The sequence below is a fragment of the Podarcis pityusensis genome (genome assembly GCF_964106645.2).
Source record: "Podarcis pityusensis genome assembly, chromosome: 1".
NCBI lineage: Eukaryota > Metazoa > Chordata > Lepidosauria > Squamata > Lacertidae > Podarcis > Podarcis pityusensis.
Window position 1 is genome coordinate 132497313 of NC_138028.1, and position 226371 is coordinate 132723683.

At 43.8% G+C, this 226371-nt stretch overlaps 8 protein-coding genes and 1 long non-coding RNA gene across 26 annotated transcripts; 3 read left to right on the plus strand and 6 right to left on the minus strand.

The window, feature by feature from the left end:
* Positions 1-1845: 1845 nt before the first annotated feature.
* METTL21A (methyltransferase 21A, HSPA lysine) lies at positions 1846-9012 on the minus strand. Of its 5 annotated transcripts, none has more exons than XM_081019290.1 (4): positions 8827-9012; positions 6188-6342; positions 4584-4695; positions 1846-3864 (listed from the first exon to the last, which is right to left on the minus strand). In XM_081019290.1, the coding sequence occupies exons 1-4, from the start codon at positions 8897-8899 to the stop codon at positions 3467-3469; spliced, it is 738 nt and encodes a 245-aa protein (XP_080875416.1). In that variant the 5' UTR covers positions 8900-9012; the 3' UTR covers positions 1846-3466. The 5 variants fall into 5 exon arrangements, with proteins under 5 accessions (XP_080875416.1, XP_080875417.1, XP_080875418.1 ...); XM_081019291.1 differs by having other exon boundaries at positions 8813-8964; XM_081019292.1 differs by having other exon boundaries at positions 8741-8844.
* A 4167-nt stretch (positions 9013-13179) lies between these two features.
* CCNYL1 (cyclin Y like 1) lies at positions 13180-44500 on the plus strand. Its single transcript, XM_081018694.1, has 10 exons — positions 13180-13533; positions 26004-26078; positions 26916-26950; positions 28522-28622; positions 30504-30539; positions 32647-32698; positions 33381-33500; positions 35652-35818; positions 40296-40458; positions 42502-44500. The coding sequence occupies exons 1-10, from the start codon at positions 13293-13295 to the stop codon at positions 42616-42618; spliced, it is 1107 nt and encodes a 368-aa protein (XP_080874820.1). The 5' UTR covers positions 13180-13292; the 3' UTR covers positions 42619-44500.
* Positions 20495-51539, minus strand: LOC308484693 (uncharacterized protein). Of its 5 annotated transcripts, XM_081019668.1 has the most exons (4): positions 45726-51539; positions 39405-39501; positions 22511-22582; positions 20495-20902 (listed from the first exon to the last, which is right to left on the minus strand). In XM_081019668.1, the coding sequence occupies exons 1-3, from the start codon at positions 46045-46047 to the stop codon at positions 22558-22560; spliced, it is 444 nt and encodes a 147-aa protein (XP_080875794.1). In that variant the 5' UTR covers positions 46048-51539; the 3' UTR covers positions 20495-20902; positions 22511-22557. The 5 variants fall into 5 exon arrangements, 3 of the variants coding, with proteins under 3 accessions (XP_080875794.1, XP_080875793.1, XP_080875795.1); XM_081019667.1 differs by having other exon boundaries at positions 20495-22582; XM_081019669.1 differs by lacking the exons at positions 20495-20902; positions 22511-22582 and adding an exon at positions 30547-32491.
* Positions 51540-54036: 2497 nt separating this feature from the next.
* FZD5 (frizzled class receptor 5) lies at positions 54037-58791 on the minus strand. The gene has a single exon (XM_081017325.1). It carries the CDS (start codon positions 58782-58784, stop codon positions 57072-57074), a length of 1713 nt encoding a protein of 570 aa, XP_080873451.1. The 5' UTR covers positions 58785-58791; the 3' UTR covers positions 54037-57071.
* A 20934-nt stretch (positions 58792-79725) lies between these two features.
* Positions 79726-163694, minus strand: PLEKHM3 (pleckstrin homology domain containing M3). Of its 4 annotated transcripts, XM_081016747.1 has the most exons (10): positions 163557-163691; positions 156244-156397; positions 154933-155083; positions 152629-153514; positions 145415-146341; positions 133147-133292; positions 122155-122348; positions 111536-111599; positions 101597-101754; positions 79726-85091 (listed from the first exon to the last, which is right to left on the minus strand). In XM_081016747.1, the coding sequence occupies exons 4-10, from the start codon at positions 153215-153217 to the stop codon at positions 84914-84916; spliced, it is 2256 nt and encodes a 751-aa protein (XP_080872873.1). In that variant the 5' UTR covers positions 153218-153514; positions 154933-155083; positions 156244-156397; positions 163557-163691; the 3' UTR covers positions 79726-84913. The 4 variants fall into 4 exon arrangements, with proteins under 4 accessions (XP_080872873.1, XP_080872871.1, XP_080872874.1 ...); XM_081016745.1 differs by lacking the exon at positions 156244-156397 and having other exon boundaries at positions 163557-163694; XM_081016748.1 differs by lacking the exons at positions 156244-156397; positions 163557-163691 and adding an exon at positions 158586-158850.
* On the plus strand, positions 85098-90967 carry LOC308484847. The gene is made up of 3 exons (XR_013990139.1): positions 85098-85386; positions 85558-90462; positions 90930-90967. It is a non-coding gene; the product is annotated as an uncharacterized lncRNA (long non-coding RNA).
* Positions 163695-175681: 11987 nt separating the features above from the next.
* LOC308484652 (uncharacterized protein C2orf80) lies at positions 175682-192243 on the minus strand. Of its 6 annotated transcripts, none has more exons than XM_081019574.1 (10): positions 192058-192243; positions 190342-190474; positions 188898-189014; positions 187012-187107; positions 186742-186823; positions 184986-185072; positions 182709-182792; positions 182223-182300; positions 179038-179125; positions 175682-176509 (listed from the first exon to the last, which is right to left on the minus strand). In XM_081019574.1, exons 4-10 carry the CDS (start codon positions 187050-187052, stop codon positions 176436-176438), a joined length of 534 nt encoding a protein of 177 aa, XP_080875700.1. In that variant the 5' UTR covers positions 187053-187107; positions 188898-189014; positions 190342-190474; positions 192058-192243; the 3' UTR covers positions 175682-176435. The 6 variants fall into 6 exon arrangements, with proteins under 6 accessions (XP_080875700.1, XP_080875698.1, XP_080875701.1 ...); XM_081019572.1 differs by having other exon boundaries at positions 182709-182796; positions 184990-185072; positions 192058-192242; XM_081019575.1 differs by lacking the exon at positions 188898-189014 and having other exon boundaries at positions 182709-182796; positions 184990-185072.
* Positions 192244-192476: 233 nt separating this feature from the next.
* On the plus strand, positions 192477-204384 carry LOC308483087 (uncharacterized protein). 2 transcript variants are annotated; one of them, XM_081016644.1, is made up of 7 exons: positions 192477-192704; positions 194156-194310; positions 196935-197110; positions 197835-197961; positions 200159-202057; positions 203813-203921; positions 204113-204384. In XM_081016644.1, exons 2-7 carry the CDS (start codon positions 194169-194171, stop codon positions 204222-204224), a joined length of 2565 nt encoding a protein of 854 aa, XP_080872770.1. In that variant the 5' UTR covers positions 192477-192704; positions 194156-194168; the 3' UTR covers positions 204225-204384. The 2 variants fall into 2 exon arrangements, with proteins under 2 accessions (XP_080872770.1, XP_080872771.1); XM_081016645.1 differs by lacking the exons at positions 192477-192704; positions 196935-197110 and having other exon boundaries at positions 194182-194310.
* Positions 204385-204676: 292 nt separating this feature from the next.
* IDH1 (isocitrate dehydrogenase (NADP(+)) 1) lies at positions 204677-223774 on the minus strand. Its single transcript, XM_081018184.1, has 9 exons — positions 223598-223774; positions 217894-218021; positions 214544-214835; positions 214009-214114; positions 211146-211323; positions 209525-209676; positions 207796-207936; positions 206170-206332; positions 204677-205525 (listed from the first exon to the last, which is right to left on the minus strand). Exons 2-9 carry the CDS (start codon positions 218013-218015, stop codon positions 205432-205434), a joined length of 1248 nt encoding a protein of 415 aa, XP_080874310.1. The 5' UTR covers positions 218016-218021; positions 223598-223774; the 3' UTR covers positions 204677-205431.
* Between the last annotated feature and the right edge of the window lie 2597 nt (positions 223775-226371).

The window sequence follows — 226371 nt, forward strand, 5'->3', positions numbered from 1 at the left end:
ATGATGTTACCTTTCATTATTAACAGGAAGGAAGAAATGGGGGGGGGAGCTGCTCCCTTGACTAGGAAATGGGGAGGCTGGGCTGAAGAAATTTGTAGGAAACATAGCAACGGCCTTCCTAACCTCCCAGCTCCACATTTTGCACCAGAATAATAGCACAGATCACTTCTGCCACTTTCCTCAGAATGGCTCTGATAATGCCAAGGTTGCAGGCTTTTCCCCGCATAAAGGGATGGCTGCATATTCCTGCGTTGCAGGCGGTTGGACTAGATGATCCTGGAGGTCCCTTCTAATTCTACGATTCTACACAAGCTTCCAGGGGTAGATGCCTATTGTCTCTGCCAGCATGGGGTGGGGCAGGTCATTGGGGTTTTTCAGCACGTGCTCTGCTCAACCTTAGATCCAGCTCAAACTGAGCATGTGCCCTAGAATGGATTGTCAAATCCTACAGCACAAAAATGCTCCACAGATTACAGGTTGCAATGGAATGGATTTACTTAGGCTGGAAAAGCTGAAGACTGAATTTGTGAACTGATTCAGTTCTAAATCCCAGAAAGAGCTCTTTCAAAAAAGCTTCAGTTACTTTAAACAGCTGCTTTTATTGCTGGTAAACGTAAAGGGACCCCTGACCATTAGGTCCAGTTGTGGCTGACTCTGGGGTTGGGGTGCTCATCTTGCTTCCTTGGCGTACAGCTTCCAGGTCATGTGGCCAGCATGACTAAGCCACTTCTGGCAAACGAGCAGCGCACGGAAACGCCGTTTACCTTCCCGCCGGAGCGGTACCTGTATCTACTTGCACTGCGTGCTTTCGAACTGCTAGGTTGGCAGGAGCAGGGACCGAGCAATGGGAGCTCACCCCATCACAGGGATTCAAACCGCCGACCTTCTGATTGGCAAGCCCAAGGCTCTGTGGTTTAACCCACAGCGCCACCCACGTCCCCTGAACCAAAAGGGACGCGAGTGGCGCTGTGGTCTAAACCACAGAGCCTAGGGCTTGCAGATCATAAGGTCGGCGGTTCAAATTTCCGTGATGGGGTGAGCTCCCATTGCTCTGTCCCAGCTTCTGCCTACCCAGCAGTTTGAAAGCACATCAAAGTGCAAGTAGATAAATAGGTACTGCTCCAGCGGGAAGGTAAACAGCGTTTCTGTGTGCTGTTCTGGTTTCACCAGAAGCAACTTAGTCATACTGGCCACATGACCCGGAAGCTGTCTGCGGACAAGCACCAGCTCCCTTGGCCAATAAAGCGAGATGAGCGCTGCAACCCCAGAGTCGTCCGTGACTGGGGTCCCTTTACCTAGTGCCTGAACCATAGGAACCAAAGAATGGTGCAGCTTATGGTGTAGATCTTTAAAGATTTGTTCACCCTTGTTACATTTGCACAGCTGATTTCAAGATTGTGCTTCCCACTTTTTAGGAAGTTTTGGGAGTCCCAAAGCATCGTTACATGCAGGACGGGAGTTGTTTTGTGTTCAACTAGGGACACTCTTGTGCCTCTTGGATGGTTTTGGTCCAAATGTTCTCTTCTTACTGCTGCACGTGGAAATACGAGGACTGCTGCAGAACCTCTCAACTAGAGAACTGCTCTTCTGCTCCCACTGCACATGCAGCTCTTTTCAGTTTGCTCACAGTACTTGGGATCCACTCCAAGGGACCACAACGCAATTGTGAAAATTCTGGCTTTCTGGTTAGAAGTTGCACTCTGCTGATCGGGATGGAATTTGGCAACTCACTCTGGAGGCATGTTTAAGTGGAGGAATTCAGATTCAAAAGTCACGTGAGATTACTTCTTGAGTACACCTGCCTGGTTGTATCCTTCTGTTGAAAAACTAACCAAACATGGGACATTTCTTTGCAAAACATCAGACATTTTTATTGACTTTCTACTTCTGTGGAACGATTTACAACTATCAAGTATTACTATCTCTATCAGGCAGAAACAACTTATTTGTAAGAACTTCTTCCACATGAGAGTAAGAATACTGGAACTTTGCACCAGAATTTTACAAGTCACTAAGCAGATAGTGCACTTTATTGATCAGATCACTTTCCAATTGCGATGATAGACAATGGATGGCACACTCACTTTCCGCTCTCTTCATCACATGATGTTTGGGTAAGAAATGGATTCATCTTTTTCTTTTGATAATTTCAGGAGTAAATCTAATCTCATGGAAAGCTTTTGAGGGAAGGGTCTATTTTTGAATTGCAACAGAAAGCATCGCGACTTTAAATTACACCTTAACTAATTCCAAATTCCGAGACAAACTTTAATATAAGACAAACTTACATGTTATATATATGTGTGTGAATCTAATTGTGGACACAGATAGGTTTACTGGGAACAGAACTTTATTTGGATATAGACACCCATAGACTTTCTGGACATTAAAAAAACTATTCAAAGAAGATCTTACTGTATACGTACTTGATGACCTTGAAATTACATTTGAAAAAGACTTCAGTTATTAGTTGACTTCTGGCTTATTTATGATATCACGGTTTTTACTGTATTTGGACTTGCATACTGATAACTGATGCCGGATTGGGGGTGGTTCTGATTCTACATTGGCAGATTTGAATTAGCAGAGGGGAAACTTTATTAAATGTAGATTAGTGATTTACTTAACTAATGTATTACAATTTTACTTTTTGATAAAATAGTAGGGATCCACTTAAGAGAATAAACATAGATTTGTATCATCTTTAGACTTGATAAATAAAATTACTGGACAGCTTGAATGTGCACTGATGAATTATAAATTACAAACTTGATTATTGAAAAACAACTAATGAAGCATATTTGTGAACATATTACAGAGTGAATTTCTAAGGAACTAGGCAACTCTAAATAATAATGAATGAATGATGTTAGACTAATTAGTTTCATGCGAAATATCTAGAAGAATTTAAACATTCTATTAGGAATGCAAATCAATAACTCCCCTTATGTTTTGGTATATTATTTCTCTATTGCATGATTGATCATTGTTCCAGTTAGCCTGATAGAAAATTGCTGAGCCACTCTCTCTAAGCACACAAACAGTAAAACTGGTTTGTTTTTACTTAATATAGCCAAATATTTCCCTGTGTATATCACATCCCCCCCCCCAATGCACTGCATAATTAATATTTGCTGTTCCATTGGGGGAAGTGCCCTGAGATGTAGTTCTGAGCAGCATAGCTTAACACAGTGGGAAACAGAGGTAAACTGTCACTATTATTAATCTAATTGGATTTTTCCATTTACTTGAAGCCAGCAGGTCCTACGTTTCCTCAGTGGCAGGCTTGGCCCTTGCACACTAATAATTCATTGGTCCATTTATAATTTGGTTGGATTACCTGAGTTACCATGATCGGGATGGGAAAAAACAGGAGGGATGGCTGGATGAAAGGCCTAAATTCAGTTGTTTGGTCCAGGTATGATTGCAAGTGGCAGGAATGAGCATACAATAGTTCACAAACTAATCACAGATCTGCTTTCTGGGCTTTCCTCTGTGCTCTGAATATATGCACATCGTTACCAGGGTCATAGTGCACCTCGTATACTGAAAACCGCTCCTCCAACATCTTCAGGAACTTGTGGTCTCGCTCGTAACGGAGGCGGCATGATAGCAGGATCACCGTCTGTTCAGAGCAGAGATGGTCCAGCGTTTCAAGAAGATCGGCAAACGTTTCTTCCAGGTAAACAATGTCTGCTCCCAAGATAAAGTCATATCCTCCTGAAGAGAAGCTCCCCAAGTCTCGGCCCCAAGTCAGTTCTTTTACTGCTGTCCTTGGCCGGACGTCAGCAGGTAAATTAGCTTGGACGTTTGACTCCAGTAGAGCCAAGGCTGCCTTCCTGTCTGTGATTGTCACTTGAGCACCTAACGTGCCAAAAAGGAGGAGGAGGAGAAGGAGAAGAAGGAGAAATCAAATGTGTGAAGACAAATTGCTGGCATCCGGCACAACTTTCAAAACACAAGTTTATTTCCCCAAACAACAAAACCATTTCTCGGGTTGATTCCTATGTAAACTCATGTTCGGAAATACTATTATTAATGTTCAGTACGGCCCAGTCATGTCATTCAGCCAAGCTATCCAGACCAAGAGAGTGTTCTAATGCTCAATAAAAGAATATTATGCTATCATCTTTCTATCACTGCATTGCTATGCTAATCCATTATCCGCAAGCCCCTGTTAATAACCTTGCAGCCCCATTTTGGGTCAGCTGAAGTTTCTAGATCATTTTCAAGGCAGCCCCACAAAGGCCATGCAGCCGTAATTCAAGTGGTTGCAATTCAAGAGTTGAAAGGTTATCTTGGTTTAGAGTCATAAATGGTATGTCAACTGAAGATGAGTTGGACTGGACTTGCACCCAGATATGTGTATATAGGATTGCAGTCTGTAAAGGCAAAATCTTGGGATGGCTGCAAAATAGACATGTCTGGTATAATCCCCTAACACCCCCCCAAAAACACACACAATAAAAAGGGATTTGTGCTCTGCAGTGAACAGCACCCAAGGAAAACAATGTAACTCAGAATTACTGTCAGATGAACTTAATAGGCCACATCAGTCCCAGTTTCTGCAAAGAGAAACTTACCAAGCAGTGCAGCTACAATTCCCAGCAAGCCTGTTCCGGCTCCTAACTCAATCACCAAGCGTCCTTGTAGATCAATGCCTCCCATCTCCAAGAAAGTACACAAAACCACAGCCTGGGCACCCGAAAGGGGAAAAAAATCTAATTAAAAAGAATGCTTTTTTAGGTTAATGCCTAATCACAGCATTGCTCACGTGGGTCACATGACAAGCTTGCAGAAAAGTTGAGGGCAACAAACCGCTGTGAAGTGAGGGCAGACCAGAATATTATTATTCTTTGGACCTAAATACTCAGGGGGACTGGGGAGGTTAAAACTGGAAGTCTGGGTGTCCCTGCCTAAAATGAGGATTTAACTGCAAATTATTAATTTCTAGTGACGTTACTCTGCTCAGCGGATTGTGAGCTATTTAAAACTGTACTTTTTGACAAATATACACTAAAGAGAAGAATTCAGTCTCCTTGAGGGCTGTACTAATGATCTATTTTTTTGGCTACTCATAAATTTTTCTTCTTCAGGTAGGAGGTGAAAACTGATTTTTTTGAAAGAAGGTGAGATTTCCAGTGAGATTTCACATCTCTGAACAGATCACACCTTGTTAAGAGATGATGAAAGAACTAATCTTTCTATTGTGTACAATAAAATGAGGACAGCTTACAACAAGAACATTTTTCCAGCACTCAACAGAAAAACAAGAAATATCAGGGTTTTATTTTTATTTTTTTAATGGGGCATCACCAATGGTTCATTCCGTAAAAAGACTGTACCATCAGCACCCAAACAGATGGCAGTGTGATCCTATACATATCTATTTAGAAACAGGTTCTGTTGAGTTCAACATGACTTACTCTCAGGTAAGAGTGTCTATGACTACAGTGAAGTATACTGTCATCTGAAACTATGCCAAAACATTAAGAACACAGTATACAGTGCATGATAAATGTGTAAAGTGTTTCTTTAAACATTTACAGTATGACTTTCATCCTCCATGGTCTCTTTTGAAATGTGTGGCTTTGAAGATCAACAGCTCAGTGTGCAGAGAACATCCATATCAGGTTTTATCAGTTTCTCTGCTACCCAAATAATAGCTTAAGCAACGCCACAACTACAGATAAGATTATTAGCACAACTAGATTAGACCATCGTTACTATGGCAGGACTACTATAATTTGGAGGTAAACCCTACTAAATCCATTGCTAGTAAGCACGCACAAGATCAGGCTACAAAAGCACTGAAGAGCCAGCGTGGTGTAGTGGTTAAGAGCGGTGGCCTTGTAATCTGGTGAACTGGGTTCGATTCCCCGCTCCTCCACATGCAGCTACTGGGTGACCTTGGGCCAGTCACACTTCTTTGAAGTCTCTCAGCCCCACTCACCTCACAGAGTGTTTGTTGTGAGGGAGGAAGGGGAAGGAGAATGTTAGCCGCTTTGAGACTCCTTCAGGTAGTGATAAGGCGGGATATCAAATCCAAACTCTTCTTCTACTGATTTAGGAATTGGGGTGGGGTGGGGGCTGGACAAGTGACTATTAATGCCCACCTTTAAACAGCAAAGGATGATCTTTAAACAGTAACGTGTCAGAAAATGAATAAGTGCAAAATTATACGGACCGCATCCCACACAACAGCTGCAACACCCAACTGCTTCCAGTTCTGCTGGATCTCGATGGTGTGGTTGGCAAAACAATATGTAGAGGAAGACTTGTGTAACTTCTGCATCCCCCAAGCAGCCGTGTCATCGTAAGGAACCAAGGCCATCTTTTCGTCTATCAAACCAAATGGAAGTATAGCATTAGGGGAAAAGTTTGTACAAAAGGCTCTTCGTACTTCTTCAAATTCCATTAGCAAAGGTTGACTCAAGTTTTGCCCCACTCCACAATTCACTTATTCTGATTTTACACTCACTCCATGCCAAACGTTGGTAACTGAAATGTAAAATATTCACACTAGGAATTTATCTCTGAGTTTTACTTCAATTGTGGAAAGCAGACTACCGGTGCTTCCGGAAGATGCCAAGAATTCTTCTCTACAGGCGACCTCCTTACACTTGCTTGATGCTTAGCTAGCAGTCAGGACTATTTTCATTTTATCTTCATCTTCCCGTGCATGTAAAAACAGAACCAAATTAAATCAAAGAAAAATAAAATGTATTTCATGACTTTGATCTTATGAATTTCTATCAAGGGATTATTATTGACAATACTGGGCATACATGGATACAGTATTCCTGTCCCAAAACATTAAGTATTAGAAGTCTGCTTTAACAAGTGAATTTTTAAAGCCTGTCTGAACAACACATGAAGAGAGGGAGCCTGATGGAGCTCACCAGAGAAGGCATGTCAAAGCACCGTGCCACCACTAAAAAGGGGCCATGAAACCACGCTTTGAATGTCTACTAATAATGGCACATAGAAAAGGCTCTGAGGCTGAGCTCATGGCTTGATCAGTTTCATATGGGAGAAAGCTGGGCCAACTAAGGCTCTAAACAGCTTAACAGCAACATTTTGAAATTCAGCCTTTTTTAAAAAGGAAACTGGTAGAGATGAAGTAAGATCAGAGGTATACGTTCTGACGTTCCAGCCAGTTGAATTTTGGACCAATTGCAATTGAATGAGCCGTGATTAAAGGCAGAGCCTCATGGAAAGAGGTCATACAACCTGGAAGATTGCATGAGTGATTATGCTTAGGTCCAAATTCCCTAAGAAAGGTTACAGCTAGCAAACTAACCTGTAAAAATGACTCTCGTCCATCACTTCTACTGGATCTCCAGGATCGCTACCCTAAGCTGCATATCTGATCTTGCAGAAGGAGTACAACTCCATCCAGAACACGGTTGTATACCTAATTCCTGGTTGGCAGAATTCCTGACCGAAAGGACATCAGCTTCAGGCGAGTATTTGCCACCAACCATTCCTGAACTGACACTGGGCACTGGTTTAGAGTTTCCATCACCTCAAAGGGATGAGAAGGTGAGAAAGAAAGGGAGAGCAGTATGTCCTCAGCACACTCATGATCTCAGACAGCAGTTTCATGTATCTTGTGAGCTCCTGTGCTTAATAAATAATTGCATGTGCATGTTTAAAAGGACGAGAGACAGGCTAGTATCCTTTGGCACCCCACAAACCAAATCCTAATTGGCAGGACAGCAGTCCCCCAATTATTATTGTGCGATTCCACTTATGCACATGGGGGCCCGGAACGTAGCTCCTCCCTATAAGTGAGGAGTCGTCTATATTTGCACACAACAACCCTGTGAGGTGGGTTGTCAAAAGTTCAGTTTTCACAGATGCGGGGGCCCTGGAGGCAGGCAGTGTGCCACCTTACCTGGTTCTTTTACACATTGATGGGATGGAGATGGGCACATACCTCATGTTTTCCTTTCCCACTGGAGGTTGGATAGATAGATAGATGATAGATAGATAGATAGATAGATAGATAGATAGATAGATAGATATAGATACAGATATAGATATAGATAGAATTGTAGAGTTCGAAGGGACCCATAGGATCATTTAGTCCAACCCCCTGCAATGCAGGAATATGCATCTGTCCCTTGGCATTATTGGCACCACACTCTAACCAACTGAGCTGTGTGTTGTGTGCGATCCAATGAAAAAGGCTTTTTGTGTATTTCTCTTATTAACTGTATTCCTGAGAAACCTTAGCCAATTTAATGAAAGGGCCGATGCTGTGCTGTTTGCATTGCAATTATTTGTACGGTTTTAAGAGATCTTACATATAAGAGAGAGAGAGAGAGAGAGAGAGAGAGAGATTTTTAATTCTATCCATGTTTCATTGTTTCTTGGTTGTTCCTGCTCACACACACACACCGTTTTTATCTGTTCTTATTTTTATCTGTAAGCTGCCCTGCCAAGGAAACGGGCAGGTTTAATAAAAATAAAGATAACAGATTCTCTGTAGCTCATGCATCTTTTTTTGGCTTGGTGATTTAACTTTGCCATTAGACGAAGTGTGTCTGTGCTTTGCTAACAGCATGTCTGTTATTCTGAATAAAAATTATATTATTTGGAATTGAAGAACAAAAACGTCTAGCTCGTTTTCCCGCAGACGTTCATTTTCTATGCTTGCCCTCCCCTTGGTTTATTATTAATTATAACTAATAATAATAATAATAATAATAATAATAATAATAAATTGGTTAACCTTCAGGAGAGGAGTACCTGGCCTCCCTCCCTCCTTGTTGCTGGGGAACCCAACACTCCTCCCCCCACTGACCCTCCTCTGCTCACGTGACGCGGGGTCTACGGAGACCTTCCACTTGTCCCGGGAACCAACTTTCGGCGGCGCGGGAGCACCGGGCATGCGCACAGCAGCCAGCACGGCCGGACTACAGGCATAGAAGGAAAAACGTGTAGAGGTATGCACTCGGCTTTAACTTCCGGTTACGATTTCTTTTCTTTTCTTTTTCCATTGAGCCATCATTCTGTCCCATCCTGCTCTACACTTCGTTTCCAATATTCTGAATCTGCATGGACTAAAACCGGAAGAGTTACACAGAGAGCTTTAACTGCCAGTTACAATGTCTTCTCTCCTTTTTTAAAAAGCAAAGGCGCCAATTATTCTCATTTACTGTACTTACTGGTTGCCTCTTTGCAGCAGGAGCAATCGCGCCCTGGTTTTTTTTTTCTTTTTAATAATCAGTTTTGCAATTATGCAATTAAAGAAGAACTGCACTGGCTGCGAAGTAGAAGCATGGGAGGTTCCCCAAAGCACCCTCGTTGCAAAGATCGCGTAACTTTTTGAGCTCTGCAGTCTCTCTGCGCGCAAGTAGCATAGGATGCCCGGCGCGTTCCTGCAGTTGCACTCAGGTCCAACGTGGGGAAAGGGTGCCCAGGGCGTGTCACACAAGGCACAGGGATGCCTGCCTCTAATTACAGCATCGCTTGAATGTTCTTGGAGGTCAGATCCACGCACGTGCCTCCCGCCTGCCCCCCAATGTTTCCTCTAAAAATGCCTCTTGCTGAATTGGAGGTAGAGTGGTACCTCGGGTTACATACGCTTCAGGTTACAGACTCCGCTAACCCAGAAATAGCGCTTCATGTTAAGAACTTTGATTCAGGATGAGAACCGAAATCGTGCTCCGGCGGCGCGGCAGCAGCAGGAGGCCCCATTAGCTAAAGTGGTGCTTCAGGTTGAGAACAGTTTCAGGTTAAGTACGGACCTCCGGAACAAATTAAGTACTTAACCCGAGGTACCACTGTACTGTTGGTCTCCTCCCTTCCGGGTGCTCAGGGGAGACATCATTTTGTGGTACTCTCTCTGCACTAAACATTCTCCACCTTTCTACTCAAAGCTGCAGTTCCTCCCTCCACACAACTTCAAATCTTCAAATATCCCAAGGGCTGCCTCATGGAGGATGGTGCAAGATTGGGTTTTTTCCTCCCGCTCCAGAGGGCAGGACTCGAACCCATGGCCTCAAGTTACCAGAAGGGAAATTCTGACTAGACATCAATAAGAACTTTAGGATGGTAAGAACCGTTCGATAGTGGAGAGGTGGTGGACGATCTCCTTCCTTGGAGGTTTCGAAGCAGAAGTTGGATAACCATCTGTCATTGATGCTGCAGCTGAGATTCTTTCATTGTAGGGGGTTGGATTAGATGACCCTTGGGGACCTTTCTAACTCTACAGTATGAATCATTGATGCCTTAGATAGCATCTTAAAAAGCAGAGACATCACCTTGCCAACAAAGGTCCGTATAGTTAAAGCTATGGTTTTCCCAGTAGTGATGTATGGAAGTGAGAGCTGGACCATAAAGAAGGCTGATCACCGAAGAACTGATGCTTTTGAATTATGGTGCTGGAGGAGACTCTGGAGAGTCCCATGGACTGCAAGAAGATCAAACCTCTCCATTCTTAAGGAAATCAGCCCTGAGCGCTCACTAGAAGGACAGATCCTGAAGCTGAGGCTCCAATACTTTGGCCACCTCATGAGAAGAGAAGACTCCCTGGAAAAGACCCTGATGTTGGGAAAGATGGAAGGCACAAGGAGAAGGGGACGACAGAGGACGAGATGGTGGGACAGTGTTCTCGAAGCTACCAGCATGAGTTTGACCAAACTGCGGGAGGCAGTGGAAGACAGGAGTGCCTGGCGTGCTCTGGTCCATGGGGTCATGAAGAGTCGGACACGACTAAACAACTAAACAACAACAACAACAGAGGACACCTCTGGGTAAAGCAAGCGATTCCTTCAGCAGATGGGCTGCATTGGTGGTAGAGGAAGAAAGGCACTGGGTCTTGGTTGTCTGTGTGGAATACTAGTTTGAGACCCTTATCAATGAAGTTGATCTGAGAAACCAGATCAACAATGACCCAACAACAAAATGTTCTCAAAGCTCAAAGCTACCGTTCTCAAAGCTACCAGCATGAGTTTGACCAAACTGCAGGAGGCAGTGGAAGACAGGAGTGCCTGGCATGCTCTGGTCCATGGGGTCACAAAGAGTCAGACACGACTAAACGACTAAACAACAACATAATTCATGCCCATCAGGGGCTCACTTTCTCAAAGCTCACTGGGATTTCTCCCCTCCTCCATTTAGTGAGTTCTGGTTGGTGCTGATGCTTATGAAGCACCTGCGATCTTCGCCTGGGAAATTTTGCATTCCACAGGCGAATATTAAAGAGCCAAATAGTCCTGAGCCAGACAACACAGGCTGCCACCATGAGCCCTACCCGCCTCCTCCGCCAACGGGCAAGGACTGAAGCCAAAGTCGCAAGCAAAGGAATGTCAGGGCTGGGAGGGCAGGGCTTAGGCTATGCAAATAGAGGCGGGTTTCTTTAAAAATAAACCAAAAAAGGGAGATCACAGAGATAGAAACGTTTAGAGCAGTGTAAGCATCAGCTGAATTCTGAGTCTAAATAGTTTAGACTAGCTTTCCCACTTGATACGAAACTGGAGGAGGGTTCTCAGCACAGGGAGCTGTAGGTAAGTGGTTGGAGTCGTGTGTGTGTGTGTATTATTTATATACATATTTGTGTGTGTGTGTGTATGGGTTTTGTGTGTGTGTGTGCGTATATATATCTATATATATATGTGTGTGTGTGTATTATTTATATACATATTTGTGTGTGTGTATATAAATATACATATATATATGGTTTTGTGTGTGTGTGTGTGTATATATATATATATAGTTGTTGTTTAGTCATTAAGTTGTGTCCGACTCTTCGTGACCCCATGGACCAGAGCACGCCAGGCACTCCTGTCTTCCACTGCCTCCTGCAGTTTGGTCAAACTCATGCTGGTAGCTTTGAGAACACTGTCCAACCATCTCGTCCTCTGTCGTCCCCTTCTCCTTGTGCCTTCCATCTTTCCCAACATCAGGGTCTTTTCCAGGGAGTCTTCTCTTCTCATGAGGTGGCCAAAGTATTGGAGCCTCAGCTTCAGGATCTGTCCTTCCAGTGAGCACTCAGGGCTGATTTCCTTCAGAATGGATACGTTTTATCTTCTTGCAGTCCATGGGACTCTCAAGAGTCTCCTCCAGCACCATAATTCAAAAGCATCAATTCTTCGGTGATCAGCCTTCTTGATGGTCCAGTTCTCACTTCCATACATCACTACTGGGAAAACCATAGCTTTAACTACAGTGGTGCCCCGCAAGACGAATGCCTCGCAAGACGGAAAACCCGCTAGATGAAAGGGTTTTCCGTTTTGGAGGTGCTTCGCAAAACGAATTTCCTATGTGCTTGCTTCGCAAGACGAAAATGTCTTGCGAGTTCCTGCGGGGTTTTTTTCCTTTCCCCCCCCTTTTCCCCAAGCCGCTAAACCACTTATCAGCTGATGGCTAAGCCGCTTATCAGCTGATCTTTAAGCTGCTTAACAGCTGATGGCTAAGCCGCTTATCAGCTGATCGTTAAGCCGCTTATCAGCTGATCTTTAAACCGGCTAAGCCGCTAATACTGTAGCGCTAAGCCGCTAAACCTCTAATGGGCTTGCTTCGCAAGACGAAAAAACCCGCAAGACGAAGAGACTCGCGGAACGGATTCTTTTCGTCTTGCGAGGCACCACTGTGTACGGACCTTTGTTGGCAAGGTGATGTCTCTGCTTTTTAAGATGCTGTCTAGGTTTGTCATTGCTTTCCTCCCAAGAAGCAATATTTATATATTTGTGTGTGTGTGTGTGTCTGTGTGTGCCTATGTATGTGCATAAATATGTGTGCGTGCATATATATTTTTGTGTGTGTGCATGCGCATCTAGATGTGTGTACATATATGTGCCTATGCCTGTGCATATATTTATGTGCGCCCGCGCATATCCGCTTCTCGACCCCGCCCCCATCACGTGGCCCGGTTCCTGCCGCCCGGCCCCTCGCCCCCGGCCCCCCCCCTTTAGCCTTCAGATGCTGCGTCGCTGGCGCGCGGGCGGGTGGGGTTTGTCACGTGGGGGCGTGGAGCGCGGCCGGCGGTTGGCTGGCGCGTGCGCAAGGGCGCCGCCGCCGCCGCCGCTCCCTCCTCCTCCTCCGCCGCGGGGACCGTTGGGAAAGCGGCTTCTTCCCGGGTCTTCCGGCTGCGGCTGCTGAGGGGGCGGCGGCGGGAGCGGCTTGTTGGCGAGCGGGGCCGGGCGAGGGCAGCGGCGGCGGCGGCGGCGGCGTGACAATGAGGCGACGCTGCTGCTGCTGCTGCTGCTGGCGTCGCCGAGGCCTTCTATAGCCGGGCTCGGGCCCAGCCCAGGCGGCGGCGGCTGCTCTCCCGCTCGGCCATGGGGAACACCGTCACCTGCTGCGTCTCTCCCGGCGCCAGCCCCAAGCTCGGCCGGGTCCGCGGCTCGGCGCTGAGGGCGGCGTCCGCCGGAGGGGGCGCCGGGAGCGGGGCGGCGGCCGTGGGGCTCGAGCGGAGGGCGGGCAACTACCGGGAGGTCACTGAGGCCGAGTCGGGGGACTCGGATCCCGGCGGGGGCGGACCCCACCTGCAGCACATCAGCGACCGCGAGTTCCCGGATGGTGAGTGGGGGGGGCGGGGACCCCCAGGGGGGGCTGAGGAAGTTTTGGGGGGGCGTGGAAGTGAAGCCTCTTTCGTTCCGTGGCTTCTCTGTATTATCCCTGAAGCCTTCGGAATGACCCTTACTCGGAAGTAGGTCCAGCTTTGATCAGCAAGGCTGTTACAGTGGTACCTGGGGTTACATACGCTTCAGGTTACAGACTCCGCTAACCCAGAAGTAGTGCTTCAGGTTAAGAACTTTGCTTCAGGATGAGAACAGAAATTGTGCAGCGGCGGTACAGCGGCAGCAGTGGGAGGCCCCACTAGCTAAAGTGGTGCTTCAGGTTAAGAACAGGACCTCCGGAACGCATTAAGTACTTCACCCGAGGTACCACTGTATTTCCAAATCCCCGCTGGGTGAGATCCCTACAGCCTTTCTCAAACTCAGATGTGTTTGGGACTACAATTCCCATCAGCCCTAAGGATGGCTCGCAAAATTTAAGTTGGAAGGGACCTCAGGGTCAATCTGATCACCAGCCTTCTGGTTAGTAGCCAGATTAACCCATCCTGCAAGGAAGGGGGCACAAAGGTTTCACGTGCCTGTGATAGCATAGTTCTTGCGCCCAGTGTTTGAAATTAGCGAAGCACATTTTGCACCTGACTACAGTGGTACCTTGGGTTACATACGCTTCAGGTTACAGACTCCAGTATCACAGAAATAGTGCTTCAGGTTAAGAACTTTGCTTCAGGATGAGAACAGAAATTGTGCTCCGGCAGCGCGGCAGCAGCAGGAGGCACCATTAGCTAAAGTAGTGCTTCAGGTTAAGAACAGTTTCAGGTTAAGTACGGACCTCCGGAACGAATTAAGTACTTAACCCGAGGTACCACTGTATTGGTCACTTGCAACCAAGTGAAGATGCCAGGGTGCCAGGATGGCGCCTGACATGCCAGGGGATCATTGGATCTGGACTGTTTTCACACATTAAAATCACATCCTGTAGAATACTAACCACTATATTTTATCTGCACAGTCAGAATGAATTTCAGGAAGCAAAATGCTTTTTATGTGCACCCTGAGTAGGAGCAGTGAACAGTGTTGTAGTTAATTGTTGTAGCTTGTCTTCAGTTACCCCACCCTGCTCACAGTTGTGAAGAATATTCCTACATTATGAATGGTCTGTGTCACCATTAAGAAAAAGAGGTAGGAATAGACCAATATATGTGTGGACTGTTCCTGGATCAAGTGACTTTTCTTCTTTAAGTTCTCAAAGTTCTTAACCTAGCTCAAGGTTGTAATCACAGAGTGTTTGTTGTGGGGGAGGAAGGGAAAGGAGAATGTTACCCGCTTTGAGACTCCTTCGGGTAGTGATAAAGTGGGATATCAAATCCAAAAATCTGAACTAGCGAGATGTTTAACTGATAATCAATCACAGCCTGTCCATCCTTTGAAAAATAAGGCTTTAATAATAATAATAAAATTTTTTATTTATACCCCGCCCTCCCCAGCCGAAGCTGGGCTCAGGGCGGCTAACAACAATTTAGACCCATCTTGCTCCAAAATGGCAACAAGACATTTTGTTTTGGCAACTGCAACCTTGGATTAAGGAGCCATTTGGCGCCTAGTTTATACAACTGAGTTTCTGACACTTGTCACAAAGGGTTAACAGCACAATGTTTATTTGAGTAACAATGAAAGCAGATTCACAGTAAACTGAAATCTGGGGTGAATGTAATTAGAACTAGTAATCTCCCAAACCTATTCCTAACTGGCTAATTCCCTCTCTCATTTCCTGTCAACTGACCAAAGTTCCCACTACCACCCAATTATCATCCTATGCCCTTTTCAGCCTCCCCCTCCCCTTTTAACATTCTATACTCCCAGTGGATTTCCTTCCCCTACCCTCAAAGCTCAAACCCAAAATATGGTTCATTACACCAGTTTTGGACTATGCTGCCCTTGTTAATCCCTGGCCTGCCTCCTGGACTGGCAGTGATCAGCACAGAAACATGCTGTCTGTGTGTGATTTATGGGTCTGTTTGTCATTCAGAGAAATCTCTGCCTGGAAACAAGATTAAACAGCATGTCAGAAGAGTAATAATGTGATGAACACTCCTTTAGCTTGTAGTGTATCACTGAAGGAGGATGTGAATGTTTCCGCCTGTACTCTGAACCTTAGAGGTGGGGAAGATTAAAGAGAAATTATTTATGTTTATTACTTTCCAATTCGTCCATTAACCAGAATGGCTAACTTCTCATCAGGCTTGTAATCCAGTCATCTCATGTGCTCTTGGCTGGATTGAGACAGCAGTTCTAGGTCTTCATTTTGCTTTTGCACCATCAAGTTCCCAATATTCTGTTCCACTTAAGTGTCACCAAGGGATGAATCCAGGTTCAAGGTGTACAGATAGGAGCACTGTTTGTGCCTACAGTGGTGCCTCGCAAGACGAAATTAATTCGTTCCGTGAGTTTTTTCGTCTTGCGAGTTTTTTCGTCTTGCGAAGCACGGTTTCAATTTTTTCAAAAAAAATCTTCAAAAACCTCAAAAAAGGCTACCACACCGCGTGCTATGAGTTGCTCCCCGAAATCAAGTCGCAACTGCACCTCTTCAAGCAATGCACACTGTATTACTGTAACGGTTTTAAGAAAAAGGAAACAAACTTGCAAAACTTGCGAAGCAAGACCATAGGGAAATTCGTCTCGCGAAGCAACTCAAAAAACGAAAAACTCTTTCGTCTTGCGAGTTTTTCGTCTTGAGAGGCATTCGTCTTGCGAGGTACCACTGTACTTGAAGACTTGGAGTCTAAATGCAAAGCTGAGAAGGAGTAGCTTAATTCCAAGTGAGAAGTGGGAATGCAGAATAGCTCAGAAGTGGAGTACTTCACTGCTGAATTTAATGGGAAAGTAGTCATTGCTACTTGGGGGGAAATGGGTGTGGATAACCCTTCTGTTTCCCTTAGAAGATAGGCAGTAGTTGCTGAAGAGGAACAATGGAAAAGATTGATAATAAAAGTGCCTGCAGAAGAAGAGATGACCTGGTGGGTTGGTCTTGTAGTCCTTGTTCCTGTTGTGTTTCCTTCTGGTAGCAGTTCCCAATTACAGGAGTGCCACCCCCATTTATTTTTCAAATATATGATGTTTGTTTACTTCATTAAAACCATTGTGGGTTTATTATGTAGGGTCTCTGGCCTACTCCCCTATAATTCCAGAACTGGTAGTAGATAGCTGTGTTTTGAAAACTTTTCTTGCTGTTTTTCTTAGTATCAGCCATGTTTTTTGTTGTCTTCATGGAGATTTTTTGCTGTGTCTGATAGGTTGAAACAGTACCTTTTCCAATACTGGGGCTGTTTAGAAAAGCTAAATGGCAGCAGCTCTCATTGCACACAGGCTGCATAGTGTTGCTGCTTGTCTTTCAAACGTCCAGTTTATGGTCATCTGTTCATCTTTCTTCCAAAAGCTATCTTATAGAGAGAGCTGCAATCCAGCCTCAAAGTTAGTGTTCACTCTTCTCTCATGATCTTCTAGTAAGTGATGCATTGAGAGCAGTTGGATAATTTTTATACAGTATACAACCATATAGTATAACTTGGCCCCAGATGAGCAACAGCTCTCCATTAATAATGGGAACAAGCACAACACTTTTCCAGAGTGATCTGGCCATTTTGTGGAGTTATATACTGTATACACTTCCACTTCTTGGCATATAATCTTGGGGGGTAGACTTTAACATTTGTGTATATTTTACTAATCTGGCAAAGCATCTTTGGACTAGATTGAAGTAGTTTGTACTCCAGTATGAAAGAAGGGATTCAGATCTCAACTAGAGGATCTGGGCAACTCTTGGAGAAATCTAACCCTTCTCCCCTACTTCCCTGGCAATTCCTTTGAACGTGACCTGTTTACTTTAACAAGAAACTGCCTTTGTATTAAGGATTGGAACTGCAGTTGTGATGGCATCTTCCTGTAATGATGTTTGGAAGCAAAATATGCAATGTAAGCAAATACATTCCATCTTAAATTTGTATAATGCATACCAATCCCAGAACTTATTTCTTGATGGGGACACTTGATACCTTTTTAAAACCAAGACATGCTGCTTGTAATAACTAATATGTAGTTACGAATTGTGATACAAAAGTTATGTTCAGAGTGCAAGTGGCAAGACACGTTTGAGTGTCTTAACCGCTGAATTTTCTATGTGTTTATTGGAAGGAAGGAAAAGGGTGGTGGAACAATGGAATTCTGGAGGCTAACTTAAAAATGACATAATATAGCTGGACAATGGCAAGCTATATCCAGACCAACAGGAAGTTAAGTTACAGCAGTAAAGTCAGACATCGGCAGCCCACCCCCACCCAGCTCTTGTTCCATGCGGATTTCCTGGAAAAAAAACTTAAGTTATGTTTGCTTCCTGAACCAAAGGAATAATACTAAAATTAGTTGTACCTATCAAAGAGTACTTTAACATGGGAAAATATTTAGCTGTCTTACTCAGTTATAGCAGCTTTCTGATTTGTGAACAATCTTATTGGTTAATCTTCTTGATTGATTGGTTGGAAATCTAGTAAGTGAAGAATGATAAATGTGGCCCAATTCTTCAAATGATGGTTATCCATCTGTGTGGTTGCCTTGCTGTATGCGTTTTTTTGACTGTCATAATGGCACAAACAATAATTTCTTCGTTCTGTTTCAGGAAAAGTGCAGTGGGGGCTTCAGTAAATTTTTATTGTTAATATTTTAGTTTTACCTCTGTTTTCCAAGGTGCTTAAGGCAATGAACAACACTTAGGTCGATTTAGTTTCATACTAAATAATAACATTAAAAACCAATAATCAGGAGAATCGTAATATACGGTTAGCAACATAAAATTCCATAAATACCTGGATAAAAATTACAGTCTCAGAAACTTCTAAATGCAGTAATAATAGCAGCAGATAAAAGCAGGAGCAATAAAAAGGAGCAATAAAAACAGATAAAATTAAACTACAATATTGTTAGAAAAGGGAAAGCACTCCTTGTTAAAATTTGCAAGTGTACAACTCTGCAAAACAGTATGAGTGAAGAAAGGGGAAGCAAACCTAACACTTCACAGTTACCTTCAAAGTATTCAGAAGGGTTAATGCTTAGTGCTGAGCAGCTTTTTCTTCTGGAGTAGCTGTGACAAGTCTAGGAGTGAAACAGGCTACAGCTTGCTCTTGCAACAGAGCAGACGTGAACAAACACCAGGCCTTTCTCACAAGGCACCTCTCAGAGGAAAGGATCTGCAATACTATCAGTTCCAGCTCGAAAATATAAAATTACATGTGGGCTTTAGGCCCAGTTTTAGAAGGGTTGTCCTGTGGGATGAAATATGTGGTAGTAGTAAGGAGCAAGAGGAATATAACTGTGTTGATTCCTTTGGACCTCTAGGCAGCTTTAAACATTGGCATCCTTCTGGTTAGACTATTTTGAGTTGGAAGAATTGCATTGCAGTGGCTCCACTCCTGCTTGGATGGTTGAGGCCCTGGTGGCATTGAGGGGGTTATTGCTCTGCTCCTTGGCAAGTATGTTATGGGGTCCCACAGGGTTCTTAAATTATCTCCCATACTGTTTACCATACTGGGATCCTAGGTACGCCTCTGGCCCTCCTCAGAAAGACTTGCCTGCGCAAGTGCTCAAGTCATCCTTTTGATGCCAGGGTTTATATTTTCCTTTATATTTTTATACAAAATTCATTAGATCTTTTATTGTGTTTTAATGCTAGTGTTATGACTTGCTGCCGGTGGTTTATCACTTCTTTTACTGTGATTATTTGTCTTTGTCTTGTTGCTTGTTTTTAATTAATATTTGGGCAGAGGCTATTATTTAAAGAAGCTGATCTTCCTACAATCCTACACACATTAAAGTAAATCCTACTGAAGCCAGTGAGACTTGCTGATGAAATATGCATAAAATCCAACTGTAAGAGACCTAAGAAAAGACAGACAAAATGGAAATGGCAGGGAATACAATACACTTTCCTTGTTCATGAGAATGATGGGCAACTAAACTTACAATATACAGTGGTACCTAAGGTTACATATGCTTCAGGTTACATATGCTTCAGGTTACAGACTCCACTAATCCAGAAATATTACCTCGGGTTAAGAACTTTGCTTCAGGATGAGAACAGAAATTGTGCAGTGGCAGCGCAGCGGCAGCAGGAGGCCCCATTAGCTAAAGTGGTACTTCAGGTTAAGAACAGTTTCAGGTTAAGAACAGACCTCCAGAACGAATTAAGTTCTTAACCCGAGGTACCCCTGTACAGGCATAGCTCACTTCATTGCGCGTTGCAGATATTGTTACCTTATGAGGACACGGGTGCAGCCTTACCATTCCCAGGGGAAGGAAGCCCCCTACCACCACTGCCCCCCTTCTGGTTATGAGAGTGGAGTCGGCTTGGGCTGAGCTGGGGTTTGCCCCCCTCCCCCCACCCATGTAGCCAAGGTGGCCTGGCTTAATAGACTACTACAGTATAGTGTAAACATAACTTTTATATGTACTGAGAAACAAAAAAATATGGTATGACTCACTATATTGCAATACTTGCTTTATTATGGTGTTCTGCTACCAAACCCCCAATATCTCTGATGTACAGTATGCCTGTACAGTGGTGCCCCGCAAGACGAATGCCTCGCAAGACGGAAAACCCGCTAGACGAAAGGGTTTTCCGTTTTTGAGTTGCTTCGCAGGACGAATTTCCCTATGGGCTTGCTTCGCAAGACGAAAATGTCTTGCGAGTCTTGAGATTTTTTTTTCCGCTCCCCCCCCCTTTATCTAAGCCGCTAAGCCTTTAATAGCCTTTTAGCAGCTAATCCGCTAAGCCTTTAAGCCTTTAATAGCCGCTAAACCGCTAATAGCGCTAATCCGTTAAGCCGCTGATAGGGTTGCTTCGCAAGACGAAAAAACCGCTAGACGAAGACACTCGCGGAACGGATTAATTTCGTCTTGCAAGGCACCACTGTACTGAGAAACAAAAAAATATAGTATGACTCACTATATTGCGATACTTGCTTTATTATGGTGTTCTGCTACCAAACCCCCAATATCTCTGATGTACAGTATGCCTGTATAAGCATTTAATCTCGGTTGGGTTGCCATTTCACTTTGCTGTCTTCCTGTAAGTCATGGGGCTCAAGCTAGTCCAAAGCAAAGGACAGCTAGTTTTGCATATTCTGTAAAAGTTAGTCTACAATATCTAATAGGAAAAGCAACTGGTCTTTTGAGTTATATCCGAGTCATTTAAGACGGCTTTTAAAGTCTACAACCAATTCTGAAAAATAGTTCAGACAGTTTTAGCCATCTAAATCAGGGATCAGCAACCTTTTTCAGCCGTGGGCCAGTCCACCGTCCCTCAGACCATGTGGTGGGCCGGGCTATATTTTGAAAAGAAAAGAAAAAAAAAATGAATAACCCACAAATAACCCAGTGATTCATTTTAAATAAAAGCACACATTCTATTCATGTGAAAACACGCTGATTCCCGGACCATCCACGGGCCGGATTGAGAAGGCGATTGGGCCGCATCTGGCCCCCAGTCCTTAGGTTGCCTACCCCTGATCTAAATGTTTTTGGAAAGCGCAGCTGGGTTTTTAATTCAGTGGACCTTTTTTTCATTTGGTTTTGCTTTCTTCCTTAGGGCTAGAAAATATGTGGCTGAAGTTCTATAATGTCTTTAGAATTTGGGAGCTATTACTCCAGAGGATGGATAAAAATCATTGGCTTGTCTTAAATTTGGTTACAAAACAGTGGGAAAAGGCATGCATGTTTGGGTTAAGCATTATAAATGTCATAATAGGCCATGTGTTGTTTTATAGCAAATCATGAATACTTATGACTCTATGAACCAAACATTTTGGATGCTTTTTCAGTGAGATCGAAAGTAAATGGCTTTTGTTGTGTAACTTCTACCCCAGTTTCCAGAAAGTTAGGGTGCTTAGGACAGGATTATAAAATGGGCTTGAACACATCCAGTGGCTTGATTTAAATCTGTGGTTTTAACTTGCTTAAGTAAAGATTAATTTAAATCAATTTCCCCATTGTCTAAAACATACTTCCTGAACAGCCATACCCACTACTTGGTTGCTATGGCAGTTAAAACACTTCAATTAAATAAAGCCTTTATACTACCTAGAAGCATAATCCGAAACCTTTGGTCATGCAGCATGCATTCTTTGTACACTCCACAATTGTATCTCTTTTAAAAACAAGGGAAGTGATTGTGAAGCTACTGGATTTTTGTCTGGCTGTGTTCACATGGCAGCATCACTCACCTGAAGACAAGAGCCACAATCCAGTACAGAATTAAATACATTAGATTGTGGCCTAGGTCTTCAGAATTTTCCAGAAGAAACTGGACCAGTGTTCTTGCACATTAGATAGAAAGTGGAAGTCTTTCTTTTTAGTTGATAGTTACAAATGTCAATCATTTCTTCAACAATAAATGTGTTCCATTGTATCATAATTATAAGGTGTCAGATTTTTTCCAGGCAATATTTATTTTCACACTGATTCTGTAAGTGTTTGTGAGTGTGCATCATAATTGGGCTTTAAGAACTGTAGAATTTAACATGCTTTATTACATTACACATTTTATTTCAAATCAAGCTATCTTCAGAAGTGAAACAACATTATTTAAAATTACAAATCCATCTTAAAACAAAAATGCAGTGAAATAAATGGGTTTGGCACCCTATGGCAAGCCTTTTAGAAGCTTTTTATTATAAAATGTCATAAGATTTGGCAGCAGCTTACGACAGCAGAAGCTGCATTGGAACTAAGAAAAGTAATTCAGGAAAGTTGTTAAAAACCGACCAACTTTAAAATATTAGTATTTGTTATGTAGAACCTTTATAATCTGAGCTGGTTCACATGGTATGCTAAGCTACGAAGTACAGGCAATACCTGATTCAGTCATGACAGCCAGATAGGTGGCTGTGCAACAAACTTTAGCTGCAGCTCATGGTTAGTGAGGACCCGCTTACCTGAAAGAAACCCCATTAAATTCAGTAGGACTTCTGAGTCAGTTTCATTACGTTGTTAGTGTCCTTGCATGTCTGCATGGAGCGAAATGGAAATTAACTTCTACAAATGTGCAGTACACCTTCTGAGCTTACATGTACTACGAACTGATCTTCCTTTAAGTTTCATAATAATAATTCTGTGTGTTTTCATATGCAAATCTGTGTTTCTCTGTACAGCACTTTTAAAAAATCAAGTTCCTGTAAATCGTGAATTGCATGAGGTATGCAGGCTGTATCAGTAGAGGTTTGGGATTTAGCTTCTACTTCATTGTAAATCAAAATTACTCTGATGTAATTGTATACTAACCAAATGAGTGAATGGAAAGCTTGACTTAAACCAATAACTGTTTCCTCTCTTTTGGTGTCTTAAATTAATTTCCTAACCCTCGCCCCCATTCTGATGGGAGGTTTGATGTAGAACTTTCAATATTTTAATGACTGTTTCTACACATGACCTCTTTTTAATTCAGGTGTAAGGCAGCAGTGCCATTTCATCTGTTCCCTGAAGGACTATGTAGATTAGCAAACTGACTGAAAGTATTTCACCGTTACTGGTACTTATAAGTGCTTTTGCCCTTACTTTGCATGGACAATGGAGTCATCCATCAGTGTCCTGCTGAATGGCCAGGGAGGAAATCTAAGTCAATCCAAAGCAGATGATTATATGAAGTAATAGCTTGCTTTTGTGCTGCATGAGATTGTTAGTCAGGATGGAGAAGGCAATACTTTAGTTCCCTATTGTAATAGGACTTTGCTTGTTATGAGACATTCAGGAACCTGATGTTCAAGGACCTACCATTTGTGGTCAGTTCAGAGACAGAAGAATAAAGAGATGGAGCTTTTCCTGAAACATACCACTTCAGGTGGTGCAGTTGCATATTTCAATGCCTCCCTTTCTCTACCATTCACTGAGGCCCAACTTAAACAAGATGCAGGACATAGGTTTAGCACTTACGTGTCTCTAATCATGCCCAGTCATTTTCAGATCGTTGGCTTGTTAACGTGTTACATTAGCAGGTCAATGATTAGCGGCCAAGGCAGACACACAGCTTGTGTTCCAACACTATATGCAAATAGGCAAACAAACATGCTGCGTGTGTGGAAACATGACAGGGTGTATGGGGAATGTTCCAACTCCACAATGCTAGGACAGAAATGTAACAATGTCATTCATGCATTTGCTATCCAACCTCAGCTCAGAATTATGCAAGGATATCCTGTATTGCAGGGGTGATTCCTGCGTTGCAAGGGGTGGGCCTAGATGACCCACAGGGTCCCTTCCAACTCTATGATTTATGATTATAGCCATGTTAGTATGTCTAAGAGAGAACCTGCAGTGCCTTAGAGAGGAAATTGTCTCATTGCAGCATAAACTTTCACTGTCAGCCGTCCAAAGGCATACCAGTATGTCTACAATTTAAATCCCTTGGAGCAGCTGTTCCTCCTTGGCAGAGACTTGGGCCATGCTGCTGAAGATTCCCCTCTGGTAAACTGCAGTGTATTCTGTTAATCTGCAGCACATGTGGTTCCTTTGTATTTAAGTCCGTCCGTAAAATTACTGCTGAAGTATAAGTGAATCCTGTGTCTATATAGCATAGGTCATTTTGTGGCCAACTATCTTTGCAAGCGTGCCAGAAATCAAGACCCAAGTGCGAGAGTCACTCTGGCACACACTATAACCCATAAAACAGCTGCTACACATTTGTGGTATGTTTTTGCCTCTAGAGAACTGGGCCGGGGGAAAGGCAGCTAGGTAGGGTAGGGAAGGTACTTATATATATTAAAAAGCTACAATAGTGTATTCATTATTTTCTAAAGTTAAGACTTAAAAAGTAATCCTGACCTGAGATGACCTCATAGTATCCGAAATGCCTTGTGGTGGGTTCCCCCCACCCCAGTATCCTTTATATGAATTTCTTAACAGTTTCAGTATTTACATGCTTTCTGGTGACTCATGTCTCTTAGAAGTAAATCCAACGTCAATGATCTAAGTGTAAAATAATGTGTTTTAATGTATGTTTCCCATTCATACTTGGAAAGTGTTCTTAACCAACTTCTTGAAATTCTTGGGGACTGCCTGTAGATTTTTAAAGGTTTGGCATAATTAAAGCTACTTTCTTTGTTTACTCAGAGAGGAAAACTAAACTACTGATGAACAGCTGGGTGCTTTTAGGAAGCCATCTAGCATTAGTCTAGCTTGTCCACACTGTGTACTTGAAACAGCCAATCTAGCATGGTAATATTAGAAATTCAGATAAATCATCTAATCGCCAAATGGCACTTTAAACCTAGGTTGCACTCGCCACAACAGAATGTCTAGGTGCTCTTTTTTGGGGGGGGGCAATAGGATTTATTATTAACAAATTCAATCTTCAAGGAAGATATTTCAGAAGTGACATTTTGCTTTAACCAGTCACAAAACTGGGATCCGGAGATCTCCACGTGGTGGCTATTGGACCCGTACCAGTCACAAAATGCACCTGGCTAATTTCTAACACTGGGCAATATTATATATGGGCAGTGTTATATATGTAATGAGGGCTGCTCATGCAGAAGATCTGATGGTCTAGCACATGGTGTCACTATGGTATCGCATGATTGACAGGTGGGTTGCCCCATCCACATGTCGAAATCCCTTGCACTTGTGCAAGTGATTTCACAATGCTCTTTGCAGTAGTCTCTTCCCATCTCTTTTAAAGATTGCTACAGCAGTCTTCAAAGGCGCAGGGGAGACTGCTGCAAAGAATGTGCAACACATGCTTTCCAGCAGTCTCTTGCCCCCCACTTTAAAGATTGCTCTGGTGCTCTTTAAAGTGGGGGGAGCACTTTCAAAGAGTGCTGCAAAGCAAGTGCCTGCTTCTTCATCGTTGTGTGACAGAACGCTTTCTGTCAGAGCCTGTATCTAAAGCAGACATTGGTTCTAGCAATGAAAATTACATGCTGGGTTTTTTTTAATACCCCCTCCCCAAAATATGTTGATCTTCTTCAAAGGTTGAAACAGTCGGCATGGAGCAGACTTTCCAAGAACATCCTGTCCGTTAGTTGATGTCACCAGTGACATCAGCTGATGGGCAGGTGGTTTAGAAAAATGGCAGACACAGATTGGCCAGAGTTCCCCACCCCTGATCTATTCAGAGCAGGCTGATGACTCGGACTTTAAATCCAACTGAATGGGGTAAATACCAGTTCAGTGTGCTCAACATTAGTGTGGTAGCACTTTGTTGATTATTATGAACTACTGTATGAATCTTATTATTCTTATTATTCAAAGATACGGTTCTTCTAGTGTTTGAATGTATGAAAATGTACTATATAGATACTAATTATGTAACTGTTGGGAAGTATGGGATAGGTAGGATGTCTAGGAGTAAGTTTACTTTTCTTGGAATGTAGATGTGTTTCCCAAAATAATTTCAAACCTAGGAATAGCATCCCTTCTGTTTCTTTGTTTCAGATTTAGCATTGGAGTCAAATCCATCTGACCATCCTAGAGCAAGCACAATTTTCTTGAGCAAATCCCAAACAGATGGTAAGCTATCTTTTGCTCTCTTAAAACGAAGGAGGGGAGGGACATGATCGAGTGGATGGATTTTGATTGAGAAATGCCTCTGTCTCTGTCTCCTTCCACTTCCGTCAAAATACTGACTATACATCAACATTTTTAGCTGCTCTTCATAGCCATTTTCCAAGGCATTTAAAAATAAGCTTTTAATTCATCCATTCTTTTGAAACACTTGCTACTCATTAGAATGAATAGGAATGATTGCATTTCTTATTTAGGAATGGTTTAGGATGGTTGTCCTATGACCAGTGCTTGAAAAAAAAACTACTTAGGTTTATCCTGGCAGAGTGTGTGCCTTATAGCTTGAAGCTCAGTAGCTTTAGATAACACAACTCGTAACAGCATTTATTTTTGTAATCACATGTTCTTCATGGTATAAAATTTCAGTGCAGTTGGATTAGCTCAAACTTAGCAAGTAAATGCTTAAAGCAGTGCTCTCTAGTGATGAAATACCAAGAGTCTTGAATGCATTTTCCCTCATAGGATGAACTGCTGCAATAACTCCCTAGCCTTTGCAGAGCAGAAGGTTCTGTTGCTTTGAGTGGCACTAACTCTGTGTAAACCTTTCTTGTATTGGGAGTAAATGTTAGGTTTCCCAAAAAAGCAGCATAAAGTTAAGTTGACACACCCTGGAAGTGATAAACTGTGCTCAGCTGAAAACTGAATTATTGTCGGATAAACCTTGGGTGGTATTTGTTGGGTTTGAATGTATACTCCTAGCAATTAAACAGATTGCATTCTAAAATACAGAATGTATTTAGAAGTTGAAGCATTCATTAATAAAACTATTCACTCCCTTTTCAGTGAGAGAGAAGAGGAAAAGCAACCACATCAACCATGTAAGTACATCTAGTAAAAGAAAGGTGTAAGCAAAAGCCCAGCTAGTTACATGCAGGAAATGGCAGCAGTGAGCTTAAGAGTTTGACTCCTTACTATTCCAACAGCTTACTTCAAACGTTTAAACCATTCACTGCATATTTAAGTTCCTGCATTGCAGGGGGTTGGACTAGATGACCCTTGGGGGCATTTCCAACTCTGCAATTCTATGATTCTTAAGTTTCCTTTTTCCATAGCACAGTAGAACACAATCCTAGCTGGTGTTGTCGACTGCACAATGTCTCAGTCTAAGCACTCACGTGATATAATTGTTTCAAGTGCAAAAGCATATTTAATAAGTGAGCATGAAATTTGTCTCCCACATGGCTAATGCTATAATGAAGAAGAAGCATTAATGTGTGCTTCAGTGGGAGCTACAGAAGAGGGTCACCTGTGACTAATGGGATTAGTGGTGATTAATCCATTCAGCATGTCACTTCCATATTTTTTTGCCTGCTCTGTGCTTCCGTTTCCCTTCTGTTTCAGAAACACTTTGCAGCCAAAATAGAATGGGAGTAAACTCTTAAGCAGAAGGTAGTTCATGTTTAATTTCCGTTGAACAGCCTGTTTAACAGCCAGTTGCTGGAATTCCTGCAGAGTACAGGACTGGGTGGGCCTCAGTCTGAACATTGCACCTTCAGGAACAGTGGATTTTTTCTGAATTACTTAAGACAGATTAGTTATATTTTAAATGTTAAGATCCTGAGGATGTGCTTTGTTTGTTTAAACAACCCACAGGGATTCTAGTACAGTAACAACAAAATATTCTGCAAAACAGAGTTCACCCCTGCCTTAAGATATCTGCTATCAACTTTCACACACTTTCCTAGAATTGTTTGGTGGGATGAGTAGCTTTTTGATGTTCATAGCTTATAACTGTCGAAGTATAATATTGATGGCACATGGTTGTGTAATGTAATGTGCTCATGCTCACTCTCCTAGGGTTGCCATATTCCCAAAAGTGAAAATCCGGACAGAGTTGTTGAGCTTTAGTTGCTGTTTTTTCCCTGATTCCGCAAAAAAAAATTCCCTAAAATGCCTGGATGTATCCAGGAAAATCTGGTTGTATGGCAGCCCTAGGCTCTTTTCCCAAAAACTAAACACAATTAATCATTGGCTTTAAATGGGGGAACATCTGTAGCCTAAGTAACCCAGAATACCTTCCTTGAGCTTCAGCAGAGTCGTTTAGCTTCTCTATGACACACTGCTGGCACATGTTCTTCTCCTCAACTTTAAACATGTCATTTCTTGTGTATTCTCCCCTGCTATTTACAATAATAGCCACAAGGGAGTCCAGACCTGGAGAAGGACTTGCGATGGGCGGCTGGTGTGTGTGTGTGAGAGAGAGAAAGAGAGATTCTCTTCTGTTCCATTTAAGTATTTTTCTCTAATGTATCTTTGCTTTCTTTAATAGCATTTTAATGCATAATTCTTAAATATGCAGGTTTGGATGTGGGTGCTTACTGTAAACCCATAAATAGTTGTATTGGAAACCATTTTTAAGAACACTGCTGCTTTCCCCTCCTTCTTACAGGTTTCTCCAGGGCAGCTTACAAAAAAGTATAGTTCATGTTCAACAATATTTATTGATGACAGCACAGTAAGCCAGCCTAATCTTAGGAGCACAATAAAATGGTAAGTACCACTGAGTCTTTAGGGAGAAGAACCATGTTGAACCATGATGAACCATGTTCACCTCCTCTGGAGAGATCAGAGGAGTCAGTATTCTGTCGAACGAGATCTAGTGAAAGTGATTGATTCTGATTTTTATAAGTTGAGCAGGAAAGTTTTCTTTGCCCCCAAAGTACACAAAGTAAAATGCAGCAGTTTTATGAAACCTTTGCTCCGGTAACATTCTGTATAAAACACAGAGTAAATTGTAGTCTCTTGGGTTGGCCTGCCATCTAGTGGCATGAAATTATTCCTTAACCACAGTACTTGATTCCAGAATTCTTTGATTCAGGGAAAAGTTTCCTAATAGTTAAACTTTTTTTGTATCTTCATCTTTCTTGTTTCTCTTACGTAGACTCCAGAGCTCTCATACTCCAGTTTCTATTTTTGCCCTCTCAGAGAATTGGGTATAAAATTAGCTTGTAACTTTAAAATGTTTAGCTGATAAAATATTGGAGTGCTTGAGACAATACAGTAATTAGGAATTAGGAACACAAAGCCCAGATTTGCCATAGATTGACTCATGTAAGTCACACAGTGTGTTTAGGCCATAGAGAGCTGCAGGAGGAAGTTGGATTCGCAGCTGAAGCTGAGAAGTAGTGGAGATTTTAAGTACAACATCATGCATCATTTCAGATTGACTCAGGGTTGCCAGAATAGCAGCAATGAGGGAAGAGTGTTGGAAGTACCCTTCATTTTCCCCCTTGAAAATTTATTTCCCCTTACAATTAATTTCCTATACTGTTGTTTGGCTCATTGACTTATTTTTATCCCTGTCGTATAATGAAATTATACTATAGCTTAAAAGTAGAATGGGGGGCACGCTATAAATGGAAAAGAGGTTTATTAAAGAGGACTGTATACTGTTGAAACTCAACAGCATTGTAATGTGAGCTGCTTAAAATACAGGGCAAGCTGCTTAAGGGATGATTCCATGCAAATGGATTTAGCCCATTTATAGGTGTGGCCTCTTAAAAGTGGAGCCACCACCACCCCGACACAGTTTCCTCCACCTCGGTAATAGAATCTGTGCACCATGAGCATAAATATTCTCAGGGCTTTCAGACTGGAGCGAGCGAAGCGTTGATCTTGCACAGTGGATGTAGGAGGTCGGAGCTTCCCCCTCTGATTCCTCAGCTGGGCTGTGTGGTGTGGTATGCCTAAGGAGCCATGGGCAATGGTGTTCTGTAGCTGTCGGAGCATCAGCCTCTTTTGTCTAATGAACCTTCCGCTACCTCCCACCAGCTGAATGCAGCGAGGACAACATCTCAATCTCTGCACTGGCAGCATCAAGATGTGCCCACAGGTCTGCCTAGAGAGAGCAGCGTCCAGTTGCATGGAAAAGGAGGAGGCACAGTCACTAACCCACCTATCTTGTCTTACAGCAAAAAAAGATAAATGGCCAGAAGATTTTAGCCTACATCATCAGTGTGTTGATACCCTGTATCCCTCCTAATATTCAGTGTTATTCAGTAGTCCCCCCCTAGTGATATTTGTGTACCGCTTGGGGTCTCTTGGCCAAGTCATCCACACAAGCTAATTCTGTTGGTCATTTTCTTGCTAAATAGATTACAGGTTTAATCCAGATGCTCCATTATACAATCCAGTTCCTGGCATTATAAAGATTTTTTTAGTCTTAGTTCAGGCAACCTTGTATTAGAGCATGTTGAATTTCAACACGTATATCTTTAAATGAGTTCAGTTGAAAAAGGGAAAAAGGAAGAAGCAAAAGTTTCTAATGTGGTTTTTGTCATAAAATCTGTTTTTATCTCTAACAGCAATCTTGTATCAAAATTAAACTCGTAGAACCACTAACAGTGAAATGACTTTTCTCTCTCCTCACAGTGTTACATTAGCAATATACTATCACATAAAGAACAGGTGAGCACCATTTAAAACTCTTGTTTTGCAAGTCATTGCATTGATGATGACTACAGCTAGCCATTGGTTACTGAAGTAGCTGTAGCTTGTGTGTTTTATTAATTGGGGCTCTCATGTTGGAGAGGCAATGCTGTTAAGAATCAAAAATTTGTTGCGTGAATATGAAATAGCAAGACTTTAAAACGGGCAGGTATTAGCTACATTTTTCATACCTAAGAAATTGCTGGTGGCTGTAAAGAGCCCTGGGGAATTGAGAGAGAGAAACAGATGCACGCACAAACTTACCAAATTAAGGTCTTGGAAACAAAAATCAAAGTGCAACAGATGCGAGTTTTGCATTCAGTAACTTAATTTTTATGCCACCTTCTGTGCATAATGACTTCATAGATAGGGCTGGGTTGCAAATGCGTGCTCCTTGTCTCCCCACTTTCTGTGGCTGATGGTGAGCTACTTCACTGCAGGAGATTAATGTTAAATATAGCTCTCTGGGGATGAAGGGAGTCTCTTTGAAGACAGGAGCCACAGTAACAGTCATAACACAAGCTTTGTATGGGCTTCTTTGAGGTTTTGCATCCCTTGCAATATATGCATATTGTAACTTACGGCTATGGGCTCAAAATGTGTTTGCAGGAGGAATGTGTCTTTGCTCCATATGGTTTCTTTAGCACCTCAGGTTGTAACTAGAGTTGTCAAATGGAAGTCTGCTTATGCAAGGTGTCCATTGCCCAATTTCCACTTAGTCCTCCTTTGCACTCCAACCCTTGGTACCACATCCCACCCCATTCAGGAGAGTCCTCCGATTTTTCTGGGGGCACAGGAGGCTATAGCGAGGAAGAGATAGGAAAGCTGTGTTCTACTCACACTACTCAAGATCCAGCCACTGGATCCACACACAAACACACACCCTTCTGACCATATGCTTACTATTACTCATTTGCCCAGACATCTTGTCTCACCTTAATGCAAGTGCTTGCTAAAAACTTCAAATTTGGCTCATGCTGAGTATCTTGGCATTGAAAACAAGTCTACAAAAGTTATTGATTTAGGGGTGTGTGTTTGTTTGTTTGTTGGGTGTAGATGTTTTGCTTGTTTTGTTTGATGACATTGCCAGTTTTGTTCCGTGAAACTTGGTTCCCAGGACAGTTTCTTAGATTTCCAACAACTGCAAAGCATACTGTAATGCTTCTGTTAAAAGTTTATTACAGTCATACCGTGGTTGCCAAATGCCTTGGAACTCATACGTATTGGCTCCCGGACAAACGAAAGCCGTGTCTTGATTTTCGAACAGTTCCGGAAGTCGAATGGACTCCCAGAACGCATTCTGTTCGAGAACCAAGGTACAACTGTATATAGTTTTATAGCATTTTTGAGTTAGCATTTAGTGCACAACATGGAGGGGAGAGAGCGGGCAAAGGAGCAGAATGCCACTGTATTCTGCTCTGCTCAGACCTCACCTGGAGTACTGTGTCCAGTTCTGGGCACCACAGTTCAAGAAGGACAATGACAAACTGGAACGTGTCCAGAGGAGGGCAACCAAAATGGTCAAAGGCCTGGAAATGATGCCTTATGAGGAACGGCTAAGGGAGCTGGGCATGTTTAGCCTGGAGAAGAGGAGGTTAAGGGGTGATATGATAGCCATGTTCAAATATATAAAAGGATGTCATATAGAGGAGGGAGAAAGGTTGTTTTCTGCTGCTCCAGAGAAGCGGACACAGAGCAATGGATCCAAACTAGAAGAAAGAAGATTCCACCTAAACATTAGGAAGAACTTCCTGACAGTAAGAGCTGTTCGACAGTGGAATTTGCTGCCAAGGAGTGTGGTGGAGTCTCCTTCTTTGGAGGTCTTTAAGCAGAGGCTTGACAACCATATGTCAGGAGTGCTCTGATGGTGTTTCCTGCTTGGCAGGGGGTTGGACTTGATGGCCCTTGTGGTCTATTCCAACTCTATGATTCTATGAGATAAAGAACAGGGCATTGCCATATTACCAATTACATGGGTAGTCCTCCGCATCCTATGATGTATTAAAATGCTTCTTAAAGGAATGCAAATGCTTATCTTTCAAAAAGCTTTACTAACAGCAGTAACATACATTCTCCTGTGTTGCAGGGATTCTGATAGATCACTGGATATTTTTGATGAGAAATCACATCCACTCACGGTAAATTTGATTACCTTAGTTTGACTTGATTGCTTGAGTGCATCCCATATGAACAGGAACAAACCCTGATACCTAGGAAACTGGTGTCTATTTCAGCTTGCTTATAAGGAAAGCCAGATGTTCAGGAAAATAAGAGAGATTTCTTGTCTCTTAGCTTCTGTGCAAAGAAACATTTCAGCCTATACAAAACTAGATTGCTATTTGGCTTCTTATACTTTAAAAAGTGATGCTGCAGAGTGTAATCCCTGGCCAATTGGTCCCGTTCTACATTCTGGCTGTGTTGCAAGACAGCTGATACAGTTCTTGTTTTGGAGCAGTGTTGGACTTCTATAGCTTTGAGCTGGAATCCAAAGACGGGTATTTATGAAAAATATTTACCCATTCTCATGAGTCAGTTTCTCCCGTCTGGTGGTAGCTTCTTGAGTCCCCATAGAATATAGTTCTAGATTGTGTCCCCTATTTTTGAGAGAAGCTAGGGGGCTCCAGTAGGGAGAGGCCTTTAAGGAACTCCTGTGAGCACTCAGCCATTTGGATTCCAGCCTTTGTATATAACCCACTGACCTATTCATGCAGGATATTTTCACAGTACTAACAGCATGATCCTGTGCATGTTTGCTCAGAAATAAGTCCCGCTGTGTTCAGCTTAACTTTTAAATTACTTCTGAACTGTGTCCTGTTTCAGCGTGAAGAGGTTCCAGATGACTACTTTAAACATGACCCTGATCACAAGCACATCTATCGCTTTGTACGTACCCTGTTTAGTGCAGCGCAGCTGACGGCCGAATGTGCAATAGTGACACTGGTAAGCCTTGGGTGGTAAGCCCAGTTACCACCATCTTGCATTTAAATTTTGTTTAAAATCAGGTTTTGTGAGTTAGATTCATAAGAGTCATAGGACTGTAGAGTAGGAAGGGACCCAAAGGGCATTCGAACCCAACTCCCTGCAATGCAGGAATCAGAGATGGAATTAAGTATGTCTCACGTAATGACTCCTTGTCATTTTTACCTTGCAGCAGTCAGAACTTGATACAAGAAATGCACTAGGCTGATTGCAGCAGTGTCAATAAGCTTGCACCTAGGCTGCCTGTTTGATAACTGTTAGACAAATCCATTGCAGAGGTGGGGGGGCCTGTTGCCTTCCAGGTGTTGTTGGACTTTGACTGTCCATTCGGCATGCCAATGGGAACTGGAGTCCACTCACATGTGAGGCTACTTGATTCCCCCATCCCTTCAGTTCTCTTGTGCTGCAGAAATAGAGGGTAAACGCATTGGGCTACATCTTCTGAATTTGGAATACTTGTGCAGGTAAGTAGCTGTCTTGTAGCCAGTAAGTCTGTCATGACTCAGAACTGAGGCCCTGTTTCAGTGTAAGATTTGCCTCCTCTGCTGTGTTTTTGGAATGGTTCCTGTGAAGGCCTGCAGGTGAAAAATTCCACACGGCCTTCAGGAATCTTTCAGTAAACTAGAACTGCCAGAAATGGAATATTTTGCTTCCAGTGCTTTTCTGTATTGAAACAATTCCTGACAGCACTATGCGTGTGTAAGACTCTAGGAATTCTTCTGAAAGCATTCTGTCGTGTAAGAAAGCAACCGTTAAAAAATTTGGTCACTTAAACATTAAAAAGTTCATCTGCCACTAGTTGGCACTGTTTCACCATGGAAAGGAGCAAAAGTTTTCAGTCAGTTGGGAGTTACCTTTCCCACCTTCTGTACATGATCTTGAAGCTGAAAATATGGCAGTGCTGTGTGGTTGCTTGATTCTAATGTGTTTTAGCTAATGGAGTTCATTTTAAATTGGTGAATAAAACGTATATGTAGATGTGTATCATGAATGTACAGTGAGTGTAAACTCTCAAACACTCGTGAATAGGGAGCATATCGGTAATGAAGTTAGCAGTGATGTTGAGTACCGTATTTTTCGCTCTATAGGACGCACCGTCCCATAAGGCGCACCTAGTTTTTTGGGGGGGAAATAAAGGGGGGGAATTATTTTTTTTTTCCCCCGGCGCGGGGCTGGGGCGGGGGAAGCTTCCCCCGACCCCAGCCCACAAACAGGCAGCTCTCTGCAAGCCGTGGGAGCCCAGCGCTGGCTCCCGCTGCTTGCTGAGAGATCCGCGAAGCCTGGACGCGCTGAGCTCAGCGCGCGCAGGCTTCAGCATGCAGGCAACTCTCCGCAAGCAGCGGGAGCCCAGCGCTGGGCTCCCGCTGCTTGCGGAGAGGTGCGCGAAGCCTGCATTCGCCCCATAGGACGCACACACATTTCCCCTTCATTTTTGGAGGGGAAAAAGTGCGTCCTGTAGGGCGAAAAATACGGTAGTTTTGATTAGTCTTGGTTAAGAAAAATGCGAATTCTTAAAATGTGCAATACTTTTTTTTATTCATCTTCACTTTACAATACCACCCTTCATAGTGAGTGCAATATGTTTGGTCTGCTTGAAAACAAAAACATTTCTGGTGATGTAGATGGGAGAAGTTGCAGGAAATCAGACTAAAACTAGTCCTTCAGGTGTTTGACTACATCATAGATTTTACTTGATTGAAACATTTACTGTGCATGCCTTATTAGCCCTATTCTGGTGTCCTTTGCTCCTGTGTTGAACAACATGGAAGCAAGGATCAGGATCACGCCAAGTAGCCCTGCCCTGGGTTTTGTGTGTTTCTGCTTTGACGGCTTTCTGCTCAGTGCAAACATCAGTAGCAAGGGGAACCTCACACATATAACCCTGAACTGTTACAAATTCTGGGGATTCAAGCATAGTTGTGAAACCTCTTTGCTACAGATGTTAATGCTGTGTGCATGGACATCAGAGGAGACATGCACAATGTTGAGGGCAAAGGGCTAATCTAAGCAGCCCCGCTTCTCATTTCCATGTTGCTCAATATGGAAGCAAAGAACACCCAAAGAGGACTCTTGGGTCATTACAATCTTAAGAACAGTTTTCTTCATCTGCAGGTTTACTTGGAAAGACTCTTAACCTATGCAGAGATTGACATTTGCCCAAGTAACTGGAAGAGAATAGTTCTAGGTGCTATTCTGCTAGCTTCTAAGGTGTGGGATGATCAGGCCGTGTGGAATGTGGATTACTGCCAAATACTGAAGGATATTACAGTTGAAGACATGTAAGTTGCAAGCTTTAGTTAAATTTGCTCATCTGTGTCTTAGTCCAGATAGTTTGAAAATACACCTTTACTCCATGATATATTTAGTATGTAATATGCCTTCAACTAATTCAAATCAGGTTTTGAATGGTGTGCATGTGACTTCTTGTGGTTTTCTTTGTGTAACAGTAGTTCGTGAGCACAATTTTTATCAGACCCTGTAAGTTGCAATGAGCAGTTTGACCCGGGCCTAGTAATATGGTGCTTGTTCTTTAATACTTTTTTTTTTTTTGGGGGGGGGGGGGGGAGACACAAATCCAAACTTGTTTGGTTTTCACTTTAATAGAGCTCTGGTCTTGGAAAAAATGTGAGGACTTCTGCTTGCTATTCACTAACTTAGGCTGAACAGTGTGGAATTTCATTGGTCTTGTTTATCCGAATGAGCCACTGGTACATAGTGCTGGGGAGGATTCGGTGTTCATGGTGCATGTTGGCACCAAAGACATGGGCAAATGACATCCTGGAAGCTAAATTTAAGTTGCTAGGTTGGATGCTGATAGTCTGGACCTCCTTTGGCATCCAAGGGTCCAACCATCTCTCTAGACTGTTTCCTGCTACTGATACATTTAAAGAATTTCTTCTTGTTGGTCTTAATGTTTTCAGCCATGTGTTCCTCAAATAATTTTTTGAAAATTCCTTACTATCTGCTTGCATTTGGGGGAGGGGGGGTTCGTGTTCCTTTTTGTTTCCTTCATTTGGATAAGGCTTGAAGGAAGCCGCCTTGCCTCCAATAGCTTCTTGGACCCTTGCTTGTTAAACAGAACTGGCCATGATGGACCAGGAATGAGACCTTCACAATAGATAGCTCGACGAAGATGTTGCAGCAGCCATGAAAAAGGCAAATTCCCTGCTAGGGATCATTAGGAAAGGAATTGAAAATAAAGCTGCAGATATCATAATGCCACTATAGAAATCTATGGTGCGACTGCATTTAGAATACTTTGTACAGTTCTTGTCACCTCATATCAAAAAGGATATTGTGTACAGTGGTGCCCCGCAAGACGAATGCCTCGCAAGACGGAAAACCCGCTAGACAAAAGGGTTTTCCGTTTTGGAGGTGCTTCGCAAAACAAATTTCCTATGGGCTTGCTTCGCAAGACGAAAATGTCTTGCGAGTTCCTGTGGGGTTTTTTTCCAAGCCGCTAAACCGCTTATCAGCTAAGCCGCTTAACAGCTGATCCGTTAAACCACTAAGCCGCTTATCAGCTGATCCGCTAAGCCGCTTATCAGCTGATCCGCTAAGCCGCTTAACAGCTGATCCGTTAAGCCACTAAGCCGCTTATCAGCTGATCCGCTAAGCCCGCTAATAGCGCTAATCCGCTAAACTGCTAATGGGCTTGCTTCGCAAGACGAAAAAACCGCAAGACGAAGAGACTCGCGGAACAGATTCTTTTCGTCTTGCGAGGCACCACTGTAGTTGGAAAAGGTTGAAATGAGGGCCTCCAAAATGATCAAGGGGATGGAGCGACTCCCCTGTGAAGAAAGGTTGCCGTGAATTAAAGTTGCAGGCATCTGTGAGAACAGAATGTTAGACTACATGGGCTATTGGCTTGATCCAGAAGACTCCTCTTAGGGTCTTAAAGAGCCTCATTCCCAAGACTGTCACCCAGCTCCTCCAGTGCAGCAGCTGAATTTTGCTTCCATTATAGATTAAGCACAGCTTGTTGTGTTGTCCAAACCTTGGCAAATTATGTCAACCTTAACTATGGCTTCTTAAAACAATCCCGGTTCAAACTTTGGTTGATCTGAAATGGAAGTAGAAACTTCTGCATCCTTTGTGACTACAGCACCATATTCACTTAGCTATGGTTTAGCGTTATTGTGTTGTGTCTGAAATTAATTCTCAAACTTGTAAAAACAGAACGCAAAATATTCAGAGGTGACCCCCAAAGCGAAATGTATTTTTGCTTTTTAAAAAACTATTTCCCCCCCTTGTATTTGTAAATGTTAACTCTGAATCTTGAGACAAGCATCTAGGAAGGAGTTGTCCAGCTGCAGCAAGTTGCCCTTTTTCTAGAGTGTGCATTGAGAAGCATGACTTTTAATTTGTGATAAGATGCTTAATGAAAAAGAGAAGTGTTCTAGGCAGATGAGGGAGTTAATTGGGTTTCTTAAAAGATCTGCCTCTTAGTTTAGAGAGGGGGGAAAGATGTATAAAGCTGGCCAACAGAATAATGCATCAGAATTTTCCTTGCACTGCACTTCTGATTCTGTAACAAGAAATCTGAAATGAGGAAAAAGGAAAATGTTGTTTGTTGAAACCCTTTGCCATATAAATAGCTGCTTTAATGGAGTGTCTTAATAAGAGTGGGAAAAACCTCTAGCCACGCAGCTGCTAATCCTGTAGATTACAGTGTGCATAAAAGAGGGGACATGCTGTTCATTCTTGGGCTACATGTGATAGTAAATAAAGCAACACAAACACATGGGGCCTTTTTGCCTTTCCTAGCTTCTAAACCCTTATTAATAGACTTGTTAATCCGGCAAAGTATTGTAATTTTTACACAATTAAAATGTATTAGCGAGCTCTGTACAAAAGGGGCAAATGAAGCCCTGATCAGCTGATCATCCAAACATTATCTGATTTACATTTCTATAAGCTTTATGACCATATGAGCAGGAAATTAATTCTGGCAGGGGGCTTAATGGTCCTCCTGTCCATCCTGCTCGAAGCAGAGCACACAAAGCTCCTATTCTCATTGAGACTTGCCATCTAGATGATGCATTCCTCTTTGTTTTCTGTCTCTTCAACTAAAATGCCAATATAAAAAAGAACGATACTTCTCCTCATCTCCCCCCACCCTGCAAATCTTTGTGAGTGAGGCAGAGTTAACAAGAAACTGAAAATTTGACATGCAATTGTGAGTTATGCAGCTCCCATTTTTTATGGGGAAAGCTCTGTTGTCCGGGGTCGATAGGCAGCTTTTGATTTGCTCTGAGTTAATGGGGTTGGGTTGGGTTTTTTGTTTTTGTTTTAACCAGATTTGCTTGAAACTGGTTTAGATATGGTGATAAATATGGGCTGTCTGGGCTGGCGGCAGTGTCATACGGCAGCAACTGTTGTCACTGGGATGTGCCTCTGGGCCTGAAGTTTCGCCTCTCCTCTCCTTTCTACACCTTTGCCTTGCGCTTCCCATCATCTCTTGGACCTCTGTGGGGAGTACCAGCATATTTCATTCTACTCTGCATGCTCAGAAGTACTAGAAAGCCCAGTGCTTTGTTCTGGTTTCTTACACAGCAGCAAACACTTTGGGCATAGCTTTTTAAAACATTTTGTCGGTCACATGAAAATCAGCCCTTGTTAATGTTGACATTTCATGTGTTCGGGTTTGAAGACATTTCTTCCCATCCTTGTGGCTATGCTCATTTGGGCTAGGGGATTATTCTATATTTCATTAGGAGATGAGCAAATGAGTTTAGTGTGCTAATAGGGTCTTAACACTCTACTGTATTTTAAATGTAAATGCATAATAGTGGAAAACGCACACAATTCTACTGCTTTTGAATTGGCAAAAAAAATAGGCACATTCAAATAAATGCAACGTACCGCACATTGTAAATCTGTATTCGACCGAAAGTAGAACCATGCCTTTTGACGTTTGGACCGATGGAGATGTTGCTATGTATCAGCTCATAGTAAGATTCTGTTTGGGATATGAAGCAAGTATTACTTTTGAGACCCATTACCGGTTCTGATTTTTTGCAAGTACTCTTCTAACCATTCTGAAGAGGTGCTGCCCCGCACCTGAATCCATAGGATAGATTTCAGTAAAATGGCATGTAAGGCAGCCTTTAAAGAATTCCTCCTCCTGTCTTGTGCTGATATATATCCTCCCGGGAGTCTCGGGGCGAAGAACTCCTTCGCCTACCTAATGCTGCTTGCTTGCTTATTTATTTATTGCTGGAGATGAATCCATGTTGCCTCAAGAGGCTTTTTACTCCCAGATAATAGCAGCAGCAGCTCTTCAGAGATCCATTTGTTGCCGTGGTGATATGCCTACTTCTTTTGTTGGTCCGCCTCTACTTCAACAAACCCCCTTCCTGTTATCAACCTGGTGAAAATGTCTGCAAGTTCTTCAGAGCTAATCAACAGCACACATCATTCTTTTCATCTGATAACTATAGCGCAGGGTCTTGTAAGAATGAGAATGGAGTATGAATTGTGTACAGCTGTGCTAATGGAACTCTAAAGGACAGCGCTTCTAAGTCAGCAAAGTGAGTGCATGACAGAACATAACCTTTTCTCCCGAGCTGGAGGTTCCAGAATTCAAATTGCATCTAACATGAGCACATTCACTTTGTCCCATTAAAAAAAATTAAAATGTTTCAGATGCAATCAACATTCATTTTCCGGGGGGGGGGGGGGGTTGTTGCTTGCAACACTGAATAATATTAAGATGCTTATTTTGTCTGCTTCTGTCAACCCCTTTTACCCTAGGAATGAAATGGAAAGACACTTCTTGGAGCTACTGCAGTTCAATATCAATGTTCCTGCCAGTGTTTACGCCAAATACTACTTTGACCTTCGCTCCTTAGCAGATGACAACAACCTGAACTTTCTGCTGGAGCCCCTTAGTAAAGAGCGAGCACAGAAACTAGAGGTAATGGTCCGAGACTTGGTGTGCTGGGTGCTTGGTTTGCGTAACAACAGCTTCTGTCCCTTCTTAATCACATTAGTGTGGCTTGCTAAGCTTTTTTGGTTTTGTTTCGTTGGAGGGTTTAACCTCTTAGTTGCAAGAATCCTTCTTTTTAAAGGTAATCCTTTCTTAGGAGAAGAGTAAGAAAGAATGGAAATGTCAAGAAACCAGACAGAGTTGATTAAGACAATTAGGACTCTGTGTGCTGACTGACACATTCTGTTCATAATCGTATATTACTACATACAGTCTTTTAAAAAAAGGTAAAGGGACCCGTGACCATTAGGTCCAGTCGTGGCCGACTCTGGGGTTGGGGCATCCATCTCGTTTATTGGCCGAGGGATCCGGCATACAGCTTCCGGGTCATGTGGCTAGCATGACTAAGCCGCTTCTGGCGAACCAGAGCAGTGCATGGAAACGCCGTTTACCTTCCCTCCGGAGCGGTACCTGTTTATCTACTTGCACTTTGACGTGCTTTCAAACTGCTAGGTTGGCAGGAGCAGGGACCGAGCAACGAGAGCTCACCCCGTCCTGGGGATTCGAACCGCCAACCTTCTGATCGACAAGCCCTAGGCTCAGTGGTTTAACCCACAGCGCCACCCGCATCCCGTTTACATACAGTCTTTAAGGTGTCACTAATGATACCTGAAGAAAGCATGGCAGAGCCTCTTCTTGATCCCTTCACTTTGTTAACTTAGGGAAGAAAAGGACACGTGAATTACGTTAACTCACACCCACCTACAGGTTCCATATGTCGCAGTCCATATGATGAGCGTGTGTGTGTGTGTGTGTGTGTGCGTGCGCATGCATGCGTGCGTGCGTACGTGCAGGCGCCCAGTCCAGTCCTATGCATGTCTGTTCTGTTGGGCTTATTTCCCAGTAAGTGGATATAGGATTGCGGTCTCAGTGAATTTTGGTTATCTGCTTCCAAAAGGTGACTTGGCTTTGAGCCTCGAAGAAGAAAGGGTCAACCTGTTGGAATAATTTCTGTGTTCCCTTACACTTGTTCCTGATGCTATACCTCTCTCTCTCTCTCTCTCTCTCTCTCTCTCTCTAGCTGTTTCACTTATTGTGAGAAAAAATATATAATTCCATCCTAGAAAGACATGCATGAATTGTAAGGACTGAAGTGTGTAGTGCAATTGTTTTTTCTCAACTGCAATTATACAAATTGAATGTGGTGCAGTGGTTATGCTAAGGCTCAGGACACCTTGGTTATGTGGGGCATATCTGACTCCTCCTACCTGGAGGGCTCTCTGTGCAAACAGTGTGCAGAATAATCTTCAGTTGGAGGGAAAGAGAAGATCCCTTCGCATATCCAGGACAATGTGAGCCAGTTTGGAAGTCAAGTAGAAGTTCTGATGGAGTGGTGTGGCTTCTCATATCAGGATATATGTTATCAAAACAAGAACCTGAAAGGTGTTGAACATAGTCCCTGCCCACATAGCTGAATGCCCATTGCTTCTCCTGAAGTTGTGAAAAAGATATGTAATGAACTTGGCAAGACAGACTGAACTACAGTTCTGCTTTGGGTGCTAAAAATCACCTATACAGATTAAGCAAATGTTTCAAAGGGAGTCTGGGTATTGGTTCAGATATACTAAGCAAATGAAGCTTTACTTGGAAGTATATTGAATGTGCAGCTCTCTAAAGGGACAGTGAAGTTATTTGCTGAAAAGGAGTGTCTGAAATCTTCACCAAATGCAATTAAAGTGTCCATTTTCAGGCAGGTGTCGGACGCCTTTAGATATTTATGGATGCTGCTGCTTAAAGAATGTTTCCGTTTGAGAATTGAAAAATCTAGTTAGTAAATTGGCCTGGAGCCTGCCGAAGAAGCATTCAGATCAATATGAGCCTAGGTTTGTGGTGGTGGTTGTTTTTTGTCTGCTACTTCTGAATCAGTAAAGTGAGAGGTAATACAATTAAACAGATGCTGAGAGAGGGTGCCTGAGATTCCTGATTCTCATCCTACTGAGCTCATATTTCTGGCTTGAACATGTTTTCTAGGCTATCTCCAGGCTGTGTGAGGACAAATACAAAGATTTGTCAAAAGCTGCTATGAGACGATCATTCAGTGCTGATAACTTAGTTGGGATCCGCCGTACTAACGCCATCCTCTCTTGAGCAAGATGGAAAGCTGCGATCTTGTGGCGCCAGGATTCCTATCAGCCGGGGATACCACCTCCACTCCAAGCTCACAAGTCAACAGCGATGGCGTCTTCCAGCCAGCGGACAGGGTGAGCACAGCAAGCCAAGGGAGCCCAGAGCCAGAGGAGCATGATTCCAAGTGGAGGGGGGGGGAGAGATGGAACCTCTTTCCAATGGGCACACTCCATTAAAAATCAAGAGGTTAAAAAACTTTTGAGTCTTCCCCCCTTTTCTCCTCACTGTCCCTCACCCCCCCAACCCCCCCCCCACAGATGTTTGCTTACTGTGTAGGCCTATAGCTGTGAACTATGTGAGTTTTTAATAATGACTAGTTTTACATTTTAGAATTTGAACATTAACACGACAGTAGTCGCGACGTTCTTCCCCCTCTCAGTCATCCAGGACCAGACTGCAGTTGCCTTTCAGTGCAGTGTTAAATGCTAACACAGTATAAAACCAGTCTGGGACTAATGCTACGGCATTGACCAGTGAAGGGTTCTTCCCTCCCTCCCCTCACCACACATTTACTAGCAAGACTCTCGATTCCTACACTGGAGTTCAGTCAAAAGACCAAGGAGCTGCTGAGCAGCAAGCTGCGCTAACTGTTTCAATGCAAAACCCGACACTTGAGATGGTCAAGGGACTGGAAACCTTTGGGGGCAGGAGCAGAGAAATGGTCTTCTGTGTTCACTGATTTGAAAGCCAGTTGGTCAGGGTCCATTTCTTGTCAACTATGGTGCTTCTCATGTTCTTATACTTCTAGTTGAGCCCTGGGAGAGACGCAGTCTGCATAATACACTTTCTTTTGCCTGAAGCGCTGAATAGAGATTCATTGAAAGCTTAGCCTGAACAAATGTACTGACTTGGCTATGAACAGACAATAAGGCTGCTCTGCTAAACTCTTCCACTACAAACAATGGATATGGAGCAAGGTTTTCTTTTGTCCCGTGCTGCCAAAAAGCTTTAAATTCACAATGGAGAACTATTTTGAAGGTGCTGGACGTGTTGATGAGGGAGGTATGATGATCTTCAGTTCATATCATTACTCTTTTGAAAACACTTTTTTCCCTTTTAAAACCCAGTATATAATGTTCCTTGCTCTGGAAGTGAACTTCTAAACATTGGCTTTTTGTGTAAATTAATTTTGCTTGTCCAGAATGGGAATTTGGGGTGAATCAAGTTTTCTGCTCCTAAAAGTAGGAAGCAACCTGGATTACAAACCTTCACCACTCCAAGTCAAATGATCTAAACAGTTTATACATTGAAAGCAGTCCCTATTGCAATCTGGTACCTTTTGCTCTTACTTAATATCCAGCCCAACTTGCTTCTTGAATTGTCAGTGGCACTTGGACTGTTAGGCCCCATCTGCATTTAAAGCAGTATCATACCACTTTAAACTGCCATCATTTTCCCCAAAGAATTCTGGGAAGTGTGGTTTGTTAAGGGTGCTGAGATTCATTAGTAGACCCCTTTTCTCCCTACATAGCTACAATTCTCAGAGTGGTTTAGCAGGCAATCCCTCTTTCCAGGGACCTCTGGGAATTGTAGCTCCTTGAAGAAAATAAGGGTCTTCTAACAACATTCAGCACCTTAAGAAACTACAGTTCTCAGCATTCTTCGGGGGATGCCATGACTGTTTAAAGGGGTAGGAAACCGTTTTAAATGCAAAGTGCAGGTGGAGCCAAAGTCTCATGCTGTATTTTAACCTACCAGCTCTAGGCAGGCATTCTACAGAGTCTGTGATTTCAGGTATTAATCACAATTCAGTTTTGAAACAAACGCTACATCTTCAGGTGGCTTTCCTTTCTCATGTTTGTATTAAAAGAGAAGCTAATAATAAACTCTATTTTAATTAAGATCAGGTGGAGTTAGTGTGCTTTGTATGTCTTGGTCCCAAGTTTCTTGGATAAAAATGTTCCTTGGGAGGAAATGTAGAAGAGCCCTGAACCAAGGTGAACTGAAATAGCCTTTAGTGGTGCCTGCTAGATTGCATCCAATGTCTCAATGTTACCACAAAAGTTTTCTGCCTGATTTTTCAGTCCAGAAGACTCAATCCAGAGCAGTCTACGCTAATCAAACAATGAAATCAGTAGTACCAAATCAACGACACACAACAGCCTCTGCATAAAGCAATAAAAACAGCTGGATATAAACATTCACAAGATCTAGAAGGCTAGATCAGGATGTGGAATCTGGCTCTTCACAATGATGATGGGCTTCAGCTCCAGCCAGCGTTCCCAGTTAGCAGCAATAATGGGAGTTATAATCCAGCTATATCTAGAGGGCCATAAGTTCCCCATTCATGGTCCGGACAAATAAAGCCATATTTTCTGGCATCAAAAACACTTCTCAACCTCAGAGGTGTCCTGCAGAGAGCATGCCATACATGGGGGCAGCACCACTGAAATTATGCAATAGCCATCTACCACTCTCCTCTCCTCTGAAGGTAAGGGGGACTTGGAGAAAGGCCTCTGAGCATTGTGACTTTTTAATGTTGTCTCCCACCTTGCTACTAGGCACGAGGAAGATAAGGGGGGGAAATCGTTTCGTCAAAAGCATATTCTCAGCGGAGAGTCTACTAGTTTTGCCACTGTGTGTGTACTTACTTGGGAGTAACTTCCCAAATTCATTCCTGGAATGTGAAGCAAGCTGGAAATGCCATTCCAAGGTGTCTAATGTTGTCCAGCTAGCCTTTAAGTAAAAAACTACAAAGTAAATTATTAAACTAATTTCTGAACCTAAATGTGGGTATTGTGGTATTTCTGTCCACCAGAACACAATCAAGCTTTCCATGAACTCTTCAAGCTGATCATAGTGCAGCTTCAAGTAATATAACTGCAAAATGTTCTTTCCATTGGGTGCACACCAGGTATTCACATCCAGTAGGCATCCAGCAAGGCGCCGGACTTGAATTGCACTTTATTCAAAAAGTGCTTGTTCAACAGGTGGGTGTGAGTAGGGACAAGCTTAGTGAGAAAGTAGGGCTTGAAGGAAAAGGGTAGACTCCATTAGCATCTATCATAACATTTTGCAACAGCACCCTGCCTGCAGCTGCAAGGGGGAGCGTGTGCATTTTCACTTACCAGACAGACGGTTGCCACTGTTTGGAGAGGAGGGCGAGATGTCGCACAGTTTACAATGAAAAGGTATATTCAGAAAGTAGAAACCGTACAGTAAGCGGAACATCTCACACCCTGCCAAATTCACCTGTGTTCTCAAAGTGCTGTAGTGAAATTCCATTTGAGTTGCTGAGTCAGTGATAACGTCCTTCTGATACAGGAAAGAGCTCTTGACAGCGAATGGCGAACCAGCAAGGTACGTGCTAGTTTCAGCGCAAAGTGTTTCTCGTATGCTCACTTTGCCACGTGAAGATACGTTTTTGAAGAGGAGCCCAACCTTGCCCATTCATTCATAGGTGCTTAACAGGAAGTTCAGGGACTGGTCAGTGTTCAGCTCACTTGATTGCTGCTGCCATATTGCCTCTTGTGTATAACCGTTTGTTTTTGTCTCCAAGGCAATTACATATTGAAACCTCTTCAAATAGGTTTGCCAGGTAAAAGGACCTGCACTTGAACAGCAGAATAAATGTTAAGGGCTGCTGCTTGTTGCTGAGTAAGCAGGTAGGTGTCAAGGAAGGGAAAGGAGAGAGAGGAGTGTTCCAGTAAAGGTGAACAAGTACCTGCTAAAAGGCTTTGTTCTTAAGTGAGGAAACTGTTGCTCCTTGTACTGGTGTGGTTGCTTCTTGGGAGAGGGGTGCCCAGTGACCAAAAGTGGCAAAAGCTTGGATCTAATTGTGAGTGGTGCTTTTTCCTGACATAGCAGGACACCTGGGTGCTGTAGACAAGCTATAGGAAAAATGGTAAATCTCTTCTTGATGTGCTGGACTCAGCCTCCACCTGACACTTGAGTAACAACAGGAATCTGTTTGATGGTTAATGGGTCTGTATTTCTGTGACCTAAAGGCATTTGGGCAAACGTGTGTTTGAATTACATTTCTCAAGGAAGCTAGGAGCCATTTAACGTGGGTATTGTGGTGGTCTATATGGGACTGATTCAAGGTCATCTGGAAAGATGCAGGGCTTGAGCACAGATCTTGAACTTGGGGGCCCCGAGCCTCTCATTCTTGACCTTTTCCACTTGCCCTGCATCCTTCTGATTCATTGCTTCCTGTGTCTGAAATGGGGGGGGGGGGAGGCAGCAGCGATGCTGCTGAGAAGATTGTTTTGCCACCAAGATAATGGAAGATGGTACACTAGAACATAAACGTGTTTTAGATGTTAATCACTAATCCTGCCCCCCCCCCCCCCAAGAAATCAAAAGCAGTGACTTCAGTTTGTATCAGGTGTTTCTGGGCATTTGCCGGACTTGAGAGCTTGGTGCCCCTGTTCATAGAATCTTCATGTAATGTTAGCTTCTGAAAGCTCTGCTTGTTTTCTGGAGCGAACAAGCAGCAGAATTCAGTGTGGGCTTAAACCGGTGAATGGAGCAGGTCTCTGTATATATGTGCATAAAGGCATAACGAGCAAGCTGGATGGACCGCCATCTATGACAGCTAAAAAATGAGATGCTTGCAGCATTCACAAGGTTGCTTCTGGTAGGGAGCCAGGTTCTTGGGTTAGTACATAACTGCCTTTTTTACTTTTTCTCCCTAGGAACGAAAAGCCCAGCTCCAGATTCTTCTCCACTTCTTAACATAGATACGGGGATAGCTTCAAGCTTTGCAGCTTGAAACACACTTAGGGGAGAGGAGTATTCTGTGTTTGCCTAGCTCTCTTGAGAGCCGGTGTGGTGTAGTGGTTAAGAGCGGTAGTCTCGTAATCTGGGGAACCGGGTTCGCGTCTCCGCTCCTCCACATGCAGCTGCTGGGTGACCTTGGGCTAGTCACACTTCTTTGAAGTCTCTCAGCCTCACTCACCTCACAGAGTGTTTTTTGTGGGGGAGGAAGGGAAAGGAGAATGTTAGCCGCTTTGAGACTCCTGAAGGGGAGTGAAAGGCGGGATATCAAATCCAAACTCTTCTTCTTCTTCTTCTTCTTCTAGGCAATGCTGCAGCAATAACAGCAGCAATCTTCCTTCCCAAAAACTGTAAGACATGTCTGTATCTCTCTCACACACAGTTATCTCTGTGTGCGCAAGTGCTGAGCATTATCATAAGTGAGCATACTAACCCCTTCCTTCCTTGTATTTTAAGTCTCTTCCTGAGCTCTTCCAAAGATTTAAGACCGAAAGAGGGATTTCCTTCAAAGGAAGGAAACTTCCAGTTTGCCGCATGTGCTGTGTTGTAGTGGAGAGACCTTTGCTTACAGCACCGTTTGTGTCTCACAGCAGCCCTGGGTGATAAACTAGGTTCGTGAGTAATAACTAATCAGTGCTCCTTGAGCCTTACCTAGTCAGCTTTGTAATGGAGCTGACGTTTGAGCCTTGGTTTCCCCCAAACATACAATGTAAGACCCTTTAACCGCCACAACCCATTGGCACAATCCTGAAAATACATGTCCAAAATCTGAGTGACAGCAAAGCGACCTCCTTTTTTAAGATCTGTGCTTTTTATCCTGCCTCATGCAGGGTTTCTTATCTTCCCTTGACCTGTGTTATGGTGAGAGGGAACTGTCTTCCCCTGTGTGTGTTAAAAGACGTCTGATAATGCAGAACAAGGGGCCACTGCAAATGAAACAAATGTTTCTGTGCCTCTTCACTGGACTTGAGGGCAGTGTGGACGAATGAAAGATGTACATTGTGGTGACATATTAAAGACAATGTGTCGTAGGCGAGGGGGGAGATGGGCATTATTTCTTGGATGGGAAGTGCAAATGGTTAGCTGCGATGCAGCCATCTCAAGGCATTGCCTTCCTACTCGTAACAGTCTTCTGAGCTGGTTCCAGTACTTTTAGGAGCTGCATAAACGGTAAGGACATGGGCAACAGTTCTCGTTTCTCCCTTTGTGGGACGTGAGCAAGCAACGCACATGGTTGGCATATTAGGTTTTTCTGCTTTTGTCCTTTTTCTAGTGGCCTTTGGTTCCTTGAAATGGAACATCACACCCCAGGATACAACTGGTTGGGGAAAGGCTTGCCTTTGGAATTTTGAATTCTCGTGCAATTTCAAACTCCCTACTGCCACTGGCCCCTTGGTAAAGACGTAAAGGATGCTTACAATCTCCTAAAAAGCAGGATACAAAACAATTTGGGGAGTTGCTCCTTTAGAATTTCAGAGAGAATACTTTTTATTCTTAAAGAAATGGCAGACCTGGAAGTTACCGAACTAGGATTCCACAAGTTGAATCCCACTGTGAATTTACTAAGTGGCTCCAGGCAACTCAAAACCTTTAAGCCCCATCTGTAATATGGGGGTGGTAAGATCGACATTAATCATCTTTACAAGCCTGAATACAATGGTATATTCGAAACCATTTGAATGCATATATATGGTGACAGTAGCAGTACTTGTACGCAGCAGCAGAGACTGCCTTGCATCCACCTAGAATAGAGGTTAGTCACACTTCATGTTTTGGAAATATAATCACGGTTGTCTCTGAAAAGAACTTGGGAGTGCCTTGTTAATTTTCACACTGCATTTGGAGTGGTTTGTCTGGCATGAGCCATTTTTAGTTGTGCTGCTGTTCAGTAAAGACTGCCTGCTACAGTACGTGAATTCAATATGCAAGCCTAGTTGGTTGCATAAACCAGTCATTGTGTGATGACAAATTAAAGGACTGTGGGCTCAGTGGCAGTCCATCACTCAGCTGCTGGGGGCTCTGGTATTCAGTCTCTCCACTGTCTCGGTAGCTTTTCTTCTGCTCGTGTATATATAGCAGTTTCAGACTCAAACTGCTGCTGAAATCTTGATTTGAGAAAATCATATAAACGAGGGGGTATCTTGGATCAGTTTTAGCTAGCAGGAGCTGGGATGAGCTTTTTTAAAAAAGTGTCAAGTCTATAAAGTGGTAATTTGTTAATTAAGCTGTTTTTGGCTTAAAACTCTTTTGGGTTAACTCTTTGGCACTGCAAGCATTAACCTCCTAGAAATGATGCGCTGAGGAAGGAACTCCAGCCATGTTCTGTGGAAAAGGTTCTAGGCTTTTCTCCACTTCCAAGCCAAAAGCCTGTTACCGCTTAGCAGAACTTCCTTGATGGTTTTATATAATGGTTCTTTTCCCAGACAGAGAATACATTCCTGTAATTTTTGTTTTGTTTTTTCAGTTCACCATAATCACAAACTGGAAAATAAAGCTATGGTTTGTCTTTGTTTTCTTGCAACTCTGTTTTCTTGGGTTTCTTTTTTTATTTGCATAAAATGTATGTCGCAGTTTGTTATACTTTAAAAAGATCATTAAAACGTTGGCCCCGGAATGAACAGGATGGAGAACTTTTCGAAAGCCACTTCTTATCGAGTTGCTGTGGCTTGGGATTCTGTTACACTATCTGTCCCTGTATAATTTCTATGCAAAAGCTGGAAGTTTGGTACAGAGCTTTTGAAAAACCAAGCCCATCATCAGCATTTTCTTTAAAACAGCCCTGTATATCAGAGTACAACAGCTAGTGGCCTGTGAAAGGTAAAGTTGAATGCTACAGACACACACACACACACACACACAGAGAGAGAGAGAGAGAGAGAGAGAGACTGTTCACTTTTCATATAGAATTATTCCCTAACCATGCTTGCAATAATCATGTTTAGGCATTTATTAAGGTGGCAGTTTGAAGTTGGTTTATTTCCTCTTAAAGCTTTTTACAGAATCAACGATGTCTTTTCCTTTCATTTTTTTTTAACATCATTTGGCATGGTATTTTCATAATCATATTGCAAGTAGTATGTAAAAGCTTCATCCCTCCACAAGGCACAACTGAAAAAAAGCAGCCTGACCCAAGCATGAATCCAGTATCAAGTACAGCCATTTAATGCCCCGGACTTCCATCCTGTTTATCTGTATCCAAAGCTGCCTCTTTGTCAGTGAGAATTTACAACCTGCTTCCAACCCGTATCAAAAGTTCACTAGAGATTCAGAATATATACAAACTTAATTCTTTTAATACAAATATTTACATACTATAACTACACGGTGCAATTCTGTCTTGGAACATGCCGGTGTACACAATGTCTCAATGAAAAAGAACCCTGTAAGTGTCAAAACGAATGACAACTTGTACACTGATGTTTTCTGCATTTCAAAAGGCAATGTTATGCAATATATTATGTCCTCCTTCTTACTTTTCAATCTCTTCCTTTTATCATCTGGCAACCGTTTTAGTTTCCTTACCATAAGCAGTCATGTTCCTAAACTACTGCAAGCACAACTTTTTGATTCATCAAGTTATTGCATTAGACTACAAACGTCGTATTAAACCAGTAAGGTTGGGTGACTTTAGAAACCACCTAAGTTAAAATTGGGCCTCTCAACAGCCCATGTTCCATCCAGCTCCTTTCCCCAGCTATTGATTGCAGCCTACCAGGACTTTTGATAAACCTACTTTAGCTGCCTGCCTGCAGTGACAAACAGGCTGATTGTCAAGGCCATGTTTTGGCTGGGTGTTTCACAAATTGTGCAAGGTGAGCTATTTCAAACTTTAACCAGAAGGTGCCTGTACCTTCTAGCAAAGTTGCAACGAGCAGATTTATTTTCCCTGTACTGTGTCGCCATTCCACTAGGTACAGAATTGGGTGGAAATAAGAATAGTAGACACAATAGGCGAGATCAGGATTTTCAAAGCAGTCACCCATACATACAAAAATGATGTGCATCTGCTACAGAGAAATATCTTGTATGTTTGCATGGTTTGGTGAGGAAAGTAAAAAATATACAGCTGGTCTCTTTCTCCCTGCAAGACAGTTTACGTAGCCACTGCCGATCTACTTAGTAAATCAGTACAGTGGTCCAGGAAACTGCAGCAAAGTCTGGAAGAATGCCCTTTTCATTTTTGCACTGAGTTTGGTATAGAGGAAGCTGCAGTGAGGACCAAATCCTGGGGACAATGCTAAAATAAGTATTGGCAATTGAAACCTGCTTACCGCACAGATTATAGTGGGAGGGAGAAATCATGAATCTTGTTAGCATATGACAAATGTAAATGAAATTCAGTATTTTCTACTTCAGTCATAGCTTGGCTAGGTAGTGAAACCAGTTTGGGGCAGGGGAGACAAAACGAGCAATAAATTTGCTCATATGCATTGCTCAGTTGGCTTGGTGTCTCTGATGAAGGTAGAGGAGCTAAGGGCCGTTTAAGCTAATATTTCAAAGAACATCTTTTCCATTGTGCCATTAGCAAGAAATATTACATGATATACTTCTCCTTTGTGGGGGAGGCAACTCGGGTTAACCAAAATATTTATTGTTCTACAAATTGAGGAAAGTAACCCCAACACAGTTTCCACTTAAGGCCATTAATTTCAATGGATTTAAGTGTGCCCTAATACCACATTAGATTGTGAGCTAAATGTTTAATGCTGTCAAGGTGAACAAGTCATTTCAAGTGGTCTGCACTGTTACAGCATTTAAGCTCCCTAAAGCAGCTGGGCAAGGGGGGGGGGGACGACAAACCTCACTGCGGCACAACTTTAATAATTTCCTCATAAAGAAAACCGGAAGAAAAATTGCTCAGTAATAATGAATATGAACATGGTTGTTTTGAAGGAGTGATACTGTGCTGGAGCATTTTCCACCAAAGTCCTTTGGAAAGGAAGAATGCAGCCTAGAAAAGCATATCAAGGATGGACATTGGCATTAAATTGAGTGAGGCTGCCATCCAAAATGACCAATGCCAAGCACAGAGGTATAGCAGTAGAGTGACCCCTCTGCATCACCATTGTGGCCAGTTGGCAGCTTCCAATTCAGAATCAGAAGTTCAGGCCAAGCATCCCTCTAACCTTTTCCTCCTGCAGTACACTAGGAGTGGCAGGTCCATAGATTCTGGAAGGAGGTCATTCAACCACCGCCTTCAAGGTAGGGTCTCCCACTTAACTCCATGACACCCAGCCAACTCTGTGCTAAATAAAACTGACAGACAGCACAACCGGAAGGAAGGAAGGTGCATATGCCGCAGAAACAGCCAGAGGGGCAGTGGTTAGATCCTGATCGCTGCTCTCTTCTCACTGCATCCACCACAATGAGGCTCACTAGGAGGCTGTGGACAAGTCACTCAACCGACCTCACAGGGTTGCTTTGAAGGTAAAATGCTATTTGCTCCAAGTTATGGACTTCGAGGAAGGATAGGATGCAAACCATTTTAAAGAGAGTTACTAAACTTGTCAAGGAAAAAAAGCCCCTCCTCTTCCCCCCACCTCCAGAGGAAGTTATGGTCTATGTCAACCTGCTTCCTGGCTATTTTAAGATGCCAGATCCTTGTCAGTTCTCTGACAAGAGAAGCCGAGTTAAGTGAACCCTGTAATATTTTGGGTAGTGTTAATTTTTAAAAACAAGAGCAACTCTTTAACTCAATGGATGATGTCTGCAAGCTGGAGCTACACTGTCCAATACTTAAAAACTGCCTGTAGAAGTACAGCCAAATTCCTTCAAACAGTTCTGCCCCGGCACTTTTCCTCTGCCTTCCATGGGCTCCAGAGGAAAAGGGGAGCGTTGCTAGTTCCTGTCCAGGCCAAAGCCTCTCTGGCCAAGTTTCCACCAGCCCCTCCTCTCTTGCCTCCGCCTGCTGCATCCATGTGTATGCTTAACATTTGACACCGCACAGCCATCCGGTCCAGGAACTGGATGTGTCCTTTCCCAGGTTGCACACTCCCTCCGGCTAACGCCCAGCAGTAGCAGCAGATGTGGGAGCTGAGCATCCAAGAGAGAAGGAAGCTCTGGCATCATCTTGCAACCCTCCTCCCCACATTATCTTGGCAGCAGGCGGGGAGAATCATAGAATCATAGAGTTGGAAGAGACCACAAGGGCCATCGAGTCCAACCCCCTGCCAAGCAGGAAACACCATCAGAGCACTCCTGACATATGGTTGTCAAGCCTCTGCTTAAAGACCTCCAAAGAAGGAGACTCCACCACACTTCTTGGCAGCAAATTCCACTGTCGAACAGCTCTTACTGTCAGGAAGTTCTTCCTAATGTTTAGGTGGAATCTTCTTGTAGTTTGGATCCATTGCTCCGTGTCCGCTTCTCTGGAGCAGCAGAAGGGAGCAGAAGGGAGGGAGCTCCACCAGCATAGCTGTTTCCTGTGCCGCTGGGCTAATGTAAGAGTCTGATCCTGTTCACACTTTTCCCCATCCAGTAAATGAGATGAGAAGAAACCTTCCTAAGGGAAGGCACTGGGGAAATGTTCCAATTGCAGCCACTGCTGGGCAGGTGCGCGTGAAGAAACAGACTGGAACAAGTGATCCTGGAAAGAGTTGCTTTTGTTCAAAGTGACCTCATGGCGGCCAATGGATACCTTAGTAAAATAAATGCATTGGCAACTGGACAGAAAAGATGCTGTTTTATTTTGAGAAGTGTGGGCCAGCCCCGCTTAAATTCTTTAAACCATGTTACGTCTACTCAAGACATAAAAGCTCAATGAGTTCAAACAGTTACTCCACGGTAAGTGTGCGCATATATATATATAGGATTGTAGCCTGACGTCCTGTTGCTTTTGAACAGAGTGAGTTAAGCACATACTTAACTTCCCCACTGAAATTGGAAAGCCAAAACCATTGGGCGGGGGGGAATGGTTTGGGAAGTGATGTGGAAAACTTCACCACTTTAAGCAGTAATGGATATCCTTCACAGGCCCAGGTCACACAGAATCCTGCAGTTATCCAGTGATAGTTGTGCACATGGAAACCAGCACTTAGAAAAAGGCTTTTTTTCTGGATTAGGGTTTTAGCATGGGCAGGATCAGTGCCAAAGCCCTAGCTAAATGGGTGGGCGGTGGATTTGCTTCCCCACAAACCTAGGTGGTCATATCCACACCACACTTTAAAAGCACACGGCTGCCTCCAGTGAATCCGGAGAACTGTAGTTTGCTAAGGGTGCTGAAAATGGTGGCTCTCTGGGGTGTAAGCTACAGTTCCCAGGGTTGCTGGGGAAAGCCATCCGCTTTAAATGTGTGGTATGAATGCCACCCTTGTATGGAGGCCAAAGAGGTTTGGATTCGTTGCCCGTTCACAAACTGAGCAGTCGAGTAAATCAGAGTTCAGGAGAAACTCACCAACCTCTTTGTAAAGCAGATCCAAATGCAATATCCTGCCCCCCCCCCAAAAAAAATCTTATTACCAGAATGAAGTTTTTTCCATATAGAACTGAAGTGCTAACACTTTTCACTGAAAGAGGTCTGGCTCCCTCGACAGAAACAAACACACACATAGAGCGCTAGGGATCTACTGCCATATCTAATATTGTTTCGGGTTAATACAGAAGTATCAGCATTTAAGGTTTAAAAGCTGAGCAGCTTTCCTTAGAAGGTGACTTTTGCCACTGCTTCAAAGGCTAGAAATGGAGGTGGCCCCTTCTGCAAAGAGGGAGGGGTGTTGATTGTCGTTCCCTACAGTTGCAGCTGTTGTTGTTGGGGGGGGACACACACAACACATTCAATCTTATGGGGATTACGCTAGGGGCACAGCTCTACTTTCTAAAGGGGGGCAGAGGGGGATTAGCATTAACAATACCTTACAAATACATACCGGCCTCACTCAGGGCAGCCATATGTTAAAAACCTGTTATCCAAGAACCATTGTTTCAGTAGATGGGGGGGGGGAGAGAGTAGGGAACCAAAACACGCCCAGTACCTTTTCAGGTAAGTCCCCTTACACTCAAGAAGACATACTGCTGAACAAACTTGCAGAAGATCAGACTGCTAGTGTGCCAAGCCATAAATCGATTCTTTGTGGTTCTTTATAGCTTTACCTCTTGAGTAATTCTTCATACCTTGTGTCAACTGATTTTTCAGTCCCCCGAGTCGAAAGAGAATTTGCGGTGAAATGAATCTTAAGAAAACTTGTTGCTGTTATCTATCACCCCACCAGGGCAGGTGGAACTGGAATAGGAGAGACAGAGAGACTGACATCTTTGAAAATGACTATGGGGCTGAAACCCTCTATCTACTTTCCTGGGAGTAAGCCCCACTGAGTTCAATGGGACTTAGTTCTGAGTAAACATGCACAGGTTTGCAGCCCCCAAGCACTTAAGAGTGAAAACACACTAAGAAAAGCACAGTCCTCATTTGCAAAATGTTGTGAAATCATGTACAGCGCTTAACAAGGACTTCTGGTCTGCATCTGAATTCATGCAGCTCTTCCTACTTTCATTTTGAATGCTGAAGAGAAACTAATACACCAATGGCTTTATGAGACTGCCTGGCAAAGGCATGCGTAAAAACTGATGATGGTGGACTTACGCCATCCAAAAATAAACCTGAAACCAGACTCTGCTCAATCTCAGCTCCACAACTCACCCATTTTGAGCCTCCCTCCAAATTGATACTCCTTTATATCTGAAAACTTCAGTAGCACGTTTTGTTGAAACAGACAGCATAGCGAGAGAAAGTTCTGCTACCAGGAAACTTAACATTTGCCTGACTGCAGCTGCCCACCCCAACCTAGTGGAAAGGACTCTAAAGTTATCATTTCACCAATTAAATAGTAAGTGTCCTAAGGACCAAACTAGATTGTGTGGGAGACACAGAATACAGGAGACGCTTGGACCGAGAGTAAGCTGCCCTCAAAGGATGTCTCTGAAAACTAGTTGCTGGGCATCGCACGGGGCTGGGGCTGTTCTGGCTGCACTCTGGGCGTCTGCTTGGCCACTGTGAGAGCTGGTGCTGGACTGCAGGTGCCTTTGGCTTGATTCAACAGTGCTGCTCTTATGTTCTTAAGCACACACACCCCGACCTCAATGGGACTTGCTTCCAAGTAAACATGTATAGGATTTCACTATCCTGAATATCTTTGCAGAAGCCAAAGAACAGTGGATGTTCCTTTTCCTGCCATTTGCTCCTCCTCAGCTGCTTTCCCAATGGTGCAAGGAAACTGATTGGGATGGGGGGGAGGCGGGACTCATACTGAGCGGAAAAACAGCAGGAAGAGAAAGGCTAAAGCAGCCCCTGCCCTTCAGAACTGCATCCTCCAAGACTGCTTTTTTCATTATACCTGGAAACTAATTCACACATACCCCACGTAAAGAGTTAGATCTTAGCTTGCTCCTTCCACGCTTCCCCAGGAAGGACAAAATGCATTCCCAAGGCTGTAGCGTGCTCTTAGTAAACCCTGCAATCTTGCAATATGGGCAAAGCAATGTGTCCATTCCCCCAAACAAGCCCCTCTTTTGTGTCTCCATCAGGAGATGGAGCAAAGCGTTTCACAACAGACAGACCAAATGACAGGTTAAAAACAAAGCTCCAGGGGTTATTTCAAAACCTTTTTGCAGTTGGGAGCTCAAGTCACACTGTGCTTACCTGCTCCCAACTACGACCAAGTAAGGTGCTTTGGGGGTTTTTTTGCTCCCCCTCCCTTTTTTCAGACGTGGGACAGTGGGACTTGTTTGTGGTAAGGAGCAGCGTTGGGGAGGCCACTCCTGGCCGTCAGAGCTGCGCTCGCTTCGCTGTACATGCCTGTGCTCCCAGGCTTCCCGCTCCGGCAGCACCTGCTTGTGAAGCGCCTCCAAGACTCGAGGGTCTTCCCCGACCAAATCCAGACCCCTGAGGTGATGCCCACCACCAGGCACATGAAGTACTTCAGCATAAAGACAGCATAGTCTGGCTTGACCTTGGGCTTCTCCCCAGGGCAAGAGCAGTTTTGCGCCGTCTCCCACCTTTCCCGGTAGTGCTGCTCATAAATGTAGCAGGCCACCACTATGGTGGCTGGGACCGTGTAGAGCACCGTGAAGATGCCAATCCGGATCATCAGCTTCTCCAGCTTGTCTGTTTTGGTGCCCCCTTGCTTAATCACACTCCGGATCCTGAAGAGGGACACAAAACCGGCCAGCAGAAACATGGTCCCTGTGAACAGGTACACCACCAAGGGAGCCAGGACGAAACCCCGCAGCTTGTCTAGGTTCTGGTTGCCCACATAGCAGATGCCGGCGACCGGGTCGCCATCCACCGAGCTCAGGGCCAGCACTGCGATGGACTTGACGCTGGGGACGAGCCACGCAGCCATGTGGAAATACTGGGAGTAGCTAGCGATGGCTTCGTTGCCCCATTTCATCCCGGCAGCCAAGAACCAGGTGAGGGACAAGATGACCCACCAGATGGAACTGGCCATGCCAAAGAAGTAGATCAGGAGGAAGACCACCGTGCAGAGGGCAGGGCCCGTGGTCTCGTAGTGTATGTGGTTGTAATCTTTATTGCAAGCCACGCTGGCGTGGCCCACCACCAGCCGGATGATGTAGCCGATGGAGACGAAGAGATAACAGGCGGACAAGAAGATGATGGGGCGCTCCGGGTACTTGAATCTCTCCATGTCGATCAGGAAGGTGGCCACTGTGGTGAAGGTGGAGATAAAGCAGAGGACAGACCACAGGCCTATCCAAAAGGTGGCAAAGGTCTTCTCGTCCTGGGTGAAGTAGGGCTGGAAGCAAGGGACGGCGCAGTTGCGGACGTGGCCTGTCTCAATCTTGTTGTAGAGCGGGTGGGACTCTTCGGAGATGAAGACCAGGGGCTCCCGGCACTCGCACACCCGCTTGCAGCCGGCCCCGTTTAGCGGGGTCAGGTTCCTGTGGGCACCTTTGGAGGGGCGGGTGGGCTTGGTGAGGAAGGGTGGCAAGGTGGTGGCGGCCTCCGTGCGGTTGTAATCCATGCACAGCATCTCGGCGTCCCCCAGGACCGGCAGCTTGTCGCAGTTCATCCTCTCGGGCCAGGCGAAGCCGTACTGCCGCATCAGGGGAGAGCAGCCCGCCTTGGCTCTCTCGCAGACCGAGCGGCACGGAGGCAGCGGCTTGGCGTAGTCCAGCAGGCAGATGGGCGTGTACATGCTGCACAGGAAGAACTTGAGGTCCGGAGAGCACTGGATCTCCACCAGGGGCCAGAACTGGTGCACCTCCAGCCCGGCCTCGTCCTGCGTGTCGTGGTTGAACTGGTTGGGCATGTAGGTCAGGTTGTAGCCGATGCCCTTGCACATGGGCACCGTGATCTCCTGGCACACGATGGCCTTGGAGGCGGCCGCCGACGGAGCGGGAGCCTGAAGCAGCAGCAGCAAGAGGCTCAGCCACGCGTCGCGGAGGCCGGCCATGGGGAAGGCGGCGCTGCCTCCCGGGGCGGGGGGGGGGGGAGCGCGCTGGGTTCAGCTCTTCGGACCGAGTCCCGGGAAGGAGAGCCGGGGGGTCCCCGTAGCAGCAGCAGCAGCGTCGCCCAAGGCGCACATGATACGAGCGCCCCCTCGCAGTCCGCTCCGAGCCCCGCCAAGCCAGTCACCCCAAAGTCCTTCAGCGCCGGCTAAAGGCGCACCTGGACGCTTCTGTTCCCTGGCCGGCCGGGCGCCTTAAGGCGGGTAAAACCCGGAGGGACGCGACCAACCCAAGAGGCGAAACTCCATAGCAAGGCGGCGCGGGGGCGGCTCTCTCCCGGCTCATGCTCGCCAACTCCGCGCCGGGCAGGCGGAGGCGCGGGCTCCGCTTCACAGGTCCCCCGACGGGATCGCCAGGGAGAAAAGTTTCTTCGGCGAGGCCACGGGCGCCGCGGTGCCAAAGTCCCTCCGCGCGGAGCGCACGCCAGCCATGCAAGCGGGACGCGCGTCCTGGCCCGGCCCGGGGGCCGTCACTCTCCGACGGGCAGCGTTCGCCTGCGGGGCTCGGCCAGCGCGCTGGGCTGGCCGCGTGGAGTCGCCGAGGAGCCGCCGCCGCCGCCGCCGCCGCCGCCGCCTGCCATGCCGCCCTGGCTGCTTCGGCCGCGTCCGACAGCCGGCTCGAGGCTCCTTCCGGCCGGGTCTCCCGACGGGGCGCTGCGGGCGGAGGCTCCGGCACCAAGCGCCACGCCGCCCAGGCTCGGGTCGCTGTCTGGACGCGCGCAGCCCGCCAAACGCGCCACCGGCGGCGAATGAAGCGCCCAGCCGGAGCCACCTGCGCTCTAGTGCCTGCGCGCCAAGACCGCCCACCCGCCCCGACGGGGCCCGCCCACCCGCGCCGGAGGCCGGCCGACGCACTGGCCCCAGAGCCGCCCCCTCCCCGCGCCAGAAAGAAGCCGCGTCGGGGCCGGCCGGGCCGGGAGGGAGACCGAGAAGGCTGCGCCACGACGCCCAAAGACGCGCGTCTCGGCGCAAAGGGGACCCTCTCCCCCTGACCCTCCCCTGAACTGCAATTCCCAGCTCCCTTGGCAAATCCCAGTCCCCACCATGCTTTATTTGAGGCAGGGGTCCTTTAATTGCAAAAACAACACCACGGAGGGCGGTAGGCACCGCGAAGTTTGCCCCAGAGTAGAGCCGTCAGTATTAATGACCATGACAGAGTTCTTGGTCTGCTCAGCTTGGAACTTCGTTGAATGCCAACCACGCGGAGACTTCACCCCATAGTAAATGGGGTTACTCTTTAAAGTGCCACTAACTTTGGGCACTGGCTGCTGCCACGAGATGTGAAGAAGATGCGCCGGCTGTAAGGGAGACTTAGGAAGGATATGTAACTCCCCCACTTAGCCAACGTGGCTAAATGAAGCCTCCAGGTCCAGCGCAGAGGACTTCCAGCGAATTGCAAATAGTAATACCATAAAATGCAATGCAATAAAAGGAGCGACAACAATATGATTGTCAAGGCAAGGAAAAAAAATAATCAGCAAGATTGGTCTCCACCAAGACCATTAGTAATTTTCAAGTGCTCCATCAGGGTGGGGAATTTGGGAACTGCCGCCATAGAATTTTTGCTGGTCTTCCAACGCGCCACAAAACTCTTGACTGTTTTCCCTTCAAATTGTCGAAATAAAAAAATTCCTTCCTGTAGCACCTTAAAGACCAACTAAGTTAGTTCTTGGTATAAGCTGTCGTGTGCATGCACACTTCTTCAGATACACTGAAACAGAAGTTGTTTCAGTGTATCTGAAGAAGTGTGCATGCACACGAAAGCTTATACCAAGAACTAACTTAGTTGGTCTTTAAGGTGCTACAGGAAGGAATTTTTTTATTTCGACTATGGCAGACCAACACGGCTACCCATCTGTAACTGGAACCTTCAAATTGTGTTATTGCTGCTATTTATGTATTTGATGTTAACTGGCACCCATAGCACTTTGCAGAGGAATTTAAGTAAATCATAATAATAATCCCCCCACCAGTGAAGAACAGGAACTGCCTCTGCGCATGGCCTTGATGCTGACTTGAAATCTGGCAGCATGAAGGCAGAGCAAAGGCACCATCCTTCAAAGTGCACAAAACCAGAAAACTGCACAAGCAAACTATACCAACCATCTGAAAAGTGTGTGCTGTGAATTTACGGTGGCTTTTTGGTGTGTGCACAAACCCAGAAAACCACACAAGCAAAATTTCAGCTGCCTGACTGTGAGCTTTTGCACTCTTCTTGGGTGTGGGTTTTCTTTCTAAATGTGTGCGCACAGGTATCTGTGTGTGTGCCACCTCATTGGCACAATAGAATCAACAAATGTGGCAGGGGCAAACAGAAAAGGGGGTGCCTGCTTGCAGAAACAGAAAAGACTGAAGTTCCTCCTCTTACCCAAATTCAAATACAAGCAGGTGTGAACTGCTCCAGTCTATTCTGAATGGAGGAAGTGGATTAACATAAATTGTGCTCAATCCACTCTGTCTTGTAGCACCAAATTCCATAAGTTAATTTTGCCCTTGGTGAGCAAGTTTTTATTTTTTTGTTATAGGAAGGAACCCAGGAAGCTCCTTCTACTGAATCAGACAAATTGATCCATCTCACTCAGCAATGTCTACTACACTGACTGGCAGTGGCGCTTTGTGATTTCAGGCAGAAGTCCCTCCCAGCCCCTGCCAAGAGAGGCCACTGATGGAACCTGGGACTTGCATGAATAGCAGGAGCATTAGCCCTGAGCAAGAGCCTTCCCACAGTGCCTCCCAGTCTGGGGAAGCTCCTGCCCATTGATTTCGAAAAACAAGGCAAGAGTTATTGAGGTAACATCAATGCACAAACTATTACATATTCTAATGACTTCTTTTGTTTATGCTTTATGCTCTTATCAGTTTCTGTAAGTCACTCTGGGACCTTTTTGTGTGTAGCAAGGAACTAATAGCGGTAGAATTTAATAAGAAATGGAAGGTGGAGTAACAGAGAGGGATTTCCCCATCCTTGTGATTTTGTGGGGGTGGAAGAAGCATCTTTCAGATATGTGCCACTTTTTGAGACTGACGGAGCCTTTTCCGCCCTTCGGTTAGTTCAGAGCATGCAATGTATTCAAGGCTTTGCACACACCTGGCCACAGCCTGTGTTTTGGAAGTGGTAGGAGGAACCTGCTAGGATAATTGGAGGATGAAGTATTGAAACTTCATATTCTCTAGGTGGCGAACTGGGGCAATTGCCAGCAACACAGATCTAGGGCAATTTTCCTCCTGTGGCTTCCCCTAGCAACAGTGGGGGGCTGTCCTCGCATTGTCCAGAGAAATCAAGCCCCATGAAGAGGTGCTAATAATCCTCTTCAGCTTGCAGCACTTAGCACCCCTTGGGTAGGTGCTAAGTGCTGCTAATTAAAGGGCTGTTTGGAAATGGAATCACCTGTGGAGTCCATTGAGATGTACAGAAACAATCTAGGGCTTCTAGTTCGCCCCACACACTGATCTTCACTGGTCCTCCTCCTCCTCCTTTCTGGAGAGGAGAGTGCTTTCCTCTGCAAACAAGAGGCTATGAATGGGGGGGGGACCCCCATCAACTGGCATCTTAGTTTGCCATCCTCTTACTCATAGCAAGCAATATAGGAGACATAGGAGGAAGTGGATGGAGACTGCTTGGCAGTTATCTAGTGCTATACATTATAGAGCTTTGCTCAGGTTCCCCCTCCCATATTTCTTACCTCATTAATGAGAGAAGAGAAATGCTAAATACCTGTAAGGATGGAGAACATCCAGCCCTGCTCATTGGAGCTGGGCCACAATCCAACAAGGAGACAAAGTCAAACAAAGGGTAGCTGATGCTCTGAGCAACCCCACAGACACTGTGTGGGGTCTGCTTCTGAATAAACACGGGCGTGATTGCACAGGAACGCAGCAAGTTCCTAACAGGTATGGGGAGGATATTCAGATGAGGAATCAAGATTTAATTTACAAATGTTCCAGCTGCCATAATATTCTGATTGTAGCCCACATGCTTTGTGGGGCATTACATATCATCTGACGTCTTTCTGTGCTCACCGTACACACGCAGGTCCAGATTTGGATTCCGAGCTTGTTTCTGAGGTTCCAACCACGGGAGACAACTCTCTGGATCTGGATCTAAGAGGTTCCAGGGCTCTTTTTGTGGGGGGCGGGTAGTCCTCTGGACCCCCCTCCTCTGTTAGTGACGTAACCTGGTTTTGGTGGCAGCTGGCTTTAGTTCACACATTGAATTTCCCATAGAGCCACAGCAGAATGATCTATCTAGCATTGCACTGTGGGATTGTGGGGCTGAGGGCTGGGGGGAGGAATGTAAGGGCCCCCCAGAGAGACATCAGATGTGAGCTCTTCCACAGCCACAGTGATCTGATTCTAACCCTGTGGCCAAGTTTGGGTCATATCTGAACTGAATTTAGACCTTACTACTGCCGTGACGACCACTACTGATGCTCTCTTCATTTGTCCAAGTTAATAGCTATTAGGCTAGAGGCAATATGTGCTTATTTTTATCCATTAATGTTCCTGTTAGGCTGGGTTTTTGTTGTGTTTTTTTTTTGCTTTTAGCATATGCAAGAGGAAGGGGCACCTACTCACCGAAGACCCACACCTATTGGGTACTATCCCACTATGTTTTACTGCAATTTGAGTGGGTCTGCTCTATGAACATGACAAGCTAGGTAGGTCTATTAATTGCAGTGGGTCCACTCTGAGTAATGCCATGTTGCTCACATTTCCATGTAATTATTGTTCTGGGAGATATCCCTCTTGTTCAAGAGAAGGTGAAGTACCAATTTGCAACTCATACACACCAGGGATGACTGAACACAGACATGACAGAATTATCCCCACCTGATTCACAGGTGGTAAGACCCATGCAATTAATCCTGCGGCCTCGTCTGTGGGTGGCTACCTTGAGCCCACAAGTCGACTTTAACTATTTAATTAATGTATTTCTCACAGCACACTAGGAGTTCTCTCATCGCACACTCAGTTTAAGAATCACTGCCAGAAAGATATCTGCATCATGCCCAGACAGATCCTGCTCACTGCCTGGCTTGTTTATTGACTTTGATTTGTAGCTTGCCCCAACACTTGGGGTTGGTAAGGTTGACGTTTCCTTATCTTAATCCATGCAGTAACTCCCATTTTACAGAAGGTCAACTGAGGCGGACTTGCTGAAGGCCACCCATCAAGTACATGGCTGAGCCAGGGTCTCAGAACCAGAAATATTCAAAAAATGTTACACATCACTTGGGAAGACAGGCGAACTAATGACAGTGTACTGGAAGAAGCAAATATCATTCTTCAATATCAACTTTGTTGGACTGGTCATGTTGTCCAGATGCCTGATTGTCGTCTTCCAAAGCAACTACTCTATTCCCAACTTAAGAATGGAAAGCGAAATAACAACAGCAAAAGAGGTTTAAAGCTGCTCTCAAGGCAAACCTTTTAAAAATGTAGTATGAGCACTGATAACTGGGAAACACTGGCCTGCGAGTGCTCCAATTGGAGAACAGCCTTTACCAAAGGTGTCATGGGCTTTGAAGATGCTCAAACTCAGGATGAAAGGGAGAAATGTGCTAAGAGGAAGGCACGCTTGGCAAACCCTCACCGTGATCAACTCCCACCCGGAAACCAATGTCCCTACTGTGGAGGGGCGTGTGGATCAAGATTTGGCCTCCACAGCCACTTACGGACTCATTGTTAAAACTGTGTTTATGAAGACAGTCTTACTCGGCTAAGAGTGATCACCGAAGAAGGAGGAAGAAGCAGCTCAAAATCAATCTGCATGCCTTCCTTCTGGGACAGATGGAGCTCTTTGGCCCACTTTCCAATGCACCTTCTGCAAAGCAGCTCAGCACCGAATCCTCCAGCTTCCTTGGTTTGCGAAACAGATTTTTAAAAAACGTCCCTAACAAAAAAACCCCACACCCTGATGCAAAAGCACAATTGCCAAGACAGACCTGTTTGCCATAATCTGTACAGAACCGCGTTACTAACATGTTTTTTAAAAAAATAAAACACACACACGAAACGAAGCAAAACAAAGTGCCAGTCCTAATTCACCTCCAGAGTGTAAACAGCTTGAGAAAGGCTTAATGTTACATCAGTCTGATTTTTATAAACATGCTGTCTATTATGCTGGGAGTTTGGCTTAAAGCAGCCTGAATGGGAGAGAAGGAACACATCAGGTTAGTGAAGTGGAAAGGTTAAGGTACTGTATAACCTATTAACCTTTCAACATGTGCCTTTGTCCTTCCCAGTCTGCTCCAAGAAACTTAACTCTTTCCCTCTTGCCCACCACTTCCGCTGTCCAACAGTTGAGTTGTCACTTGCCCTAGATAGAAATGATTCTGTCTTCGCTTGCTCACACATGCCGGGCTACTCCAATCCAGTTGCCCGTAGGAAGGAGTCTTCCTCTACTTATTTATCTTTCACACAGTAACATGCGTTTGTTTAACAGCCCACATTGTTCCTCCAGCTCAGAACAGATAACATTTCATTTCACTTCTGTTAATGGCAGGGGCGGCCCAACATGGTGCACTGCGGATACTGTCGGGCTCCGACTCCCATCAGGCTCAGCAGGGCCAATGCTCAGGATGATGGGAGTTGTAGTCCAACAACGTCTGGCTGGAGCAATGTTGGCTATTTCTGAGATCACCTCACCAAAACCTTGTAACTTCCCACCTCTCCAACACCCTCCCAAAAATAATAAAAATACAGTGGTACCTCGGGTTAAGTACTTAATTCGTTCCGGAGGTCCATTCTTAACCTGAAACTGTTCTTAACCTGAAGCACCACTTTAGCTAATGGGGCCTCCTGCTGCTGCTGCGCCGTCGGAGCACAATTTCTGTTCTTATCCTGAAGCAAAGTTCTTAAACTGAAGCACTATTTCTGGGTTAGCGGAGTGTGTAACCTGAAGCGTATGTAACCCGAGGTACCACTGTAGAAGAAAACAAGTCTTCTGTTCCTTTAAGAGCTTGCAAGAAGGGCAAAACGAAACAGCATCTGGAGCCGTCTCTGGCACTGGAAGACATTTGTAAAGAAGGCTCCTCCTGTTAAATTTCTGCTTTTTGACTCAGGTGTTAAAAGACACAAGAGCCCAGCCATTAAAAATAACAACCCCAACTAGTGATCTTTCTCACTTTACAGGGAGAAGAAAGCTGGTGAGTCAATGGAGGTGCAGACAGCAAACTCTCAGTATTTGGAGCCATGGTGCAACATCCAGGTAGGAAGAAATGAGCTGGAATTGGTGTCCTGAACTAAGAACTTAAGAAGAGCTCTGTGAGGATTTGCACAAAATGCAAATTCCATCACCCTGTTGCCAGACCCTTCCAGAAACCACCAAGGTAACAGCTATATTCCCACTTGGTATTCAGAGACCTTTGTGCAGGTACAGTTAGCTATCTTCTGTGAATTTGCACTGCTCTGATTGTCATGGTTTCCTCTCAAGGAATCCTGGGAGCTGTAGTTTGCTAAGGTTGCTGAGAGTTGCTAGGAGACCCCTGTTCCTCTCACAGAGCTACAGTTCCCAAAGTCCCCTTGGAAGGAGGATTTATTGTTAAACCACTCTAGGAGGGGCCTCAAAACAACTCTCAGCCCCCAGAACAAGCCTCATTTCCCAGAATGCTCTGGGGAAGCCATGACTGTTCAAGTGGTACAACAGTGCTTTAATGTATGGTGTAAGAGTTGTGAGTAAAATGGCAAGGACATGCAAAAAGCACAGTTCAACTAGAGTTAAATGTACAGTGGTACCTCAGGTCAAGTACTTAGTTTGTTCCGTTCTTAACCTGAAACTGTTCTTAACCTGAAGCACCACTTTAGCTAATGGGGCCTCCCGCTGCCACTGTGCTGCCGGAGCACAATTTCTGTTCTCATCCTGAAGCAAAGTTCTTAACCTGAAGCACTATTTCTGGGTTAGTGGAGTCTGTAACCTGAAGCGTATGTAACCCAAGATACCACTGTATGCAAAATAAGTGCCAGGGGTCACATTTCAAATTTTGAGACAGGGTTGGAGGCACCAGTCAAAAAATAGCTGCCATGGGGTGGGGCATAACAAAATTAGAGAGACAACTACCCCCATGCTTACCATGAAAAGTCAGGTATGTCCTGCTGGTCCTGATTGTGAAGATAACACAATATTGATTACACACACACACACACACACACACACATTCTTATGTTGTCTAATGACAACAGTCCTAGGAAAAATGGTCACCTCTCACACAGTTGAATTTCACAGAGAAGGTACCTGCACATTTTGCCCCACAATTCTCTTCCTAGGAGGGTTTGAGACTTACTTAAAAAAACAAAATAATTAAAGCTCAATATCTGGGGCACCTGTGAAAGCCTTTGCAGGCACCCGCAGGTGACCCCTGCCTTTTACAATAGCAGTAACTGGTGATAGCATAATCATCTTAGCATGCTAAGTGGGACAAGAAACTGTTATCTCTATTTAGACCAAATGAATAGAATCAAACATCAGTACTAGATTTAATTCACCTGATACACCCTGAAGTCTCCCTTTGAAATCTCCTTGGCAAATGATCATTCATTCATAATGCAGAACACTTCTATATCCACGGACGCTACTATTCTTCATCAGGGGAGGGTCAAAGGGAGATTAACCTCACTATGATTGTTAAACAGCCAGGAGTCAGAAATCTTTGCGCATCTTCAGCAAATCTCCCAGTTGATCCAGCTCTAACTTCTGTGTACTGCTGTCTTAGATTTTAGAAAACTAAGCCACACTTCAGGAAAGACAAAGGAATGAACAAGGGGTGAGGGAAAGTGTGTGTGGTGACATTTCTTAACTCCTGCCACAGTTAATATTTTACACACACACACACACCCTAAGACAAGGACACAGCCATTGTTGGGCAGGGCCGAAATGAGCAAGGGCCTATCCCAGCTGAAACCCACAATCTGTTTTCAGTGACATGGAAACTGCTTACTTTGTTTGTTTGTTTGGGTATTTGGTATGTGTAGTACTTCTTAACAGGAACCTTGTTCTATCAGATGTAGAGAGTGTTCTTGCTGGCCATCTATCATGCTTGCTTAGTTGAGATTCCTGCATTGCAGGGGGTTGGACTAGATCAGGGGTCTGCAACCCGCGGCTCCGGAGCCGCATGTGGCTCTTTTACACCTTTGCCGCGGCTCCGGGGCGGATACTAGCGAGGGGAGGAGGTGCATTGTGCGCCCCGACACTCCCCACTGTGGCGGGCGCTGTACTGGCTGTGACGTCGCATGGGGGCGGTGCATGCGTTAGTCACGCACCGTCCCGACGTCACCTTCCCGCCCGCTACATTGAAAGGGGGCATGTACGCTGGTCACTGTTTTGAAGGGGAGTGAAGAACACACACACACACACACAAAAAGGTAACCTGTTAATTTAATGTTTATTTCTATGAGGAGGAGTAATTCTGAGGGGTCAAACAAAGAAATAATAAAAAAGTGACAAAAAAGTTATTTTTATAATGACGAGTTTTGCGGCTCCCAGTTTTTTTTTCTTCGGAAACAGGTCCAAGTGGCTCTTTTCGTCTTAAAGGTTGCAGACCCCTGGACTAGATGCTCCTCAGGGTCCCTTCCAACTCCACAGTTCTATGATTCTATAATCTTAAGCAGATTTTCTTAAGGTAGAGCCTAGGTAGCAGTTGCTGTTCCTTCACCTTTTATATAAATAAGATTTCTTAGTTTTACGTGCATTGTCTGTTTTTTCAAGTTGTGTTTTCTACAGATCAGTTCCATTGGTTGTGAGACATTAGTGTTACAAACAATGTTATGTTAGGAAGAAAAGGGGGAAAGAGGGGGAAGGGGGGATGGTGAGTGGGGTGGGATTTGGTGGCAATGCTTCAATTCTTCTTCTTAGTGTAGGTGTGGGATTTTTGTGTCAGTGTCGCTTGTGTGGGTTCTCTTTCCTATTTGCTTGTATTCCTTTGGTGGTGAGAGAGATTGAGGGTGGCCTAGGGTGTGGTTGGTTGTCTTTGGTTGGCTGTAGTGAAATTTGTTTTTGTGTGTGAGTGGGGTGTGTGTGTGTGTGTTTGGATTAGGTTAGCCAGCTTGATTCGAATGCTGTTGGCGGGTTCTTGCCGTTGTGTTGTTGGGCTGTGAAAGGGGAACCAAACCGGGGTGAAGGCGTCTTCTTCTATTTATCCCCGTGTCAGTTTATAATAATAATAACAATAATAATTTATTATTTATACCCCTCCCATCTGGCTGGGTTTCCCCAGCCACTCTGGACGGCTTCCAATAAAACACTAAAATACAATAACCAATTAAACATTAAAAGCTTCCCTAAACAGGGCTGCCTTCAGATGTCTTCTAAAAGTTTGGTAGTTATTTTTCTCTTTGACATCTGGTGGGAGGACGTCCCTGTTTCCCGGGGACAGTCCCCAGATTTGCGAATAAGTCCCCAGACAAATTCTATCCCCGGAATGTCCCCGGATTTCATCTAATGTCCCCGGGAAATGCAACAGCGGCAGTCTCAGCAGCCCGGAGCAGTTGGCTCTGGGTGGCTTCAGGAGCTGCTCGGAAGTCCCCATCTGATGGTGGTGCAGGGGCTCAAAGGTGCAGCTTCCGGGCTGCCTCCACCTTCCCTGACCCCAGCAACTAAGCTGTGAAGCGAGGCTTCACGCTGCCTATCAGAGCTTGCATGCAAGCAGGAGGGGGCAGGGATCTCAGTTAGGCAATGGGAAGCCTCCCTTCCCAGCTGAAGGATCTCCTGCTTGCACGCAAGTAGGAATGGGATTGGGGCTGCTCCGATGGGAAGGGAGGCATTGCGCTGCCTGAGAGATCCCCGCCCCCTCCTGCTTGCACGCAAGTAGGAGTTGGGATGGGGCTGCTCCCAAAGACAGTGTGTAGCCTGCCTTCCCAGCTGAGGGATCTCCACCCCCTCCTGCTTGCACACAAGTAGGAATGGGATTGGGGCTGCTCCGATGGGAAGGGAGGCATTGCGCTGCCTGAGCCTCACCGCCACTCTCGGCCCTCCTTCTCCGCCTTCCATGCCTGACCCACCGCACACCACTTCCCCACCACCACCACCAAAGAACCAACAACTCAGGGGCTGCCCAGGCTCACGGAGAAAGGAGGTAGAGGCCACGGAGGAAGGGGAAACGTGGCGGTTGAGGTCAAGGCGGTGGCCGCCTCTCTGCCACCGCCATCGCTGCAGCATCAACGTCCCGAACATGTAGTAATTAATTAATTGAAGTGTCCCCAGATTCATTGAAAAAAATCTGGTAACTTTATACTTGGAGGGCCTGTGCTTTGCACCCCCCTTGAGTATCTTTGCTTGGAGGGAAGTGTTCCTGAACTCTGATAGCGCTTCTCACTACCTGGGATGGAGGGTCGAGAGGGGTGTGTGAATGTGTGTGCAAAGTAGCCTAGTGTCCAAAGTTCACGTTCGTTGCCTCACCCCACCTTTCCCTCTGGTCCTCCCCCCGCCCCCAAGGCACGTGGCTCCTGGAAAACTTTCCAAAAAGAAATGTGGTCCTCAGACTGGAAGAGTTTCTCCACCTGCACTGCAGTCACTGATTTACTCCCAAACTACCGTGGTGTTTTGTAGACGGTAAGCAAGCTCTTTGTTTTCTGCCTTCAGTCTTTGCAGTCTGAATCTCCCCTTCTATACTTTTGGACTGTCAGATGTGACTTATTGCAAAATGTCAGGGCTGTACATGTGAGCACAAGCGTGTTTGGTTAAGCATCGCTTTTCTAAAACAGTAAAGTGACGTCCCGTTTGAGAAACAGCCGTGATGAATGATTTTAGGTCAAGGAAAGTCATTTAGTATTTGTTGTGTAAATATCTATCTATTATGGACTATGAGTCTGTGAATTATGCAAGCGCATGTGAAATAACTTTCTCCCTTCCCTCTCATTTATTCAACAGAATATAAATGGGTCCTTCAAATCAATTAGGGCCGTTTGTGTTAGAAGCTATTGTGTACTTAAAAACATTTTTTTAAAATGGGAGCATGCATTATTTACTTAAAATAAGCTGATATTCAAGAGTTGTGTTAGCACAGATGCCTTTTAGGATTGTGGCTAGACAGCTTAAATCTGTTAGGCTGCATCCAACCAAGAGATACTCCAAGTAGACCTGTTGGAATAGATAGCTTTAAGTTAGCTATCTTCAATGGGCCTCCTCAGAGTATGATTTAACCATATGTATAACGCACTGTGTTATAACCATCAAATCATAAGTAGTCTTTTTTTTGCCTTGATTCCTTGTACATATAGCTGCTTAAGGCACTCTCTTCATAGGCACTGGACTGGAGACTAGCGCTGATGCCTTTTCATGGCTTGTGGCTTGCCTGGGCAGGCAAGTCTAGTTAGGTCCTCCAGGCCTTCCCAATTGGCTTGCGAGGCTATTTTGACCAGCCCACACCCACCAAAAGCCCTACATCTGAGGTCATATATGATGTCCAGCAAAAGCACAGCTGGACCGAAGGAGACCTGCAGACCTCATCACCTGCCAAGCCCTGTGCAAGGTGCTTTGACTGTCAGCTGGTTGCTGGGACTTGCAAAGTGCCGCGGGTGACATTTTGTAAGTCCTGATGATCAGCTGGTTGCCTGTGCAAAAGCAGGCCACCTGACACTATGGGGGTGTCAGGTGACTAACACGTGTGAGGCCCTGCCCATCTGTCTAACTTGGCCTTGCAAGGGGGAAGGAGATTGGATCTGGCCTGCTTTAGGAGTTGGAAGGTAGTCAATAAGGAAGACAGGAGTCCTGAATTTTGGGCATTGGCTGCCTGTGTGTTGTTTACTTATGGAGGAGTTGATGTGGCCGAAACCCTATCCCTGTGTGTTTGCCTAATTAATAATAATAATGTTATTATTTATACCCTGCCCACCTGGCTGGGTCTCCTGAGCCGCTCTGAGCGGCTTCCAGCACATATTGTTGTTGTTGTTTAGTCGTGTCCGACTCTTCGTGACCCCATGGACCAGAGCACGCCAGGCACTCCTGTCTTCCACTGCCTCCCGCAATTTGGTCAGACTCATGCTGGTAGCTTCGAGAACACTGTCCAACCATCTCGTCCTCTGTCGTCCCCTTCTCCTTGTGCCCTCCATCTTTCTCAAAATCAGGGTCTTTTCCAGGAGTCTTCTCTTCTCACGAGGTGGCCAAAGTATTGGAGCCTCAGCTTCAGGATCTGTCTTTCCAGTGAGCACTCAGGGCTGATTTCCTTCAGAATGGAGAGGTTTGATCTTCTTGCAGTCCATGGGACTCTCAAGAGTCTCCTCCAGCACCATAATTCAAAAGCATCAATTCTTTGGCGATCAGCCTTCTTTATGGTCCAGCTTTCACTTCCATACATCACTACTGGGAAAACCATAGCTTTTACTATACGGACTTTTGTTGGCAAGGTGATGTCTCTACTTTTTAAGCACATATAGAAACATAATAAAATGCCAAACATGAAAACCTTCCCGATACAGGGCTGCCTTCAGATGTCTTCTAAAAGTTGTGTAGTTCTTTATCTCTGTAAGGAGGGAGCCACTGCTGAGAAGGCCCTCTGCCTGGTTCCCTCTTAACTTTACTTCTCACAGTGAGGGTACTCCATCTATTCAATTTGCATTATTGTAAATAAAAAGATTACAAATAAGCCTCCATGTCCCCAGTAAACTTTCTTTGCAAGAGACATAGGCTGCCCTAGAACTTCCTACCACTCAGGGAAGTGGGGAAGCATAAAAAAACTACTAGGAGTAGCCAACTACGTTTAACTGAGAGTAGTTCCATTGATATGAATGAACATGGCTAAGCTAAGTCCATTCATGCAAATGGGTTTCCTCTGAGTAAAAGCATGCTTTACGCTTTTCTGGAGAGCCAGTGTGGTGTAGTGGTTAAGAGCGATAGACTCGTAATCTGGGGAACTGGGTTCGATTCCCCGCTCCTCCACATGCAGCTGCTGGGTGACCTTGGGCCAGTCACACTTCTTTGAAGTCTCTCAGCCCCACTCACCTCACAGAGTGTTTGTTGTGGGGGAGGAAGGGAAAGGAGATGGTTAGCCGCTTTGAGACTCCTTCGGGTAGTGATAAAGTGGAATATCAAATCCAAACTCTTCTCTTCTTCTGTATGATCAAGACTAATGTGTATTTTCACTAAATGACAATGATTATTATATAATGTAAAGTTCCTACTGGCCTTCAGCTTTACTTTTGACAAGGATGTGGAAGAAACAACAAAATCTCTCTGCCCTAAACAATCCAACCTCCAAAGTGCCTTCACCTGGCAGGCTGCTTGTTCTGCAAAGACAGGCTTGCAATGATCATCTTATCTTGGGCTTATCAAGAATGGGAGGAGGTACATGGCTACCCCAAGGGGGCAGGGTTGGCCCTGCCATGAGCCAAGGCGAACGCTTTGCTTCAGGTGGAGCGAGGCCCACCTGCTGCCACCTGTCTCCTAAATGAAAAGGTGACTGGAAGACTTTCTCTTGCACCTGAAAGGAGCTCTGCCCTGGCCACTGGCAGAGAGAGGCAAGTTCAACATTAATCCAAGATCAAGGCTGGCAGCGGCTGCCATCGTTTCAGTTCTCACCCCAGAGCCTCCCTCTCTGGGGATGGACAGAGAGAAAGAAGCATTTTGGGGCGAGCTGAAGCAAAGTACTGTGTGGAGCCCCACAGACTTTAGCGGGTGAGAGCTGCGATCGTGCTGCTCAACTCCCCCCACCCCTTAAATCAAGGGGCCCTAAAAGTGTCCAGAAGTTTTGGCTGAACACTGAGTCGCCAATGTAGCCTTGCAAAACGTGCTGACACATTGACTGCTGTCATAATAATAATAATAATTAATAATATTTGTGGGGGGAGAGATGGGGACCTTTTAAAGATTCCCGAAACAAGAAAAACATTGACTCCCCAAAATCGGACCCCCGGATGTCACAACCATGCCAAAATCTCCACTTGCGTAATTGGCCCCAAGATTTCGGAGAGAATAAAATCCAATTTACCTGTCAAAAAAGTAGGTCTGAATAGGTCGCGGCCAAATGGGCCCCGGGAATGGAGTGCCACTGGCTGTCTCCAAGCCCCCGTTTCGCTTCTTTTCACTCTCCTCTCCACAGGCCGCCCTTTTCTCGCAGAGCAGAGAGAGGAGGAAAAGTTGGAACAATCTGCTAAAGAGGCACAATGTTCTTTGCACAGTTAGTCCACTAATTACTATTAAGCTCTAGTTCCCTTTTGTGTTCCAATGGGGAGCCTTCAATGAGATGCTACCTCTTGGGCCTTTCATGGGGCTGGCCTACCCCTTGAATAGCAGACTTCTCCCCCACGTCTTTTCCCATATTAGTTGTCCCCCCTCCACTCATTCTTTCCTCCCCTCCTTCGCCCCCATTTTCTTCAGATGCCTCTTTCCGCCCCCCCCCCACCTTCTTTACTTTTCCTCTCTTTTTTTGTCCATGTTGTGTAAGGCCCTAAATGAATCTTGACTGCCCCCACGGCCGACTGGAGACGCACAAAAGCGTCCCGTTCCCCCAGCTACAGCGCCATTATGCACCCTAACAATGTACTAATTGGCAGTGACAATCGTGCTGTTGGGGGAGGAAGGGATTGTAAGGGGGGGGGCTTGGTTCTTTTCTAATCAGCAAGCCCACTAAATAATAAAAAAATAAGATAAAATAAAGAAAGGAAGGAAGGAAGGAAGGGGAGAGAGAGGCAGAGAAAGGTATGGCTGGAGGGAGAGCAACACTTTGCAAGACATGAGGTTATTTTGTTTGGGTCAGGCAGAAAAAGAATTAAATCATTTTGGTAGGGGGGTAACGTGAATCAAGGGGAGGGTGGTAACGACACATAAATCGACATTCTCTCCTTTCTGCATGGGGGCATTATTCTGCCAAGAAAACTTGAGGAGAAGGTGGCAGCGCATGCAGGTGTAAAAGGAGCGAATGCTTCGCGAATGATTCCCACATGAACCTTTTGGCACAGATCTGTTTTCCCTACAGGAACGTGTTTGGGGAAGAAGTAACCTGTAAATGCGTTTCCCGCACCTCAGGACCAGCATCTCAATTCCCATTCCGTTCACTTGAGGTGCTTCCAGCCGGTTGTGATATTGTGGGTCAGATTCAATAGTGCACCAGCGAGCTCTGGTTGTGCAATTCAAGTGGATTTTTGCGCTCTCGCATCATAAAACCACATCTTCCCTCTCCCCCCTCCCCCCGGAAAAAGAGAACAGTGACAGCAAAACACACCTGGTGGCTTTAATTAGAAAGATGCAAGTGTCTGCTTAACACTACAATTAACACCCCATGTTGTCGATACACTTCTTTTTATGCCTCTTAGCAAAACATATCCCTCAACTCTGCCAACTCTGGAACCCCAAAGGCTTGTGAGGACACAGTGACAGCAGTTCTGGATGGGCAGTCAATATGCATTCATATCCATATTGTGAATTTGCTGGATGCCATTTCTTGTGATGTGTGGCTTGTTGTGCATGACAGGAGCAAGGTAATGTCTGATATCTGCTTATTCCTTATTGCCGATGCCGCTTTGAGCCACAGGTAGATTTAACCCAACACTCGCTCCTTCTTCGACTGACAGGGCTGCTCTTGCTACCAGTGCTTGGAACCGAACTTGAGATATTATGCATGCCAAACACATGATCTTCCACTGAGCTCTAGGGACCTCTCCAAAGACTTTAAGTATCAAAAACTTGGTGGCATTTACTTTTTGTAAAAAAATAGCACCTATTCACAACATGTTGTTGAAAAGTACATCGCAAAATGATTAAGCTTTGTAATACACCAGCCATTGCCTGCCTGAGGCCTTCCAGATGTGTTGGGCTATAACTCTTTAGTCGTAATCAAAAACGTATGGAGGGTACCAGGTTGTTGAAGGCTGTATCATAGGAAGACTTGGAGATTCTACTGTGCTGACTTTTTAAGGCATGCTAGCAATAAGAGGTCGTCCTATTCCAAATATTCCACAATGGGGATTCAGAGGCAAAGGGGGTGCATAATATTACCTGCGCAAGGTCCCACCCTACTCTCCGTGGTAGAGAAAGTTAATGGAAATAACCCAGATAATTATATTTTATGAACATCTAATCTACTGAGACTCTGGCCTCATTCAAGAGTTGCAGGGAGCAAAGCATTGCCCCCTTCAGGTCCTAGGAGCCTTCATAAGGGCTTGGTGGCTATTTTAACCTGACCTGTTGGTAAGCTGTATGCTCACTTACGGTAAATGTTCATGTATCCTAAATTAACGGTTAAATGTTGATTGTTACTATTTTAGTATTATCTTGTTGTGACGTTTTATTACATACTGTTATTGTATTACTGTCTTTAGACACCAATTTCTGTGAGAACCACTTTGAGCCCAGATTTACTTCTAGAAAATGTGGTATATAAATAGACTATAAATTCCAGTTCTGGGAAAGCATGAATTCAGGGCAGCTGTGTGGCAAGCAATTTGAAATGTGACAATGGTAGGTGGGGAAAGGGATTCGTGCCCCTCCCTTCTCCTGTCCCACATGCCCCACTGCAAGCGGCTTTCTCTGACTCAAGGAATGTTGCATTCATCTTCATGAGGTGTCTAGTTTGGCTCTGAGATTTCGTTCTTCTGCATGAATCTTTTTCTTTTTTAGCAACATGATTCATGCAAAATTGACCATATTCTATTCAGCAAAACAAACGGTTGTTCCCCCCCGCTTTTAGTATATTTTTTTGGGATGCAAACAACTTCTTCAAATTACATAAGCATCTACATGTCCACAAGCATATATGTTTCGAATCAGTTCCACTTGCTACTTTGCCTCCCAACAGATCCATGAACTGGAAATCATAGTAGGTGTTCTAGAGCCGAACGCAAATAGTTTTAGTTTTCAGTGGCATGTAAACCAGGAAGTGACTTCTGAAAAGCGTGTGCTTTCTGCCAAAAAATAATAACTCAAGATAATACAATCTCCAGGGATAGAATTGCCGGGAATGGCAGCCTGTCAGTTCTCTTCGGGCGACTCCCAAGGAGGACATGAAGCTACTGCTTTGCTCTGTTGTTTGTTCCATTATTGGGAACCAGAGGCAATGTGTTGTTGAACAGAGATGTTTAGCTGTAGAGGTGTCTGGGGTGCCCGTTTGGCCAGGTGGTGTGGAGGACTGCGCAGCTATGGGGGAAGGGAGGAGCCACAGTAAGACGCAGTACAGCAGCAGCAGCAACATTTGCCAGGACTCCTTGCTGGGCAGGACCCACCTAGCGGGAAATGCAAGTAACTGGATGGGTTCACCTGTCTTAGATGAATTCATCTCATCTTTTTTGTAAGTCACCTAAGCTGGAGGCTATCGCTGCATGCAATGAGTGCTGCAAGTTAATTACACATATGGAGAAGTTCTGACAAATCAGTTACGCCTGCTCAAAAATGTTTCTCCAAACGAAGAGGAATCATCCCATGAGTATCGCACATGGCTTTTTTGTTCTTCTATGAACAGGTTGCTTTTCAGAGAGGCTTGTTTCCTTGTTGAGAAGTATTTTCTCAATGCTGGCTACGGTACAGTGTGTGAAATATTGAATTATTTTTAATACACTATCTTTCCCCTCTTATGGCAAGGGGCAGGTGTCTTAACGTTATTTTAAAAATTGCAAGCCTTTTCGCCTTCCTTGTAAACAGCTAGGCTCTAAAATATACAGCTATTCTTGAACCACCTGTCTAAACAGTAACTTTAAAATGTGTTTTTTCAAAAACATGGAAAATCAGCATTTTGGGAGGCCTCTCTGAAGGAGAAGTTCCATAAGGCCAGGGCCCTGGCTTTACCCTTGCAGTCATTATTTGCTACATACAGTGGTCGGATCTGAAGCAAGGTTGCCGCAGAAGATTTCAATGATCAGGGTTTTTCTGGTCCACTTACACTCAAGAGGTCGTGCAGAGACAACCAATCCATGCCATTCTGCAGGGCAAGACTGATCTTTTCTCGACAGAGGCACGCCGTCTCCTCTTCTCCATGTTATCGAGAACAACAATCCCCCCGTTTCTGTACTTTCTGGCTGCACACACCACTCTGCTTTGTGCCTTGATTTTGTCCAAGTAGTTAAAGCAAAAGGATGGCTTGTCCTGGTCCTCTCTAGATATTGTGGGATGCCAGCTCCCAGATCTGGGAGGGTACCAGGATAGTCACCTCTCAGTTACAGCAGCACTGGGAATGGAGAGCAACAATATGCCGCTTTGCCCATGTGTTCAAGCTTGCATTGGAGAGATTCCTTGAGCCATGGTTCTTGTTTCTTGCAATGGGTTTTCCCCGCATAGTTTGAATGCACAGCATCTGTTAAGTAGTACTTCCATGGAAAACCTTCCCCCGTGAAAAGGCTTGGGAGAGACAGGTTAGATGCCAGTGGAATAATCCATGGCAAGAACTCACATCTGTGGCACTGTGGCTTTGCAGGAAGAGGTGCATTCCTCCCTCCCAGCCCAGTCAGTGCAAAACTGGGCATTTGGCAAATCCTTTAAGCCTCTGAAAAACCTCAGCTGCTGCAAACAATGGATTCGTTTAATGCCAACTGTAATGGGATTTTTATTAGGAACCAGAACAAAACCAGGACTTCCTTTCACAGTAGGCTCAATCAACACTCATCAGGTGGCAGGAATTTTTAACTGTACTGAGTACCAACTTGGGTTGCCTATGAACAAACTGCAAAAACAACCATTTCAATGTCAGCTGCCCCTCTTCGCCGCCGTTCACCAGGTCTCCTGCTAATCCTTTCCAAAGTGAAACCTGACATTAAGAAGCCTATAAATCCACCTCTTCCACAGTCAATTGGTGGATCAACGAGATGCCAGGAAAAGGAAACCCCAATGCTTGTTATTAATAAAGACTGATAGAGAGTCTAAGCATTGTGCAGCAATGAAAAAAGATAATACTTGCCTACAGACACCAGAGCATCTGGAGATGTGCTACAATTCATTGTAGACATGAAGGACTGATGGTCTTCCTCACTATATTAATAATAATTTATTATTTACACCCTGCCCATCTGGCTGGGTTTCCACAGCCACTCAGGGCGGCTCCCGACAGAATATTAAAAACACGGTAAAACACCAAACATTCAAAACTTCCCTAAACAGGGCTGCCTTCAGATGTCTTCTAAAAGTCAGATAGTTTTTTATTTCCTTTTATATCTCTGATGGGAGGGTGTTCCACAGGGCGGGCACCACTACCGAGAAGGCCCTCTGCCTGGTTCCCTGTAGCTTCACTTCTCACAGTGAGGAAACCACCAGAAGGCCCTCGGAGGAGGACCTCAGTGTCCGGGCAGAACAATGGGGGTGGAAACGCTCCTTCAGGTATAAGCTACCTGTCGTCTTAACAGTGAAAAAGGATGGGGGAAAGCATTAGAGTAGCTTCTGCTTCTCTCGACAATGGGTGTTCTTGCTGTGTGCAGCCTCCATTAGCTATTGGATGGAGCCAGAGTGTAGTCGCATCCTGCTCTCCAAACCCCAAGCAACTGGCAGTTGTGGGACCAAGTTTTGGTGTGTTTTTTTTCTGGTAGAGGGCAATGAAAAGCAAGTTCTCTGCATCTGCTTCTTCTCTGGCTGATGGGCGAGGCCAATGTATTTGTATCACAATCCGCTGAATTTCTAGATTGTTGACAATGCATTTATTCATTCCACATGGGGGAATGGCCACAGGAAGGAAAGCAAAAATGAGTCCAGCAACTGGTTGCAATTCGCTGAACTGACAAGAGGAGCAGAGGCAGCCCAAGACATTTTGTAGCCTGAGGATAAGTCAAAATGGCACCACCCTCTCCATGATGGTATGCATGATCCAGCCCAAAGTTAAAGCATTTTGAAAACCCACTGGGGTTTCCCCATTGGGAAAGCTAAGCAGGCGCTATAATCTCACTCATTAAAGTCAACGGGACTTCAGAGAAGTAAACTTCATGCTCGCTGTTTAAGAAGCACCTTGCACTTTAAATGGTTTCAATAAAGACTATTGTGAAGATACCCATTTTATATTGAACTGTTTATTGAGTGTTGCCTTTTGTACAGTAGGGGTCAGTCGCCCTCAGCAATGTATTATGGACCACTTAGGCTTACCTGGGAACAAGTGCTTTTGAACTCAAGGGATCTGCCTCACAGTAGAGGAGGTTAGGAATGCAGTGTAAGAGATCAAACCCAGATACATTATCAACACATAATCTAACTCATTTAAGTGGAACTAATAATATAACATGTATTATTCATAAATTAAGCACACTAACGTGATAGCAAATAATTTAAAACATACAATACAAAACAATACATGTAATTGGCAAAGGTGTTGGCTCCATTGCAGTTTTCAAAAAAAACACACGTTTCACACACTTACAACAAAGTAAAATTAAAAATAGCAAACCATCTCCAGAAATAAACAGGCAATTGTCAGGTTTAGATAATGCTTGGTTGTATTTCCCTCACTCAAACTGGGGAGAAAAAGGTTTGCATTTTCCAGGTTTGTAGGTAAAATGGCTGAATGTTAAGTAAAGAGGCAGGGGATGGACTTAGATCCCTGAAACACTACAAAAGTACATTTCAGTACAGCTTCTCCTCATACTGGAACTGGAACAGGGCACAATTTTAGAGCAGCTTATTTCTTCCAAAGCAAATGAAATAACTTTTATGAGAAGATTTGGACTGCCAATCTGACCAACCAAAGAATTATTATAGAATGTGAAGTTAAGTTAATTAGATACATCCATTCCATTTGCTGATCCTCTGCTTTTATTGACTATTCAGTCAATCGATGGCTGCTAGCAGACCAAATTATTTAGCTATTTGGGCTGGATTAGCCAAAATCCCATTTAACTGGATAATTCACAAACATACTAAGATCAAATAAAGTTAAATAATACTAACAATCTATAACTGCAATGCCTCTAGAGTAAAAGCAGCTTTATTATTCTAAGACACAGAGAAATTCACGGACTGTGTGGAATAGTGACATGGATCATTTGGAATTAAGGTTTTCAAAAAAAACACCCACAACGTGTTATAGAGTAGGGTGGGGAATTGTGTTAGTGAAAAGGCTGTTGAGCTAACTATAAACTGATTAACAGCTTCATAAATAATATCAGCAAAAAGCTGGATGAATTCGGAGCATTCATCAGAGGGGCAAGCAGCAACTTGCAGGACAGGAAAAGGGAGACAAGTCAACTGATTTCTTCTTTTTTAACATTTGGTTACCATTTATAAGTGTTAATCAAGACATGACATGAATGTTGCTTACCCCTGCTTTAGATAGGGAGGGGAGCAACCGTACAAATGTTATTGGACTACATCACCCCAAATCATGGGTGTCTGAGGGCCTCCTGCTTTAGATAGATATTTTTTGTACATCGCAACAATTTTAGAAATTGCTATTTCAATTATCAGTGTTACCAGCACACCTTTAAAGGTTTGTTGATATTTACTGCAATTCAATTGACTCAAATAATAATGAAATACACTGATAATTAAATCCATACAGAAATGGTCATATTCAGGGTTAGTCACCTGATTGTTTTTAAAAACACATATTTTGGAAATCTATGATATCCTGCATCTACCCATGCAATCTAATGCCCTTCTTTTCTTAAGAGTAACCAGCTAAATTCAAATACCCTGGGTGGGATTCAAGATTGTGCTCAAACTACCAAATATGTTGACCTGTTATTCATAGGGGTTGACACTGGCTTCAAAATTACCCTCTTTTCTGTGAGCCAATAATTTGCCAATGTCTCAAATTGGCTCATAGCTACTCTAAGGGAAGAAAGAAAGAAAGAAAGAAAGAAAGAAAGAAAGAAAGAAAGAAAGAAAAAGTTTACATAAAAAGTAGGAAGAGATGTTTCCTAAAGGCTGTTAGAATGTATTTTAAGGAAACCAGGAATTTGAAATAACTCCTTTCCCTCGTAGCATGGAAGTCAATGGGTCTCAACACTGAAACTCAATAAACTCAACACGACTTGGCACTTTCTCATGCAGAAACTCAGAAAGAACAGCAACTGTCTATGGCTTGGGAAACACATGGCTACAGAATCTGAAAGTTCCTGCTGACAAAGCAGGAATTTAAGAACAGCAGATTTGTGTTGCACCTTTTTATATTAAGTGCTCAAGCATCCCTCGCTGCCCTATTCTATTCTGCCATTGCAACCCATGTGACAGTGGAGACTGCTGCTCAGCTCCCAGCTTCCAAGGGAAAGAAGAGGCATCCCATAGTATTGTGCTGCAAACACAAGAAACAAAATTCTGCTCTCTGCCATGTGGACAGGACACCTCCAGCATAAAAGTCCACCAAGGACAGACCACTACTATCAGTAACAAGCCATAGGCAGTGTGAAATGTGACACATGCCTATTCACTTTGGTTAGTCTTTCCAAGTGGCATCAACAGTTAGCAATTCAATGTTAGGTTAGAGCCTTTGGAGCTGTTGACGGTGCCACAGTAAAGAATCTACCTGGTGTGTGCTATTTCCTTCTACAAATGGCTGCTATTTCCTTCCTTTCCTTTCAACAACATTATATTGTTTTCAGATGTGCCCCCCCCCCCCCCATTCTCATGTTACGGTAGATTCTCAGGTTACATATTTCAAGCAGGGGACAATTCTCACACATCACACCTGTATCTGCAATACATTTGCAGAGCTCTTAAATAAATGAGTAAAAACATTACTAATGGACACCATTTTACAGGTGTGTACTGAAGCAAGTTTCACAGGATAACATGTTTGTACATGTGCACATATGTACTTACAGGAGTGACTTACAGAAAAGTAATGTGGACAGCAGCTCTAAGATCCTGCCATTCTTTTCTCTAAAGCTTTTAGCTACAGAAACACCCTATATCCCTACCCCTGGTATTTCTTATGTAACCAGCCTTCCCACACCTCTCATTTATAAAATTCCCATTTCAGACAGAAGTTTTTAATTTCCTGTTTAAAAGGCACGTTAAGGTTTGGTTTACTCAGTATCCTCCATTTTAAATATATTTGTTGCCTTAAATCTGTAATCTATAAGATACCGGATTAACCTAGTACTCTCCAGATGTTTCAGACTAGAACTCCCAAAACACCTGACCACTGAGCCTGATGGGACCTGTAGTCTAAAATACCCGGAGAGTACCACAGGGAAGGATGCATTAACAGGTAGGTATAAATACAACTATGCATTATTTTCACAGAACAATGCACTTCCTACAAATTAGTAACCACATTTGCATCAATATATATGCACTGGAGGAAGAACAGGAAATATGGAGAAACTGCACTGAATAATAAAAGATCTGAGAGACTGTGAGGATTGGACCTAATAATAACCTAAGGTTTACTGCTGTTCGCTACAGGAACAAGCCCAGGGAAGCCTCAGACTGCTACCTTTGATTAATCTAAGTTTAGTGTTTATGCCCAAATCCTAAACTATGGTTAAGCTTAACTGGTTTACTGAAACAGGTTGGCAGCATCAACCAAGATGTGAAGTTGGCTTGTTTCACTAAACCATCGTTCAAACCAACAAAGGCCAAACTGCAGTTATCCAAAAGGGGAAGTTTCCAATCTCCTTCGTGAATAGGAAGGACATGAGCCTGAGATTCTCCTAAGCATGTTGCTCAAATGATAAACCATAAACCTCTGAACACAGCCTCAAAGTGGCTAAAAGCAAAGAAACAAAATCAGGCTCAGAGGAAACATTTATGAGTGCCAGTAAATTCTGCTACCTTTTTCTGACTCTCTGCCTTCAATGTACAGACTCAATAAGAATGAAGGCTGGAATTCTCCATTGATCTGGCTGGGAAAGCTTACATAAACTACCAGTAGGTGAATCTAGGTGCACAAGACTGGTCTGGATAAGGGGAAAATAAATGCAGCATCCGCAAACTTCATTTGACATATCTTTAAGTACCAGATACACAGAACTGGGAGGATTAATGGGCCTCACTCCAAAGACAGATGAATAAGTGGGCAGAATGTTATGTATTACTAGGATCCCATGGGTAAAAGTTGTGTACTAAACCCTCAGGCAAAAGACAAGGAAGCACGTTCCAATCTCTATCATAAGACACACGGAAAGTGCATTGCTATTCACAATCTGCTGTGTGCACAGTGTGTGTGGATGCACACCTGACAATCTGCAGCCACCATGTGCCATGTTCTGTACATGCACTTCCTTATGCAGAATTAGAAACTGCACAAGTCCCAATTTCTCAGCCAAGGTATTCCAAGATGTGCCGCCTCCTCACTGCGCTGAAGCATTTGTCCCCAGCAATTGCTCAGGCTGCTATTCCGAGTCCCCATATCAAGTGCAGCCAAAAGGATAGAGCAGCAGAGAGAGACACGAAGCAGACCCCGGCCCTGCGAAACCCTCAGCTCACCATTTCAAAGTGTAAGAAGGTGGAGAAAGGTGCTTAGAAAAAGTGGTCAACTTCCAAAGCAGCAGCAAAGCAGTGTGTACATTGTTTAACATCAAAACAGATGCATTTTGGTGTTTAATCGTGCTACATGTGAGAAAAACCACAGGGATTTGCATTGTTGACTTAGTAGGAGATTGGAATGTTGTGCAGATGTAAAGCTGTGCATGTTCTACAACCATGAGTTGCTGTTCCAGTAGTCAAGAACAGTAACGCAGGAACTAAACAGCATTTAGCACTTGGTTCATATAGCGTACAAGGATTGCTATTCTAGTCATCTAGATGTGGATCTATAATTGAGTTTACTTTTTGAGAGGTGGGAGAGGAATGTAGTCTTAAGGACGGTTTACTAAAACATCCTTCTAAGCTGGAAAAGACCTCACAAATACATCTCATAGGCCCCCTGTGCAAAGTACTCTGGGGCCTTTAAGTTCCAGTGCCACCTTTGCTATTTCTGCAAAATAGTTCACTTGGAAACGTAATAATAAATAATGCACACAATATTTCTATTTCTAACAATAAATGCAAAGAGAATAGGAAATATTTCAAGTAAACTACATTTGGCTTTAGACCACCTGGTTGACCTAGACTTCATGAATGCGTTCTGCCTTCAACCTTCTTAGCAACATTGACCCTTGCTATTCAATAACCGAAAAGGTGAATATTAGCCAATCTTTCTGCAGGAAAGGATTCTGCCTGGCAGTGGAACGTTGCCTTGTAAGCATTCATTCTACAGTAGGAAAGGGATCTCTGCAGGTTGCCAGCTTCCTCCTTTGAGTCAAGTGTTCTGATAGGACAGTTCAAACATGTTGCAGGCCTCTTCCAGGCTTTCATCCATGTTGAGTCTTCTCCAGAAAGACTTCTGCTTCATCTGAAGCTCCCTTCGCACACACCTGGGGCACGGCACCGACTTCACCTTGCACTCTGAATGGAAGACGGCACCACAGCTGTCACATCTGTGAGAACAAAATCAGATATTTGTATATTAATATGTCGGTTCCTAGCTTCTCTTCCCCACCCCACTATGCAGAGGAAAGAAGTTCTGTGCTAAGACTGTTCCTGTGCTGGCTGTATTCTGACCTCTGAAAGCCAGCCACACCGAGAAATGCTCAGAGGATTCTCAGACATCGTTGAGTCCCAGTGAGAAGGTGTCTTATAGCGTCGGAACATTGAGTTACACTATGGCAGTTGTTTAGCGAGGCAGTTAGGGCACAATGCTATGTGCAGTTAATGAAGTCACTGGGATGTACCGTATTTTTCGCTCTATAACACGCACCCAACCATAACACGCACGTAGTTTTTAGAGGAGGAAAATCCGTAGGCATGCCACCCGTAGGCATTCCCTCCATAACACGCACAGACATTTCCCCTTACTTTTTAGGAGGAAAAAAGTGAGTGTTATGGTGCAAAAAATACGGTAAGCAGCCTGACCGGATGCAGGGTTGCAGCTGTTAGTATTTGCTTTAATCTCAAAATCTCTGGAAGATTTTACAAGCTTAATTACTTAAGCATGTTACCCATTCTTTTCTGGATTGGAGCACATGCAGGGAACCCAAGTGGGAGCCAAGATGACAGCCAAAGAAAACAGTTGTGCCTTTAGAAATTTTAAATCATCCACATCTGACACTAATGCTGACTTTATCAAGCTAATTCCCCTTTCGTTAGTGATTTACAATTCCTTGGGAAACGCTGGAGACCAATGATTGATGAGAGTGTCATTTTGCATTCATTCATGGCCTCTCCCTTTCCCCTCTTTTGATCACTCTTCTCAGTCAACTGGAGAATGTAAACGCTTATCAGGAATTTCTGTCGAAATGGACGCCGGCAGGATTATGGAAGAGTGAAACACACCTGCCGTTGCTACCCAGATGCATTAAATCGGGGGGTGGGGAGGGACAAGAGAAGATTGATGATTTCAAAATTAAGAGCAAATACATCATTCAAACCATTTGAAAAAGTTGCAAAACACAAAAAACCCACCCACCACCCAAAACTTCTGTATGATCAATAATCAACTTGTTCCTTGATAAAAGGGAACAGATGATTACAAGCAGGAGGACAGGGGAAAGCAGACATGAATGACACTCTTCATGGGCTTTGCTTAAAATCCCACCAGCACTTACGCTTCTAGCTCCCAAAGCCTTCCATAAATCAGCTTCTTCATTTTAACCAGTTATCCCACACTACAGGTCCAATTGTTGCTTTATCGCTACCAAATTAACCCTTAATATACCCAGTCATTCCAGAACAGTAGCTGCATATAGCACCCTAATCCCATTCATAGATTATTTGCTCAGAAACAACTCCTACTGCTTAATGGGATTTGGTTCCCAACATGCATACAATTGTGGCCTTCATTAGGGACTAACGGAATCATTGCCGCATAAGCTTTTGCAGGAAAACTCACATTTCCTATGATAACTGTTGCATGCAGAAACAGAAAAGTGCAAACAGAGAATCCCTCCTGGACAAAGACAGCCTGGTCACTGTGATCCATGCCCTGCTAAAATCCAGATCAAACCGTTGCTCTGTGTTGTACACGGGTCTGTCTTTCAACATGGACATTTCAGCTCAGTACATGGCTGAATTCCATTACCATATTGAATCCCCTAATTTAAAGCAGCTCCTCATTAACTTGCCCTCTTTAAGTCTGTGGTCATTAGAAGTCTTTCTCTGGATAACTCTGGCAACACAAGTTAGAAGGATGGCTACTGAGGAGAGGCACCTCTCTCTGGTGGGGTCCCAAGTAGCTCTTCCTAGGGCTACCTGCCTGATGCCTCCGCTGCTGAGCTTTGGGTCCCAGATCAATTATCATCATTAGCAGAACTTGTTACTTGTTTGTTACACAAAAAGGTCTCTCCATGACTTAAAACCTATTTAAGATCATAGACCAAAGTAAAAATGCATTATAATAAAAACCCATTTACACAAAGCATGTGCAATTCATTAAAATTGCCAAAAGTAACCTCCAGTAACAGCAGCATAAAATTTTGGCTGCACAACCAGCAGTAAATAACAGCAAACAAACATACAAGATCAAGACTTTTCTATCTGGCCAGGCTTTTCATTAGTATTTTTACTAATAGGATCTATACTAAGTTGTCACCATCTTCTATGTTACACAATAATTTGGATTAAGCTTTTTGAAAATCTTTCTTAGAGGCTAAACACTTGTTACCTGGTACAGATTTTCAGGTACGGGTTGTGGGACAAAGTGTTAAGGGTGAGCTGATGGTAGAGAGAACAGTGACAGAGAGATTGGAGAGAACACGATTGCTTCCTTCCCACAATGTTAGCACTCAAACGGCAACTTTCCCATGCAGTTTTCAGGTACTCATGTGACTCAGATGGAGGGAAACGTGAGGTTCCTAATAAAAAGCAGGTAGTGTTCTGGTCTTTCCCCAAAGGTGACTTTTGTGGGCTGGAAGTTCCACAAGGCCAATCCAGACCTTTTTTTTTTTTTTTTTTTTTTTTTTTGCTGGTTTGCCCAATTCTATTCCAGTAATATATGGCAACGGTGATAACTTAGGTTGAAAATTTGAGTCAAGTGCATTGTGAAAATCCATTGGATCTGCTGTGCTCTGTTTGCCAGGAGATATTCTGACTGGGAAGTAACACTTCAATTGCTCAGACATCTTAATTGCTGAGACAATGAACAGAAGAAATCCAAATCAACTAATTGGCCAGAGGGTCCATGAATCCGCTTTGCAGTGAAACTGGTGCAACAGACAGCAGCAACTCCCACAAGCACCTAATTACCATAGCTTTATTTTCAGGAGATGGAGGTGGGTTTCAGTGTTGTGGTTGTGTAGAAAAGGCAGGAACACCTCTGAACAGTTTCTGATGAAAACTTGTTAAGACACAAGGATCTCGATGAAGCAAATATCCAAGGAATGAAGCCCACAAGTTCCACACATTTCCCCATTTTGACGGGATTTTAATGTGTGTTCCTGAATACCCATTGCCAACCAGCATTTCACGAGTCCTAGTTCTCTTTCCTATTAGGATTATTTCATACCTTCCAAAAGTGGCAAATCTAGGTTTGCCACCAAATGTACACTCGTCAGCTAGCTGCAGTCAATCAAGGCTCTTATACACATTTGCAGGTGAATATTTGACACAGTCACACATAACACTTAAAACATCGTTGATGTCAGGCCGAGCACCATGGGTTGGCATCACTGGGCACCTGCCCAGGTCCATGCCCCAGCAAGGGCCCACCACACACCAGATTCTCCTGACACATACAAATTGCTGCTGGACAATGGAAATGGCTCTACTTTCTGCTCTTCTTGCAAACATGGACAGCTCCTTCTTCCTTGCCACTTCTGCTTGCTCCTTCTTCAGACCCAGCAATGAGGTAGAGGAAATGTTGTTGTTGTTGCTGCTGGTGCTGCCATTTACATTACTTACCTGCTCCCAATGGTACAGAAGCCCGCCCCGCCCCCCCGTGCCATCTCATTGGGTAAAGAAGAAGAGACTGCAGCTACTATCTTCCTCCCCACTTCCAGATTGGGCCCAAAGAGGAAGAGAATAGAGCGGAAGTTGTGGGTGATGGTGAGATGAATGAGGAGGAGCTGCCGGTACTGGGATGGACCAGGGTGAGTCCTGGCTAGCCCTGCCAGCCCAGTTAGGACCACCTGCACATGTGGTAGAGGACCTGATACACAAAGGGAATGTGTGAAGTCAACTGCAGTTCACTGACAAGTGAAAACGAAATATGGCACTTAAGCACTCTGTTGATTTTGTGTTGCACGGCTTAAGGAGAGAAGGAATCATGAAGCTGAGATGAACCTGCAAAACTTAAAAGCTGAAATCTTTCCCAGCTGCAACCTACTCTAACTTCCATGGAAAATTACAAAGGTGTATCTCCTGGCTGTGGCTGCAAGACCACTCAGCATTTCAATCAAGCGATCAAACACCTGCTTCTTATCTGGCCAAGGCCACAGCTCGGTGCTGCGTCACCCACTTCTCTAACATCTGAGCGCAATGAGAAGCACCTGTGTTGGGAAAGAGGGTGTTCCTTTTATGGCACTTATTTACAAAACAGTCTCATTATTGCTAAGCCTTTATTCTCCTTTTCTCAGATCCTTTTGAGCACAAATACAATGACATTGTGGAGAAGACATTTGTTGCTTTGAAGATGACAAAAAGATGAGACCTTAAAAACAAGCAACTGTGGACTCATTCATGTCTTCCGTTTTGCCTGCAGCAGTCCCAGAGGGGGAAAGTCCACTTTTCATGTTCGGCTGCCTATGGTCACAGCTGCTGTAGGAGTGCAATCGTATGGCTCAGTGCCTAGATTATGCACATAGCACCAGTGCCTGAAACACCCTCTGAATCGCCGTGAAGGTTTTTGCATTTTAAATGATCAGGTGTATGCTCCTGTAGGGCATCCATTCTTAACACGGGAGATTTGGGGTGGGTGAAATGAGTGAAATGGTGGGTGGAGGTGCTGGAAACTGATAGCGGAGGCACATAATTCTCCTTAAACTTGTGTCCCAGCCAGCCCCATCCTTAACCAACTTCCTCCCTTCTAGCATTCTTTCCTAGAAGCCACAAGATAATTTCAGCTCTGAAGTGCAGAAGATTATACTTGTTTGCATGCCCTGAAACATATAACACAATAACACTTTTTTTTTTTTTTAAAGCAAGATGATTCATTAGTATGGTAGTCAGTGAGATGCTTGGGCAAGTTATTTCATTTTCTGCATAGGCTGGAGTCATGATTGTACAGAAGGGTTGTTCTTGTGTTGTTGTTGTTTTACAAAAAAGTAACACTGAAAGATTAGTTTTCCTATGACCCATTGCATGCAACAGCATGTGGGGCTTAACGCTTGTGCAGAGTTTAAGGGCACATAGACAGTACATGTGTATATAGGCTCAAAAGTGGTAGGCAGCTATGCACAGCAACGCTGCATGCCCACAGTTGTCCTTAGGTCCATGTGTCAAGGTTCGCTAAGATCTGACAAGTGAAGCCAGGGTCAGGAGTGAGAAAGTTCTCAGGTGGGGGTCAAAAGCAAGTGGTATGATCTACAGTGGGCAAAAGTCAGTTCTCAGAATGGCTGCTAGCAGGCAGATGGGACAGAGGTAACCAGTGTCATCTAGAAAAGCAAAAGGGTCAAGTTCCAGAGGCAGAGGGTTCTGTGAAGGAAGGTGAAGAGCAGAAATTCAGCCTGGCAGGTTCTTCTCAATGGGAGTCGGGTTGTTTAGGGCGGGCCGAAGAGGATGTCCTGGGGTAAAGGCTTGACAAGGCCAAGTGGAACTGCACTGATTCCACCTGACTGGGTGATGCACCAGGCCAGTGGGTCTTCTAATGCTTTCCAGGTCTGTATAGTAAAAGCCATGGTTTTCCCAGTAGTGATGCATGGAAGTGAGAGCTGGACCATAAAGAAGGCTGATCGCCAAAGAATTGATGCTTTTGAATTATGGTGCTGGAGGAGACTCTTGAGAGTCCCATGGACTGCAAGAAGATCAAACCTCTCCATTCTGAAGGAAATCAGCCCTGAGTGCTCACTGGAAGGACAGATCCTGAAGCTGAGGCTCCAATACTTTGGCCACCTCATGAGAAGAGAAGACTCCCTGGAAAAGACCCTGATGTTGGGAAAGATGGAGGGTACAAGGAGAAGGGGACGACAAGAGAACGAGATGGTTGGACAGTGTTCTTGAAGCTACCAGCATGAGTTTGACCAAACTGCGGGAGGCAGTGGAAGACAGGAGTGCCTGGCGTGCTCTGGTCCATGGGGTCATGAAGAGTCAGACACGACTAAACAACTAAACAACAACAAAAACAGAGGACACCTCTGGGTAAAGCAAGCGATTCCTTCAGCAGCATTTTACTTTGCAAGGAATAACTAATTTTTTGAGTCCTTGCAGTAAAGGGTGAAGGAGATCTCAGCGACAAGAGCTTGTATCCGAAAGCTGCAAAAAATTCACAATGCAGTATCTTCAAGCATGTGCAGTGCTATTCCACCACCCCAGTGAGTAACTACCACCTGACACTCTGCCCCCTGGAAAGTAAAGCTTTCCTGAGAACACTGTTTCCAGCAGGCTTAAGTCAATTTCCATGTCTACTTAAAAACTAATTGCTGGAGCTGACAGGAAAAAAATCAGAAGACCCAAGTATTACAACAGTTCCACTTGCACTTTACTATTCTTCTATTTTTAGTTTTCATTCCAAAACCCGACACCCAGGAAATCTAAGGAAGGGGAATACTTTAACTAAGCAATGCAAAACCAAGCAAGAAAAAAAAAAGAGAGAGAGAATTATTTGAGCATTCTACACCAGTGCTAAGACAGCAGACTTGGAAGTTGTGTATTGTCGGACAGGATGTAAGGAGCTTGCCAGGCACAGCCCACAAAACCCTGCTAATTAACTGAAATGATTGTGTTTGTTTTGGAACCATTTAGCCAACAAAGGAATGTGTCACACCGATTAGCAAGAAAAGGGTATGTAATATATGTGCATTCAAAGCCAGATGAGTGCATTATCCAGGTATTTGCTCTGTTTGCTCAAGGATTGACAAAGAATGAATGCTGAGCAAACAGCCTCCATGCAAATGGAAACTCCAGCTCTTTAAAAGCGGGCGAGGGTGTCCTTCGGCCCGGAGATTTATCTGTCTCAGGAAGAGACAGGCCTTGAGAAATCACATCTGGAAATGGACCCACAGAAAAACTACTTTTCTACTAGAACTTGTTCTCTCCCTCAGCCCCTGTGAGGATGCCATTATATCAGGATGGTCGTCATCCAGTGCTGACCCTCTGGCAGTTCTTGGCAAGGGCACCTGAGACTCATCGCTTTGCTTTCTTCTTTGTCAAGCGGAAAGGTCAAGGCAAAAAGACAAAGGGAAAATATATGCAAAGCAAGGTGCAAACACACTTCAATTCCTGGTCATCCAAGAATGCCGTGAATGCAGGGGAACTCTTTCACACAGTACAAACAGCTTCTTATTAAGGCAATTTATTGTTGGGGGTTTTTTTACATACCACTCTAACAGAGGCTCAAGATTTATTAAAACTCTAGTTTTGCACTCTTTAAAAACACAAGAGGCATTCATTTTGTTTAGATTTAGTGAAGCTGAACACATGCAAGTGAAGTAGCAGAAACAAAGACATTAGGATAACAGTAAGTTCATCACAATTCACATGTGTTAATATTTATTTTCATCTCCATTTAGGGGCAAAGCTTTAGAACACTAATTTGTGGATCTACAAAACTGTAAATGTTAAAATGTTATATATCCCTCTTAGATGGTTGTGGGAGGGGGTGTTAGTAAAACTTGCTGAACATGCCAGCTTAAATTACCCCGTCCTTCTTCCCGAAAAAACATCAACCTTCTCAATCCGTTTTGGGCACCTACTCCAATTCAAAGGCTATGCATTGTTTTTTGTTTTTTGTTTATAAGATATTTATTAAGATTTTTTTAAATATTACAATAACAAATGAAAAAAACAAACACAAAATAAAAATGATTAAAAACCACTCAATTTTTCCATTGCTTATTTTTCCTTAGCTTGTTTCCCGGACCTCCTCATACCTCCCTTTTTTGTATTCCAGTTCAGTTTGTTGGTTCAGCAAATCCTTACCCTCTTTATTTGTCCTAATCTTTGGTCTTAAAATAGTAACGTTAGATTTTTACCTCTTAACAACCCATTTTTCATATTCCCTTAAAGCATTACAGCTGGAAACCACTTAATTTCTATCCAACATCGTTCTAACATTCATTAATTTTACAATTTTTCTGTAGATAATCTTTGAACTTCTTCCAATCTTCTTCCACCGACTCTTCTCCCTGGTCTCGGATTCTGCCAGTCATTTCTGCCAGTTCCATATAGTCCATCAACTTCATCTGCCATTCTTCCAGAGTGGGTAGATCTTGTGTCTTCCAATACTTTGCAATGAGTATTCTTGCTGCTGTTGTGGCATACATGAAAAAAGTTCTATCCTTCTTTGGCACCAATTGACCGACTATGCCCAGAAGAAAGGCCTCTGGTTTTTTCAAGAAGGTATATTTAAATACTTTTTTCAGTTCATTGTATATCATTTCCCAGAAAGCCTTAACCCTTGGGCACGTCCACCAAAGGTGAAAGAATGTACCTTCAGTTTCTTTACATTTCCAACATTTGTTATCGGGCAAATGATAAATTTTTGCAAGCTTGACTGGGGTCATATACCACCTATATATCATTTTCATAATATTCTCTCTTAAGGCATTACATGCCGTAAACTTCATACCTGTGGTCCATAACTGTTCCCAGTCAGCCATCATTATGTTATGTCCAACATCTTGTGCCCATTTAATCATAGCAGATTTCACCATTTCATCCTGAGTATTCCATTTCAACAGCAAGTTATACATCTTTGACAAAATCTTAGTTTTGGGTTCTAATAGTTCTGTTTCTAATTTTGATTTTTCCACCTGGAAACCAATTTTCTTATCCAACTTATATGCCTCCATTATCTGATAATAATGAAGCCAATCTCGCACTTTGTTTTTTAATTTCTCAAAACTCTGCAATTTCAGTCTATCTCCGTCTTGTTCCAAAATTTCCCAATATTTCGGCCATTTGGCCTCCATATTGAGCTTTTTCAGAGCTTTTGCTTCCATCGGTGACAGCCACCTTGGAGTTTTATTTTCCAATAAGTCCTTGTATCTTATCCAGACATTAAACAATGCTTTCCTGACAATATGGTTTTTAAATGCTTTATGTGCTTTGACCTTGTCATACCACAGATATGCATGCCATCCAAATACATTGTTGAACCCTTCTAGATCCAAAATGTCAGTGTTTTCAAGAAGCAACCATTCTTTCAACCAGCAAAAAGCTGCTGATTCATAGTAAAGTTTAAAGTCTGGCAGGGCAAATCCACCCCTTTCCTTTGCATCTGTTAATATTTTAAATTTTATTCTAGGCTTCTTGCCCTGCCAGACAAATTTAGAAGTATCTCTCTGCCACCTCTTGAAACAGTCCATTTTGTCCACAATTTGCAGTGTTTGAAACAAAAACAACATTCTAGGCAATACATTCATTTTTACCACAGCAATACGGCCCAGCAGTGAAAGCTTCAAATTTGACCAAATTTCTAAATCTTTTTTCACTTCAGCCCAGCATTTTTCATAGTTGTCTTTAAATAAATTCCCATTTTTTGCTGTCATGTTAATCCCCAAGTATTTAACTTTCTTAACCACTGTTAAACCTGTCTCATTCTGAAACCTCTCTCTCTCCATTGGTGTTAAATTTTTCTTTAAAACTTGTGGTCTTTAACTTATTCAACTTAAATCCTGCAACTTGACCAAATTATTGAATCAGTTCTAAAACTCTTTTGGTACTAGATTCTGGTTCCTGTAACGTCAATACTAAGTCATCTGCAAATGCTCTCAATTTGTACTGTTTGGCTCCGACCTGTATACCTTTAACCAACCGGTCCCTTCTAATCATGTTCAGCAGAACCTCCAGGACCGATATAAAAGCAATGGGGAAATTGGGCAACCTTGTCTTGTCCCTTTTTCTATCCTAAATTCTTCCGTCACCACATTATTTACAATTAGTTTAGCCTTTTGTTCTGAATAAATTGCACTTATACCGTTTTCAAAACCTTGGCCTACCCCCATCCCCTGTAGGTTCTTCTTCATAAAACTCCAAGAGATATTGTCAAAAGCTTTCTCGGCGTCCACAAATATCAAAACTGCTTTAGTATTTATGTTCACTTCTAGTTTTTCCAAAATATCAATTATATTCCTCAAATTATCGGACAAGTGTCTTCCCGGGAGAAAGCCCGCTTGGTCTTTATGAATCTCTTCCATCAATACTTTTTTCAATCTCTTGGCCAAAATGTCTGCAAAAATTTTGTAATCCACATTAAGTAACGATATGGGGCGGTAGTTCTTAAGCTGAGTCTTTTCAGTCTCTGTCTTCGGTATAAGTGTAATGTACGCCTCTTTCCAAGACTCTGGTGCCCTTTTCCCTTCCAATATTTCATTGCAGACTTCCTTTAAAGGTTGTAATAACCACTCTTTCAAAGATCTATAATATCTAGAAGTCAGCCCATCCGGTCCTGGAGATTTGCCTAATTGCATATTTTGAATGGCACCTTCTACTTCCTGTTCAGATATTTTATAGTTCAGCATTAACTTACTTTCTTGGGATATTTTTTGTAATCCATTTGTCTTCAGAAATCGGTCTATATCCATTTCCTTCTGTGGCCCTTGTGTATATAGTTGTTTAAAGTACCTCTGGAAACAATTTCTAATCTCAGTTGGGTTATGTATATTCTTTCCTTCCACTTCTAAATTTGTGATAGTATTTAATTTTTGTCTTTTTTTCATTTGCCAGGCCAGCAATTTCCCACATTTGTTAGCTGATTCAAATGTTTTTTGTCTCATTTGTTTAATTTTCCATTCTATTTCCTGATTCATCATTTCCATATATTGTACTTGATATAACTTTATTTCTCTCAAAATCTCCTGCGACTTTGGTTTTGCTCTCAATTTCTTTTCACTTTCTTTTATTTTCCCCAAAATTTTATCTTTCTTCTCATTTTGACTTCTCTTCTTTATTGCATTCTGTTGTATCAGAAACCCTCTCATGACAGCTTTACTTGCGTCCCAGATTACTCTTTTTTCTACATTAGTATTCATATTTATTTCAAAATAGTCTCTCAAGGTTTTTTGGGCCTTTTTATAAACTTCTTCATCTCTAAATAGGGGGTCATTCATCCTCCATCTGAAGGAGCCAGTTGATGTTAGTTTCAACTCCATCCTTACCGCATTATGGTCGGAGCAGGTTTTTGGGCAGATTTCCACTTTCTTTATCTTTGGTGCCATTCCTCTAGTTACCCATATTTGGTCAATTCTAGTCCATGCCATCTTAGCTTCAGAAAAGAAGGTTCCCTCTCTTCCCAAGGGGTTCTTTGTTCTCCAAGTGTCCACTAAATCAAAATTGTCTATCATCTCAAAAAATGTTTTCGTTAGTCTACCATCCTTGGTAACTACCTGTCTCTGTGCCTTATCCATGTTTGTAGATACTACTCCATTCATGTCCCCCATCAAAATCAGATTGTAATCCAAATAATCCAATAAGGTCTCATGCAACTTTTTAAAGAATTCAGATTTCCCCTCATTCGGTGCATAAATTCCTACTATCAAAAATTTCTCTCCTTGAACTTGAATTTCAATTGCCAAAAATCTTCCTTGGTCATCTTTAAAAATTAATTTCGGTGATAGTCTCCGACTATCCGACAACTCCTCTTTTTTTGACTTTGTCAGATGAGATAAACTCCTGTCTCAATCTCTTATTAATCAGTAGTTTCCTGTGTAACCTTGTTACATGTGTTTCTTGTAGACAAATCAAGTCCAATTGTTCCTTTTTTAGTAAATGAAAAACACTTTTTCTCTTTCGAGGAGAGTTCAAACCATTACAATTCCAACTTAACAGTTGCAGAGCCATGATGGGGTTACTTCACTTTACCTCCAACTGCGCCAAGTGTCTGTTCTTGTTCTGTCAGTGGTGTCTCTTTCTCTGGACCATGCAGTCCAAAAGATAAATTTGCTATGTCTAGTATTCCTTTTTTCAGTGCTTTTGGCTCTTCTCCGGATTCCACTTCTTTCTGTAGATCTTCTCCGTGATCCTTCAGAAACCTATCTTTGTCACTGACTGATCTTATTTTTATCTTTCTTCCTTTATATTTAAAGGACAGGCCTTGAGGGAATTCCCACCTAAAGATGATTCTGTTTCTTCTCAGCAGGGCAACCAGATCTCCGTAGTTGAGCCTTAAGTCCAAAAGATGTTTTGGAATGTCCTTGAATATCTCCACACTTGAATTGTAAATTTCCAAAGTCTTTTGGTAATGCAGATTCAAAATTTTGTCTCTCTCCTCTTTTGTTCGAAGGGTAATCAAGCAGTCTCTCACCTTATTCCTCCTTCCTCCTCTTCCAAGTCTAAATGCACTCTCTATCTTAAATTCTTCCTTCCCCAAATCCTGTTGCCAGAAATCTGCAAATTCCTGTGTAAGAAAATCAGCCAAATTGTCTTTCTCATGTTCTGGTACAGCCCTGATTCTTAAATTTCTTTGTTTCTCTTTCAATTCAATCATAGACAATGTCAAGCCGTGGTCCTTCAGTTGCTTATATACCGGTGGTATCTTCTCTTGAGTAGCAGTTGCTATATCTTTTGCTTCTTCAGCTATCTTTCGAGTCGAAGCAGATTCCTGTAGTAATTTTTCAATAGACTCTGTGTTGGTATTCACCTTCTGTCCCAAATTATTGATGCTTGTAGTATTCTGGTCAATTTTAGCTGATGCTTCAGCTACTTGTTTATTTGTTTCAGCTACTTGTCTAGCTAAATTTTCCAAAGATTCATTAATTTTTCCAAGTGCCTCTGCCAAAACGTCTTCGGACGACATAACTTTTGGTTTAACCTGTGGAGGTGCAGCCCCTGGTATTCCAGATGGTCCAGATGTTGAAGCCCTTCGCTGCAACGCAGTATCTGTCCGATAGGGTCTGCCAGACCTAGTAGTTTTTTCCTGCGCCAACTCTAACTTTCCTCTTCCATCTGCCATAACACTCTCATGAGAATTCAAGGTCGATCCCACGGCTGGAAATTTGTTTTGGAATGGAAAATCCCTCTAGCCCAGTTGTTACAGTAACACAGTACAGGGACACAGTAACAGCCAAAGCTTGCAACTTTTAAAAAAGAAAATAGTCCTTATAAGTCCCCCAATTCACATAAAAACAACAGTTTCAGTTGCACTTAATCAGTTACTTTAAAACCAGGAGAAGTTCAGAAACACTGTATCTCTTTTGCAGAGTTAGCTGTCAAAAGTCCTCTGCTTACCGATAGGCTTTCCACAGAACGGCATTCCTTATCTCGGGGCAGTCCGTTCCCAGGTTTTAGGCGGTGGATTTTAACTTCCTTTTCCCCTTTTTTTGCAGATAAATACAGTTCAAACCTTTCCCCCCTCCTCTCCTGCAATCCGGAGGGGAGATCTCTTTCCAGATGTTAAGATTTAAGTCTTTTTTCAAACGTCTTTCCGAGTTTCCGCTTACAATCTCTTTGCTTTGATCTATTTACAAGTAAGGAAGGCAGACTTCCTGTTTATACCTTCCCGCTTCGGTGCCGAATTAACTTGTTTTTTCCCTTTAAATCCAATTTAATCCTACTCACGGGTAGTTGCTTTCAAAGTCAAATTGTCCCAGGAAAAAGTCAGCGCTCTCTGATAACGGCTATGCGGCTTGGGCTTCACTCCGCGGAAGAAGCAGTCGACTCTCAGCACTGCGCCACTCACCCCGTCCCGCTCCGGAGCCCTTAAAAGGGTCCCTTCGCAACTTGGGGGGCGCAAAAGGTGCCCGCCGAGTCGCCACGTTCACAGGCTTTGCCCGCCTGTGATTTTTAAAGGGCCCCCGCTTCGCCGCAGCGGTAAGACCCGATCCCGCGGAGCTGGTCCCTCAGAGACTCAGAGGGAATCCGCCATTATCGATGGTGCCAACCCGGAAGTCCAGGCTATGCATTGTTTTTTGTTGCAACGGACTAACAAGGCCACTCCTCTGAAATTCAATGCCAGGGCTTGTGTTTGCTGATACAACGGTATAAACCTTTCAGGAGAACTACCAGCAAGGGGAATATCACTGTATGGTATTCTTTGCCTACTCAGAAGTGGAAATGCAGAATCAGGCGCCAGGGTCCAACTTGTTCGTAACTCTGCCATCCTAGCAGGGGCTCAGGGTACAGAGGGCTATGCACATCCTAAGGAACAGAGTAATATAAGAACTAGAACAGAACATCTGAATCCTAGTTAAATGGGGCAAACATTTAAGGCAACGATTACCTAAATAAGGGAATGCAACCCTACCAACAGAAATCTCAATATATTGAAATATTTGTGAGGTTTTTCTTTGGGGCGGGGGCGGGGGCAGGAGCACGTGAGCCCGACTCATACCAAGTTGAAACACCCCACCTCCCCCCCCCCCAAAAAATAGAATGGACAAAGATGGTTATACTTTAATTCAGAGTGAAACATAGAATCTGCAATGACTGGGGCTGCCAAGACCTGTCTTGGAATTAAAAGGCAGCCCACTTGATTTCTTTTAACAAACCTAAATTTAAAGCATTGCCTATGTGGCAATCTTACGAATGAATCCTATTTTAAAAAGAAATAAACTATTACATCTATTAATGGGCAACCTGCTTTCTATTAACACAGTGCCCCAACAAAAGAACATTATCCAATATGCAGACAGATAATGTTCAAACTAATTGCCAAAATAAAAATTAACTGATCAAACTAATTCACTTTTGTTACTGAACCACAACTTCACTGGTACAGCAATATTAAATATTATTTTGAAAATGATGTGGTTATATCAGTGTCATTAAATCTGTTTTTGTATTGAACATGTACACATATCTGTTACCTGCTGCCAGTGTAATAAGCACCAACAGAAGTCATTACACCCAGATATCAGTGACCTGAGATGTACTGCAAATTCTCTCAGGGCATTTAAGATTTCAGAATTCTAAGGCATTTAACCTGTGATTTTAATGCACAGCAAACACTCAGAGTAATCAAATCATTCTGCAGAGAAATTACATGCATTGCACTGGGAAACCTTCTTACAGCAAGTATTTTGCCGCTTTCATTATCCTCACGAGTCCCTTGCAGATATCTTTGCCTTATATAGCCATGGTCTTAGTTCTCCTTAATGCTTTTTCATTCACAAATTTCCGTCCTAGAAATTACTGTTTTGCAAGTGTTCTCTTTCCTTTCTTAATCAGTGTTTGCACAGTTGTGCTGTACACCTCATTTAATATACGTTCAGGGCTTGGACCTCATACTAAAAACAAGGTACTGAAACAAAACCAGGGAAAGATGAGGCAAACATTAGCAGTAAAAGAGGTGCCAGTCAAAAATCTCAGCAAAAGGTGGCCTTGGGCTGCAGTGGCACAGAACTCTTCTCCCAGCTGGGAAGAAAAACAACTCTCAACAAATTATGCTAACAAAATAATCCTGGCCATCTCACAAACTGCCAACAATGCCCAAGGGAGGATCAACATCATGAATATACAAAACGTAGTTATTTATGACTCACTCCTGGACACACCATTGAAAAACTCAACTGGGGTGACATAAATAAATAAATAAATAAATAAATAAATAAATTTTATTTGTATCCCGCTCTCCCCAGCCAAAGCCAGGCTCAGAGCGGCTAACATCATATAAATAAGACAATATGCATAATACAATATACAATATGCAAATAAAATAACATTCAACATTCAGTAAAATAATATTAAATAATATTAAATATCAGCATTTCAAAATTAAACAGAAATCCACTCAACAATTACAATAAGTAATTTCTAAACTCCAATCAATAAAATAACACAACAATAAAACAACAGCAAACCACAGTGCACAACATAATACACAAACCACAGTGCACGACATAGATGTTTTATCTGTGCCTGAATGACAGGCATGATATGCACTCAGATTAAGGGATAAACATGCATGTATGAATCAGACGCAACATGCAGCCTGGTCAGCTCCTTTATCTAACAATCCCCGAGTCCAATATGCAGCAAGATGATGCGCTCAGTTGCCAATGCACAACTACTTACAGGCTGATGAAAGACAAGCGTCAAGTGCCTGTCTCCTTTTCTCCTATCCTCAGGCTTCCCATACGTCCAGGGGGCCATGAGAAGGGAATAGACAGTCTGGATACTGACCCTCAGAAAAACTAAATATTCTTGAAACTTGTCAGCTCGGGATAGGCAGGTCCCATTAACCTTACCTTGCCTAGGGCCTCTAAAATATCAGACTTGCATTTACAATCTGAACTGCTTAGAAATAAATGTCTTAAGGAATTTTAATGGTCAGATTGTGAAAGTCCCTCTTGAGTTCACAAGTCCCCTTAAGGCCCCTTTGTGTGTTATGTACACTGTTGTGCTTGCCGTAACTACACGTGTCTAGTCCTTTGCATTTACACACTGCAGGGAGCGGTGCTGCACTCCAGTTCCCTCCAGTTACAGATTTCGCAAATGAATCCCTTTTGACTACAAAGGCTGCAGTTGTACACATGGGAAGTGGCAAATTTGCATGTACATGTGGTGAAGCAGACCAAAGCATGATGGTACATACCCCATGAATATGCACACTTTCCACTTGTACTGGCTACAAATGCAAGTAGCAGCTGCGGTGGGTGATTACTGGTGGTGATGGTGAGAGGGAGTTTAACTGTAGTCCACATGAAAACCACTCCTTTGAAGCTGCTATTTGCACGGAGAGGAAATTCCTCCATTGGTATGAAGATGCATTTAATGTTGTGCCTCGTTTGGCCTTCATAAAAGGTTTCCACATAGAAAGGAGGTAAGCTGAACTCTTGCTCATATTTGCATCAGCCCTCTCATCATTACTGTAAATGTGCACACATGCAAAGCAACACATGAAATCACCGTCCTTTACCTGCTTGTAGAAATGTCCTCAAAGGGGTACAGGATCTCGCCGTTGTTACAGATCTCGCAAATGAATCCCTTTTGGCTACAAAGGCTGCAGTTGTAGACATGGGAAGTGGCAAATTTGATTACCTTCCCAAGGAAAGGGGCCAGCTTCCCTTCAATAACCTGCAAAGCAACAGAAAAGAGACCCCATCACCAAGAATCAGCAACAGAAATGACTGGACATTATTCGTGTGTCTCATTACCAAACTAAAACACAATTCAGAGTTGATTAAACACTGAAGGGCTTGCTGCAGGATGGGGTGAATCATGCAATTCCGGCTGAAGAATGCCAAATAAAACCCACCTACGGCAACAAGGTAACAGAACATTAAAAGGTAATTTTACACCTGTTTGGAGATGGGTAAAGTTAGATTGTTTAATTCATTTACTTAAAATGCTTGTCTGTTTTTATTTTACTAGTGTTTTTCTTCTATTGTTTTACTCAACTGATAACAATGGAAGAGTTATATATATATAATTTAAGAGGCATGCAATGGCCCTAGTATGTGAAAATCCACATTTGAATGTTCGCTTAAATGTGCCGGTTCCCTCCACCACGTGACTCAGTACTAGCAGTCTTTCTGTTTACTCAAAATGTTGAGTATCCAATTACTAATGCCAAAACAACTGTTTTAGTAATGATTACTGGTAATTACCGGTACGTAATTATCACTGTGTCTGTATTTATTGTGTTCCATTTACCTCTGCCCTCACTATCTTCAATCTCCTCCAGAACCTTGTGTGTGTGTATATTCTGCTACTCACGGTAATATTGTGTACTGTAGTCCACAAAAACTTAACACTGTAATAAAACTGTTTGTCTTTAAGGTGCCGCAAGACTCAAAACTTAAAGCAAAATAAGTAAATGCAGATTCCGTAAGAATGCTCACCTCACTTATGCTAAATGTATTTCTTATTCTATATGTATTTCTGAAGGCCTAAACTGCAGCACATACACTAAATGGAAAAATGTAGGCAGGAAAGGAAGTTCATGGGATGGCTTGGGTCGCTGCCACGGGATGGAAATGCTGAAAAGCCCTCGTTCTTGTAAGAACATCTGTGGCAGCAGGAAGCTGAAATGTTATTGCTAGCCATGCAGACTCGACATCTGTTTGTACTGCACGGAAAGGTGATGCTTTTATTGTGTCCCGCTATAGAATGATGGCCTCACTCTGGACCTTAAACAATTCACAAAGGTCACTGCGGGAAGGTGCGGTTCAAAGCCAGGGATCTGATACTGCTCTATTATAACAGACGGTCAAAGTCAGTACTATAAGCAACTTTTAAAAAATCTCTTCCTTAATTAATTTTGGTAATAAGAGTCAAAAGTCTAAAATGGTTAAGGGGAAATGATGTCCAACAAATATGAGGAAACGCAAGGAGCAGCAGATATGTTAGTGATAGAGCATATACACTTGCAGATTAATGTAAACAAAGGAATGCAGGCCGGAACAGAGGAAAAGCGAATGATGCACCAGGATCAGTAATATCCAGCATTAAATAATTCCGTCTCAGCCTTACCGTATAACCAATAGGCTGCAATAATAAGTTCTTAAAATAATAACACGCAAATTGATATACACAGAAGTGCACGATCTCCATGCTTTACTAAGAAACCAGTACTGGAGGTTTTGCAGGATCTGGATTAGTTTGGAAAGGATGTTTGTCAGCAAAGACAAGTGTGTGTCCATGTTAGGGGTAGAAAAAGGGGGGGGGGTTAAGAGATATTAAGACAGCATCTTAAAAAGCAGAGACATCACCTTGCCAACAAAGGTCCGTATAGTTAAAGCTATGGTTTTCCCAGTAGTGATGTATGGAAGTGAGAGCTGGACCATCAAGAAGGCTGATCGCTGAAGAATGGATGCTTTTGAATTATGGTGTTGGAGGAGACTCTTGAGAGTCCCATGGACTGCAAGAAGATCAAACCTATCCATTCTGAAGGAAATCAGCCCTGAGTGCTCACTGGAAGGACAGATCGTGAAGCTGAGGCTCCAATACTTTGGCCACCTCATGAGAAGAGAAGACTCCCTGGAAAAGACCCTGATGTTGGGAAAGATGGAGGGCACAAGGAGAAGGGGACGACAGAGGACGAGATGGTTGGACAGTGTTCTCGAAGCTACCAGCATGAGTTTGACCAAACTGCGGGAGTCAGTGAAAGACAGGCGTGCCTGGCGTGCTCTGGTCCATGGGGTCACGAAGAGTCGGACACAACTAAACGACTAAGCAACAACAACAAGAGATATTATTTAACTATTCATTTAGGAATCACTTCCCGTGAGGCATCTTGAGGTACTCGGTGGGTAAGGCTGCATGCTACTGGCTGGGAGGCAGAGACCGGCTGACAAGCAATCTTTGAAAATTCTGGCCAGAGCAGAATTTTTTGCAGACAGCACTTGTACCCTTGCAGTCAATTGTCTCTAGTCAGAGGCTACTTGCTGGTACCTAAAAAGAAATGCAGTGCCATCTAGTTGCAAACCACTGAGTAGAGAAGGACTGCGCCATGACTTACATAGTTGCAGATGTGGACAAGATAACGCACTGCAAAGCTGGAACATGCTTTGAACATACAAAACAGTCGTGCTGATGTGGTTCAGCTGCATTAATGTATTTAACAGGTGGTTTCTAGAATTCAGGAAGACAGGATTTGGAGCAGGCACCCCCAACCTTCGGCCCTCCAGATGTTTTGGACTACAATTCCCATCATCCCTCCTGTTAGCTAGGGATCATGGGAGTTGTAGGCCAAAACATCTGGAGGGCTGCAGGTTGGGGATGCCCAATTTGGAGGCTTTTTGACTTTGTGATTTTTTGTTTTGAGAGTCTGAAAGATGGATAATGTGACCTTCTTCGATTTGTAAGGCAGACTAGGTAGTCAGACTATATCTAGCAACAGAGGGCTTTGAAGTTTTTTTGGTTTGTTTTTAAAGCAAGTCTGTGATGATGAGAGTTGTACGGTTGATCATTTTACCTATGTGTGTTTGCGGAATGGCAAGCATGCGGTTTATTACTTCCTGGAAGTTTTGCATAGCAGGGAGTGATAGAAATATATAAAACAAAAAACCTGAAATACAACCGCATTAGCAGAGCTTTGAGTTAATGATTGTATGCTGTAGCGGGGCTTCCTCGTGCGCAAGCACCCTTAGGATTGCACTGCTAAATAGTTTTATTATTATGAATATATATAATAACCTGCAATACAGTCTTGAATGTATGTTTTATATTATCTTGCAATGTAATGTACCGTATTTTTCGCTCTATAAGACTCACCAGACCACAAGACGAACCTAGTTTTTGGAGGAGGAAAAAAAGAAAAAATATATTCTGAATCTCAGAAGCCAGAACAGCAACAGGGATCGCTGTGCAGTGAAAGCAGCAATCCCTCTTGCTGTTCTGGCTTCTGGGATAGCTGCACAGCCTGCATTCGCTCCATAAGACGCACACACATTTCCCCTTACTTTTTAGGAGGGAAAAAGTGAGTCTTATAGAGCAAAAAATACGGTATGTTTTACATTGTCAGAATGCTTTAGTCGTGTTTAACAAAGGTGCTTTGCACAATTCTGTACCCTTTTCAGTACAGTATGGGATTTCCTTGCCTACCGATCACCATGGTGTGCTGTAGTTTGCTGTTCCATTTATTTAATGCCTGCAGAGAAGAGGGAACACTTAACAGCCAAAGTTGCCGTTTACAAAAATAACGCACTGGGGAAATGAGTACAAATAGCTTCTATAGAAAAGGCCTTAAGGAAGTCTCATTGAAAGCTGTACTATACAAAGAATGTTATCTCCGTATCTTCACAATGTATTAGGCATACGCCTAACATAGTCAAAGTACAACTAGAGAGCTAAATCAATACATGGTGAGAACTTCGCAGGGGAGGGGTAGGGAAACATTGACTCAGCAAGCAAATATTGTGCCATATTTTCTGAATGTGGTAGCAACACTGTCCATTGTTACTGTTCTATGCCAGTGAGGCACTCCCCCAAATAACTGGGCAGAAATGCACCCCAAATTAACTTACTAAGCCACTAGCTTTGTTCATCCTGACCGGCCTCAACAATATATTCAGAGTATGCTAAATGCTTACCATTGTTAAACACGGCCAACTAAAGTTTTATAGCAGGGAAGTGTCTCCATGTTGTGGCAGCTCCACATGGGACCATGTTGCGTGAAAGGAACTCAGCAGCATGGGAAAGTCTCCAGGCCAGCACCAGCAGGCCACCAGGAATGTGTGCAGTTCTGAAGAGCAGTACTCTCTGTGGAGGGAAGGAGTCTCCTTCCCTCTTTCTCTCTCTCATGGGACAATCCATGTGGAGAGCAGCTTTCATATCTTAGGTGGAGTCAACACCACAGAGAAGCACTTTCGGTGAACTTTACACATTGATTCCATCGTGTTTGAACTGGCCTGCATTTGACAACTCTTCTCTGAGTTAGGGGGAGGCAAAGTCAAGAGATATGGCGGTAGCTCAAAACTACCCAAGGAATGTCATGGCAGAGCTAAGAGTTTAATCCACATCACCCTGTCCACTGAACTAATGTTTTGAGTGCTAGGCTGGCTGTCCCTCATGATATTACCTGAAGGGCCTTGCCTGCCTCCTTCCATCTGGGCAGAGAGGGCTCCGTTTTTGTTTTTTAAATTGCTTTTATTTTTTATCTTTGTCATTTTAAATTGTAATTGATATTAAAGCTGTGTTCTTAGTTTTAGATTTTATGATTTATGTGGAAATAGTTTTCCATTTGGTTGTGTACTTTTTGATGTGTTTCATTTATTGCTTATGACTTTTGCTGCATTGGTAATTATGTAAATCTTGTCATGTTGTAAGCCGACTTGAGCATCGTTTTAACTATGGAACGGCGGCATACAAATAAAATGGTTATGATGATGTTTAAAATTATGGAAGCTTAAAAAGAAAATGCCCCCAAAAGGTCTGTTCAAGGCCTGCCATTTAATGAGAAACTGCACAAGCAAAGAAGAAGAAGAAGAAGAAGAGTAGAAGAATATTAGTAGGTAAAATATAAAGTTTCACAATGTTTGATCATTTTACTGAGCCTGATTTGCTAGCTCACCGATACTTCAAGGCAGCTAACCTTGAGCTGGGCATCTCCAGGAAAAGGCAAGTGGAGTTCAACAAAGAGAGGTTAAGCCTGCATTTACCCTCTTTAATTTTAACGAGGGAGCATTGTGTTTTGTGAGGTTGCAGGTTAGGGTTAATAATTGAAGCTAAAGAGGCGACAAAGCCTACATACCAAGGTGCTGTTGCCGCTGGGAAGACAGTGCAGAGTCTGCAAATATCTTGTGACCCCACCCTTGTAAATCAGAATGTTAATCATTATCATCATACTGACGATAAGATTCTTTGTAAGTCAACACAGAGGCTGTAATTTCAACCGTCCGTTCACAATCTGAATTATTTCCGTTAAGTTAGCTTTTATTAAGAAAGGGCTCTCCTGGAAATACTGGTTGGCTTGTTAACTTCTTTTGACATTCTGGGACTTTCAGATTTGAAAACATGTGTGATTTGCTTCCTAAGTAATGCACCAAGTTAAGTGGCCACAAGCACTGGCGTTTTGCTAAGTCTAGGAAAAAGGAGAAGCATGGATTATGGTAGCATACCACACTTTTTCCAGACTGGAACTGGAAATAGCGGCTGTAGGTGACAGAATAGTGTGGTGTTTATAGAATTTAGCAAAAGAGGAAACAGAAGGACTGGACAGTGTGCAATGCACAGCCAAAGACCGTAGAGGACTCTCCTCCACCTGCAGGCGGTGTCAAGAGTGAAAACATTAAGACGCAAAGGTTTAGTTTTAAAAACACCACCAATGTTTTAAGCTATTTCTTTGTCCACCACTTTTGCAGCATGGTGGTGTAATTTTCTAGATCCATTTCAGTTGGGGTTTAGGCCTGGTTTTGGCACAGAAACTGCTTTGTTCGCTTTGTATGACCTGTATAGGGAGAGAAACAGAGTGTATGTTGTCCCTGTTCTCCTTGACCTCTCAGCGGTTTTGGATAACCACAGTATCCTTCTGCAACGCGTCATATAACTGCAACATGCTATATGTAGAGCTGCCTTTGAAGACAGTTCAGAAACTTCTGCTAGTGCAGAAATGGGTGGCACGGTTGCTCCCTAGGGCGAGATGGCCTGAGCATATTACACTGATGCTGGCCTGACTGCACTGGCTACCAATTAGGCCCCAGGCCCAATTCAAAGTGCTGGTTTTGACCTATAAAGCCTTAAATGGCTCAGGACCGCAATACCTCAAGGACCGCCTCTCTTCATATGAACCTACCTGGACCCTGAGATCATCCTTTGAGGCTGTTCTTTGTGTGCCTCCTCCATGAGAGGTCTGGAGGGTGACAACACCTGTTGCTCTCCACTTGTGGGGTGCTCTTCCTAGGGAGGTTCGGCTGGTGCCTTCATTATACTTCTTTTAGGTGCGAGGCAAAAACATTTCCTCTTGATCGACATCCTATGCCCTTTTAATTGTGTTGTTGGGGGGGGGAATATTGGTTTGTTGTTGGTCTTATTTTTACTATGTATTTTGTGATTTTCACGTTGTGATTTTATTTTGTGAACTGCCTGGGGATCTGCAGATGAAGGGCAGCATGCAAATTCAATTAACAATTGGAGCAAGTGACTATATAGCACCCTCACTTACTGCACAAAAGAAGTGTTGCGAGGATAAAATGAGATAAGGAATGTATGGCACCTAGCTGGCTCCTATGGGCTAAACCAACCGTAGCTTAAAATATTACGCAAACTGCCAGGCCTCTCACAATTGTGCATTAGAGCAAAGACCTGATTACGCAAGATTGCTTTTCTGGGCTTGTTGCTTTCTCACAATATTTAGTTTACGGTCTTAAAAGGATTAAAGCGACACCAAATGCCAATTAAGGACTGGCCCACCTCGTGGCAGCGCTTTCCTCCTATCTGGCTGGAGGGGAGCCGCACCCTTAGCAGAGGCCTTGGATGAAAAGAAAGCAGGGTTCAGTAGCACCTGGGCTCGCTTCCTTGACTGCTGCCTGCTGCTCGTTTCCACTCCGCAAGGTGCTGCTGCTAGGCCAGAGGCAAGACCCCTGGAGCCTGTAGAGCAGAGGTAGCCAATGCAGCGCCCTGCAGAAGCGGCTGAACTACAGTTCCCAGCATCCCTAGCCACTGGCTAGGCTGGTCAGGGCTGATGGGAGTTAAGAGTCCAACATCATCTGGAAGTCATAACGTTGGCTACCTCTGCTGCAGAGGCGGCAGCAGCTGTGCCCACATCGTATTGTAGGCCTACGTAGGAAATAAAGAAGCAATAGCCGGCATCTAGTGGGATTGTGTAGCTGGACCAGCTGTTGTGCTCAGCACATGATAAGAGAAATGGCTTTATTTCATTTATTTATTTTTATTAAATCCTATGTGTGACTAACCACCGTTTCTTTGGTTAAAGATCAGACCTGCTGAGCCATTCTTATTTGCACCCACGGTGCTTTCCAAATCATGAAAAGAATAAATGGCATTACTAGTAGTTTGACAACTTTACCAGAATTACGTTCCTCCTGCTTCACACCTTCCCTTTTGTGCTACACTATTCTGTTCATTGAGCACAGGAGCATTAAAGGCTATTATGGAGTGGATTTGTCTTCGATTGTCCTATAAATTACACTGCAACAACCACCACCTGGGGCAAAACACCTGTCCATTCAGCAGCTTTTAAAGCCACCTTGCATATTGCATTCACACAATTCCACTGGTATAAGGAAAAGCTAGTTTTCTTGGTACTAAAATGGAACCAATGTGTGGCTTACAGCTAATACAAGGTTTGTTCAACAAGGTTCACCATGTGCAAATGCATGGAAAGCAGCATTACTATTACCTGGGAGTAAGCCCGATTCAACTCAATGTGACTTACTCCTAAGTAAACACGGTTTATCATTTATTAGCAGGACAAGCCTAATCAGAAGCTGGTCGCACTGAGTTAAATGGGGCTTTCTTCAAGGTAAGCGGGTTTAGGACTGCAACCTAAATTCATGTGCATTATGGAGTGCTAGCATCAGGCACCAGACCTGTTGGCAGACCAACTATGAGTTATACAGGTGTCTGCAAACATGACTTAAATGCTGGCAACATTAACCCTGCCACGTGAGAATCCCTTGCAGATGACCACAGTGCCTAGATACACTTCTTTTCTAATAGAATCCATTCAAACTGATTTTCTTCCAGGGATATGGTTTCAAGGAACATGAGGCATTTTGCTCAAGGTAAGCAGGTCTAGGGGTGATCAGTGCCTGGATGTGAGACTTCCTGGGAACCACATGTACACTGATTTGGGTCCCATGGATGTTAGACAAATCAAGAATGTCACACTTCCTGAATAAGGATCTGGCTAGGGCATCACTAAGAGCACCTAAAGGGCATAGCTGTCAACGGTTCCCTTTTTTAAAGGGAAATTCCCTTATTCCAAATAGGATTCCTCGCAAGAAAAGGGGAAAGTTGACAGCTATGCTAAAGGGTCCTGATCTTCTTCCAACCTTATCATTTCACCATTTTGACTGAAATGGCATGGCCTGTTTTCTCACTTAAGAAGAAAGGAAATTGTGGAGGGGGAAGGAGAGAGTGAGAGAGAGACTTTCTGGGCTGATAATAAGGATCCAGCCAGATTAAAAGCAGAATCCAATTTAACGCACCCGAGCCACAACTGTAATTGAATTACATGATGAAAGGTCTGGGGTGCAGAAAGGGAAGGAAATAATGTAAATGTATATCAGGACAAAGAAATCTGTCAGAGTAGCAGCTAAATAAATGCGTGCAGTATGACTCTTGCAAGCCTCCATCCCTCCCAAGGAAAGTTTGATAAGCTACTGATCACTTCTTGAAAGTCCGCTATCAATATTTGGCGCTAAGCAGCTTGCAAGGCATTGGAGATTACGAAACCGGCAACTGGGGAGACTGACACCCCAAGTTTAGGCCACTTGCTCTTCTGCAGTTTGATTATCTGAAGAACGAGGCACTTACAAAAAGCTTCACGAAGACCTCTGCTCTTTGGCTTTTCCCTTGAACCGGTTTGCTTGTTCCTATCTCACAACTCCGCAAGCAGACAAGTCACTTCCGCGATACAGGCGCTCAACAGCATTTAATGATTATTCAGCATTTTATGTAATGCTTTTGGAACATTCAAAATCAGTTCACACACATGAAATCTTTACAATAGCAATGTAAGCTAGACTAATATTTTAAATCTCTAACTTACAGGTGGTGTTCTGAGCCTGACAGAAGCATGGCCCATTTAAGGTCATTTATGAAATTCATAGATTAAGTCAGATTTAAACTGGGGTCTTCTTGGCTCACAGATAACCCCTTAACCACTTATATCGGCTCTCATTCATGAGCTTCTAACAAAATGTACGAGATCCTTTGCCCTGTATCTTTACATCCATGTAGGCTTTATTCCGGTTAAGGACATAAAAGGTATCAGCTCATCTGCCATTAACTGCATTAATGGCAATAAATCATCATCACTGATATTCTGGTTATAGATAAGAAGAGAAGAGTTTGGATTTGATATCCCGCTTTATCACTACCCAAAGGAGTCTCAAAGCGGCTAACATTCTCCTTTCCCTTCTTCCCCCACAACAAACACTCTGAGATGAGTGGGGCTGAGAGACTTCAGAGAAGTGTGACTGGCCCAAGGTCACCCAGCAGCTGCATGTGGAGGAGCGGAGACGTGAACCCGGTTCACCAGATTACGAGTCCACCGCTCTTAACCACTACACCACACTGGCTCTTAAGCAATCTATGATTAAGGCATTTCTCTGAGTTACCATTTAGGAAGGCTTCTTGGTCTGGAAAGGCTCACCAAGACATAGCTTGACAAAATCTGTATTCACAGTATGAATAAGGCCCAGCTTCTGGAGAAACTAAATTCAATTACCTGCTGTAGGTCTGCCAAGGAGTACAGGTGGATCTGCTGAAGAAGATACTCTCTAGGGAAAATTCTTGGTGAAAAACAAGAATAAAAAGTGAGTATTTGTATAATTTTCAGAGTACAAAATCTCATACAGAAACTTCTTGTAAGATGATACAGTGGTACCTCGCAAGACGAATGCCTCGCAAGACGGAAAACTCGCAAAACGAAAGGGTTTTTGGTTTTTTTAGTTGCTTCGCAAGACGATTTTCCCTATGGGCTTGCTTCGCAAGACGGAAACGTCTTGCAAGTTTGTTTCCTTTTTCTTAAAACCGTTAATACAGTTGCGACTTGACTTCGAGGAGCAACTCATAGCACGCGGTGTGGTAGCCTTTTTTGAGGTTTTTGAAGACTTTGGTGATTTTTGAAGCTTTTCCAAAACTTTTCCGACACCGTGCTTCGCAAGACGAAAAAAACCGCAAGACGAAAAAACTCGCAGAACGAATTAATTTCGTCTTGCGAGGCACCACTGTATTAAAACACTGAATTCTTCAACATCCATGAGAAAAAAACACCCTTCCACCATCATCCCAATTTTTTTAAAACAGTATTCAGAGCATCTGCATTACTTTCACTGACCACAGCATTTCCTGCAGGCCTACCATTTCCTTCTCACAAAGGAAGGTCTTCTTTAAAACTGGCTGGCACACGGTATGATCACAGACCACAGGATGAAGACTGCAGAGGAAAAACATGCCTCTACAGGTGGTTCCAGCTGCATCTTCTAGAACCCTGTCATTTCCATTTTATCCCAAAGTTTGGAGAAAGACTGGCACAAAATCTGAACCATCCTAGAGACTGGTTGTTGTTGTTTTTTAGTGCTGAATATTAAAGATTTTTACCCATTCACAAAATTCCACACAGCTTTAAACTAAAAACCAAATGACCTCATTTTAAATTGGGAAGTAACAGTGGCATCTTAACAGATCTGTCGTTTTGTATATGCCCACATACAGGGCTTTCTTTCCCAGCCGGAACTCAGTTCCAGCACCTCTCAGGTGGGCACCATTGCTCTTATAAGAGAACGCTTGGGGGGGGGCATTCATGGTGAGTTTGGGCACCTCTTTTTCTAGAAAAATAGCACTGTGCCACATGTCTGTTGGTTTTGCCTCCTTTTTCTCTGAATAGTTTCTTGACAAGACATGGTTCTCTAACAACGTTAATAACATTCAAATGACAAATATAAAATTTTGTTAGGGACATACGATTCACTTTATGATTGTAAACTGCTACAACAACAACAACAATTTATCATTTATACCCCGCCCATCTGGCTTGGGTTTCCCTAGCCACTCAGACATAGAAGTTCATCCTAGGTTTTTACCACTGCAAAAATAAGAACAATGTACTTCTTGATGAAGAAAAACATCCCAGATTCAAAAGTAGTTATGTCTAAATCTATCAATCATACCCAGGAAAGGAGAGTTGGAAATATCGTTCAAATATAACACACACACACACACACACACACACATATGTTTGGGGCAAATATGCTATGAAAGCAGCTTCTCAAAGTGACATTGGCAGAGACGTCAAAAGATATCCCACCTTTTTGGTTCCATAAGAAAGTACTCTATCAAGGATGAAACGCAACAAACACATATTGGAAGCAACAAAGCACATGACCAGTAAGTGAGAAACCGTAAGAAAAGCACACTTATTCCCATTGCCATGGAAACTGGGACAGGGAAGAAGCCTTAAAAATAAGGTCTGCCCAATTTTGTTGACTTTTTATTTTAAACAAAACTCCTATTACTGCAGAAACAGGTCTTGTTCATTTGCAATGGAAGGGAGCAGCAGAATAGCCAAAGCCTACTTCTGATGACAGCACTCCAAGTGCATTAAGAAGCTCTCCTCGTCAAAATCAAAGAGAGCATAAGGCACTCAGTGGCACTAAGATCATGTGCCTAATGGATGGAACCAGTTGCATCCAGGGTCTGAGTGCTTTAAAGGCAACCTTATGAACATCTGTACAGTCAGATGGAGGTCAATTCAGCCAGGACATCTAGTTCAGCGCAATATTTTCTTTGAAGAAGCACCAACAAACATTGTCATTTATTCACATTGAGAAATCAGTTTAGATCTTGGGGGGAAAACTGCATTGCAAAATAGTTTGGTTTAGAAGAAGAACTGGCACGCTTAAACGAATGTTCCTCCTTTGCTGCAACTTTGGCACAGATTTTTTGAAATGCTTTGAGAAATATAAAAGAAGACTGAAACAAAAATCACCGCAGCAGGGAGCCAGCAGAGGTTGTGCCTCTGGGTTCCTTTGGGAGGAAAGGCAGGATATAAATTCAATAAATACATAACAATAATAAAAAGGTGCAGATGGGCACGGCAATCCTTTACTCAGACATAAGCCCCACTGAGTTCAATATGACTTACTCACAGTGTGTATATAACTGCAGCCTAAAGGTGAAACGTCAGTGGGATGCAATATTCTCAGCAACAACAATGGAAGGCAACACCAATACATTAAGAACAACAATAAAAATGGTGCAAGCCAAAGCTGTTTCAATCATTCCAAGACTTCAGGGTTAAGGACGTTGGTTTGTTTACTTAGGGCAGGTGTGGAGAACCTGAAGACCACATTACAGCTGTTGGAAAGGGGTGTGTGCCCAAACCTACAACCACACAACCTTTAAACACACAGAGAGCTTTTCCCTTCTCAGAAGGAGGTTTGGTGATGGGGATGTGTACTCTGAATTCCAGACACATCCCATCGCAATCTGTCCGCTGGTGTGGACAGAAAATAGTTCAATCAAACAAAAAGAAATACCGTATTTTTTGCTCTATAAGACTCACTTTTTCCCTCCTAAAAAGTAAGGGGAAATGTTTGTGCGTCTTATAGAGCGAATGAAGGCTGCACAGTTATCCCAGAAGCCAGAACAGCAAGAGGGATTGCTGCTTTCACTGCGCAGCGATCCCTCTTGCTGTTTTGGCTTCTGAGATTCAGAATATATTTTTTTCTTGTTTTCCTCCTCCAAAAACTAGGTGCGTCTTGTGGTCTGGTGCGTCTTATAGAGTGAAAAATATGGTAAATAAAAGCTTCATCATTGCATGGAATGGGCACTGTAGTTTTGCAAGCCACCAAAAAGGGAAAAGGAGGCGGCTTCCGTCTGGAAGCAACCTGAACCTTACTTTTAAGATGGAATGGTGGGAATTCCTTTTTTTTTAAAAAAAAAGGGGGGGGAGGAAGAAAAGGTGAAGCCTCTTCTGGGTGAACAACTTAAGAAGTGACAGAAATAGAAATGTAGGCTTTTGCCTGTTGGTTCAGGGTGGGATTAGAAACATTACATCTAAGTAAGGAACTTGGGCACCGTGCGCAGTTTCTTGTGTGTTTCCATTTCTTTTTCACTGGCAATTAGTTTGAAGCATGACAATTGTGCAAGATAGAACCAGACATTTCATCCATCCTTGGCTCTCAGCCTTATCAGGGATGTATCTGCACAAACAAAAGGTTATCTGTGACTTTTTGACTGTGAACAGAACCCAAGATAAGGCTTTGTTTTCTGCATTTAGGGCGAAGTTGCAGGGTTTGTAGCTATGTCCCTTTGTTAAGAATAAACACTGTCCGAAGGCATTTAAGAGATGATTTGTCATCAGCTCAGAGTAATTTTTCTGCACTGAATTAAGCACTCTGACAGCTAGGCTAAAACAAATGCAAACAGACCTGCCTAAGACCTATGCAAAAAGCCAAAGTACAAAAGTGATAAGCGCAGAGTAAATTCTGAAGTTCACAGTCTGCAGCTCAATGAAATCGAGGCAGGTGGGCATAAATCAAGGAACTGTTCTTATGAGGATATATAAGAAAAGGATTCAAATACCTTGGTTCTCAAATATTATCTGTTCCAGAAGTCCGTTCGACTCCCGAAACTATTTGAAAACTAAGGTGTGGCTGCAGGAGCTTCTCGCACTCAAGTGGAAGCCGTGTCGGACATTTGGCTTCCAAAAAATGTTCGAAAACTGGAACACTTACTTCTAGGTGTATGGGAGCCAAAGTGTATGAGTACCAAGGCGTTCGAGAACCAAGGTACGACTGTACTACTGTATGCAAAAAACAGTTTGATCAAGTGCCATTCTCTTTCAGAACAAATAGTGCTGCTCTTGATCTACCCACTTTTAGAAGTTTATGTCTAGAGTAAATTTAAGCCCAGATCCTTTAAAAAATCTGTCTGACTGTTCAGTCCTATAGACTCGATTGTCCTGCAGCAGTGCAAACTGATTTTGTTTCTGTGCTGGACAACTAAAACAGAGCTGCCCAGCTGCTTCCCCCGCCCTCTTGCCAGAGAAACAACTTTAGAGTGAAAAAGAAGCACCTGGCTGTGCCGGTGAATTGCATCCTAAGATGACCAAAAGGCTCTTAAGATGTGGCTGCTGGAAGCCCCTTCCCCACCTCTTCTGTGTAGCTTACTTGTTCTTGCTTTTAAAAAAAGATTATTGTATTAAACATTTTGGCAAAAAAAGCAAATAATCTAAAGAAGAGGTCTGCACAAAAATGAAATGTCAATGTCAACAAAGTGAATCCAGAAAGCAAAGTAGTTATAACACAGAACTGCTTAATCATCATCACCATCATATTTATATGCCACCCATCTGAATGGCTTGCCCCAGCCACTCTGGGCAGCTTCCAAAAAATATAAAAACACAATAAAACAACATAAAAAAAACTTCCCTACGCCCGGCTGCCTTCAGATGTCTCCTAAAAGTAATACACTTGCTTATCTGTTTGATATCTGATGGGAAGGCACACACCACTACCAAGAAGGAACCTGGAACCCCTCTTTTTGCAGTGATGAAATTGCCAGAAGGCCCTCAGAGCAATAAGTTAAGTGAAGGTGAAGTAGAAACCTATGCAGACTTGGCTAATAAGATTTATACTGAGCTAGTTTATTTTGTTCTGAGTTGGCTCCATCATTTATTTATTTTAATACTGCAGTGCTGTTTTACATTTTGAATATTTGCAATTCAGAATATAATTGGTTGTTCAGAAACATCTTTTAGTGATCTTGTTTCTGTATATCTGAAAAATGAAGTACTGAGCAGGAAGTATTTAAAAGGCTAACCTTTCATCTACTTTGCAACAGGGGCAGTTGCTGTTTCTGCAGGTGCACTTTAAAAGATTGCTGCAAGCTTTTCCTAAAGTGATAAATATAGGCTGGACATAGGTAGAGCCAATTTTTCAAGCAATGCTTCTGCAAGTGAAAACAATTTTGAATCTCAGTGGGATTTTTAAAAAAGGCAATCTCTTATGAAAGAAAAGAAGCATTTGTCATTTTCTAATATCCACTGTTTTCTAAAATCTCTTCTAAAATATGATCAATGCCATTATCTCCTTTGTCATGCAGCAATTTTAGCAATCTTATAAGAAATTCTACATGCCATTTAAAGCTGGTTTTTTGAAAGCTGCGTTACGTCAGTCCTGCAACAAATATAGCATTTCTAGAGTCCCATGATTTTAATGTCACCTATTATTTCAAAATCTGCAGTTTTGGAAATTTGGGGCGACAGATTTCCAGGAGCTGCTCCTGTGGAGAGTATGAACTTGAAAATACCTTATGCAAATTTTCCAACATGGACAGACCTTCAAGTTTGTGAAATCCCAGATTCTAAGTGGTCCTTTTAGGAAAGCCAGTCAACTTGCCTATATATGGTGCTTGTGTACCATAAAATAAATTCACCTATGATGTTATTACCGATCCATGTAACATGTTTGTACATACATGCAGGGCAGGACATACTTGTGAGTGGAAGGTTGTTGTGTGGAAAAAGTCCTGTGGGTGAGATGGAGAGACTTGAAGGCCAAGAATGGTTTGGGAGGACCTGGCAAATCGCTCTGGCTGAGAAACCAACCATAGCAAATCAATTACATACATACATAATTTTATCTGTATCCGCTTTTCCACAGTGCAAACCGTGCCACAGGTGGCTTTCAGCATTCTACATAGCAAAAGTAGTCACAAACAATTAAAACATTTTAAAAATACACAATTAAACTGAACATATTCCACATAAATCACAATAGCTAAAATAAAATTACAAAAACCCAAAAAACCCTGCTGTTTAGGGAAGTTTTCAATGTATGATGTTTTATTGTGTTTTTAAGATTCTGTTGGGAGCTGCCCAGAGTGGCTGGGGAAACCCAGCCAGGTGGGCAGGGTATAAATATATTCTTACTCTTATTATATTAAAAGCAAATACCACTTCAGCCTCACGTTCCTTATTTTGACCAGATACTCATACTTGATTTGTGGTATTAATTGTGTTGTAATCTTCCATCTTTCACCATCTATCTCCCTCTTAACCACTGGTCAATAACACAAATCTTGGTTGATGGGTTGTTGTTTTTCTGTTTATTACAACTTTTGCTATAAAAGCGAAATGAAAACGTTTTGAAAAACCATCTGTGATTGCATTACCAAGTAGGAAATTAAAAGGGAATCTTAAATATGAACTCTTTTGGGGCTACTACGAGAGAGACCACTTCTGGTGGTGGTTCCAAGTTGCCATGACGTGAAGGAGAATCATATAGCTCTGCTGCTACTGCTGGCTAACACTTCCACTTTGCTCCTACCGAGGCCACTGCAATGTTGTGCCACTTTTCCTGGAGGAACTATTGAGAGAAAAGGCCCACCGATGGCCAAAGGGCCCCCAGAAATGGCACATTGCTTCTAGATAGCTCTATTGTACTGGATAAAGTTAAGTGAGAAACCACCAGTCCATCAGAGCTGACAAGCGCCATGGCCTCTCTAGGGTCAGATGTTACGGACTGTGACAATGCAGCAGGATGCACTCAAACTCAAGCTATTCCCTTTTTTTTTTTTTTTTTTTTGCAAAGCACTTCTGTTTCTGTACAGTGGTACAGTGGTACCTCGCAAGACGAATGCCTCACAAGACGGAAAACTCGCAAGACGAAAGGGTTTTTGGTTTTTTGTGTTGCTTCGCAAGACGATTTCCCCTATGGGCTTGCTTCGCAAGACGGAAACGTCTTGCAAGTTTGTTTCCTTTTTCTTAAAACCATTAATACAGTTGCGACTTGACTTCAAGGAGCAACTCATAGCACGCGGTGTGGTAGCCTTTTTTGAGGTTTTTGAAGACTTTGGTGATTTTTGAAGCTTTTCCAAAACTTTTCTGACACCGTGCTTCGCAAGACGAAAAAACCGCAAGACGAAAAAACTCGCAGAACGAATTAATTTCGTCTTGCGAGGCACCACTGTACCTCGGGTTAAGTACTTAATTCGTTCCGGAAGTCCGTACTTAACCTGAAACTGTTCTTAACCTGAAGCACCACTTTAGCCTCCTGCTGCTGCCGCGCTGTAAGAGCACAATTTCTGTTCTCATCCTGAAGCAAAGTTCTTAACCTGAAGCACTATTTCTGGGTTAGCGGAGTCTGTAACCTGAAGCGTATGTAACCCGAGGTACCACTGTAATAATCTTAGCCTTTATTTAAATAGCCGATGCAACAAGCACCCGGGAATCATCAAGAAAAGTGATCTGATAAATCACCGTAAATACTACTTTGTTCAAAGGGAACACAGAGAACTCCAAGATTTCTTTTCGTTCTCCTACATGTTAGGCTATAGTTGCTTCGGAAATAAACTGCGACTCCAGCGCACAGATTTGGCAGCCATTTCCCCACACTTTCTCTTGTGAACTGCCCTGGGATCTTTGGATGAAGGGTGGTAAACAAATCAAAAATTATTATTATTATTATTATTATTACTAATACCCTTGTGCATTTTAACACACAAGCATGGATAGTAATGAAAACCAGAAGAAAAACAGGAGCAGACTCTTCTCTTTCCCTCAGAAGAAAGGCTATCCATGCTGTAAAAGCAACAGGGTGCCATCGTGATTAATCAGTCCGCTCTTAGTTCTCTCTGGACGGCCCTATTAACAGTTTTGTTTCAGCTTGTTTATACCACACTGACAGGACTTCAAGATGGTGTTCTCAGAGCTGCTGGTTTTTCACATAACTGAAACGAGGAATAAGTGGGAACGGGGTGGGTAATAATTTAACCATGAAAAAACAAACTCCTGGATTACCTCACGTTCTGTAGAAATGGCGACTGTGTTACAAATAAGGGCTACAAAATAGGAAATAACATAGTGGATAATCACTGGCAAGGTTTTCGTTCGCAGAACAAGAAACTAGGAAGTGTGATAAAATCTTGCACACACACAAAATAATGAGGTTAAAACACACACACACACAGAGTGAGGCTCACACCATGAACAAAAAGATGGAGAAAGGGAAAAGGATTTATCCTCATGATGAGAGTTGTTATGAAGTTTGAGGGCATGACAGACTGTGTTCAGAGAATTGTAGCTACCAATATGGTTTTATAGTCGAAGGTTAATCCAAGCTGACCTGACGACAAGATAAAATTAAGCTATGTTCTGTTACTCAAACACCTTTTAATTTAGCCCATTGGAAACCTTTTAAAATAATTTTTTCTTCCCGCTGATTTTATTGGCAGCATCATTCCATGTGCCTACCACGTCTTACCCCAACGGGCTATGCTGCAATGCTACTTTCCCCCAACGTTGATAACAATTTGATATTTTCAGTTCTTGGAAGCCCCCGAAAACCATATCCCAACTTCACCCTCCCTGCCTCCAGCACTATGTCCACGCGACTGCTTCTTCCTCCGCCTCTAATCCTCCTTTGTTTAGGCACTTTGTAGCTCCCAGCGGTTCTTATTTTCTCAGGTTTGCTTTTGTTCCTGTGCTCTCCTGAATGCCTCTTCACAGCTTCTCCTGGCCCCTTTTCCATCACCTTTTCCCATCAGCTCTGGCTCTTCATCCGCAGCCAGCATCCTCACCTTCCCCTCTCTGCCCCATGTCTCCAGGCCCTGTTGCTTTTCTCTCTTTGTTTCCTTTGATCTCTTTTCTCCGACTCTCTTCATTGACTTGGTTCAGCCCTCCCTGCCTCTTTATTTTAATCAGAACATTCTTTTATTTTTTTCCCCCTTTGGTTTTTAATCAAAAGCAGTAATTTCTCTCCGACACCTTTTTCTGAACTGCACCCTCCATAAGCCATCCTGCCTTCATACTAATTGAAAGAGGCACTATTACCAGTATTACAAAATGAAGGAAAGGAAAAAAGCAGAAGATAATGTCGCTTGTGGATGCATGTGTAAGGGCAAGGCAATAATTTGTAAAGCATTACGTGCACCCTCCTTACAAAGTTGCAGATCTTTTATTTAAAAGAAAGAAAAAGCTCCGTTCAGTCCCCGCAACACACACTTAAGCAGGAATGTGGTTACCAGCATCCCCCACCTTCCTGACACTGATGACTCCCCTTAGCTGTTCTTGACATTTTGAACCAAGGCACCGACACAGGTTATCTCCTGAATGGCAAAGATCACTTCCCTTTCATTACTGGCAAAACAAGCAGGTGTCAATTGTCTTTCTTCCCCTACCCCGCAACAGGGCACAATTTAGGGAGGATAGCAGGGAATCATCTATTTATATGAAAGCAAATCCACATTATTGTGTTCTGGCCATCCCACCCCACCCCCCCACCCCCCACATTCTGGCACACCACAATGTGACCAAGAGACAGAACCAAGGTACAGTTCCAGTTTTTGGCTTCCTTGGCTCTTAATTATTTCCAGTGAACTCCATGAGACAAAAGAAACAAATAGTTTCTGGGGTTTGTTGCGTGGGTACAAGTCTGAACTTCCCTTCCCTCCTTCTTAGGCCTTGTAAGCTGTGTTCAATTCAGAGGAGGAGGAGGGCACCATTTCAACAGCAGGCCTTACCCTGTTCCTTGCTCTGCCTGAGGCACCGACCTCGGTGATGGATGGGGGAGGAAAAGTCGGGCAGTAGGTGACTCCAAACCACAGGACTTTAAATGCAGTTCCCCTGGGATGCTAAGAGCTATTGCTGGATCGCCCAGTGGCAATTATATTTCAGACGCATCACTGAAATGCCTCTGCAAATGCACAAACCCCAGCTGAGTGGGAACTCTTCCAGCAGTAGCAGCACTAGCCAAAATAACAGCCATGCTCATGTGCTCAGAGTGTGGCGTTTTGGTGCAGCTCAGTGTCACAGCGCATGGTCTGCATGAAGCATTGCCAGGCTCAATCCCAGGCATCTAGAGTTGCAAAGGATCTCATGTGGCAGGGCAGGGAAAAATGGCGATCTTGGAGAATTACAGCAAGGTCAGAATACACCATGTGAGACTAGTTGGATTAATGATCTGACACAGCGAGTCAGTTCCATATGCCTTGTATGTATGTAACTTGTTCCAAAGCCTGCATATTCTATTGCTCTCTAATTGGCATGCAATGACTGCTAAGTTTACATCTGCTGCACAGAAAACCATTCCTGCTGTAAGGCTGTCAGTTTGCGGAGCCGCTCTCTTCCCAATATCCTTAAGAAAAGCGCTGGTGAATCAGAGATATTTTAAGGCCGTGGACCATCCAGTTGCATGGGAAGTATCCAGTTACGACGAGTAGGCAGACACAACGGGCCGCACTTTAATTGCTAGGTCATGGGAACCGAGAAGAGGAAGTGAGAGACAGACAAACAGGGGAAGGGAGCCCCGAGGAAGCTTGCCTGATACCCCTTCTTCCTACCTCCTTCGCAGGTCTTCGGCCACTGCTGCGCTGCAGCTGAACAAATAGGCTCGGAGGGATTTCAGCTGCTGTCTCAGACGGACCACCGTTGTCAGTGGCTCAACATGTCTATACAGCATCGGGTTTTCCTGCTGGATGTCAATCAGGGGCTCTTCATAGACATATTCCAGGAACTCTTTGGCTTGCTTTGATACCTAGAAAAAGGGTGGGGAAATCCATTAAGCTTAGCTCAGCCTCTAATAAAAGCTCTAAACGCTCACAGGCAATCGATACTATCTCCTCAGCGGTGTTATACTAGTTACGCTAAAGTGTTCTGAGGTTGTAATACAACCTAATTTACCCAAATGGCTCAAGGGACATCTTTATGCATCTGTATTACTGGGTGCTTGGATAGCACTTGGAAGGCTAGTTGGATGCTTGAAATGCTATTCAATATACCGTCATGAAGAGACAGAGGCTACGGGGGGTGGAAACAACTGAATTCAGATATTCAGCTAACCTAGATTCAATTACTGGAAGCTTCTACAGAACATACTGAACACACACACACACACACACACACACTGACTTTTAAGTGTGCATATGAATAGCAGATTCTACAAAACCTAATCTAACCTCACTGGCAAAGCCTGGATAAAATACAGTATATGCTTGATCAAAGCTCTCTCATTACCAGAACTGTATACTGTTCTTACACTAGCAAGGCATTTGGGCTGGAGAGATGTTTTAATTCAGCTCGTGTCCATCCTCTGATACTAGTATCTGCCCATAAATGTTTCTATGTGAATGCAAAATAAGAGGCTCCTATAGGTTTTGAGGCATTCCACCCTTGAAACTAACCAGACAACTGAAGAAGACTATGACTTTTATTACCACCCTGCCCACTCCCCAATGTCAGCTCAGATACCTTTCCTTATTTTACTCAAACTCATCACAATCCTGCAAGAAAGGCGACTGTTATTTAATAGGATGAAGTACTGAAAGGCCATTCACCTGATTAAGACATTCAATGGCTCTTCATAGAGCAAGGTACAGCTGTGCGGAAGTAGTAATACAACCAACAGGAACTTGGCAGCAACTTGTATGTGTGTCAGGCTTAAAACATCAATATTGGAGCACTGTGCTTGTGTGAATTGTCACTAGGACACAATACCTGCAGTGCTGGCTCAGGGATTTGGGGGGCCTCAACAGGATCTTCTAACATGGAAAAGATGGGAAAGGCAAGTCAGATACTTTGTGTAAAGTGGAAAGGGGAGCTGCGGTAGTCTAGCGGGCCTCTGCTGGATTTAGGATTTAAATGCCCAGCCTCCCAATCTGGAACCAGTGGAACCAGTGTGGTACGCATAACCATGCCTGATCAGATACGTGGAAAGTGTTGGTACATCCAAACCAGGCCAAAGGCCATAGCCTGATGAAGTTATACAATGAATTTCAGGGCCAAGTTGGAAACTGAATTCAGTTTTCCAAAGCCAACAATTTTGCTGGGCCCTGGAAAGCCATAATTGCAGTGTTCACAGTAAAAGCAGGATGACTTTCACTTCGCAAGCCCCCTGGAAGCTGTCTGGATCTATTGAACAACTTTATTTTGAATCGTACAGTGGTACCTCGGGTTAAGTACTTAATTCGTTCCGGAGGTCCGTTCTTAACCTGAAACTGTGCTTAACCTAAAGCACCCCTTTAGCTAATGGGGCCTCCCGCTGCCGCCGCGCCGCCGGAGCACGATTTCTGTTTTCATCCTGACACAAAGTTCTTAACCCGAGATACTATTTCTGGGTTAGTGGAGTCTGTAACCTGAAGCGTATGTAACCTGAAGCGTATGTAACCCAAGGTACCACTGTATTGGCTCTCCAGTAGAGGAAAAAGGGAAGATGTAAGAGTAACAAAGAAATAAAAGGGGAAGCCCCAGAAAAGGGATACTCAAGTGTTTAGATCAGAGCTTTCCAAACTTTTCATGTCAGTGACACGCTTTTTAGATATGCATCATTTCGCGACACGGTAATTCAGTTTTACTAGCAAACTGCAGGTGAAACTAACCCCTTTCCAGGCCTGGGAGGAACGCAGGGAGCATTCGTGTGACACACCTATATACTGCAGTCGGCACACTAACGTGTCGTAACGCACAATTTGGAAAGCTCTGGTTTAGATGTTATATAAGTCTTTTGTGCACCCAAAAAAAGACTGTTCCAAAGTCATCCAAAATTACCAACTCCACTAAACGCTTGGTGCTTACTCATAATTACACAGCTGTACATTTTAAGACACAGGTGGGACTGTAAAATGAATTAAAAGAGCATGGCTTTCCAGATGTTCAGCAACCTGCACTGAAACAGTCATTTGTCAGCTGCTACAATTAAACAGCAAAACGAGCCCATTTTTTCTCAGTGCTTATAACAAAGTAACAAAACAAAACAAAAACTCATAATATATGCTAATCTTCCCGCACACAGTTGCTTTCACAGAAATTCCATTCAAAACAGTGAGATTTAAAGCAACTATGCATAGGACCATAAGCCAGAAAGTAATAGTGTTGGTTTAAAAGGGAAAACAGACCATGCCTCTGTTTTTACTGCATTATTATTTGAAGTGCTCAGGTTTTCCCTCTTTGTTCTCTACTTGGTCCACACTTGGTCATCTGGATATCGTGGATTTTATGCAGCGTGTGGCTATGGGGTACAAAACTGAAGACCCTCTCTGAAGACACGAAATGGAATAGATTAAAGTGATCTTCCGGACCTTTTCGGCTTTATGATATAATTAAAAAAATTAACTGCAACACTTTTGAGTTTAAGGAAAAAATCCATCAGATAATTGCTACCAAGTACCAAAATGAACAGTGCTCAAATTAATGAAATATAATAATCCTAAGAATGAAAACAAGCTTTCCCAACACATTTTTAGGGGCAAAGTATGACCATGAGAGACTCTCTCTCATTGTTCATTTCTGTATCATTTTTTTGGCAGGGCAGAGGAGTGAGGATGGAAACTAGATGCACAGAACTGAAGAACTGTTATCGTTTTCTCAAAAGTTTAGGATGTAATAATAATAATAATAATAATAATAATAATAATAATAATTTATTATTATTTGTACCCCGCCCATCTGGCTGGGTTTCCCCAGCCACTCTGGGCGGCTTCCACAGAGACCAAAAATACACTAAAATGTCACACATTAAAAACTTCCCTGAACAGGGCTGTCTTAAGATGTCTTCTGAATGTCAGGTAGTTGTTTATCGCTTTGACATCTGATGGGAGGGCGTTCCACAGGGCGGGCGCCACTACCAAGAAGGCCCTCTGCCTGGTTCCCTACAGCTTTGCTTCTCGCAATGAAGGAACCACCAGAAGGCCCTCGGCGCTGGACCTCCACGTCCGGGCAAAACAATGGGGGTGGAGACGCTCCTTCAGGTATACTGGGCCGAGGCCGTTTAGGATGTACACCCTTTTAGTTGGCTATTGTCTCAAAATTATACATTTTGGCTTATGGATTACCTTCCCGGTCACTATGGGGCATGATGCAATTAATTCAGAAAGGTGAGGAGGCAGGCAGTAGAGAAGAATTGCTTATTTTTCCTTGCTATCCTCCTGCACTTAATTTGTGCTCTATCAGAAACTCAGCTTTGATCCAAGAGTAGGTAAAGTGCACAGCTTGGAAAATGAGATTTTGAAACTATGATAACCCAACCTCACCTGCTTGGAACCTTGTCAGAACCTTGTTCACGAGGAGCTTCAGGGACAGCAAAGGACAAGGAATACCAAACCAAGTCAATTCTATATACAGTCAGGGTGTTGTCTCCTAAATTCTCAGACCAGCAAGTAAATTTGGCCTGAAAGCTTCTACAGGGGCCAGGGAGCATCACCTGGCTCATTCTGGCCAGTTGTGTCTAGGGGTCCAGCATTGGGATAGCATGGAAAATCATGCAAGGAACATGAGGCGACATGAAAATTCCCCTAGTAGCATTATTCACACAATCCATGTCTCCAAGGATGGAACATGAGAACAACCCATATTTCAATTCTATTATTCTCTTTTAAAAATCAGTACTTAAGTAAAGTGGGGACTGTTAACACAGCTCTTTTCCTGTCTGCTCAAAGTGCTCGACACGCAGTTCCTTTTCCATGTTATTGTACAAATCTATGAAAAGGCCGAAATGCTGCCTACATGTGCCCTGAGGAAACTGTATTCCTTTGGGCAGAAATCCCTGATTAATAGCAAGAACCGAGCCCAGCTATAAACATGTTGAATAATAATTTAATCATAAAGTACTGGCAAAAAGCTTACATATGACTTCAATGGCACAGTTGCACATTCTGAAATACAGGTGGGGCCATAAAAGAAATGTAATGTTATGGTTCTCCAGATGGCTAGGATCAATAAGCTGCAATAAATGCCCCATCTATTTGTCAGCTGCTACTATTATTTTTTAAAATAAACAAGAAAGAAAATTGTCAACTGGCAGCCCCATCAGACACAATAAATTTGCAAAGACAACATCACAAATCTCAAAATTACAGAATCCTTCGAGGGAGAGAGAGAGAGAGAGAGAGAGAGAGAGAGAGAGAAGGGAACCCTTGCAGACATTGTTGATTTGCACTGATCTCTTACAAAAATAATACTAAAAATTGGAAACAATAATTTGAAGATTAATAAAGACACAAAACACTTGTATGTTGTTATATAATGGTCTACCAATGGTGCTGTACACCATGAAATGAAAGGCACACACACACACACATAAACATACAGAATATAAATGTTGGTATTGCTTTAAAAACAAAGGGGCTTTTATCCACATATTGCAGCTATGTGAAAGAACAAGAAAATTTTGGAAAATATAGTATTACAGATATTATAAATGAAATGTGTAAAATTAAAACCAGAATTGAAGCTTTGCTTGCTGCATTTTGTATCTTGCAATATTCAAATGCCAGTTCTGTATACAACAGGTGCAGCCAACAACATTTGTTAGATTTTGGAAATGTTAAAAAGAGGCAAATAACAGAGAGAGGGTAAAGGCTTGGGACTTATTATCTCCAGTTAAATGAGCAGGTTAGCAAAAGGAAGATACAAATGATTTTGTGAAACCTGCACAGTCCACTTGCGATATAGTATTTATGCCATTGTGACAATAATATTTTGTTGGAGGCTGCCCAGAGTGGCTGGGGAAACCCAGCCAGATGGGCGGGGTATAAATAATAAAAATAAATTATGACGATGATTTAAATCTTTTAAATCTAACATAAATATGCTGCTCTATAAATGATTTTATAAATTAATGAGCTGTGCTATTCAGTGAGTATTATGATTATTACACTGGAAAAAGATTATGAATGTGAACTACTGCCTGAAAGTGAATTTTTATGTTCTATGCAGAGTATTTACGTTGTAACTGTGTTCAGGTTTTGTATATTACCTTTTCTGGCAATTTTATTGATTCTGCATGTACAAAAAACATGCAACGTAACATTCATTAACAAGCACACTCAGGTCTCCAATGTTTACATTTGGTGGGAACATTACATTTGGGTCAGCATCACTGACCCAATAGCCGATGTACTTTAGCGCAACAAGTCTCTCCCAAAGCTGGCATGAGATCCAGGTGAACAAAGATCCTCTGCTGATGTATTAATGAACGTGATAAAGAGAAAACAGATGGCTTCTAACGCTTCTCGCTCAGCTTGGACCACAGCCAGCCTAATGCTATGGCTTAGTTTCCCCCTCAATAGAGCACGGTGCCAAATGTGTTCATACCAGTTCTCAATCGAAAAGTCTGAAGTGGTCTCCTGGTCTCAGCTGCAGACGTCCTCACAGCAACCAGGAGAAAAATTGTGAGGTCTTTGTAAGCCAAGCCGAGGCCCAAGAAGGCAGCAAGACCAGCCACAATGGCACAGACTGACGGGCGATCCTAGAAGGTAAGGTAAAGGTAAAGGGACCCCTGACCATTAGGTCCAGTCACGGACGACTCTGGGGTTGCGGTGCTCATCTCGCTTTACTGGCCGAGGGAGCCGGCGTACAGCTTCCGGGTCATGAGGCCAGCATGACTAAGCCGCTTCTGGCGAACCAGAGCAGCGCATGGAAACGCCATTTACCTTCCTGCCGGAGCGGTACCTCCGCGGTACCTCTACTTAGACTTTGACGTGCTTTCGAACTGCTAGGTTGGCAGAAGCAGGGACCAAGCAACAGGAGCTCACCCCGTCACGGGGATTTGAACCACCGACCTTCTGATCAGCAAGCCCTAGGCTCTGTGGTTTAACCCACAGCACCACCCACATGCTATGTCTATCATCTCTCTCTCTCTCTCTCTCTCTCTCTCTCTCTCTCTCTATTTTGAGAACTTGTAGCCCACTCTTCAGCCAAAAAGGCTCCCAGAGTGGCTTACATGAAATCAAAACAAGATACTCTCTACCCACACACTTATATTCTGATAAATAAACTTTGGCTCTATCCATTCTTTTCCTGATGAAAGGACAAATTTTAAGACCACAAAGCTAATTTGCCTTGCTATACAAGAGTCATCTGTGTTAAAATGGAATAAAGTAGTCTTTTGTATTTGGATAAGGAATTAAATTTGTTAATCTTAATGGGATAAAATACTTGAAATGCAATTGCATAAATATATATATATATATATATATATATATATATATACACACACACAACATTATTAATAAACCTGGTCACAAAACAAGGCAAGACAGCAGCTGTCAGTTATGTTGAGGAACTTTTGTGTACATGTTTGTACATCTATATACAGCCATACCCTGGATCCCGAACGCCCTGGAACTTGGATGTTTTGGTTCCCGAACGCTGCAAACCCGGAAGTGATTGTTCCGGTTTGTGAACATTCTTTTGGAAGACAAACGTCCCACGGGGCTCCCACAGCTTCTGATTGGCTGCAGGAGCTTCCTGCAGCCAATCAGAAGCCGCAATTTGGTTTTCAAACGTTTTGGAAGTCGAACGGACTTCCGGAACAGATTCCAGTCGACTTCCAAGGTACGACTGTATTGCACCTTCTTCCAGCTCACGTTAGAGCCACTGTAGTGGTGAGAGTTTCGGTCTTAGACTGAAGAGCTCCAGGTTCAAATCTCAACTTAGCCACAAAGCTTAACTGGTGACTCCCTCTCACTCTCGCCTAATTCTAAGGCTTGTTGGGAGAATGAAATGGGGAGAAGCAAGAATATCACACTGAGATCCTTGGAGGAAAAGGGGGAATAAACTGTTACAAAGAGCTCATGATTTATATTCCGCCATATTTATCACCAAAGCTTCCTTATGAAACAAATCACCATCTCACAAGGGAAACAAAGTCCAAGATCTAGAAAGAGTTCCACAAAGCACTTCTAGTTTGAAAAACCTGGTGATGCTTCCTCAGTGATCAATCAAGTTGTTGCAGGTTGAACTGAAGCAAACAGCCACAAAGGTAGTTGCGTGGTGTCGATCTTGGTTGTACAAAGCAACAGGGGAAGACTCTACAGTGGTACCTCGGGTTACATACGCTTCAGGTTACATATGCTTCAGGTTACAGACTCCGCTAACCCAGAAATAGTACCTCGGGTTAAGAACTTTGCTTCAGGATGAGAACAGAAGTCGCATAGCGGCAGCGGCAGGCCCCATTAGCTAAAGTGGTGCTTCAGGTTAAGAACAGTTTCAGGTTAAGAACAGACCTCTGGAATGAATTAAGTACTTAACCCGAGGTACCACTGTATTTCAATCAAGCTGTGAACGGCTAGATGAAACATAGCCTACCACTAGTCAGATATTTTTGCCTGCGAAGTGCTTGATAATCCCATCTCCTGTCCTAGGGCAGATAGCAAAAACAGGATTTTATCAAGTTTCTGGTAGGCATGGTACCAGCATGGTAGACTGAGTTTGACCTGGTGGTCATACCATGTGCAGGTCTGAACTCCAGTTCCATAATCCCAAGAATTTGTCTCATCAGATAAAGACTCAGCGAGGATTTTTCTGTGTCTTTTCTCCATATTAAATGTACTTAGTAAGAACAAAATGTCACGTGCACCAGGGTAAGTCAGATATTATTTTGCAAAATGAGTCCAAAGATTTTGCCTTTATAATATTGCTATTTTTAATGTAATTAGTTACATTATAATTGGGAAGGATATATGGAATGAATGGGATGTGAGCTCTGCAAGGTTGTCAAAAGGGGTAGGGGCTATAAACAGGACTTGGTTTTTTAACTACATTCCTTGGAAGAAGAAATGTCACATTTCAAGACAGTTGTGCTCTTTTGCTCACAGGCACCCTGATGTGGTCAGAGAATATGACCTTTTGTCATGTAGCCCTTGCAATAATAATAAAACAGTCTATGTCAGTTAGCAAGAGACTGAGCAAGTATAAGAACTTTCAGGACAGAACCAATTTTGGATGAAGACCTCTGCAGCACCCAAGGAACAGAGCGAAGCTTCCTACAATTGCTCCACTCAACATTCAAAGTGTTGGTGCTGACTTTTAAAGCCCTTAATGGCCTTGGCCCAGTATACCTGAAGGAGCGTCTCCACTCCCATCGTTCAGCCTGGACACTGAGGTCCAGCTCTGAGGGCCTTCTGGCAGTTCCCTCACTGCAAGAAGCGAAGTTACAGGGAACCAGTCAGAGGGCCTTCTCAGTAGTGGTGCCCACCCTTTGGAACGCCCTCCCAAGAGATGTCAAGGAAATAAACAACTATCTGACTTTAGAAGACATCTGAAGGCAGTCCTGTTTAGGAAAGTTTTTAATGTCTGATGTTTTATTATATTTTTAATATTTTAATATTAAGCCGCCCAGAGTGACTGGGGAAACCCAGTCAGATGGGCGGGGTAAAAATTATTATTATTATTATTATTATTATTAATATTTTGTACTACCCTGCCTATCTAGTTAGACATAACAACTGTCTTTGATAAATAGATCAATTGTGAGTGTGCTGCATGTATAAAGGTAAAGGTAAAGGTAAAGGTACCCCTGCCCGTACGGGCCAGTCTTGCCAGACTCTAGGGTTGTGCGCTCATCTCACTCTAGAGGCTGGGAGCCAGCGCTGTCCACAGACACTTCCGGGTCACGTGGCCAGCATGACAAGCTGCATCTGGCGAGCCAGCGCAGCACACGGAACGCCGTTTACCTTCCCGCTGGTAAGCGGTCCCTATTTATCTACTTGCACCCGGAGGTGCTTTTGAACTGCTAGGTTGGCAGGCGCTGGGACCGAACGACGGGAGCGCACCCCGCCGTGGGGATTCGAACCGCCAACCATGCGATCGGCAAGTCCTAGGCACTGAGGTTTTACCCACAGCGCCACCCGCGTCCCCTGCTGCATGTATAGATGAAATTAATTAATCACTTCTTTTGAACACTGGTACTATTGCCTTGACCTCTGTGCTTTCCTCCTCTGATCCCAGGTTGCATCCATGACGGATCGTAGCATTACACTTTTTCTAAGATTTCCCCCATGGCATCCAGTTAAGACAGCAAACAGTGCGAAAATACACGCTCCAGTTGCCCTGAAGCTGGTCAGCGCAAGCTCATCCTCATTCTAAATCCTGCTGTGGTTGATTGCTTCATATTCCTGACCCAGCACAATGAGGAATCACTGCCTCCAGTGCTTTGCTAGATTTAGACCTCTGTACACGAAGCAGACGTGTGGGCAGGGAACGGGATGACACGTAAAACACAGTTGATATTACACATGAACAGTGAGTTCCGAGTGAACAAATGAAAACACATGCCTAGTTGTATCAACATTACCAAATAAGGCTCATGCTATGGCGCATACATTGATTCCCCTACGCGGAATTGTTGCAGAGAAAAATAACAGGTTCACATTTTTACCCGGGAGCAGCAATAAGAACAGGAGGTGAGTGCTCTCAATGGCTCCATTTGACTCATTCTGTGCTCTGGAGATTAAGCAGCGCCAAAGTTTCCAAAATAATTTGCAGAGACACAGACATTTGCAGTTGGGAAGCATGTAATGAGGACTGAAATCTCACCAGGTCTCTGTGAGGCTTAATAGGAAACGTCTTGTGCACAAGTGAAAAGGGTGGAAAGCCAGAATTAAGAAACAACCTTCTGTCTGTCAAAGCTGGTCAGTGCTGCCAATCTCCGATAGTAAGTTGACATCAAACCCTGCTTTGGCTGTGATACCCAGTGGATCTCAGCTCAAGGTCCCCACAGAATTCTTCCAGATATAACGGTATCTGAGCAAGCTGTCTTGAACTTGTGGTGACTTTAAGTGTCAGTCAAAGCACAGGGGAGGGTGTGCACCTTACTTGGGCTAGGCCAAAGCAGTGTTCAGCCAAGACTCCCTCTGCCACACAAGCATTGTGGGGAAGGCAGAAAAATCTCAAAATGTTCAGACGGAGGTGGGTTTATGTTTAAGACAAGGTGTCTGAGCGTTTTCCCTTTAAAGCCCTAAGCGGCCTCGGTCTAGTATACCTAGCCCGGACACTGAGGTCCAGCACCGAGGGCCTTCTGGCGGTTCCCTTGCTGCGAGAAACCAAGTTACAGGCAGAGGGCCTTCTCGGTAGTGGCACCCACCCTGTGGAACACCCTCCCACCAAATGTCAAAGAGGAAAATAACTACCAAACTTTTAGAAGACATCTGAAGGCAGCCCTGTTTAGGGAAGCTTTTAATGCTTGATAGGTTATTGTATTTTAGTGTTTTGTTGGAAGCCGCCTAGAATGGCTGGGGAAACCCAGCCAGATGGGCAGGGTATAAATTTATTTGTTTGTTTGTTTGTTTGTTTGTTTATTCCCTCTCTTCCCCCAACTCATTTCTACAGAAAAAGAAAGGTTTGCCAAGTGGTGACAAGGCTGTACCCTCAGCACTATTCCCTCCTCACGGGGGACAGAGTGCCTGATGGGAACATGCTATGTCACGAGGTTGTGTGGATTCCAGGGGCTTTCTTGGGGATGAGGAAGATGGCTCCCCCCCCCGGTTTCGCACTCAGCGCAACTGTTCATATGGGCATTTGTCACTAAGGGCAGGAGAAGGGATTCCTTCATGTCCTACCTTGTATTTTGAAGTGTCCCAGTTATGAACCAGCCGAGCAGGAATTAGAAAGCTGTCGTCCACGTGACACATGCTGCAGTAGTACCACCCGCTGTAACTGCACACCTTGGCTTTGCCATTGGAGAGGCCTATGGACCGCTGACAACCTGCCAATAAGGGGGGGGGGGGGAGGAAAAAAACAGCTTTAAAAAACGCAGGACTCTTAGCAGTATTGGAAGGAAATCTCCATAACTACACGCTGCTGTGTTTTAGTAAGAGAGCGAACACAGAATATATAATTACCTTTCAAAACAGAACAATTACAGCTCTAAATAAATATTACCGGAATAAGAGAATGAGGCGTTTTTGATAACTGCTTGTGTGACATTCCATGCTATCCTATTACAAAATACAGTCGTACCTTGGAAGGCGAACAGCGTAGTTCCCTGAACGTTTTGGCTCCCAAATGTCGCAAACCTGCAGCCAATAGGAAGCCTCGCTTTGTTTTACGAACGTTTTGGAAGTCGAACGGACTTCTGGAACAGATTCCGTTTGACTTCCAAGGTACGACTGTATAAGATTCTGAACCACACAAATCTCTAACATGTCCTCATATGCTATGAAATAGTTTCAGGAATCCGTGTACAAGCCCAGTTTCATATTACAGTGGTACCTCTGGTTACATACTTAATTCGTTCCGGAGGTCCATTCTTAATCTGAAACTGTTCTTAACCTGAAGCACCACTTTAGCTAATGGGGCCTCCCGCTGCTGCCGTGCTGCCACCGCGCCATTTCTGTTCTCATCCTGAAGCAAAGTTCTTAACCCAAGGTACTATTTCTGAGATAGTGGAGTCTGTAACCTGAAGCGTATGTAACCCGAGGTACCACTGAACAGCTTAGCAACTGGAAGCCCAGAACCAAAGTGGGTCTCCTAAAGAGATAGTGGTACCTCGGGTTACATACGCTTCAGGTTACAGACTCCACTAACCCAGAAATAGTGCTTCAGGTTAAGAACTTTGCTTCAGGATAAGAACAGAAATCGCGCAGCGGCGGTGCAGCAGCAGCAGCAGCAGCAGCAGGAGGCCCCATTAGCTAAAGTGGTGCTTCAAGTTAAGAAAAGTTTCAGGTTAAGAATGGACCTCCGGAACGAATTAAGTACTTAACCCGAGGTACCACTGTACTGTATTGGCTGTTCTTCCTGATGACCGTGGTAACACCATTTGCTTGGCAGCCTGCTTTGTGGAATGGGTTAGGGTGTGTGAAGAAGCCCGGTCCATCACTTTCCAGCTTCTCAAAAGCACCCTTCTTACAATTCTATGATTCTAAGAACATTGGGCTTGCTTTGAAACGATGTGCTCTTAGAATGCTCAAGCTGATAGCAAGTCACACAGATTTGGAGGTGAGGGATTGTTAGCAGAGAGGAGATTTTTTGGCTCAGGCACTGATTACATGTGTCCACAAAAGAAGGTTTCATGGAAGCCCTGAACGATCTGCCGTGAAAGTCAGGATGCACAGATTTTGCTCATCTGTAAAGTCCAGGTGAATATGCCCAATATAGGAAGGAGAATGTACATAGCTCGCTCATACAGCCCATGCAGAAGGTCCCAGATTAAATTCTAGGCATCTCCAGGTGGGGCTTATCTGAAACGCCGAAGGGTTGTTTCTGGTCCATGGAGACAATACCGAGTCAAGATCAATCAGTGGTCTCGCTCAGTAAATGGCAGCTTCCAATGTTCCTAATATATAGCATGGGAGGAGTTAATTGGTTCAATTTAGCATCTATTCAAGCCTATCAACTTCTGCTTCAGGGTGTGCCTCGCCAAAGTTTACTCCTTTGAACCAAGAAAAGTGTTCAAATGGTGCATCCTGGAGATTCAATTGTTTTGATAAATTCAAACTCTGATCTCAGATTCAGTGATGACGTGAAATTGAATGCTTGATTCCGAGCCCGCTTCTCGTTTCTTCCATATTTTTTAAAACTTTGGAGTAACCATCAACGTGGCTGCAGAGTATATAGCAAGGGGAAAAATATTCTGTGAGGAACCTGACTGGGAAAAGTTGACAACAGGAAGCCAAACAGCCATAAAAGCTTCATTCACAGAAATTGCCTGAACATTTTCAGACTAGAAACCACGAGGGCTAGAAACATGAATCTTAAAATAAAAAGCTGGAAATCCCAGAAGTCAAAGTTCTCTGCCAGGTACCGGTCAGCCCTCCTCTACACATATGCAATCCTGAAGAAGGCAGCTTTTTCCTGTTGCTCCCTTCCTCTAGAAGTCTCTATTCCTCCTCTTTGCTCTATGACCTCTCCCAAGGAAGCGATTGCTGCTAAACCTGTTTTCACGCAGCAAAGCCATTCGCTTTCCACTTGATTTGTACTTGCCCTCCATTTCCTTGACAACACATTTTTGACCTGGGTCACACAGCAGAATGCACACAAACAGCCCTGTGTAGCCAAGTGAATTGCAAAACGACAAACTTAAGGAAGAGCGAGAGCTGCAAATAACAGTACAGGGTCTTCCCGTCCCATTAGACACGACCGCTGAGGTTGCGGCGTTCTCCCTGCCCCAACTGTGTTGAAACTGTTCAACATCCCTCGCCTTGTGCCTGTCGCATGTTTTATTTTACGAGGACCGTTATTTCTACAACCCCTTCAAATCAAGTTATGAAAGCAGTCGATTCCTTTGATGTTAGGAGGTTCAAAGTGATGCACGGTGACAAATGTATCTCAGTGGCAGACACCAATTAAGCTATTTGCAAAAAATAAAGAAGGGAAAGAAAGAGGCGGGAGCAGTGATACACCACAAGGTTGAGTACCTCTGTTGCATAGAGTCTGGATTCTAAGGCTTACAATGCCATTCTTTTCTTAGACTTCAACCCCCCCCCCCTTCTTATTAACACCATTACATTTACTGGAATGAAATGCTATTGGGTATCCCTTTCCACACTCGCCCCCACCCTCAGTACAGGATTTTTAGGGATGCAAGTGGCCCATTTTAACTTGCAAGGGCACCTCTGTTGAATCAGCAAGCAGCAGCACTCTGTTCAAATCCATACAGGAATTTTTATGGCATCAGACGTACAACATAATATTGGTTATTGATTACTAAGACAGGGGTGGGGAACCTTTTTGGTCTCAAGAGCACGATTCTGTTTTGCTCCCAACACCTCCTTTTCAGGGTCTTCCAACTCTCCAGTTCTATGATTCCTTTGTACATGGTGTTGTATGTTTTAGGATGCGGGTGGCGCCATGGGTTAAACCACAGAGCCTAGGGCTTGCCTATCGGAAGGTCGGCGGTTCAAATCCCCGCGACGGGGTGAGCTCCCATTGCTCGGTCCCTGCTCCTGCCAACCTAGCAGTTTGAAAGCACCTCAAAGTGCAAGTAGATAAATAGGTACCGCTCCGGCGGGAAGGTAAACGGCGTTTCCGTGCGCTGCTCTGGTTCACCAGAAGTGGCTTAATCATGCTGGCCACATGACCTGGAAACTGTATGCCGGCTCCCTCGGCCAGTAAAGCAAGAGGAGCGCTGCAACCTCAGAGTCGGTCACGACTGGACCTAATGGTCAGGGGTCCCTTTACCTTTTATTACAACAACAGCAATAACAACAGCCGATAGAACGGGCAGGAGGAAAAGGAGCATGGTGCTGAAAGCCTGAAAAGATAAAGTAGGCACCAGGCAAACTTGAGGAGAAAGAAGGGCCCTCTCCCTGGCTGCCACGCACCACACCTCAGAGGAAGGCTCCCAAGGAAGATATCTTTGCCTAGAAAATCCATGGTCAGCTGGTATCACCTTTGAGGAAGCATTCTGCCACGTGCGCGAGGACGAGGAGGAGGAACACCTCTTCTAAGATGACACCTGCGCGCATGTCACAGCAGGCACTACCGAAAACCAGAGAAAATATTTGCTCTTCAGAATTCCTTGTGCGTCATTGTCTTTGAGAATTGCATGCCTGGGGAAAGAGACTGTCTTTAACACACTGAGCTTTCTGAGCTGCTCCGGGAGCCTGGGTTAAAAAATATATTCCATATTCCTCACGCTTGGCTTTTCAAACTTCAACAGATTCAAAAGTGCAAACAAATTCAGATCTTTAGGATCCGTTGGCTATGGTTTCTTTAATCAGGTGGCAGCCCTAAGGGGGGGGGGGAGGCAAGCACAATGTGCTCTCAGATAAGACCCTGTTGCAACACACATATGCAAGCAGTCTGTCCATGACCCTATGTGCCATCTTGCTAGGTCATCTTCTCTGCAGGCTTCACAACATAAATTGTTGGCAGCCTGAAGACCTTTGCACAAGGCTCTGGTGACCAGTTTATGTCAACAGACAGTATTTGCGGGTTTTTCTGTGTGTGCTGCTCAGGAAGGCCATCGGAGAAAGCACACGGTACCTCTCCTGCTCATTTCTCGGTAATTACAGTTGTGGTCCTGCTCTGGAAGAGGAGAATGAGATGGTCTGCAGACCACCCTCACTGTCCGGCAGACGAGAGAGGTAGAGGGCTTCATTTATGCTGTGAACAATTCTGTGCTTTGTGCATGTTCATTTGGCACAATTGCAGAAGTCTAGCAACTGGGTAGGGACGCGGGTGGCGCTGTGGGTTAAACCACAGAGCCTAGGACTTGCCGATCAGAAGGTCAGAGGTTTGAATCCCCGTGACGGGGGGAGCTCCTGTTGCTCGGTCCCTGCTCCTGCCAACCTAGCAGTTCGAAAGCACATCATGTGCAAGTAGATAAATAGGGACCGCTTTGGCGGGAAGGTAAACGGCGTTTCCGTGTGCTGCTCTGGTTCGCCAGAAGCGGCTTAGTCATGCTGGCCACATGACCCGGAAGCTGTCTGCGGACAAACGCCGGCTCCCTCGGCCTATAGAGCGAGATGAGCGTGTAACCCCAGAGTCGGTCACAACTGGACCTAATGGTCAGGGTTCCCTTTACCTTTACCTAGCAACTGGGTAGGAAAGCTTTCAAGCGCTTGAAAAATTCAACAGGCCTTCTTTGCCTGTGCAACCTGGCCTACCACACCAGACACAAAACAGCTGACAGTGCACATAATGGACCACGGCAGCAAGAATCTGAATGCTAATAAATAGCTTGTACAATGCCCTGGTACATACAGGCCTGCAGTGTTACACACAGAAAGGTTCTGCCTTTTCCCAATCCCATTCTCCTTTCCCCAGCCTCCCCCTCATATCACGGGCAGTGGAAGGAGAGGTGGAATACATATGTCGTAATAAAAATAAATAACAGAAGGTCTCCAGGGGTCTCTCTTATTGCTGGCCAAGTTGCATCAGCCTTTAACAAGGCAAACCATTTTTAAATAAAAATTTTAAAATCCTGCCCTTTGGTATGTTTGCAAACCTCAAAATCTAAGCCAATAAAACCTGAGTGAAATACTACACTGGTTATCTCGCAAAGGTGAATATGCTGCAGGAGAAACCTTCACCCTTGAAACTGGCTGACTTTTTATTGCTTGGATTTCACAATCTCAGCATCGCAAAACCACCAAGTACAACAATGCGGCACATTGCACACCTGCAAACACGTCTCACCCCCCCACACACACACTGTTAGAAGCAATAAAGACGATGCAAGGACTGGGGAATAGCATGTTTCAAGAGCTGAGTGGACCTGCTCTTTGGCAAGGTGAGGAATAAGGACGGGAATGGGGAGCCAACCGTTCCCCAAGCAATGAATTTCTCACACCCTTGTCTGAAATGTGGGAGAAAGGGTTTTGCCTGGATTCAAAGCAGGGAAGGGTTTTTCTCCTCTATTTATTTATTTATTTATTTAATAAAAGTTATACACCCCTTGCTTGAAACAGACCTGCAGAGGAGTCAGGGCAGCGAAAAGAAGAGCTTTCTCACACACAGTATCATTAACATATGGAATCTGCTAATGGCACCAGTTTAGAAGGCTCTGAAAAGGGATTAGCCAAATTCATGGAAGGGCATTCTTATTGGGGGTTTTTAATTAAAGATTTGGGGGGGGGTTTACAAAAGTACATACATCGTTTCTGTTTTCAGATCGCCAAGTCCTTTCTACAGATAAGTTATATTCAATGTGAGACATTAATGTTGTGGTCAATATAAGGTTGGGGGAGAAGGGGGGGCAGTAAACTTTCATTCTCTTACATGGTTGCTACTAGCTGATCTAGCTAAATGACAACTCCGATTTCGCTGAATACCAGTTGCTTCCAAGGGGAGGGAGAGGCAAGTTGGAAAGACATGTTGATTTCATGCACCCTGCTTGTGGGCTCCTTGGAAGATTCTGGTTGGCCACCACCACAAACAAACATGGGTGCACAAAAGATCTGATCCAGAAGGGTTTTATGTCCAAGGATGAGGAACATTCCGTTTTTCTTTTTCTTTTTAATCTTTCATTAGATAGGACCTCACCATGACCAAAAGCCCCGGAGCGCTGAACCACTGCTTCCATCAGCCGCAAATTTGCACATTGCAGGAAACATACTGTGATAATAACAGTAAAATTGTGGCAGCAAGTTTGTGGGCTACATGTGCATGCATTATACACAATTCCAGACCTATCGGAAGATTTTCAAATGCCCCTAATATGCAAGAATGATGGCATGACTGGTCGAGCGTGGAAAATGGCACTGCACCAGAGCATTCTGAAGGCAAAAAAACCCACACACCTTCATGCATATGAACTGAACACATGCAAACAATCTCACTTTATTTTGAGGTCTGGTGAAACATAGTGGCCAAGAGTGCCAGTCAAGACCAGGACAATGACAGGGTATCTCTGGCTCATGGGCCCATAAGGCAATTTCTGACCAGCCTTCCTTCATGTGAGTGACTTTGTTAAATGTGGCATGCAGAGGGTTGACTGCTTTCTGATCCAGCCCATCAGATGAAAGTGGCTTCCTACCCCTAGACTAGGATCAAAGAGACCAAAACTTAAAATGCAGCTGCAAAGCTCATTTGGTGACGTTGGCCCACTCACAGCCTCTCATTTTAACTTATCTCATGGGGTTGTTGGGTGGGGGAAAACCACAAATGCCATCTTGGAGAAAAGGTGGGATACAAATGAAATAATAAGGCAGCGAAACCCCTGGTTCAGTCCTCATGTCAGCCATGAACAGTCACACACAATGAAGTTTACCATACTTAAATAACATATATGAAGTTGTTTGAAATCTCTAACACATTATATAAATTATGATTATGATTCCAAGCGCCATATCTGGGTTTGTAGCAGACATTTGCCCTCATTCTCCCTACCCTGGAATTATTCGCCTTTCTCTTACAGCTGCTTGACTTCCTCCTTAAGTCTTTGCTATTGCAATGTGTGCATGGGAATCGGAAGTTTACAGGATGCCGACAGAGGCATTTAGCATCCTAACACTTGAGCAATAAGAAAAGCCATGTAAAAATAGTAAATGAACTATGTAACAATTGGGTCCATAGGATGAGGTTGCCATAAACAAAACAGGGTGGGAACAAGCTTCCTTAATATGTTTATACAGCGCAAACTATAATGGGACCCCTGCCTGAGCTAAGCATATATACCCATTTCCTATTGCAAGGCTTAGGCTGCAATACTCTGGACCGTTACCTAGAAGCAGGTCCCAGTAAACTCAATAGGATATGCACAGGATCACACTATTAGGGCTGCAATCTTATTGGAAGTTTAGTAGGAGGCTACCCCAGTGGACTTCCTTCTGAGTAAAGGAGATTAGGAGCACGGCGCACAATGGCTTCAGTATCTCCTAAACAATTTGACTACATTCCTTAGTTTAATGCATAACATAGGCAAGGGCAAATCTTTTTTCTTCGTATTCAAAGGATACCCTGCCACCAAAACAAAACAAAACAAAACACAAAAGCAACCCCCCAAAACAACATTGCTGAATTAATAAAAAAGGGTTTTAAGATAAACTAATTCATGAAAGACAGGGTTACAATCAACAACTGGGAAAGATGCCTTGATGGTCCCTTTGAAACACTGGAGGTGATGAAATTCTTTGGCCGTTTGGCATAGCACCATGGACAGTTTGTATCTGGATCTGACCACTGATGCAGAGAAGATCCTAGGTGCTGAAAAGGACCGCACAGCAAAACAGAATCAGACACACTTATTCTGGTGGAAAGAGCTAAATGCAAATGGACAGAGTAAAACCTTTTCTCTTCCCAGGCCGAGTGAAGGCATCCGTTCCTGAAGGAAAAACTTTTCCCCTCCGTTTTTGTTTCTTTAATCTGCCCTCCTGACCCTGATACACTGAGAATCCATTTCCCCCCTTCCTCTTCTCCTTCTGCCACATCCCCAGGCCTGATATGGCTGCCCTGGCTTCTATCCGTGGTTGGAAAAATGCTAGCTGGCGCCCAAGATAAACTTGTCTAAAGCTACATTCTTCCTTACCCACTTCTGAGTGTCAGCTGTTTGTCTGGAAGCTTTTGCTGCAAAAGCTTTTAACAAGGAGGTAGGAAAAGGGGGGGGTGTAGAGTGCAATTCAAACAAAACCAACTCTGCCCCCCAACCCCCACCCCCCCAAAATCCCTGACACAAGAAAAAATAAAGAAAGAAATGGGGGAAGGATGGGGGGGGCCTTATCCCCAGCAAATCTTTCCAACAAACTCCTCTATCAGAGGTTCATTGTCAATCAATTAGTCAAGGCAGTGGGACTTAGTCGGCTGGGGGGCAGTTGGAGAGACAATGGGTCATATTACTATTTAATCACTTTTACTAAATAAATAAAGCAGCCCTAAGGTGCTGTCATGTCAAGGGAATTTACAGCAAAACAAAAAACCCCAAAGAAAGAAAAAGCCTAATTTTTCCATTACTTTTTTCCTCCCCTGAAGAACAAGAGAGGGTTATTACTGTAGCCTTAAGTCTCATCTTTGTGCAGCTCCTCTTTGATTCCCACTCGGACCCTGCCACTTTCTGGCACTAATTTGTCAGGCTGAACAAAGGAGGGATTTGTACCTCCTGTAAGGTCTCAATTAGGAAAGGCTTCTGCTGTATTATGTGCCATTCAGACAGGACACAATGATGGTAATTACAGGAATTTGCACTAAATGGCTGAAGAATTCGCAGCAAAACTTTTTTTTCTCCACCTCCACAAAGCTTGCCCCTCTTTTGCAGCTGTGGGGGAATTGGATGAGGGTAGGGGGGTGGAGAGAAGGGAAGGGTGGGCCTGAGGCCTACAAGATGCAATTACCAGCAGTATTCCTATTCAGTTAAACAGCCACCCCGCAAAGTTAAGACAGCGGACATCTTTCCAAGTGGGAAAAGACAAATGGCTACCTTCAACAAGGACTTTCAGCAGACAAGCCTGGTCCAGCCCAGTTTCCACAGCACGGCCTTTCCACTCGTTAGCTTTAACACATTTATTAGGTCGTTAAATTAAAATAAATGAATAATGACAATGCATCTTTTTGTTCTTCCCTTCGGGAACCCCAGGGCTCTTTTCATGGGATTATGTGATCCATCTAGAATGAGCTGCAAGATTGCATGCACACACCTCAATCCATACCCAAGTTCACCTTTCCTGGGGAGAAATGTTGGTGTGAGCTAGGAAATCACAGCTAACTTTAACAGTGCATGAACCTCTATAGGGTTCTCCAGCTGATAGTTTTTTTCTGAGGCACGGATCCTGCCAGAATGGCTCAGTAAAAACAGTAAAGTGCACCTTTCAGCCAATGCACAGCTGGAAACTACTAGCATAAATTGCCAGTGCAATGCTGCATACAAAAAACTGGATTTTGAGCAGACAAGGCCCAGGTTAAAAACCCTGCTCAACGACAAAACCTACTGGATCGCCTTGAGCTACTCACGAGATCTCAGGTCACAAATGCACATGCAGAGGTCCCTGGAGAGTTTCTGTTCGGAATGTGCCCATGCCCCAGATGAAGAAGGGTACAAGGCTTCTCTACAACCTTCTGCTGCGACCTGGATGGCAAAACACCGGAACCGTACACACACCTGCCCCCACCTACATCACCTCTAAAGTGTTTCCTTGCTGGAAAGATCTTAAAGGTAAGACTGGAGAGAGAAGGGGCTGCAAGGGGGCTGCTGAAACACTAGTGAGCAACCTGGGCTGTGTGCACAGATGCAACCAGCAGTGTCCAGCTTCAATATTTGCTAACATATTGCCTTGCCTTCACTGGCTGTATCTGTGTATATCCAATACCTCAAGGACCACTGCTCTCCATATGAACCGACCCAGACCCTGCAATCATCATCTGACGCCTTTCTTCGTGTGCCTCCTCCGCAAGAGGTCTGGAGGGTGGCAACATGAGAAAGGGCCTTTTCTGCAGTGGCTCCGTTTGTAGAATGCTCTCCCCAAGGTGGCTCACTTGGCACCTTCATTATGCATCTTTAATCGCCAGGCTTGAACGTTTCTCTTTCACATACTATGGCTTTTTAAAAGTGTTTGTGGGAGCAGGGCTATCGGGTTTGTTTTTGTCCTTGGTTTTATTATTTATTTTGTGTTCTCATTTTGTATCGTTATGTTGTGAACCGCCCCGTGATCTTTGGATGAAGGGCAGTATACCAATTTAATAATAAACGAATATGCTCCTGCTTTCACACTCACCTTCTTCATAGGAGAACTTAGGGAAAGCTCCACTAGGAATTTGCCTAAACTCCTTCTGCTCTCCTAGATGGGAGCAAAGGCAGCTGATCTTCCACCCACTTTCAATATGAATGGGGAGAAAGTCAATCAGGAGTAATAACTGTGGGTCGAGGGTAAAGGTTTTTTGTTTTTGCAGAGAAGTCACCAGAAATGGAATATTGGGTGTGATGCAATAAAGGGGAAACAAACATGGTGAGCAGCCTCTCCCAAACTGGTGCCCTTCAAATGTTTGGGACTACAACTCCCATCAGTCAGTATGGGATGGGAGTTGTAGTCTAAGTGTCCAGATGTTGCTAAACTGAGGAAGGCAGGGGGAGAGGAAATGGCTGGTTTATTTTAAAGCTAAATGTTCCATTTTAAAAAAGAATAATGATTACTATTTACAGAACAAGAACACCAGTCTCTCACTTCAAGAGGATCTCTATATGTAACTAAATAAGAAATTCAGCCTGCCAGAAAGGGGAAACCCACAATTCGCCAGCCAAATACTTTCCAAACACCACTTTTCAATTAAGATCCGTGAAATATGGTTGCTTTTCCGGGCTTTGACCCTAAACTTACTAATGCCAAATAGCTAAATCTCTCCTTAACATGCAGGAACAGAATGATGGCAATAAAAGGATTTTTTTTATAAAAAAAAACCTTTCAAAACAAGGTTGGCTGACCTAAAATATAAAGACAATTTACTGACACTGCCCCCTGCTGGAAAGACTAATTGCTGCATTCCTGGGCATCGGCAGTCAGGTGTGTTACTACCACAAGATGCCTTCCAACACCTTTCTCAGCCTCCTGACCCCGTTCAGCGGCTGGGGAGGCACAGATAAGTATAGGCTGTGCCCAGTGGGGCTTAATTTTTTATTATTTATTAAATCTGAATACTGCCCTTCATCGGAAGATCACAGGGCGTTTCGCAACATAAAAATACAAAATGAAAACACAATGTGATGAAGACCTCCAACAGAGAAGCATGGCCCATGCTTCTCTGTTGGAGAGATAAGGTGTCTCTATGGAGGCACCTTAGGGACGCGGGTGGCGCTGTGGGTTAAAGCCTCAGCGCCTAGGACTTGCCGATCGCTTGGTCGGCGGTTCGAATCCCCGCGGCGGGGTGCGCTCCCGTCGTTCGGTCCCAGCGCCTGCCAACCTAGCAGTTCGAAAGCACCTCCGGGTGCAAGTAGATAAATAGGGACCGCTTACCAGCGGGAAGGTAAACGGCATTCCGTGTGCTGCGCTGGCTCGCCAGATGCAGCTTGTCACGCTGGCCACGTGACCCGGAAGTGTCTGCGGACAGCGCTGGCTCCCGGCCTATAGAGTGAGATGAGCGCACAACCCTAGAGTCTGGTAAGACTGGCCCGAACGGGCAGGGGTACCTTTACCTTTACCTTTATGGAGGCACCTTATTTAGACAGCCAGGTTGCCCAGCCTGTTCCCCAAGTCTCCACTTGGATTCCTGCTGGTGCAAATCAGGACCTATTTAAAGAACCAGGTGCCAGAAGACTTGTAAGCCCTGGCAGCTCATCACAAGCCCATGCATTCATGAACCATGCCAGCACAGCTAGTGATACACAGAAAGATCGCCCAAGTTATAGAATTGCAACAGGAAGCTGTGCAAAACTCAGCAGAAAGCCCTTATACCTTGGAAAGGCATGTCAAGTAGTAAAGGCAGGCAGAACAAGTACAAAACGTCCGACATTTATTTGCTTACCTGCACACTTGAAACTTTGGGCAGTCAGTCCTCTTTCCAACGACAAGGTGGTCAGGATGCTCAGAAAGCTGGTGGTCACCGACTGCCGTTTGATCTTCCTATGCTCTTTTCCGCACGACAGGCCTTGGGTTTTGTTTCTGAGTGTCACTTGCAGATTCTGACCCAAGCTCCTGGTTGCATTGGCGGCAGACTTCAAGGCCTCCATCCATTCCTGAGCTCTTTGACGGGTTTCTGCCCGCAGACGAAGCACATCTTGAGGAAAGATAACCTGAAAGCAAGAGTCACAATCATCCAGAATATCAGTCTGGACAGACAGGCACACGTCAATGTTGTAGCTCAACAGAGGGTCTTCGTCAAGCCTACCCGTCTGAAACGCCATGAGGAGAGACCGGCTGAGTACAAAATGGAATGCTTTCCAGTTATTCTGGAGCGTCAGTCTGTAAAGAGTCCCTGATTTGAGAATGTTTTGGTAGTCCTTGATGTTTTGGGTCAACGATGCGGACTGGAAAAATTGGGTAGGTTCCTTCTGTAAACCACGATTTTGGATGATGCCGCTCTCATCGTTGTCTAATTTCTGCGAGCGCCCCAGATCTCCCTGGGACCTCATGAAAGATGGTACTGAGGAATGAACAGCTTCCCAAAGCTTCTGCCCCCAGTCCAAGGCCTCCCATGGAGACTCTGCCTTAAGCTGCAGGTGCGAGTTATTGAACAGCACTGCATCAACCACATTCGTTTCCACATTGATGCTTTGGAAATGCAAAAGCAGGTAGACAGTAGGAAGGTTCTGGTTCCCACTGTTGTCAAGCCAATACAGGTACAGTTTGTATGGAGTGAGTTCTGCGCAGCATGTCTGCCAATAGCTGTCATGGTTGTTCTTAATTTCCAAGTATCCTTTCTTCAGGATATTTGAGAATGTCGGCTTGTGTTCTAGAAGAGAGTTGAAATAAATGTTAACTACAAATATTTTAAGGGACGCAGGTGGCGCTGTGGGTTAAACCACAGAGCCTAGGGCTTGCCGATCAAAAGGTTGGCAGTTCGAATCCCCGCAACAGGGTGAGCTCCCCTTGCTCGGTCCCTGCTCCTGCCAACCTAGCAGTTTGAAAGCACGTCAAAGTGCAAGTAGATAAATGGGTACCGCTCCGGTGGGAAGGTAAACGGCGTTTCCGTGCGCTTCTCTGGTTCGCCAGAAGCGGCTTAGTCATGCTGGCGACATGACCCGGAAGCTGTACGCCGGCTCCCTCGCAAGATGAGCGCTGCAACCCCAGAGTCGGTCACGACTGGACCTAATGGTCAGGGGTCCCTTTACCTTTACCTTACAAATATCTTAAACTTCCTTCTCTACTGCAGTTTCTCAAATGGTGGGCCTCAGTGCCGCAGCCCAGCCAGGGCCTTCTCACTCTCCTGCCATGCCCACTTACCATGCTCTACTCTTCTGGTTGGACCAATGGCACCGCCAGCAAACCTCCCCGTGCAAAATTAAGATGACAGGAAGAAGAGAGAAGGGAGATTTCCCCAGGTGTTATCAGACAGCAACAGAAAGAACTGAAATGTGCCCACTGGTCCAACAAGGTTGGCAACCCACCTGCCAGCTGTTCTTTAGCTGCAATCCCTGCATTGCAGGACGTTGGACTAGATGATCCTTTATGTCTCTTCTAACTCTAGCTATATGATTCTTTATTATGATAACCCATCCTGGGAACTTACGCTGAAGGGCAACTAAGAAATCTAATAAATGAGTAATTGTCGTCTGCACAACAGTTTTTCAAGTTTGCAGATGGGTCCATTGGCCTAAAAAGATTGGCAAGCCCTGATCAAATCACTCTGGAAGTTAGTTTTCAAATACAATGAACAAACAATCGGGTTTGAGGTATCAATGAAATGTTTCCTTTGGCTACGTGGAAACTATTGTCAAAAAATCAGATTTAGAGTCTTCTGATGGCAACAAAGATGTCTGTTGCATTTTGTTGGGAAAAGGACCCACACCAGCACCCCAAACTTGCAAAATGGCTCCACTACATTTGGGTCAGAGTTATGATGATTCAAGTGATTTAATCAGATGTACATTCATGAAAGTAGGGTGACTGAAAACTGCAAGTGGAGGGACTTGGCTTGTAGCTTTGTCAGTTACTGCCCACTGGGGAGTCAAAGCACTTACGTATTTTTCGCTCTATAAGACACACCAGACCACAAGATGCACCTAGTTTTTGGAGGAGGAAAACAAGAAAAAAAATATTCTAAATCTCAGAAGCCAGAACAGCAAGAGGGATCGCTGCACAGTGAAAGCAGCAATCCCTCTTGCTGTTCTGGCTTCTGGGATAGCTGCGCAGCCTGCATTCACTCCATAAGACGCACACACGTTTCCCCTTACTTTTTAGGAGGGAAAAAGTGAGTCTTACAGAGCAAAATATACGGTAACTGGACTAGGACAATCAACTTGTAACATAAGAGACTAGCAATTCCAATTAATTATTCCTTTTTACTGAGCTGTAAAAACTCAGAAGTTGATTTCAAAAATCTGAACATTATTGGCAGCCATCTACATGACACACGGGTGCCTTTCAATGGGCTTCATTAGACTAAGAACTACTCCTCAAAATAAATGCAACGAAAGCAGGAAATTAAGTGAATCTAACAGCAAAGAGTATGACAGATTTACAACTCAACTCAGATGCAAGAACAACGGAGTCCATTACTTCCAGTTACAGGTGACATAGCAGGTGATAAAGGTGAGAAACTCTGAAGAAACAATAACTGAAATTTCTTTGGTTACATTGTGAGTAGGTAGGGCTGAGCGATATCTGGTTTTCAGTACTGCAATATATCACCAGCTAAACATTGCAATATACCGATACATCACAATGTCTGAAATGATGGAACTATGTGGAGGTGAACAGTAGGGCTGGGCGATAACTACTTTCCAACATTGTGATATGTCACCAGCTAAACATCACAATATAATGATATATCACAATGTATGAAATAAGGATGGAACTATGTAGAGGTATTGGCTGGTTTCCCCCACATTGTGATTTTTGCATAGCACGCGCGCACATACACACACACACACACATCATGATTTGCAATATATTGCCAGGTCAAAAGTTATGAAACCGGTATCACAATATGGACTTCAAACTGGTTTTGGACGATGTATCGCCGAGCCCTAACAGGAGTTCCATTTTAGTTCTGCATAACTTGCGTCTCCTGCACATACCGGACATCACAGGATGAAGTGAATCCCTCCCGGTGGCATTACTCCCTCTTCTCTCTTGCAAACGCCTACTATGCACCCATGTTCAGGGACTGTGTGCTCCCACGGGGCTCTCCTTCCTTCTCTTTTGTGGGTTGTGCTTCAAAACAGAGGTTTAAAGAGTGCAAAGGAATTTGATCCCTGTCTATAGGGATGCCTGGGGGTCTGAAGGGCTGGCTGTGCCACTGGTGGGCTAGGTAATGTATCTATACATCACCCAAAATTGGTTTGAAGCCCACATCATGGTAACGGTTTCGGAATATTCAACATGGTGATATACAGTGGTACCTCGGGTTAAGAACTTCATTCGTTCCAGAGGTCTGTTCTTAACCTGAAACTGTTCTTAACCTGAAGCACCACTTTAGCTAATGGGGCCTCCTGCTGCCACTGTGCCAGCACACAATTTCTGTTCTCATTCTGAAGCAAAGTTCTTAACCCGAGGTACTATTTCTGGGTTAGCGGAGTCTGTAACCTGAAGCGTCTGTAACCCAAGGTACCATTGTACTGTGAATTGTGATGTGTGTGTGGGGGGGCTATGTAAAAAATTGTGATGTGGGAAAAACCATGAAGCCAGTCATTGCTTCTCTTATGATTCCTGCTACCCCTGTTGTACTATAAAGTAACAGATGTAACAATATGTTAAAGATAAGTAAAAATGTGTCAGTTTTAGAACCCTAAGTAGTAGCAGTTTCCAGGACATTACCTCGTTTGCCTCTACATTGTTGCATCCTTATTTCAGACCCTTTGATATATCAATATATCATGATGTTTAGTGGGTGATATATTGTGATGTTGAAATTCAGACAAAGGGGGTGTGCTATGGCACTGCCTTGCACGTTGAGTTTTTCGAGATGCACTGCCACCACTGCGAGTTCATCGGCTCCCTCCACATTTGGGTGTTGCCATTGATAGAAAGTTTCTGATTGGTGAGGAATGGCAGAACTTCCAGGGGTGCTGGGGAGAGTGCCTGTCACTTTTGCATTTCTTGGATATGTGTGTGTCTCCTTCCCAGGCTGAGAACACATCGGATTTGGTGCTTGTGTAGTAACAACGCATCTTCACGCCTGCCGTAACGCGAGTGCATAACATCCAAAACGCAGCTTCCAAAAAGGAGCTTTATTTCACATAAACTGCTGGGGCAGTGTGTGGGTGTAATTAAATTCAATCAAAATTGGAAAAAGAAAAGGCCTTTAAAAAAAAAAAGTGTTGATGAGGCAAGAGTATAAGGAAGAAACCAATTTGATTTGCCTTCCCTCTCTGGTCCTAACATTCGTTGGGATTTCTGCGCTAACTCAAAAGCCATTAATGTATTTGAAAGCCACACAGATCCCTTTGTAGTGCCGATCATGCGCATATATTCCACAGTTACCTTCCCTTTCTGTTAATCATCCAATAAGAGAAACAGCGCAGCTACCGCAGACCCAAAGTGAAACTTAAGCCTGTTGTTCACGTTTCCATCAGGCACAGGTGACTCTTCCAAGCTTCTCCCAGGTTTTATGCCACACTCACCACTGTTTCCCCTCCCTCCTGCCTTTAGCAGAGACTTGCTTGTCTTTTGTTGAAAGAGAGAGAGAGAGAGAGAGAGAGGAGCTGTCTCTCCTCCCCATCTTTCACAGCCAGACAGTCTTTCTGCCAGCTTTTTCTCTCCAGCTCCTGTGAACTGGCTTCATCCGCTCCCACTTAAACTGGGACAATGACAGTGGCCGACTTGATTAAAATTCAAATGCAGCGGACCCTTCTGATTTGAGAAGTGGCCGGCTCCTGACATAGACAGTGGAATCACAGCTGCACTCCCCCCCAATCTCTCACTCTGGTTCCCTCCTGCCACCTCACCTGCCTGGTGTACAAAAGCTGCATAATACCTTTCCGCTGAGTGCTTTCTGTCCACCCTCTAAAATGGAAGCAGCATTTCTCTTCACTCTTTCCCCAAACAAGGAAATTAAATCAAGGCAGAGCGAATCAGAGCCCATCATAGAAAATAGGAGATAATCACACCAAATAGCCTACATCTGGGGTGCCTTCCTTTTTTTAAAAAAAAGTAATTTCTTGAGAAATAAGGACCAAAAGAAGAAAACAGCGAAGAAAACAACCTGCTGAGAGCCTTCTAAGATTCCTCTTATCTACAGATTATATCCCTTTTCTTGCTGTATTAGGTCTCATTACAATCTTTTTTGCATACACTGTGTTTCAAAAACGGTTGTTCACAGAGGGCAACATTTCTCTCCTTTTGTGCTCAAATAGTCTCCCCAGGTACTAGAAGAGGAAAAATTTGAAAGTGGCATGAGCAAAACCTGGGATGTTTATCACGGATAAATAATCTTGTATTGGTGGTCTAGTCTGCAAATAATAGAAGAGCTGTCTGATGGAATCAGCCCCCAAATCCATCTAGCACAGCCTTGTATGGAAGCCCACAAAAGATACCTGCAAATGAAGGATAGAAATGCAGCTAGCCTGTCTAGGACTGGCAGCTGTGGGAACTGAGAGCTCCGGCCTCCTGCAAAACTGCCCCATCCCTGCTGAGCAGAGAGGAAAGGACTTTCCCCCTCAGGCAGCCTGCTTGGTTTCTACACTGGGTGCCAAGGATGGATGGAGAGCACCATGTTGGTATGCGGTCCCTTGTTGCCCATGGCTATCAGGTGAGTGCTTCAATATAAGGCTGAACAGGTGCCTTGAGGAAGCTTGAACATGGCATGGAGGGGCATCCGTGCTTCATTGGCTTCCCATCCCCAGTGGCAGGCTGCCTTGTAATGCAGATGTTCCATTTAGCTCTTATGCCTAATCTCCATTGATAGGCCTGTCTTACATGAATCGCCTGACTTGGTCAGGCCACCCCTAGAGTACTGCGTTCAGTTCTACGGAGCACCCTTCAAAGGTGCTCATCATATCCAACCTAAACTTTGGATTTTTAAACTGGTTTAAAAAAACCAAACATATTTTCCAAGTCGCCCTTTCCTAGTAGCCCTTTCCATGTTGCAAAATATACAGTTGGTCCGCCACTTAGGCAAGGGTTCAGTTCTAGGGACACATGTGCAAAGGCAAAATCACGCAATATCAGGAACAAACCCCCCCCCCCACTCCCAGAGCCTTCCCTAAGGCCTGGTAAGCGGAACACCTCTGGGAGCATTCCAGAGACCTCTTGCAACCTTCCAGATCCTGGTAAGCAAGGAAAATCCACTGGGTGCATGGGACAGGGGGAAATAAATACATGGAGAGTGGGTAACGTGAGTTTTCCCTGCTCTCCATTTATTTAACACCCTCCCCCCCACACACACATATAAGGTTGCGATCACATAGGTAAAATGAGCAAAAGTTGCAGGCCCACTATAGTAAGATTTCTTCTTTTAGTAGCCTTTGTACTAACCCCCCCCCCCAAATATCCTGGCCTTTTTATAATTGCTAATGCTTTCACCTTTATTAATTTTTATTATTTTAGGTCATTGCATTTACAGTGTTTTCCTTACACTGTGGTGCTCCTTGGGCCAAATATAAATAATTTGATAAACTAAAGTGCTAAAAATTAGCCATAGTGTCAGAACTGCATAGGCTGACCATCCTGGGATTCAAAGTCACTACCTTTGTCCTCATAGAAAGAATCAGCGAACAGAGCATCCTCCAGATTCTCTCCCTTACTTCCAGATACTGTCGTGAGCTGGGTAGCATAATTTAGAAGGGCTGCAGAATCAAAGTCTTCTACTGCCAAATGTGTCACAGAAATATTTATATTTACAACCGTAACTCAAGTTGAGTTCCTCTGCTTTTAAGGTTGAGAAATGGGCAACTTGCTTGAGACAACCTTTGCAACCCATGGTGGGAATTGGGAACTGAATTTCGAGGTTCACAGCTCCAAATTCAACCTGGGATTGTGTTGCCTCACCGAACCTGTCACTTTCTGCCTTCGCTAAGAGACAGGCACCAAAAGAAGAAGAAGAAGGAAGCCAGGTGTAGCAAAGCATCAAGCACTCACCAGAGTTCCCTTGAATGTCCTCTCCCTTTTCAAATCCAGTTGGTGCAAATGAAAGTTTAGGACATCGATTGTCTTGATTAGACGGCTGCTGTGAAGACGCATCAGCTAAGATGACACCCCAGTCTATGTGGCTGACGTCTGAGCGTGACCGGTTGTGGCCTGGCTTGAAAGTGGCCGTTTCCTCACTCTGCACTATAATATCGTTCACAGAACGGGGCCGACCCCGCCTCCTCTGGCAGATGTTAAAAGCCGAGGCCTCCCCCCGTTCCACCCAAGAGAGGTTGTCTGGAACCATTCCCCTTTGTACTCCAAACTGTTCTTTGGCAGGAATTGCAGTCTGCACTTTGGTTTCCAAGAGTCCGTTTTTGCAGTGCTCCCAAACGAGGTTGGTTTTCCCCAAAGTGATGTTCCTCAGGTCTCCGCAGGCTGCAATCCTATTAAACACCTCGTGGCCGACCAGCTCAGGAACTTCCTGGACCCCATAAACCTCTGGCGGCTGCACATTCTCTCGTTTAGCATCAAAGGTGCTAAAGAAATCTTCCGTCACTTCCAAGGCCGGACTGATGTCATCGACCTCCAACGCCTCCATTTTATTGGCAGTCAGAGCAGAAACTTTGGGGGAATTTTGTCAAAAAACAACATAAAAATTCCAGGCGCAGAAGAGGAAGGTGCCTCAGGAAAGATTCTGACACTGTTTGAACGAGGAGGTGATGGGAGCTAAATGGTTAGGGTTGCAACTGGCATCGGCCTTCAGATGTTTGGCTTGACTTCCCTTTGTAAACGTGCTACTGAAGATTAACTTGCCCTCTGACTTACCAGTCTAAATGGTAAGATAGGATGGGAGGGTATTGGCTGTGCAGTAGAAGTCCGCAGAATCTGGATTTTCCTGTAAAACATGTTACAAAACCATGTTAGTGAAGTTGCTCTCTCACCAGAGACAGGGTGAGTGGAACACCAGCAGAGAGATGCTGTTCTGCATGTCTTATCTGCAAAACGCCTATCAACACTCAAATGTTATAGGGTTCTCTGAGTATGGGCCATAACTTCACTAGACTAACTAAAGGAAGACTGCAAGTGCTTCAAGTTCCCTCAGGCTGTAGAAAAAGTGGTGTAAAGGGAACGGACGTGTAATGGTTCTAGGGGTTGCTCGTGCGTAAGCCGGTGCTTATCTCCCCGGCTGGGTGCAAACACCTGGCTGGGTTGCCTAAGTGAACCTTTTCTGTCCGGACAGCCACTCACCCGTGGCTGACTCAATCGCTGGCAGAATCCGTCAGTGGGCATTTCTTAAACTTCTTCCAGCAAAGAAGCTCTTTGACGCCTAGTCTCCTCCTACTCTCTCTGCGCGAAAGCCTTCTGCGCAAGGAGGGCGTAGGCAGCGGAGGACCCCTACTCTCCCCGCTGGTCCCAGGCAAGGAGTCATGGGACCGCCTCGCCGCCTCCCCCATCTGCCCCCCTTCTCCACTGGTGCTACGCTGATTCTCTTCCCCAGAAGATGGGCTGCTTCTCCTGATCCCTGGACGCTCTCTGGAATCCCTCTGGCTTTTGCTCTCTCCCTCCAGCACTGATAGCAGTTCCCTGACAGGAGGTTAGGAGTCTGAGGGGGAAGATGCAAGGCGATGAGGTAGAGAGCTCAAGGGGTAGCCAACATTCACAGACACTTGGTTTCTGAAGCTCTGGGGAGAGGAGAAGAATCAGTGGGGCAACAACCATATTTTCCTCCTTAGGCTTTTTGGTCCCAAGAACACACACTTCAGAGATGTCTCTATCTTAATAGCCCTCACAGATATTTTTTCTTTACAACTGATCACACTTCTTTTGTCTAAGATACACTTGCACCTGATTGTGTTTTCTTGACCTAAGAAGCCCTTTGTGGCAAAGTCCAAGTACATACATATTTATCACTCAGCACTGTTAATTAATATACGTTGCAGAACATTTATTGGGCAGGTATATGCCCTGTTTGTTATTCTTTAATTTGAGTGGCTGCCTGTGAAAAGGGTTTCAGTGCCAATGACACTGTGACAAACAATTTGTTTACATCTCTTGATTCAGTCAAAGCAATTGACCCCATTTTCTAGTTAAACTACTCTTGTGTTCTTCAGACCAAAACACATCTAGTCACTTAAATAGCCACAAATTAACACCCACCAGCCCATAAATACTGTGATTTATTTTCATAATTTAAGCTAGCAATTAAACTGCCTAGACATTGAACAATTTAGTACACTCTGTGCAAGGTTAACTGACTAAAATGCTTTGATCGGCTGCTATTTTTACATGGCAATTTTATACAGGTCTACTCACAATCAAGCCTCGTGGAGATCCACCAGGTAAAATGCAGCCTTGGAGATCCCTTTTTCTTAGATTGGCATTGTAAGCGTTTTCTGCCACATCACTTGGGTACATCCAAAACTATTTTACTGCCAAAATATTTATCAGTTGCAAATCGCAAGCCCTGTGATGGGAAGACATGACTCAGCGTCATTGTACAATAGTGGAGAAACCACGATGCAGCGAGATTTCCACAATCAAAGGAGATTCCCAGAAGTGTTGGTAACTCGGTTTTCAAATAAGGGATAAGGCGGACCAAGAAAAAGAAAGAAAGAAACCTATCATCTTTGTTATTATTACTGACAAAATGTCCGACATAATGACAGGCAGAGTGTGAGCCTGTATACTGCTCTGGGGAAATGCAATACATCTCCGTGTGCTCTGGGCCAGAAATATACTCTATCCCCTTGTGAGAGGTCTGTCAGCGGAAGGCCACCCAGTGTCACTGCTGGTTTTGCCCTCACCACAATAGTGTGTCCTCCCACCCAGCACACAAACGCAGCACTGTTCTCTTCCCCATAAGAGAGAGAGGCAGTGTTTAGAAACTCAAATAATATAAGCTAATCACCAAATGGCACCTTAAATCTAGATTACGGTCGCTACAACGGTATGACTAGGTGCCACCTCCGCCCCTGGCCGGGTTTGTTGTTGTTGTTTATTTCATTTCTATATCACTTTATGTTTTAAAGATAAAAATCTCAAAGCAGTTTACAACACATTTAAACATCAAATGAAACAACCCAGGATAAAACTAAGTCAAGCTTCAAGGAAAATATAGTTTGCTTTCCCCATACAGTGGTACCTTGGGTTACAGATGCTTCAGGTTACATACGCTTCAGGTTACAGACTCCGCTAACCCAGAAATAGTACCTTGGGTTAAGAACTTTGCTTCAGGATGAGAACAGAAATCGTGCGGTGGCAGCGGGAGGCCCCATTAGCTAAAGTGGTGCTTCAGGTTAAGAACAGTTTCAGGTTAAGAACGGACCTCCAGAACAAATTAAGTACTTAACCCAAGGTACCACTGTATTTATTTTCCTACTTAATTTACAGAGCTGCCCCATAGCAGCAGGATTCTAGGGAGCCAGTGGGGTGTAGTGGTTAGAGTGTTGGACTAGAACATGGGAAATCAGGGTTCAAATCCGCACTCAGTCATGAAGCTCACTTGGAGCCTCCTAACCTACCTCACAGGGTCATTGCAGGGAATGACTAAAGAGTGGTGTGAACCATGTACTCCTTGGAGAAAAATGTGGCAAACTGACGCAAGAAATGACCTCTTCTGCTTACCTTCTTAAGAAAGCTGGAGGGGCCAGCCAGATGGAGATGTCAGTGCCAGCCTTGCATCCAGGTATCTCCACCTGGTCACAATTTGATCCATGCCAGTCGCAAAACGCGCCTGGCACCTGGCTGATTTCGAACACTGGAAAGTGGCAACTGTTTGCTGATGACAGTGAAAATAAAGACATGCACTTGTGGATAACGCTGGAGAGTGTGTGTGTGCAGTAACTACCCCCACACCTGAGTGATACCACTGTCTTGGCAAATGGTAGTTTCCTCCCCCTCTGAACTAAGGAGGAGGCTGCAACCTGTTTATTTTGTCCCTTGGCACCAAGCCTGCTACCTCCATGGCTCTATCCTGGGTTCTGCTTCTCAGTCAAGTAGTAGAGTTCACTATTAAGGACACAAGAGAAGCCTGGAAACTGGCATGGGCAGATTAAACCAGGTGTGGGGAACCTCAGGTCTGCCATATGCCGCTGAACTACAACTCCCATCATCCCTGGCCATTGGTCATGCTTGCTGGGGCTGATGGGGGTTGCAGTGCAGCAACATCTGGCAGCCCTAAGGTTCCCCACACCTGGTTTAGGTAGCTGATCACAGGAGCCCCTGGATTCTTGTTGCCAACTTCGGTTTCAGCAGTTCAGAAAGAGGGCTACCAGATTCAGACCCAGAGACTGCCTGAAGCTTGAAGAGCTGCAGGGCAGAAAGAGAGTACAGTGGTACCTCGGGTTACATACGCTTCAGGTTACAGACTCTGCTAACCCAGAAATAGTACCTCGGGTAAAGAACTTTGCTTCAGGATGAGAACAGAAATCACGTGGCAGCAGTTGGAGGCCCCATTAGCTAAAGTGGTGCTTCAGGTTAAGAACAGTTTCAGCTTAAGAACAAACCTCCGGAACGAATTAAGTACTTAACCCGAGGTACCACCGTATGCAGCAGCAGTCTATCTGACCCTCAGTGCTTTAACTGTTTATCCATCCATTCTGCAGGGTTCAGTGAGAATCCTAAAGAAGAGAAAGGCCTGCTTTTCAAAAGCAAATTCCTATTCCTCAGTGCCTGAAAGACATGCTGAAAAAATGTGTTGGCAGTTTCTGTTGTAGGACTGAGTGGAGGCTTCAGACGTTATGGGAGATTTCACTTTATTCAGCCTAACAGTTTCCCCTCTAGTTTCCATTCCCTTGAACTAGCAAACCTGTCTAAATACATATTAGGGCAATGCCTTTATTGGGCCAATAAAAATGTCATAAAATACTGTGCAATTTTGGCTGGCCTAATAAAAGTAGTGCCCTAATATTTGGCATTTTTCTTATAGGTCGACTCAGCTACCTGTATATTTTCTACATAGAACTGAATTGCACACATCTAAAAGCCGAAATCTGAATTCAGCACGGCTTCATCTACAGCATATCTATATGCAGGGCAAACCAGAGTAATCTTAGCACTATGGAGACAACAAACCCATTCTGAATTAAACCAGTGAGAAATGATACAAGATTAAAGGAGCCTGAGAAAATCTATCAATGTTAGTGTTAGTGGTTTTTTTTTTTTGAGTTCGTTTTTTAAAAATAATATTTATTAAAGTTTCAAAAGAAGAAAAATCACATTAGTAAAAAGATTAACAATAAAGAGAAAAAAATACAAAGTAGAAAAAAGAAAAAACAGTTAAAAACAATTCCATCTTTTCATCACTTCTTTTACATTTACTTGTTTCCCGGACCTCCTCATACCTCCCTCTTTTGTATTCCAATTCAATTTGTTAATCCAACAATTCCTTTCCCTCCTTTTTAATCCTGATCTTTAATCTTGATATATTATAACATTAAATTTTTACGTATTAAAAACCAATTTTTCCATATTCTTTTGTACCTGTACAGCTAGAAACCACTTAACTTCAATCCAAGATCATTCTAACATTCATTAATTTTGCAATATTTCTGTAAATAGTCTTTAAATTTCTTCCAATCTTCTTCCACCGACTCTTCTCCCTGGTCACGGATTGGGAATGTTAGTGTTAGTCAGCTAAAGATTATCCATCACTCTCCATGGCGATAGATCTAGCAACAATAATTCATAATACAGCAGCAATTTAAGCAATTTCAGTCTCTCTCACATGCATGACTTTAAATGCAGAAAATGAAAGAAGAAACAGAACTGTTTGCCATATACAGGAGCACTTCTCTAAAGCTCTGTTAGAGCAGCTTCTGGTAAGCAGGGCTGACTATCCAGGCTGACTATCCCTCTGTATTACTGTCAGTCTGACTTCCAGTCTGAAACCACTCAGGAGCAGGTGACAAGGAAAAGAAGAAGTGGCTCAGTTCAGAGGTTGAATGCAAAACAAAACACTGACTCACCAGGGAAATCATGTCATGCAGCGACCTTTCCCAAGCATTTTGCATGTCGTCAACCAGAGGAAGTATTTATACCCAAGGCTCAAGGTACCGAATCTTCCTATCAACACAGCAACAGTGAGAAGCAGTCAGAGAACTTCCTGGAAACTCTTGTCTTTTTTGAATACACTATTTAGCACAACTGCTGCTGCTGGCTTCTAAGAAACCTCCCTCACACACACACCCAAAACCCTTCTGATTTAACTCTCAGTAGCAGGGGTCCCCACAAAGCAAGAAACTTCACTAGGGTTGAATGAAATCACAGTATATCTGAAAGGTTGTGGTAAGAATAAGGAGGCATTCAACTAAATCAGAGTTTCTCAAACTTGGGTCTCCAGCTGCTTTTGGACTCCCATCATCCTTAGCTAGCAGGACCAGTTGTGGTCAGGGATGATGGGAACTGTAGTCCAAAAACAGCTGGAGACCCAAGTTTGAGAAACTTTGAACTAAATAAACACACAAGTGCAGCTAGTTCTGCTTGAATGACGGGACTTCCCCCTGTCCCTTCCCCAGACACATCCACCCTGCTGTCCCCAAAGTTGCTCCAGAGGGTTGGAGGAAACCCCAAAACAGATTTAGGGGGCACATGGGGGGGGGAGAGAGGGAAGAAAGTCCCACTGCACAAGCAGAAGCATTTCACTCATGCAAAGCACTACCTGGCGATCTGCTGAATACAACCCACTGCTATCACAACATTATCAACATCATACATTCAGAAATATTTCATCATCTAGCTGGATCTAGCCATAGAATGTGCCCAGACTGGCAGCTTGTTGTGCCCTTTATTACATATATCATATTTTGACTCTCCTCCACCTCTTTTAGCAGCTCCTGATGTTTATAATTATTTTACTGCATTTCCAAATTAAACCTATTTATTATTTATCACATATAGTCAATATTTGTTTTATATCACTACACATTTTTGTAATTAATCCTGCTAATGTCTTAATCTGTTCGCAATATTTTTAAGTATTTAAAAAATGATTTCAACTCTATATTAAAAACTTTGTCGTCTTGAACGTACCGGGGTTTTGTTCCTGTCCCTTGCGTGCATCAGAGGAGCACACATAAGCCTGTTATGCCCTATTTTCAGCCACTTCTAGGTTGCCGTGATGCACGCATGCACAGCCACACGTCAATCGGATGTGCATAAATTGGTCACTGCCTGTTATGTCAAAATCAGCACTTTGAATTGAGCCCAGAAACTTATCGGCAGTCAGTGCAATTGTGCCAGAATCAGTGTAATATGAACATACCTTCAGGGCTCACTCAACAATCTGGCTGCTGAATTCTGCACTAGCTATAGTCTCCAAATTGTCTTCAAAAGCAGCCCCACATGGTCATCTAGCCCAGACATTATCAGAGCATAGACAACTGAAGCTAGGTTATCCTCATCCAGAGAGGGTCACAGCTGGGTTCCCAGCAGAAGGTTCATGGCACCAAAGCAATTTGTGCCTCCGATAACAGAAGCGGATCCAGAAGTCCCGCTAAATTGTGCACCTGCCTCTTTAGGGGGAGTGCAACTCCTTCCAGAACAGAATGAACCCCACCCATCCGGTGAGTAGTAGAAATCAAGGAGAGCACTCAACAGCCCAGTTCCTGGCCCAAGAAAAGGGAACTCAGAATTTGAGATGGATGAAGAAAAATCTCATCTCCACTGTCCCTTGTATCATGCTGAAGGTTTATACAGTGGTACCTTTGGGTTAAGTACCGTATTTTTTGCACCATAACACTCACTTTTTTCCTCCTAGAAAGTAAGGGGAAATGTCTGTGCGTGTTATAGAGGGAATGCCTACGGGTGGCATGCCTACGGATTTTCCTCCTCTAAAAACTACGTGCGTGTTATGGTCGGGTGCGTGTTATCGAGCGAAAAATACGGTACTTAATTCGTTCTGGAGGTCCATTCTTAACCTGAAACTGTTCTTAACCTGAAGCACCACTTTAGCTAATGGGGCCTCCTGCTGCCACTGCGCTGCTGGAGCACGATTTCTGTTCTCATCCTGAAGCAAAGTTCTTAACCCGGGTTACTATTTCTGGGTTAGCGGAGTCTGTAACCTGAAGGCGTCTGTAACCTGAAGCGTATGTAACCCGAGGTACCACTGTACTTAGTCATCAGTGTTTTCTCCAACAGGCTACATGTTTCAGTTCTGGATAAACAGACCCTGTTTCACTCTCAGACAGATTGAATACTCAGTTAGTACAAAAATACATTGACCTTGGAATTCTCCTACCAGCAGAACAAAGCCATGCATATGTTTGCATTTTCTTTTTGCCATGGAGGCAACTCTGAAGCATCATGTATGCTCAGCACAAACAAAAGCAAGTCATACAGACATTGCTAGAGATGAGGTCATTAAGCAGGGAGGCTGATGATGAGATGGCTGTTTATAACCATACTCCCTTTTTCTATACTTCCAGTTCCTGTAACTGAACCAGGAAGGAAGAAAAATGTGGAGTCTGTTATATTGCTTCACATGAGAGAATTTGTGGCAGCAAAAATGAATAAATCAGGTAATTTCAAAAGATACTGCAGCACTGACTTTTGGATGCTAGGGGCATGCCTGTCCATAATTTAAGCAAAAGGAAGTCTCTGTGTATTCAACAGAACTTAGACCCTAACTAAAAGGAAATTATGCTATTGAGAATATCATAACCAAAATAGGAAAATATTTCAAATATTTGCCAGCATCAAAACCCAGGACGATTATTCCAACCCCCATTTTCAGGGCAGTTTTAAAGACGAATATGTAACATTTAAATGGTCTTATTCTTCTCTCTTTCTGCAGAATAGCCATGTGCAGCCCAGGAAAAGAGAAGATAAATAGACTCCTCCTCGTCTCTCTACTTAATCCAATTTGCAACTGTTGAATCCTTCACTTTCATCTGGATTATTCCATGGCCTGCATCCTAGACTGGAAGGGGGATACTCTGAACAAAGTACTGGCATACTATAGTGCAGCCTTGTAAATAAGTTTACAACAGTTACCAGCCCACAACATTTTTATAAGCATGCCTATCTGCCTTATATTCCTCTGCTCCAACCCAATCTTGGAGGGAGTTCTATCCCTGGCTACCTTAAAGAGCACTATTAAATGACAGGTGAATGTACTGTCTCCTATACAGTATCTCCTAACAACTCCATAATAGAAAAGTTGGCTTTTTATTGGCAAGTTGATCAAACTGGTTCACTTCCTCTCTAGTCAGTATCAGTCCACAAGGATGGAGTTTTGCTACAGTTTATATACTTGATATTCAGTCATTCTGAGAATGGTGTATTATATAGTTTATGGTTATTGTGAAAGAATCTGTGGCAGTGAAAACTACTGGGATTCAAGTAACTAACAATGCAATCCTATACATATCCTCTTAAGAACCAGCAAGTTCAATGGAAGTCACTTGCAGTTAAGACTGCAGCCTATACTGGATTTAAAACAGAACAAATGCTAATCCTAATCACATTTGCTTGTGAGTAACAAGTCTTATTAACATCAATTAGATATATGTATGGGTGTGTGTTTATGTATATGCATATATGTGTGTGTACATCTCTGTGTGTCTGTACACACACACAAATATACAAACACACATTCAAAATTAGCCAGGCACCAGACACATTTTGCACCTGCCTATTGGCCACTTGCTACCAAGTGAAGATGCCTGACATCATTTGGAGGGCATATCTGGGGATCATTGGATCTTGACTATTTTCACACACTAATACAACATCCTGTAGGAACAGGCCAATATATATGTAGACTGTCCCTGGATAAAGTGACTTTTCTTCTTTCAGTTCTCAAAGTTCTTAACCTAGCTCAAGGTTGCCATCTGAACTAGCCAAATGTTTAACAGATAATCACAGCCAGTCCATTATTTGAAAAAATAAGACTTTCAAACCGTCTTGCCCCAAAATGGCAACTATAACCTCCTTTTTCACACTTTGCATTCTGGAGTAAAAATATGTGCGTTCTCAAGGAAGCCTGGGTAACATGGTACACTCAGAACACAAATAGTAAACTATTTTCCATAATACTTAAAAATAATAATCAAAGAGAACATTAATATGCTTTTAACTCTGATTCAACAATTTGCATGCCTTCAGAGGGCACCACATATGTGGTGCACATGTAATGTGCTAGAAAGCTATTCTGGTAGAGTCTTGCCTGAAACAGGGAGACCTGGCCTCAAATCTGCACTGCACCACAAAGTTCACTGAGTGATTTCAAGGCACCTGCCATCATTCAGTTTAAAGGAATTCAATTTATTCCATAGGGTTGTTGCAATGATACAAGTGGGATGGGGATGGGGAGAGGGGGATAGGAGGCTCTTACACACTACCTTGGAAGAAGGGCAGGTTAAACACTACATAGAGAAGAGAACGAATATATATTAGATGCAGCAACAACGACAAAACACAGTTTACATAAAACGCTTAAGCCGACTGCACAGCTTTGTGCTTGTCCTGCAGTTACTGCGTGGCTTCTTTGGTGAAAGCTATAACTGCATCCATGGGATGACCTAATATTGCATAATTTAAGGAGCTGGGGGGGGGAGGGGAGGACGGGGGGGGGGACAGAGGATGAATACAGATCCAGGCACAAGAAATGCACAACAACAACAACAACAACAACAAACCCCCAAGCTGCTTGATTTTATAAGGATGCCCGCCTCCTAAAAGTGCCAGGCTGCAGAGCCTGCAGAGCAAAGAGGGCACCTGGCACAATAAGGAAGGCGCCCTAAACGCCCAGGCTGGACCTTCGGGATGGTCAGCGGCACAGCCGGCCTTTCCACTCCCATCTGCGGAGCCTCCAGGGACTCAGCCGCAAAGGCAAAGGGGCTCAAGCCACAAGGCAGCCTCGACCCGGACTCCGCAGCAGCCGCCCACGCGCCGCCCGGGGGTCCCGCATTTATCCCCCCCCCCCCGGTTTCCCTTGCCTTCTCTTCCCGTCCTCCTCGCTCCCTCCGCCACCGGCCACACACACCGGCAACCGCCCTCAGCCTCAGCCGCCGCCGCCGCCTCGGCTCTCTCTGTTTACAACCTGCCCTGGCCCGGTGCTCGCCTCAAACGCTTCCCCGCAGCAGCCAGGGAAACAAGAACCGGCAAGAAGGTTCCGGCAGGCAGCCTGTTCCGCACTCCTCAGCCCCGCCCAACATAAAGATAATGATGACGATTATTATTATTATTATTATTATTATTATTATTAGACCGCCCTATACCCGGGGGGGGGGTCCTCAGGGCAGTTCGCAAAATACAATCAAGATACAAAACCACAAAATACATAATAAAAGTAAAAACAACAACCTAATAATAGTATAATAGTATAATAATAGACAGCATCTTAAAAAGCAGAGACATCACCTTGCCAACAAAGGTCCGTATAGTAAAAGCTATGGTTTTCCCAGTAGTGATGTATGGAAGTGAGAGCTGAACCATAAAGAAGGCTGATTGCTGAAGAATTGATGCTTTTGAATTATGGTGCTGGAGGAGACTCTTGAGAGTCCCATGGACTGCAAGAAGATCAAACCTCTCCATTCTGAAGGAAATCAGCCCTGAGTGCTCACTGGAAGGACAGATCCTGAAGCTGAGGCTCCAGTACTTTGGCCACCTCATGAGAAGAGAAGACTCCCTGGAAAAGACCCTGATGTTGGGAAAGGAGAAGGCACAAGGAGAAGGGGACAACAGAGGACGAGATGGTTGGATAGTGTTATCGAAGCTACCAGCATGAGTTTGACCAAACTGCGGGAGGCAGTGGAAGACAGGAGTGCCTGGCATGCTCTGGTCCAGGGGGTCACGAAGAGTCGGACACGACTAAGCGACTGAACAACAACAACAACAATAGTATAATAATAATAATAATAATTAATAATGCAGACCCTACATCATGGGCATAGCCAGGATTTTTGTTGGGGGGACAGAACCTCAGTTATTTAAGCATTTTTTATTGATTTACTTGATTTAGAAGGGGGGCAATTGTCCCCCCCCCACCCCCATATGTCCCTATTTTCCAGGGACAGACCCGGATTTACAGAAGCCGTCCTGGTTTCTGATTTGATCCCAGAATGTCCCGCTTTTCCTTAGGACAGCCCTATTTTTAACGGAGAAATGTTAGAGGGTATGGAGTTATGTGACCCCCCATGCAAATGTAAGTAACTATACAACCTTTATAAGGCATCTGAAGGGAAGTTTTTGTAATGTTTGAGGTTTTATTATGTTTTTATATATGTTGGAAGCTGCCCAGAGTGGCTGGTGCAACCCAGTCAGATGGGGGTTGGTGGGGTATAAACATTATTGTTGTTGTTGTTATTATGGAATAGGATGTCCCTATTTTCATCGGAGAAATGTTGGAGGGTATGGAACAGGAATAAACAACTTGTGATGGCTGGTAATAATAATAACACTAATTGTAAAAATTTAAAAACACGGGCAGGACTGAAATAGCTCTTACAATGTGTGACAGATATAAGAGTTAAAAAAATACGCGATACAAGAAAATAAGGGATACTCGCTGAAGAGATGGAGGGAAGTCGCAGGCTCAGCAGAGCTAAAAGTATTTAAGTGATTTATTGTAATGTATTGTAAAAGTATGTATAAGGAAAATAATAAAAATTTCTTTAAAAAAACCCAACACTAATAACAACAATATCAGTGTGTGACGGCAGGTAACAGCCAGAGCCCCTAGCGTTATGATAATCTCAACATTGTGGGTACTTTTCAAAAGAAAAAGCCCGTTGGTTCTTTTATTCTGTTCCCCCCACATCATACACACAATTGGCTTTTCTGGGATTTTGAGATGTTCACCAGGGCTAGCGTAGTTATCTAGTCCAACCTCCTGCAATGCAGAAATCTAAATGAAAGCATCCAAGACAGATGGCCATCCAACCTCTACTTGAAAACCTCCAAGGAAGGAGCGTTCACAATCTCCCAAGGATGGAACAGCTTTTACTGTTTAGAAAGCTCTTTCTGATGTTTCGTCGGAATCTCCTTTCTTGCAACTTGAAGCCATTGGTTCTGGGCCTTCCCTCCAGAGCAGGAGAAAACAAGTATGCTCCATCATCCACGGGACAGCCCTTTAAATATTTGAATATATTTGAATATATACGAATTTGAATATATATGAATATATATTCATATTCATATATATTCATTTGAATATATATGAATATATGAATTTGAATATATATGAATGGGAGGAGCTCCTGTCCTGTTTTTTGATGCCTGCTATCTGTAGTTTTATAAGTACTCATATTAAAAACATTTTTTGTAAATGCGTTGTTCAATTAATAAAGGATGCTATTATGTATTTAATTGCCAGCACAACACTATGCCTGCCTGCTCAGAAGCAAGTGCCATCAAATTCAATGGGGTTTATTCACAGGTACAGGGTTATAGGATTGCAACCTTAAAAAGAATCTTTCAGAGCAGTCCTGCCAGGTTAGGGAATGGAGCCAGTGGGGCAGACATACCAACAATTCATCAAAGTTTGTGACAACATTTAAAATTGAACTAAATTCTTTTGTTCAGTGTTCAGTGTTTTATAAGTAAAAATGGTATAGACCAGGGCTTTCTTTAGCTGGAACTTGATGGAACTCTCAGCACCTCTCCGGTGGGCGCCATTACCATTCTAACAGAATGAGGGAGAAGTTCATGGTGAGTTCCAGTGCCTCTTTTTCTAGAAAAATTGCACTGGTATTGCCTTGAGGCTGCAGGATGTCTGCATTAGGTTCTACTGATCGGGGAAAGCGGTGGCTCGGCTAGAATTTGGGCATTGACCATCTTTGTTTATATTTACAGAAATTCTGATTCGACCCAAATGATTTCCTTCCACCAGAGTGCTTTGCTGTATTCCTGAGTTAGGAATGCAGGTGAAAAATTATGCCTCAGAATGGGAAGCATGATTCAGTTTTTGCATGAAAGATCTATGAATTATTATTAAAATTAAAATTAAAATACCGGCCCGTACCCTGAGGGTATACTTGGAGCCAGTAGGCGTTCTGCTCTTCCCTTCCTCGGATTACAATAATATTTATTTCCTGCATGCATCCGTTTTGCTTTACGCTTACATTTTTCACAAGCAATTTCTTCACAGCCGTCCATGGCGGGGGGGAATGTAACATCAGAGCTGACCCTGGGAGGCAGAGGAAAAGCTGCCCACTGGAATTCAACACTGTAGCAATTACCTTTTCTTTAACATTCAATAAGCTATGTTTTACTTCTCCTTTTGATGAGAGATGTTCCCATCCGCGAGCCCTTCTGCCAGCCAGCTCCTTCTTTCCCAAGCCACTTAGCTCAGGTCTTTTTAAAGAGGGAGATTGTTTTTGAACAAGCTTTTCCTGGCACGGCTCCTTCGCCTCGCAGAAGCGATCAGGCAGTGGGCATAGTTCATTCCCACTGCAAGGCCGCCGCTACCACCACAAACAAACATCCACGTCCCTAGAAAGGGGACCGCTTTTCTTCTGCTAATGGGATTGGCACCGTTTAGAGCAGTCTGCTAGGACATTGTCTGCAGCCACAGCAAGAGAAACATTATTCAAAGGCCATTCAGCCCCCAGAAGAAGCGGCAGAGCCGAGTAATTATCGGAGGCTCTCCATTAAGGAGGGCATCCCTGCTCTTTGTCTGCACGGCTTTAATAAAGCTCACTAATAGGGTTGGTGGGGGAGGGGCCCCCTAATGGCTCCAAACAAAACCCTTTTTCTTTTCTCCCCCACCCCACCCCACCGCCCCCTTGTTACAAGAAGTGGCTTTATGGAAACTGACAGCAAAGCCATAAGTTACCATACTGAATAATGACCTTCAGGAAAACTTTGTGTGAACCCAAATGCTTTCGAGACGCACGTCTTCAGTGCCATCGGAATATCTCTTGCACCCCTTCACGTTTAGGCGTTTCTCTCCTCGCCTCCTCTCTCCTGCATGTGGTGAGTGAGGACCCTGTTGCAACAGTTTAGTAAAGATCAGGCTTACTAGCTGCTTTGCTTCTCAATATTCTCTGGTTGGCCTCTGTTATTTTCTGCTGCAGATAGGGAACCCACTTAAGGACTCTATATGGGCTCTTGGATATCCCACAAGGGAAAAGGAGCAGGGTTTTTTCCTACATCACTTGCATGAGGGAATCTCAACATGCAGCACAGTTAACGGGAGGAAGAAGCTTAATGTGAGCTGCCCAAGTTAAACAATGATCGATGGAGCTGTCATCAGATTTGCTGCTCTGATCCCTGGGGCGAGGGAGACAGACAGCTGCAAGGAAAATGGTCCCTGCTCTCAGTGGTGGAGTTAGGAGAATAATTTTAGGTGCTGGACTTAATGGTCTTTTGTGGGAGGTACCTCTTTAGAAGTTCAGGTGCATTAACTTCACTTACTTCCCTTAGGTCATTGTATTTGGGAAGCGTTCTAAAAAGCATGTTTGGCACCTGGATGAACACATCATAAACCAAGTAAATACGTTCAAATATCTGGGATTGATTTATTCAGAAACGGCATCTTGGAATACACAGCTATCCCATATTAAATTGCAAGCCTTTAAATCAGCAAAAGCCATTCTGAAATTCGCTGCATGTAAAGGTGGAAATCTGGTCAACCCAGCTCTATCTGTGTATAAAGCACTTACTTCCCAATGTGGTCACTAAACCAACCCTGTGGTGTTGGGGTGCCCTCCTGCTCATTCTGCTAAATTGGGTGTTGGGTGCCTGCCCTGCATGGCTGGGTTTCTCAAATTAGCTGTATGTCACAGCATTACCCATCTGGATAGCAGCTGCATCCATCTCATAGGTCCAGAGAGGCCCAGGACACTTCTAGTTTAATAAAAGCAAAACAAACAAAAAAGGGGGGGAGTGACAGCACACAAAATCATAACAAGGCGCCAGTGGCGTAGCATGGGGGGGTGAGGGGGCATGGCCCTGGGTGCAAAATTCCCCATCTACTTGGGGAAGATGGATGAAAACAGTTGGCCAATTCTGAACAGTTGCACAAGTGGACTTAATTCCCTGTGCACATACCCTACTTAGCTGAGGCCGGCCCAAGACATTTTGACACCTGAGGCAGACCCCAAAAGGGTGCCCTCCCCAGAAAATAAGGGGTGAGGAAAGATCTCCATCAGGAACAAGAAGAAAGATCAACATCAGAATCTGCTGCCTCGGGGAGTGTGATGCCTGAGGCAGTCCCCTCACCTTGTCTCATGGTTGGGCTAGCCCTGTACTTAGCCATACGTTAAATTCCACTCTTTGTAAATATATATCAAAACCACCACACAATGATATCAAAGTAAATACCCCAAACACCAAGCGTTTATAATACTCTCCCCTCCCCAGAAAACTGATACTCTCCAAGAATGTCCTAGGTACTTCTGATCACTTAGGAAAGTGCAGAGTACAAATGCTTATAAGACTTGGCTGAATATTTTGAGTGTCACAAGAATGCTGGTTCCTTAAATAATAAGTATTTTTGTGTGTGCCTCAAAACACACTTATCACTGGAATTTAGGAACTACCAGCAAGAAGGGAAAAAAGAATTTATCCAAAAGACACAAATCAAAAGAATGCCTTCCGCAGAGTTTGCTGAATTCTGCCTAGGAATCTATAAGGATTGTGGCAGAAGTTCATTAAACGTTACACAAAACAGGGTGGATTACCCTCCCCCGTTGCTTTTATTCACTGAAACCCAGCAAAAGGAAACAGTGCCAAGGAATGCCATTTAGCAATCGGCAATGTGTTTGTTTGCAAGCTATTGTGAATGGATGAATGAATGAAATATTGGATAGGAAAAGGCCATTAAGCTTTGCAAGAGTTATTTAGTTTAGTAAACATGTGCTTGCCATCTTTGTCTCTGTACTTTCTCAGCTTTTGTCTAGATACATGACATGCAGCAGCCTTGACAAATTATTGATGTTCTTTAGTTCATTGACATTGTTTGGCTACTTACACGCAGCTATTTTTCCTTTGAATGCAGCATGCCTCAGCATGCAGTCGTAAGAGTTATTCAGCCAAAGCACCATCTCTAGGCTGAGGGAGAAAAGCTGGTGTTATGGTTAAGATTTAAGGTCTGGTTCTTCTAGAGGACAACTTCACCGCTGGGTGTGGACATGGCTGCCAACTTTGGATTTCAGTGCCATCCCTTGTGAATTGAATTGGCACAATGGATTTTTATCACATTATCTGTGCCAATTGGTTTACCAATGCCAGAATATTTGTGTTATTAACATGATTGACTTTTGTGAATGTAATTATCTCCATCTGTACTTTGGGGGGGGGGGGCATTTGATTTATTTCTGACTTCATTTATTGCAGTCCTCCCCCCCCCCCCCACTGCAACTCAAGATAACTCAAGCATCTGATGAAGCAGAATGTAGCCCACATAAGCTGATGCCACAATAAATGTTTTGCTCTTTAAGATGCCATATTATACTTATTTCCTGCTTTCTGAACAGGTAGCATTCGAGGCAGAATCTGGTGGCTCAAAGACCTAGTAGAACTAGAAAATAGTTAAGCCAAGCAAGCAAAGTAAGTTATTTCCTTTTCCATGTGGCTCTCAGGTTCTTTGGCTTTTCAGACCCTGACACTAGTAAGTCGCCAGGCAGTGGCTGCAGTTTTATTGGTTGTAAAACTGAGCTGGCAGCATCCTTGCAGAAACCCTCTGCTGGTCCGCAGGCCAGAAGAACTGTGGGAGAGTCATAGTGACAGGTTACCAAACTCCACACAACATAATGGTCACTTCAGTTCATACGGAGTCTGGTTTTAGAGTACATCTTGTTTCCTTCTGCCTTGCCATAACTATACTTTCCAAGTTTCCAGATTTTAAATTATAGTGATTTGTCATTTTCTGGCACATTCCTTCACTTCCAAGTTGAAATGTCCAAGAGTAAAATGTCCAGTGGTAATAATTAAAGCACTGCCCATGGTTACACTGATGTGGCTAGTACTACTGGCAATTGTCAGGGTCAGATTCTATACAGATCCCTGCCTTTCAATATCCCCATTGAGAGACAGTACTACTATTTTTACTTTCCTTTGGATTGGTACTGTGCCCCAGACAAAGATTCATCTGTGACAACCCAAAGCACTCTGGCTGGGCTTGTTCTAGAGATCTAAACCACTGAGCCTCTTAGGCTTGCCGATCAGAAGGTCGGTGGTTTGAATTCATGCGACAGGGTGAGCTCCCATTGCTCTGTCCCAGCTCCTGCCAACCTAGCAGTTCGAAAACATGCCAGTGCAAGTAGATAAATAGGTACTGCTGCAGCGGGAAGGTAAATGGCATTTCCGTGCACTCTGGTTTCCATCAAGGTGTTCCATTGCTCCAGATGTGGCTTAGTTATGCCGCCCACATGACCTGGAAAGCTGTCTGTGGACAAACGCTGGCTCCCTCGGCCTGAAAGCAAGATGAGTGCCGTAACCCCATAGTCACCTTTGACTGGACTTTTTATTCCCAAGGACCCAGGACCATTCTGTCAGTTCATGCACCTTGGACCCGTCCCCTACCAGCCATGCCTCTGCTCCCTGGCATTTCAGGTCCCCTGATCACCCAAGTATGCCCAAGTTAGGAAGAAGATGGGAAGCTGCCTTATCAATCTGACGGTGTGACCATTGGCCCTTTGCCTGTCTTGTCTATGCTGCCAGTAGCTCTGAAGATTTCAGATTTCCCAGCCCTACCTGGAGAAGTTGGGCACCTGAGCCCAGGGCCAGCGTCTGACCATTTCGGTTGCCACACTCGCACCTTCAAGATGCAGCATGCGAACTAATTCTCTCCCACGCTGGGAGAGGTGGGCGGGGTTAGCAAAAACTGTAGTCCCCTGCCTAGAACCATCAGCAGGCAAAGCTCATACTCTCTCACTACATCACTACAGTTGAACTTGCAAAAATGTAGGGATATGTTAATGGGGCACAAGGGGTAAAAAGATAATTACAGTGGTACCTCTGGTTACGAACTTAATTCGTTCCGGAGGTCTGTTCTTAACCTGAAACCGTTCTTAACCTGAGGTACCACTTTAGCTAATGGGGCCTCCCGCTGCCACTGCGCGATTTCTGCTCTCATCCTGGGGCAAAGTTCTTAACCCAAGGTACTACTTCCGGGTTAGCGGAGTCTGTAACCTGAAGTGTTTGTAACCCGAGGTGTTTGTAACCCGAGGTACCACTGTATTCAATGTCTCCTGTGGGGGGTGGGGGAGGCATTAGATAGATAGATGATAGATAGATAGATAGATGATAGATAGATAGAGATAGATGATAGATAGATAGATGATAGATAGATAGATGATAGATGATAAATAGATGATGGATGATAGATAGAGTCCTCCCACATTCAGTTTTCCTCATGGATTTGCAGATAAAAATTACTTCCATAGAGCTTTCCCTCAGAAACCCATGCATGTCAGTTTTCTTTCAGCAATGTAGCATAACAAGGAAAGGCAATTCATGCTGTTTCCTGCTGCCGAACATCATGATTAGAGAGATGACTGCCACCCCAGCACTATCCTAGACAATCTGGGACGAAAGCAGACGAAAAGCAGAGCGCTGCCATGTCCAAATGCACTCCACACCTGGCTGCTAGAAACCTTTTGTGCTTCTTTGTTGTGCCGTATCTTCGGGCTGGAGGCTTTCAAGGGACCTTTATTCCTCTGATTACAAAATTAGTGTTGGGTTTAATGAGATTTCTCCTTTTATTTGTGTCTTCTCCTGGCTTTCTTCCTTCCGTTTGATGGTACAACCATTTGCTCTTATCTATCTCCATGGTGATGTGTCTTGTCCCAAGCCTGCGTCTCCCTCCCTCCCTCCCTTTCTCTCCATACCCCCCCATCCCACCCCCACCCCCAACTACTTGTGATGCTGTGGGGATTTAGGTTGCCTGCTTAAAACCCTCTAAAGTAATACATGGAAACAAATTGGTTCTGTAAATAGATCTCATCTTCAAAGTAAGATGGTTTTCTAGAAAATCTGGCCTCTCTCTCTTTGCTTGGAAAGCAACTCTGTTTTACAGTCATTACAATGAACATCTCCATGAATACAGAGGACATACAGGAACTCTGCACAGAAGTCCTATTAAGGACCTTCTACAGGAGTTAAAGCCTGTAAACCTAGGCTGCTTTTTATGCTCTTGTTTTAACGATTATTTATTTACATTTGATTATAAGCATTTATAATCCGAAGGCCTCAGGGCAGGAAATAGAAACATGTAAAACAAAAATTAATCTAAATTCAAACAATTATCAGAAGCTGGTTGGCCTACAGTTTTAGGTGGAAAGCACTGTGGTAATGTATGCAGTGCTTAATTTCTAAAACAAAACGTACTAGGAACATACTTGTGTAGACATCATGCCCTCTTCTCTGGAAGGTCTACTTCCAAAGGCCAAATATACATGATTAGTGGCTGCCCTATAACTTAGTGGAAAGACACAGTCTAAGCACATCAGGGACACCAGCTCCTGGGAGCTGAGCCCTTTTGAGCCACTCAAATATTTTGGGGGTGGGGTCCGACCCCCATCCATGTCCAAAAAGCACAGAGGTGAAATGTGGAGCTGACCGCGGCGTGGCACTTTGTCAGTTAAGATGCTCCAAGTTACTGCATTCACTGCAATGATGCCACATGCTTGAAGGCTGAGCCCTGTAAACTGAACACAGGTTTTAGAGCTGCAGCATAGTGATGGGAAGGCAAGAATGGGGGCTTATCCACACTTCTGTTCGCCCCACTGCTTTCCCCCAAGTAAACCCATGGCTTAGCACTGAATCGGAACAAATGGCAATCCGGTTTTCTGCAGATTGCCATTTGTTCTGATTTAGCACTAAAGAGCAGGTTTCCAGGGGAAAGGCAAAATTGTTCAGACCCATGCCTAGTAAGCGTGGGGCAAGTGGAAAACTTATTGGACTTCTGCTGTCTAGGACGAGTGTGCACGAGCTCTCAATTTTCAAAAATATGTGGGGCTTTGGATGTCTTTCGCCCCATACTAAACTGCTGGATGAAGAGAACATAAGCAGAGCCCGGCATCCTGTTCTCTCACTGGTCAACCAGATGCCTGTGGGAAACCAGCAAAGCAGGATTCGAGCACAAGAGCGCTCTCCCCTCCTGTGGTTTCCAACAGCTGGTATTCAGAAGCATTGCTGATTCATAAGTAAAACAGCAGCAGTATGCAACAACAGCAGCAAGAATACTCATCGCAAAGTATTGGAAGACACAAGAACTTCCCACGCTGGAGGAATGGCAGATGAAACTGATGGACTATATGGAATTGGCGGAAATGACTGGCAGAATCCGCGACCAGGGAGAAGAGTCGGTGGAGGAAGATTGGAAGAAATTCAAAGATTATCTACAGAAACACTGCAAAATTAAAGAATGTTAGAGTGATGTTGGATTAAAAATAAGTGGTTTCCAGCTGTACAGGATTTAAAGTTATAGACAGACTAATTAAAGATTAGGATGAAAAAAGTTGAAGGAAATGGAAATTTGGTATTTAAGAGGAAAATTTTTTAATGATATATTATATTAAGATTAAGGATTGGGATCAAAAAAGTGGAAAAGAAATTGCTGGACAAACAATTTGGACTGGAATACAAAAGAGGGAGGTATGGGGAGGTCCAGAAAATAAGTAAATTTAAAAACGGAAATGGAAAGGTGATATTGTTTTTTAATTGTTCTGTTTTTTCTTTTTTTTTCTTTTTTCTGTTTTTTATTATGTATTGTGTATTTGTGTATTTTTTTCTATGTTTTTCTGTTTAATCTTTTACTGAAATTTTAATAAAAATCATTAAAAATAATAATAATAAAAAATAATAAGTAAAACAGCAGCAGTGGGCTAGGGAAGGGCTGTAGCTCAGAGATGCATGTAGAAGCTCCCAGGTTCAGCTTCTGGCATTTCCAGGTACAGTTAGAAGAGTTCTTGTTGGAAACCATGGGCAGCTTCTGCCAGTCAATGCAGACAATTGAGATCTAGGCTGGCCAAGTGTTTGACTTACTATAAAGCAGATTCCTGTGTCCTATGTACAGTGGTACCTCAGGTTACAGATGCTTCAGGTTACAGACTCCGCTCACCCAGAAATAGTACCTCGGGGTTAAGAACTTTGCTTCAGGATGAGAACAGAAATCGGGCGGCGGCAGCAGGAGGCTCCATTAGCTAAAGTGGTGCTTCGGGTTAAGAACAGTTTCAGGTTAAGAATGGACTTCCGGAACGAATTAAGTACATAACCAGAGGTACCATTGTATTAATTGTTGAAAAAGCAACCACTGCTTCTTATTTGTAATGAAAGGGAAACACCCTCACAATCTTAACTTTTTTCATTAGGCTTTCTATTTAACTGTGAGTGAGTGGCCTGGTTCTCACATAGCGCCGAGCCAAAACCATGCGGTGAAAAATCACAGATGATTTGCTCCTCACCAAACCAGTTGCTGTTGTGCTTCTTGGAGCTAAGCCATGGTTTGGCTTCGTGTTATGTGTGATCCCAGGCTCATGGTCTGCCTTGGTCCGAACAAACTTTGAGCTGTAGCCAATGACAATCCAGGCTAATAGGTGCAACAATTCCTTATGAGCTGAAGTCAGTAAAAGTTAATTTTCAAACCAAGTTGGCACCTGAGGGGTTGGTATTCTGAGTGGTTCAGGTCTCAAAGCACTGGCCACAATATCTGGATTCAATCCATTCTCTTGTGGGCGGATTTGTGGGCACAATCAAGAATTTGAAAGAGCAATTTAGTATACGCAAATCTAATGAAATCTGCACTGTCCAGTTCAAAATATATGAATTACCTGACAAAGGAGGAACTTTCACTTCCCCAGTCAGACCGGTTCTCCCTTATAAGCAAGTGTGCCAGTGGCCTCTAGTGATCATAATGGAAACTGCAGAGTATCACAAGGGTCCAGAATGAACATGAGATTAAACGGTCTGGTTTGAATGGTGGAACAGGCCTCCTTTCTAGATCTTACTTGGCTGGAGGCTTCATATGGGATTGATTGAGCTGCTAGAGTATCAACCTTAATCTAATTTGTGTCTCTCAAATTCACAGCAAATGCGAATCTTGCATAGTTCAAGAGGGCTGTTAGTCTAGCCATCCAGAAATAGATTTGAGTAGTTTGGAACAAAACAACATGAATGAGATAATCAAATTTATTTTTATTTGTGGCATACATTTGAGTACCGCCAGAAAAAAGCACTGGAGTTGTGGAAAGAAAACAAAACAAAACTGTAAACTGCTACAAGTGTTGTTAAAGCAATGTTGGAAACTCCCTGGCTCCTAGTGCTTGAAGCTCCCTTTTTTCTAACATATGAAACTGGTAGCCAATAGGGAAAAGCAACATGTGTATGTTGCGTTTACAGAAATGAGACTTCTAAGGTTTAAATATGAGTAGAACAGAGAAGGCTAACTAAACTACTGTGACTGGGATTAGAAGCACTGGGACAACTTTTCAGGGTCATGGACAGGAAGGACATCTGCAATCAAATGGCTGCATTGGATAAATTATTGTTTTTATTTATGACACTCCCCTGCTTTTATCGACTGGAGAGAGGTTTCTGCCACAATGGTGAAATTCCAAGAGGAGGCAGAGTGTAAGTGAGATGTGCCTAAAATATCTAAATAGAGGTGGGAGATAAAGACCTGTAGGAATTCCTAAAGCAACAGTGAAGCCTGTTAAATGTAAGGACAGCACAGCTGTAACTTCCAACAGCACCTTAAGGCTGCTATCCTATCTGAAAGCCCATGAACTTAAGAGTAAACATGGATAGGACCAGGCTGCCTGAAACCAGAAGCTCTGTTTTTAGTGGGGTCTGGTCTCATTTGATTTATTATTTGAAAAACCTACTTTCTCATGATCTTCCTTTCTTGAAACTAAAAGTTCTGGTTGTTTCTAAATTGCATCCATTGTTTTTCTTGAGTTGCTGGTGGCATTTCTGTTTGCTTCTGTCCTGTGGAACTTGACACCTTTAAAAAGAGAAAAGAATAGATTGTCATTCCTCCATCTCCTTTGTCATTTAACTTGAAATTGGCTGACATGTTCCTGAAACATTCCTAAGATCAACAGTGAATGTGGATGAAATGTTTTGCTGAAACTGCATACCAATCCTGGGTATTCCCTGTCTAATTCCACTACCGCCCAAGGCTGTCCTTTGATAATCTCCAAGAATTCCAAGGTGGGCAGCACTAAGAAGAACTGTTCCCCCTGAAGACAGAGGTCCAGGTTCTTGTTTGACAGCTCCATGGTGTCCATCCAGGAGGGATGAGGGAGGGAAGTCCTTGTAACACCCACTCCCACCAGCTGTGAGCTGGGAAGGGAGGTGAGACTCATGCATGTTATGCGGAGCCTCAGAAAGCTGTCTCCTGTTTGGCAACAAATTGTGCCCATTTGACACAGAAACAGCCCTAAGCCTGTGACTATAGTGATCGCTGTCTGCTGGAAGTCCAAAGCATGTAGCACATACTAAAATGAAGAACTGACTTTGAGCTAAAGAAGCCTTCAGCAGAAGCTGTGGGCAAAGTACCACAAGCTGTTTGAAAGGGCTCAGACTTCATAAATGGAAAGGCTGTGTATGCCTGCACTTTGCATCCAGTGCACTCCCACCACTGGTTTGTGAAGTTGTGTACCATGACGTTAGCAACAGTCCACACCTGCAACACCATTGAGGTTGGCATGAATAGATATAAGGATTTGTTAGAAAACAAAACCCCAAGGTGGCTGTCACCAATGGAAGCGAAAGCCTTGAAAAAGGTCAATATGGAGGTCAAATGGCCGAAATATTGGGAAATTTTGGAACAAGACGGAGATAGACTGAAATTGCAGAGTTTTGAAAAACTAAAAGACAAAGTGCGAGACTGGCTTCATTATTATCAGATAATGGAGGCATTTAAATTGGACAGGAAAATTGGCTTCCAGGTGGAAAGATCCAAATTGGAAACAGAATTGTTAGAACCCAAAACTAAGAATTTGTCAAGAATGTATAACTTGCTGCTGAAATGGAATACTCAGGATGAAACGGTAAAATCGGCTATGATTAAATGGGCACAGGACGTTGGACATAATATTATGTTTGCTGACTGGGAACAGTTATGGACCACAGGTATGAAATTTACGGCATGTAATGCCTTAAGAGAGAATATTATGAAAATGATATACAGGTGGTACATAACCCCAGTCAAGCTTGCGAAAATCTATCATTTGCCCGATAACAAATGTTGGAAATGTAAAGAAACTGAAGGTACATTTTTCCACCTTTGGTGGACGTGCCCAAAGATTAAGGCTTTCTGGGAAATGATATATAATGAATTAAAAAAAGGTATTTAAGTATACCTTCCCTAAGAAACCAGAGGCCTTTCTCCTGGGCATGGTCGGCCAAATGGTGATAAAAAAGGATAGAACTTTCTTTATGTATGCAACAACAGCAGCAAGAATACTCATCGCAAAGTATTGGAAGACACAAGAACTTCCCACGCTGGAGGAATGGCAGATGAAACTTATGGACTATATGGAATTGGCGGAAATGACTGGTAGAATCCGTGACCAGGGAGAAGAGTCGATGGAGGAAGATTGGAAGAAATTCAAAGACTATCTTCAGAAACACTGCAAAATTAAAGAATGTTAGAGTGATGTTGGATTGAAAATAAGTGGTTTCCAGCTGTACAGGTTAAAGTTAATGATAGACTAAGATTAAAGATTAAGATTAAAGATGTTTAAAGAAATGGAAATTTGATATTAAGAGGGAAAATTTTAATGTTATATGATACTAAGACCAAGGATTAGGTTTAAAGAAGTTGAAGTTATATATTTTAATATTTTATTAAATTAAAGTTTGGGATTAAAAAAGTGGAAAAGAAAGTGCTGGACAAATAATTTGGATTGGAATACAAAAGAGGGAGGTATGAGGAAGTCCAGAAAGTAAGTAATTTAAAAATGGAAATGGAAAAGAGATATTGTTTTTAATTGTTATGTTTTCTTTGTTTTTTATTGTTGAATTTTGTGTTGTTTTTTGTGTGTGTTGTTGTTATATGTATTGTGTATGTTTTTTTTTTCCTTCTCTTTTTCTTATTGTTTAAAACTTTAATAAAAATTATTAAAAAAAAAAAAAAGAGGTTGGCATGAAGGTTTGGGGGGGAAATGTATCATGGCTGAATGATGTCTAATGAGCTAAAAATGTTCGGGCAGAAACCCAAACTCATACAAATCAACAATAATGAGCCACTATTACAATGTCTTGTCCACACTGTTGCAGTTTATCCTATCAGTTCAATTGGTCTAGTTATCTCATCATCAATCCCACTTGGGGAAAATAGCTACATCTCAAAAAAAAACTGGCAGGCTATTTTTAGTTATCTCCCAATTGTAGCAGAGAATTACTGATAGATAAGAGAGATTTGCTTGTTGGCAAAACTGAAGTAACAAGTCTTCAGAACTCCCCCCCCCCAAACTCCATAACAACCAGTACACAATTTTGTGAGAGAAGGTAATATCCACTTACTCTGTTTCCTTGCATGTTCTGCAGCTTGGGGGGCTGTCAACATGGCAAAAGGATGCAGTGAGAGATTACAAGGATGAATTCGGTGGCCCTGCAGGTTAAACAAAGTCACTGGTACCTTACTTTCGCCCCATAACTTGTGGCAGCAAATATGTGACTACAGTATTATAGGCCATCATTTACATGCTGAGATTATTGGGAGAAACCAGAGCGAAAATGTTTGGTATCAGAATACCAGTAGGTTATTGCAATTACGGTAATAAGCACTAATTATTTATCATTCTAGTTCACCATTTCTGACTTTCCTCTTTGCAATATCTCATCAGGATTGATTTCCACTGCTGCATTGCTTTTCTATTATTTTCTTTAGGCACTTAACAATGGAATCTTGTTAGGATTCAATTAACATGACACCTAACACCAGGACATATAGACTATGGGATCTTCTGAAATGTAGCCAATGTTATTTTCCTGCAGCCTATAGCTTAGTACAGAAACATTATTTGCACACTAGATGGCATCCTATAGCTGCTCCCAATGGACAGCTCCGAGAGCGATCCACTCATTGCTCTTCCACTTTAAGACTGGTAGGAAACATTTTTAAAAGTTATGGGGGGGGGGGGGGAATTGTACACATTACTAAAATGATGTCAAGAAACATAGTAGGGGATTTAAATTTCATTTTGAAAATTGGTGTTATAACACTTATTTAAGCACTTCTTGTTGGCATTCGTCTCGAGAGACAATGGAGCGCACCTCTGGGGGTGAAGTCAAAATGAAGTGACCTCCCTAGGGCGCAAGCCTGGGCAGTCTAGATGGAGGTTCTGGGCTGGCCAGACAACAAGACCCCCCACTTGGCCTCACTGATGGGGTCCAAAGGAAAGCAGAGCAATACATTTGGCACCAGCCTGGCTGCAGGAATTGCTGGAAGGAGGGGGACAAGGTGCCACCCCCTTAGGGACTCCACTCCAGATTTGTGTAGGGTTTACTCCTTAGCCCTTTCTTCTCCTGAAGATATACCACAAGGCGGCAGAGGTTTAGGATCAGAGTTTCCCATCTCCTAGATGGGCTACCTTTCCAGCTTGGCAAGTCTTCTGGACCACTGAATCCACCTTTGGTGTAATCTTTCCAGTCTGCCAAAGCCTGTCTTCACATGCAGGGGAAGTCCTTAACTTATTGAGGGTTTGAGACCCACTGGCTACCCTCACCTGGTTTAGCCGGCCAGTCTATTGTGCAGATATTTTAATATATTTTAAAATGCAGCTGGAAAGTGCTTCAGGTGAATAAAAAGGGTGATAATACCGAAGGTGTGCTGAATGGTTGTAGGGTTACCTGCCCAATACATCAAGACATATACACACTGATGCCAAAACCATGTCCATAGGGGGAAAGAGAGTTGCTGTAATAGCAACCTAGAGCTGCAGAGATTAGACTACTATTTTTTTTTCTTTTTAAAAAGTCAGTGCACATGCTCTGAATGCTTAGGTTTAATTCCCATCATCTCTGCTTAAAGGATCTTAAGTAGTCAGGCTGCAAAAGATTATTCTGCCTGGGACCTTGGACAGCTGTTGCCAGCTGGGAGTAGATGGCAATGGGATAGTTGGACTAATAATCTCAGTACAACGCAGGCTTACATGAATCAAATTGTGAAAAGAAATGATTGCAAAGAGTCCAATACTGAAAAATCCAACCGAAAGAATGGAACATGCATTCTCCTATATTATACAAGAGGGCTGAGCTGCTTATTTGGCCTCTGTTGCAGTCTTGCAGATAATATGGGAAGTATCTAAACCAGGGATGGGGAAACCTGCGGCCCTTCAGGTGTTAGGACTTCCTATCAGCCACAGTCAGCATGCCCAAAGATGATGGGAGCTGTAATCCAACATATGATCTAGACACCTTTCGCGCGCGCGTGTGTGTGTGTGTAATTCAGCATCACATGTAAGGCTCCTAAGTGTTATGAATTAAAAAAATTTAGAGGGCTGGGTTGAAAATATGATTGCAGTCTGGCAAGATTTTATAGATTTACAAAGGCAAGAAGGGCACCTTATTTTCTCAGGGACTTTCAGTAAAGCTGAGCCAGAGGACAAATGGTACTTCTCTACAGAACACTCACTGATATAATACTCTTCTCCATATAGTGTCAGCTGGTATCAAGCTTTTTGTAAAGAAAAAGAAAAGAAAAAATTCTTTTCATTGCTTTCCCCCTTTTCTGCATTTTAGCCTGGGGAATATAGCCTATTATGCAGGAGAGAGAAACACACAAAACATTCCCAGAAGATCAATTACACAAATATAAAAAGCTTTTATATATGCTTGTATACTAGTCTTACACAGACACTTTGTGGGTTTCTTCATGTCCCCCAGGAGCATAGAAAGATGTAAACTAACTAATTAAAACTAACCGGAAAGCCCAACATGGCCAATGTGGAACCCTAATAGCCAGTAAGATTTCAAGTAATTGGCCCCAAATTAATAAAGAATGATATTATGATTTCACTTACACATACATGCTTCACGCCACTTCAATATATGAAACAATGCAATATTATCAGTTTTATTTTTAGCTGTACTTGAAGTTATATTAAAAGTTAATAATGTTTGTGTGTGTGTGCGTCATTTAAGCCAGGGGTGTCCAAACTTTTTTCAAAGAGGGGCAGATTTGATGAAATGAACATGCATGAGGGCCGACCAAAGTTGTTGAACTTTTTAAAAGCAGTTTGTGTAGCAACACCCATAGGAATAAAAGACGCTGCCTTGTATCATCAAGATTATAATTGTTCATTGTGCCCACTACTGAATGCCAATGACTCTTTAGGGCAGGGATGATAAACCTGTGGTCCTCCACATCTTGTTGTTTACATCCCCCATCACCCCGATCATTAGCCATGCTGGCTGGTGGTGATGGGAGTTGTAGTACAAACCTAATCCTTCCTTTGCTTGTTTAAGCTAGAGGTGCCGGGGGCTGAATTGAAAGTAACTGAAAAACAGCCATACTATAGGTAATTGCATTTGACTGCACTGATTCCTGAACCCCTTAATAGAAGCATGGGATAAACATGGGATTAAACTTATAATGCAGGTTGGGAAGGTCAATATGGGTAGATTAATGCCCCCAGAAGGAAAGGAAGCCTGTTTGTCACACGGCCTAAAACTGGTAACAGATTAATAATGTGCATGTAACTTACTTTTGCAGAACTCTGCCAGTGTGTTGCACAGGCTCCAGTGGTATAAATCCCAATGACATCTTCAACAGGAATACTGTTCTGTAGACACAGTAGTACAGGCCAGTTTTTGTTTTAAATATTTTTCTGCTTTTTATCTAAAACTAACTAAGGGCCCACCAAATTTGTGAGGCAGGAGAAGCAGATGGATGGAAAACTCGTCCTTTCTCCAGTCCCACTGCCCACCTCAGGCAGAGTAAGGGCACTGATTGAAAGCCAATGTTTTGTTTTGCTCTACTCCAGTAAGAGTAAAAAAAAATAGAGAAAGGCAAAGTGCCGAAATAGAGGGCAAATTTTGCAACCCTCAATTTAATAAAAAAACAGTAACTTGCCTGCAAGAAAAAGACATATAAAAGAAAAATTAATTCATTGATAACATCTTTTTCCTCCTTGGGAGTCTTACACACCATTTTTATTAAAAACAATCAGTATTTAAAGAAAGGATTATACCATTAGCATCCCGGCATAAGATGATAAAATCATAGCTTCTCTTTCAATTCGGTTGGGATAAATATATCGTCGATGAAATGGTAGCTTCCTGTCCAGAGGAAATCAAGAAAAAAGTAACAGGTAAATTTATCTAACAATTTATAAGTGATATGTACTGTGGTTTTCACACCTGCATGATGAAATTGAAGAGAGGGGGTATCAAAGCCCAAATCTTTCCTAGGTTCAGGAGGCAGTGCTAACCTCAGCCACTGCCTGGTGGGCCTTAACGATGATCAGGGCAGAAAGTGGAGGACAGGCAGATTGCTGCACCAGCCTAGAGCTGTTGCAGCAATCACACCCAATCCTGTCACCTGACAGCAGCACGGCTGACTTGGGATCCAATGGATCCAAAGGAGTTTTGGATTGTTCTACCTGTGACCCCATTTAAGACTTAAAAAAAGTGTGACTGTTGAATTGTGATTTATGCTCCATAGTGTTTTGGAACAGTCAAGCTATAATGTTTCTGTTTGGAGCTCTGGAATAAGGACTGTTCATTCTGTTTTATAGATCTAGAGGATAGTGGAATACGGGGCAATCCCTTTAAAAAGTCTTTTCTCCCTTTGGCCTTGATCCCGTAAGGAGTATCTGGCAAACTATGTGATGCACAAGTTCAGAGTCCTGCAGATATGTGACTCAACACAATACAGGCCAGCTTCATGTACCAAGGATAATGTGGGGATAAATAAGATAACCCTTATAGGTTAACACAAACTCAAATTAATCTGCATTACCAACATTTGTGGGCCTGTCTCCATTTAGATCAATAGAATCATAGAATCATAGAATCATAGAGTTGGAAGAGACCACAAGGGCCATCGAGTCCAACCCCCTGCCAAGCAGGAAACACCATCAGAGCACTCCTGACATATGGTTGTCAAGCCTCTGCTTAAAGACCTCCAAAGAAGGAGACTCCACCACACTCCTTGGCAGCAAATTCCACTGTCGAACAGCTCTTACTGTCAGGAAGTTCTTCCTAATGTTTAGGTGGAATTTTCTTTCTTGTAGTTTGGATCCGTTGCTCCGTGTCCGCTTCTCTGGAGCAGCAGAAAACAACCTTTCTCCCTCCTCTATGTGACATCCTTTTATATATTTGAACATGGCTATCATATCACCCCTTAACCTCCTCTTCTCCAGGCTAAACATGCCCAGCTCCCTTAGCCGTTCCTCATAAGGCATCGTTTCCAGGCCTTTGACCATTTTGGTTGCCCTCCTCTGGACACGTTCCAGTTTGTCAGTGTCCTTCTTGAACTGTGGTGCCCAGAACTGGACACAGTACTCCAGGTGAGGTCTGACCAGAGCAGAATACAGTGCCACTATTACTTCCCTTGATCTAGATGCTATACTCCTATTGATGCAGCCCAGAATTGCATTGGCTTTTTTAGCTGCCACGTCACACTGTTGGCTCATGTCAAGTTTGTGGTCAACCAAGACTCCTAGATCCTTTTCACATGTACTGCTCTCAAGCCAGGTGTCCCCCATCTTGTATTTGTGCCTCTCATTTTTTTTGCCCAAGTGCAATACTTTACATTTCTCCCTGTTAAAATTCATCTTGTTTGTTTTGGCCCAGTTCTCTAATCTGTCAAGGTCGTTTTGAAGTGTGATCCTGTCCTCTGGGGTTAGGGTTAGAGTTAGGGTTCCTCCAGATTGGTGTTTTATTGTGGGTGCATTTTGCAACATATTTTTGATACAGTAATAATGCATTGGTGCTGAATTTATCCTGCTTTGGTTTGTTCTGTAATGCTTCCCCATTGCCACCACATTATTGCTGTTTGGAGGGGCTATAGCGCAACGAAAGCGGAGTGTGAGAGGAATAAAAAGTTACAAGATTTCAGCAGAAAGTAACGGGCTATGCACTGATTGGAAGCGAAGCAGCGTGACTACCCTAAAGCTTTTGCAGATGCAAACAGTATTGAGAGTGGAATTGCGTGTGACCACTCTGATAGCATCATGAGCACTACCAGCATGAATTTGCAATAAAAAGACCATCTGGAGGGCCCCATAAATGTAAGTTTTTAAATGGGTAGTGGATTAAACATAAAGCAATACCAGTGCAATTTTTCTAGAAAAAGAGGTGCCGGAACTCACCATGAACGCCTCTCTTATTCTCTTATAATAGCAATGTTGCCCACCTGAGAGGTGCCGGAACTGGGTTCTGGCGAGTTGTGGCTGAAAAAAACACCCTGGCTCCAGCTTTCCTACGCATATTAACAGCATCACTACAACAGTGAGACCTTACACTTGCCTTTTTTCTTTTCCCCAAGGCATTTGGGCTTCTGAATCATTGAGCCAAGGTAAAGCAACATTTATGGCCAGGTCATAGTGAGCCTGAAAGAGAAAAAAGTTTGTGTGTAATGTCAAACTACATGATTTCTTTGCACAACAGCTTAAAGGTAAAGGTAAAGGGACCCCTGACCATTAGATCCAGTCATGACATGAGCTTCCAGGTCATGTGGCCAGCATGACTAAGCCGCTTCTGGCGAACCAGAGCAGTGCACGGAAACGCCGTTTACTTTCCCGCCAGAGCGGTACCTATTTATCTACTTGCACTTTGACGTGCTTTTGAACTGCTAGGTTGGCAGGAGCTGGGACCAACGGCTTAGTGCAACTCAAATGTGTTACATGTGTGCTGCTGACCCACAGGGTTTGGGTTGCTTTGGTCTACTTTTGGATTGCTTTGACCACCTACCCTTGAAAAGAGAACTTAGCACAGCTCAAACATGTGTGCTGTCGACTCACAGGGTCTGTGTTATCTTTGGTTACGTTACACAGCCTATCCTGCAAATAGAGTTCCCAATAGGCAGCACTGGTTGCTGCATGGATTCAGTGCATTTGTGCAAAAGCTGAAAGTGTCCCGATATTCCAGGGACAGCTCCTAAATTATGAAAGCCATCCCAGCTTCTGATTTGGTCCTGAAATGTCCTGATTTCCCCAGCCAGTGCTGCTGCTGCTGAGCTCAGAGAGGAGGATGAGCCTGTGTTTGCCCTGAGAGACTGCAGTGGCGGAGCATCCTGTTGTCTCTCCATGGCTGCCACTGCTGGCCTGCTCCCCCTAGGAGCAGAATTCCCTCAAAGAATTCTTTGAGGGGGAAAATGTGTTTTGAATATGTTTTAAGGGTAAAGTGTTCATACAGCCAAAGCTGTAGTGCACCATGAAAGTATTTGTTTCCTGTACTCCCGATTCACTTCTTTATGGAAAATGCCACTTTTTGGCATGCTACAATTAAATGGCCACCTCTGCTGGTGGCTGTGTCCAATGAGCATGTCTGCCAGCAGCACAAAGCTGACACAATGAGCCAAAGGGTCCTCCTCCACATGCAAGGAAATGACATCCTTTATACATCATTCCTTAGTGGGGAAATAAAGTTTGTCTGATTGATAAAGACATTAGATTTGTTGTTGTTGTTGATTTCATTTCTATACCGCTTTATATTTTTAAGAAAAATCTCAAAGCTGATTACAAATATTAAAACATCAATAAAACAATCTGAAGGAAGTTAAATATAAAGTATACAGTCAAAGCAACATAATTAACAGAAAACTAAAACTGAAATGTTATCTTAAAGATTTCAAAATAAAACATTACAAAGGACTACAGAATACATATTTAACACAAAGTTAACAAAAAAAACTTAAACATTTCAAAAAATAAATAAATAAAAAACATTGCTAAGTGAAGTCAAATACAAAATGCACATTTAAAACAGCAAAATTAACAAGAGAATAAAATATTATCATAGTTATTATGCATCACCTGGATTCTCCTTATTGCCTTATACTGAGTCAGTCAATTTCTAGCTCAGGATTGTCTACACCGAATGACTGTCTACAATGCCCTTCCATACTGCCAGGCAGGGAGCACTCCTAGTCCTCCCTAGAGATGTCAGGGATCTAACCTGCGAGCGTCTGCATGCAAAACAGATGCTGTACTACTGAACTGCAGCCTTCCCCAAAGGCTTTTGGCTAAAAGCCAGCAAGAATGTAAAGTAGTTGCTTACCAAGTCATCTAGAAAGGTAGTCTTCCTCTTTCCTTGTGGGTCAAATTCATTTTCCCGAAGTCTGACACCAACATAATCTCCCCTTCCAGGAAAAGAATAATTTTGAATTAGGACCAATGCTCAGCCACTCAGTGCATTATTACTTGTGTGCGCTGGGGTGGGATAGGAAAGTGTGAGGTGCTATGCACATTGGGTATAAAATGCAGCTATTAGATATGAATCTACTTTAAAGTACAGCATATATAACAAAAGATAGAAGGTGGTACTTACAAGAGTTTTTCAATCTCTTGTTTCAAACGTTTTCTCTCCATTAATTTGTGTGTTCTTTCTCCACGTGCCAGCTGCAAAGGTCCAGTTAGGTAAGAACTATGTACAATGAATGAACATAAGACATTAAGGATAGGTAAGTCAATAAAGGAAAACTAGGAGGTCATGAGATTGTAAGCTTCTCAGGGCATGTATTACAAGTTTTGCTCATGTTAGCAATTTCAAGATACACAGCCAACTGTAGGCAGACCTGCCAGCTTCCCTGATTAAAGGCTACTAATAGGAGCCCCTATCCTCCTCCTATGGGACACGGGTGGCGTGGTGGGTTAAACCACAGAGCCTAGGGCAGGGGTCTGCAACCAGCGGCTCCGGAGCCGCATGTGGCTCTTTTACACCTTTGCCGCGGCTCCAGGGCGGATACTAGCGAGGGGAGGAGGCGCATTGTGCGCCCCGACACTCCCCACTGTGGCGGGCGCTGTACTGGCTGTGACGTCGCATGGGGGCGGTGCGTGCGTTAGTCACGCACCGTCCCGACGTCACCTTCCCGCCCGCCTGCCCGCTATATTGAAAGGGGGCATGTACGCTGGTCACTGTATTGAAGGGGAGTGAAGAATATACACACACACACACACACACACACACACACAAAGGTAACTTGTTAATTTAACGTCTATTTCTATGAGGAGGAGTAATTCTGAGGGGTCAAACAAAGAAATAATAAAAAAGTGACAAAAAAGTTATTTTTATAATGACGAGTTTTGCGGCTCCCAGTTTTTTGTTCTTCGGAAACGGGTCCAAGTGGCTCTTTTTGTCTTAAAGGTTGCAGACCCCTGGCCTAGGGCTTGCCGATCAGAAGGTCGGCGGTTCAAATCCCCGTGATAGGTGGAGCACCAATTACACGTCAAAGTGCAGGTAGATAAATAGGTACCGCTCCGGTGGGAAGGTAAACGGCGCTGCTCTGGTTTGCCAGAAGTGGCTTAATCATGCTGGCCACATGACCTGGAAGCTGTACGCCAGCTCCCTCGGCCAATAAAGTGAGATGAGCGCTGCAACCCCAGAGTCGTCCACGACTGGACCTAATGGCCAGGGGTCCCTTTACCTTTTATCCTCCTCTTGGCATTGCCCATAATGTTACTCAGGTCTAGCAGCAGCTGCAGCATTCTTTACAAAGTTAACAGCTGCATGCTATGCAACGCACAAAGAATCTGCACATGTAATTCTACCTTGGGAACCCACTATTCCCTGTACACACCTTCCTCCAGGATCCAATAATATAAAAATCTTCCACTGTATATTAATAGTACATTTCCCTACTATATATGCACACGTTTAAGGATAAGAAACCACAGAAAAAATAGAGGTAATATATTCCAGTGGTGATATTTCACTGTAAATACTGATATCAATGAATTCTATTAACAACAAAAACCCATCCACAGATTCCCATACCTGAAACATGAATGCGTAACATACTTGTAAACCGTATTTTAAACATATCTGATGTGTGAAAGAAAGATAATTATTTTGTGAGCAACTGTTGAGTTATTCTTATTGTTTCTTCTCTAAGATCCTAATTTCTTTTCTAAGAACCTAAATTGGCATGGTAAGGTCTACACATTCTGTTCTAATGAAATTGTATTTCTATTAACAACAAAATAAATTTGAGGTTTCAAGGGAGATTCTGGGCTAAATCAAAAAAACATCAAAATAAATTTAGCAGCTACAAGTACTTTGTTTGTAAAGCAAATTGCATGCTACCTTCTGTCCATTTAGCAGTGAGATAAATGAATTGACTGTCAGCTGTGAAAAGAATGCAACATCTTAAATAGCATCTTAGAGATGATACAGTGTGGTACTTCTACATAAATGGATGAAAAATAAGCCATTACCTCTTCCCACGCAATGGTTATTAAAAAGACTCAGGTTCTGGATTTCATTGACTTGGTATCATTAGAAAAGCCTTCCGTCCAGATGATGTTATTTTCTTCTTGCTTGTCCAGCTGAGCCTTATCAAAAATGAAAGCCTTGCTCAGGGAAAGCAAGAGAATGAACCACTTGTCTGTTGCTTAGAAACACAATATTGCTGAACTGAATTTTTAAGAAAAAGAATACAGTACTAGCAAGCAGCTCCCTGTTGGGCTGAGCTGCCTGGTCAGAGTGCAAGAGATCCTTTTACATGCCAAGGCATTGGATTTCAAAGCTAAATGTTTTATCTGAAACACTGATAGCTGGTTGATAAATGAGAACTGGACCCTCTTCTGCCATGGACCTTATTGGATGTAACAGTTTGCATCAACAATCACTTGCATCAAAAGGAAGCAAGGGGTCAAGAAAACAAAGAACTGACATGTTCCTAGGGACACTTGAAGTCTAATCCTGTGTGTATTGAAGCACACCTAAGGACATTGAAATCAAATGGATGTTAAGTGTGTTTAATTTAATGCAGCGTTCAACTCAACAGTATTTGTTGCATGACACCCCAATCTCTGAGTGGTGCAAGATTCGAGGGGTTTACCCAGGGTTTGTTTTTTCTCAGAATGAGGGACAGCGGAGACTGTGGTGTCTTTATGATATATGGTTTATTACACATATATACAACCTGAGCCCACGATGGAGGGTTTCACACCATTAACACCCCAAAAAGGTCTTGCTTCTCCCATAGCCACAGCCTTGGATTCAAGCAGAAATCAGGCATTCTGTCTTTCTGGCTTCCCAGCCTGCTACTTTACTCCCAGCTTCTAGCTCACACAACTCAATTCTCCACTCTGGTACAGAGCAACTTCCTTTATTACCTTAATGACCCATACTCAGGCCACTACCTCATCAGGAAGCTAGCCTGTCTTATTTCAAGAACTCGAATCCTTGTTTTACCACTTTGATCACTTGCTGGATCCAGGAATTAGAAGGGGCCCTTGCATACAAGCCTACCCCTGCTGCCCAAACTCCTAACAGTATTATACAGAATATGAATGTCATGGTCCGGTTCACGGGCGATCAAAGTCCTCGCAGGGGACATCAGGACTAGGGGCAAGATGGTGGGGTGGGAGCAGGAACGGGAGTCCAGAAGCCAGGAGTCAGAAGCCAAGAGTCTGAGGGTCAGGAAGCAAGGAGTCAAGAAGCCAAGGGTCCAAGGGCCAGGAAGCAGGGAGTCAAGAAATCAAGGGTCCGAGGATCAAGAAGCAGGGAGTCAAGAAGCCGAGGTTCAAGGATCAGGAAGCAAGAAGCCAAAGGCAGGAAGCGTGCTGCTGTGGCAAAGAGCTGAAGGGAAATGCTGACCTTATATCTCTTCCCAGCTCTTGCCACCAGGTGCTATGAGTTACCAATTGGCCTCACCTGTGAGGCCGTGCCTTGCCTCTTCAGAACAAATTTAGGAAGGCCCCAGTCCTGCAGAGTCCTATTGGTCACAGGGCCTGGCTCCTGCACACGCACCTGACAATGGGGGAAGGTAGGGCGCTTCTCAAATTCCCTTAAAAAATAATAATTAAACATGCATATAATAATATAATATAATATAATATAATATAATATAATATAATATAATAGTATAGTATAGTATAGTATAGTATAGTATAGTATATTCCAGCATATCAGGATGGGTGTGGTATAAATTATTATTATTATAATCATTATTACAGCTAGCTATACCCTGGGAACCAGTTGGTTAGAGACACTCAATCAACTGTTACCATCTTAAGAGTCCACATAAATCTTGTGGGGCTATTGATTTGTTTTCGGTTCCGTTCTTTCTTTTTTGCTACGTATTTTGCCACCAGGTGCTGTGAGTTACCAATCGGCCTCACCTGTGAGGCCTCACCTGTGCCTCTTCAGAACAAACTTAGGAAGGCCACAGTCCTGCAGAGTCCGAATGGTCACAGGGCCCGGCTCCTGCACGCACCCCTGACAATGAAGACCAATTGCGATTTTTGTGTGTATGAATGCAGGTGCAAAAACTTGTTGAAATGTGTGACAGCTGCTACAAACTGACGAAAGCTGCACTCTCTCCATCAAACAGTGGGATTTGATCAAACGCGCATGGGATTGCGCCTTTAGAACATGAGCTGCTGCAGAGGTCTGCAGTGCTATTAAAAGTAAACGTGGGACAATTTGCATGGGGGAGCACCCCACGTTTTCCTGCCAGGGATCTTGGCGCACCTTTTGTCGATCTGAACTACTAGGCCGCCCAGCCCTGATGCCACCAGCATCTCTGCTGGGTTTGGCCCAGTGCTTTTTTCCTGGGGGGACGCAGGGGTACCCTTAAACATTTTGGGAATCTAAGTTTGGCCTCATTGAGGGGCAGTATTTCAACATGAGTAGGAAAATGAGAGTACCCCAAACTTTTTTTTTTAGAAAAAAAGCACTGGTTTGGACCAAGACATTTTGGCACCTGAGGTAAACCACAAAATGGCATTCTCAGCAGAATCCGAGACCAGGGGGAAGAGTCGGTGGAAGAAGATTGGAAGAAATTTAAAGACTATTTACAGAAATATTGTAAAATTAATGAATGATAGAATGATGTTGGATAGTAATTAAGTGGTTTCTAGCTGTAATGCTTTAAGAGAATATTAAAAAAAGGGTTATAAATGGGTTAAAATCTAATGGCAAGGATTTGCTGAACCAATAAATTGAAGTGGAATACAAAAAAGGGAGGTACGAGGAGGTCCGGGAAATAAGCTAAAGGAAAATAATAATAATAATAATAATTTATTATTTGTACCCCGCCCATCTGGCTGGGTTTCCCCAGCCACTCTGGGCGGCTTCCATAGAAACAAAAAATACAGTAAAATATCACAGATTAAAAGCTTCCCTGAACATAAGTAACTGAAAATATGTGTGTTTTTAACTGTTTTTATTTTGTATTTTTCTCTTTTCTTTTTCATCTTTACTGTAATATTTCAAAAAATCTTAATATATATTTTATGAAAAAAACACAAAATGGCATTCTCTTGGTCCTCGGAAGGGAAAAGGGGGCGAGCGAAGACCAGGAACAAGGGAAGAAAGTAAAGGTCTACTTTGAGGGTGCTGCCCCTGTAAATGCTGCCGCCTCCTCACCTCGCCTCACGGGCAGGCCGGGCCTCATCTCCGGGCAGAAGCTGCGCGGGTTTCCATGGCGACGCGGCCCGCTCACCTCGAGGGAGTTAGGCCTCGCCCTTCCCTCACACGCGGGAGGAGGCAAGCAGGCCAAAGGGCTGCCGGGGGAACAGAGCGGCCGCGCACAGCGGCTCTTAAGAGCGCACGAACAACAACAACAATAACACGTTTTTATTTATTTTGTTCCTTTTAAAATTTAGGACAGGAAACGCCTCAGCCCCTCAAGGAATTCTGGGCGCTGTAGTTCGTGGAAGGTGAAAGGGGCGGAGTCAACGCCGCGGCTGACGGAAGGGCCAATCCCGTCGCTTGGAGCGGATCACATGATAAAGTCCAAACCCAAACGCGGTTTTTGCTTATAGCGCTGCGCGCAGAATGTTGCAGAGGAATTAGAGGAAAGGACAGGAGAAAGAAAGAGCGAGCGAGGGCGGACTTTCTTTATCCAGGGCCTTAAGGGATACGGGAACCCTAGCAAATCTTTGTTGCTGTTGTTGTTTTCTTTCAAAATGAAGTACTAACTACAGTCCCGCTTTTCGGAGGAGGCTGAGGCCGCTTGGAGGATTGAGCTGGGTTGCCTGAGGGAGGGGAATTTCATTTTTTGAATGAAAGTGGTAAGTATGTTTTCCTTGTAATTTAATGGTTATGATTCGGGGGCGGGGGGGGGGATGTATATATCTGCATGTACAACACCTTAGCCTTAAGTCCTTTGCTTCCTCAGCCACGTTTCTTTTGCTTAATGCTGTTTAAAAATGCACTTATTATTTATTAAACGTATGGGGCAACCTTCACCCGAAGACCCCGAAGGGCAGTTCACGACAGAAAAATACAGGATGGGGATACAAAACACATAAAACAGAAACAAGCCAGTAAACCCCCCCCCCTTGCACAAACACATTTCAAAAGCCGAATGTCTGGTTGAAGGGAAACATTTTTACCTGTCACATAAAGATATGTGGTTTGGGAGCTGCACGGTCATGGAAGAAAACAATGCTGTCCAGGGTTGTAAAGATGGCGGAGAGAATAATTGGGTGCCCTCTTCCCACCTTGGATCAAATCTATGCTTCCAGGTACCATAAGAAAGCTGCAGAGATAGCGCAGGATAGTGCGCACCCCGGAAATGATCTCTTTCAGCTTCTGCCTTCTGGAAGAAGGTACAGGGTTATAAAGACTAGGACTAGCCGCCTGAGAAACAGTTTCTATCCAAATGCGATTTTGGTTTTTAACGCAGTGTAAGGAGTCTCTGGGGGACGTGGGTGGTGCTATGGGTTAAACCACAGAGCCTAGAACTTGCCGATCAGAAGGTCAGCGGTTCAAATCCCCGCGACAGGGTGAGCTCCCGTTGCTTGGTCCCTGCTCCTGCCAACAAAGCAGTTTGAAAGCACGTCAAAGTTCAAGTAGATAAATAGGTACTGCTCCGGCGGGAAGGTAAACAGCGTTTCCGTGCGCTGCTCTGGTTCACGAGAAGCAGCTTAGTCATGCTGGCCACATGACCCAGAAGCTGTACGCCGGCTCCCTCGGCCAATAAAGCGAGATGAGCGCTGCAACCCCAGAGTCGGTCACGACTGGACCTAATGGTCAGGGGTCCCTTTACCCTTACCTTTTAAGGAGTCTCTATAGGAGTGTATTGTATTTTTAAAATGGGGTATCAGAGTTTTTAGGGGGCTAACCAGGCTGGGATAGCTGGGATAGCAGACTTGTTGGTTTTGAATGTCTTATGTAGAATTTTTTTTTTTCAATTTCGTTGTTCCGTATGGGACAATGACAATAAAGATTATCGTATTGTATCATAACTTGTTTCACAGTAAGCATATACACTGGGCTGCAAAAGTATTCTGTCTCGGCATTGGTTTGCAAATGCGTGAATAAATCGCTTGATTTCTCTACACTTCAGTCTGGTCTATGCAATGCAACAATGTGGTAGAGCAGAGGAAGTCCCTTCAGACTCCAAAGGGGCCTGGAGTATAAGTCAGTGCAAACATAAAAGCAACATAATGATGGTAGAGTATTTTGCAAATATAAAGGATGATAATGGCAGACTTTTCTTTTTCTGAACAACTGGCAGGACTGCCTGAAAAATGTCACTTCAGGCACTTGAAGAAACATCCATTTCCTTCACAAGTGAAGTCAGGGAACGGATGAAGGAAAAGAAAAATGGTGCATTGAAGACGGCAAAGCTGAATGCTTCTCTTGCATCGAAGATCAAAACAAAAACAATAAGTAAGTGGCAGTATTTAAAAATAATTTGTTATGCTTGACCTCTGGCGCTTCACTGGAGACCTGGACTATTCTATTGGGGTGAGTTATAAGACAAGAGTTGCTGACCTTTTACAGCCTAAGTGAATGTGATTAAAGTGGTCATCAAACTCATGCATACATACTGCACTTACACACAGAATCAAAGAATTGTAGAGAGTCATCCAGTCCAACCCCCTGCAATTCAGGAATCTCGGCTAAAGCATCCATGATAGATGGCAATCCAACTCCTGCTAAAAAACCCTGCAACAGGTTGGCACTCTCTCTCTCTCTCTCTCTCTCACACACACACACACACAAAAACCACAGGCGCACACTCATCCCTGTCAGCAATGGGCTGAGGCGAGAGGGTTAAATCCATCACATGGCTGGGCTATGGGGCGATTTCCCCATCACAGAGCTGAGCTTACATGCTGGAAAGGTTTAATCTTCAACTGCAAGCACAGCCAATATAGGGCATTATCAGAACAAAAGCCTTAGGTAGGTCCTAACCTACCGTATTTTTTGCTCTATAAGACTCACTTTTTCCCTCCTAAAAAGTAAGGGGAAATGTGTGTGCGTCTTATGGAGTGAATGCAGGCTGCGCAGCTATCCCAGAAGCCAGAACAGCAAGAGGGATTGCTGCTTTCGCTGCGCAATGATCCCTCTTGCTGTTCTGGCTTCTGAGATTCAGAATATTTTTTTTCTTGTTTTCCTCCTCCAAAAACTAGGAGCATCTTGTGGTCTGGTGTGTCTTATAGTGCGAAAAATACGGTATTTCCCCCCACCTGTTCCGCACAGCAAAACCACAGATGGTGCAGCTTGAGTTGGTTATACAGATGGAGTGCTGTGTATTTGCATGAGTCTGGTTTAGGGAATGCCAGCCTTGATGCTGCTGCATATCCCTGCAATGTGAAGAAACACTAGGTTTCTGTAAATGGAGGGAGGAGGAGAGAAGATGATAACCCAGCTGTTAGCAGGATTGGGGAAGATTTGACCACTCAAATGAAGGGAACGCAGTGGATGTAGCCTACCTTGATTTCAGCAAGGCATTTGACAAGGTGCCCCATGATATTCTTGTAAAGAAGCTGGTAAAATGCGGTCTTGACTATGCTACCACTCAGTGGATTGGTAACTGGCTGACTGACCGAACCCAAAGGGTGCTCATCAATGGTTCCTCTTCATCCTGGAGAAGAGTGACTAGTGGGGTGCCACAGGGTTCTGTCTTGGGCCCGGTCTTATTCAACATCTTTATCAACGACTTGGATGATGGACTCAAGGGCATCCTGATCAAATTTGCAGATGACACCAAACTGGGAGGGGTGGCTAACACCCCAGAGGACAGAATCACACTTCAAAATGACCTTGACAGATTAGAGAACTGGGCCAAAACAAACAAGATGAATTTTAACAGGGAGAAATGTAAAGTATTGCACTTGGGCAAAAAAAATGAGAGGCACAAATGCAAGATGGGTGACACCTGGCTTGAGAGCAGTACATGTGAAAAGGATCTAGGAGTCTTGGTTGACCACAAACTTGACATGAGCCAACAGTGTGACGCGGCAGCTAAAAAAGCCAATGCAATTCTGGGCTGCATCAATAGGAGTATAGCATCTAGATCAAGGGAAGTAATAGTGCCACTGTATTCTGCTCTGGACAGACCTCACCTGGAGAACTGTGTCCAGTTCTGGGCACCACAGTTCAAGGAGGACACTGACAAACTGGAACGTGTCCAAAGGAGGGCAACCAAAATGGTCAAAGGCCTGGAAACGATGCCTTATGAGGAACGGCTAAGGGAGCTGGGCATGTTTAGCCTGGAGAAGAGGAGGTTAAGGGGTGATATGATAGCCATGTTCAAATATATAAAAGGATGTCACATAGAGGAGGGAGAAAGGTTATTTTCTGCTGCTCCAGAGAAGCGGACACGGAGCAATGGATCGAAACTACAAGAAAGAAGATTCCACCTAAACATTAGGAAGAACTTCCTGACAGTAAGAGCTGTTCGACAGTGGAATTTGCTGCCAAGGAGTGTGGTGGAGTCTCCTTCTTTGGAGGTCTTTAAGCAGAGGCTTGACAACCATATGTCAGGAGTGCTCTGATGGAGTTTCCTGCTTGGCAGGGGGTTGGACTCGATGGCCCTTGTGGTCTCTTCCAACTCTATGATTCTATGATTCACTCAAGAAAAATGGCACAGGAAGTGATTTGTAAGTATCACCCCTGGCCTTAGCTGTGTTTTCAGTCCCAGTGCAGTGGCATTTGACAGTTCTTTGGCATTTTTGTGTTCTCTGAAAAAGATGTATGATTTATGGCACAGGTCTTATGACTCTAAACAGCAGCATAATCATAGCAATTGAAACTGCATTTGTTCAACCTTGCCAAGCCACTGCTGATTGCCCAGGGGGAGACCAGTAAGAATTTGCTTCATAAAATACAGCGTAAGTCTGTGGTAGGGTACACAGGTTTCCTATGTTGATTGGAGCTCACCTACCAATTTTGGCTGCCGACTTCTTTTGTTCTTGTCTTGATAAGGCAAAATTTTGGAAAGGATTGGCCACTAAAGTTAACAAAAACCACCCGTTTTCTCTCTCTCCCTCTTTTGAAAAATACAGATAACTCCTCTATAATTAAGTTCTCCCTAAAACAGAACAACAAAGCGTTGGCTTTAGCTCTCAATGGTGCAAAGGGAGCTAGTCAAAGACTAACTGCTGAAAAGATGCTACTGCAAAAAGAAGTGGAATCGTGTCACTTTGAAAATGCTTCACTGCGCCGAAAGCTCTTCTCTGTGGTACGGTATTTGCAGCCATGTTATTTGTCTCTGTGGTAATTGGAACCTTTTCTTCAATGGTGCATAAACCAGGGGTGAAACTAGGCTTTATTTTACCCAGTTCAAAGACCCAGTTTGGCGTGCACACTCACACACACACACACACACACACACACACACCCATTAGCATTTTGGAAGGGTGTAACGAGGAATTGGGTGTCTTGAGTCACAGAAGACTGGATTAGGGAACCTGGTCAAGGGGATACACACATTGACATGGCATATCCTACAAATACTTGATAAGGTCCATGAGAACCAAAGTCATAAGAAACAAGAAAGGCAACTGTGGAGAAACAAATGTTGTTAAATTTTGGAAGCTCTTGTTACTAATTTATGGATTAAGATTCATGGATTAATTAATAGAGCATACATACTTTACAACACAGAGATAAAATCATATTTAAAACTATAAAAGAACCCATGGGGAAATTATTAGGAATGTTATTTATGTTAATTTGTATACTGCCCCTCTTCCAAAGATCTCAGGGCAGTTCACAGCATTAAAATTCAAAATGAAAACACAGAATGCATAATAAAAAGAAGAACATTATTCTAATTGCTTCTTTGAAAATACTGTAAAGAGTCTTTAACTTAAGCTTTCCAATGCTTATTAGGCCTGGTTTGCTTGTTTTTTTTATTTAAACTCGATCGGTTTAAAAATGTTAACCTTTTCGTTTGTGTGCAGAACAAATCTATTCACGAACTGCACCAATATATGAACAGCCACTTGCAAATAGCAATCAAGCTGAGCAGACCTCAGGATGAAGAGGAAGGCACTGCATTGGCACCTGATCGGGACCCGCCTTTTGGTGGTATAACAGAGCTTTTATCATATAATTACAGTGGTGCCTCGCAAGACGGAAAACCCGCTAGACGAAAGGGTTTTCCGTTTTTGAGCTGCTTCGCAAGACGAATTTCCTTATGGGCTTGCTTCGCAAGACGAAAACGTCTTGCGAGTGTTGCGATTTTTTCCCCGCTTTCCCCCCCCTTTTTCTAAGCCGCTAAGCTGCTAATAGCCTTTTAGCCGCTAAGCTGCTAATAGCCTTTTAGCCGCTAAGCCGCTAAGCTTTTAATAGCTGCTAAGCCGCTAATAGCGCTAAGCCGCTAAGCCGCTAATAGGGTTGCTTCGCAAGACGAAAAAACCGCTAGATGAAGAGACTCGCGGAACGGATTAATTTCGTCTTGCGAGGCACCACTGTACTTTTACTTTGGCTGTATGCGGCAGATATCTGGCAGGCAACCCCAATAACTTTCAAACATCTCTTGAAAACCTTTTTATATGCTGACAAATCTATTTGTTGAATTTCTTTTTAGGTGAGCCACTCATTCTTGTGATGATTCTACATTGTTTTACGATTTTTATTTTGTGCACCTCCTTGATATATTATGTGAGTGGGCGGGATATAAATACTTCCATAAATTAAACATAGCACCCTCTGTATGAGTGAGAGACACATGTTAACTGGAAAGCCATATGCTTGGGACGGCCACATCTGTGGTCTTGGGAGTAAGCCTACCCAGTGGGATTTACTTCTGAATAACCATGTATAAGATCAGGCTGCACATTTTATTCATTTCCTGAGCTTATGTGGCGCGGAGGTTGTCTCTTCCTTCTAACTACAGATGTGGTACAGAATCATTTGAGGACTATTTCCAGTTACTCCTGGCTCAACCTGACACTGGAACTGCCTGTATTCTGTACTTTGCAGTGTAAGATGGGAATCTGTGTCTTACTTATGTATTTATTTACTGTGCTGTTTGGTGCTGGGAGTATACCAGTCAGGAATGCACAATTCTGTTCCTTTTCAGTACTGGGCAGTAGGTTCAGTGTGCATCATGCTTAATTATTCTTTTACAGTCCTGTGAGCATTTGGGGGAAGAAATAAGAGCCAAATCTCTATAACCTTGTCTTTAGGGTTTGTTTAGTCCCAAGTGATGGTCCTTAAGTTAAAGTCAGTTGTGGGCTGTGGATAAGGAATGGCAAGCAGATTTGGCCAAGACTATATCGTGGAGGTCTGGATGGAACCCCACCTATTGCATCAGACTGTGAGTGTTACACTCAATGTAGGCAACCTTAAAAGGCATAGCTTTTAAGGCATGTCTTCAGTACCAAATGCCATTTTTCCTAAGCAGGCAAACTTTTTTTTTCTGATGAGGGCTGTGTTCCCACGAGGGAATTACATGTCAGCTGGCAGAAGATCTGAGTGGGGACAGAGTAGAAAGTAGGCAGGGCTGCTCCCCCCCCCCTTTTCTCTTTCTGCTGCCACCTTCCTTCTTCTCACTCCCCCTTCATGCAATGGGAGCCACAGCTTGTTTTGCCTGAGGTTTGATCAGCTTGCTTACAGTGGGCTTTTGGAGTTAGGTCTAGAATCGTATAAAAGAATGCCTTGCTGTTTGACGCGTGCTTTAAAGAACAGCAAAGACTTCGTGCCCGATATAAGTGCCATTTGATGGTTGCCACCGAAAAGCTTGTAATTACAGAATGGGCATAGACGTCAACACACACACGCACACACAATTGGAAACAATTTTATGCACGCTTATGTGGGTTAGAAAGCTGGCTTGTTGAAGCTAACTAGATTCACCACTAACTACAATTCCCGGTTCAGATAACATGGGAAGCCACAATTAACTGAAAATGGAAACAAATTCTTCTGAACTCCTTGGTTGTGCGAGGGAAATGAAAAATGCATGAGTCCAGGAAGTGGCTAGGCTCATTTGCATACTAAACATTGCCATTGTTTAGTATAATGTCTGAATATTAATTGTGGGGCATGACACACAATATGAAGTGGGGTTGGGGGGAGGGTTGTTGCTTTAAAGCCCTATTATTGGGCTTCCTGGAAGCATCTGCCTGGTCTCTGTTGGAAATGAGATGGACCTTTGGTTAGACTGAGAACTACGTTTCTTGCTTTCTTACTGCGCAAGCTTAATGGAATGTTCATGGATTCTTTTTTTAAAAAAGCAAGTATGTGTTCACCTACTAAATTCAGCTATTTGTCATTATAGGAAACCTTTTGAGAACACAACGATGTCCCAGGAGCAGCTTGCTGTCCGTCCTGAGTAACAGTTCACCTCTGCAGCACTGTGAGGTGAATACGGCACCACTCATTGGTAGCGTGCTGTTATCAGGTGGTCACGTGACTCAGAGGAAGAAACGCAGAACAAGCTCATCAGCTGCATCTGGAGGTGATTCTCAAAAGAAGTCCTCAGAGATGCTTCAGTGGACAAAGGAATCAGAGCAGGTTGTTAAAGAGTATTTTGAAGTCAGTCAGGCTGGTGAACTTTTGGCACCAGACACCAATAATAGAAGCTATGAGACAATCAAAGCCAATGAAACCACAGCTGTAAAAAAAGTGAGTATGGGGAATGTGCACAGGAGCTCTTCTGCTGTCAGGCAGTCAAAAGGACATTTGGTTAATTATAACAGTGGAATAAGGAATACTTTTGTGGTAGTACCGTACAAAACCTCTCAATCGAACAGTAGCGCGATGACAATTCCGGAGCCTGCACGTCACACTGAAGAGTCAAGTCAAGTCAATTCTCTGGAAGAAAGTCCACCACTGAACAGCTGCGGCCAGGAGGCGGCGGATAGTACCCAGCACCGTGATAAAGGCAAAGGTTGCAGATTGACATATGTAGTGCACCAGACTATTCCAAAGCAGGTAGATGACTGCAACACTTTGACTCAGGAAATTGAAAAAAGAACATTCTTGGGAAAAATGAAGAATTCAGAAAGTCAGTTCCAAAATCCAGATACTATCTCATTAAGCAATGTGAAACATACTTCCCAGTGTTCTGATAAAACCAGGGATTGCAGAAGGACCTATGTAGTGGACCAGACTTCTCTAAGCAGTGTAGATGACTGCAATGCTTTGATTCAGGAAACAAAAAAAAGAACATTATTGGGAAGAATGAAGAATTCAGAAAGTCAGTTCCAAAATCCAGATACTATCTCATTAAGCAATAAACTACAAGATAAAAAGAGCCATGCCTGCAATGTGAAACATACTTCCCAGTGTTCTGATAAAACCAGGAGTTGTAGAAGGACCTCTGTGTTAGAGCTAGGTCCTCTAGATTATCAGAACAATTCTGTTCCCGTTGCACATGAAGGAAATGCACCCTCGGAAAACTTAGAGGATCGAGGAATTGTGTTCCGAAGTCCGGAGTTTAGTTTGTTAAGCAACAAGGCACCACTGCATGCTCTTGGTACAAAACAGTTGGTTGGTTTCCAAAAGCAGATTCCTGGTGAAGAAGCAACACTGGATCTGAATGTGAAGCATACAAAACCCAAGAAGACGACCCGGGAAATTTGTTTACAACAGGAGATCAGTGAGATGGAGCTACAGAGCTTCAATGTTGATGTGCAGCCTCAAGAAACCAAGGCTAAAGAAGGGCACAAACACAAAACAGTTAAAGCGGGCAAGGATAATGCAGGGAAAGAACATGGGGAAACAGACACGGGTCTGAGTGCTCAAAGAGCCAATAAAAGGAAGAGGAAGAATTTGAGTTTCACTTCTCAATCAACAAGTCAAGAAGATGCAACCCCTGTTTTCTCTCTAGGGAATGTGCATTCCGCATTTCGAGGTTCAGGTTCCAGGACTCAGCAAGATTCTTTCCATAGGGATCTTCCTAAGGCTTCACCTCAGGCTGACTCTGTGGCTGTATGTCCCAAAACTCCTGAGTCTTCCGCAGTTGGTCTTTCTAAGACCACCTTACCTCGTTCTTGTAGTTCTGTTCAGTCACATTATGCACTTCAAGATCAAGTGAGCCCAGAAAGAAACTCGTCTCTGCCCAAAGTCTCAACAGCTTTAAAAAATGATTCAAAGCAAGTGGCTTCTGGCAGATGTGAGAAAAAGACAGCACATGCAATTCCTGAAACCTTGCAAAACACAGCACAAGGAAAAGGTGAGTGATGAAAAGAGGCTGTTGATGTTCAATAGGAGGTTCAATAGGTGAGTTGCGATGGGGCGCGTGAAACCCTCCATCTAAATCTCAGCATTCACCTCTTTCTGTGTGCAAATCTGTGCACTCCTATTGTGTTTGCTTGATTTAAGCTAACCTGAAGATCTGGTTTTCTCTCCCAACCAGCCCAGAGCTTTTATTGCTCTGCACCTAAAATGAAAGCTAGACTGCAGTATAGTGGCAGCTCACTGTGAGAAAGCTCAGGAAAGCAAAAGACCTATGATTGGATGGAAGTTTGCCCTATACACGTGCTAGACGTTTGCCAATGCAAAAAGTGAAGAAACAGATGGTTTTTTGTTTTCTTCACTGTGATTGGAGGGGGATGGGAGTCCAGCTAAGAAACACAATAGCTGCTTTGTGCTCCCTTACAATATCCATAAATTGCCCAAAGCCAAGAATCAAAGATGCGGGCAAAGGATAGTGTGCTGGTTTTATCTCCTGACTCTTAACCTTCTGTGAATTATTATTATTAGGTATTAAGGACAGGTCCACAAAGGAACTTCCTTTGTTGCTGTGCTTCTGCTTTAGTGGAAGAAGAGAAGTACAGTGGTGCCTCGCAAGACGAAAAGAATCCGTTCCGCGAGTCTCTTCGTCTTGCGGGTTTTTTCGTCTTGCGAAGCAAGCCCATTAGAGGTTTAGCGGCTTAGCGCTACAGTATTAGCGGCTTAGCCGGCTTAAAGATCAGCTGATAAGCGGCTTAAAGATCAGCTGATAAGCGGCTTAAAGATCAGCTGATAAGCGGCTTAACGATCAGCTGATAAGCGGCTTAGCATCAGCTGTTAAGCGGCTTAGCCATCAGCTGATAAGCGGTTTAGCGGCTTGGGAAAAAGGGGGGGGGAAGGAAAAAAACCCCGCAGGAACTCGCAAGACATTTTCGTCTTGCGAAGCAAGCACATAGGAAATTCGTTTTGCGAAGCACCTCCAAAACGGAAAACCCTTTCGTCTAGCGGGTTTTCCGTCTTGCGAGGCATTCGTCTTGCGGGGCACCACTGTATAGGAAGTAATATTTATGTTAAAGAGGTGCCCTGAAATCCAGAGATGTTTTGCACAAGTTGCATGTGTGAATCTCTGAGTGATACCTTGTCTGGGAAATAAACCTTTGGGAACAGGAGAACATTAGTAACCACTTGCTGTTGGGAACCATGTGGAATTTAAACTACTGCTTTTGAAATAAAACCCAGTTTGGTAGCCAATCAGGCCTAACATTGAATTCTCAATTGACTCTGGATATTCAGAGTTTAGAAACGCAGATGGCACTGTGGTCTAAACCACTGAGCCTCTTGGGCTTGCCGATCACAAGGTCAGCAGTTCGAATTCCTGTGTCGGGGTGAGCTCCCGTTGCTCTGTCCCAGCTCCTGCCAACCTAGCAGTTTGAAAGCACGTCAGATTGAAAGTAGATAAATAGGTACCGCTCCGGCAGGAAGGTAAAGGGCATTTCCATGCGCTGCTCTGGTTTCAGTATTCCGTTGCACCAGAAGCAGCTTAGTCATGCTGGCCACATGACCTGGAAAAACTGCAGACAAACGCCGGCTCCCTCGGCCTGTAAAGTGAGATAAGCGCCGCAACCCCAGAGTCGTCTGCGACTGAACTTAACGGTCAGGGGTCCTTTACCTTTACTCTGAGTTTATTTATTTTTAATAGGTTTAACAGGGATTCTCAGGGTAGCTTAAGCAGTGATCAATTCCTGACTTTTCACAGAGCACAAGGTCCTGCAAGATTCAACCAATTCTGTACCTCTGGAATCGCCTCCAACACGGCCAAGAAGACAGACAAAAGAAGTTTGCTATGCGCTGCCCAAGATTAACACGTTAGTATTCTGTTTGATGCCGAGTGCCCTTTTATAAGAGAGGGAGTCAAAAGACAGATCATGGGAATCCTGTGCTGTCTATGGCCTGAAACCTTGACTGTCTTGCTGGGGGTGCTGTTTCCCGGAATATAAAAATCAAAAACAGTCTGTGTACAACAAATTATATTGCTTCTCTCTCTTCTCTGCTGCAGCAAACTGAGGAGCGGTGACCCATTTACATTTTCTATCTACCCCGGGTCCCCTGTGTACAACACTAAAAGAAAGAGGTTGCCCAGAGGATCTGGAAAGTCCAAGGCAACCTAAAAAGAGGAAATCGACCCTGTTGTGAATTCACGGTTTTTAGTAGGAAACAAGTTTGTTACTGTTTAAAAAAACTTTGGGGTCTCCAGTATTCCCCCTTACCTAGTCTTTTTTGTTCTGGTATTTGCATTTCAGAAATAAAACATTTCCACCTGAAGTTCAATTGGATGTTTGAAAGCCTGTCAGAACTCCAGGAATGTAGAACGTTTAACATTTTATTGAGTTGTAGATCATCTTATTCCAAACAATATATGACTATTAGCTTGCATGAAAGTGTTGAAAGCTGAGTTCCAGGGAAGACATGACCCCATTTAAATGCTGCTTAGGCCGTGCACTAGATCTGCAAGTTACCCAGCTATCCTACACCTGTTCCAAGTGCAAAGATTATTTTGTAAATTGAACTACAGTTTACCAGTTGTCTCCTTACAATTCATAAACAAGATGACACATAGGGATGGATATTAGTAGTTTATTTATGCCAAATATCCCCCATAAAAAGAATAGGAGCCATGGATGGGACAATGTTTAATGAGAATAAAAGAGAATGTTCAAATGGTTGAAAATAGTCTGAGAAACTGCACCATTAACCTGTCTGAAAGGAAATAAAATATACCTGGCCGAAACACAGTAGTAAATCATTCCTGCACTTCAACTTGGGTACTATACATAAGAAAAGGACTGCATTTGTCTAAGTCTTTGCCCTATTGAACTGTGGCAAATGCTCACAACTTTAACATTAGTAGAATCCTACAATCCTGCCAACGTGAGGCTTTACAGTGCACTTCTTACCATGTCTGTTCAGAAGCAAATCCTACTGAACTCATTGGGGCTTACTCTCAGGCAACTGAGGTTAGGATTGCAGCCTTTGTCCAATTTCACTAGGTTTTTAAATCTTGCAGTGCTTTACGTACTCCAGTAAGGGCCCAACAGCTAGCTAGAAAACAAAACCTATTTCATTATTTAAATCATTCACTGTAGAGCTCATCTCCACCCCCAGTAAGTGTCTGTCACTGTGGGTTTTGGTTGGCAAGAAGGCTAACAGCTTAATTCACAGAGGCAGCCATCTAGCCTGCCCCGTGTGCCTTTTTACAAAAAACAAAATCTGACAATGTAGACATATTTTCCCCCCCAAGTGCTATACTACACAACAGTGTGATTCATTCATGTGGCAGGCGACCTTCTTTCCGGAGCAATTCTTGAGGCCTGCTCCTTAAAGTCTTGGCTGGGAAGAGAGCTTTGCCTTTAGGTTTTCAGCAAGTTTATCCATGAAGTCAAATGTGTTCAAGTAGTCAGAGCGCGTCACACTGAGATGAAGAAAGAAAACCGTAAATGTTATGGTAGTATGAGATTTAAAATTGATCTTAAACATTAGCTAGTTTTGCAGGTTTGTGTCAGGAGCAGCATGGCACAAACTTTGGCTGTTCTATACACACGCAAGAAATGTTCTGACAATGTTTTATGCCATCTGAATTTTTCTCATTCTTGGGTGGGGTGAATCTCGATTCACTCCTTTCCACCCCTCAATCTAGTATCTCAAGGCTTCCTTTCCTTTGGTTAAGAAGAAAAAATGTGTGTGGGGGGGGGGGTCATTCCTTTCTCAAAAACCTACATTTATAGGCATGAGAACTTATTTTAGATGCATGTTCCCTAACCTTGGGCCTGTGTGGCGACTTTGGCATGAAATACAGAATAAGAGCTTTCACAATTTGGCAGAAGAAGGATTAGCTGCTACGACCCTGGCAAAGAATGACTTAAAACACTGCAGTCATATTTTACTGGAGACCCGAGTAGTTCTGCTTTCAGTTCTTGTAATTGCCCGTCTTTGGGATGCAATTCAGGTCTATGCTGCAATGAACACCAAACAAGCAGTTTAGTGTTTTTTAATTGTACAAATCCTACCATTATGTAGTAACAAAATTCCTTTTCCTAATGGGCTGAGTTTACTCACTTGGGTAACCCTTTGATACAAGCAGCCAGATCTTTTGTCATAAAGCCAGCTTCAATGGTCTCTATGCAAACCTCTTCCAAGGCAGAAGCAAAGTTCTTAAGGTCTGTGTTGTTATCCAACTTTGCTCTGTGAGCAAGACCTCTAGTCCAGGCAAAGATGGATGCTGAGAAAGGTCAAAAGGAGAGAAAGAGAGAGAGAAAAAAAAGATGAATTGAGCCAATGGTTCCACTTCTGAAATTATGACCTTCTCTATTACCACATTACTCCCTCCTGCACCATGAGCCCCATACAATCTAATTTTGATTTCAACTGGCAAATGCACTCCTTGAACTGAATTATCAAAACTTCCCCTGTGAAGTGTTTTCCTCTAGAGTCTTAGCAAGTAGCCTCCTGACACACAGCTATACAGTGATACCTCAGGTTACATACGCTTCAGGTTACACCTGCTTCAGGTTACAGACTCCGCTAACCCAGAAATAGTGCTTCAGGTTAAGAACTTTGCTTCAGGATGAGAACAGAAATCGTGCTCTGGGGGCGCGACGGCAGCAAGAGGCCCCATTAGCTAAAGTGGTGCTTCAGGTTAAGAACAGTTTCAGGTTAAGAACAGACCTCCGGAACGAATTAAGTACTTAACCCGAGGTACCACTGTAATGGCCCCGCGACCCATCTGCATCTCCCCATATGGGAATCTCGTTCCTCAAATGGTGTCAAGGTTTCCAATTTCTGCTTCACAGTGTTTTCCCATTAAGAGAATGACGACAAAGACATCCAAGTAATAGAATTTAAATGCTTTCCTGCCACACATTTCTTCTTGCACCTCTCACCTGGCACACACGTTTCCTGAGACACTATGGAACCATAAATACGGAATGACAGACTACATGAATCCTGGAAACAGTTTGGGTTTCTGCCTTTATTCATTTTGAATTCCACAGACTACACAGCAATATTTTCATCTGTGCTGTGCAAACTACACAGCACGCACCCCACACGATTATTTTGCTATCTGATATGTCTGCAGAATCCATTCCCTCCTATCTGCTGCTGTTCCACCTGCAGAATGACTCTTAATAGAGGTGTCCGCTAGGGTGAAATAAGGGGAGGTGATTCTTGCCAGTCCCTTTTTTGAATCTCGCCCCCAAAATTTGTCCCAGACTGTTGGGGGTTTTCCACGTCAGCACAGGAAGATGCCTCCACTGGATCAAAAGCCATTCTGCAAGTGAAACAGCAGCACGTTGTACACGGGGTAGCATTTTACTAACTTGTCCTACCTGCGCAAGGATAACTGCTACCACAACAGGATCCTGCCTCCACGCCCTCTCTGAAATCTGCTCTGGAGGCTTGGAGAAATTGATTCAAAACAGATTGGGGTGGGCACAGGTGGGAGGAGAGGGAGGGGAGACTTCCTTTGCACTAGCAGTAATCCTTGCAGTGAAGGGACCCTGAAATGGTGCTGGAGACAGAACCTGCTGTTCCTACAGCCATAATATTCCATACCAATAGATACAGCTTACCAAAATAAGCACAAGAACTAAACGAGACTTTTATTCTTGGGAATAAGCCATGGCAAAACATGCTTCACGCACATTTTCTAGGTATGGCTGAGACAGCTGGTAGCAAACTTACCGATCGGGTTTGTAGAGGTTTCTTGACCTTTCTGGTACAAGCGATAATGACGGGTGACTGTGCCGTGAGCAGCTTCAGCTTCAACAGTTTTGCCATCTGGGCATATCAGGACACTAGTCATCAACCCCAAGGAGCCATAACCTGGGCACGAGAATAAACTGAGAACTTCAATTTTTTGCATATTCCTCCATGGCGTACCAGGCGGGGCAAATAAATCAACCTGGTATGTCTCAACAGCCTTCATACATACAGAAGATAATTTTCAATCTAGTAATTTGGAACAAAATATGCAAGTGGTTTCCAATTCTGTCAGAAATGAAGGAGAAATGTGAGGAAATAACAAGACAACAATTAAGGAAAGTGAGTTAAGTATATGCTTAGCTGGACTTGACTTGAATTTGCCTGGAATTCACAAAGTGTTTTCCACTGGTGAAATTGAAGAAGGCAATAAAATTCTGATTACAGGATCGTGGTGGCCTAAAGGCATGTGATCAAATGCTAAGCAGAAGCCACTGCCCTTAGGAGTTCTGTAAATTGCTGAGCCATGTGGGACAATTGTCAGGGCCAACAGCATCGCGTCTGCCATTAGGCTACATAGTAATTTTATGACAATTCACCTTAAGGCTAATTGCAAACACCCACCACTTGTCTTTCAAGCACGGCTAGCTCCTTGACAATTAGAATTTGCTGCTAACTCTTCCTCTCAGCCCTATCATCTCCATTCCTTCAGAAAGTTTCCTGCCTCCCAAGCATGTAAGTGTGGCAAGACCAGTTTTGCTTCTCAATACTTAAGAAAGCAGCATACGTTTTCCTTGCTGTTACAAGCCACATACAATACCTGGGTAAGAGCAACATAGCCATAAAACGTTATGGCTGCTACCAGTGCAAAGAAACCACAAAACTTCCTTTGAGCCACTGATGAAAGGCAGAGAACATGTCTCCTTTCTGGTGGCCCCTTGCCATTCTTGGAAGCCATGTATTGCTGATACAGGAATTTTTATCGGAAATAGGTGTTCCTTATATCAACATGATGTACAATAATTTGTAACTCCCTGCTGGCCGATCCATTGTACACATTCATGTTTGATGTAGAAAGGTTTGTTGGAATTGTTACATAGCTGAGTGGGTACCATCATCTGTACAAGGCAACAACCTTGTTTTGTATACCGCAGGGAATTTAGTTGCTTTCCCCTTCTGTGACAAATCCTGCACCATGTGAAAGCTTGCACATTTTGCCACCAGGAAGAAGAAGAAGAAGAGGAGTTTGGATTTGATAGCCCGCCTTTCACTCCCCTTCAGGAGTCTCAAAGCGGCTCACATTCTCCTTTCCCTTCCTCCCCCACAACAAACACTCTGTGAGGTGAGTGGGGCTGAGAGACTTCGGAGAAGTGTGACTGGCCCAAGGTCACCCAGCAGCTGCATGTGGAGGAGTGGAGACGCGAACCCGGTTCACCAGATTACGAGACTACCACTCTTAACCACTACACCACACTGGCTGCAGTCTTTGTAGGTTTTTCAGAAGCATCTAACTGTCCACTGTTGGAGACAAAATGCTGAGCCAGGACGCCCCTTGGCCTGCTGTAACAGGGCTATTCTTATGTCCCGACAATCATTAAGTCACTCCTCACATAGCCAACCCACGTTTTGCCAAAGATAAAGAATTTACCGTAATCTCAAGCTATCAAAATGGCGTCCTGTAGAAGTGCTACAAGAGAGGGGTGGATCATACCTTGGGCAACCGAGTCAGACTGCACATCCCCATCATAGTTCTTGCAGGCCCAGATAAATCCTCCCTCAGATTTTAGCGCTTGGGCCACCATGTCATCAATCAGCCGATGCTCATACCATATCTTTTTGGCCTCAAACTGTGACTTGTACTCCCTGGAAGGAAAAGGAAAGTAGAATCACAGGTGAAAATTGCAGGTCCGGTATATACAACCCATGAGAAGAAGGGAAAGCAGCTTACACCTTGCATAAAGGATGTGGGAATGTGGTGGAGAAGGGGAGGAAACCTGCCTCAGTTTCCATGCTAATGTACCTTACGATATTTCCGGCTTGCGTTTCATGAGGGCAGATTTTAGTCAGAATATGAGAAGCTGCATGAAGGTAAGGGCAGTCCAATAATGGATCCAAGTACTTAAAAGATGGTGTGGGGAACCTTTGCTCCTCCAGATGAACTACAAGCTTCCATGATCCTTGGCTACTGGCTGTGCTTTCTGGGGCTGGTGGGAGTTGGTGGCCTCTCCTTTGCTGGTGGTCTTTAAGCAGAGGCTGAACAGCTGGGGATGCCACCTGAACTTCCTGCAGGGGACTGAACTAAATGGTCAGCAAGGACCCCTGCAACTAGGATTCTGTAGCTCCTCAATCCCTCATCCTCTTCTACAGAGTAATCAGCAGCAAAGTTGCGGACTACCATTTCCTTCCAGTGTGGTCAGTGCAGTGGCAAAGAGCCAAGGTCCACAGTACAGAGAGAGAGGGCTCTGCCCAGGCAGATCCTGTCCAGAAGTGGCAGGTCCTCTGCCTGTGTTTCAGCCTGGAAGAATGAGGTTGTCCTTGGGATCTTGGGCTAGGATGGAAGGCAGCCAATGAACCTTAGGGGACTGGATTTTATGTCTGGGCCTCCAGTGTCCCTCTTGTCGGATTTTTATTTTCTTTTTTTTAATGATATTTATTAAAATTTCAAAGAATACAAGAATTACACAAAAACAAAAAATAAAAATACAAGAAAATACAAAATACAGCAAGAAGAATAAAAAAAACCCTTATTAAGGTATAACAAAGAAATGAAAAATAAAAAGAAACATACAAAATAAAAACAGTTAAAAACACATTAATTTTCCATAGCATATCTTCCTTATACTTATTTCCCCGGACCTCCTTGTACCTCCCTTTTTTGTATTCCAGTTCAGTTTGCTAGTTCAGCAAATCCTTACCATTAAGCTTTTACCCATTTATAAACCTTTTTTCATATCTCTTAAAGCATTACAGCTGGAAACCACTTAGTTTCTATCCAACATCGTTCTAAGATTCATTAATTTTACAATACTTCTGTAAACAGTCTTTAATATTTTCATATGAAATATGAAAATCAGTTCTTCATTCACTCAGGTTCATAGCTTTCCTCCACCTCACGTTTCTGTAGGAGTTAACAGAAAGAGGTTTTGCAAAACGAATGACTAACTGGTTCAGCTTCTAGTGGCATTAAGAAATAAGATAAAAAATGTGAGATTTTGAGGAAGACCTTTTTGACCAAAGACTCAAAGATCAGCTACTGTGACTAATAAGAAACGATACAGTTCTTTAAACAAAGATACACCTGCAAGATGAATATATAACAAAATATTGATTACTTCTCATAGATCTCCTGAAAGATGTCCTTAAAACGCCCATCATATCGCTTCAAAATGGTGTTTTTGGTGCTCAAGTACAGAGGCCATGCTTTAGACAGCGCCATCTGGAAAGAACTGTGGGCAAAGTCCGCAATGGACTGGTCAAGGTTGAACATTCCCAGAGCCACACCTCCACAGTCTATACCACAGGAGAGAGAAAGAGGAAAGTAAAAAAAAGGAGTCAGGTAGAACAGAAACATCTGCTTTTGAGCAGCACGGTATTTTTATAGTGTGTACCACTCCTCTCTCTGACACCACCCCCCTCAATATTTTTATATACTTTCATTTTAAGAAAACAGCAAACCACTCTGACATCTTTTAAAATGGAGAGTATAAAAATATTTTTTATAAATATTATGAATTTTCAACTCGCTTAAGTGTGTTTTTTATCTTTACTCCTTTTTCTCATTAAAATTTAAAAAATTAAAACAGGACTCTAAATCAGTCTTTTCAGAAACTGGGATGCCTTCTGGTGATAGTTCCATACTTGAACATTTTAACGCAAGACGACTAAAGTAATGACTGATAATTGAACATTACTCTGTGACACGACAATTGACCTCATTGGAATGATTCTATGGGGCTTAGAACACGCATCGATGCGTGCAGTGTAATGCAACAGTAATTAATGGTTAAGGAGGGTTTTGAGCAAGGCTGCCTTAGTTCAAATCTCAGCTCTGGATGGTCTTAGGCAAGTCGCTATTCTATTACACCCCAGTCTGACATACAGAAATAATACTACCATACCTTACAGGGTTATTGTAAGGATTGTTTTGCAATTTCCCAGGCTATCTCTCTCTCTCTTTTTTAATGCCTGGAGTACCACTGAGGAGTTGCAAAGTATGAAGTTACGCTGGGCGGGGACGAAGGACAAAAACCTCAGTGTGTCTGAACGGATTCCACCCAGTCTCCGCTTGTCACAGTCTGCGAGATGGCACACGGCCTACAACTGTTCATTCATGGCCATGGCTCAATGGAGAGAAAGCGTACAGGGAACATTCCCAGAACGTTTAAGGACTGTACTGCAGCCACCAATTATTTTTGTACGGCCTGATGCGTGGCACATATGTCCAGTTCAATGCAGCATTCATTACATCATTACATCTCTACATCAATGAACACAACCATATACTAAACATACAGATCTAGTCCACAGCTTAAATGAATGCAGCCTCTCATTTATACAGAAGGCTGGGAAATCACTTGCTTCTCCATGCAAACACAGCCGCCTAGCAACTTTCCCAAGTTCCACTAAAGGAGTTAAGAAGGCAGAAGCAGAATTCCTTCCCCCCTTTAAGAGTAGTAAAGAACCTGATCGGAACTTTGTGGGACACACGAGCACAAACCTCTCCAGTGCCTTCAGACAGGAATCACCAAACGCCCATTTAATGCTTATGGATAGTATGCATTCGCAAAGCACTTTGAGTATTCAGAGTGCTCTGTAGATCTTGTCCATGTGATTTATGGAACCATCATGAGAGGGCGGTAAGTGACTTGGGCCAAGTCTACATTCTGCAGGCTCTCTCCTTTCCTGTGCAGATTCCCTTCCTTTCAGCCTCTTCCTTCTTAGACTCTTAGGAGTTTCTTGGTTCCAACATGTGCATGGAACCAAGATGGAAATGGGTGTGTTGCATCCCTTCTGCAACATTCTTCCAATTCAATCTCTCAAGACTTCTGGGCAATCCAGGCAGGGAAACACAGTGCAGCAATTCCCATCCTTCAGCAAACATACATTTCAAGAACTCTGCATCTGCGATTGCTAGAATCAAGCCTTCCCCTTGTAGTCCTTTCAGCCTATCTATACACATCAAAGCTAGAATTACCCCAAATTACATTATTGCCTTGCGCAGAATGAAGCAAGACATTGAAACACACGTAAATCACAAGTTGGTTTTGCAACCACCGACGCCAGTTTCACAACTGTTTGAGCAACACCAAAGCAACTTTGGGTTCCTGGGCTGTGCCCTTGCCTCTGGCAGAAAAGAACAGGCCTGTATGTAACAGGAACAATGGTGACAGGTGACAGAACAGCATGTACAGAACAGAAATGCTGTTGTTGTTTTTCATACTGCATGTGCTCCTTGATCTAATATTATGGAAAGACCACAAGGAATTGTTGGAAGGGAGACCCTGGCTCACTACTAAGATCGCCAGCCTATAGCTATATAGGGTATGATTCAACTACAGTGGTGCCTCGCAAGACGAAAATAATCCGTTCCGCGAGTCTCTTCGTCTAGCGGTTTTTTCGTCTTGCGAAGCAACCCTATTAGCGGCTTATGGCTTAGCGCTATTAGCGGTTTAGCGGCTATTAAAGGCTTAGCGGCTAAAAGGCTATTAGCGGCTTAGAAAAAGGGGGGGGGAGCGAAAAAAATCGCAAGACTCGCAAGACGTTTTCGTCTTGCGAAGCAAGCCCATAGGGAAATTCGTCTTGCGAAGCGCATCGAAAAACGGAAAACCCTTTTGTCTAGCGGGTTTTTCGTCTTGCGAGGCATTCGTCTTGCGGGGCACCACTGTAAATGTTACTCAGAGTGGACCCACTGTAGTTAATGAACATGACTAAGTTATGTCCATTAACTTCAGTGGGTCTAGCGAGGAAGACTTAGTTGAATATCACCATAGTTACTAGTTCCTCTGCATTCTGTTCCCACATTGGCAACTTGGGATGGAGGGCAACTGGGGCTAGGTTTGGTCCATGGTTCCCCAGTTGTGGATCCCTGGTTGAAGGTCTGGCTCAATCCATTATTCAGGCTACAAGCCTAACTCTACTTAACATGCCTCCCCAATTCTCCACATTCAAATATCCTTTATATAATCCAACACTTACTTTCAAAGTTATGGACCAAATAAGTTATGGGTTTGCCTCCATTCTTCGGTGTGTAGGTCATCTCTACCTTTCCAGGGCCAGAAACGACAAAGTCTGTGGCTCTGTACTGCAGAAGAACAAACAAAATGGCTGCTTAGGTCAGGGATGATCAACATGCAGCTTGCCAGTACACCCTGCCTAGCAGAATTATATACCATGTATATGTCAGGTCAGATTTCCATTATTCCCCTTTTCCAGGGAAGAAAGGCGGGGGAAATAGTACTTCCTTTAAATGATTTCCAGACCAAGGCAAACAGCCACAGCTGTAGCTTGCAGAGATTTCAACACAGCTCAATCTATTTTAATCATTAACAAGAATTGCAGTTCAGTTGAAAAATCTGTAAGAGATATGCTTTGTGACGATTCATCGATGGCCCTGCAGCTGCATTTTGCTCTCTCTTGCATGCATTCCCCAACCATACAAAATCTCTGATGTTTGAGAGGGTGCGCTCAACAGTAAAAGCCATAAATGCCAAACGCTGCGTGAAGGACTCACTTGGTCTCCAAAAGCATGACGGCCAATGATGATGGGCTTTACCCAGCTAGATACTAGTCGGGGGATGTTTTTGCAGATAATGGCTTCCCTGAAGACTGTGCCCCCAAGAATGTTTCGGATCGTTCCATTTGGAGATTTCCACATCTGCTTCAGCTTGAATTCCTCTACCCTTTTCTCATCCGGAGTGATAGTAGCGCACTTGATTCCGACATTGTATTTCTTGATAGCTTCTGCAGCTTCCACGGTGACCTTGTCATCGGTTGCATCGCGGTTCTCTATGCCCAGATCATAGCTGCAAGCAAGTCCCCAAAACACAGTCATTTGTTAAGTGCCTTACAGACCCATCCAAGGCCTTACTAAACATGTGCATCATAGTTCAGGGTGGAAAACATGCTCAAAAAGAAGAGAAGAGATAGGAAATGGCACAAACAGAGTAAAATGACCATCTTCTGCAGGTGTGAGGAACCGTTGGCCCTCCAGATGTTGCTGAACCACAACTCCTATCGTCCCTGCAATTGCTTGCTGAGGCTGATGGGAGTTGGAGTCCCCATGAAAGAAGGAGCTACTTCATATACAAGTGGATAATTTCATGAAGTTAACACCTGGAGGAATGAGCAAAAGCCGCTTGGACAGCAACGTTGATGCTCTCCTTCCAATAAAAACAAATGAATGGAAATGTGTCCGGACTCAGATGTGTGGGATTGTACAGCTATGCTATCAGATACCTATTCTGCTTTGGCAGTGTCAGCACGAGCAAAGCAGTACATCTGGTTAGGCAGGTATCCGGAACAAAAAGCAAAGTGCAAGAGAAGTAGGGGAAAGGTTAACGACTCAACGGTTTAATCTACAACCGGTGGATGCACTGAAAAGATTTTGCTGTACTTTTCTCCATGGTACTCTTGCCAATGGTACTCTGACAGTGTGTGGTGTTAGGGGAGGGGTAGTACCTCTGGTGGGGGACACATTGTGCTCCTTCTGGGGTAGTTTGTCCACCTTTGGCCTCCAACCTGCACTCAGTTCTGTACTGTGGCTCCTAGAAGCTGTCACCATGTGACAGCAGCCACACCCCGGGAACGGCTTTGACTGAGGGGAGCTGATGGGTCTCAAGCCCTTAGTGAGTTAGGGACTTGCCCTGTATGCAAAGCCTGGCTCCAGAGGATTGCGCAGACGAGAGCAAGAGTGGGTCCAATGGTCAGGAAGGCAGTTTCTGAACATGCTGTAGAGCAGGCATCCCCAACCTGCGGACCTCCAGATGTTTTGGCCTACAACTCCCATGATCCCTAGCTAACAGGACCAGTGGTCAGGGATGATGGGAATTGTAGTTCCAAAACATCTGGAGGGCCGAAGGTTGGGGATGCCTGCTGCAGAGGGAAGTGAGGAGCAGATGGGGCTCATCAGCCTGGGAATGTAGCCCATCGAGGAGAAGGAAAACTCTGATCCTTAACCTCTGCTGCCTGAGGAGATCTTTGGGAGAAGAAAAGGTAAACCCTACACAAAACAGGAACGGAGTCCCTAAGATGATTGGAGGGCACTTTGTGTGTCTCCTTCCGGCAACTCCTGCAGCCAAGCTGGTGCTAAACGTTTTGCTCTGCTTTCCTTTGGACCACATCGGAGAGGCTGAGAGTCTTGTCATCTGGGAAGCCCAGGACCTCCACGCACACTGCCCAAGACTGTGCCAAAGGGAGGTCACTTGGTGCTGGTAAGGCAGCGGTTTGATTCCAACAACCATGTGTGGAATAGCAGGTTGACTTATTTTCTCAACACTGTAAATGCCCACCGCAGGCTCACGTGGTTTGAAGGCTGAAGAAAGTGGGGATGAGTCATTGTGGCTACAGTTTTGTTGCTGGCAGGTGATGCCCAGGTGGTGACAGCGGGGGTGGGGTTCTTCTGAATAGCCATAACATTGGTAGCCAGCAGAGCTCTTCAGAAGCAGAAAAATGGGTGAAAGTGCTGCTGTGGGGTTGGGGTGGATTAGTTCACTGAGCAGATCTAACAGAAACCTGAAGCTGCCTATTATGTTGCTACTCTCCCCAGACTCCACTGCAGAATCCCTATGCCCTTAATAAGCTGCAGGAGAGAGACAGAACACCAAAACATGGGTCTTTCCTTAGCACAGAGACGTCCATGGAAAAAGAACTGCAAACCTCTTATACTGCTGCCACTTGTGGCAGGCTGCCAACTGGCACAGGAGCAATGCAAGAAAAGAAAAGTACCGTATTTTTCTCTCTATAAGACACACCGGACCATAAGACGCACCTAGTTTTTAAGAGGAAAACAAGAAAAAAAAAATTCTGAATCAAATGCTGTTGAAGAATGCAAGATAAAGCCTCTTCAGCACAGCGGTAGGAACGTTCCCGCTGCCATGAAGAGGCTTCGCGTGGCTATCCCAGAAGCCAGAACAGCAAGAGGGATTTGCTGGCTTCAGCGATAGCTGCGCAGCCTGCATTCGCTCCATAAGACGCACACACATTTCCCCTTACTTTTTAGGAGGGAAAAAGTGCATTTTATAGAGGGGAAAATACGGTAAGTGGCAACTTAGTTTGCCTAGTTAATTCACAGAGCCACGGCCCAGCATGAAAACTATTAAACTGGTAGATGCATGAAAAAATCCTGGGCTGTGTGGCCGGAGGACAGAGCAAGGAACACTTGTCAGGTTCCTATTTTCTGAGCAGTTCAAGCTTCCCTGAACCCCAAGGTTTTTGTTTTAAAAGAGAAGTTTGGCCAACAGAAGCATCTTCTGTTCTAAGCAAGTTTGCACTGGCCACTTACAAGAATTTACAAGCCAAAATACCTCACTCTTTTAATACAGTGGCACCTCGGTTTAAGAACAGCCCTGTTTATGAACTTCACAAAACTGGAAGTAGTGTCCCAGTTTGCAAACTTTACCTCAGTCTAAGAACGGAATCTGAACGGTGGAAGGGCACCGGTGGCAGGAGGCCTCATTAGGGAAAGCGCGCCTCGGTTTAAGAATGGTTTCGGTTTAAGAACGGACTTCCGGAACGGATTAAGTTCGTAAACCGAGGTACCACTGTAATAATAATTTTATTATTTATATCCCGCCCATCTGGCAAAGGGTACCCATTTGAGAATCGGCATTAAGTGTGAACACACAGTCACGAAGTACTTAACAGAATTTGCCTCTATTTGACAATTATTTATAATCAAGGCACACCATTTCAAAGTGGATATTAATCTTGGGGTCAGCAAAAGTAACATGTGGATAGTCCCTAAGAGAGAAAGAAAATATCAAGCAAGACTCTCCCAAATACAAGAGCTAAGCAGTCGACAAACACCCACGTATAAACTGGAAACTTCCTCACAATACAGAGGACCTGTGGAAATCCAGTTACCTGTGAAGATCTAGATCCATGTAGGGAAAGATCAGCTTTTCCTTAATCAGATCCCAGATCACACGGGTCATTTCGTCTCCTTGCATCTCCACCACAGATCCGCCATGGATTTTTTTAGACATTGTGATCTAATGGGGAGGGGAAAAGCACAAACACTAAATACAGATTATGGTGACATCCGTTGATCAAATTGGGCTGCTAGTTGGCAACAGAGACATTACGAAGGGGATGTTCATGTCTGAAATGATCCCAGTGCAATTCAGATTTTGGGGGCAAGAAAGGTAAGTTATGCACACCCATGACATTCATGCTCCATTCTGATTAAAAAATAAAATAAAATTGTAGTTTCTTGGAGCATAGAATGGAGTTTATTTTTCCGTTGGCTCTACATAAGCTGCAATAGCTGGACTAACTCTGAGCATTGCTAAGTGGAAGGACCACGTATCTGCCACAAGCCCAGATTCTCCTGTGTGCATAAACCACTCCGGAGAATATCAAATTGGACATTTCTGCTGTCTGCAACCAAAATAGCACCCATCTTTCCCCCCCCCTTGCACCAAGGGGGAATGGACAGTAGCAAGCCAGGAGAAAGCAGAGAGGAGTATTCAAGGCCAGACCAGTTCAGCCACAACAGGCAGAGGGAAATCTAGATGTTTCTAGACCAGTATAGTTGTTTCACATTGGCTGCGTTGCTTTGGAATGCCAAGGTTACATGGCTCCTGTCCTTCACACATTCCTAGAACTGCATGGGATGAAGGCACAGGAAATTCCCTCTCTGGTAAAGGTACACACTAGACTAGAGCACAAAGTCTGCATATTCTATGGGGTTTCCAGCCACGTGTCTCCTGGCATTGAGGATGGGCCACGGCAGGTTTTGGCAAGCTTCCTTCAAAGCCATGCCATCTAAGTCACAGTGGCTTGAAACGTTTCGGTTTAAATAATCATACAGTGCCTAAGATTTGCAAGGTGCCTTATATGAGCGCTCACAGATCTTGACCGCTTTGATGCTTGCGCATGCAGCCTAAAGCTCCAAGATATGCCTTTTAGATCGCAGAAGTTGCCATGTGTGACACGGGAGCACAAACAGGATCTCTTCATGCAAGCGAATGACCCCCGCGAGTTAAGAGGCCTGCAGGAAGTTCCGCTGTATATTACTTTTCTGAAAGTGAGAGAGCCAGGCATTCAAGTAAATAGGAGGAAAAATTGCAGCTCCTACTTGGCCCTTGATCCCTGTCAACAAAAGCACTGTTCTAAAACAATCCATGGCTTACTTATAATCCCCACGGGTATTTGCCGGTTATGAAAGAGCAATGACTTGGCCATTTTTGCTTTAAAATATTTTCCATTTATCCTATGCTTTTGTTTAATGCAAAAAATTACCTTTACCTACAAAACTGCCTTGCTCTACATGTGCCCACTCAAACGCTTCGATAGGCAGAATTGGCGCCATTACAGGTGTCACATGATACCCATTCTGGATTTTTAAGACCTCAGTTGTTTAGTGTGGCAGCGCCTGAACTTTGGAACTTCCTGCTTGAGATCAAGCAGGCGCCTTCACTGTACCCTTTCTGGAGCCTGCTAAAAATATTCCTGTTTAGGCAAGCCTACCCAGATGCTTGGGACGCGGGTGGCGCTGTGGGTTAAACCACAGAGCCTAGGACTTGCCGATCAGAAGGTCGGCGGTTTGAATCCCCATGACGGGGTGAGCTCCCTTTGCTCAGTCCCTGCTCCTGCCAACCTAGCAGTTCGAAAGCACGTCAAAGTGCAAGTAGATAAATAGGTACCGCTCTGGCGGGAAGGTAAACGGCGTTTCCGTGCGCTGCTCTGGTTCACCAGAAGCGGCTTAGTCATGCTGGCCACATAACCCAGAAGCTGTACGTCAGCTCCCTCGGCCAATAAAGCGAGATGAGCGCCGCAACCCCAGAGTCGGCCACGACTGGACCTAATGGTCAGGGGTCCCTTTACCTTTACCCAGATGCTTAGAAAGCTGAGGTAATTTTAATCTGTTTAGCATTTTAACTTTAGCATGTTTTGTAGTAGGTTTGTAATTTTTTTTGTGATTTTACTGTTTTATGTTTTGTAAACCCCTTGAGGATTTTGTTTTACAATCAAGCAGTGTACCAATTTTATGAAATGAAATATAAATAATATAAAAACAGAGCTTTAGGCTGTACTCCGCACATTTTTATAAGTTATCATTCACTCAATGTGCATGCAAGTCTTCTTTATTGTTATTATTATTAATTGAATTTATATACCACCCTATAACCGGAGGTCTCAGGGCGGTTCACAGAATAAAATCAAAATATAAAACTACAAAATAAAAATAAAAACCACAACCCAATAACACCCCCCCACACACAACAACCACATTTTAAAAGGGTGTAGAATGTCAATCAAATTAACCAAAGGCCTGGTTAAAAAGGAACGTTTTTTTCTGTTGCCTAACGGTGTATAATGAAGGCGCCAGGAAAACTTCCCTGGAGAAGTTTCCTGCTTGTACGACCAGGATTATTCATTCACAATTACATTTCACAATGTTTCATGGAATTACTTTCATCATCACAGGTGACTGGGTATGCGCACACACAGAGTTATGCAACAATTCATTATACAGCACAGCTAAACCACTGATCACAGCGACCGATTACTGCCGAGTAAACCGCTGCCATTATAGTAGGAAACCCAATGGGGCTGGGAGGGCAACAAATTCGACTCTTACCTTTGTACGGTAGGCTAAATCCTTCACAATCGCACGTCCCTCTCTACACTCCATGCGAGTAAGCAAGTAGCATTAACAGAATTTGAGGATATATTCTAGCCAGGCAAAAGCACCCCCAAGGAGGATGCAAAGCAGGTGTGGTCTGGGAAGAGTCCAAGGGCCAGATACATAGGCTTAGAGGGCCACCTTTGCCCCCAGGACCAGAGTTCCCCCACCCTGGTTTAGCATTATGTGTGAGCCAGACCCTTATGACAAACTTCACCTCTGATAGAAGCGATAGTGTAGGGCATTGGGAAAAGATCTTAATGTTTGGGGCAGGCTGATACAGGTGGAGACTCCTGCAAGCATGTGACCTCTGCACAAAAAGTGTACTATTACTACCATCATCATCATTTATATACTGTCCATCATCATCATCGATTGATTGATTGATTGATTGATTGATTGATTAATTGATTGATTGCCCTTTTTCAGAAGATCCCAGGGCGGTAAGGTAAAGGTAAAGGGACCCCTGACCGTTAGGTCCAGTCGTGACCGACTCTGGGGTTGTGACGCTCATCTCGCTTTATTGGCCGAGGGAGCCGGTGTACAGCTTCCGGGTCATGTGGCCAGCATGACTAAGCTGCTTCTGGCGAACCAGAGCAGCGCACGGAAACGCCGTTTACCTTCCTGCCAGAGTGGTACCTATTTATCTACTTGCACTTGATGTGCTTTTGAACTGCTAGGTTGGCAGGACCCAGGGCGGTATACAATATTAAAAACAAATTACGGAACATCAGTGATAAAAACAATTTTAAAAACATACTGACAAGAAAGCCAATAATACTACAACTCTGCCTTGCCAGGAATCCCAGCAACATACCTCCTCAGGCACCATAATTCCAAGCATTTTGCTAGTTTAGGAATGGCATACCTTTCTCCCAGATTGTTCACACACCCTGGAATGTGTGTGCGTGCCGCAATGGAAAAAGGAGGGCTTTAAGGGAAGTATTGACATCAGTACTCATAATTTAAAGGAGGTCTTTCGGAGTGCAAATTAAACATCTAAATGAACATGACCTCAGTAGGTGAGTTTTACTATAAAATAATACTGGGCCCAACTAATACCTGAGTACAAGGAACACATTTGGAAAGCAGTCTCAAATTCAGAAATAAACATACTCTATCCAGCACAACAAGAAGGGGAAGACAGAGGACGAGATGGTTGGACAGTGGTCTCGAAGCTACCAACATGAGTTTGCTCAAACTGTGGGAGGCAGTGGAAGACAGGAGTGCCTGGCGTGCTCTGGTCCATGGAGTCACGAAGAGTCGGACACGACTAAACAAAAAATCCAGCATAGTGCAAAGATTAGGGGTAAGGAACCTGGGGGGTCTCCAGATATTGTTGAACCTCAACACCCATCAGCCACAGTCAGGAAGAGCAATGGCCAGGGATGATGGGAGTTGTAGTCCAACAACGTCTGAAAGGCCACAGGTTTATGTCTTGGGATTGATATTCGGAGGCCCAGCTGGAAATCAGAGGTGGATTTAGGGGAGCATGACCGGCTCAGCTGCACTGGATGCAGAGTCTTGAGGGTACTGCAACTATGATGTAGACTGGAAAGCAAGAGGCAGGTGCTGAATTTTGGCATTGCACAGGCAGCCACTGAAATTTGAGACCCCAAATCCCTGCTCTGTCATGAAGCTCACTGGAGTGATTGTCACTGAGTTAACTGGAGGAAAGGCAGGATATAAATATAAATAATGCTTGCAGTCTTACACTGTATGCCATGTGGCGTTTTCAGTTTCTACTTACTCTTTGGTTTTGTTTTACTCACTATAACAGACAGATTACATACGATTATGAAAAACCGGAATGAAACATTTAAATTGTAAAAGAATGTATTTGCAGTGCACTGTGCAGCACTGCAAAAATCATACAGCAGAAATGCTATTATTATTTGTACCCCACCTATCTGACTGGGTTGCCCACCCCCTTGGGCAGCTTCCAACATATATAAAAAAAGTAATAAGCAAATCTAATCCCCATTTCAAAATGGTACACACCCTACTTTCTGTGCTACACTTCCTTTAAGCCAAAGAGCAATTTGAAAGTGGAGATTGTGCAAAACTGGCATAAGATACAGATAAGGTATCGCAGATAAATATAACCGATTATGTAAAAAGAAGAAGAAGCAAACATTGCATTGCTAAGCAAAAGGCATTTTCGATTGGAAGAGGCGCCTGGGTGCCTTGGCAAGATCTTACACACATTATACTCAAGCAGACTGTTTGGAACACCAACTCTGTCAAGGGCAGAGTTCAGACAGAAGGCTGCTGAAATGCTAACATAGAACTAGGATCCTCCGTGTTCAGATTGTGTAATTTAGCTGTCCAGTAGATTAGTACTGGGATTTCATTGCCTTGATGGGAACACAGGCATGCAATCTAAGGTTGTGCCATTGGGGTCAATTAATCTGGAATAATGAACCACCCACTGGTTCTTCTGCTGCCATACTTTCACCACGCAGGGCACCACCCTATGCAGAAAACCTGTACTGAACTGAAAAGAGGTGAGGGAGCCGATCCTTTAGCCATACATCTGCACGGACAAGACACTGTGCACGTTACTACAGCATGCTACAAAGGAACCGATCTACATAAAACGATTCCCAGCCGGTCAGATGCAAGCCCAGGTTGGCTAGCTGCGTAACAAGGGGGTGTCAACGGCCTTCCCTGTCATTTTGATGTCTCCAATTTGCAGAGATGGGTTTGGCAATGAAGCGCGGACAAAGAGATAAAAAATAAAAAATAAAGATGCGGGGAAGGGGGTCATAACAAAAAGGAAGACGCATCTATAGGCGTGTGTGGTATTTCTGTCTGTCTGGTTTTAGTTGCAGGGTGGTTTGCAACAGAAAATGAAGACCCACCCCATAGTGCATGCCAATGAAGAGAGAGAGAGAAGACCCGCAGACAAAAGAAGTTGGGATCCAGCAAACTCACCTCTTTCTCGGCTTAGATGCAAGTCACTGAACGTCTCCGGTGGTGTTGGAGGCGAAGTCAGTGCAGATTTCACCGCTGAGCTCTGCGCCGGCGTCCCCACCGCAACCACTGCTCGCTGCTGCCGTTTCCCAGGGCGCTTGCAAGCTGATGCCTGTGGCTGATTTTAAAAGAAGGGCTGCTGGGGCCACGCCTCCACCCTCGGCGGCCCTCCGTCGCCTTAGTCCCGCCTGTGCCGCCGCATTCCCCCATTGAGAGGAGAAGGGAGGATCCCGCCTCGCCAATGCGCGCTTCCCACGCAGCTTGCAAGGAAGCGCGTCCAGAGAAAGGGAAGGGCGGCCTCGGGGGCGATCTGCCAACGGGGAGGGCAAGGAAGCAAAAATGCAGAGCAGGGAAAAGCAGGAAGTTGACGATCCCCAAGAAAGAGAACTGGGGATCTGGGAGGAGGAGGGCTTGGATATTTTGCAAAGTGTAAGGCATCTCTGAGCCCCCAGGCGCGCAGCGCAACCGCCAATCTGATCCTGGGCACCAGGCTGCGAGGTGGCACTGCGCAGTGTTTCCCCAAGTTGGGAACAATCTGAATGTGAGGATCCTAGGATCTTAAGGGGCAGTGCCTAGATATGGACAGAGAATGGCACCTGGCTGGTAGGAAGGGGGCAAAGGCTTTCAAGGCAATGAAAAACAAGAACGCCCAAGACCTGGCCTGTCACAGCCAGAGATGTCGCTGTTTTCTCCGAAAATCCAAGAAAGCCGAGATATTTCAGACCACACCTTGAGACAAGCATGGTTACAGTTCCTTCCTTGCATGGAAGAATTCATGGCAACTCTAGCGTATGAAAATCAAGATTCTTCTCTGCATTTTCCCTTTGGGCTCTGTATGATGGTCACACTAAACTGGCAGTTGGAGTGTAAAGGATGTATGCAAAACTAGCTTTTTATATATTTGAGAAGACTATTATATACCACCGCTTTTTACCAGTTAAAAAACTGAAGGAGGTACTTCTATTTCCTCACAGCTTGGACAATGATTTTATGGGGTAGAGAGCTGAAGGCGAAATAAATGTCTTATCCAAGGCCGTCCACTGACGTTATTTGATGTCTCAGCTCCAAGCCGAACATGTTGTCACTGGGCAAACAGTCAGTGTCCCACTGTGGGGAGTTGGGTGGGTCAAAAAATTACACAAGTAATTCTGAGAGCTGCATCTGAGCTTGTGGCGTTCAAAATCAGACCACAATGGCATGTTGCTCAATGTGTACATTGACGCACACACGGCTCTTTTCTGCCTTTCTGTCTCAAATTAACAATATTCATAATTTACATACATTGAGAATGAGGAACCACCCCATTCATGGAGGAAAAGAAACTTTGCACATGCTCAGGGACACACAATTCAAGTGGTCAGAATACTTGTGAGTATAATGTGGCAACTCTACTTAGGATGTCTCGTATATATTTATGTAGAGAGAGGTTTTTTTTAAGTGACTGAAATTTGCATCAGCTTGGTTAACTCCCAGTTTTGATCCAGATCTCACTGAAATTTGAGGCATGCCGTTTCTGACTTCAGATGGATGAAATCGTTCCCCACACCCACAGTATAATCCTTCCTGGTATGGTCAAAGCAAAAAGTCCTAACCGGCATACGATTATCCTCTCCTCCCCACCCCAACCCCCAGCACTGGGCATTTTTGTGTGTACGGGTGAGCTTTCTATCATCCTCCAAATGTTGCTGAAATTTGTCTATCTCTGGATACAATGAAGGAGTGCCCCTTTAGGGGTGAAGTCAAACTGCTGGAAGGTTGTAGCACCTGCTGGGGCTGTAGAGACCGATACAGGAGAGACATGTTTTGTTGCAGCCGGGGCAGATGAAGGCGTCTGGTTGTGCTGCCCCAGATGCACCAAGGCGTTTCTTCCCCCTGTGGTCATTCCTCTTCCGGCCACTGCTATGGATGCCCCACCTGACACTTTGTCTCCAGGCACTGCGGTCATCGGCAAGGGGTTCTCAGTCTTCACACGTTTGCAGAAATCCTCGTAACGCAGTTGGCTCTGCCAACGGGCCTGGTGCCCCCCCCAGTGCACGTCCTTGGGGATCCTGCCATCTTCCGTTCCGTGGCCATGACCAAGCAGGTGTAGACATAACAATAATAATAATATAATAATAATTTATTATTTATATCCCGCTCATCTGGCTGGGTTTCCCCAGCCACTCTGGGCAGCTTCCAACAAAACACTAAAATACAGTAACCAATTAAACATTAAAAGCTTCCCTAAACAGGGCTGCCTTCAGATGTCTTCTAAAAGTTTGGTAGTTATTTTTCTCTTTGACATCTGGTGGGAGGGTGTTCCACAGGGCGGGTGCCACTACCGAGAAGGCCCTCTGCCTGGTTCCCTGTAACGGCTTCTCGCAGCGAGGGAACTGCCAAAAGGCCCTCGGCGCTGGACCTCAGTGTCTGGGCAGAACGATGGGGGTGGAGACGCTCCTTCAGGTATACTGGGCTGAGGCCGTTTAGGGCTTTAAAGGTCAGCACCAACACTTTGAATTGTGCTCGGAAACGTACTGGGATCCAGTGTAGGTCTTTCAAGACCGGTGTTATATGGTCTCGGCGGCTGCCCCCAGTCACCACTAGCTGCCGCATTCTGGATTAGTTGTAGTTTCTGGGTCACCTTCAAAGGTAGCCTCTCGTAGATTGCATTGCAGTAGTCCAAGCGAGAGATAACCAGAACATGCACCACTCTGGCGAGACAGTCCGCGGGCAGGGAGGGTCTCAGCCTGCGTACC

What these genes read in the sequence shown, in the direction of transcription:
- METTL21A (XM_081019290.1), bottom strand. Translation starts at nt 8,899, where the DNA reads ATGCCCGGTGCTCCCGCGCCGCCGAAAGTTGGTTCCCGGGACAAGTGG. An exon ending in CAGCTGTTGTGTGGGATGCG is followed by an intron (nt 4,696 to 6,187) that starts GTCCGTATAATT and finishes TCGGGTGCCCAG; the next exon opens with GCTGTGGTTTTGTGTACTTT. An exon ending in AATTGTAGCTGCACTGCTTG is followed by an intron (nt 3,865 to 4,583) that starts GTAAGTTTCTCT and finishes TTGGCACGTTAG; the next exon opens with GTGCTCAAGTGACAATCACA.
- CCNYL1 (XM_081018694.1), top strand. Translation starts at nt 13,293, where the DNA reads ATGGGGAACACCGTCACCTGCTGCGTCTCTCCCGGCGCCAGCCCCAAG. An exon ending in TACTATCACATAAAGAACAG is followed by an intron (nt 30,540 to 32,646) that starts GTGAGCACCATT and finishes CCTGTGTTGCAG; the next exon opens with GGATTCTGATAGATCACTGG. An exon ending in AGCGAGCACAGAAACTAGAG is followed by an intron (nt 40,459 to 42,501) that starts GTAATGGTCCGA and finishes CATGTTTTCTAG; the next exon opens with GCTATCTCCAGGCTGTGTGA.
- LOC308484693 (XM_081019668.1), bottom strand. Translation starts at nt 46,047, where the DNA reads ATGGGCAAGGTTGGGCTCCTCTTCAAAAACGTATCTTCACGTGGCAAA. An exon ending in CAGTGGCAACCGTCTGTCTG is followed by an intron (nt 39,502 to 45,725) that starts GTAAGTGAAAAT and finishes TATCCCAAACAG; the next exon opens with AATCTTACTATGAGCTGATA. An exon ending in ATACAGATTTACAATGTGCG is followed by an intron (nt 22,583 to 39,404) that starts GTACGTTGCATT and finishes CGCTCCATGCAG; the next exon opens with ACATGCAAGGACACTAACAA.
- FZD5 (XM_081017325.1), bottom strand. Translation starts at nt 58,784, where the DNA reads ATGGCCGGCCTCCGCGACGCGTGGCTGAGCCTCTTGCTGCTGCTGCTT.
- PLEKHM3 (XM_081016745.1), bottom strand. Translation starts at nt 153,217, where the DNA reads ATGGAGGCGTTGGAGGTCGATGACATCAGTCCGGCCTTGGAAGTGACG. An exon ending in CCTTGGCAGACCTACAGCAG is followed by an intron (nt 101,755 to 111,535) that starts GTAATTGAATTT and finishes GTTGCTTTGCAG; the next exon opens with GTTATTGAAGGGAAGCTGGC. An exon ending in GAGGACATTTCTACAAGCAG is followed by an intron (nt 85,092 to 101,596) that starts GTAAAGGACGGT and finishes TTGTTCTCACAG; the next exon opens with ATGTGACAGCTGTGGTGCCG.
- LOC308484652 (XM_081019576.1), bottom strand. Translation starts at nt 187,052, where the DNA reads ATGGAGAGAAAACGTTTGAAACAAGAGATTGAAAAACTCTT. An exon ending in CTACCTTTCTAGATGACTTG is followed by an intron (nt 185,073 to 186,741) that starts GTAAGCAACTAC and finishes TTTCTCTTTCAG; the next exon opens with GCTCACTATGACCTGGCCAT. An exon ending in ACTGGCAGAGTTCTGCAAAA is followed by an intron (nt 179,126 to 182,222) that starts GTAAGTTACATG and finishes TTTAACCTGCAG; the next exon opens with GGCCACCGAATTCATCCTTG.
- LOC308483087 (XM_081016644.1), top strand. Translation starts at nt 194,169, where the DNA reads ATGTCACTTCAGGCACTTGAAGAAACATCCATTTCCTTCACAAGTGAA. An exon ending in GATCAAAACAAAAACAATAA is followed by an intron (nt 194,311 to 196,934) that starts GTAAGTGGCAGT and finishes TGAAAAATACAG; the next exon opens with ATAACTCCTCTATAATTAAG. An exon ending in GCCGAAAGCTCTTCTCTGTG is followed by an intron (nt 197,111 to 197,834) that starts GTACGGTATTTG and finishes GTTTGTGTGCAG; the next exon opens with AACAAATCTATTCACGAACT.
- IDH1 (XM_081018184.1), bottom strand. Translation starts at nt 218,015, where the DNA reads ATGTCTAAAAAAATCCATGGCGGATCTGTGGTGGAGATGCAAGGAGAC. An exon ending in TTTCAGGAGATCTATGAGAA is followed by an intron (nt 209,677 to 211,145) that starts GTAATCAATATT and finishes TTTTCCTTCCAG; the next exon opens with GGAGTACAAGTCACAGTTTG. An exon ending in TGTATCAAAGGGTTACCCAA is followed by an intron (nt 205,526 to 206,169) that starts GTGAGTAAACTC and finishes TCTTCATCTCAG; the next exon opens with TGTGACGCGCTCTGACTACT.